Source organism: Neoarius graeffei, chromosome 2 (genome assembly GCF_027579695.1).
Source record: "Neoarius graeffei isolate fNeoGra1 chromosome 2, fNeoGra1.pri, whole genome shotgun sequence".
Classification (NCBI taxonomy): Eukaryota; Metazoa; Chordata; class Actinopteri; order Siluriformes; family Ariidae; genus Neoarius; species Neoarius graeffei.
In genome coordinates, this window is record NC_083570.1 from 80,529,057 (window position 1) to 80,769,947 (window position 240,891).

Below are 240,891 nucleotides of genomic sequence, written 5' to 3' on the forward strand. Positions count from 1 at the left end.
AGAGTCACCAGTTAACCTAACCTGCATGTCTTTGGACTGTGGGGGAAACCGGAGCACCCAGAGGAAACTCACGTGGACACGGGGAGAACATGCAAACTCCACACAGAAAGGCCCTCTCCGGCCACAGGGCTTGAACCCGGACCTTTTTGCTGTGAGGCGACAGCGCTAACCACTACACCACCGTGCCGCCCCATAATAATCTGATATAAGATATTTATAGCTACATTAATTTTTATACTAATTTCTTGCAAGAGAATGCACATTCACCTGTTCATACATCATGTTCAAGAACAAATGAACATTAATGGGACTAAAATGCCTGGAGAGAATGTCCCTAGGATTGTCCGCGTTGCGTCTACAGACTTCTCGTGCAGTGGGAAAAAAATGCAATGCTATGTGTTCCATATGTAGAAGAACTATGAAGGAAATGACAGGGACAACCTCGAATTTCAAGATTTTGGCAAGACTACACCCAGAGAAGAAAGTGACAGGCTATGTTATTTGCCCTGTTGATAGCGGGGCTTGCTGAGCTATGAACAAGCTTTTTATCTGTAGCCTATTTACTAAAATGGGGCAGAGTCAAGCAGTAATGTTAGTCCAACACAGCAGCAGAGATAGTTTCACATAAAGGCAGCAACAGCCACCATCAAATGGTGCAGTTGGAGTCTTGTTCTCGGACTCGACTTGGAATTTTCTTTAATGACTTGGACTTGACTCGGACTTGAACACTGGGGACTTGAGACTGGACTCGGACTTGAGGTTTGATGAACTCTGATACTGATTAACTGAGGACGACCCCAAAGAGAGTGACTCTTCTAGCAACAATAAAGCCATTTCAGACACTTCCAGGAAGTTTCTGCTCAGTTTCAAAGAAACTGAGCAGAAAAGCTTGTTCATTAGTCAGCAAGCCCTTCTTTAATGGCTTGGACTTGACTCGGACTTGAAACTGGGGACTTGAGACTGGACTCGGACTCGAGGTTTAGTGACTCGACTACAAGACTGGCTAATGCACGATCAAGATACCTTCAGAAAGTTGCTCTTTGTGATGAGATAGATCCTTACATGTTAACAAAGAAGGATTTTTCCTATGAGTTGGAAAATTATCCATTGAGTTCCCCGACATCTCAAACTCCCCGGTGCTGCAGACATCGTTCTACATATACAAACAGATGAAAACCTGGAAGAGCATGGAGGTGTACAACTTTTTATATGTGGCTGGGTTAAAGATCTGGGGATCAGGACGCTACCAGATAAATCTTGTATTGTTTATGCTTGGGTAAGTCGGCATTTTGGGCTTTTTGTACACGTCTTTGCGATTGCTTGAATGCTACAAGTTTTAGTATTGGGTGTAAACAAACCACAGCCACTCGATTCTCAATCCTCCCTGCTCTTCTCTTCCGGGTAAAATGTTCACAAAGATCCACAGAAACCCTTTCAAAGACCTGGCTATTGGTGAAACAGGACAGAGAAGTTATCACAGCTCACTGTAACTGCACGGCCGGGGAAGCAGTTTCATGCTGTGAACTCATGAGCTCTGTTTTTGTGTTTATGTGGATCATCTCAATTATCTTATCTATCTAGTTCAGTGTAGGAGCCCAATCTACATCATCACCCTTTTAAAGATTGCGAGGACATCCTGATAAATAAAGTGAAAACGTATGCGTTAGTTTACAATATGGCAACCACAATCAAACAGTAAACAAAAACTTAACTGAGTTAAAAAACTGAGGACTTAAGCATCTCCTGAACTTCAAAACATCATGAAATAACAGAAAATGGTGAGAAAGGTGACTTGCGAATCCCAACGAAATAAATAAGATACATTTACAAACCTTTCATGAAGTGATCACTGCAAACTCAAGTGTTCTTCGACTCTGATCCCTTTGATCGCAGCGAAAGATTCAAGAGCCACATTTTTCATCATCTACTGGTAAAATCCTTTGTCCTTTCACCCTTTATCGCTTCACGGGAAACCCATCAGGTTCACGGTTTGATCAGTTCGAACATGCAAGCATGGGGCATTTTAACAACTAACATGATGCCCCAGCAATAGTAACGCTTTGTTAACAGTGAGTTTAGCTGACCACCACTTCATGTCTTGCATATCTAATGAGGCAGATATGACATCGGATGCAACGCACCTATACCCAGGATTTATAAACTTTTCAGATATGTGACTAGAAGTCAACATCTGGGTGTCCATATGAATGGAGAAATTTGTTTGGCTTGGGTAGCCATCACCTGATAGCTGCACCTATCAGGAAAATAATACCCAACCTTTAACTGAGACATGGTGGCATCCATAAATGGCCCACGTTACTGACAGATGCTGTCCTCAGGTCAAATTAAGGCTACATTTTCTCCATTACTGTTTTTTTTCAGCAGATCAACAAGTGATGATTTATAACCACTGGGCTACTTAAAAAATGTGTTTTTTATTGTTTGGGCCTCTTAAACAGCTTTAGTCTGTTCAAAAATGTTCCACTTCACTTAATGTACTTCTAGATATGCCTTCCAAGGTTGTAAAAAGTAAGAGGGGAAAGTGGAAGGAAAGATGGCTAAACAGACCAGGCAAACTCAATCTGAAGGTGGTGAAAATCTATGAGGGAGGCAAGAAGGGAGTAAAGAGTGCTTGCTGTAATGTAGCAGCTGCTAAGGCAAGAGAACTTAGAGTGAGCATGAAGACAGCCCTGAGAGAGGTGATATACCACTCACCTCATCCACCTTCGTTTCTATCCGTCACTTAAACCCCAGTACTCCTAATATTTGGTCCTTCCAAACCCCCCCCCATGGCCTCTTAGAATATTGTCATGATGACATGCACAAACGGTCCTTGATGCTGGGCCCAAGTTGTAAAAGCTGAAGAAACTAGGCCGCTGCACATGGAAGTTTTTCCTGTCTTTTTTTTTTTATTAGACAAGCAGTGAGGACAGCCAGGTCCCATAAGAATCAGATGAGTCAGGCAAAGAATGGGGGGTGGGAGTGGGGGGGTCGAAGGGTTTCTGCAGCTCCAGCTTTGCCAAGACTGTCCCGAACAGACTGATAGTAGAACAAAGACAGAGGATAGGAAGAGAGGGAGACAGACAGATAAAACGGATGAGAGGGAGAGAGAGAGAGAGCGAGAGCAAAGGAGCAGAAATCTGAGAAAGAGGGGTTATGTAAAGTGCTGGAAAGATGGAGGGTGGAAGCTTAAAATAGTGGTTAATAGACACACAGAGACTAAGAGAAAACAAAAGGAAATAGAGAAGAAGTGGTTTTATCAATGTTTGTATGACTTGTTTCTTGCAAGCACTCCAAAATACACCATTACATCACAGAATGTGTGGGAACTGCGGTGAAGCTCCAAAAAGACTCTTTATATCTCTCTCCCCCAGTCTTCCTGATACCCATCACCAGAGACTCACTCCTCCATCTGGAGCGCGCGCGCACGCACACACACACACACACACAGACAGAGGAAGCATTATAACAGGAGGGGAAGCTTAGTTCGGTTACCGTATCTTGAGCTGTGATGAGAAAATGTGTGGTGACCTCGAGGAAGTACTTTATCCTTCAACACACCCAGTCCCCAGAATATAAAATTAACAGAAAACAGACGACTCTTTTAACAGCAAACAGCCGCAATACTACAACACTTACAATATCGCCCATTACACCATAGGCCTCTGAATTCCAAATCACGTGTTTTAATAATCGTGACAGCACTGGCACTAAACCCAGATCTTGTTTCATAGATAGTGCCCAAAGGTCTCGTAACTCAACTCCTAGCAGCATCAGGAGACACAGTAATGTTTAGAAAGTTTTTTTATTTTTTATTCTCTATTGAATTCTGTATCCCAGCTACTGCTGACACTCAGAACCAAAACATATGCAGTACGAATATGTGGCAATGGCATTCGTTTATTCCCTTTTGAACAAGTCATATACACAATGTACAACAGTGTATTCTCTACAGTGCAAAACAAAGCTTGATGGAGACTCAGCAAGCATGTGGTTCTTTGTTCTGTTGAGTTCAACTGAAGAATTAGACCTTGGCACAAAGTCCTACAAGTGGTGGAAATCCAAAATTGCTTATCACTCTGAGACTATTCACATATTGAAGCAAGGTGGTGATAACATCACATTTAGAGTTGTCTTTTAGACTTTTGTTTGCTTCTCTTGCTTCTAATGGTGTCCTTACTTGGTGACTGACATTTGGTGGATAGCTTCCTCAAGACAGAGTTTCAGATGTTCCATATCATGACCATGCTTTAAAAACGGATTTAATTTAATGCTGGACTAGATGTTCAAAGATGGAGCTATATATCCTGGACTGCTGTTTGGTTAGATATGTTCTCTACCAAACTCTGGGGCCTTCCAGATACATTACAGGTTTATTTTTTAAAGATTTTTTTGGGGGCTTTTTTTCACCTTTATTGGATAGGACAGTGCAGAGACAGGAAATGAGCTGGAGAGAGACGGGGAGGGATCGGGAAATGACCTCGGGTCAGAATCGAACCCGGGTCCCCGGATTTATGGTATGGCGCCTTAGTCGACTGAGCCACGACGCCCCCCATTACAGGTTTATTTATATTGAAATCATGTGATATGTTAATTGTACACAGTTGGATTCCATTCAACTAATTATGTGACTTATGGCGGAAACTCCTTGCACCAGAACTCAAATACATGACACATAATCCCAATGGAATCCATTTCAGTTCCAGAACAAAATGTGGAAAAGTATGGGGAGGGGGTTAATACTTAGGCAACACATTGTATGTACATAGGTTTGATCATTATCACTGTCAAATACAAATTCATGTTTCCTATCTACAGTATGGAGCAAATGTCTGCTAATAAAGCACCATAAATATTTCTGTTTAATACATCTGTTACCATCAGGTATCAGAAAACTACAATCCACTTTAAAGGGTTAATCACTGTGAAACCCAGCTGAAAGCCAAACAACGACAGCAAACAAATGAAATGGAAAAAAAAATAATTCACTTATTATTTTCAAACAAATCAGTATGATAAGAGATATGCAGTAGATGCATTAGCTGATTAGGAAACCAGACCTTGTAGCAAGCATGCAAAGCAAAGACTCCTTCATTTGCCAACTTCAAGTTTTTACAAGGTAGGCTCTTTTTTATAACTGGGAGATGATTAGCTGAATTTGAAAACCTAACAGCTAGACGGATTCCTCTAAACTGTAGTTAAATAAACTCATTTTGCACAGTGAAGCTGCTGCCGTGATGGAGCACAGATGCGCACCTGCATGTGTATGTGGTGGGGCTCCTTTATCCTGTACTCAGCTGGGCCACAGCCTGTATCACATGCAGCCTTAACAAGCCTGCACTAGAGCCAACATTGCTTTTGTATTAATAAGCTGACTGGCTTTCACAGTCTGTGATTGTCAGGAGATTGCCAATAGACTGGTCAACCCAAAAGGAATTATATGATTTGTTTAAACTAAGACTCTCTCCCATGGTTGTGCCTCAAATTTTGAGTTAGAACATCCACACACATCAGTCTTTATCACTCTCTCTGAATCTCGAGTGCTGCTGCTGCAGAATTGCAACGATGCATCTGTGTATGCGGAGGAGTCTTGTGTTTGAGAGAGAGAGAGAGAGAGAGTGCATGAGCTGGTGTCTCAGGTGCCCACTGTGTTGACAGGCATCTGGATCTGGACCACTTCTCCATTCGCCCCTTGCTGAATCTGTATTGCCTCCTTCACCTCCATCTCCGCCTGCAGCGTAGAGCCTAGTGCCTCGGCCTGAATAGACAAAAAGAGGTAGAAGGAGACAGAAACAGGTAAGATGAATATGGCTTGTGATGAAAGCAGATGAGTACACTACCGTTCAAAAGTTTGGGGTCACTTTGAAATGTCCTTATTTTTGAAAGAAAAGCACTGTTCTTTTCAATGAAGATCACTTTAAACTAATCAGAAATCCACTCTATACATTGCTAATGTGGTAAATGACTATTCTAGCTGCAAATGTCTGGTTTTTGGTGCAATATCTACATACTAGTGCATCACAAAAAATTAGAATACCATGAAAAAGTTCCTTTTTTTTCATAATTTAATTCAAAAAGGTAAACTTTCATATATTCTATATTCTTTACATGTAAAGTGAAATATTTAAAGCCTTTTTTGTTTTAATTTTGATGATTATGGCTTATAGCTCATGAAAATCAGAAATCCAGTATCTCAAATTATTAGAATATTCCCTAAGATCAATCAAAAAAAGGATTTACAATACAGAAATGTCCAACTTCTGAAAAGTATATTCATTTATACACTCAATACTTGGTTGGGGCTCCTTTACCATGAATTACTGTATCAATGCGGTGTGGCATGGAGGTGATCAGTCTGTGGCACTGCTGAGGTGTTATTGAAGCTCAGGTTGCTTTGATAGTGGCCTTCAGCGTGTCTGTATTTTTGGGTCGGGTGTTTCTCATCTTCCTCTTGACAATACCCCATAGATTCTCTACGGGGTTCAGGTCAGGCAAGTTGGCTGGCCAATCAAACACAGTAATATCATGGTCAGCAAACCATTTGGTAGTAGTTTTGGCACTGTGGGTAGGTGCTAAGTCCTGCTGGAAAAGGAAATCAGCATCTCCAAAAAGCTCGTCAGCAGATGGAAGCATGAAGTGCTCTAAAATCTCCTGGTAGATGGCTGTGTTGACTTTGGACTTGATAAAATACAGTGGACCAACACCAACAGATGACATGGCACCCCAAATCATCACAGACTGTGGAAACTTCACACTGGGCTTCAAACACCTTGGATTCTGTGCCTCTCCACTCTTCCTCCAGACTCTAGAACCGTGATTTCCAAATTAAATGCAAAATGTACTTTCATCTGAAAAGAGGACTTTGGACCACTGAGCAACAGTCCATTTCTTTCTCTCCTTAGCCCAGATAAGACACTTCTGACATTGTATCTGGCTCAGGAGTAGCTTGATATTAGGAATGCGAAAGTTGTATCCCCTTTCTTGAAGATGTCTGTTCATGATGGGTCTTGATACACTGACACCAGCCTCAGTCCACTCCTTGTGAAGCTCTCCCAAGTTCTTGAATCAACTTTTCTTGACAATCCTCTCAAGACTGTGGCCATCCCTGTTGCTTGCGCACCTTTTCCAGCCAGCCTTTTCAGCAATGACCTTTTGTGGTTTACTGTTAGAGTCTGAATGTTTTGAACTCTGGCCACCCACTGGACAGTTGTAGTACTGCAGGTGTGTTGACAGTGTGTTTGTTTTGATGTCCCATGTGCCCTTTATTTTGGTCTCCTGCCACGCCCCCCTCGTGCCTCACCTTTGTCACCTGACTCAATCATCATTGTAATCAGTGTCAGCTGTTTCCTGTTTAATTCTGTGTGCTGGACTGCTACTTAAACTCTGTCATTTCTCTGCTCTATCTCTGATCGCCTGACCTTGACTCTGATGTTTGTGAACCTGTTTTTGCCTGTGAAGATTATCCTGTTTGTCCGTGAGTAACCAGTGGAATCTGGAATTCTGCTTGGAACCTTTGAGTTTTGTTCTTATGGATTTTTGTGGACTGCCTCAATGACTTTTTGCATCTGAAAGTACTACTACTAACCTCTGTGCTTTGCTGGATTTTTTGTTGGATTTTTGTGAACTGACTGAGTAACTTTGAACACGAAGCCCACAGTGATGATCTGTGCCTTTTTGTTTTTGGACGTGTTGAGGACTGCATTGAAACATAATCTTTTCACCTGCCCTGACCTTTGTGACTGTGTTAAAAGAATAAACCTGCCAAACTGATCTGCATTAGGGTCTCTGTCTCTGAAACCTTACAGTGCAATCAGAGCAGGATGGACCTAGCAGATCCAGAGTGCCTGAGAGCTTGTCTTGAACAGCATGGAGCGCTTCTGGGCCACCAATGGAGCGCTTCTGGGCCACCAACAAGCCCAACTGGAGGCAGTAGCTGCCAGCATCAGAGACCTGACAGCCCATTTCCAGCCACTCCAACTCTCCCAGTCTGCGTCTGCACAGTCCACAGACCCTGCCCAGCCTGCAGAGCCTGCCCAGTCTGCCTCAACTGCACAACCAGCCCGTGAGCCATGACTGCCCCCACCGGAGAAGTACGCTGGTGAACCCGGTACCTGCCGCTCTTTCCTGTCTCAGTGTACCCTCATCTTTGAGCTGCAACCAGGTACCTTCCCCACCGATCGAGCAAAGGTTGCCTGTGTGATCACCCAGCTGTCGGGGCGTGCCAGAGAGTGGGGAACTGCAGTGTGGGATGCTCAGTCAGCAATCTGTGGGAATTTCCAGGAGTTTTCGACTGAGATGAAGAGTGTCTTTGATCAATCCAAGCAAGGGCATGAGGCTGCCTATGAGCTACTCCATATGCGCCAGGGTCGTAGGTCGGTGTCAGACTTTGCCATTGACTTTCAAACTCTTGCAACCACAACAGGATGGGGCACTGAGGCTCTCTGACACCTTCCTTAATGGCCTGTCGGAAGAGATCAAAGATGAGTTGGCTTCTCACGATCTGCCCAGCTCCTGTGAGGACCTCGTCAACCTTGCAATCCGCATTGACACCAGGCTACAGCAACGCCGCCGGGCGAGGACCTTTGGGTCCCCAGCAGGAAGGCCTCTTGTCAGTCCAGTCATGCCCCCTCCTTCTCCTCCCACCACTACATCGGTACCAGAGCCCATGCAAGTGGACCGCACCCGCCTGACCCAAGAGGAAAGGCAAAGAAGAATCAACACACGCTCCTGTCTGTACTGTGGCCAACCAGGTCACTTCGTTGCCTCCTGTCCAGCAAAAGCCAACGCTCACCTGTGAGGGGGGTACTGGTGAGAGTGACCCCCATACACCCCTCCTCTGCTCAGCGCACTCTTCTCTCAGCTGTCCTCTGGTGGGGAGATCAACAACTGGAGGTGGGAGTTCTTGTCGACTCTGGTGCCGAGGAGAACTTCATCGACGCCAGCCTGGTGAGTCAGTGGAGTCTGCCTACCGAGAGCCTGGAGGAACCCCTGGTGGCCAACGCATTGACTGGAGTGAAATTGGCCAACATCACTCACACCACTGCTCCGGTGAGTCTCACCCTCTCTGGCAACAATCATGAACAGTTACGCTTTCTTGTCATTAATGCCCCTCATGCTCCAGTAGTTCTTGGCTACCCTTGGCTTATTAAGCACAACCCACATATTGACTGGGTAGGGAAGTGTATTATGGGTTGGAGCCCATTTTGCCACTCAAACTGTCTCCTTCAGGCCCAGACTCTGTCGAAACCTGTCTCTGATGTCAACGAGGAGTTTCCAGATCTGTCAGGCGTTCCTCCGGATTATATGGACCTCAAGCCTATATTCAGTAAGTCCAAAGCCTCTTCCTTACCCCCTCACTGCCCCTATGATTGTGCTATTAACCTCCTTCCCGGCACAACTCCCCCTAGAGGTCGTTTGTACTCCTTGTCACGGCCTGAGACAGAAGCTATGAACAAGTACATTCAAGAGTCCCTCGCTGCAGGCATCATCCGCCCTTCCTCATCTCCTGCAGGAGCCGGTTTTTTCTTTGTTGGAAAAAAGGACTGTTCGTTACGCCCCTGCATTGATTACCGTGGTTTAAATGATGTCACTATTAAAAACCATTACCCTCTCCCTCTCATGTCCTCAGCGTTTGAACTCCTCCAAGAAGCCAAGGTATTCACCAAGCTGGACTTAAGGAATGCCTACCACCTGGTCCGTATCCATGAGGGGGATGAATGGAAGACGGCCTTTAACGCCACCTCAGGCCATTATGAGTACTTGGTCATGCCATTTGGCCTTACCAATGCCCCTGCGGTTTTTCAGGCCTTCAATGACAGGGGTGTCCAAACTGATCCATAAAGGGCTGTGTGGCTGCAGGTTTTCATTCCAGCCATGCAGCAGCACACCTCATTTGGCTTATTCAATCAACTGACACACCCACCCTTTAATCAAGGGTGGGTGTGGCTGCAAGTATTTGACTGTGTGAAGACAGTTCAGTTGACTGAATGAGCCAAGTCAGGTGTGCTGCTGCATGGCTGGAATGAAAACCTGCAGCCACACGGCCCTTTATGGATCAGTTTGGACACCCCTGGTCAATGATGTCCTGAGGGACATGCGCAATCAATTTGTCTTTGTGTTTTTAGATGACATCTTGATTTTTTCCAAGTCACTCACTGAGCATGTTGTTCATGTCCGTAAGGTCCTGAAGCGTCTTCTGGAGAACCAGCTGCTTGTGAAGGCGGAGAAATGCGAGTTCCACCAGGAGATGGTCGCTTTCCTCGGGTATGTGATCACCCCGGGGGGCATTCAAATGGGCCAACGTAAGGTCAAGGCAGTGTTGGAATGGTCCACACCTGCTAGTTGACGGGACCTGCAGAGCTTCCTTGGCTTTGCCAACTTTTACCAGCGCTTTATCCGAAATTTCAGCACTGTAGCCGCCCCCCCCTCACCGCCCTGACCTCTTCAGCAGTCAAGTTCGTTTGGATCACAGTTGCAGAGGAGGCCTTTCAAGACCTGAAGTGGCAATTCACCTCTGCTCCAATCCTGATCCAACCCGATCCCAACCGGCAGTTCATTGTGGAGGTAGACGCTTCTGAGGTGGGTGTTGGCGCTGTGCTCTCCCAACATTCTGCTAAGAATAATCGCATACACCCATGTGCCGCCTTCTCTCACTGTCTGTCACCAACAGAACAGAACTATGACATGGGGAACAGGGAGCTGCTTGCAGTGAAGTTAGCCCTGGAGGAGTGGCGGCACTGGTTGGAGGGCGCCCCGCTGCCATTTTTGGTCTGGACTGACCATAAGAACCTGCAATACATCAGTTCAGCCAAGAGACTCAACCCCCAACAAGCACGCTGGTCCCTATTCTTCTCCAGGTTTAACTTCACCCTGTCCTACCGCCCTGGTCATAAAAATGTTAAGCCTGATGCTCTGTCCCGACAGTTTCCCATGTCCAAGACGAATACAGACTCTAACACCATCCTCCCTTCCCACTGCATTTTGGGGGCAGCTCTGTTTGATGTGGAATCCACTGTGAAGGCTGCTCAAGCGGATGAAGCAGGCCCCAGTCAATGTCCCACTAACCGTCTGTATGTTCCTAACTCTATCCGCTCACAGGTGCTGCAGTGGGGTCACTCCACCAAGTTATCCTGCCATCCTGGACCCCGACGAACCCAAGCGCTCATTGGGAAGAGATTTTAGTGGCCGTCCATGAAGGAGGACATTACCAACTTTGTCCGGTCCTGCCAGGTCTGTGCCCAAAACAAGACCTCTACTCAACCCCCTGCTGGCCTGTTGCAACCCCTGTCCGTGCCCCAAAGACCATGGTCCCACATCTCCTTAGATTTCGTGACTGGTCTGCCCCCATCAGACGGTAACACTACCATTCTTACTGTTGTGGATCGTTTCTCAAAGTCTGTTCATTTCATTCCCCTGCCTGGTCTTCCATCTGCCAAAGACACTGCTAACCTGATGATCCAACATGTATTCCGCATACATGGGTTGCCTGTAGAAGTGGTATCAGACAGGGGTCCCCAATTCACATCTGCATTCTGGAAGGCTTTCTGTAAATTGCTTGGTGCCTCTGTGTGTTTATCTTCTGGTTTTCACCCGCAGAGCAATGGCCAGACCGAGAGGGCGAACCAGTTGCTGGAGACTGTGCTACACTGTATGGCGTCCCAGAACCCATCCTCCTGGAGCCAGCAGCTTCCATGGGCAGAGTATGCAATCAATTCGCACATCTCCTCTGCCACGGGTCAATCTCCCTTCGAGTGCTCCTTGGGGTACCAGCCGCCACTGTTCCCAGAACAGGAGAAGGAGGTAGGGGTTCCATCAGTGGAAGCCTTCATCCGCCGGTGCCACCGAACGTGGAGGCGCACCCGCTCCACCTTGCTTCGCTCTGCTGCCAGGATGAAGGTCCAGGCCGACAAGCGTCAGTCCCGGGCCCCTCGATATCGCCAGGGACAACACGTATGGCTTTCCACATAAGACCTGCCCCTGAAGACGGAGTCTCGCAAGCTCACAGCATGTTTTATCGGCCCCTTCCCCATTGCCAAAGTCATCAGCCCCACAGCTGTCCGGCTCAAGCTCCCCTTACCCCTGCGCCGTATCCACCCCACATTCCACATCTCTAGGGTCAAGCCCTTTCTGTGCGGTCCCATGCATCCTGCCCCCAAGCCCCCCCCCCCCGCCCCCTCACCTCATCGATGGCTCTGAGGCATACACTGTCCGATGGCTGGTGGACGTTCGGCGCCGGGGCTCCAGTATCTCGTCGATTGGGAGGACTACGGCCCTGAGGAGAGGTGCTGGGTCCCGACCTGGCACATATTGGACCCCACACTTGTCAGGGACTTTCGCCGTCAGCATCCCGTGTCTGCCCGGGGGATGCCAGGAGGCGTCCGTTGGGGGGGGGGGGGGGGGGTACTGTTAGTCTGAATGTCTTGAACTCTGGCCACCCACTGGACAGTTGTAGTACTGCAGGTGTGTTGACAGTGTGTTTGTTTTGATGTCCCATGTGCCCTTTGTTTTGGTCTCCTGCCACGCCCCCCTCGTGCCTCACCTTTGTCACCTGACTCAATCACCATTTGTAATCAGTGTCAGCTGTTTCCTGTTTAATTCTGTGTGCTGGACTGCTACTTAAGCTCTGTCATGTCTCTGATCGCCTGACCTTGATTCTGATGTTTGTGAACCTGTTTTTGCCTGTGAAGATTATCCTGTTTGTCCGTGAGTAATCAGTGGAATCTGGAATTCTGCTTGGAACCTTTGAGTTTTTGTTCTTATGGATTTTTTGTGGACTGCCTCAATGACTTTTTGCATCTGAAAGTACTACTACTAACCTCTGTGCTTTGCTGGATTTTTTGTTGGATTTTTGTGAACTGACTGAGTAACTTTGAACACGAAGCCCACAGTGATCTTCTGTGCCTTTTTGTTTTTGGACATGTTGAGGACTGCATTGAAACATAATCTTTTCACCTGCCCTGACCTTTGTGACTGTGTTAAAAGAATAAACCTGCCAAACTGATCTGCATTTGGGTCTCTGTCTCTGAAACCTTACACTTACCCTCCTTGTGGAGGGCATCAGTGATCATCTTCTGGACAACAGTCGAGTCAGCAGTCTTCCCCATGATTGTGGTTGTGTGTACTGAACTAGACCGAGAGATACACTGTGTTCATACTGTTTTACTCAAACTTGAAATGAAATATTCTAATATTTTGAGATGGTTTTTTTTTTATGTTTTTGTACTATATGCCATACTGATTAAAATAGAAAAATGCTTGAAACATTTTACATTGTGTAATGAGTCTATATATATATATATATATATATATATATATATATATATATATATATATATATATATATATATATATATATATAACATTTTCACTTTCTTAAATAACTGATGGAAAATATTGAGCTTTTTCACAATATTCTAATTTTTTGAGATGCACTAGTAGGTGTATAGAGGCCCATTTCCAGCAACTATCACTCCAGTGTTCTAATGGTACAATGCGTTTGCTCATTGCCTCAGAAGGCTAATGGATGATTAGAAAACCCTTGTACAATCATGTTAGCACAGCTGAAAACAGTTGAGCTCTTTAGAGAAGCTATAAAACTGACCTTCCTTTGAGCAGATTGAGTTTCTGGAGCATCACATTTGTGGGGGTCGATTAAATGCTCAAAATGGCCAGAAAAATGTCTTGACTATATTTTCTATTCATTTTACAACTTATGGTGGTAAATAAAAGTGTGACTTTTCATGGAAAACACAAAATTGTCTGGGTGACCCCAAACTTTTGAACAGTAGTTTAGATTGACAAGTTTAGTGAAGCATAATGGAAAATAACTGGGGGAAAAAAATCAGATTGAAAGTGGCCGCGACAGCCACACCATGACAGAAATGTATACCACGTTATAACTATACTGTCATCGCTTACATTTTTTTTAAAACTTACTGCCTGTTAGCACACTGCATTAATACAATATTTATTTTCTCTGATCACTGTTAACACTACTGTTATGAACACAACTCAATCAGTGCTGTGTTATTTGAGAGCCGGACCAATAATGGGCCACTGAACCAAAGTGAACTGCAGAGGGGTTGGATTAAGGCGATACTTTATCTCTGTCAACCACCAAGTGTGTGAGGTAGAGCACGAGGGATGACTATGAGTCACATCTGAGAGCGGAGCATGTTCAGTGAGTCATTCCTTCCTCTCACACTCGCCAAGAGACTATACACCTGCACAACATGAAGAGGCAGTGTCACTCAAGGACATGTTCGAGGCACACACTCCAGCCTTTTTCTCTCTCTTTCACACACACACCACACAGCTGTGAATGCAACAGCCTACACTACATCAGTCCCTTATGTGCCATAGACATAAAACATGGATGTTTTGACCCAACACATTCAACAGACATGATTTGTCTGCCAAAGGCACTGTCCCATGTCCTTCAAGCACGCAGCCGTTAAATGTAACTGTTCCACAAGAGGGCAGTGATGAGAATCCCTGCTAAAATTTCCCAACAAAATTAAAATTTTATTTTAGTGCAAACCTTTTCTAAGTCTTCTGGCATTGGAGACACAATTAAGATCAAGTTTCATTCTAGATGTACAGATTATTATTTAAACAAACTGGGTGGGACAGCACAGTAGCATCAAACATGGGTCATGGACAGTCATGTAATTGTGGTTGTGCGCCATCCTACATGTCATTTTCCTTCCAAAAAAAAAACAACCAAGAGTGCTCTGAGAGCACAATATCCCCCGCTGGCAACTCTGCCATAACTCTGGTAAAATGCGACTGAATTGAATGAAATTGCACTATGTGAATTACGGACATATAACAAAGAATCCTGTCAAGTTTTGTGAAATTCCTCCAAAAATTGTGAGAGGAGTTGATTTCAGAAGGTGAGTATCCTTCCTGGGATGGACGGACGGATGGACATCGCCACGGCATAATGCCCCTTTGGGCCTTTCGGCCAGCAGGGGATAACAAAAATTGTGAGGGAGGTTGATTTCAGAAAGCAAGCACACCTTGATGAAATTGCCAAAGTAAAAGTTTGTTAATAATCAAGGGCATAACTCTGGTAAAATTTGCCCAAATTAAACAAAATTTCAATATGCGTATAACTGTCATATAACAAAGACTTTTGCCGAGTTTGGTGAAATTCCTCCACAAATTGTGAGAGGAGTTGATTTCAGAAGACCATACACCCTCATGAAATTGTCAAAGAACAAGTTATTTAATCACGGGTCAAAAGTCTGGTAAAATGTTCACAAACGAAATTTAATTGCAATATGCGTATTACCGACATATAACAAGGCCTTTTGCCAAGCTTCGAGAAATTTGTCCAAAATTTGTGAGAGGAGTTGATGTCAGAAGGTGAGCACACCTTCATGAAATTGTGAAAGTACCAGGTTGTTAATCAAGGGCCGCAACTCTGGTAAAATGCGACCGAATTGAACAAAATAACAATATGCGTACTACCGACATATAACAATGCCTCTTGCCAAGTTTGGTGAAATTCCTCCACAAATTGTGAGAGGAGTTGATTTCAGAAGAAAAACACACTCATGAAATTGTCAAAGTGTAATTTTGTTAATCGAGGGCTGTAACTCTGGTAAAATGCGACTGAAGTGAACGAAATTACAATATGTGTATTACTGACATAACAAAGAATCCTGCCAAGTTACGTGAAATTCCTCCAAAAATTGTGAGAGGAGTTGATTTCAGAAGGTGAACACCCTTTCCGGGACGGACAGATGGACATCGCCACAACATGATCCCCTTTGGGCCTTTCAGCCAGCGGGGGATATAAATCTTGTGCTTTAAGAAGATGGTTGAAGTACGTGTGTGTGTATGACTACTCATTTCCCCTCTAAAATCTTGACCTTGTCTCAAACATGTATGACCATTGCAGGCTGCACCAAATGTGATACAGTAAATGAATGTTTATTAAACAAGCATTTGGACATATCAAGTCACATTAGACATTAATTCTTGTGTGTGTGTGTACTTGGTACATATTGAGGACAAGAGCACTTTTTTTAACCAATAGAATTAGGATATTTTTGGGAAGTGAGGACATTTTGGCTGGTCTTCAATTATTCAAAGGGCTGTTTGAGGGTTAAGTCTTAGTTTTAGGGGTTAAATTAGAATCAGGTTACATTAGGGTTAGGGTAGGGGCCCATGGCCGGAACCAAGCCAATGGGTTGGGGCTGGAGGTCTATGCTCTAGGAGACCGAACATGACTAAGTCAAATTGGCAATTTTCAGAAATGGGCAAATTGGCATTGAGAAGTAAACACAGTTGAAAGCAAGCTCTGTGTAACTTGTAGCCTCTTATTTAGCTGGTTTGTTAAGCCAATGTTAAGTCTGTTTAGATTGGAACGCTGATTAAGCATAAGGTTTTGACAAATTATGAATCACAAACACACGTCTCGTAGTTTACAGCTCAGCTGTTCTGTCCAGCTGTACACACATACACACAGACGCACACAACCATACAGTCACAGTGTGCGGCCACGATCTTGACATTTTTTCACTGACAGTCCACAGAGTTAAAGGTTTTTCAGTAATTCTTTGTGAGTGGTTAACCTGGAATAGAGGACTTTCAGTGATGTCATAGATTTTTGTTTTTCACGCAGTGTCTGCCATATTGCCAAGAAAACAAAGAAACAGCTGTGACAGTTAATAATGAAAATTGAGATGACTGCGGTCAGTACAATCTCTCTGAAATGATTAGAAACGTATATTATACCAGCAGATCGCATTACATCCAAAAGCTGAAACATGCAGGCATCACAAATCCATATAATTTACCCACAAATATATTTATTTATTATTTGTTCTGCATGCTGCTCTCTCTCTCTCTCTCTCTCTCTCTGTGTATGCGCACCTGTGTGCATGTTCACTGCTTCAGATGGGTTAAATGCAGAGGAGGAATTTCACTGTGCATGAATGGACATGAAACAAAAATAAAGGCTTCTTAATTTATAAATACATATAAAGAATCAAATAAAAATATATTATTATTATTATTATTATTATTATTATTATATTGAGCATTGATTCCACTTGAACAGTGTTCGGCAAACCAGCTACTGGATCTGGGACACTACGACATTCCTGAACTGTTTAGTATTTGGGACTTTTAAATACACCGGAGATGCTAAAGGCTTACAAAAGTACAGATGCCTACCGATATTTCGAGGCGGGTTTCGTGCCGGAATGTTATGGGAAATTCCTGATAAAGAAAATGACCTTATTATGACAAAGGTAAGCTTTAGACCTCTAATAGTAATAAACAGGCCAGAGCCTAGATCTAGTATATTTATGTTGTTTAGCCTCGTCTACATTATTGGTACATAAACATGCTGCTCATCTTGCCAAGCATTAGGTCTAATAAAATATATCGCATCCAAAGCCCACATCCAGATACAGTGGGGCAAAAAAGTATTTAGTCAGCCACCAATTGTGCAAGTTCTCCCACTTAAAAAGATGAGAGAGGTCTGTAATTTTCATCATAGGTACACTTCAACTATGAGATACAGAATGGGGGGAAAGAATCCAGGAAATCACATTGTAGGATTTTTAATGAATTAATTGGTAAATTCCTCGGTAAAATAAGTATTTGGTCACCTACAAACAAGCAAGATTTCTGGCTCTCACAGACCTGTAACTTCTTCTTTAAGAGGCTCCTCTGTCCTCCACTCGTTACCTGTATTAATGGCACCTGTTTGAACTCGTTATCAGTATAAAACACACCTGGGGGCGTCGTGGCTCAGGTGGATAAGGCTCCATACCATAAATCCGGGGACCCGGGTTCGATTCCGGCCCGAGGTCATTTCCCGATCCCTCCCCGTCTCTCTCTCCCGCTCATTTCCTGTCTCTACACTGTCCTATCCAATAAAGGTGCAAAAAGCCCCAAAAAAATCTTTAAAAAAAAAAAGACATCTGTCCACAACCTCAAACAGTCACACTCCAAACTCCACTATGGCCAAGACCAAAGAGCTGTCAAAGGACACCAGAAACAAAATTGTAGACCTGCACCAGGCTGGGAAGACTGAATCTGCAATAGGTAAGCAGCTTGGTGTGAAGAAATCAACTGTGGGAGCAATTATTAGAAAATGGAAGACATACAAGACCACTGATAATCTCCCTCGATCTGGGGCTCCACGCAAGATCTCACCCCGTGGGGTCAAAATGATCACAAGAACGGTGAGCAAAAATCCCAGAACCACACGGGGGGACCTAGTGAATGACCTGCAGAGAGCTGGGACCAAAGTAACAAAGGCTACCATCAGTAACACACTACGCCGCCAGGGACTCAAATCCTGCAGTGCCAGACGTGTCCCCCTGCTTAAGCCAGTACATGTCCAGGCCCGTCTGAAGTTTGCTAGAGAGCATTTGGATGATCCAGAAGAGGATTGGGAGAATGTCATATGGTCAGATGAAACCAAAATAGAACTTTTTGGTAAAAACTCAACTTGTCGTGTTTGGAGGAGAAAGAATGCTGAGTTGCATCCAAAGAACACCATACCTACTGTGAAGCATGGGGGTGGAAACATCATGCTTTGGGGCTGTTTTTCTGCAAAGGGACCAGGACGACTGATCCGTGTAAAGGAAAGAATGAATGGGGCCATGTATCGTGAGATTTTGAGTGAAAACCTCCTTCCATCAGCAAGGGCATTGAAGATGAAACGTGGCTGGGTCTTTCAGCATGACAATGATCCCAAACACACCGCCCGGGCAACGAAGGAGTGGCTTCGTAAGAAGCATTTCAAGGTCCTGGAGTGGCCTAGCCAGTCTCCAGATCTCAACCCCATAGAAAATCTTTGGAGGGAGTTGAAAGTCCGTGTTGCCCATTGACAGCCCCAAAACATCACTGCTCTAGAGGAGATCTGCATGGAGGAATGGGCCAAAATACCAGCAACAGTGTGTGAAAACCTTGTGAAGACTTACAGAAAACGTTTGACCTCTGTCATTGCCAACAAAGGGTATATAACAAAGTATTGAGATGAACTTTTGTTATTGACCAAATACTTATTTTCCACCATAATTTGCAAATAAATTATTTAAAAATCAGACAATGTGATTTTCTGGATTTTTTTTCCTCATTTTGTCTCTCATAGTTGAAGTGTACCTATGATGAAAATTACAGGCCTCTCTCATCTTTTTAAGTGGGAGAACTTGCACAATTGGTGACTGACTAAATACTTTTTTTGCCCCACTGTATACATTTTAATGTTGCACAAAGCTTTCACACTAACCTGATATAAAATATTCTCCACACACGGGAATGTTTTGTTGGCATCCAATGTTTCCATTTAACTGCAGCTTGCCATGCTTCTCGTCTTTCTGGGTTCACTGGGAAGCAGTGAAAAGTTAAACCAGGCTTATCTCCACGTCTGTTATTACATCCAAAAGCACTACATGTCTCTGACATTGTTCTTTGAGATATAACTTCTACAAGTTTATCTGTAGATGTTGACTGAATTTGACTTACAAATCACTCATAAAAACCACATGAACTTCACATGTATTTCACATGTTACCACATGTGGAATACATGGTATCAGATTTTGTAACATGTGTTACTATGTAGAGCACAGGTGGAAAACATGTTACCACATGTGTAAAACATTCCCACATGTGATTCACATAAAATTGGGCCAAAACCACATGTTTCCCATGTGCAAATAACATGTTTCCCATGTGCAAAACCACATGTGGAATACATGGCACCAGATTTTGTAACGTGTTACCATGTAGAGCACATGTGGAAAGCGTTACCACATGTGTAAAACATTCCCACATGTGATTCACATAAAATTGGGCCAAAACCACGTTTCCCATGTGCAAAACACATTTTCCACATATTTCACGTGAGAAACCACATGTGAAGTTCATGTGGTTTTTCTGTAAGGGTAGTCTTGTGCCAGTTGTTGTCAAACACAAAGGTCACCAGGCAACGTGGCCACGTAAACAAATCCGTAGTTGCGATGACATCACATGAAGGCAACCACGATGTTGTGAACTTTTTGTTTTGTTCAATTTTGCTTTGTTTGTTAAAGAACATGATCTAACAGATTTGCCAAGGCAATCGGGGAAAAAGTCTTCAAGTAAGAGCCCTCCATCCCGGGACACATTAAAATTCTGAACATGCATTTTTTGGCATTTTTATGCGTATAAATGCACAATTTCTGCGTTAACACGATCCCTGTTGGCTAAGAGATTATATCAATTCTCAGAATTCTCACTCTACTCTTCACACAACGTGGAGCTTTGTAGACGCACTGACCTTTTGACAGTAAGGGAACCATCAAGGTCTTCTTTAGGTATTAACGCGAGAAATCTCAAATGCTATGAACACATGATAAACAGGTTAAACTATACAACTTAAAGAAATGTGAGGAATTGTTTTATGCATCACCAGCAGTGTCTCCTGATTGCTTTTTATCAGTATGATGCTTCTGCCAGTCATGAAGAAGTCGTCAAGGTAAATATGCCCTTATCATTGCCCAGAGCAGACAGTGTAAACTGACCCCTATATATGAATTGAGATATGGGGACCTTTATAAAATTCATGTAATTATGGCAAATTTCACCATCCCTCAATAGTTGCTTTGATCGTTTCCCTCCTGTGAGGTTAGAACATGGTTAAAAAAAAAAAGCTGGAGAACAGACAAGTATTCACCAGCTTAACTTGCTCTGAACTTGTTAATTTGAATCAACTTCCTTGTTGATTTCTTTCCAATGCTTTGATAACCATCCATCATTAAACATACTTCCAGATAGCTACAACGTGTAAACAAAACATGATTACAGCAAGTTACAATAAAGTCCAGACGGTCCAAGAAAGCACAGCTCAACACACAAGGTAATTGATAACACACTCTCCAGTGAACCCATGCTGTCATTAAATTGCTCTTAACAAGGCAACGTTGTCTCAACTCATACTTGAGATCTGAGAAGGAAGAGGCATCACTTTCAGAAAAGCCTGGCTAAGTGAGAAATCAGGCCAAACAGAGCAGAGCCTGATCTGGTGAACAAGGCATGTCATGAAGTCTCACACACACACTAGCCCTCTGGGCTTGGCACAGCGTGCTGAAAAAAGATGACAGGCTGAGTGCTGAACATCAGCCAAGGAGTTTGTGTGTGAGAGAGATTGAGAGATGGGTTGAAGGAAAAAAAAGAGAGGAGAGATGGAATTTGAGAGAAGAACAAGATGCCAGAAAAGTTCAATACCCAGGCTTAACACTTGGACAACAGCCTGTTAAGAGCAATATGAGGACATTGTTTACATCAGTTTCGTACAATCACATCACAACAGGATGTGTGTATTTGTTTGGAGGAGAAAGTAAGAAATCTTTAAATACAATGAAACAGTGGAAAATGGAAGAGTGAACATATGCCATGGTACACTGAAGATGTGGACAGCCTTCCAGAGAGAGAGAGAGAGAGAGAGAGAGAGAGAGAGAGAGAGAGAGAGAGAGAGAGAGAGGACAAGAAAAAAGTGGTGCAACAGGGATGCAGATGTAGTCCAATATTTTTCAGTGTTGACACTAAATGAGCCAGTAGTGCAGATTAAACCGTCTGCTTTCACTGGACTAACCTTTTAGGACAGGAGAACAAAACTCCTGCTCTATGCAAATGACCTGATGCTGATGTTCACAGCATATGGGCTATAGCATTTACGTTTAGCAGATGCCCTTATCCAAAGTGATTTACAGAAGTGCTTTGTAGTCTCTATCAAAAACATCCTCATGCTAAATCTCAGATGTCAGGTCCTGAGAATACCATTGCGTTTAAATCCTGTTAGGCAGGAGGCCTATGACAGCAAGAAAAGACAGATTAAAGAAGTGCTAACTCAAGTGCTTGGTGAAGAGGGAGGTTTGTTTGAAAGCAGCCAGTAACTCAGCTGTTTGGACAGCCAAGGGAAGTTTATTCCACCACCTGGGTGCCAGAACAGAGAAGAATCTTAATGCAGGTGTTCAGCATATCTTGGTAGCTGGTGGATGCAGTCGAGACATGCTCAAGGCTGGAAGGGAGTGTGTGAAAAGTGCCCTCAGGTAGATGGTACAGCCACTGCCAGTGGATGGAATGCAGCAAGGGGATGTGGGGGTGGTGTGGAAGAGCTTGTGGAGGTTGAAAACAATTTTTACAACAGCATTCTTGATCAACAGTAGGGGTCAGAGAGCATGCAGGGGCAGACCTGCCAGGAGTGAAATGTACAACCCCATTTCCAAAAAAAGTTGGGACACTGTGTAAAACATAAATAAAAAAACAGAATGTGAAGATTTGCAAATCATGGAAACCCTACATTTCATTGAAAATAGTACAAAGACAACAAATCAAATGTTGAAACTGAGAGGTTTTATTGCATTGTAAGAGAGTCCGGGTGCTAAACTGGCCTGCCTGCAGTCCAGACCTGTCTCCCACTCAAAACGTTTGGTGCATTATGAAGTGCAAAATATGACAAAGGAGACCCCGAACTGTTGAGCAACTGAAATTTTGTATCAGGCAAGAATGGGACAACATTTCTATTTCAAAACTACAGCAATGGGTCTCCTCAGTTCCTAAACATTTACAGAGTGTTGTTAAAAGTAGAGGTGATGCAACACAGTGATAAACATGCCCCTGTCCCTACTTTTTTGAAGCGTGTTGCTGACATCAAATTGAAAATGAACATATATTTTTCAAAAAACAATAAAATTTCTCAGTTTCAACATTTGATATGTTTGTACTATTTTCAATGAAATATAGGGTTTCCGAGATTTGCAAATCATCATATTCTGTTTTTATTTACAGTTTACATAGCATCCCAACTTTTTTGGAATTGGGGTTGTCGTAGTACAGTCTTGGAATGACAAATGACTGAACAGGCCTCTGTAGATAGTAATGGCTGGATCTTCCTGGTGTTGTAAAGGAGAAACCTGTATGACCTATACAGGTTAGCAGTGTGAGACAAGAAGGATAGTTGGTTGTCCAGAAATACTCTCAGGCTTTGTGCAGCGTCAGATGATGTGATTTCAGAGTTGTCTAGGGAAGTCACAAGATCTTTACTTGGGAATTATACACAAAATAGCCCATAATGGCAAAGTGAAAGAAGGTTTTTAGACATTTGTGCTAATTTATTAAAAATTAGTGCTGTCAAGCGATTAAAATATTTAATCACGATTAATGTCGCGACTGTCATAGTTAACTTGCGATTAATCGCAATTTAATCGCACATTTTTGTCACATGAAAAACCATTGTAATTCTCTTATCAGCATAAAAAAGTGAATGGGCTTGCTTTGTACCAATGTTTTGTTTTTTTATTGCAGAGCATAACATGTCTTGTCACAGCCACTGCAAAGTCGGGCTGGAGCCGCCGATGGGAAAACGAAACCTAAGCCGAGCACCGTGGCTCTTCGTCCCGAGGCGCGGGGCTAGCGCGCCCTGCCCGCGCTGGTTCTTTGGGGGGAGGGCAGAGGACTCTGGCTGTGCGGGGCATGGCATTACAGTCTAGCTGCTATCGTTTTTCTAAGCAAAGTCTCTGTTCCAAGTTCCTGGCAGTTTCAAAAGCTTATGAAAAACCTACATCATGTCACAGAGCATTAATCTCGCGATAAAAAAATTATCGCCGTTAAAATTGAGTCAACGCGATAATAACGCGACATTTTTGACAGCACTATTAAAAATCAAAATGTAAAATATCATATGTACACAAGTGTGCACACCCTTTGATATGACACCCAAAAATGAGCTGAGGTGCATTTAGTTTCCACTGATACTGCTTGAGATGTTTCCACAACTTAATTGGAGTCCACCTGTGGTAAATTCAATTGACTGGACATGACTGGGGATTGCCAACACCTGCCTATATAAGGTCCCACAATTGACAGTGCATGTCAGAGCAAACTCCAAGCCATGGGGTCAAAGGAATTATCTGCAGACCTCAGAAACAGGATTGTGTCAAGGCATAGATCTGGAGAAGGGTACAGAAAAATTGCTGCAGCTTTACAGGTCCCAAAGAGCAGAGTGGCCACCATCATTCAGAATCATCACCATCAGAATTGTCTTGGCCAGGCCTAAGGGTCCCATCTGCATCTCATCATTGCTGAGGAGTGTGCTCCCATCACCCAATCAAGCATCCAGCCAGAGCAGGTCATGATATATTTTTTTTACCATATTAACATGCCATTGTGTGTCATGCCTGATGTAAAGACTCTCGTCTCTGCGAGCCTACCACACAGATTTAATACTTGTCATTTTTAGGGCATACCTAACAACATGTTTTCTTTCTCTCCCCCCCCCCAATCTGTCCCTCTGAGTTACATGTTGATCCTGGGATTGAGATGCTGGCCTCTTCTGCCCCTCGGACCTGCTTGATCCATCCTGGTGCCCTGTGTCTGGTCGGAGTTTTATCGCCCCACTCCTGTGAAGGACGGCCCCATGAGGACAGTTGAGGGTTATACCTGTTAAAACTGTTAATATTATAGTCAGGCTGTCTGTTGTTGCCCAAATGAGGATGGGTTCCCTTTTGAGTCTGGTTCCTCTCGAGGTTTCTTCCTCATGTCGTCTGAGGGAGTTTTTCCTTGCCACCGTCGCCACAGGCTTGCTCATTGGGGATAGATTAGGGATAAAATTAGCTCATGTTTTAAGTCGTTCAAATTCTGTAAAGCTGCTTTGCGACAATGTTTATTGTTAAAAGCGCTGTACAAATAAACTTGATTTGATCATTCATAAATGGAAGACATTTGGAACCACCAAGAATCTTCCTAGACCTGGCCGCCTGGCCAAACTGAGAGATCGGGGAAGACGGGCCTTGGCCAGGGAGGTGAGCAGGAACCCGAGGGTCACTCTGACAGAGCTCCAGCGTATCCTTGTGGAGATGGGACAACCTTTCAGAAGATCAACCATCCAGGCAGCACTCCACAAATCAGGCCTTTATGCTAGAGTGGCCAGACGGAAGCCACTCCTTAGTAAAAGGCACATGACAGCCCGCTTGGAGTTTGCCAAAAGGCACTTAGAGGACTCTCAAACCATGAGAAACAAGATTCTCTGGTCTGATGAAACCAAAATTGAATTTTTTGGCCTGAATACCAAGCGTCACATCTGGAGGAAACCAGGCACCACTCATCTCATCTCATTCTCATCTCATTATTTGTAGCCACTTTATCCTGTTCTACAGGGTCGCAGGCAAGCTGGAGCCTATCCCAGCTGACTATGGGCGAAAGGCGGGGTACACCCTGGACAAGTCGCCAGGTCATCACAGGGCTGACACATAGACACAGACAACCATTCACACTCACATTCACACTTACGATCAGTTTAGTGCCACCAGTTAACCTAACCTGCATGTCTTTGGACTGTGGGGGAAACCGGAGCACCCGGAGGAAACCCACGCGGCGCTTTCCATAAGTTAAATCAAGAAAATCAAATTTACAGACAAAAATGTCACATTCTTATTGGTCAGACTTTGAAACAAGGCTTGAATGTAAGCAAAATACTACAAGTTTTGAGAGCTTCGCTGGCGAAGCTCGGCAGGTTTAGAATGAATAGGTCATGTATTTAGATAAATATCTTCGCAAGTTTTTTTTTTAATCATACAAGCATGATAAACATATTGACAGAAACTTTACACTTTCTTATGTGCCCACTGCCAAATAATATTATAGTTTTTAAATAACCTAAATTAGATGAAACATAAAACTTCTCACCTTCCTCAGTCTCACCGGACTCGGCGTGCTGAGAGCCCACTTCCGCATTCATAAAAAAAAAAAAAAGACTGTTCCCATGGTAACGGCAGGATAATCACTTCCACTCTTTCGGTTTCGAATGGTTTCTCTTTCACCAAGATTTACATTATCTTAAAATAGTACTTTCATAAACTACCATTATTATTGAATTTTTTGTATTGTTTACAGTATTTACATTTCAAGTAACTATAGGAAAATTTCCTTTCATTTGTAACTTAATTTCACTTATTTTTAACTCCTGTTTATTGCATTTTTTAACAGAATCAAAATGATTCCTAACATTCTGTGATGTTTGCATTATGTACCTTTTTTAAAATCAAAACTTGTTAAAGGTATCTATTATTTTCAGTTGTATATATTTCATAATATTAATCTTCAGAGTCGGCTGAATCTCATTTGTTACCTTTGTTGTATTTAGTAAAGATGTGTTCTGTGTTATAGGACTTGATTGCAGCAATTTGTATTTTGTTTTAAGTGCACTAGAAATTATAATTTAAGGTTTCTGCTTTTATTGCAGGAATTTGTAAAAGATTTTATTGATAATTACAGTGATTTGCAAAGTTCTGGTTAATGAATAAACTAAATTTAAACTTTGTTAGAGGATTTTATTAAGTTAGTAAATAAAATGTGTTAAATGCCTAATAAAATATAATTCACACAAAACAACCGCTTCAGGGCGGCACGGTGGTGTAGTGGTTAGCGCTGTCGCCTCACAGCAAGAAGGTCCGGGTTCGAGCCCCGTGGCCGGCGAGGGCCTTTCTGTGTGGAGTTTGCATGTTCTCCCCGTGTCCGCGTGGGTTTCCTCCGGGTGCTCCGGTTTCCCCCACAGTCCAAAGACATGCAGGTTAGGTTAACTGGTGACTCTAAATTGACCGTAGGTGTGAATGTGAATGTGAATGGTTGTCTGTGTCTATGTGTCAGCCCTGTGATGACCTGGCGACTTGTCCAGGGTGTACCCCGCCTTTCGCCCGTAGTCAGCTGGGATAGGCTCCAGCTTGCCTGCGACCCTGCAGAAGGATAAAGCGGCTAGAGATAATGAGATGAGATGAGACAACCGCTTCACAGGCACATGGCTCAACACAGGAGAGCCAGTTCCTCAGGCCAGGACTCTGCTGTCTATCTTCAGCTTAACAACAAAGGACACTCATTTCAGGATTGCAACGTACGCATTTTAGCCAGAGAGGATCGTTGGTATGAGCGAGGAGTTAAAGAAGCCATTTTTGTCAACCTGGAACGACCATCACTGAACAGAGGTGGTGGTCCAAGACATCATTTATCAGCCACCTACAATGCAGTCCTTGGCACACTTCCCAGACAACTGAATGCACACCAAAACCCAGCTGTTTTCAGTGACTCACAGGAGGACAGATGCCCCTTTTCCACCAAAGCAGTTCCAGGGCTGGTTCGGGGCCAGTGCTTAGTTTGGAACCGGGTTTTCTGTTTCCACTGACAAAGAACTGGCTCTGGGGCCAGAAAAAACGGTTCCAGGCTAGCACCAACTCTCTGCTGGGCCAGAGGAAAGAACCGCTTACGTCAGCGGGGGGGCAGAGTTGTTAAGACCAACAACAATAACAAGACCGCGAAAGATCGCCATTTTTAAGCGACGAGAAGCAGCAGCTGTACAAACGCGAAGTCATCCACTATTATTATTGTTGTTGTTGTTGCTGCTGCTTCTTCCGTGTTGTTTTTGCTTCGATATTCGCGCCAAGGTTTATGCAAATGTAGCGACGTAACTGACGTATACAGCGACATAATGACGTGGCTTCCCTTAGCACCGCGAGCTATGGAAAAGCAAACTGGTTCTCAGCTGGCTCACAAGTTGAACGAGTTGTGAACCAGCACCGGCCCCGAACCAGCCCTGGAACTGATTTGGTGGAAAAGGGGTAAGAGAGAACCAACAACCCATTGATCACCCCAACGACTCTCTAGGCTGTTCACACGCAGCCCCCAGTGACCCACACCAACAGGATGACTCAACGAAACCTTAGGATTGCTTTTCATCCACGAGAGGATAAATACCTGATACTCCCTATTAGTCAGACAGAACTGAAGAAGCCTTTTGGATGAGAGGTGAAACATCTTCAAGAATCTTCAAACAAGTCCAGTTGCTCTCTTTTACCACCCACAATTCACACTTATAATGAATGCTTTCTTTCATTTCTTTTTAAGGCTCAAATGCAGCTCCAGAAATCACCAGATTGCACCAAAAAAGATGAAATTTTCAAAATTTTTGTATTTTCTTGTGTCTTCTGTCACGTTCTTATTTGTCAAAACACTTAATTGTGTTTAATCATGCTATAATGGATTCCGTGTGGCTGAACTGCTTTTGACTCATCTTCCTGGCACTTCTAAATTTTGTTGTGCCAGGTCACCAAGCCAGTGGGTACAGGAGTAATTATTTACTTCTGGGAGCAGCTGATGGGGCTCTCCAAATCCACTCTACTGCATGGAGTGAGACCCCAAATCCCTGACGAGTTGAAGAGGAGATGCCAGAGATGAATATGAAGAGAGAGAAGGAGGAAATACAAACCATTTCTTCGCTCGATTGTAATGGGGAACATGAGGTCCCTGGCAAATAAGATGGACAAGCTCGGGGCACTGACAAGGACACAGCAGGAAATATCGGGACTGCAGTATTGTGTGTTTCACCGAGACATGGCTGCATGAACATATTTCGGACTCCAACTCCACCGTCCCAGGCTTTCAGACTACACAGGCTGACCGACCCAAGCAGTAAGAAGAAAGGGGAAGGGACTGCAGTGCTTGTGAACAACAGATGGTGTAATCCTGGGTATGTTACTCTGAGGGAGTGTTTCCGTCATCCAGATGACGGACTGTTAGCCGTGAGTTTGTATCTGTACTATCTGCCGAGGGAGTTCGCATGCGGCATTATTCTTGCTGTTTACATTTCACCAACAGCTGATGGCGAAATGGTGTGTGACAGCATCATCAGTTCAGTCACTTCCAGACTATAAACACAACACAACACAACACCCTAATGCCTTCATAGCGATTCCTGGAAACTTGAATCGTACTACTCTGTCTTCCGTACTTCCAATGTTTCAGCAATTTGTTAACTGTTCCACCAGAGACAATAAAACATTGGATTTACTTTATGCAAAGGAAACAGATGCATACAACTCCATGGCCCAGAAAAAAAAATACTCATAGATAGAGTTTAGATAGAACTTTATTGATCCCTTTGGGAGGGTTTGCTCAGGGAAATTAAAATTCCAGCAGCATCATTGCAGGATAAACAGAGAATAGAGAATAGAAAATAGAGAAAACTTCTAGATCAATTAAATTAAGTATTTACATATGCAAATATAAAAAAGAATAAAATATGGGAAAAGAAGAAAGAAAAAAATGTCCAGCAGGAGAGATATTGCACATTATATTGCACATTGTCTGGTATTGCTTATTGTTAGGCTAGGCTACTGCTCCTTCCCGTCCTCTGTCCTCCTGTTGCCCCTCCTCCCCCCCAGAGAGGAGTTGTACAGTCTGATGGCGTGAGGGACAAAGGAGTTTTTGAGTCTGTTCGTCCTGCACTTGGGAAGGAGCATTCTGTCATTGAACAGGCTCCTCTGGTTGCTGATGACGGTGTGCAGAGGGTGACTGGCATCGTCCATGATGTTCAGTAGTTTGTCCGTAGTCCTCGTCTCTGCCACCGTCACCAGAGAGTCCAGCTTCATGCCGACCACAGAGCCGGCCCGCCTGATCAGTTTATCCAGCCTGGATGTGTCCTTCTTGGATGTGCTGCCCCCCCAGCACACCACGGTGTAAAACAGGACACTGGCGACCACAGACTGATAGAACATCCACAGGAATTTCCTGCAGATGTTAAAGGACCGCAGCCTCCTAAGGAAGTACAGCCTGCTCTGTCCCTTCCTGTACAAGTGGTTGGTGTTGCAAGTCCCGTCCAGACTTGCAACACCATAGAAGCCTGCTACAGAGGTTCACTTACCCTGTAACTGGCACAAACACAAAGCACACCCAGATCAGCAACGCTTTACAACCCAATAAAATCATCAACTAGCATCAACAGAGTTAAGACACCTGTCTGGAACACTGCCACTATGAAACTAAAAGCCAGAGTCAGCCAGAGTGCTATCAGGCTCTTGACAGAGACGACTGGTTGGCACAGTATCTACTCACTGTTGCAGATCCAAAGCACAAACAGATCCAGAGTAAGTACATGTTCAGTGCATACAGCCTCACGTTTGTAAAGGGTAGACAATAAAACACATGGATGCTCAGAGAGGACGAAGTACATTCACACTGCATGAAAACTTCACTGGTAAAAATGTCTTGAGATATTTCGATAGCTAAATACCTTTGAACTCTAATCAGAACCCTTAATCAGAGGTCTCGTTCTGATAAACTACAGAACTTCCTCGATGAAGGGTGTATAACAATACTCACTATGTATGTCACAACTTCCATTATTATTGTTTCCATTATCATACAACTGTTATTAATTTGGGGAATATTATTGGGATGACCATTATTCGTGTTATTGTTGATTCTGATCCACTTTCCTCCCATGTTCTGGCAACATCATTCAAAATACAGTCATACAAAGAAAAGTTAAACTGAACTGAAAGAAAATATACCATGCATAATGGGTTCACTTCGTTTACATTTCTTTTAAAAAGCACACAGGCAAAAAAAAAGGAATGGGAAATGCAGTTTAAAAAAAGGGGAAAAAATGGTTGGTGCAAAAGAGCAATACTTTTTTTTTTTTAATTGGGCCACAAGTAAATTATATATACTAGAGCATCTCAAAAAAATTAGAATATTGTGAAGTTTTTTTTTCATAGTTTAATTCAAAAAGGTACACTTTCATATATTCTATATTCATTACACACAAAGTGAAATATTTTAAGCCTTTTTTGTTTGAATTTTGATGATTATGGCTGAGAGTGGCGGCACGGTGGTGTAGTGGTTAGCGCTGTCGCCTCACAGCAAGAAGGTCCGGGTTCGAGCCCCGTGGCCGGCGAGGGCCTTTCTGTGCGGAGTTTGCATGTTCTCCCCGTGTCCGCGTGGGTTTCCTCCGGGTGCTCCGGTTTCCCCCACAGTCCAAAGACATGCAGGTTAGGTTAACTGGTGACTCTAAATTGATCGTAGGTGTGAGTGTGAGTGTGAATGGTTGTATGTGTCTATGTGTCAGCCCTGTGATGACCTGGCGACTTGTCCAGGGTGTACCCCGCCTTTCGCCCGTAGTCAGCTGGGATAGTCTCCAGCTTGCCTGCGACCCTGTAAAACAGGATAAAGCGGCTATACGGCTCGAAATTCACAGTGGTCCGGTCGCCCGAGGCGACTTAATTTGTCATTTGGCGGGTAATTCCTGTCACTAGCCAGCCCGGCTGGCTAGTTGAAAATAAAAAATATATATGAAGCGAAGATTCAGACACACCGTCAACTAAAGCCGCCACATATTAAGCGTGTGCCGTGTCTGTGTTAATCGATGTGTTTATCGGCAGGACGGAAAATACTGAAGAATTTCGAATCATATCGTGTACGAGTCAGGCTGTCGGTTTTTTCACTACTGCGCATGCATATACCGGTAACGCATCTCGTTGAATATCGCGGTAATCACGTTATTAAATTCAATAGATGTGGCCACATTATCGCCCGTTTAAACATGTGTTTTTGTTGTTGTTTACATCTACATCTGCCAAAGCTACGTTGCGATGTGGAATTTTCTGAAAGGTGTACAGAAACCGCCAGAGACAGCGACAAAGCGACCTCGGTCTGAAGAGGAGAAAAAGGCCACCGATAAAGCGTACGAGAAGGAGAAACGACAAAGGACTTATAAGCAAACATGGGAGCAGGGTAGGCCTTGGCTGTGATACGATTTTTATGGAATAATTAATTTTTTTCAAGTTGATTCCTAGTCAATATGAAGCTCCTAATGCTTTCTCTCTCATAAATGGCTAAATACAGAAAGCATGTTGGACATATTTTGGGTGCTATAGTCATGATAGTAAGTATATTTGTTTTCAATACTCATACACCAAGTTGCCAAGTTTGCCAATATATTATTATTTGTTGATGTTATATGATGGTGCTCTGTGTTGTTCTCATTTATGTATTTAACAACAGTATCAAAATACTCGGGTCTTGAAATAAATGCACATTAGTCATGAACAATGGTAACTGCTCTCTTTTGTGTTGTTTTTGACAGAAGTAAAATTCATACATGAACAAATTTTGGCTAGTTGATTTTCTGTTTGGCTAGTTACTTTGGAAGGTAACTAGTCCGGCTGGCTGGTGAAATATGAATTTCTAGGCCTGATATATATATATATATATATATATATATATATATATATATATATATATATACACACACACACATAAAACCTATTATGGCCATAAGTCATGTTTCAATGCCATTTGAACATTCTTAAAAGCTTTCTTATGCCATTTGTGTGTAGTCCAAATATTTTTTTTATGAAACCCGTGAGATTACAATATGTTTATAACATGTTATTGTACGTTTTGTACTGCTTAACTAAAAACGTAGGATATGGATGAAATCAAATACATTTTTAAGCTCTTATGTTCCAACTAATTTTTCTTGTGCTTCACTAGCCAGCTGTTAAATACACAGAAACAATCTCTCCTTTATACCGATGCTGTAGCCATGCATAGTGTAGTCTTTTCTCCTTAATCTGGCCATGTCATCTTCAGGATTTTCACATATCAGTGCTAAGAAACAGACTTGGACAAAATTTTTTGCCACATTCTTGGAGATTCAATTAATTTGTGAAGATTTTTATTCGAAACCCAGCTACAGATGAAAGAAGGATTTAGTAAATACCTGTGGTGGTTGTAAACTGAAGGAGAAACAGACCGGGGCAGGGGGAAGCAAATGAGAGTGGGTGAGATACACAGAGTATGGCTAAGGTATTCTTAGCTTGATTCAGTGCATTCCAGCTGAAACGCAACACCACAAATCATCAAGGAGGGAAAGATGCTAGTAGAGTTTTATAATGCCATTGGTTCCAAAGAATCCACTCATGGGAGAGAAGGATGGATATTCACGTAAACCACCTGGCGGAGATTCAGGCAAGTTTCACAATTTCACATGCTTCCTCGTTTCTATACTTTGCTCTCCTTAGGATAATCAAATACCATTTAAACATACAGACCACAATGACTCCCAAAAGTCAGCTGTTTTGGTTTTGCCAGACTGGCCACATTAAAGGTTCCAGTGGGAAGCAAGTGCCCTCTTCTTTCTTTCCATATGGCCTGCATTACTTCACCAGCATGCCAAAGGGATTTGAAGCTCATCTACTAATTATGACTTTTCCTTCTTCTAGCATTCCATTTTTCACATGCTTATATGCTGTGAAATGCTTCGAAAAAGAAGAATCCAGACAGTGGGGAGAACTGCTGGAACTCTGATTGCATCTCATTCTGGGTGTGGAGAAGATAATACAGGGTGTTTAAAAAAATTTGATATTTCACAATCTAATAACTTTGCCAATTCTCGCTCAATTGACCTCAAATTTCAACAGCATGTGTGGAAACAGGTCAAAATTTTATGTTTAATGTTTATCTTTTTAGGTATAGAAATGCCATTCACTGGAAAAGAAAAGGTGTCTTGTGTGTTAGAGTACGCTCGAACACAGTCGAACAAGACTGTGCAGCGTGCATTTATGAGAGAATTCTCTAAAAACGCACCAACTGCAATGCAGATTTGGACACGGCACAAAAAGTTCAAAGAGGAAGGCTGTGTGTGCAGGGCAAAAGGATCTGGACGACCACCAGCATCAGAAGAGACGGTCGAGCGGGTTCGCGAAAATTGAAAATTTGTGAAATCGTTCATGGAATCCACATACCTTTGAGTTTCTCATTCAGATTTTGAGGAATAAATCTGATATTGCTCAACATTAAGTCTGCTCAGTTTCATTTGCCTAGACTATGTAATTTCTTGGATATTTGCATCTCAAATAATATCACATTTCAGGGGCGAAGCTGGGGGGGGGGTGTCCTGGGGTGCCCGTGACCCCCCCCCCCTTTGTCAGACCATACATTTTTTCAATAGCCGCATAAGAATATTAGAAAAGTAGTCTGGCTAACGCGACTGCAAAGCTCTGTGAGCATTTGGTCTGGCCAAGATATTAAGCCCAACCGTTTCCCAGAGCCCGTGGTTGACCCGCCTCCCTGAAATGCCTCAGTTTGCTACTGGTCGAAGCCAGAAAAGGCTGTGACGAAGCTTAAACCAATCACATCACTCTTTCCTCTGACGTATCCGACGCGACGGGGCTAACTGGTAGATTAAACTGTTACCGAAGCCGGTCGGGAGCAAGGCGAAAACGTCCTTCCTTTCAATAAATACCAGGGCTGCTCTTTGCTCCGTTTTCAATGAGAACTTCCCGTTGAATGCTTTCAATACAGCATCTATGCGTAATAGATGCGGAAGTGTGAATGAAGCGCTTCCGGCATAGATTCTGTAAACAATCTATGGCTTCCGGTCGCAGTTCTACTACGTCACTGCCTTGAACACGCCTCTACCCAGGGCCGTTGGAGATGCTCAAAGTTGATTGGTTCCCGATTTTTCGGGAGCTTGGAAGAGCTGTAGATAGCTTGCCTGGCCAGACTAAGCTCGCAACAGGCCCTCGTGTTGCGTCACGCTTAGGATGGGCGGGCCCAGGCTATTAGAAAAGTGCCCACTGTAATTTTTCTAATTTTTTTTTTTTTAAACTAGATTGTCACCTCAGCCTCATTAGGGTTTCTATAACCTTGTATGGACTTCCTGTGTGCGGGAGAGGCGTATGTAAGTGCAGATATGTTAAATGCGATATGAGCATAAAGTATGTGAAATGCACACAACAGGCAAACAGTCCGAAACAGCAGGCAAAGTTGTAATCGAGGAAACAGACAGGAGGTCAATCAAGGCGTGGACAGAATATCAGAGGCAAAACTATACAAGATCAAGGGACGAGAAACAGGAGTCGAAAAACCAGGAGGTCAACAAGAACAGGAAACAAGGCTCTCTAAGGCACACTAGATGTGGTGTAATACTTCGCATCGTCCTTGCATGGGCGCGGTCCTTAAATAGCCCAAACATGGTTCATTGATTAAAAGATAGGTGTTCTTTGTGTGTGCACGCAGCCCGAGGCGCGCCTTCAGGTGCAGAGCCAAGGCGTGCAGGACTGATACAGTTCTGCGCAAGCGCAACACGATCGCACTAGAAAGCATGGTCAAGCTGCCAGTGTAGCTGCAGTCTTTTTAGTTGCGAATTACAAGTATTTCCTCTTGTGTTAATAATTCACCATGTCAAAACAAGCAAAACTTTCCTCCTTCTTTTGACGTGAAGAGAGGTAAGCAATTTATTATATATTTTTTTCCATCAAAGCTGCATTTTGTGGCTTTGAAGCTAAGTTTTAGTGCCGTTTCTAGAACACAACATCAAGAAAACATGGAAGAAACAGCAATAATGGAAGAGCCGGTTTCTAAGCTACCTAAAACTAGCAATGGTAATTTATTTTTTGTTAAATAATGTACTCAGGCTGCCAGTCAGTGTGTGACCCCCACCTTTGAAAAATCCTAGCTACGCCCCTGCATTTTTTGAAACACCCTGTATTACTCATGGTGCAGAAATACGAAGGTAACATACAGTGGCATGCAAAAGTTTGGGCACCCTTACTGAAAATGTCTGTTACTGTGAATAGTTAAGTGAGCAGAAGTTGAACTGATCACCAAAAAGCATAAAGGTAAAGACGACACATTTCTTTTCAGCGTTTTCTGCAAGATTTGTGTATTATTTTTGTTTTGTACAATTGGAGAGTGAAAAAAGAAAAGGAACACCATGCGAAAGTTTGGGCACCCCAATACATTTGAGTTCTCAGGTAACTTTTGCCAAGGTTCCAGACCTTAATTAGCTTATTGAGCTGTGGCTTGTTCAAATTCTTCGTTAGGAAAGGTCAGATGATGCAGATTTCAAAGCTGTATAAATTCTCTGACTCCTCAAACTTGTCCCTAAGATCAACAGCCATGGGCTCCTCTAAGCAACTCCCTCGCATTCTGAATAATAAAATAATTGATGCTCACAAGGCAGGAGAAGGCTACAAGAACGTAGCAAAGTGTTTTCAGGTAGCTGTTTCCTCAGATTGTAATGTTATTAAGAAATGGCGGTTAACAGAAACAGTGGAGATCAAGGTGAGGTCTGGAAGATGAAGAAAACTTTCTGAAAGAACTGCTCATTGGATTGCTAGAAAGGCAAATAAAAACCCCTGTTTGACTGTAAAAGGCCTTCAGAAAGATTTAGCAGACCCTGGAGTGGTGGTGCACTGTTCTACTATGCAGCGACACCTGAACAAATATGACTTTCATGGAAGAGTCATCAGAAGAAAACCTTTCCTGCGTCCTAGCCATGAAATTCAGCATCTCAAGTTTGCAAATGAACATCTAAATAAGCCTGATGCATTTTGGAAACAAGTCATGTGGACTGATGAAATCAAAATAGAACTTTTTGGCCACAATGCGCAAAGGTATGTTTGGAGAAAAAAGGGTGCCAAATTCCAGGAAAAGAACACCTCTCCAACTCTGAAGCATGGGTGTGGATCGATCATGCTTTGGGGTTGTGTTGCAGCCAGTGGCACATTTCATTGGTTGAGGGAAGCATGGATTCGAATAAATACCAGCAAATTCTGGAAGCAAACATCACACCATCTGTAAAAAAGTTGAAGTTAAAAAGAGGATGGGTCCTACAATAAGACGATGATCCAAAAACACACCTCAAAATCTACAATGGAATACCTCAAGAGGCACAAGCTGAAGGTTTTGCCCTGGCCCTCACAGTCCCCTGACCTAAACATCATTGAAAATCTGTGGATAGATCTCAAAAGAGCAGTGCATGCAAGATAGCCCAAGAAACTTGTAGAACTGGAAGCCTTTTGCAAGGACAAATGTGTGAAAATCCCCCAGGTAAGAACTTGCCAGAGGGGGTGTTACTAGGTACTAACCATGCAGGGTGCCCAAACTTTTGCTTCGGGCCTTTTTCCTTTTTTGTCATTTTGAAAATGTAAAAGATGAAAATAAATTGCTTTTGCTTAAAATATAAAGGGAATGAGTCATCTTTAACTTTATGCCTTTTGGAGATCATTTCATCTTCAACTTGCTTAACTGTTCACAGTAACAGCAATTTTGACCAGGGGTGCCCAAACTTTTGCATACCACTGTATATGCCTCGGTGGACGTTCCAACCATACATAGCATATGACACACTCCATACGTCCTTAAACGGTGACTTCTGACTGGGAATTAAAAGGCTTGCTAAATTTTTTCTGGTGTTTGTGGAAATGTACACAGCCTTAGCATCTTTTAAACATGGTAACGCCACCATAAGGAAAAGATTACAGTCCTTCCTCACATACAGGGAGTTAGAGAGATAGACAGAGTAAGACAAAATCGACCAAAACAAACTAACATTAAGTGCTAATTTGCAGAGCTCAAGTGCTGGAGCCAGGGCAGTGGGAAGGCAGCCAGGATTTACAGGAAATATATATATATATATATATATATATAAAACATGTGGCAGATGTAGCTCTGAGTATAGGTGTGTATGTGTTTCCTTACTTGTACAGTTCCGGCGTGGTCAGTCACAGGGCCCAGCTGGACATACTGAACTTGGATATCATTGGCCTGCAGAGGAGATGCCTCGACCGTCCCCGTCCCATCAGCAGAGGCCACTGCGATGAGCTGAGTCCCTCTCAAAACCTACACACATGCACAGAGTAAAAGCTCAGGATGAAAAGATGCCAGCTGAGACAACTTGACTCGTACAGCTTAGTTAGTGAAGGCCATGATGTAGTACATCTATACGGTAGCAGAGACAAGAACAGAGCTGGTCTACAGCACCAGGGAGAAGTTTGGACACAACCTTCTAATTCAATGTTTTTTCTTTCGTTTTGTGAATTAAAAGACACTTCCTGTCTTAAAGTAATGATGGATGTTGTTTCTCTTTACTTAGTTGAGCGGTTCTTGACATAATTAACAGTTATTCCACGAAATCGAGTCGTACATGAGCTGATGGTCGACAAGGCGTGTACCACCGAGTTGGCTATAAGCCATGTACGACAAGATTGAGTGGAATAACTATTTTATTCTATCCACATTCACTGGATTTTGAGAAACAGAGCATTTTTATTTTTTGCAAATTCTATAAGTAAAAACTTGAGACAAAACGTCCGACAAAATCATTTCCACTTGGAATGTAAACAAACCGATGAAATGACAGGAGCAATTTGTGAAAAATGCTAGAATAATAATTCTTGAGGGCGGCATGGTGGTGTAGTGGTTAGCGCTGTCGCCTCACAACAAGAAGGTCCTGGGTTCGAGCCCCGGGGCCGGCGAGGGCCTTTCTGTGTGGAATTTGCATGTTGTCCGCGTGGGTTTCCTCCGGGTGCTCCGGTTTCCCCCACAGTCCAAAGACATGCAGGTTAGGTTAACTGGTGACTCTAAATTGAGCGTAGGTGTGAATGGTTGTCTGTGTCTGTGTCAGCCCTGTGATGACCTGGTGACTTGTCCAGGGTGTACCCCGCCTTTCGCCCGTAGTCAGCTGGGATAGGCTCCAGCTTGCCTGCGACCCTGTAGAAGGATAAAGCGGCTAGAGATAATGAGATGAGATGAGAATAATCCTTGAAAAAAAAGCTATTCTTACCATCAAATACTTTTAGTCCATATTTTGTTACCTTTTTTTTAAACTATTATTTTTTGGGTTTTGTTTTTGAGCAGAGTTTTTATTCCGTCCTCGGTTGGTTCACACACTCCTCCATTTTGTTTTTCTCTACTCACAGTATTACTGGGTTTCAGTCATATGACTTCTTTTCTTAGCGGTTTTACCGGAAGTGAAATAGCTGGTGGTCTAAACGGCTGCCGTAGTGCAACAACTAGTGATAACTTATCAGCGTTTGCTCGTAATCTAGAAGCCACTGCTGGCTTTAGATATATTCAGAAGATTGCTATGTGCAGTGGAATCGACCCCTACAGTCTGGGAAAGAAGGATTTGTCGTACGATCTCGAAAACTACCCTTCAGTCGAGTTCCTGAACTATCTGGTGTTGCAGACGTCCTTCTGCACCGCAAAACAGATGAAAGCATGGAAGAGTATGGAGGCTTACAACTTTTTTGTACGTGGCTGGGTAAAGGACCTCGCTATCAAGTCGCTGCCGAATGAATCCTGTATTGTTTTTGCCCGTGTAAATATGTTTTTTTAAGCTTTTTGTTCACGTCTTTACAACGAAGCGCTGCAAGTTGAAGTGTAAACAAACAACAGTTGGCTTGATTCTCACTTGTGTTGGCTCTTATCTCTCAGGTCAATCATTCACAAAGATCATCAGAAACCCCTTTAAAGACCTGGATCTTGGTTAAGCAAGACGGAGAAGTGATCACGGCGCATTGTAACTGTACAGCTGGGTAAGAATTTTGTCGCGACCTTCATGCATATGGACTTTGTGAGGAGTAAACAAAGAAACAGCTGGGGACTTTAGCACTTCGTGACTAAAAAAGGTACCATAAAATAATGACACATAGCAAGAAAAGTACTTGGAAAACACTAAGGACATCACTGAGAGGGAGATACAAACCTTTCACCAAGTGATCACTGCAAACTCGAGCATGCTTCGACTCGGCTCCCTTCGATTTCACTGAGAGGTTCAAAAGCCACCTTTCTCGACGTCTTTTTGTGAAATCCTGTGTTTGTTCACCCTTTTTTATTAGTTCACGGGGAACCCTGAAGAAACTTTTATCAGTTTCACGGTTTGATCAATTCAAACAACCTAAAACAACGCAAGCGTAAGGCATTTTTCATGCGAGTGATGCACCTTCTCCTTACAAACGCTTTGTCAACTGAGCTTTGGTAGACCACCAGCTAAAGTTCTGAATAACTAATGAAGCAGATGTGACGTCACGTGAAACCCAGCAATATGATCTGATATCCTAGCAGTAGAGTAGCCAATCAGAGCGCACGACTGCTCATATCCAGTTAATGTTTTTGTTTGTTTTGGCCGGGCATCACTCGAACTGATAATCACATCATTAACGTGAATGTGGATAGAATAACATGGATGACTACAGGTGTGGAATAGGGCTATTTACTGTATTTTTATTATTTACTGTTTGATCTCAAACTTATGAAGGCAAGAAATTGCACTCATTAACTTTTGACGAGGGCGGCACGGTGGTGTAGTGGTTAGCGCTGTCGCCTCACAGCAAGAAGGTCCTGGGTTCGAGCCCCAGGGCCGGCGAGGGCCTTTCTGTGCGGAGTTTGCATGTTCTCCCCGTGTCCGCGTGGGTTTCCTCCGGGTGCTCCGGTTTCCCCCACAGTCCAAAGACATGCAGGTTAGGTTAACTGGTGACTCTAAATTGACCGTAGGTGTGAATGTGAGTGTGAATGGTTGTCTGTGTCTATGTGTCAGCCCTGTGATGACCTGGCGACTTGTCCAGGGTGTACCCCGCCTTTCGCCTGTAGTCAGCTGGGATAGACTCCAGCTTGCCTGCAACCCTGTAGAAGGATAAAGCGGCTAGAGATGATGAGATGAGATGAACTTTTGATGAGGCACCTGTTAATTGAAAAGCATTCCAGGTGACGACCTCACGAAGCTGGTTAAGATAATGCCAACAGTGTGCAAAGCGTCATCAAGGGAAACGGTGGCTATTTTGAAAAATCTAAAATATGAAACATTTTTGTTTAACAATTTTTTGTTTACTACATAATTCCATACATGTTCCTTATTTAATAGTTTTGATGATAGGTATTGTTCTACAATGTAGAAAACAGTCACAATACAGAAAAACCTATGAAAAGGTAGGTATGTCCAAACTTTTGACCGGCACTGTAATTGTCTATACCAAAAGTTAATCAATGCTTATCTAAGTGGAAAACTGTTCAAAAGGCCTCATGGCACAATCTGAATTTACATGCAATCTTTATTATCTGACTAAAGTCAGCAGTAAACCAACTGAGACTATTCTGAATGGAGTTTATCTGCTTGAAAAAGGTGTCGATCTGTTTAATAATCAGTTTAATAGAATAACTGCCAAATAAACTGCATGTGATTATTTTTTATTGCAAGCAAAATACAAATAACTGCATTTATTTTTTTCGTGGTGCGGTTTCCATCAAATCCTGCGCTCTGATTGGCTGGCGAGCGTCTCCGTATCCTACAATACGGACCCCGGTTATGGACCTCTGGCGACTCGCTCGTTCACAACAACAAACATAGTAGCAATTTTTGTCAACGTTTATCTTTTTTTAAAATAAGATTTATTTATAAGATTTTTATCAAAAATCTTATAAATTTTTGCCAGCATTTCTCAGGAGAATAGCATTAATTTTATAGCATGGATAGCGATAACGACAGTGTTCACAGCGAAAGCGAGTTTTACTACCCTGAGGAAGAAGAAATAAAAGAAAACATTTCAGGAGAAAGCTAAAAACCTGTAACTGTTGTTAACGCTGAGCAAAAACATGGCTGAATCCTGAATGACTCCTATTTGTATAAATAGGGGACTACATAGGTGGCAAAATGTAGTTTTTTTCCTGCCATGGAAGTGCACTTGTATACCGAGGAGGAAGCCATTTGCATTACAGCCGTGAATGAGGATTCAAAATGGCGCCTCGGCTCGGTTTTCCCTTTCGGGTGCGCTCGTTTTCTGTTAGAATTTGGTAAAGAAAAAAATAAATATATTATTTACCAGCTTAAGGTCGGTCCGTATGGTGAAATACTGTGACCTCGGCCCAGAGGGCCTCGCTCAGTACTTTCAAGACCTCGGTCACGGTATTTCACGATACGGACCTCCCAGCTGGTAAATAACATATATGTATTATTTTTCATGTGTACACACTGGCCAACATGGAGGCTGAAAAATTTGGTTATTACACACTTAGAAATATGTGAAGAGTGTAGGTAAGGTACAGGAACTTATAACTCTACTCGCTTTCTGTTCAATAAGGGCTTTTGAATCATGGTTTGCTCAGACAGACATCATTTAAGATTTCTGTGAAACACTAGTAAGGCAACTCAGCACTCAACTAAGCGTGAACTAACGTGAGCTACTTGTTACACTCAGAGGACTCATTAACTTCTTGTCCTGGTGATACTGATACACCTCCCATACACAAGCATCCCAGTGTTTCCCGTACATTGATTTATTTGTGGCGGCCTGCCACAATATCAACACTGACCAGCAGACTGCCACATATTGATTTTCACATACACTACCGTTCAAAAGTTTGGGGTCACCCAGACAATTTTGTGTTTGCCATGAAAAGTCACACTTTTATTTACCACCATAAGTTGTAAAATGAATAGAAAATATAGTCAAGACATTTTTCTGGCCATTTTGAGCATTTAATCGACCCCACAAATGTGATGCTCCAGAAACTCAATCTGCTCAAAGGAAGGTCAGTTTTATAGCTTCTCTAAAGAGCTCAACTGTTTTCAGCTGTGCTAACATGATTGTACTAGCCTGGGAAATCCCATGCTGCTTTGCACAATCGTTCCGATCTGAAAAGACAGCATGGAAACTATGGTCTAAAGGCTCGCCTGAGTTAGGGAGCCAATCAGAGAGTGGGGAGGGGTGGAAAGACGGTGACGCGTACTACTCGACAAACGGAAGCTTGTAGTTTATTTGGGACTGTTTACGGATCACATTTAACATGGCGGCGAGCGATACGAACCAAACTTTCGATCAAGCTTTAGACACTGTTCTGAATAGTTTAGAGCGAAAGTTTGTTTTAAAAAAAGAACAGCATTTGGCGTTACAGTCTTTCTTCGCCTCTTCATCGCTCTAACTACATCACCAGGTACAACTGCCATGATTGGCCATGGGCTACGTATATGCCAAATGATAGACATTCGCAACGTCCAATAAACGGCCGTTGACAATCGTAAACCACACCTCCCCTACGAGAAATTCAACAGGCGGATTCCAGACCATATTTCACTTGTGATATGGTCTGGTGTTAACCAGACTATGATTGTACAAGGGTTTTCTAATCCTCCATTAGCCTTCTGAGGCAATGAGCAAACACATTGTACCATTAGAACACTGGAGTGAGAGTTGCTGGAAATGGGCCTCTATACACCTATGGAGATATTGCACCAAAAACCAGACATTTGCAGCTAGAATAGTCATTTACCACATTGGCAATGTATAGAGTGGATTTCTGATTAGTTTAAAGTGAGCTTCATTGGAAAGAACAGTGCGTTTCTTTCAAAAATAAGGACATTTCAAAGTCACCCCAAACTTCTGAACGGTAGTGTATCAATTTTTTTTTTCTATCTAAAATGGGTAAAGCTCTCTGCTGTGCATTGATTCGCTCAGCCCCTTATGCTCTCTTTCTCTCACAAAATTACTGACTGTGAATCCACATGTTAAGTCTGACACCAATAGCCATTTCAAGGCCAAATGCTCTTTCAGCGCTGTTAACTTAGACTTTGCCACAAAATTTGCCGACTTTTTAGACCCCTTTAGCGACTTTAATTTAAAAAAAAAAAGCCTAGTGACAAAGCTCAAGACTTTTTCTGCACATTAGTGTCTGGAACTCCGCTCTCCAACTCGCATCACAGCTGCTGGTGTACAAGTTTAGAAAGCAGGCTCGCTCGACTCACCATCAGCGTGTAACACCTGACTTGTGCTTACAAACAAACAATCGCTGATAACCATCGTCTCCTACTAACCAATCACCTCCCCCCCCAATGACCAATCACTGATCAACACTGTTTGTCCTACCCTCTCTCCTCTTTGTTCTTCGTTTTAAACTCTCTTTTCCGAGATATTATATTTTAGAAGCACAAAACACGAGTAAACATTTTCCTTCATGACTATTCACCGTTACTGCTTCTTTTATTTGCATTTAGTAGCCTGTAAAGGAGTAAAAGTTTGGTTCGTAGTGCCATGACCAAAGATGACTTCTTTCTATCAGAAATATTTTTTTTAAGAAACAAATGATAATCTATTATGTTATGTGCTGACAAAATTCTATTAGATTACATTGAGTAATATCTTCCTTAGGGCGGCACGGTGGTGTAGTGGTTAGCGCTGTCGCCTCACAGCAAGAAGGTCCTGGGTTCGAGCCCCGGGGCCGACGAGGGCCTTTCTGTACGGAGTTTGCATGTTCTCCCCGTGTCCGCGTGGGTTTCCTCCGGGTGCTCCGGTTTCCCCCACAGTCCAAAGACATGCAGGTTAGGTTAACTGGTGACTCTAAATTGAGCGTAGGTGTGAATGTGAGTGTGAATGGTTGTCTGTGTCTATGTCTCAGCCCTGTGATGACCTGGCGACTTGTCCAGGGTGTACCCCGCCTTTCGCCCGTAGTCAGCTGGGATAGGCTCCAGCTTGCCTACGACCCTGTAGAAGGATAAAGCGGCTAGAGATAATGAGATGAGAGATGAGATATGCCATTGATCTTGAATAACTAGAGCTTGAGTTAGACACTTTTCTCTCAGGTGGTATCATCAAATCTCATCAACCTTTAATCTCATCGCAAGGAAAGCAGTAGAATGACAATTGCATAGTTTTTTTTTGGCATTAGTTTTATTCAAACATAGAGGGACACAGCACTGTGGCATGTTGAAAAGACGAGGCTTGGACCTGGAAATACAGTCGTTACTTTACGCCTTAACAAGAGGATAGCCCCTCTTCTCTGTGCACATTCTGAATTAAAACATGATTATGCATGGGAGGAAGAAAAATCTTTGCATGTAAACTTTGCAGCTACTGGGTCTGTGTGCGTATGTGTACGCATCCAAGATTTCCCAGTCCAAATAAATAAATAAATAAATAAATAAATCTCTTTGAGTCTTGCCTCTTACATCATGCCAGCTGTGCATGTGAAATCTGTAAAACGGGCTACCAGTAACTTTAACGTCAGAGTTTACGGTCTACCCCGATCTCTAATTCCAAGCACGTCACACATTACACAAACAGGGAGTGCTATAAGTATTCAAAAGAAAGAGCTGATGTGTATTCACTAGGGGTGTAAGGATACATTGTGACACATTACGATGCAAAAAAAAAAAAAATCAGACAATGTGCATAGACGGAATCACATCGTGGGAAAAAAAAACATTCTAGTTACAGAGCTAGTGAAAATGCACTATTTGAACACTAGAGGTCGCAAACTGCACAACTCATAAAATACACAGAGAGCACGCTAGGCTCGATAGCTTCATATTACAATGACTGGTATGCTAGTGTTGTAGTCGAGTCACTAAACCTCGAGTTCAAGTACAAGTCATTAAAAAAAAAAACCTTTGAGTTGAGTCTACTACTGAGCCGAGTCTGAGAACAAGACTCCAACCGCACCATTTGACGGTGGCTGTTTTAGCGCCAATAACATTAGTTTGCTCCTGAACATGATGTATGAACAAGTGAATGCGCGTCCTCTTTATCAGGGAGTGCGAAGTATTCTGTCAGAGATGGTTGGGAGAGGGATGTGAGTGCAGAAGGTGTGTTTATTAATACAAGTGAAGACAGGTAAACAATCCAGAATGGCAGGCAAAATCGTAAAACAGTGAAACAGGCAATAGGTCGAGCGAGGCACAAACAGGCTATCGTAGACTCGGCAGCATCAAAGACGAGAAACAGGAAATCTGGGATCAGGAAACCAAACAAGGAAATAAGGCTCAGTAATGTATCAGCAACGCAACTCAATACTTCGCAAAGTAAGTGCGTTTTCACAGTTTTTATATAGGTGTGCTGATTGCGCCTTAAGCCTGTGCAGGTGCGAGTCGTTTACGGCGCGCGAGAGTCCGGTTGGCATGCGCGCTGTCCGGAGCGCACCCGAGAGTCTCTCCAATGGGCAGCACGGTGGTGTAGTGGTTAGCACGGTTGCCTCACAGCAAGAAGGTTCTAGGTTCGAACCCAGCAGCCGGCGAGGGCCTTTCTGTGTGGAGTTTGCATGTTCTCCCCGTGTCTGCGTGGGTTTCCCCCACAGTCCAAAGACACGCGGTTAGGTTAATATGGGACGGCCTTGGGCTGAGGTGCCCTTGAGCGAGGCGCCTAACTCCCAACTGCTCCCCGGGCGCTGTTAGTATGGCTGCCCACTGCTTTAGGTATGTGTGTGTGCTCATTGCTCACGTGTGTGTTCACTGCTTCAGATGGGTTAAATGCAGAGAGGAAATTTCACAAGTGTGTGATGAAGAAAGTTGTGCTTTCTTTCTTTAATGCACGTGCCAAGGCGCACAGGTGTGACGCTCTTGCACGAAATTAGTATAAAATTAATGTAGATATAAATATCTTATGCCAAAATATTATGGCATGTTACAAAAATTAAAAAATCCGAGTCATCATCTCCAATTTACAAGTCCTAATGCAGTTAATGCACGAGTCTGAGTCCAAGTCATCAGTGCTCAAGTCTAAGTCGAGTCACGAGTCCTTAGAATTAGGGCACGAGTCGGACTCGAGTACTACAAGCCTGTGGTATGCATTATAAGTCAGATGATTACAAAGCTATGCTATAACTGTTTAAAAAAAAAAAAAAAAAGCTCTTCAGTAGCTTTCAAATGACACCAGCCCTGAGCCGCTGTGAGCTACAGTCCATGAGTATGAGATCGTAGAAGTCGGACATTTTAGCCAACTTTGGAGCTCCATTTCCAGTTAAAAATGACGCCTCAGGTGTGGCTATGGACCTCATTATGTTTCATTCAATCATTTCTTTATTTATTCAGTCAAAATTTAAGAGAATTTATATATTCATTTCTTGAAGATATGATGAGCCTGTAGTACGTTTTGTTTGCAATATTAAACCCTCTGTTTGTTGCATTTTTTTAGTTTTATGCACAAAACGCACCCCGGTTTCCATTGGCTATTACTCAGAACTAGAAAAGGTACAAAAAGGAGTCTTCCTATTTGAAGGTTTTTCTTCATTCAAATTTGGTTCAAAACACTGAGAATCAAACTGAATTATGAATTGTGAAGCCAGTATCGAGAATTGACGTGAACTGTCATTAGAGTGTATCATTATAACCCTAGTGTTCACCCCTTTACAACAAATGCATCAGAGTTTATCTCTCCATTCACAGGTACAGAACCAGTCAGAAGCTTGGAAACACCTACACACTCATAAGTTTTTCTGTTTTTTGATGAATAGAACAATACTGAAGACGTCAAAACTTTGAAAGAACAGGTGGAACATATACGGAATTATGTGGTAAACAAAAAAAGTGTGGAAAAAAACCCAAAATATGTTTCATATTTTAGATTCTTCAAAGCAGCCACTGGTTACCTTGATGACGCTTTGCACACTATTGGCATTATACCTGTGACGAATCTCAATCATCCAGGTACATAGTAATCTGTGGTTGGTTGAAGAGAGCAACTGGACTTGCTTGAAGATTCTTGAAAACGTTTCGCCTCTCATCCTAAAGGCTTCCTCAGTTCTGTCTGACTAATAGGGAGTATCCAGCATTTATCCCCTCATGGATCGTCATAGAATCCGAATCAGAATGCTGATGGCTGCATTGTAGGTGGCTGATAAAAGATGTCATAGACACCCACCTCTGTTCAATGATGGTCGTTCCAGGTTGACAAAAATGAACGATCCTCTCTGGCTAAGATGTCTGCCAATTTTCTGGAAGTCCTCTCATACTCCCGCACCAGTCGAAGGGATCTCATCCCAAAGTGCGTAGAAACATATCTGTGAAGATTCTCAGTCATCCAGGTACACAGTAATCTGTGGTTGGTTGAAGAGAGCAACTGGACTTGCTTGAAAATTCTTGAAAACGTTTCGCCTCTCATCCTAAAGGCTTCCTCAGTTCTGTCTGACTAATAGGGAGTATCCAGCATTTATCCTCTCATGGATCGTCATAGAATCCGAATCAGAATGCTGATGGCTGCATTGTAGGTGGCTGATAAAAGATGTCATAGACACCCACCTCTGTTCAGTGATGGTCGTTCCAGGTTGACAAAGATGAACGATCCACTCTGGCTAAGATGTCTGCCAATTTTCTGGAAGTCCTCTCAGTTAGTCAGACAGAACTGAGGAAGCCTTTAGGATGAGAGGCAAAACGTTTTCAAGAATCTTCAAGCAAGTCCAGTTGCTCTCTTCAACCAACCACAGATTACTATGTACCTGGATGACTGAGAATCTTCACAGACATGTTTCTACGCACTTTGGGATGAGATCCCTTCGACTGGTGCGGGAGTATGAGAGGACTTCCAGAAAACTGGCAGACATCTTAGCCAGAGAGGATCGTTCATTTTTGTCAACCTGGAACGACCATCATTGAACAGAGGTGGGTGTCTATGACATCTTTTATCAGCCACCTACAATGCAGCCATCAGCATTCTGATTCGGATTCTATGACGATCCATGAGAGGATAAATACCTGATACTCCCTATTAGTCAGACAGAACTGAGGAAGCCTTTAGGATGAGAGGCGAAACGTTTTCAAGAATCTTCAAGCAAGTCCAGTTGCTCTCTTCAACCAACCACAGATTATTGGCATTATCTTAACCAGCTTCATGAGGTCGTCACCTGGAATGCTTTTCAATTAACAGGTGCCTCGTCAAATGTTAATTAGTGCAATTTCTTGCCTTCTTAACGTGTTTGAGATCGAACAGTAAATAGTAAATAATAAAAATACAGTAAATAGCCCTATTTGACAACTGTAGTAATCCATATTATGTCAAGAGCCGCTTAACTCGGGGGCGTCAGAAGCATTTTTAATGTTTCCTCCCCCAGAAAATTTTTAATTAATTAGATGCCATTTCCTGCATTCTGGTGTATTTTTAACAGGTTGTTAAACACGTAATTTTACCTACAAAAGTCACTTAATTCAATGACTATTTTCGAGACTCAACAATAAGTCCTCATTCAACTAGTCCATATATTCATCAGCCTGTTTTTAAACCCGCTGCTCTGCCTAAGATAATGAGATGAATGTGACACAATTAATCACCAACAATGACTTTATGGGTGCATTTTACTTTTTATTTTGTGTTTCCTTTTTTATTTAGTTTTAGATGGAACACAACATGCCACTGTGCCAAGCAATAGTGACACTCAACTGTATGTTTAAAAATAAGAATATTCATAATTTCACACAATGAACAGGCATGACATGGGATCATGCAAACTTCATAACACAAAATTACACTGTGTCAAGCAACGGTGATGCATAAAAAATAACTTCACACAACGAACAGGTGCAATTTTGTTAACCATCAACAGTGACTTTAGTGGGTGCGTTTTACTTTTTTCTGATTTAGCGATACTCAGAACAAAAATGGCATGGCATCATGCAGTCTTCATAACACAAAATTACACTGTGTCAAGCAATGACACATAAAAGAGAACTTCACACAATGAACAAGTGCAGTTTTGTCAACCTACATGCAATGGTGGTACTACAGTAACATTTCCAGATGAGTATAACAAACAGATTTATAGATATAACTCCTTATATTGGTGCCACCACAATTTCTACCACTTCATAACTTTTATCCCCCTTTCCTTCACAATCCACCTGGAATAACATCCATCTCTCTCCATCGCTTTCCTCTCTACTATTCCTTCCCCATACACTGATTTCCCATCTTACTTTCCAGACCAGACAAAACAAGTTCTTCAGATCACAACAGGGAATCAATAAATATCATCAGAGCAGACTTTACCTCATTCTTGGCATTACAGTAAGGCAGGCCTACTGGGTTTGAATTAAATGATAGCTAAGGTTAAGCTAGCTGATACATCTAACATTGACTAGCCAGCTAACTGCACTAACATTTCCATTGGGACAAAAAACCCTGTCCTGTGGGGAAATTCTGACTTACTTTCCGCTTCTTTGTAAAGAATTTCCTTATGTCCATTCTGTCTGGGGAGGAGCAAATACTGCAAACAATTAATCATCAACCAAGAATACCCCATTAAGCTGAGCTTATTTCATTGTTTAGTTGAACATTAATTTAACGTGTCCTAGGGTTAATTTTGAGGGCATATAACAAAAGAATAAGGTTTTAGCAAAAGCTAGACATTGTGAGGTTGCAATGGGGTTGACGTCACCTCCTCCACTTTCGAGCAGCTGCACCTGAGATTCACTTCACTTGTGTGCGGTGAGCTGTTGTAGGTAACGCCCGGAAAACCCGGAGTGGATTTTCAGTGGTACCGTATGTGTATTCTCTTATTGATCAAGTGGAAAGGATTCTTTCATGAAGCAATAGAAACGGCGCTGGGTGAACTAATATTTTATGTTACATGTGGGGGGGGGGTCCAAGCAAAGAATTATGAAATGTGAAGGGGACACGCCCCCTTCACATTCAATGGTGGTGACGCCCATGGCTCGACTAAGTAAAGAGAAACGACATCCGTCATTAGTATTGTACTTCTTCCCACTCCTTTTTCGAACAATGTGCGGTGTATTGTAATGTCTTAGCTCTTTATGTTATTTTATTTAGTCTTTTTTTGTCACTTTCTCATTTTCTTTCTTTTGTATGTACAGTTACATACATTTTTATACATGTTCGAAATATACATGTTCGAAATAAATAAATTCATTCATTCATTCATTCATTCAAAACTTAAAGTGTCTTTTAATTCATAAAAATAAAGAAAAACCATTGAATTAGAAGATGTGTCCAAGCTTTTCACTGGTGCTTTATGAGTGTAGACACTCATTCACAGGAGACCAGAAAAATAATTCCAGTGATATGGAAACTAAGTGCGTGCCTGCATGTGTGTGTGGATTTATGTGTATGGATTACATTAGCATTAGTTGTGGAGTTTGCATGCAGCCTAAACTTGATACAGTAAATGACGACCTGATTTTGTTCCTGGCAAGAAACGATCTCGAAATAAATTTTAATACGTTTTCCATTTTCAACATAAGTTGTATGGAATATCTGATTAGAAACCTCCCAAGTCACTGTTACCTCAAATGCAATCTATCTTGTCCAAACCACACGATTTAGATTACTAGATTGCAAATTCCTGTAGAAAATGAATAAGATTAAGACCATAGTTTTGTAAATGGGAAAGAAAAAAAAAGTGCAACACACAGACATTGTAAAGAATAAACACAGACCTTGAAGAACTGACAGTGTGCTGTGTCAGTGTGTGTTCTCAATCTACTACATTATCACAATCTATTTGATGGACATGACTACAAGAAGAGGAATTTCATTTTCCCCCAATCGTTCATAAATGCAGCGATTCCTCTAAACTCTCATGGATTGACTAGTCAACAATAGAGGCCCTGCTGATGTGGATGAGAACATCCATGTTTATAAAATTACTTAATAACAAATGAATGTGTCTTAAGGGCGTAACGCAATACCATTATCTGTGTCTGTATCTGTTTAATGTTCCAAATATTTGTCTGGGACTGTTTTTAATTCCACTCATTCATTTATTATTTTTGTTTATACCTTCCAGTGATATTTTCTAATTGATTTAGTTTAGTTCCATTGTCCAAAGGCTAAACAAAATAGCCTAATTTAAACAACCGCAACCAAGACCAGGCAGTTACTAAGGACTGCTGCATGTTCATGAAGGAGATCTTTATTTTCGCCTCACATCTGACTGCTCACTCACATCCGCACGCAGGTGAAATCCACCAGCTTGCTCAACTTTGTGTTTTTGTTTTTTTTGGCGTCTTCTGCAAGACTGTAGTCCCAATACACACCCCTCGTTTCAATCAGATGCTTTTCTGAACCTTTCTGGCAAGCTGTCTTAAGCCTCGGTCACAACCGGCCGTACGTGCTCCTGCGGCCGGTCTACGTGCAAAAAACGCAAGAAACGCACGGAGGGCGCGCGTGTGACGTGCTGATTTTCGAGCCGTTGACCGGCCGCAGAGGTTCTTTGTCATGTCAAACAAACTCTACGGGCGCTTACGTTTTTTTTCAGGTTGCAAGACAAACTTACGGCCAACACGCGTCTTTCTCCATGAACAAAAAAACCGCAGCGATTTAGGAAACGCCAAAAATCGCACAGCCAAAAAATCGTACGTCCGGTTGTGACCTAGGCTTTAGGGGGTGGTGTGGGGCGGGGGGTGCAGGCCACCTATTCGTATCTGTATTTTTATCCGCTTGGAAGAAAACAAATTACCTGTTCAATCTGAATAATGTACTTGCATTCAGTTCAGGCTTGTAGCACTCGAGTCCGACTCGTGCCCTAATTTTAAGGACTCGTGACTTGACTTGGACTCGGACTCGTGCATTAGCTGCATTCGTACTCGTAAATTCGAGACAAGGACTCGGATTTTTTCCTTTATTTTTTGTAACATGCCATAATAATTCTGACATAAGATATTTATATCTATATTCATTTTTGTACTAATTTTGTGCAAGAGAATGCACATTCAAATGTTCATACGTCATGTTCAGGAATAAACTAACATTAATGGCGCTAAAATGCCTGGAGAGAACGCCTCTAGGATTGTCCACTTTGTTTATACAGACTTCTTGTGGAGTGGGGGGAGGAAAAAAAAAATGTGTTCCATATGTAGAAGAACTATCGAGGAAACGATGGGTACAACCTCGAACTTCAATGGTCATTTGGCAAGACTCCACCCAGAGAAGTAAGTGACATGCTATGTTCATTGCCCTGTTGATAGTGGGCGGGGCTTGCTTGCTGAGCGATGAACTAGCTAGTGTTAACCCTCTCTCATGTTATTTGCCCTGTTGATAGTGGGCGGGGCTTGCTAAGCGATGAACAAGCTTTTTATCTGTAGCCTATTAACTAAAATGGGGCAGTCGAGCAGTAATATTAGTCCAACACAGCAGCAGAGACGCTTTCACATAAAGACAGCAACAGCCACCGTCACATGGTGTCGTTGGAGTCTTGTTCTCGGACTCGGCTCGGAATTTTCATTAATGACTTGAACACCGGGGACTCGAGACTGGACTCGGACTAGAGGTTTAGTGACTCTACTATAACACTCAGTGCGTTTACATGCACATCCAAATCGAGCTGCTGTCGGTAATCGAGCTAAGGGTCCCAGCAGGGGTGTCAGAGAAATCCAATCCTACATGCACACAAGGAAATCGAGCTATAGATAGTTTTCACATGACGTCACAGAGTCGGAGATTCCCTGGTGGCGGCCATCTTGGAGGACTAGCTTACCGTACGGGTCACTAAGCACACATTGTAGCCCGCGAGTTACATTCATTTATATATTATTTACATTTATAGTTACATTACTACTATTTAAAGCTAGCAATGGTGCACACCTGTTGTATTCACGGCTGTCGTAATAGGTCAGATGATGAAGTCAAGCGGAGCTTTTATGGAATTCCCACTGTACGGGAGCACGAAGGCGAGCAAACAAAGAAACTCAGCATACAAAGGAGAAATCTATGGCTTGCGAGAATCAACCGCAAGGATTATCAGCCTTCCAAACACAGCAAAGTCTGCTCCGATCATTTTATAAGTGGTAAGTTGTTTAAATAAACAATCAATTGTGTTTAAGTTTGTTTTTGGAAACCAAAACATCATGTGAACAATCTCTGGAGAATGCCTAACTGGAACCGCTGAGTGTACGTTTACATTGTAATGTACACTTAATATCGCTCGTTTGTCACGTTTCTATTTGAAACTTGTCACTTCACTCACGCAAGGGTCATTTTTGAAAAACATTTTAGGTCTATTCTGTATGATTTAATTTGTGTTTGGGATGCAAACAGCGCGCCTTTTGGCGGATGCCGCCTGAATCGCGCAGATCTGGGTTTTTTTTTAGGGAGTGTCTGATTATAATTTCAAAGTAAATTCTGTATTAAAATTACTAAATAAGCAAATCCGTTACAGTCCATGAAACAGGAAGTATAAGGATGAGAAAAAAAAAAACAGTTTAAATCGGGAAACTGCGCACATTTGTGCAGCCCGAGCGGTGTGCAGGACTGCGCAAATGTGCGCAGCTTCCCGATTTAAACTGTTTTTTTTCTCATTCTTATACTTCCTGTTTCATGGACTGTAACGGATTTGCTTATTTAGTAATTTTAATACAGAATTTACTTTGAAATTACAATCAGACAATCCCAACGCCCCCCCTTAACAAAAAAACCCCCGGATCTGCGCGATTCAGGCGGCATCCGCCAAAAGGCGCGCTGTGAATATATAAAGTTGTATATATCAGACAGCCTTTAAAGTTTGATGAAGTCAGTTTCAGGCTTTGGAGCAGGCTTTGGCAGTTTCAGGCTTTGGCAGCCCTGCATAGTCACTTGAAAATGCATCTTTGTCCACTTCGTAGGGGTCAATTCCCCTAATCAAGGCCAGTTTGGCTGCATACCGTTGTCGTGAGATGTCGTCTAATGTATCTATATACTTCTGTTTGCTTGATTTTGCCGACATTGATCTTTATTTTAGAAAACTGACTATATGACTTCATAAATTCGTCCGAGATAACGTAGCCGGTAGTGGCGATGGTCCGTTTTGTTTGCCCTCCAACATGGCAGCTGGGGGGCGTTCCCCGGAATGCCGTGACGTCAGTGAAAACTATCTATTGTCTCGTCTCGTCTCGTCTTCTTCCGCTTATCCGGGACCGGGTCGCGGAGGCAGCAGTCTAAGCATGGAAGCCCAAACTTCCCTTTCCCCAGACACCTCGGCCAGCTCCTCGGGAAGAACACCGAGGTGTTCCCAGGCCAGCCGAGAGACATAGTCCCTCCAGACTATCTATTGTGTGAGGTACATTGTGCACCCGAGCCACAGGTGGCGCTACACGCCCCATCGTGTTGGTACACTTCCGGTTGTCGTCATGAAGAAGAGCTATTCAAGAGTGTAAACAAAGTTATCAGTTCCGTGTTCGTTCGTTCTCCTTGTTCCTCCTGCTTGCTACTACTACTACTGTTGTCATGCCGACCGAGGCTGTTGTGTTTCCCGCTTGTGGTCTCGTCACTCGTCACTTCCGGAAGGGGCAGTGCTGAAGTAAGTAGCTCGACTACGTAGCTCGATAGGGTTTACATGCACTAAGTAGCTCGGCTACAATCGCATAATCTAGGTCGCGTAGCTCGATTACGAGAAATCCAGTTCGGTTCGATTTCAGCCGAGCTAAGGTGTTTCCATGGCATTTAGAACTTCGATTTCAGTCGAGCTACGGCAGAAATTCGATTTTCTCTATGTGCATGTAAACGCACTGACTGATTCACTTACATCTCTAGTCTGTGTGTGTGTGGTGTGCTGGTGTAAAGCTCAATAATTTTCGAGCTGACGCTGACAGAGACTATGTCCCAGTATGTGATCAGCAAAGGCAGGCAAAACATTCACACACAAGCAGACACACACAGACCACAAAGCTGAGGAAAAACCACCAATGAGCACCGTGAATAATTTGTTCAGCAATGTCACTCCGTTCGTTCTCGTTAGCCTCCTGTTATTCATGTATTGTCACACTTCTCTGTCTCCCCATGATGACCTCACCGCCTAAAGACTCGCAACAGCACATTCTGTGTGACACAAGCAGAGGACAGAACTGCCATCCATTCTTAATTAGCAGGAGAAAGAATCTGTCCCTCAGCACAAAATGCCACACAAACCTCAATTAAAGATGCAGTGCAGGCTCAGGCTCCTCCTCATACCACAATCCAAACCTTGGCTTTGAAGCTGTGAGTCACTGGCGTGTCTCGAGGTTGCGCAGAGTCATCGTGGTGCCCAATGCGTCTCCACTGGTACTGAGAAAATTTGCCAGCTTTACCACAGTGTCTCCTGTTTCTTAACCAAACTTGGGGAGGATCACTCACATCCCTACAGTATGATTAAGGGGAAGTCATACGGCTTTAATTATAACACGAGCACTGAGTCATCAGGCTTCACAAATATGTAAAGAGAACTATAAATGCAAAGCGTTCTACATAACGGCGCTATCTACTTTAATTCGTAATGCAGAAATAAACAGTTGGAAGAAAAAAATGTTCTGCAAAGAACAGTAAAGCGAATGGCGATGTAGAATTGAGTTATGAGTGCGCAGTGAACTGTAAAATGATGACTGCTTATTAACTATCCGTCAGACATGTGTGCAAAAATTGCAGGTGACTTTTATAAACTGCAGTGGGATTCCAGCAGGGCTCGGTATAACAAGATGGAACAGTTTGAAGCAACCTAAGACAGATCACAGAACTCATTTCACTAACCAAAATCGATGGGACTGTGATTAAGCCTGGTACCAACACTAAAGCTGTTATATGTAACTAATTTAAAACTGCCAAGTTAGATTTCGTGCAAATTTTTGGGATTTGTAAGTCAATCAGGCCACGATGACTCTCCAGCTGCAAACAGTGACGTTCTGAAAACAGCACTGAACCATAAATATTATGAGAGAAGGAGACACAAACCAAACCATGGTTACCCTGCAGCATCACTGGTGGTCAAGCCAAAAGCACAATAAGTATAACTGCACATGCATATTATAAGATTTTAGGGCGGATCAGGCTTGTAGTACTCGAGTCCAGGACTCGGACTAGAATCTGAATCGTGCCCTAATTTTAAGGACTCGTGACTCGACTCGGACTCGTGCATTAACTGCATTAGGATTCGTAAATTGGAGATGAGGACTCGGATTTTTTCTTTATTTTTTCTATCATGCCATAATAATTTGGCATAAGATATTTACATCTACATTCATTTTGTACTAATTTCGTGCACGCGCCTTGGCGCGTGCATCAGACAGACTCTCGGACAGCCAAGCGGACTCTCACGCCATAAGCGACTCGCACCTGCACGGGATGAAGGCGCAATCAGCGCATCTGTATTAAAAACTGTGAAAACACACTTACTTTGCGAAGTATTGAGTTGTGCACTGTTGACACATTACTGAGCCTTATTTCCTTGTTTGGTTTCCTGATCCCGGATTTCCTGTTTCTCGTCTTTGATGCTGCCGAGTCTACGATCGCCTGTTTGTGCCTCGCTCGACCTACTGCCTGTTTCACGATCCACTCTGGATTGTTTACCCGTCTTCACTTGTATTAATAAACGCACCTTCTGCACTTACATCCGTCTCCCAGCCATCTCTGACAGAATACTTCGCACTCCCTGATAAAGAGAACGCACATTCACCTGTTCATACGTCATGTTCAGAAACAGACTAATGTTACTAGCGCTAAAACAGCCACCGTCAAATGGTGTGGTCGGAGTCTTGTTCTCGGACTCGACAAATTTTTTTTTTAATGACTTGGACTTGAACACCGGGGACTCGAGACTGAACTTGTACTCGAGGTTTAGTGACTCGACTACAACACTGGGCCGGATATGATTATCACAGATTCACAGACTAATTTGGGGACCTGCAACACCTCCAGTTCTCTTTATTTCTCCTCAGATAAAACCCCTTTCCTTTTTTATATATAAAATAGTGTAGAAACAACCACCTTGAGGGAAAAAAAGTCACAGGATAGATAGCTTGTGTTGATTTTCCTCCAAAAGTAGGACTTTGTAAGGGATTTCTCCAGGTGAAAGCTGATCCTCATCTGCAATTGCTTGTACAGTGAGCACACTGTTACAGCTGCAGTCAGAAGTTTACTTACACTCATCATGAACATGAATGTCATGGCAATACTGAAGTGGCCTTTCCAAAGTCCTGACCATAGCGCTATCAAAAATACACTGCAAACCCGCTATAACGAACTCTTTTAATATGAACTTTCACATATAGCAAACTAAGTTCGTGTCCCCTGCCTTTAATGACAAGGAGTCACAGTCTTAAAAAAAAAATTCACTGCGTTACGTCCACGTGCTTTAGTGCTGGGAGCATGCCGTGCTATTAGGACTATTACAGTACTATGCACCTGTTCTGGATTAGAGTGCAATCACAGCGTGCCCTTTTAAAGACTCTCGAAACACACAGACTTGGTGAAGTATACACGCTGTACCTAGTGTCTCACATTGCCAAGTCTTGTATGTGTGTATTGCCTTTCTGGCTTTGGCTTTGTTTTGTGTATTTGGACTTTGCCTTTCGTCTTTTCCCCTGCCATGCTGTTTGTGTCTCACATGACCGTTGCCCGTTTCACGACCCTGCCCTTGCCTGACATTTTTGAACTGTTTGCCTGCCTGTTTGTAAATAAACACTCTTCCTGAAATTACATCTGTCATTTGCCTGCTTGCATGACACACTGAGCCATGCATTCCTTTTCCCACCAGAGACAAACAATAAGTAATCAAGTCTGCAGGCAAGTTAACAATACGTGTTAACGCCATAAAACAGAGGGTTAACTGAGATGGCTTAGGTGTTGATCACTAACAACTATCAAGAACGGTGATCAAAGGATTGATAAAAGGACTAAATGACTGCTGATACTGCTAAACTTAACACCTTGTTAAAGTGTCCTGGCGGCGGCGTTCATTGACATAATTATTATTGCAGTTAATTAATGCTGTGCCTGCACCTAAACCTGACCCTCACCTCAACCTCAGAAATGAAAAGGAAATTTTTTGGGCTCCCCCCCCCAATTTTTTAGAAGAAACCTTTATTCGTCACATGCACACCAAGCACAGTGAAATTCATCCTCTGCATTTAACCCATCTGAAGCAGTGAACACACGCACACACACCCAAAGCAGTGGGCAGCCCAGAGCGCCCGGGGGGCAGTCAGGGGTTAGGTACCTTGCTCAAGGGCACTTCAGCCCAAGGCCACCCCACGTCAACCTAACTGCATGTCTTTGGACTGTGGGGGAAACCGGAGCACCCGGAGGAAACCCACTCATGCCCCTTTTCCACCAAAGCAGTTCCAGGGCTGGTTCGGGGCCAGTGCTTAGTTTGGAACCGGGTTTTCTTTTTAAAAAGAAAACTAAAAAGAAAATTAAAAAGCGATGAGAAGCAGCAGCTGTACAAACGCGAAGTCATCCATTATTGTTGTTGTTGCTGCTTCTTCTTCTCCATGTTGTTGTTGCTTCGATGTTCGCGCTAAGGTTTATGCAAATGCTGCGACGTAACTGACGTATACAGCGACGTAATGACGTGGCTCCCCTTAGCACCGCGAGCTATGGAAAAGCAAACTGGTTCTCAGCTGGCTCGCAAGTTGAACGAGTTGTGAACCAGCACCAGCACTGGCCCCGAACCAGCCCTGGAACTGATTTGGTGGAAAAGGGGCAACAGACACGGGGAGAACATGCAAACTCCACACAGAAAGGCCCTCGCTGGCCGCTGGGTTCGAACCCGGAACCTTCTTGCTGTGAGGCGACCATGCTAACCACTACACCACCGTGCCGCCACAAACAAACAAACAAACAAACAAATAAAGACCATCTGAATTTTCCCACAAGGTCGAAATTGTCAGATTTTACTAATCTTGTGGGGACGTTTGGTCCTCAGTAGTATATAAAAACACACACACACACACACACGATTGGGGCACCTGATGGGTGACTCACTCCCAAATTCACAGATAATACAGCAAATTAGATTATAGCTATGAAAATGAATAAAATCTTTTAAGTACAAACAGCTGAGTGATGCTAAATAGCAATGGCAATGTTAACATCTGAAAGAGACTTCTGCCAAGTCTGTTCACAAATGAGTTCTCCGTGTTTGACAGATATGAAAGGCTGCATACACAAAGTATCACATTGCAACAATAAAATACAGTATCTCGAAGTAGGAAATATAAATTCAAAGTATAACTCAGTATGACTACTTCACTTTAATGTTATAAGCACAGCCATCTCTTATAAAAGCTTGAAATTAGTTTCATATAAGATGTTTTGACACCAGGAAACCTGTCCAAATCTGTCAAGGACTTGAATTGTGGAGGACATTTTAATGAGAAGCACGCATGGTGAGTAGTTAGGAGGAAAGGAAGTTCGTTAATACACAAGTGCTCACACACACACAGCCTTAAGGGTTACACTGACATTTCCCAATTCAAATTCCAGCCTTAATGTGATCTTTTTAAATGAAGATTTAAATGAGGGAATGCCTGAACTGTAATAAAACTGAGAAAAACGAATAAAGTCACGCTTCAAGTCGAGGCCCAGTCTTGCTCTCTCACTTAGACACACATTGTTTCATCCAAACTTTTTCATGTGTTACCATCTATTCATCATTCTTGCCACATAAAAGACCGCGGCAGACTGGAGAACAGGTATCTGTGGTGCGTGTGCGTTTGATTTCAACAAATACTTCTCCAAACCAACCCGCTGAAGGAACCGGAACTGTAAACCTCTAGTTGAGACTCGGTTGCATGTTCAGCTGCAAAGGTTCAATAAACTGAGGGCTTCCAACAATCCTTGGAAGTGGAAGCGATGAAAGAAACACTCATCAGCTGACTCGAGCGACGTTCTCAAATCAGCTGCTCCTCGCTGCTCTTTATCTGTTACCGTTCAGTTCACAAGCATGAAGTTCCACACTGTTAAAACAAACCCAGCTAATTCAGAGTACTTCTAGCTTCACCATAAACTTAAGCATGATTGACCCAAGATTCACTAAAAGACCAACAAAAACTGGCACGAAGGAGAAACATTTCCAGACAAAATGTTCCGACACAGGATTTCCATATAACCTGTTTTGGCACTGGATAACAAGAACATGTCAGGTGGTGTTTATCCTTGGAAACATGATTAAGACAAAAACAATATGTGTCACATGATAATTTTTGCAGAAACATGCACGGTGATGGTTGGTAAAATTGGCCGGTACCCAGGAAGTGTCTGTGACCAACTGCTGAAACAATGCCCTACAGTGGTGCTTGAAAGTTTGTGAACCCTTTAGAATTTTCTATATTTCTGCATAAATATGACCTAAAACCTTATCAGATTTTCACACAAGTCCTAAAAGTAGATAAAGAGAACCCAGTTAAACAAACGAGACAAAAATATTATACTTGGTCATTTATTTATTGAGGAAAATGATCCAATATTACATATCTGTGAGTGGCAAAAGTATGTGAACCTCTAGGATTAGCAGTTAATTTGAAGGTGAAATTAGAGTCAGGTGTTTTCAATCAATGGGATGACAATCAGGTGCGAGTGGGCACCCTGGTTTATTTAAAGAACAGGGATCGATCAAAGTCTGATCTTCACAACACGTTTGTGGAAGTGTATCATGGCACGAACAAAGGAGATTTCTGAGGACCTCAGAAAAAGCGTTGTTGATGCTCATCAGGCTGGAAAAGGTTACAAAACCATCTCTAAAGAGTTTGGACTCCACCAATCCACAGTCAGACAGACTGTGTACAAATGGAGGAAATTCAAGACCATTGGTACCCTCCCCAGGAGTGGTCGGCCAACAAAGATCACTCCAAGAGCAAGGCGTGTAATAGTCGGCGAGGTCACAAAGGACTCCAGGGTAACTTCTAAGCAACTGAAGGCCTCTCTCACATTGGCTAATGTTAATGTTCATGAGTCCACCATCAGGAGAACACTGAACAACAATGGTGTGCATGGCAGGATTGCAAGGAGAAAGCCACTGCTCTCCAAAAAGAACATTGCTGCTCGTCTGCAGTTTGCTAAAGATCACATGGACAAGCCAGAAGATTATTGGAAAAATGTTTTGTGGACGGATGAGACCAAAAAGAACATTGCTGCTCGTCTGTAGTTTGCTAAAGATCACGTGGACAAGCCAGAAGGCTATTGGAAAAATGTTTTGTGGACGGATGAGACCAAAATAGAACTTTTTGGTTTAAATGAGAAGCGTTATGTTTGGAGAAAGGAACACTGCATTCCAGCATAAGAACCTTATCCCATCTGTGAAGCATGCTGGTGATAGTATCATGGTTTGGGTCTGTTTTGCTGCATCTGGGCCAGGACGGCTTGCCATCATTGATGGAACAATGAATTCTGAATTATACCAGTGAATTCTAAAGGAAAATGTCAGGACATCTGTCCATGAACTGAATCTCAAGAGAAGGTGGGTCATGCAGCAAGATAACGACCCGAAGCACACAAGTCGTCCTACCAAGGAATGGTTAAAGAAGAATAACATTAATGTTTTGGAATGGCCAAGTCAAAGTCCTGACCTTAATCCAATCGAACTGTTGTGGAAGGACCTGAAGCGAGCAGTTCATGTGAGGAAACCCACCAACATCCCAGAGTTGAAGCTGTTCTGTACGGAGGAACGGGCTAAAATTCCTCCAAGCCGGTGTGCAGGACTGATCAACAGTTACCGCAAACGTTTAGTTGCAGTCATTGCTGCACAAGGGGGTCACACCAGATACTGAAAGCAAAGGTTCGCATACTTTTGCCACTCACAGATATGTAATACTGGATCATTTTCCTCAATAAATAAATGACCAAGTATCATATTTTTCTCTCATTTGTTTAACTGGGATCTCTTTATCTACTTTTAGGACTTGTGTGAAAATCTGATGTTGTTTTAGGTCATATTTATGCAGAAATATAGAAAATTCTAAAGGGTTCACAAACTTTCAAGCACCACTGTATGAAAGACCTGGGATAGACCTGTAACGATCTCTGGGCTCATTTGGTTTTCCTGTTTTGTCTTGGCTCCTCCCGTCTGGTTCAGCCTCTATATAAGATCACTTTGGCAGATACCAGAGAGAGAGAGAGAGGAAGGAACTGGTGGCAGCGGTCCTTTTTGGGTTCTTGGTTTGTGGAGTTTGTTTTTTTTTTTGCATTATTTTATTTGCCTTTAACTCTTTCTTCAGTTTAAGTTTTGTTTATGTTTCTTCTAATAAATTCTTGAGTTTTCTTATTTAAAGATGTGTGTCCTCCTCTTTTGTTACGGTCTTGAGCTGGGTCATAACAGACCACTAAAGCTTTTTGCTTGGAGACAAAGTTAGATCATCGAACCTGCTATATCTATTCAGTCTATCCACGAGGTACAAGATGAGTGCAGTATAGAGAACACAGTGAACTGAAATCCTCACTCCGTGTGCATCGGTTGCTAGGCCCAAAAACAAACGAGAGGAAAAGGGATAATAAATAAATCTTTCAGTTATGCAGTAATGCCTTCAGCAGTAACACAGGACACCAAACCCATCCAACAAATGGAGCAAAGATGACAGAACAAAACAACAACAGCTTAATGTGAAAAACATTCGGCAAGGCCCTTGCTCTGAAAAACAATAACCAACTGTACAACAAGTCATCTTATAAAATCCCTTTATCTGTGTTCCAGTATCTTCACGACATATGAATCTCACTAAATTCAATTAGAAAAGACAAATAAAAGCCTGACACACCCCAAAACAGAAGGAGTTGTGAACTCGAATGCTGCACGAACTAACAAACTTTGCGAGTTGAACTCAAGGCTCTATCATAGCTGCAATATCAGAGCACTTTTATTAAGATAGTGACATCATGGTGGTTGCATTGGCTCATCGCTTCTCTCAGAATAAAATCAAACATGCATATTGGGGAATTTTTTCCCTTTACTATGAGGTCTAATACTTGCTATATTCGGAAAAGGTTGAGAAAGCTGAACATGCCGTTAAAGCATGGAGATACCAGAATTCATCAGAACCAGGAGTACCATCTGCACCAGGGCTCAAAATGATCAAACTCAGCGCTTCAGCCCAAAAGTTACAGAGGCAAGGCCCATTTTACCCACATCGTTTTCAGCCCATTCTATCACAATCTGCTCACCTTAAAAAAAAAAAAAAATCTACAGTCATTTGTATCTACAGTCATCAAATGTCAACAACATCTGCAGCAGGCGAACCAGAGCCAGAACAGATGTGGAGGGAAGAAGAAAAAGTCAGAAGACGACATACAAAGATAAAAGAGACAGAATAAATACAGAACAGCAAAAATCATGAAAAAAGTAAACAAGAAATAAAGAAAATAAGATATAAATAAATGAAAGCAACAAAGACCAAAAGGTCACCGCACAACCCTCGTAACCTCTGAAAGCCTTTAATTAGCGCGACAGAATCTGTTCTCCAGCTGATAAGATCCAGCTGAAAGCAGGCTTTGGTGCACAGGGCGAACAGAGGTTGAGTGAGAACATCCTCGGTTAGCTGCTTGTCTGAAATATGACTGGGCCACCTGGAAGTCTGACAGAACCTCTGACATTGGCAGGTTTGAGCTTTAGTTGTTCCTCCAACGTGGAAAGGACATGTCGTTTGAAAAGATTCCTTACGACTCATTGATGATTCAGAAAGCGGTGAAGTTTTCGAACAAATACTCAGCTGAACCTGTGGCGCCCCCTTCAACCCAAACACTCTGGATCGGAATATAATTTTACGGAAACTGATATTTGCATCCAGGGCCGCTGACAGCTTTGGCTGGGCCCAGGACAAAATGCTCTGAATGGGCCCCCCCAACAACCCCCCCGGGCCAACCCACACACACACCCACCTCTCTTATCCCAGTCTCTACTCACTCCAACCCTTAAATGACAGGTATTCAAAAACCATTCAACCGGTCAACAACCATTTCATTTTAGCATTTCAACATTTTTACAGTTTTAACATTTCCTTAGTCTGCAACTATTCAGGTGCGAAATGCAATGCGCCGGACTTTTGTTGTGGCAAAGTCGTCAATAAGGTCATTGAAGTCCAGCTTTTTCGCAAGTTCGTGCTCTATAGAGAGCATTGCCAGCCCATTGAGCCTCTCCTGTGACATGTTTGAGCGCAGGTAGTTTTTTATAAGCTTCATTTTACTAAAGGCCCGCTCACCTCCAGCCACAGTCAGATATATGAAACACAATGTTATTATATGAAACACAATGTTATTAAGCCGTTGTGGTTATGAAATGATTCAATGCCCTGTGCGTTTGATATGGTGTTCAGTGTGACTTGCTCTCCCCTCGTTTGTAACATGAATTGCGTGCCGCGCGTGCCTTGGTTGGGGTTACTTTACGGGGCTGGAAAAAGTTGGCTGTGTCTTACCTGGCTCAGCTGCCCCACTGCCTTTGCTAGTACCTGCTGCATCATCCCAATCTTTTTTAAAATATTTATGCAGTGAGCCCCTGAGTCTCTTGGTTTCTTCCTCTCTTTTTCTCTTTTCTTTTCTGTGCTCCTGACTTGTGCATGTTGGCAAATGGCACGCACGCTGATTGTCGAAGCGCCTATGATCGAACGATGTCGTTTTTTTCCCCTTAATCAAAGAGTCAGACCAAACCATTTTTGCATTAGGGGTGGTAGTGGGTTCTTGACGCCTTTTTCAAAGACAATAAAGGCAAAAGATCTAGAAATCATTTATTGAATGCAAATATAGCACATTTCTCCCCCAATCAACACATTTTGAAATGAAATAAAATAATTTAATCGCAACTTCATGAGAGCCCAGTTCTGGGGCCCCCCCCCCATTCCTGGGCCCGGGACAACATACCCGTTTGTCCCCCCCTGTTGGCGGGCCTGTTTGCATCATTCCGGTAACAGAAGGGGGGAGAAAAACCAACAACAAACACTGGCGTCTTTCTGAATGAGTTCTGCAGCTGTAGGTTCGCTGTTCCCTCTTTCTTCTCTATTTAAATAGCCACACAAAAATGTTACAGTGCAATCAGATGTGAAGAAAGCTGGCCACGTAGCTAAACAGGCAATACCATGTCTATTCTATTCTATTCAGTGCTCTCGCCACTGTTCTGTGTCAAAACCCCCAAAAAAAGGGGAAAAACCTGTTTAAATGACGCAAAACATCAAACAGGTTAAGACAAGTTCACAGAAAACAGACTATATAGAAATGAACCAGAACATTTTGTAATGAAATATGATTGTTTATGGTTGGCCATCCTACACTGACTTGTGATCATTCACCCAGCGGTGACATCATTACATCTCTTTCACCTCTGAAACCATCAAATTCCCACAAAACGTTTCTGGAAAATCCATAATGCTTTTTAATTAAAAACACCAGCCGCCATTGCAACGAACCGGGGGGGAAAAAAACCCCCAACAACAACTGATAACAGAACCACATGACTTTCCTTTCCAATCTTCCCCCAGACCTCAACAAAACCTTTCCTGTAGCTTACTGACTGACCTTCCACACACTGCTTTACTGCTAATTTACCTCTTGGAAATAATTTTGGCATAGGACAGGATTCAAGTATGTACTTAAAAATTAGAAGTCAAGTTCAAGCTTAAATCTGTTTGAAAAGGCACTGCTTCTATCTTTTCAGCCCATAAACGTCTGTTGTGAGTCTATCCACACGGTCCTTAAGGACACATTCGAGATGGAAATCCAACACCCTGATACAGGCGAGGCTGAGATATCAAACACACCCAGCACTGTTTTCAAATAAACTTAACTTCAGTTTAAAATCAGGCAATCACGTACAGGCAGTGATCCAGCTGACAAAAATAATGATGATAATTTACTACAAATTTACCAACATGAAGTTACGACATGAAGCCAAGTCTGTTCTTGGTACCGTAACAGTCCAATTGAGTTTGAATCTTAAAAAAAAAAAAAAAACTGTTATTTTCCATTTGACTTCAGCAATGTTAAATGTATGACAGCATTTGAACCTTTCACTGGATAGTGACTGCTTAAGAGGTCGTATTTATAATGATCTTCTGGGATTAGATGCGCACATTCAAGCAGGAAAGATTCTCATATATTTTGTTATATTAAGACACAAATTCTGCAAATCCACTTTTGCACAGGAGGAAGTATTTTTAAGTAGGACCAGATTCAAGTCATTTGACTTGACTATAACAGCCTTTTTCTCTTGTTTCTTATGAAGGACCACTCATGGCGACATAGCGTAAATAGCAAGTGCCTTGGTTGGGTTTTTTTTTTTGATGATGACTTCACAACCTTTCACTCCTCGAGCCTTATCGATTTCTAAAAATTGGACAGGAAACAAAAAAAATGCTTGACAAGCACTGCCTCCATCATCATTTTCTCGACTCATGTCAACAGGCAGAGACAGCCAGACCGTGTTGTCATTAATGAAGCAGTGAGAGAAAGATAGAGTGTGTTTGCGTCTCTTTCTTTGGCTCCCATAAGTGTGTAGCTTCGGGGCCAGCTGGCCGCTTCGCTCTCTGGAACAGGCACACACAGAAACTCGACCAGAGACATCTGGAGTCCTTTACCCATAAGCCTAAGGAGCCAGGCTCCAATCGCCTGCCCAGAGCACTGCACTGTACTCCAGCAGGGGAATCAGGTTTCTTCAGCTCCCTGACCCTGCCAAGCAAACACAAGCTCGACTGCATCCTCAAACGAGCAAAATTAGAACTGTTCACGAACCAATATGCATGCATGCACACAAGCTATTCTCAATCGCTCTTTTTAACAAGTCAGAGCACACTACCCCTAAAGCCCTATCATATTAATGCGTTCTCCTGAGTGTATCTGGGTAAAGCCTTCTGATCCCATCAGCGTCCTCGGTTTTATAATGCCACAGCAGTCCTTGATCCACTGCCGCTTTGAAATATGAACCGCTCCGTTAGGAACTCATCACACACACACACACACACACACTTGACGGCGTAACATGAGCTCCGCTGTTGCCAGTTTAATTTTTCCGAAGTCAAGAAAAGCCTTGCACCACCATCTTTCTCTTATGACACCACTGGGAAGACAGGTCAATTAATTGAGGGTCTAGAAAGTAGCACTCCAGAGGTTCAGCTATGGCAGCAACTGAATCCCGGGTTAAATCCAAGAGAATTTAAGTTCTTAGGCAGGTACTTAGCCTGGTAAGATGCAGAACATCTGGTTTCAATGTTAACATGGAGGAAACCTGAATCACTGGCTCACACACACACAATATATTCATACCAGTCAATAACAGCAGTGACATCACTGAGCCTGGACATGGACTGAATAAATACACACAACTTTTTTAAGATGCCGTATAACCAATTCAGCATGGATCGGGGTTAAATGCTGGCTCATCAAAGTACTATTTAAAAAACACCACAACAGACCCAAACAAAACGAAACACATGTGAATGAGAAGCACAGCCTATTGTGGCTCATAATCATAAACACATCTAGCCCCTCTGAGACACTGCACGGACCCTGGAACCAGGTCAGTAGAAACTCTATACGAATTCATTCAGCTTGCAGCAGTTTCCGACACCCAAGACCCGATATACAGGTCTTTTGAAGACATTGGTTTAAACACAGTGTCTCCTGCATCCGGTGTGGGAGCACAAACCCTCAAAGGATTCTTGGCCTGGGAAAACAGTGAACCTTTCCAACAGTGCACCTGGCTCGTCTGGGAGGTGCTGTTGCTCAACTCTTCCTCCCTTGTTCTTTCACCCAGTCCTCCTTCTTTACCACCTCCTGTCACGAGAGGCATATGCGTCGACACATTCCTCAGAATGCGACCCCTGCAGGAGCACAACTAAATGCGGACTTGTGTTTAACCTGAACGTTCCAGTTTTCTGTACAAAAGCACTCACTATGAAGGAATCTGGCCTGATATACTGAAAGAAGTGATTTGTGGGGAAGGAGTGTTGAGCCCAGAGTGATTCCTGGGAGACATTTGGACGAGGAAAGATGTACGAGAAGCTTTTGGAGAATTAGACTGTCTACACTTTTGGCTGCTCTTGTTCTGTCCTCTCGCAGTCTCAGCATCAGTAGCATTCTGCTGCCTGATCGAGGTCAGAAGGTACAAATGCATGATAACCCACAACCTTTAATGATGTATCTTTAAGGTCTGTGTTGGGGAAGGGATTTCTGTGAGCTCAGCAACACCAGAGACATGTTTTTTCCTTTGCCACCTTCTCCACTCTGCCGCATCATCAGTCTTTTGCTCTTATCTCTCCATCTGGCTGTGGACTATGGCTTGGCGTTGGCAGGATCAAAGGACAGAGACTGGAACTATCAGATAAAAGAGACAAAAAAAAAAAAAGCCCTCGCTATTTCTCTTCGAAAAATTTTAAGAAAAAGCAGCTGCTTTGTTCTGATCTGAGACGTTGGACAGACGAGTGATGCTCAGCACCGCTGCTGGCAGACTGTAAATCTCTTCATTCAAGTCAAACTCTTCAGCGATAGTTAAAAGTGCGGCCAGGAAGGAAGAATGAAAAGGAATATACAAACAAGAAGATAGAGTCATCTATACCCCCCGCCTGATATACCAACTATATTCCAAGTTTCAAGATATTATTTGTCACATTTTTCAAGTTATGCTGCAGGAAACCAACCCTACCTCTTTACACTGACCTCAGCAGCCCATGGCATAAACCCACCAGACTTTTGGTCCAGGTGAGCTAAAAATTAAAATTTCTCACATTTATTAGTATTAAAAGGCACATATACATTACTTAATCAACACATATACCAACTTTCAAGACCATACCACTCGTAGTTTTCAAGTTCTGCTCCGGAAACAAAACCTACCTCTAAGACTAACCTGAGAGACTAAGTCTGAAACTTTTTCCATGGAAACATCTCATCTCATCTCATCATCTCTAGTTGCTTTATCCTGTTCTACAGGGTCGCAGGCAAGCTGGAGCCTATCCCAGCTGACTACGGGCGAAAGGCGGGGTACACCCTGGACAAGTCGCCAGGTCATCACAGGGCTGACACACAGACAACCATTCACACTCACATTCACACCTACGGTCAATTTAGAGTCACCAGTTAACCTAACCTGCATGTCTTTGGACTGTGGGGGAAACCGGAGCACCCGGAGGAAACCCACGCGGACACGGGGAGAACATGCAAACTCCACACAGAAAGGCCCTCGTTGGCCGCTGGGCTCGGACCTTCTTGCTGTGAGGCGACAGCGCTAACCACTACACCACCGTGCTGAACTCTACAGCAGATAGTATTCAGAGACAATAGATGGAAGTCTTAAAGGAGAACTGAAGGCAATTTTTTCATTATCAAAATTCTATTTATCTCATTTTATTAAATATAGGAATGCATTTTTGATCGCTATTTTGTCACTGCTATAGCAAGTTATGAGTGTTTGAAATACACTATGTACTATATCAGTCCATATGTCAAAGCAATGGCCGTAAACGAGATTCGTTGAGACCTGTGCGAGACATCATAGGACGGAAGTAAAACATACAGCGGAGGGGGTGCCGTGGCTCAGTCGACTAAGGCGCCATACCATAAATCCGGGGACCCGGGTTCGATTCCGACCCCAGGTCATTTCCCGATCCCTCCCCGTCTCTCTCTCCCGCTCATTTCCTGTCTCTACACTGTCCTATCCAATAAAAAGGTGAAAAAAAGCCCCCAAAAATCTTTAAAAAAAAAGTACAGTGGAAATCAAAGTGGCCAACGTCGACAAAAGACACGCGCGCCCTCTTTCGAATGCTGATGTAATCAAGCCCGAAGTTTTGTTTGTTTTGATAGCAATCAGGAAAGTTTGAAAAAATAGGCAGTAATCATCACTTAAACTCTTTTTGTGCAATACTTCATTTGGAAAACAGTTTTCAAACTGGCGGCACTGACACCTGGCTGACACTTCACGTTCTGAAGTCTCGCACAAGTCTTGTGAAGATTGCGCGGATAAGCGACGCCTGCCGTGGACCAAACAAACTAAATTCAACATGGCTAAAAACTGAATAGGCCGATAAGTATCATATTTTATTGCAATTAATTGCCAATATGGGTCACGACATAAGGTTACAAAAACCGAAAATGTAATTGAATAACACCTTAATTAAGAAATAAAGCAAGCTTATAAATGACTTCAGTTCTCGTTTAAGATACCTGTAGGAACCTTTCTTAATTAAAAAAAAAAACCCTGCCTAATTCCAATGATTAGTTTCATTTCCCCAATACTCCATGAATAACCAAACCCCTCTGCCATACAATCTGCAAGTTTTCCATTATCAGCTCGACTCTACCTTTGACTTAGACATTACTGCTGGCTGAACCGAAATTTGCCCCAGACATTGCCAAGCCATGACCTTGACCAGACCTCAGAACTAAACTGCACTTCAACCATAATTCCAGAAATTGCTCATTATCAACACTCTGCGCAAGACTGACCAAAATCACCAACATTTCCACTTCACTAGTTCGGACCAATAAGCTGCCAAGACCACCATAAACTTTAAACACTAGGAAAACCATATGAGAGCGAAATATCATCAGTGCATGCAATATTCACACTGTTAGGCAAGGTCCTGTGCAGCTGAACGTAGCTGAGAGTGGAGCAGAGGCCGGTGGTTGGGAGCAGGACCAAGACAGAAGAAGAGAGAGGATCTAACTATAGCACACAGAGATGAAAAGGAAAGATGAGGATGGAGAAGAGACACAGAAAATTCCTTGGACAGGACGAAGAGACCTGATGTGGAGAGAGATGTGGAAGAGGTCCAGAGAAGTAAACCGCAATGGGTCTCGGGCCTAATAACCAAACTGTCTCTCCCTCCAAGATATACACACAGAAGGCAGAAGACACAAGCTGCTCTGTGCTCTTCTGTCTCCTGCCAGGCCCTGCTTTAGAGCTCTAACATCAATAAGGTAGCGAGGATGCTGCCACCAGAACAATGCTGACATTTTTCACAGCTATTTTTGCTTCGCGCCATGGGAATCACACTCAGAAAAGGAAAAAATGGCTCTACCGTTTGTGTGTCTGAGTTTCTAAAGAGCCAGATCTGGAACACAGGGTTACGGGAATAAGTCACTGTGTGTTTGCACTGGCCTGAACATCATATCGCATCATTCAACAGAGCAGTCTGTAAGTAATTGAGTAGTGGCATGGTTTTTGTTGTTTTAGCTCTGTGCTTCTACACATTTGACATGAAATAAGCACGATGAGGTAAATGTGCAGAACATCAGATCTAATTAAAGAGATTTACATGAATAAACTACTTAGGAAACGCAGTCATTTTTATACATTATCCATTCTTCTCCAGGAGACCAAAAGTAGCATAATCTTACATAAAACTGTCATGAATAGTACTTGTTTGAAAATCCCTTGCAACCGATGACTGTAATAGACATCATCAGAAACTGGACATGTTCCCTGGTGATGCTCTGCTCGGTCTGTAATACAGTCATACTGAGAGATTCCCCCTTTTGTCTGCACTGTCTGCACTGCAGGGACTGAGAACGATCATAGTTATTAGAATACCAGTTTGAGGGACTTTTTTAGTTCCTGTTTCGGGCTTGGTACTTTCTCAGCACAACAGGAATCACGAGTGACATAAATGCAAGGTGACTGGTCCAGAAGTAAGTATACATTGATCGGTCGAACACGAGCCAATGCAGCACTGGCAACCACCGTTTTTAAAAGTCTGTGCAATACATTAGCCATGTAAACAACAGCTTTTAACATCAGTGTTAAAAACGAAGAAAAACAAGATCAACTGTAAGATACTGCTCACTTATGTATACCCCCCGCTCTCGCTTATATCAGAATGCAAGCAATCGAAGGAATAGGACACTTATTATGAATGTTGACTTCAACAAATAATTAACCCTGAAACAAGTAAGTAAAGAGCAGTGTTCTCCCCAGGGATTTCAAATGCATCCTGGTAAACTGCCAGTTTGAAATAGCATTTCGCTTCTTGAAATAGCGTAAAAATCCACCCAATATGTTTCATAAATACGTTCAGTTGGTAAACAGGAAGTCGATGTGCGACAGACCTGAAAACGGTATAGAGAGCGTGCACGTGACGTCATGAGGTCACGTGATATTTGTTTATCTGCCATGTTGGATGGCATGGCCGCGCATAGAACTTAGACGAACCCGTTCTAATGATCAAGTGTGTGGGAGTAGATCTTTCGAGAAGGGTTATATCTTGTTCAGCATTTGGTTGTACCAATAGACAGGGCCAAAAGGAGGGCCTGTCATTTTATAGATTCCCCGCAGACGAGGAGAGACGCGCAAAATGGGTGTCCGCTGTGCGAAGAGAAAACTGGAACCCCAGTTCTACCAGCCGAATTTGTAGTGAACACTTCATATCAGGTAGGTGTAATCTACTAATTCAATACTCCTAGTACATCTGTTAAGTTGATTTTCGGATTGAATGATAACTGCATACTTAGAAACTAGACAGTACAGCGTCTGTGGCCGTCAGTCCGCTTGATCTCTAACGTTTAAAATGGCTATGCCTAGCCCTACTACCCTGGCCTAGTCTATGACAATGTTTTATCTTTTTGGCTCATATATGCCTTTGAAAGGCCAATCCATAGTAGGGATGGCGAAAACTAAAAAAAAATCTTAACCGACCACCGAGCCTCATTAGCCGGTTAAAGTTGGTTAACCTATGAGTTTAAACAGGGATGCAAACGGTGGATGCCGCCTTTATCACGGCTGAATCGTGCAGATCCGATTTTTTTTTTTTTAGGGGGGGGCGTTGGAGTGTCTGAATAATTTCATCAGAGTAAATTCTGTATTAAAATTACTAAATAAGCAAATGCTGTTACAGTCCACCTGGCGACTTGTCCAGGGTGTACCCCGTCTTTTGCCCGTAGTCAGCTGGGATAGGCTCCAGCTTGCCTGCGACCCTGTAGAACAGGATAAAGCAGCTACAGATAATGAGATGAGATGAATGTTACAGTCTATGAAAGATAGGAAGTATGAGAAGAAAACAGTAAATCAGAAAGCTGTGCACGTTTTCGCGGAAGCTGCGCAAATGTGCGCAGCTTTCTGATTTACTGTTCTCTTCTCATACTTTAGAGTTTAGATTTCGAACATTCTTACGATAAAACGTCCTGCATAGTCTCTTTATGATAAACGTCTTAACGCCACTTACCCGTGAGGTTATCAAGTAGACATTCTTCTTCGGAACCTTCCAGAGGTATAGTGATACCCATCCCGCAACAAAATATTTATAAGCTTCCAGGCTCTTGTAAGCTTTGAGGGCTTTGCCAGTGTAACACGATTCACGATTAACAAGATAATTGTAAATGTCGTGGTAGGCCAGATCGGGCAAATCGCCGGCACCGCAGCTCAGAATTTCCCTGAACAAGGATTGCAGCAAGTTGTACGGATCTGCAATCCCCAACCTGGAACACTTTTCCACGTAATGCTGCCTCACGTCACCTTCAAGATGCTGAACAAACTTAGACAAGTTATCGCGCGATGTACCAGTAGATGGGGTATTTTCCGAATTTTCTTGGGGATTACTCCCTGGATCCATTACGCTCGTGCAAGGTAAACAATCCTGAAGCCGTCCAATATGGCGGAGTACACACGTGCGGGTCACGTGACTGCACATCCTCTATACACGGTATAGAACCCCAAGCTGAAGCTCACTACCAAATATCAAGCAGTTGTGATTTGTAGTTGCTGAGAAAAATGTCACGAAAATTTAGTAAATGCACGCTACATGTTGCGGAAATACATCAAGTCAGTAAACAGGAAGTGGATGTGTGACAGACCTGAAAACGGTATACACGGTATAGAACCCCAAGCTGAAGCTCAGTACCAAATATCAAGCAGTTGTGATTTGTAGTTGCTGAGAAAAATGTTATGAAAATTTTGTAAATGCACGCTATATGTTTCGTAAATACATTCTTTTTTTTTAACTTTTTATTTTTTAGATAGGACAGTGTAGAGAGACAGGAAATGAGTGGGAGAGAGAGATGGGGAGGGATCGGGAAATGACCTCGGGTCGGAATCGAACCCGGGTCCCCGGATTTATGGCATGGTGCCTTAGCCATCTGAGCCATGACACCCCCTCGTAAATACATTCAATTGGTAAACAGGAAGTTGATGTGTGACAGACCTGAAAACAGTAGAGATGGTATAGAACCCCAAACTGAAGTTTGGTACCAAATATCAAGCAGTTGTGATATGTAGTTGCTGAGGAAAACTGTTACAAAAATGTTGTAAATCCACGCTATATGTTGCGTAAATACATTAAGTCGGTAAACAGGAAGTTGATGTGCGACAGACCTGAAAATGGTATACACGGTATAGAACCCCAAGCTGAAGTTTGGTACCAAGTACCAATTATTTGTGGTTGCTGAGGAAAAGGGTGTTTCGGACAGACGGAAATATGGATGGGTGGACAGAAGTAAACCGGTTACCCCCCCCCCCCCCCCCCCCCCCTTGGAGTGGGGGTATAATATTAAAAAAAAAAAGCCAGACAAATAGACTGACAATGAAATCCAGGCTTTATTGAGTGTATATGCGATGGAGGAAATATAGCAAGCTGGCTTACATCACTTCAGCTTTCCTTCTGGCAGTGCGAATGCAAACAGAAAGAAAGCCCTTGAAGATATGGAGTTCTTGAGGGAGCGCCCCAGTGCTTAGTTCCTCTCATAAGTCCCTAGAACTGTTTGGTCCCAAAGCGCCTACTGTTCTAGGTTTCCGAACAGGGATGAGCACATAACCCAAAGGATTGAAATTTTCTGAGTATACATCCTCTGACACCATGCTTCTGTAACATCTCTTTTGACAATTCTCTGCTCAAAACGTTATTTCAATATTTCAACATTTTTTCTTAAGGATCAAAAGTATTTTTGATGCATTCACTCCTGTGTTGTTCCGCGGCTCACTAGCACATTTTCACTTTAAAAAAAATCGCGACTGTCGCGGCAATTTGTTTTGGCATGTCTAATCCTCTGTCAATGTTTCGAATGGATTTGTTTGGATTCGTCTTCCTCAAGATGACCTACTTAAGCAGAATCAAAACGTCATTCATCCTCATGCTGAAGTGTAACGGTAATAAACTCAAGATGCCAATGGCACGCTCGTACATCAAGCAGTGATAAAACACACAGTCAACCAAAAACAACTCAGCAGACAATGCTGCAATATTTGATCCAGGGAAATGTGAAGATTGCTTATGAAAAGTGTTGTAATTCCTACAGGGTTCAACTCCTGTGAGTGTTCATACGATCCAATTAAAGCTGACATTTTACATTCTAACCTCATGGTGACTGTTTAATTTCAAAGGCAAAACAATAAAAGCTAGGTCATTTCTGCAAAACTGCGTAACTGTATTATAAGACTTTGGACTAATAGAGGCTTTAACCAAAAGTGCTTTCTTGACGTAATACATTTAATCACTTATCCACAGAAGCGCACACGCGCGCACACACACACACACACTGTGTTGCACGACATTAAAAATTAAATTGCTTTTCTAAAGGAATAAAATGAATTAGGTATATGAAAATATAAAACTCATGATACAGTGAAATCCTTAATAGCACGTTCATTGGAAATTAATAACCTATTAATTAAGCCCTGATAGTCTGAGGTAGATTGGCTCTACAGTTGTGATCAGAAGTTTACATACAGTGACATAAATCTCATCTTGAATATGAATGTCATGACAACATTGGGCTTTCAATGATTTCTCTGAACTGTTCATTTTCTGTGGTGAAATGGTTGTACAACATATTTCTTTAATAGAAAAACCCCATGAACTTGGTGGACAAGTTTTAATTTATTTTGGGTTTTCTCAAATCAACACAGGGTCAAAATTATACATACAGGGACAAAAATTTACATATACTTCACTTGGATTATTAATTCAGAGGTGCTGAAACTTCCAAAATGTCTCTTATCTTGCCAAGGCCGAGGCCTCTTAACTTCCTGTTAGTGATCATGATTGACTACAGCTGGTAGCTTCTCTGTGCCTTCATAAAAAGGGTTTGTTTACAGCACTCATTGGATTGACCAACACACAGTAAAATGGGAAAGTCCAAGGAGCTCAGTGCAGATCTGAGAAAGAGGATTGCAGATATACACAATTCCGGAATGTCTCTTGGAGCCGTTTCTAAACACCTGCAAATTCCAAGATCAGTTCAAATAATTCTATCCAAGTTATTGTGACGTGTAGTCACTTTGCCAAGCCACTTTGCTTCAAGAAAATGCAAACCGTCACCCTCAGATGAAAGGAAATTAGTTTGGATGGTCAGGAACAACCCAGGAACCACCATGGCACAGCCCTGCCATGAACTGGAAGCTGATGGATCACTGTCTACAGTTCAGATCAATATGGACTAAGAAGCTGCTATCCAAGAAATAACCCCCTGCTCCAAAATTGACACCTTCAAGCTTAACTAAAGTTTGAAGCTGACCACATGGACAAAGAAAAAGCTTTCTGGAGGATACAGTGGTGCTTGAAAGTTTGTGAACCCTTTAGAATGTTCTATATTTCTGCATAAATATGACCTAAAATGTCATCAGATTTTCACACAAGTCCTAAAAGTAGATAAAGAGAACCCAGTTAAACAAATGAGACAAAAATATTATACTTGGTCATTTATTTATTGAGGAAAATGATCCAATATTACATATCTGTGAGTGGCAAAAGTATGTGAACCTCTAGGATTAGCAGTTAATTTGAAGGTGAAATTAGAGTCAGGTGTTCTCAATCAGTGGGATGATAATCAGGTGTGAGTAGGCACCCTGTTTTATTTAAAGAACAGGGATCTATCAAAGTCTGATCTTCACAACACATGTTTGTGGAAGTGTATCATGGCACGAACAAAGGAGATTTCTGAGGACCTCAGAAAAAAAGTGTTGTTGATTCTCATCAGGCTGGAAAAGGTTACAAAACCATCTCTAAAGAGTTTGGACTCCACCAATCCACAGTCAGACAGATTGTGTACAAATGGAGGAAATTCAAGGCCATTGTTACCCTCCCCAGGAGTGGTCCACCAACAAAGATCACTCCAAAAGCAAGGCGTGTAATAGTCGGCGAGGTCACAAAGGACCCCAGAGTAACTTCTAAGCAACTGAAGGCCTCTCTCACATTGGCTAATGTTAATGTTCATGAGTCCACCATCAGGAGAACACTGAACAACAATGGTGTGCGTGGCAGGGTTGCAAGGAGAAAGCCACTGCTCTCCATAAAGAACATTGCTGTTTGTCTGCAGTTTGCTAAAGATTATGTGGACAAGCCAGAAGGCTATGGGAAAAATGTTTTGTGGATGGATGAGACCAAAATAGAACTTTTTGGTTTAAATGAGAAGTGTTATGTTTGGAAAAAGGAAAACACTGCATTCCAGCATAAGAACCTTACCCCATCTGTGAAACATGGTGGTGGTAGTTTGGTGGTTTGGGCCTGTTTTGCTGCATCTGGGCCAGGACGGCTTGCCATCATTGATGGAACAATGAATTCTGAATTATACCAGCAAATTCTAAAGGAAAATGTCAAGACATCTGTCCATGAACTGAATCTCAAGAGAAGGTGGGTCATGCAGCAAGACAACGACCCTCAGCACACAAGTTGTTCTACCAAAGAATGGTTAAAGAAGAATAAAGTTAATGTTTTGGAATGGCCAAGTCAAAGTCCTGACCTTAATCCAATCGAAATGTTGTGGAAGGACCTGAAGCGAGCAGTTCATGTGAGGAAACCCACCAACATCCCAGAGTTGAAGCTGTTCTGTACGGAGGAATGGGCTAAAATTCCTCCAAGCCGGTGTGCAGGACTGATCAACAGTTACCGGAAACATTTAGATGAAGTTATTGCTGCACAAGGGGGTCACACCGGATATGGTAAGCAAAGGTTTACATACTTTTGCCACTCACAGATTTTTATAATTTTATTTATTTATTTATTAGCTTTTTTGCCATAGCAAGATCTATATATGTACATACATTATGGCTTGGAAACCACTACAGCTTGCGCCAATTACAGTGGCCCCATTGTACAATCTGCATGTCTTTGGACTGTGGGGGAAACCGGAGCACCCGGAGGAAACCCACGCAGACACGGGGAGAGCATGCAAAGTCCACACAGAAAGGCCCCTGTTAGCTGCAAGGTTCGAACCCGGAACCTTCTTGCTGCGAGGCGACAGTGATGACCACTCCACCACCGTGCCGCCGGTGTAATTTGTAATACTGGATAATTTTCCTCAATAAATAAATGACCAAGTATCATATTTTTGTCTCGTTTGTTTAACTGGGTTCTCTTTATCTACTTTTAGGACTTGTGTGAAAATCTGATGATGTTTTAGGTCATATTTATGCAGAAATATAGAAAATTCTAAAGGGTTCACAAACTTTCAGGCACCACTGTATCTATATGGCCCGATGAGACAAAGATTGCGCTGTTTGGCCACAATGACCACCATGTACAGAGGGACACTGTACCAGCTGGTGGCGGTGGTAGGATCATCATGCTCTGGGGCTGTTTTGCTGCCAGTGGAACTGGTTCATTGCACAAAGTGGATGGAATAATGAAGGAAGACTACCTCAGAATTCTTCAGCATAAACCATCAGAAACTTGAACACGACTTGGGAGTTACAACAGGACAATGAACCCAAACACGCATTAGAGCTGGTTGTGGAGGATAAAGCAGGCTAACATTAAGCTTAAAACAAGTCCTGACTTCAACCCTATTGAAAAGATATAGACCGTGCTTATAAGTTGAGTCCATGCCAAGGAAAAAAAAAAGAACAAATCTAATTGAACTCTACCAATTCTACCATGAAGAGTCGTGAAATATCCAACCAGAATTCTGCCAGAAGCTTGTTCATGGTAAACAGAAATGTTTGGTCAAGGTGAATCTTGTGAAGAGACATTTTACCCAAATATTAGGTGTGCTGTATGTACATTTTTGACCCTGTATGTATAATTTTGACCCTGTGTTGATTTCAGAAAACCCAAAGAAATTTAAAACTTGCGCACCAAATTTGAGTGTTTTTTTTTTTATTATACCACAGAAAAAGAACAGTTCAAAGAAATTACTGAAAGCCCAAATATTGCCATTCATATCCAAGATGAGATTAATAATAATAATAATAATAATAATAATAATAATAAGTTCAATTTATATAGCACCTTTCTCAAAACCCAAGGTCGCTTGACAATTATAGGGGGAGAAAGAAAAAAAAGCCACCATGTAAAGGTCAGGATGTCATTCCAATGGTGTAGCAGCCAAAAGGTGCACGAAAACAAGTCCCACACCACCAGCACAGCCGATGCGACGGCACCAGGCAACACCGTCTGGAACACCACGCCATGGATCTACAAAGCAAGTACAGACGCACCGCCACACCAAGCGCTGGTATGTCCCAAACCACCCGCACAGCCGCGGCGACGCCACCGAGCAACATCGCTCGGAACATCATGCCAAGCACGAAAGCGCCGCTGCACAGAGTGCTGGACAACCACGATGTTAAAATGAGCAACTAGCTCACAGCAGTCCATAACTAGGAGCACAGGCATCACCCACAGCGAACCAAGGCCTGGAGGGAACTGACACCCAAAACTGGGTCTGGAGCTACACCACAACCGGCGGACAAAAACACTCAAACAAAAATCAAACTACACAAACACAAAAAAACAAAAGAGAAAATAAAATGAAATAAAAATACAAAGATTTATGTCACTGTATGTAAACTTCTGACCACAACTGTAATTAGATACTACAAGTGAACTGCAGCATATGCAGGTTTGACATATTTCATAGAGGACTAATTTAGTATGAAAAAGCAGGCCTTACGCTATGAGGTACATAATGTAGGCAGGAAGCCGAACTGGAGACAGCAGAGCTGAGGATGCTGAGATTTTCATTGGGAGTGACAAAGTTGGACAGGCTTAGAAATAAGAATATTAGATGGACAGCACATGTAGGACGGCTTGGAGACAAATAGGCGAGGTTGAGATGGTTTGATCACGTATAGAGGAGAGATCCAGGGCATACTGAGAAAAGAACGCTGGAGATGGAGTTGCCAGGTAGAAGGAAAAGAGGAAGACCAAAGATGAGATTTATGGACATGGGAAAGGAGGACATGAGGATGGTTGGTGCTACAGAAAAAGATACGGACGACAGGAGGAGCTGGAGGGACATCGTGGTTCAAATTGCATGGGAGTCAGTAGGAGCCGAGCTCCCATGAGAGCAGTAAAATCATACTGTATATCTGTGGGGGTGTCTAAAAATGCAGCATCATTACATTTTTAATCACAAATAAAGCTAATTTTCCTTCAATATACTGAGTAATATTTACATTAATGATAGACAAATAGCCTTAAATAATTGCTGGGTTTCAGTCACGTGACTTTTCTTAGTGATTTTACCGGAAGTGAAATAGCTGGTGGTCTAAACGGCTGCCGTCGTGCAAACAACTAGTGATAACTTATCAGCATACGCTCGTAATCTAGAAGCCACTGCTGGCTTTAGATATATTCAGAAGATTGCTATGTGCAATGGAATCGACCCCTACAGTCTGGGAAAGAAGGATTTGTCGTACGATCTCGAAAACTACCCTTCAGTCGAGTTCCTGAACTATCTGGAGTTGCAGACGTCCTTCTACACCGCAAAACAGATGAAAGCATGGAAGAGTATGGAGGCTTACAACTTTTTTGTACGTGGCTGGGTAAAGGACCTCGCTATCAAGTCGCTGCCAAATGAATCCTGTATTGTTTTTGCCCGTGTATGTATGTATGGGGTTCTTTAAGCGTTTTGTTCGCGTCTTTACAACGAAGCGCTGCAAGTTGAAGTGTAAACAAACAACAGTTGGCTTGATTCTCACTTGTGTTGGCTCTTATGGGCAATTCCATGTAAATGTCAACCTCACCATGCAAAAATAAAGCAACATGTAATACATCAAAACCACTCCCAGAGATATCACCTAGGCCTGTATTTTACACGTGAATAAGTTGAACCAATTTGTAACCAACCTAATATGTCACTGTCAGTCTTTCTTTCTTATAATGTAAAACCCAAGCTAAAATCAACTTTGATCATGTACAATTCTATATTATTGCCACAAGCCACAGAAATGTATGCTAAAATCCACAAAACAGCAAAACAATAGCCATCCTAAATATTATTTAAGAACTTTGATAGTTTTAGCTGATATTTAGAGAGTTTTTTAAAGGGTTATGGTGGTTAAATTGCTGATTTTCTAAACATATGCCATGTCTATTTCAGACGTGTCACATCCATAACGGAATTTCGTCACATCCATAACGCTGACTTTTCCTCCCGAAACTCTGCATGAAATACAAAATATTTTAAACAAAGATTTTTTAATATTCACCTTGGACCCCTCTATCAAATGGATATCTCCATTTCGACATTAGGTTTACAATTTCACAGAGTTTGATAAAAATGTACAGTCACCCAAGAAAAGTGATACTTTTTCTGTCACATCCATAACGCATCTTTTATTGGCATTTTCTGGCATGCCCTAGATGTACTATGGGAATTGTTCTTGTTCTATCACTTCTCCAGTATGGTACAGCCTTAAAATATGCAACACCTGTTTAAATACTGGGAGACAATAAAACATGCACTGGGTCATTTGTTGCCATTTTGAGTTCAAGTGTCACGTCCATAACGCTGGAATTGCTCTTATCTCTCAGGTAAATCATTCACAAAGATCATCAGAAACCCCTTTAAAGACCTGGATCTTGGTTAAACAAGACGGAGAAGTGATCACGGCGCATTGTAACTGTACAGCTGGGTAAGAATTTTGTCGCGACCTTCATGCATATGGACTTTGTGAGGAGTAAACAAAGAAACAGCTGGGGACTTTAGCGCTTTGCGACTAAAAAAGGTACCATAAAATAATGACACATAGCAAGAAAAGTACTTGGAAAACACTAAGGACATCGCTGAGAGGGAGATACAAACCTTTCACCAAGTGATCACTGCAAACTCGAGCATGCTTCGACTCGGCTCCCTTCGATTTCAGTGAGAGGTTCAAAAGCCACCTTTCTCGACGTCTTTTTGTGAAATCCTGTGTTCGTTCACCCTTTTTTATTAGTTCACAGGGAACCCTGAAGAAACTTTTATCAGTTTCACGGTTTGATCGATTCAAACAACCTAAAACAACGCAAGCGTAAGGCATTTTTCATGTGAGCAATGCACCTTCTCCGTACAAACGCTTTGTCAACTAAGCTTTGGTAGACCACCAGCTAAAGTTCTGAATAACTAATGAAGTGGATGTGACGTCACGTGAAACCCAGCAATAATAAGAATAAACATTTTCCAAAAGAACGCGTTACAGCTAGGTGCATGCTTTCGTGAATGCAGCACCATCACACTACTGTTCATGCAAACTATCCTTTTGAGAGCTCGCGGATGTTAACACACGTTAATCCTTTCAGAAGAAGAACCACTTAACCTTGGCTTCATTCGTTGGTTAAGTTTTCAAGAAAAAGATCACGACCACAGCCTGCTGAAAACAGACCACTTTGGTCTATTTTGTCTGCGTGGTCAGAGAATAGCTTTTACTTTCTACTCATAGAATGCATTCCCCCTCTGTTTAAAGTGTAGGCTATCGGAAAATAGCAAAAATCTCATCTGATCTCATTATCTGTAGCCGCTTTATCCTGTTCTACAGGGTCGCAGGCAAGCTGGAGCCTATCCCAGCTGACTATGGGCAAGAGGCGGGGTACACCCCGCCAGGTTATCGCAGGGCTGACACATAGAGACAAATAACCATTCACACTCACATTCACACCTACGGTCAATTTAGAGTCACCAGTTAACCTAACCTGCATGTCTTTGGACTGTGGGGGAAACCGGAGCACCCGGAGGAAACCCACGCGGACACGGGGAGAACATGCAAACTCCACACAGAAAGGCCCTCGCCGGCCACGGGGCTCGAACCCGGACCTTCTTGCTGTGAGGCGACAGCACTAACCACTACACCACCGTGCCGCCCAATAGCAAAAATAATAAGTTAAAAAAAAAAAAAAAAGACTACTCTGTGTGTATGCAAGTATAGCCTAATGAACCATGTAGCCTCTAACTCACGGAAAGCTTACCTGTTAGGCTATTTATTTATATATTTCCTCACCGCATCCATGCACCGTTCCTTTTTTTTTTTATAAACACCCCCACAAAGATGAATTCATAATTCGAACCCTGAGGGACATCATCCATTGTGGCAACCCCTAATGGGAACAGCCGAAAGAAGACTATGAAGACACTATGTGGCAGAGGTGGGGACTTGAGACTTGGGGACTTGGACTCGAGTCGACTTGAGTCACTGTTTTCATGACTTGTGACTTGACTTGACAAAACATGAAAATACTTGAGACTTGACTCGGACTTGGAAGTTTAAGACTCGGGACTTGACTTGACTTGACACACGATGACTTGAGTGACTTGAGTGTTATTTCCATCGTGTTTTTATTGTGAAAATAAAATGTAATATGCACATACTTCAGTAATTTTGATTGCACTGCCGTTGCGTTGTCACCGCCCTGTCCATCAGGCACGCTCTCTGCGTGGGCTATATACCGGCACGCCCCATGCCACGATGTGTTCACAGATTTCACATCATATCATCATGTCAGCCATCCCAAGAGTCATCACTTTCGGCTTCAAGGGCTACTGCCTAGAAGGTAAACGACGAACGGCGCAGTGCAAGATTTGCAACGTGACGATTTCTGACAGCCAGACCACGACCTCCAATTTCGTCCGGCATTTGAAGATCCATTCTGCCCAGTAAGTTTATTAATGTGTTGTTATTTGGTGATAGCAGCTAAACTCCTCGTTAGCCAATGTTAGCCACGAGCGTGAGCAGTAGGAGGATTTTAGCCGTTGCAGATGTAGCTAGGGATTCAGTTTATTATTGTGAAATTCTTATGTGAATGCTGGTAAGCAATGTAGTTACGTCAAGTTTAATGATATTGTATATCAGTAGTAGTAAGTTGATTGTGCACTTTGCAGTCGTGATGCTGAATAACATAAGCAGCTTCCTACCCTGTTGTTCTGTTTCAGGGTTAAGCTAATGGTCAGCTTGTGAACATGTACACGCTCATGAGCAGTACAAATTCGTGTAAGTGTGTTCGTGTACATTAGCCAGACTGTCCATAGGGCATAGAGGCAGGGGAGTTATCATAGCCGTTTGAAATAGCAGTGCAGCAACCTGCACATTTTTTTCGTCACACTACCCAATCAAAAAAGAAAAGAAAACTCCGTCCCACTGCCTATCATGCACTATTGAAAAAAGCGCCACGATTTGGATTCCCCGGCATGCCACTCGCTGTTTGAATACAGGCTAGCAGCGATACTAAACTCTGCAAAATAGGCTGACTGTGCGCGGGAGTCTCGGTTCCCGCTGTAACACAGTGTTACGAAAATAAATTATGCAGTCATCCAAACCATGAATTTACATTTAGTATATCAGGCTACCAGGCTGCCAAAACAATGGTTTGAATGACTACAATTTAGAGAGCACAGCTCTGTAACTGAAGAGGTGCATTGGATATTTCCCAGTGAGGTAATTTAAAAAGTCTCTGGGTAATTGTTCAAGGAAAGATGAATCCTGCGCGCTGTCCTTTCCATATTGTTCCCGAAACGTTGCACTTGTGGTAAGGAGGACAGTGCGTTAGCCACGACCGAAACGTTGTGAGCAAAGTTCCTGTGGAAAGGAATGCGCGGGATGCATATTTCATTTAACATTTATTTTCGTAACAATCTATTATAGCGGGAACCAAGACTCCCGCGCCAAAGTCGTTCTATATGTCCCCGCTCCGCACAGGCTGAGGCAGCCTCGGAGAGGGAGAGAGCGAGAGAGCGCTTTTGCACACACCTCTGTAGCTTGTCATATGGGGTAAGATGATGTCACTTTTGCACGGGCAAACAGGTCTTCTTTTTGAGACCTAAATTATGTCTGACACATTTCTCTATCCTTTGGGTTTTTTTTTTTACTGGCGCAAACATACATCGAAGTCACTTCAGGTTTCTCCACGTGTATCTTATTAATAATAATCATCTCATCTGACGTGATTAGAGATTGGAGGAGCTCATGCCCCTGTTAACCCAAGGTGTCGTCCTACCCTCTTTTAACTACGCACATAACAGAATGCCAATTCTCTGTTTATTTTTCTTGTTGGCTGATGACAATGTGAGAAACTTAGTTGGCTTTCAATCTTGCAATCAATTTTGCCATCAATAAATAACTATGTGACATTATTACTGTTTTGTTTTATTCCATGATGTATTTTACAGAACATGAGTATTTAAAATGCAAATATTTAACAGGTTGGGCACATGTGCCAGGGATGTTTACTGACATTTACTTATGTATTGCCTTTTCAATGTATTAAATTCATATTCTGCTACTAAAATTACGCCAATACGCCTAAGGTGACTTGACTTGGACTTGACTTGACATAGCCTGTGACTTGACTTGACTTGCCCAAGACAAAAAAGACTTGGGACTTACTTGGGACTTGAAGGTTAATACTTGAGACTTACTTGAGACTTGCACATGTGTGACTTGGTCCCATCTCTGCTATGTGGTAATCATGTGATGTACAGGTGAGGTCAGAAGTTCACATACGCTCATCATGGACATGAATATCATGGCAATATTGGGCTTTCAATTATTTCTTTGAACTGTTCTTTTTCTATGGCAGGATGATTACATCATGTGGCAGTGGGGGCGTGGTCAAGTGCCGGTCTGTGACAGGAGGGCGGAGTCAGGGAACGTAAGTGGCAGAATCACTACACCTGAGAGCAATTAACCTGTGTTTGTGTGTCTTCCCAGTGACCGCCCAGTCTTATACATCAGCAGGAAGCTGTCGGTGCATGAGGGGCGCTACAGCACCATAGAGAAAGAGTGTTTGGCGATCAAGTGGGCGGTCCTCGCCCTCCGTTACTACCTGCTGGGGCGCCCTTTCACCCTCTGTTCGGACCACGTGCCCCTCCAGTGGCTCCACCGCATGAAGGATGCCAACGCGCGGATCACCCGCTGGTATCTGGCACTCCAACCCTTTAATTTCAAGGTGGTCCACAGGCCGGGGGCGCAGATGGTCGTGGCGGACTTCCTCTCCCGACAAGGGGGGGGGGAGTCGGCTGCAGGCCTGAGTCGGGCGGTGGGGGTATGTGGCAGCGGGGGCGTGGTCAAGTGCCGGTCTGTGACAGGAGGGCGGAGTCAGGGAAGGTAAGTGGCAGAATCACTACACCTGAGAGCAATTAACCTGTGTTTGTGTGTCTTCCCAGTGACCGCACCCTACTTAAGGAGGGAGAGCGAGAGCAGAGGGTCTTTTCCCCGAACCAGATGCCGGTCGTGTGTGTGTTTCTGTTTGGTTTAAGGATTGTTAGACTGAAAAGTGTGGCAATAAAATCCCTAGTTCCGAACCTGATCTCTGTCCTGCCGTCTTCTGTGCTCCACCCTTCCACACGAACCGCTACATATCACATCCATCTTTAAGAGAGAAAAACAATTTGGTGTACAAGTTCTAATTTATATTTGGTTTCCTGAAATCAAAAAGGGTCAAAAATATACATACAGCACATCTAATATTTGGTTATCTGTCCCTAAGCAAGTTTCACCTTGACCAGACACCTTTGGTAGCCACCAACAAGCTTCTGGCAGAATTCTGGTTGGCTATTTGACCAATCTTGTTGGCAGAATTCAAATAAATTTGTTTGTTTCCTGGCACAGACCTGACTTTTAAGCGCACACCACATATTTCCAGAAAGGCCATTCCAAAATCTGAATGTTAACCTTCTTTATCCATTCCACAACCAGCGCTGATGTGTGTTTGGGGTCAGTTTACTGTTGGAACATCCAACTGTGTCCAAGTTTCTGATGTTTTGAGGTTATACTGAAGAATTCTGAGCTAGTCCTCCTTCATTATTCCATCCACTTTGCACAATGCACCAGTTCCACTGGCAGCAAAACAGCCCCACTGTATGATGCTACCACCACCATGCTTAACAGTTGGTAAAGTGTTACTCTGTACCTCTGGTGATTGTGGCCAAACAACTCAATCTTTCTTTCATCAGATCATAAAAATTTCCTCCAGAAGGCTTTTTCTTTGCCCATGTTGTCAGCTGCAAACTGTAGTTGAGCTTCAAGGCATCAATTTTAAAACAGGGGCTTCTTTCTTGAATGGCAGCCTCACAGGTCCATGATTATGTAAAACTTGCTTGACTGTAGACAGTGACACTGGTGTTCCAGCAGCTTCCAGTCCATGGCAGGCTCGTGCCTTGGTGGTTACTGGGTTGTTGCTGATCATCCAAACCAATTTCCTCTCAGCTGAGAGCAGAGGTGGACAGTAATGAAGTACATTTACTTGAGTACTGTACTTAAGTACATGTTTTGAGTATCTGTACTTTACTTGAGTATTTTTTTTTTTGGAAACTTATGACTTTAACTTCACTACATTTGAAAGGCAAATATCGTACTTTTTACTCCACTACATTTCGATCAAGGTCCTCGTTACTCATTACTATGAAGCAGCTTTGAAAGTGGATGTCTTTTTCTTTTCTAAAACGTGATTGGTTTTTCCCAGGTGGCACTGAGACAGCCTATCAGTAATCACTAAGGTCACGTCACATCTATAGACTGTATAAAATCAAGTTCAATTATTTCTTAACAGCATTATTTGAACACAAGGGCAGCACGGTGGTGTAAGTGGTTAGCATGGTCGCCTCACAGCAAGAAGGTTCTGGGTTCGAACCCAGCAGCCGGCGAGGGCCTTTCTGTGTGGAGTTTGCATGTTCTCCCCGTGTCCGCGTGGGTTTCCTCCGGGTGCTCCGGTTTCCCCCACAGTCCAAAGACATGCAGGATAGGTTAATATGGGACGGCCTTGGGCTGAGGTGCCCTTGAGCGAGGCACCTAACTCCCAACTGCTCTCCGGGCGCTGTTAGTATGGCTGCCCACTGCTCTGGGTATGTGTGCGTGCTCACTGCTCACACGTGTGTGCATGTGTGTGTTCACTGCTTCGGATGGGTTAAATGCAGAGAGGAAATTTCACAAGTGTGTGATGAATAAAGTTGTGATTTCTTTCTTCAATCAGTTGATGGCAGAATGGAAGGAGGCAGTTCTTCTGGGGAATGCACACACTCATGGCTATACCTAGAACCCATGTTTCAGTTTTATGAAAGGATTAAAGCTTTGTTTCATTTTAAATGCTTGCTTTGTTTGCCGAAAACGAACCACATCACGGCCTACAAAAACTCGCCGTCTGACCTGCGGAAGCATATTGAGGTATATAAATGTTTTATTCCAAGAGAAAGCTTGCAATGAGGTTGTCTGTGCTTTTAGAGCTAGCGATAATGTTGCAAACGTAGCTATGCAGTCTGGTTAGTCAAATGACTTTCTATGGATTTGCCCGCCAAGTTGCCGTAGCCTTGTCCACGGCTAACGTTAACACATAGCTAGTTAACTCGGACACTGTTAGTTAGCATGTAAAAACGGAGTTATGCTAACATGAATAACGTTAACTTATCTGAAGTCCTTTCAGAAATATGGTTTAGCATATTCTTGCCAAATAAACAGAATGTAGAAATCTTTCTTTTCTCGTAGCGTTAGCTATCCGATATGATTTCGAGTTTGAAAAGAGTTTGCTAGCATGTCAGGTGGAGCTTCACTGACTAGCTAATTTAATGTTAAACCACCATGATGCACAGCATGCGTTTATTTTGTGAATTCACATTTCTGTCTTTGGTAACGGCATTAGATTTTGCAAGCGTTGTGGCAATAATACAACCATGTGTTGACAGAAAATGTATTTTTAATACTTAAGTATTTTTAAAACCAGGTACTTCAGTACTTTAACTTAAGTAAAAATTTGACTGTACAACTTTCACTCGTATCGGAGTAACATTTGACCAGCGGGATCTGTACTTTGACTTAAGTAATGAAGTTGGGTACTTTGTCCACCTCTGGCTGAGAGTGACAGTTTGGGTTTACTTCCAGACCTTGGCAAAGTGGCTGTACCTCTTGGTAACATTAGTTCAAGCAAGTACAAGTTTTGTTTGAACATTGAAACTCATGAATTGTTTGAACTAATAATCTTGGAATTTGCAGTTGTTTAGAAATGACTCCAAGAGACATTCCTGACTTGTGTAAACCTATGCAACTTTTTCTGAGCGCTGCACCGAGCTCCTTGCACTTTTCCCACTGTACTGTGTATTGGTCAATTCAATGAGCGCTCTCAAAACAAACAAATAAAAACAAACAAACAAACAAACAAACAAATAAACAAACAAACCCTTTTTATACTGGCGTAGAGAAGCTCCCAGCTGTAGTCAATCATGATCACCAACAGGAAATTAAGAGACTTGTTGGAACTTTCAGCACCAGTGAATTAATATACAGTAAATTGGGCATATGTAAATTTTTGAACCTGCATGTATAATTCTGACCCTGTGTTGATTTCAGAAAACCCAATATAAATGAATACTTGTGCACCAAATTCTTGCTTTTCTATTAAAGACGTATGTTTTACAGTCAGTCATTCTGCCACAGAAAAAGAAGAGTTGAAAGAAAATCACTGAAAGCCCAATACTGCCATGACATACATGTCCATGATGAGTGCATGCAAACTTCTGCTGTCAAATGTATAATCTTCCTGCTAAACACACTTTTATAACTGCCGTCATGCATACACAACATGTGACGTAAATGGTGTACGTGTGTGTGTGTGTGACTTTTGCACTGGCCTCCTTTGATTTGAGCAGACAAAGAGCAAAGACCGCCAAGGTAAGGGCGGCACGGTGGTGTAGTGGTTAGCGCTGTTGCCTCACAGCAAGAAGGTTCCGGGTTCGAGCCCCGTGGCCGGTGAGGGCCTTTCTGTGTGGAGTTTGCATGTTCTCCCCGTGTCTGCGTGGGTTTCCTCCGGGTGCTCCGGTTTCCCCCACAGTCCAAAGACATGCAGTTAGGTTAACGTGGGGCGGCCTTGGGCTGAAGTGCCCTTGAGCAAGGTACCTAACCCCTGACTGCTCCCCGGGCGCTCTGGTGTGGCTGCCCACTGCTCTGGGGGTGTGTGTGCGCATGTGTTCACTGCTTCAGATGGGTTAAATGCAGAGGATGAATTTCACTGTGCTTGAAGTGTGCATGTGACAAATAAAGGTTTCTTCTTCTTTTCTTCTATAAAGGAAGAGCAGTGTTTCACACACACAGAGAGAGAGAGAGAGAGAGGGACAGACAGAAACAAAAAGAGTGAGACAGACCTCATCAGACATCACCCACTGGAACACAAATCAGCAGTACACTGTAGTACTGCCTGCCCTACCTGAGCACAGTGACTGAGCACCAACGCAGGACCACGCTGATAAAGTATAGACTCCGTGCACATACCGAGCATCGAAACAGACTGCTATAAGAAATCATGGTTCCCTACAGAGCAGACTGTGTACACAGTGCAACAGCCATACAGTGGAGACAGTGTAACAAATTCAAACACTTTCATGAAATATATTTCCAAACATTTCAAATCACACACTACAAATCTCCCTTCTGCCCCGTACCGACAAACTGCCCATTCTGTTAGGAGAAATGAAGGAGAGCTGTGTTTTAGCAGTACAGTAGCTATCTGCCTGCCACAATCTGAGGGACAGTGAGTAACACACACACACACACACACACACAGCCCTGTTTGTCTTCCGTTTGGTTTTTATTTTACTTCTTTAAGATTTATTAATGCTTAATTTCTATTCTCTCTTCTCCATGTCTCTATACAGACACTCGGTGTTAGATCTGATATGTTTGTTCTTCTCTTTCTTGTAATGCTTTGGCAATACTGTACATATATGGGTATGCCAGTAAAGCTTGTTGAATGGAACTAAGCTGAATTGAGAGAGAGAGACAGAGAGAGAGAAACAGGCAGACAGACAGAAACAGAGAAAGAGAGAAACAGACAGACAGATAGAAGGATAGAGACAGACAGACAGACAGACAAAGAGTCATAGAGACAGAGTGAGAGCAAGAGAGATGATGAATGAGAAACAGACAGAGAGACAGACAGAAACAAAGAGAGTGAAACAGACAGACAGAAAGACGGGGAGAGAGAGAGAGAGAGAGCGCCAGAGGGAGTGAGAGAAAGGAGAAGGAGAACGTGAACGAGAGAGAGTAAGAGAACAGACACAGACGGACAGAGAGATGCGTGTGGAAGAGAGAAGGGTATTACCTGTCCATCCTGCCCAACATGCACCTGGTGGATCTGAAGGTTACCCTGAAAAAAGACACAAGCACTATTACAGCTGAAGCATGAGCTAACGTTTTACACACACACACACACACACACACACACACACACACACACTGTACAGGTATTTTACCAGGTTCCTCCCTTTAAACCCCACATGGAATAGACGAATAAACAGAATACAACACTCATGTGAGCTCTTATTTCAACTAATCCATCTTTTATTTCAGTGAATCAGTCTTGTATTTTCATGACTCAGGCTTTTATTTCAATGACTCAGGCGATTTGGTCATCAGCTGTGTGTGATCAGACCTCCAGCTGTCAGCACATTCATCTTTTTGTACTTTCATGGTTTTTGGTTTGGGATTTTTTTTTTTTTTTTGGTATTTTATGGCTATAATACACGCACAAGAGAAAAACAAGAGTCACTCCAATAAGCACAAATGAGCACAAGGTGGCAGCGGAGAAAGCACAAACACCACACACACACACACACACACACACACACACACACACACACACACACACACACACACACACAATGTTGTGGAAGAAAAAGAGAGCAAACTATTCATCTTTTCTGTATAGGATCTCCTGTTATTTTCTCATCGAAATACTGACAGGAAGAGAGCACAGACACACACGCATGCACAACACACACACGCACGCTTCCTCTCTCTAGCACACTGGAGATGTGAGCAGTGGGGAATAAGAGCTCATTTCCTTTGCAATCTTTTAAACAAATGGCTTTGATGAGGCAGGCCCAGCTTTGAACTCCAACAGCAAACAAGATCACAAAAGTTAAAAGAGGAGAAAATATTTTTCTGGCGTTCCCTGAGTGAACTGAAAGAAACCTATATAGATTCCCCCCACACACACACTCTCACGGTTTGATTAGATATATCCACATTCACTTTGCATTAACAGCATTCAGGTTTACATTTGCATGCGTTGGGTGAGGTGTTCTCGAAAATCTCTCTCATTTACAGTGCAGTAACTACAGCGCTAGTGCATTAACTGCACTTGTAAACTTCAGCCTCAGCTGCTCCCACTAAGCAGCGTGAGTCCTCACTGCTCATTCTATTTCTTTCTCACACTCAGTCTGACTTTTACATCTCTTCTACCTGCCCATACTACCTACAGAAAACAAGTTCAGCGGTGTTCAATCATTCACAGCATTATAAAGACAAATTAGTCATTATTCTCCTCCTGTATAAGGGCTATTCAAATTGTAAGGTGAGATGGAAATTTAAAACAAACAAACAAAAAGAATATTTAAATTACTATCAGACATGTCAACTATTATGTACAGTTAGGCAAGAAAGTATTTAGTCAGTCACCAATTGTGCAAGTTCTCCCACTTAAAAAGATGAGAGAGGCCTGTAATTTTCATCATAGGTACACTTCAACTATGAGAGACAGAATGGGGGGAAAGAATCCAGGAAATCACATTGTAGGATTTTTAATGAATTAATTGGTAAATTCCTCGGTAAAATAAGTATTTGGTCACCTACAAACAAGCAAGATTTCTGGCTCTTACAGACCTGTAACTTCTTCTTTAAGAGGCTCCTCTGTCCTCCACTCGTTACCTGTATTAATGGCACCTGTTTGAACTCGTTATCAGTATAAAAGACACCTGTCCACAACCTCAAACAGTCACACTCCAAACTCCACTATGGCCAAGACCAAAGAGCTGTCGAAGGACACCAGAAACAAAATTGTAGACCTGCACCAGGCTGGGAAGACTGAATCTGCAATAGGTAAGCAGCTTGGTGTGAAGAAATCAACTGTGGGAGCAATTATTAGAAAATGGAAGACATACAAGACCACTGATAATCTCCCTCGATCTGGGGCTCCACGCAAGATCTCACCCCGTGGGGTCAAAATGATCACAAGAACGGTGAGCAAAAATCCCAGAACCACACGGGGGGACCTAGTGAATGACCTGCAGAGAGCTGGGACCAAAGTAACAAAGGCTACCATCAGTAACACACTACGCTGCCAGGGACTCAAATCCTGCAGTGCCAGACGTGTCCCCCTGCTTAAGCCAGTACATGTCCAGGCCCGTCTGAAGTTTGCTAGAGACCATTTGGATGATCCAGAAGAGGATTGGGAGAATGTCATATGGTCAGATGAAACCAAAATAGAACTTTTTGGTAAAAACTCAACTTGTCATGTTTGGAGGAGAAAGAATGCTGAGTTGCATCCAAAGAACACCATACCTACTGTGAAGCATGGGGGTGGAAACATCATGCTTTGGGGCTGTTTTTCTGCAAAGGGACCAGGACGACTGATCCGTGTAAAGGAAAGAATGAATGGGGCCATGTATCGTGAGATTTTGAGTGAAAACCTCCTTCCATCAGCAAGGGCATTGAAGATGAAACGTGGCTGGGTCTTTCAGCATGACAATGATCCCAAACACACCGCCCGGGCAACGAAGGAGTGGCTTCGTAAGAAGCATTTCAAGGTCCTGGAGTGGCCTAGCCAGTCTCCAGATCTCAACCCCATAGAAAATCTTTGGAGGGAGTTGAAAGTCCGTGTTGCCCAGCGACAGCCCCAAAACATCACTGCTCTAGAGGAGATGTGCATGGAGGAATGGGCCAAAATACCAGCAACAGTGTGTGAAAACCTTGTGAAGACTTACAGAAAACGTTTGACCTCTGTCATTGCCAACAAAGGGTATATAACAAAGTATTGAGATGAACTTGTGTTATTGACCAAATACTTATTTTCCACCATAATTTGCAAATAAATTATTTAAAAATCAGACAACGTGATTTTCTGGATTTTTTTTCTCATTTTGTCTCTCATAGTTGAAGTGTACCTATGATGAAAATTACAGGCCTCTCTCATCTTTTTAAGTGGGAGAACTTGCACAATTGGTGACTGACTAAATACTTTTTTGCCCCACTGTATTTGCCATAAACATGTTGAATTTTAACATTGGAGCACACTAGAATGAGCTATCACTCAGTAATATGCCAAAATAGTTATATGCGTGGGTTTCCTCCGGGTGCTCCGGTTTCCCCCACAGTCCAAAGACATGCAGTTAGGTTGACGTGGGGCGGCCTTGGGCTGAGGTGCCCTTGAGCAAGGTACCTAACCCCTGACTGCTCCCCGGGTGCTCTGGTGTGGCTGCCCACTGCTCTGGGTGTGTGCATGTGTTCACTGCTTCAGATGGGTTAAATGCAGAGGATGAATTTCACTGTGCTTGAAGTGTGCATGTGACAAATAAAGGTTTCTTCTTCAAAAGAGCAGTCTGATATACACACACACACACACACACACACACACACACACACACACACATCCATCCATCCATCTATTATCTGTAGCCGCTTATCCTGTTCTACAGGGTCGCAGGCAAGCTGGAGCCTATCCCAGCTGACTACAGGCGAAAGGCGGGGTACACCCTGGACAAGTCGCCAGGTCATCACAGGGCTGACACATAGACACAGACAACCATTCACACTCACATTCACACCTACGCTCAATTTAGAGTCACCAGTTAACCTAACCTGCATGTCTTTGGACTGTGGGGGAAACCGGAGCACCCGGAGGAAACCCACGCGGACACGGGGAGAACACGCAAACTCCACACAGAAAGGCCCTCGCCGGCCACGGGGCTCGAACCTGGACCTTCTTGCTGTGAGGCAACAGCACTAACCACTACACCACCGTGCCGCCCTATATATATTTTTTTTTTTTGTTTTGTTTTGTTTTTCCCCATAATAAAAACAGCAGAATTGATATATGAATCTGGAATGACAGAGTCCTGTCCCCTGGTGATGTTTCACCTGGTGCTCTCGTCTGCACTGAGTTTCTCACTTGAAAGATGTGCTGAAGAAAGCTTTGAGTCATAACACGTGCTACAGGTGATTTTTGAAATCAGGTGAAGTGGGATTCACGTAGGTGATTCTGCATTTACCAAGGTGAATTAGGAGTTAGGGTTAGTTCATCTAGTGGAATGTTTAATTTTTTTGTTGCCAGAGGCGGCAGCAGCGAGTACATGTCGCACATCAAAGTTGTGCCAAATCTAGGGGGGTCCGGGTGCATGCCCCCCCAGGAAATTTTGGAATTTTTATCCCTCTAAAACGCTATTTCCTGCATTTTGAGAGGCATATTTTGGTGGAGTAAAGCTAAGTTTAATGTCTCAGAGTACATTTTGTCCATGTATTTGTTTTCTATATGAAACAGAACCAATGATACTATAATGTAATTACATCTACTTAGTATCGTTGAGAGGATAACAACCCTCTTACCATGAGTTTGGTCAGGGCAGCAAGTGAATTCATGTAGATCTAGAGCAGCATCAAGTTTTTGGGCACCCAAAACTGCTTGTACACCTCGTGAACGCTATCTAGCCATCTGGACAGGACACGAGTTATCAGTCAGATACAAATGTAGCGACACTGTCATAGCCTTGCTGTCACAGGGTCCCCACTTTGGCGCGAGTACCCAGAGACCAGACATGTCTAGACAGTTGCCACAGCAATGGGTTAATTAGTCCACAGAATATTCATAAATCAGCTTGTCTACTATGGGTTTTGCAGTTCTGTGTAAGCTAAATAAGGAAAATCACGGAAAGGGGAGGCAATCGGTGACGTCAAGGCCAGGCTAATTTGCATCGGTTTTGGTGCGAATGGGTGCTACCAACCTACAGTACAAAGGGATGCCACTGGGGCGCTGGATTAAAGGGACGCAGTGGGATTTAATAAGGGAAAACAAAGGTGCGCAGCGGGCTGTTTATTCACACTACTCTCTTCCTTGTAAATAGTCAAAGGACTCCCATTGTAACTTGCGGGGGGCAGCCCCCTAACATAATTTTAGGGGGGGCGACTGCCCCCCGCCACCGCTTGCAACTGAATCCTCTGTGGTGAAGTGGTAACTTTCAAAGCAGAAGGTCCCACGTTTGATTCCCAGCAAGGACAGTAAAAAGTAGGGGGGAAAAAACAAATTAAATTAGACAGAAAGACAAGTATGTAAGTGTAATTCTGGGCAGAGAGATATAAGAGGATAGAAGATATAAAGGGGGTGGGGTGAGTGAGAAACGAGGGGGAAAGGTGAATAGAGAGTGGTTGTTGAAGTGTTCTCATTCTTTTATGAATCCACTAAAAAAATCCAAGCCCCCCCCCCTTTTTTTTCAAATGAGAACACCCCCCACCATAAAAAAAAACTTTTTAGAATGTCGACCTAATTCACCTTGGTAAATTTGTGGCTTTGTGGTGAAACATGATAAAAGATTTTGGCATAAAAACCCGAGAGTGGCTCCTTGCATTATTTAACAGCTGTGCAACGACATTCAGGATCCCAAAAATATGGAAGAAAGCTAAAGTAGTGGCTCTACTGAAGCCAGGGAAAGACCCAAAGTTGGCAAAGGGCTACAGACCAACATCCTTGCTTTGTATCTTGTAGAAACTGTATGAACGATTAATAATGACCCGTAGTCAAGCAACCGTGGATGAACAACTATCACCAGATCAGGCAGGTTTCAGACCAGGGCGATCTTGCTGTGGCCAGGTTCCGAACCTCACGCAGTTCACAGAAGATGGATTCAAATGTAAGGTAATAACAGGTGCAGCGTTGGTTGATCTAACTGCCGCCTACAATACTGTGAACCACCAAGCGCTACTCCTCAAAGTAGACAAAACGGTGAAGAACACCACTCTTGTTAAGATAATTGAATTGCTCCTTACAAACAGGCGATTCTTTCTTTATGGAGATGGAGGGCAGGAGTAGCTGATAGATTTTACCAAAATAATTATAATGGATAATTAGATAATGCTTGAAAAACTAGGACGTGGGACTCATGTTGAAACTCGTGCAATTACATTCCTCTATCAGTTTTATAGTGGGTCACTTTGAGATAAATAACTGAAAAGTAAATCAGTGAGACTCCGAGGTTAAATAATGAAGCACTTTCATACCGGTAAAATAGAGAATTTTCTGAGTAGCCAGTAACTAAAACTTGAAAACAGATTTTTTTTTTTTTGTGTAGCCAAGAACATTTTCCAGCGTGAAAACATTTTCATGAACTTACTTATCATAACAGGACAGATTTATTACACGAATATAATCACACTCTTCAAATGTTAGGCAAACGTTGCCTAATGCTCGGTTATGATCCTTTTGACTGATAAAATAGAACCAAAAAAAGTCTGATAGTGGTGCTATCTGAGATTTTACATGTTGCATTCTTTTCCCAACATCAGCAATCTGAAACATCAGCATGTGTCACTCTTCACGGCTATGACTGGATTTGCTTCACAAGTCACCGAAGACCATCTGTTTGGTTCTAAATCTTACAAATGTAATGCATTTACTTATCCAAAAGCCACAAACAGCAAAACAAAACAAAGTCCTGTCTCAGGGAACTGACCATAAATTCACTTTATATTCCACTCTAGGCCAAACTGTTACATAATCTGGTCTTTTTTTCCCCCCAAATAGGCAGAAATGAACCATCTGGTTATAAACAAGAAAGAAACAGACCTCTGAATCACTATTAAAATCTATTCATTTTAATTCTCTCTTTCTTATTAAAAAAAATATCTAACATTTCAAAAGAAGCAACTGCAGGTCAAGATTAGTTGTTAAAAGAATATAAACATTCAAAAATCTTTTTTGCAATTAAATCCTTTCAGGGCAAGTCACGTGAGGATTGTGAGAAAACTGCAATGGTTTTTGTCACGTTCGGCGGAAAAACAGGTAGATCGAATCATCTTGTTGAAAATCCTATCATCAAGCAAATGCTACTGAATCAGAACGTGTAAGAAGCCATCACGTTTCACTAAATGCAGTTAATGGAACACGAGTTCTTGTGCGTTCTGTTTGCTCATAACATTTTTGTACAGCTATAGCATTAAGACATTGTTTGTTTGTTAATGTTCTTTTGGGGAACTTTAAAAGTTTTTGATACAAAGATTATTAGTGAAGTGCAGCTTGGAGATGTTGCAGCCGACAACCATAAATAAGATGCTTGGAGTTGCAAATGCATGAGAAAGTATGTTTTTGGAGCAGCTGTCCCTTTTCCATTTCTGCATCTTTGTTTAAAAGGCATTTTTATCAAATGCAATATATTCAAAATATTAATCCTAATGCACAACTGAGTAGGTGTGTGTGATAAGTCCCGACTGTGACTGACAGTCCTGGGATTTTAACCTATAATCTTCCTGGTCACTAGTACAGAACCCTGAGATATCACTGCCTCATCTGCCCCAGCTTCCACCTCTGCCTCATTATCTTTGAACAGAACACTGATAATACAACCCCAATTCCAAAAAAAGTTGGGACAAAGTACAAATTGTAAATAAAAACGGAATGCAATAATTTACAAATCTCAAAAACTGATATTGTATTCACAATAGAACAGAGACAACATATCAAATGTCGAAAGTGAGACATTTTGAAATTTCATGCCAAATATTGGCTCATTTGAAATTTCATGACAGCAACACATCTCAAAAAAGTTGGGACAGGGGCAATAAGAGGCTGGAAAAGTTAAAGGTACAAAAAAGGAACAGCTGGAGGACCAAATTGCAACTCATTAGGTCAATTGGCAATAGGTCATTAACATGACTGGGTATAAAAAGAGCATCTCGGAGTGGCAGCAGCTCTCAGAAGTAAAGATGGGAAGAGGATCACCAATCCCCCTAATTCTGCACCGACAAATAGTGGAGCAATATCAGAAAGGAGTTCGACAGTGTAAAATTGCAAAGAGTTTGAACATATCATCATCTACAGTGCATAATATCATCAAAAGATTCAGAGAATCTGGAAGAATCTCTGTGTGTAAGGGTCAAAGCCGGAAAACCATACTGGGTGCCCGTTCTCTTCGGGCCCTTAGACGGTACTGCATCACATACAGGCATGCTACTGTATTGGAAATCACAAAATGGGCTCAGGGATATTTCCAGAGAATATTATCTGTGAACACAATTCACCGTGCCATCCGCCGTCGCCAGCTAAAACTCTATAGTTCAAAGAAGCAGCCGTGTCTAAACATGATCCAGAAGCGCAGACGTCTTCTCTGGGCCAAGGCTCATTTAAAATGGACTGTGGCAAAGTGGAAAACTGTTCTGTGGTCAGACGAATCAAAATTTGAAGTTCTTTATGGAAATCAGGGACGCCGTGTCATTCGGACTAAAGAGGAGAAGGACGACCCAAGTTGTTATCAGTGCTCAGTTCAGAAGCCTGCATCTCTGATGGTATGAGGTTGCATTAGTGCGTGTGGCATGGGCAGCTTACACATCTGGAAAGACACCATCAATGCTGAAAGGTATATCCAGGTTCTAGAGCAACATATGCTCCCATCCAGACGACGTCTCTTTCAGGGAAGACCTTGCATTTTCCAACGTGACAGTGCCAAACCACATACTGCATCAATTACAGCATCATGGCTGCGTAGAAGAAGGGTCCGGGTACTGAACTGGCCAGCCTGCAGTCCAGATCTTTCACCCATAGAAAACATTTGGCGCATCATAAAACGGAAGATACGACAAAAAAGACCTAAGACAGTTGAGCAACTAGAATCCTACATTAGACAAGAATGGGTTAACATTCCTATCCCTAAACTTGAGCAACTTGTCTCCTCAGTCCCCAGACGTTTACAGACTGTCGTAAAGAGAAAAGGGGATGTCTCACAGTGGTAAACATGACCTTGTCCCAACTTTTTTGAGATGTGGTGGTGTCATGAAATTTAAAATCACCTAATTTTTCTTTTTAAATGATACATTTCCTCAGTTTAAACATTTGATATATCATTTACAGTATGTTCTATTCTGAATAAAATATGGAATTTTGAAACTTCCACATCATTGCATTCCGTTTTTATTTACAATTTGTACTTTGTCCCAACTTTTTTGGAATCGGGGTTGTACCATGGTGGGGGAAAACCCCCAAAAACGTATAGATGAAAGCCACAGGGGGAGTAATGGTTAGAGAAGCAGCTTTGGGACCGAAAGGTCGCCAGTTCGATTCCATGGACCAGCAGGAATGGCTGAAGTGCCCTTGAGCAAGGCAACTAACCCCCAAACTGCTCCCCAGGCTGCTCTAGGTATATTGTATGTCGCTCTGGATAAGCGCGGCTGCTAAATGCCTGTAACGTAATGCAGGGCTGTGAAATGGAAAACGTAAAATCCGAGGACAACTTACACTATATATCTGTGTGTATGTGTGATCATGCTAAGGCTATTGTGCTAAATGCATTTACACGACGATCATCGTGGCAAATTAAAAATAAGTTATAACGCTAATAAACATTTAGTAAAAAGTATCATGCATGATCAACAGACAAATATGAAAACAAGATATAATGACCTGGTAATCTGTAATTTCACCAGTTCTGAGTGTTTCTTTCCCCTGCACATGATCGACCGGGCGTGCTCTTCCTCCTGATCCGTATTTTACATCCTGATGGCATAATGTGCAGCACGCCTTGCCTGGTTCCTTGATCTTCCGGATGCGTTCATAAAGATATTCGTTTCCGACTTAAAATTCCAGCCACTGCCAATTCCACGGATTCTTGATACCGTTTTCCTTGTCTACTTTTTTCACATTGTCATTATCGCCATCCTCACTCTGTACAATGTCTCTCCGCGACACAGACATACCGAAAAAACCCTTTTATTAATCACTTAATCGCAAGCTATATTGTCAACACGTGTTTGAAAAGAGTAACCTGAAAATGGTAAGAAGGAAATGGCGCCATGTCGTAAAACGGTCTACGATGTCGTATATTTAACTTGTACGATGTCGTAAAATACAGAGACATCTGGCGTTAGATTCCCCCCCATTCAGTAAACAATGGACTCGTCGGCGATTACGGTCCTTAACCATTTGCAGAGTACCCCCACGCCCTACTTTTTTTTTTGCAAAAATACACGATTTACAAAAATCTGGCATTTTTGAGATAAAGTCCACGGAATTCTGCAAATCTGTGGATTTTTCACAGCCCTGGTAATGTAATGTAATGAATGCGATCTGATGAGTTCAGATTTACCCTGTTCCTGAGTGATGGGCGTGTCAGGGTAAGAAGGCAAGTGCATGAAGCGATGCATCCATCATGCACAGTGGCCTCTGTACAAGCCTCTGGAGGCAGCGCTACAATCTGGGGTTCCTTCAGTTGCTTAGGTCGAGGCTCAGCAGCGTTATGGGGCAATAAAATGAAGTCAGCTGACGACCTGAATGTACTGAATGACCAGGTTAAAAAAAACAAAACAACATCAATGGATTTTTTCCTTCCCTGATGGCACAGGCATATTCCAGCTAGGGGTCGACCAATAATCGGCCTGGCCGATATATCGGGCCGATATTCTGCATTTTTAGGGTTATCGGTATCGGCCATAATTTCCACCGATATGCCGATAACATGCCTTTTTGCAGCCATTTCGTTCCTAACGCGACTGTCACTGCACGTCCTTTCCTGCACTCGCCTCTCTGAGTTCAAGAACACGGTCCCGCCCACCACAACATCTGATTTATTTGGCACAAGAGATATAGCCAATCAACACGCGTAGCTAAACGCTGTGAACTGTTTCAAGGCGGCCGTACGGGCACTCGGGCAGAAGCGGCACAAGGGATACAGCCAATCAACACGCGTAGCTAAACGCTGTGAACTGTTTCAAGGCGGCCATACGGGCACTCGGGCAGGAGCAGATCCCACTTCAAGGTAAGGACACGCTGCTTTTGCCGCAATAAGTCACAAACACACAAGTTGCAAAAGCACAACATCATTATATGTTTACATTCTTCATCTACTACTCGTTAAAATTGTCCATTTGCATCTGTGTAGCCAGGCAAACTTAGCTTATGGAAGGAAGCACTTGAATTAGCCTACAACCAACTAGTCTCGCTGAAACTACATGTAATGCTTCCTTCACTATAATATAATCCTCCTAAATTGGGAATATTAGGCTTGGGCATTAAAAGCATTAGAATGTAGATGGTTACTTGTTAAGTTGTTACATAATAGGGAGTGACAGCCTACTTTATGTTTGATTTTACTTTTTAAAAAATGCTGCAGGCAGCTCCCTACACTTGATTTGTTACTTAAAAACTACTTGAAGTTGGTAAGTCTTACTTAGTTCTTAGTGTAAAAGAATCCAGAGTGTATTTTCATTTATTCTCCACTGAAAATGGTGAGCTGTAATATAGTAGGGAGTGATTTATTTTTTTATTGGTGAATATTTATTTTATTATTATTTTATTTCTCATTTTATTCTAACTAACGTTTGACTTTATTGTACAAATGCTGCTGGCATCTCCCTGCACAAAATTTCATGTTCAATTTTACAATTAAACATACATTTCATGGATATGAAGGTCTGTGTCAGTGTGTGCTATGTTTAATTTCATGTGAATTATAATGTTTACATTTATCGGTTGCACATATCGGTTATCGGCATCCCAATTCCATAATAATCGGTATCGGTCCTGAAAAAAACATATCGGTCGATCCCTAATTCCAGCACAACAATGTCAGGATTCATTGAGCTCAGATTGTGAAAGAGTGGTTCGGAGAGCATGACGAATCACTTTCACACATGAACTGAACACCACAGAATCCTGACCTTAACCCCACTGAAAGTCTTCGGGATGTGCTGGAGAAGACTTTACAGAGTGTTTCGACTCTCCAGTCATCAAGACAAGATCTCGGCAAACATTTATACGAATCTGGATGTAAACAAATCTTGTGACGGTGCATAAGGTTGTTGGAACAACGCCACAATGAATACACGACGTAATCAAAGCTAAAGGCGGCCCAACAAAATATTAGCGTGCGCAAATTTTTTTTTTTTTGGGGGGGGAGAATAGCTAATGAAAGTAGAAATGCCTTCAATCTTAGTCTTGCATCAGGCAAATCAGGGCCCTCAAACCCACAGGAAACCACTCGATTACCTTTATTCCTTTTTCTCAGATAACATCTTAATTCATTGATATACAACCGGCTCCTTGAGGCTTAACATATGATTATTGTTGCGCCATTTGTGTCCAGATGGATATTATGTAACTCACAGGCAATTACTGCTTAGACGATTTATTCCCGAGTGACTCCAGAGCCTTAAGAAATGAAAGGCAGTGCATTGCATTGAAGGAGACAATAATTCTCTCTGAGCGATCGTTATTCTCAAGGAATGATGCTTTCGTTGTGAAACCGCTTCAATTCGTGATTGCGTGTTAATAAGCTTCAGGTGTCTGAGAGGTTTAGTTCCTGGTTCCTGAATGGGTCATGATGTGTGTTGAAGACAGAAAAATATCACGTTACCCAACACCCTTAAAAAGATTTGTTTGACTTAAGATTTGAAAAAATAAATACTGTAATAAAGTTGGAATTAAAAAAAAAAAAGCTGGCTCAGCGTCAACTTGAATGGGTGTGCTATGTTCTGACATCAGTGATACACTAAACACATGCAGAGAGAGAGAGAGAGAGAGAGAGAGAGAGAGAGAGAGAGAGAGAGAGAGAGAGAGAGAGGGCTTGAGAAGAGAATAACAGAATAATAAAGTGTAGAAATAGAGATGCTTACCTCGCTGTCCTGTGTGATCTGCACCTGCTCTCCCTGTGGTACCTGAGCTATATGGAGGTGCCCCTGTGGGATCTGAAGGGGAGAATAAAGAGAGTAATTTGTGTGTGTGTGTGTGTGTCCTGGCAGCTGTTCTGAGGCATAAAATTGCTTCTCTTTTGCACAATAAAGCCTGCACTTGCGTAGCAGCCATCAGAGGCCTTGTCCTGCCAGTGTGTGTATGCTTCACATTTCCTCTAGTGTATTAAAGGAGAACTGAAGGCAAATTTTTCATTATCAAAATTCTATTTCTCATTTTATTCATATCAGAATGCATTTCAGATCGCTATTTTGTCACTGCTAGAGCAAGTTATGAGTGTCTGAAATACGCTACGTAATATATCAGCCCATATGTCAAAGCAATGACCGTAAACGAGATTCGTTGAGACCTGTGCGAGACATCGTAGGACAGAAGTAAAACATACAGCAGAAATCAAAGTGACCAACATCTGCCAATGGGCGGCACGGTGGTGTAGTGGTTAGCGATGTCGCCTCACAGCAAGAAGGTTCGAGCCCAGTGGCCGGCGAGGGCCTTTCTGTGTGGAGTTTGCATGTTCTCCCCGTGTCCGCGTGGGTTTCCTCCGGGTGCTCCGGTTTCCCCCACAGTCCAAAGACATGCAGGTTAGGTTAACTGGTGACTCTAAATTGACCGTAGGTGTGAATGTGAGTGTGAATGGTTGTCTGTGTCTATGTGTCAGCCCTGTGATGACCTGGCGACTTGTCCAGGGTGTACCCCGCCTTTCACCCGTAGTCAGCTGGGATAGGCTCCAGCTTGCCTGCGACCCTGTAGAACAGGATAAAGCGGCTAGAGATAATGAGATGAGAACATCTGCCAACGCTGTCAAAAGACACATGCGCGCCCTCTTTTGAATGCTGATGTAATCAAGCCGGAAGTTTTGTTTGTTTTGATAGCAATCAGGAAAGTTTGAAAAAAGTAGGCAGTAATCATCATTTAAACTCGTTTTTGTGCAATACTTCGTTTGGAAAACAGTTTTCAAACTGGTGGCACTGACACCTGGCTGACACTTCACATTTCGAAGTCTCGCACAAGTCTCGTGAAGATCGCGCGGATAAGCGACGCCTGCCGTGAACCAAACGAACTAAATTCAACATGGCTGAAAACCGAATAGGCTGATAAGTATCATATTTAATTCCAATTAGTTGCCAATATGAGTCATGATATAAGGTTACCAGAGGTGGACAGTAAGGGTAGTATCTCACTGGGCTGCGACAGCCCACGACTAGTTGGAGACACAACGATTGTGATAAAATATGCAAATTAGCAACAATTTTCACTTGGAATCACACTGAAATGATATTTGCATATTTTACCGCAATTGTTGTGTCTCTAATTAGTCGCAGGCTGTCGCAGCCCGGCTTTCCCTCGGCAGGCAGGGAAGTAGAGGAAGCCTCACGGAACCTGACTTGAGAAGGATTCGTGACGGCTTTGCGACACCAGCGACGCATTTGCGGCCATTTTGAGAGAAATTTTGTCGCACTAATTTTCTGAACGTGTTCAAAATTTCAGCAACGAAGGAGCGACACTTTGCGACTCACGCAAGGAAATTGAGAAGCCCCGCGAATGTTTCAAGACACTTTTGAAACTCTCTCGCGAATGACGTTCGCAATTTGTCGCAAGCTGTCGCAGCCCAGTGAGATACTGGCTTAACGAAGTACATTTACTTGAGTACTGTACTTAAGTACACTTTTTGAGTATCTGTACTTTACTTGAGTATTTTTTTTTGGAAACTTATGACTTTAACTTCACTACATTTGAAAGGCAAATATCGTACTTTTTACTCCACTGCATTTCTATCAAGGTCCTCGTTACTATGAAGCGGCTTTGAAAGTGGATGTTTTTTCCTTTTCTTTTCTAAAACATGATGGGTTTTCCCCAGGTGACACTGAGACAATCTCTCAGTAATCACTGGGGTCACGTCAAGTCCATAGACTGTATAAAATCAAGTTCAATAATTTCTCAGCAGCATTATTTGAACAAGATCAGTTGATGGCAGAATGGAAGGAGGCGGTTCTTCTGGGGAATGCACGCACTCATGGCTTTACCTAGAACCCATGTTTCAGTTTTCAGAAAGGATTAAAGCTTCGTTTCGTTTTAAACGTTTGCTTTGTTTGCCGAAAACGTACCACATCACGGCCTACAAAAACTCGCCGTCCAACCTGCAGAAGCATATTGAGGTATATAAACGTTTTATTCCAAGAGAAAGCTTGCAGTGAAGTTCCCTGTGCTTTCAGAGCTAGCGATAACGTTAGAATAGCTATGCAGTCTGGTTAGTCAAATGATTTTCTATGGATTTTCCTGCCAAGTAGCCATAGCCTTGTCCACGGCTAACGTTAACACATAGCTAGTTAACTGCTAGTTAGCATGCAAAAACGGAGTTACGCTAACATGAATAACGTTAACTTATCTGAAGTCCTTTCAGAAATATGGTTTAGCATAATCTTGCCAAATAAACAGAATGTAGAAATCTTTCTTTTCTCGTAGCGTTAGCTATCCAATATGATTTCGAGTTTGAAAAGAGTTTGCTAGCATGTCAGGTGGAGCTTCACTGACTAGCTAGCTTAACGTTAAACCACCATGATGCACAGCATGCGTTCATTTTGTGAATTTACATTTCTGTCTTTGGTAACGGCATTAGGTTTTGTAAGCGTTGTGGCAATAACACAACAATGCATTGACAGAAAATGTACTTTTAATACTTAAGTATTTTTAAAAGCAAGTACTTCAGTACTTTAACTTACGTAAAAATTTGACTGGACAACTTTCACTCGTATTGGAGTAACATTTGACCAGCGGGATCTGTACTTTGACTTAAGTAATGAAGTTGGGTACTTTGTCCACCTCTGAAAGTTACTAAAACCGAAAACGTAATTGAATAAGACGTTAATTAAGAAATAAAGCAAGTTTAAAAATGACTTCAGTTCTCTTTTACCTGCCCTCCTAAACTAGCCTCAGCTGCTCTCACTAAGCTTCTATGTAATATTAAGAGTCTAATAACTGCTAAATAGTTGGTCCTGGCTCCTCTCTCTCTCTCTCTCTCTCTCTCACACATCGACCTGCCTGTATTACTGCAAAAAAACAAGTGTTATAACATCTAATGCATCATTATTCTCTTTCAGGATCAACACTCCAGTATTATTACATGCTTATGGTATGAATATATGATTTACAGCCTGATGTTTTAATCTCTCATGACCAGTCGATGGGCCAGTTTATCTTACTTCATGCATCCTTCTTGACCTGCTCTAAATAAATGAATGCAACATTTCTCATGAAAGTGTATACTGGTTTAAATCAGTCAGCACCTGGCTAGGTCCTTGACTAGGCTCAAATGTTTTAGACAGTCTTTTCAGACAGTAAAGTCAATAGGAAGGATGAGTAAAACCACCATTACTACAACACCAACAAATAATACTGCCATGTCACCGAGTTGGAGAGGGGTATATTTAACAGTTATTCCACGAAATCGAGTCGTACGCGAGCTGATGGCCGACGAGGTGTGTAGTGTCGAGTTGGCTATAAGCCTTGTATGATGACATTGAGTGGAATAACTGTTTTATTCAATGCACATTCACTGGATTTGGAGAAACGGAGCATTTTTATTTTTTGCAAATTCGATAAATAAAAAAATTTATACAAAACGTCTGACAAAATCATTTACGCTTAGAATGTAAACAAACTGATGAAATGACAGGAGCAATTTGTGAAAAATATAATAATAATAATAATAATAATAATAGGGCGGCACGGTGGTGTAGTGGTTAGCGCTGTCGCCTCACAGCAAGAAGGTCCGGGTTCGAGCCCCGGGGCCGGCGAGGGCCTTTCTGTGTGGAGTTTGCATGTTCTCCCCGTGTCCGCGTGGGTTTCCTCCGGGTGCTCCGGTTTCCCCCACAGTCCAAAGACATGCAGGTTAGGTTAACTGGTGACTCTAAATTGACCGTAGGTGTGAATGTGAGTGTGAATGGTTGTCTGTGTCTATGTGTCAGCCCTGTGATGACCTGGCGACTTGTCCAGGGTGTACCCCGCCTTTCGCCCGTAGTCAGCTGGGATAGGCTCCAGCTTGCCTGCGACCCTGTAGAACAGGATAAAGCGGCTACAGATAATGAGATGAGATGAGATGAGATAACAATAATAATAATAATAACAATGGGGCGGCACGGTGGTGTAGTGGTTAGCGCTGTTGCCTCACAGCAAGAAGGTCCGGGTTCGAGCCCCGTGGCCGGCGAGGGTCTTTCTGTGTGGAGTTTGCATGTTGTCTGCGTGGGTTTCCTCCGGGTGCTCCGGTTTCCCCCACAGTCCAAAGACATGCAGGTTAGGTTAACTGGTGACTCTAAATTGACCGTAGGTGTGAGTGTGAGTGTGAATGGTTGTCTGTGTCTATGTGTCAGCCCTGTGATGACCTGGCGACTTGTCCAGGGTGTACCCCGCCTTTTGCCCGTAGTCAGCTGGGATAGGCTCCAGCTTGCCTGCGACCCTGTAGAACAGGATAAAGCGGCTACAGATAATGAGATGAGATGAGATAATAATAATTATTGAAAAATAAAAACGATACGTTCTTACTATCAAATACTTTTATTCCATGTTTTGCCGCTTGTTTTCGAGTAAAGTTTTTATTTGGTCCTTGGTGGTTTCAGCAACACGCGCCACTATTTTGTTATTTTGTTACTATGAGCTGATATCATAGTAGTCGAGTGGCCAATCAGAGCATGCGATTACTCATATCCAGTGAATGTGGATAGAATAATAAAAAAAAAATTTATGTTTAGGAAAACCATTACCAAAAGTGGAAACATCAATTCAGGAAGAAACAACCACAAAGGGAAAAAAAAAAACTGGCAGACAACAGCAGTACAAAAATTCTCTCAAGTCGAGGGCAATAAGTGGACCCTGTTTATATCACATTTCAAAATATTATTTTAACTGTATCATTATTTATGAATATCTTCAATTTTTTTAACCATTTTATCATGTCATAATGAAGGAACATGTGTAACTTCCACATATTAAATGGTTTGTTGTTCCATTATTTCAAGTAAGTATATGCAAACTTCTGCACTCTAAACTGTATAAAAAGTAAATCTTAACGATTATAAGTCGTTAATGAATCACCTCATTAGAAAAATAATAAAATTGCCATGCTTATGCTTATACGTCACAAACCCCACCTTATTTATTTGGAACATATACATATCAAAGGAAGCGTACGTGTGTGCACATGTGTGTGTGGGAGGAGATGACCAAATGCAGCTGTATGGTTCATAGGTCATTGAAAGGCTCTTGAGAGGCGCACAGGAAGCCTTCAACTTTCAAAACCCAGCTTTATTAAACACTAACATACACACAGCACAGGGCCTCGTACATACTCTTCTGTGGAGAGAAGCGTGTGTGTTCAACTGGAAGAAAGGGTATAAATGTTTAGATTGTTTCAAATACCCACCAGAGGAACTTGCAAGCATCTGTGCTGTGTGTGTGTGTGTGCGCTCTGTGTGTGCGCTCTGTGTGTGTGTGTGTGTGTGTGTGTGTGTGTGTGCTCTGTGTGCATGGTGTGTGTGCACTGTGTACTCACTACTTGCACTTGTCCATCTTCTCCGATGCGGTGGATCTGGACCTGTTGGGCTGTACCAGCCAGGGCGTACTGGAGGGCCTGCTGCGTGGAGCTCTCCAAAGATGCTGCTTCTGTTACTGAGACCCCCTCTGTGCGTACACACACACACACCATTACATCACATATTTGTATTTCTCAAAATAGGAACGCACACTCTATGTCAAGTGACTGTTTTGGGAAAGAAAGAGGGATAAAGACAGAGAGACACAGACTACTTAACATTTGCAATAAACAGGCAAGATGATGCAATTAAGACATGCTGCACATTTAATCACTCATAAACACACTCTCTCACACTTACACATGAGCTACATGCTAAGCAATGCATAAAGACTTGAGCAAAAATATATATCATCTCATCTCATTATCTGTAGCCGCTTTATCCTGTTCTACAGGGTCGCAGGCAAGCTGGAGCCTATCCCAGCTGACTACGGGCGAAAGGCGGGGTACACCCTGGACAAGTCGCCAGGTCATCACAGGGCTGACACATAGACACAGACAACCATTCACACTCACATTCACACCTACGGTCAATTTAGAGTCACCAGTTAACCTAACCTGCATGTCTTTGGACTGTGGGGGAAACCGGAGCACCCGGAGGAAACCCATGCGGACACAGGGAGAACATGCAAACTCCACACAGAAAGGCCCTCGCCGGCCACGGGGCTCGAACCCGGACCTTCTTGCTGTGAGGCGACAGCGCTAACCACTACACCACCGTGCCGCCCCATATATATATATATATATATATATATATATATATATATATATATATATATCTCACACACACACAGAGTTAGGTCCATATATATTTGGACACTGACACAAATTTTGTTTTTTTACCTGTTTACTGAAACATATTCAGGTTATAGTTATATAATGGACATGGACATAAAGTCCAGACTTTCAGCTTTCATTTGAGGGTATCCACATTAAAATTGGATGAAGGGTTTAGGAGTTTCAGCTCCTTAACATGTGCCACCCTGTTTTTAAAGGGACCAAAAGTAATAATTGACTCAAAGGCTATTTCATGGGCAGGTGTGGGCAATTCCTTCGTTATGTCATTCTCAATTAAGCAGATAAAAGGCCTGGAGTTGATTTGAGGTGTGGTGCTTGCATTTGGAAGATTTTGCTGTGAAGAAAACATGCGGTCAAAGGAGCTCTCCATGCAGGTGAAACAAGCCATCCTTAAGCTGCGAAAACAGAAAAAACCCATCCGAGAAATTGCTACAATATTAGGAGTGGCAAAATCTACAGTTTGGTACATCCTGAGAAAGAAAGAAAGCACTGGTAAACTCATCAATGCAAAAAGACCTGGATGCCAACAGAAGTCAACAGTGGTGGATGATTGCAGAATAATTTCCATGGTGAAGAGAAACCCCTTCACAACAGCCAACCAAGTGAACAACACTCTCCAGGAGGTAGGCGTATCAATAACCAAATCTACCATAAAGAGAAGACTGCATGAAAGTAAATACAGAGGGTTCACTGCACGGTGCAAGCCACTCATAAGCCTCAAGAATAAAAAGGCTAGATTGGACTTTGCTAAAAAACATCTAAAAAAGCCAGCACAGTTCTGGAAGAACATTCTTTGGACAGATGAAACCAAGATCAACCTCTACCAGAATGATGGAAAGAAAAAAGTATGGCGAAGGCGTGGTACAGCTCATGATCCAAAGCATACCACATCATCTGTAAAACACGGCGGAGGCAGTGTGATGGCTTGGGCATGCATGGCTGCCAGTGGCACTGGGTCACTAGTGTTTACTGATAATGTGACACAGGACAGAAGCAGCCGGATGAATTCTGAGGTATTCAGAGACATACTGTGTGCTCAAATCCAGCCAAATGCAGCCAAACTGATTGGTCGGCGTTTCATAATACAGATGGACAATGACCCAAAACATAAAGCCAAAGCAACCCAGGAGTTTATTAAAGCAAAGAAGTGGAATATTCTTGAATGGCCAAGTCAGTCACCTGATCTCAACCCAATTGAGCATGCATTTCACTTGTTAAAGACTAAACTTCAGACAGAAAGGCCCACAAACAAACAGCAACTGAAAACCGCTGCAGTAAAGGCCTGGCAGAGCATTAAAAAGGAGGAAACGCAGCGTCTGGTGATGTCCATGAGTTCAAGACTTCAGGCAGTCATTGCCAACAAAGGGTTTTCAACCAAGTATTAGAAATGAACATTTTATTTACAATTATTTAATTTGTCCAATTACTTTTGAGCCCCTGAAATGAAGGGATTGCATTTAAAAAACGCTTTAGTTCCTCACATGTTTATGCAATCATTTTGTTCAACCCACTGAATTAAAGCTGAAAGTCTGAACTTCAACTGCATCTGAACTGTTTTGTTCAAAATTCATTGTGGTTATGTACAGAACCAAAATTAGAAAAATGTTGCCTCTGTCCAAATATTTATGGACCTAACTGTACATACACACATACATATACACAGGCCACACATGCTGCCCATATACCTTAAAGCAAGTATACAAGCATGCATGTGCTTCACACTTGTGGAAACCCCATCGCGCACTCCTGACACACTTGTGTAATGTCCCAACTACACATGTTTATACAGCATAAACCACCACTGAAAAAACACAACACGGACGCGCCTGTGAGCAATCCAAACACACTTGTACCCCTGCAGTCAAAAGTAAACGCAGCTCCCTAGCCTAAACACTCACTATCATCACTGTGGTTAACAGCAGCCACACCTAGGCTGGGCAGTACACGGCTACTGACCAGCTGCAACCACACGTAGTCCTTTCATACAACCTTCACATTAACCAGTGCGGTCCACATTCTTCAAAAACTGCATTTGAATTGCATTCGTTCATCTTTAGAAACTGCTTTTATCCTGGTCAGGGTCACAGGGGATTTCAGCGTGAGGTAGGAATACACCCTGGATGGAACGCTAGTCCATCACAACAATTCAGACAGATAGATAGATAGATAGATAGATAGATAGATAGATAGATAGACAGATAGACAGACAGACAGACAGACAGACAGACAGATAGATAGATAGATAGAGAGGCAAGAGTATAATTATATCTCAAACTTTAATGTTTGGGATTTAGGCTTTATTTTTTACTGATTTAAAAATGTCAGGCTTGCTTATTAACTATTATTATTATTATTCATATGGGACACTTTTTTGATGGAATAAAAACATGTATTCTGTTCCCTTCTTGCGGGTTTCATTCATTTGATTTGATAGCATGCAATATTGTTAGCATATCACTTATCCTACGTGTATTACGTCACTCTACCCGATGGAGAATGAGCGTTGAATATGGTTTACGATATTGCATGGTTGTCAAGACAACATGATGTCACACGTCGGAGACGTAAAACTTCTGTGCTAGCGAGCAACTGTGAAAATTTGTAAACATATATATAAACGCCGGGTTTGCGTCGTTAAATACGGAAGATTTTGAGAGGATTTTAAAGGAGAAAGATGCGTTGAACATCCAAATGTATAATAATATTAATAATAATTAGTGCTGTCAAAAATGTCGCGTTATTAACGCATTAATTTGACTCAATTTTAACGGCGATAATTTTTTTTTTTTATCGCGAGATTAACGCTCTGTGACATGATGTAGGTTTTTCATAAGCTTTTGAAACTGCCAGGAACTTGGAACAGAGACTTTGCTTAGAAAAACGATAGCAGGGGGCGTCGTGGCTCAGGTGGTTAAGGCGCCATACCATGAATGCGGGCGACCCGGGTTCGATTCCGGCCCGAGGTCATTTCCCGATCCCTTCCCGTCTCTCTCTCTCCCGCTCATTTCCTGTCTCTACACTGTCCTATCCAATACAGGTGCAAAAAAAAAAACAAACAAACAAAAAAACGATAGCAGCTAGACTGTAATGCCACGCCCCGCACAGCCAGAGTCCTCTGCCCTCCCCTGAAGAGCCACAGTGCTCGGCTTAGGTTTTGTTTTCCCATCGGCGGCTCCAATCCCACTTTGCAGTGGCTGTGACAAGATGTGTTATGCTCTGCAATAAAAAAAAAAAAAACATTGGTACAACCAGTGTTCGAACTATGCAGATATTTTCAGGGGGGGTCCCTTTTTTTCCCTTGGGGGGTGCTTGCGCTTGTCTCAGAGCGCGGCTCTCCATCGCGCGCTCACTTCGGATATGCAAATGCTTCCCGTTACACACGATTGCTATGTCAATAAACATCATTTTGCCAATATTTTAGAGACCCCCCAACATTTCCCAAATCATGTTTTCAAGGGATCTCATGTCTGTTTCAGGGGATCTCGGATCCCCCGAGTACCCCCGTAGTTCGAACGGTGAGCAAGCCCATTCACTTTTTTATGCTGATAAGAGAACTACAATGGTTTTTCATGTGACAAAAATGTGCGATTAAATTGCGATTAATCGCGAGTTAACTATGACAGTCGCGACATTAATCGCGATTAAATATTTTAATCGCTTGACAGCACTAATAATAATATTGGCTGGCTTTTTTTCGTGGTATATCAGATATATTCCATTCAGCTAGCATGACACTGAACTCGTTTTTGACTTGTTCAATATCATGCTAGCTGAATGGAATATACCTGATATACCACGAAAAAAAAGCCAGCCAATATTATTTAAATGTTTGCATTTCTTACAATATCCGAAATCCATATAAAAACCTATGGAACTTCACTGCATATGGTTTAGTGCATTTTATGCCCAATAAACGCCATCTGAGATTGGCAAAAAAGCATGAGTAATGCCTGTTGGAAACTGTTCACTATTTATAAATATTTGACTGATTTTTTTTTTTTTAGTCAAAAAGAAAAATATAGATAGAACAATAACCTTTGCTATAAAACACATTTATTCTGATACATTTTCCTGCAGAAAAAAAACCCCCAAAAACCCAAGGGTCATTTTAGAAAATGTGTGCGTTTCAACAGTCTTATATAAGGTGGCGAAAAGTAGAAAAAGGGTCCTCAGACACACTAACGCAGATTGTATGTATCTCTCTGAATATAGACATATAACTTCAGATAGTAAAATCCACAAGGGTCTCAAATCACAGCTGTGTTGAATAAAGCTTGTCCACTTGATTTATCTTGACCTATAATGATCTGTACATGTGCAGATGCTTTTCCGAGGCAAGCACTTACCCCTCGATGTCCCCTGCATCCTCACCAAATAACAGCTTAAACTAAAGGGCAGGGAGCACCATTTCCAAGGGAGTGCAGAAAGCTAGCTCTACAGCGTGTATATATGTGTGTGTGTATTTACAGGCCACTTTGGTGGGCTTATACAGGATATTTGGGTGTGCGCCAGCAGGTCAGAAGTGGTAGCCCACAGATCTCAGAGAGGAAGAAATGGGACAGGAAGTATGATGCCGCGATGGAAGTATGATGCCGCGATTACAACCATCTGTTGTTGAAAACCCTGCCGAGTTACACATTCTGAGGTCAAAGCTTCTCTCCAGAGCGCAGAACAGCAAAGCCTCACACACAGAAACTATCAGACAAGAGACTAAAACCTGTATCAATGCCCACAATGCTTGGATCATGGCACGGTTACCTGAGCCAGTGCGAGCAGCTGGTACCCTGCGGGAGAAGCTCTTGACCGCCAGGCTCTGGCCACGCTGTTTCCGTCTCCATGCTGTGCGACACTTGGAGTCAATACTCTGTTTGATACGGTACCAGTCTGATTCATTGATGCCAAACTTGTGGAACAGATGACCTACACAGGACAAAGAAAATGTAGAACTCAAGAACTCAATGAAGTCTTTACAATCAGTCCAGCTTTGGCCTGTCAATATCAGTTTGAAATTGAATATTATTCAGTTATTTCAAGGAAATTGAATATTAATTAACCTTCAAATCTTATGCCACAAAACAAAACGCAAATCATGGGAAGTGAAAATTGAATCAAACAAAGCCTGTTTTCTCTCATTGGATCAAATCCCAGTTGGCTTCCTAATTCATATACACTAGATCAGCCTTTCTCAACCGGGGTGCCGTCAAAAAACTATATATTCTAACATTGAAATAAATAAAATGAATTAAAATTCCAAAAAACGATAGTTACAGATCATCGCCGCCTCATGCATCATCAAAATTTGTCTCACGGCCCCCTTTCTCATGTCACAACGTCACTGCCGGGGTCAGCGTATGGTCAGCGTGACTGCGTATATTTTATACGGGGGTGCCTTGAGAATTTGCATACTTCTGAAGGGTGCCGTGACTGAAAAAAGGTTGAGAAACGCTGCACTAGATGACCAAACATTTGTGGACACCTTACCATCACACCTTTATGTGGTTCTTCCACAAACTGTTGCCACAAAGTTAGAAGCACACAGCTGTATAGGATTGTCTCTGGATGCTGTACTGTTACAAATTACCTTCATTTGAACCGAGAGGCCAAACCTGTTCCAGCATGACAACGCCCCTGTGCACAAAGTGACGTCCATGAAGCATGGTTGGCCAAGTTTGGAGTGGAAGAACACACTGGTCTGCACAGAGCCCTGACCGCAACCCCACTGAACAACTCCGAGATTACCTGGAATGCGAACTACATACCGCATTACCTACATTACCTGACATCAGTGTCTGACTTCACTAATGCTGCTAGGCAAATCCAAACAGCTACGCTCCAACATTGAGTGGAAAACCTTCCCAGAAGAGTGAAGGTTATAATTAGAGGAAAGGGGGACTAAATCTGGAATTGGAAGTTCAAAAAGCACATACAGTATGGGTGTGATGGTCAGGTGTCCACATACATGTGTCTGTATAGTGTTTATAGTCACTACATGGTATGGAATAATGCTGTTGCAGAAGCTTCTACTTGACTATTAGAACATCAAGAGTGGCTCTAGAAATTCTTTTTAGAAATCATGGACACCACGTCCTCCAGGCTAAAGAGGAGAGGGACCATGCAGCTTGTTATCGTCAGTGCACAGTTCAAAAGCCAGCATCTGTGATGGTATGAGGGTATATTAGTGCACATTACATGTGTAGCTTGTACATCTGGGAAGGCATCATTAATGCTGAATGATATATGCATGTTTCAGAGCAATATGCTGTGATCCAGACAAAATCTTTTTCAGGGAAGGCCTTCCTTCTTTCAGCAAGACAATGCCACACCGCTTTTTGCACATATTAAAACTGCATGGCTCTGTAGTAAAAGAGTCCGGGTGCTAAACTGGCCTGCCTGCAATCCAGACCTGTCTCCCATTTAAAACATTTGGCACATTATGAAGTGCAAAATACGACAAAGGAGACCCCGAAGATGTTGAGCAACTGAAATTATATATCAGGCAAGAATGGGAGAACATTTCTCTTTCAAAACTACAGCAATGGGTCTCCTCAGTTCCCAAACATTTACAAAGTGTCGTTAAATGTAGAGGTGATGCAACACAGTGATAAACATGCCCCTGTCCCAACATTTTTGAAACGTGTTGCTGACATCAAATTCAAAATGAGCATGTACAGTGGGGCAAAAAAGTATTTAGTCAGTCACCAATTGTGCAAGTTCTCCCACTTAAAAAGATGAGAGAGGCCTGTAATTTTCATCATAGGTATACCTCAACTACGAGAGACAAAATGAGGAAAAATAATCCAGAAAATCACATTGTCTGATTTTTAAAGAATTTATTTGCAAATTATGGTGGAAAATAAGTATTTGGTCAATAACAAAAGTTCATCTCAATACTTTGTTATATACCCTTTGTTGGCAATGACAGAGGTCAAACATTTTCTGTAAGTCTTCATAAGGTTTTCACACACTGTTGCTGGTATTTTGGCCCATTCCTCCATGCAGATCTCCTCTAGAGCAGTGATGTTTTGGGGCTGTCGCTGGGCAACACAGACTTTCAACTCCCTCCAAAGATTTTCTATGGGGTTGAGATCTGGAGACTGGCTAGGCCACTCCAGGACCTTGAAATGCTTCTTACGAAGCCACTCCTTCGTTGCCCGGGCGGTGTGTTTGGGATCATTGTCATGCTGAAAGACCCAGCCACGTTTCATCTTCAATGCCCTTGCTGATGGAAGGAGGTTTTCACTCAAAATCTCATGATACATGGCCCCATTCATTCTTTCCTTTACACGGATCAGTCGTCCTGGTCCCTTTGCAGAAAAACAGCCCCAAAGCATGATGTTTCCACCCCCATGCTTCACAGTAGGTATGGTGTTCTTTGGATGCAACTCAGCATTCTTTCTCCTCCAAACAGGACAAGTTGAGTTTTTACCAAAAAGTTCTATTTTGGTTTCATCTGACCATATGACATTCTTCCAGTCCTCTTCTGGATCATCCAAATGCTCTCTAGCAAACTTCAGACGGGCCTGGACATGTACTGGCTTAAGCAGGGGGACACGTCTGGCACTGCAGGATTTGAGTCCCTGGCGGCGTAGTGTGTTACTGATGGTAGCCTTTGTTACTTTGGTCCCAGCTCTCTGCAGGTCATTCACTAGGTCCCCCCGTGTGGTTCTGGGATTTTTGCTCACCGTTCTTGTGATCATTTTGACCCCACGGGGTGAGATCTTGCGTGGAGCCCCAGATCGAGGGAGATTATCAGTGGTCTTGTATGTCTTCCATTTTCTAATAATTGCTCCCACAGTTGATTTCTTCACACAAAGCTGCTTACCTATTGCAGATTCAGTCTTCCCAGCCTGGTGCAGGTCTACAGTTTTGTTTCTGGTGTCCTTCGACAGCTCTTTGGTCTTGGCCATAGTGGAGTTTGGAGTGTGACTGTTTGAGGTTGTGGACAGGTGTCTTTTATACTGATAAGGAGTTCAAACAGGTGCCATTAATACAGGTAACGAGTGGAGGACAGAGAAGCCTCTTAAAGAAGAAGTTACAGGTCTGTGAGAGCCAGAAATCTTGCTTGTTTGTAGGTGACCAAATACTTATTTTACAGAGGAATTTACCAATTAATTCATTAAAAATCCTACAATGTGATTTCCTGGATTCTTTCCCCCATTCTGTCTCTCATAGTTGAAGTGTACCTATGATGAAAATTACAGGCCTCTCTCATCTTTTTAAGTGGGAGAACTTGCACAATTGGTGGCCGACTAAATACTTTTTTGCCCCACTGTATTTTTCAAAAAACAATAAAATTTCTCAGCTTCAACATCTGATATGTTGTATTTGTACTAGTTTCAATTAAATATAGGGTTTGCAAGATTTGCAAATTGTCACAGTCTATTTTTATTTACAGTTTGCACAGCATCCCAACTTTTTTTTGGAATTGGGGCTATATGTTAATATGTAAACATAAAGATCATTAACGATTCTTTATTCTGACCCAGTACTTTTCTATATCACTGATCAGTAACAAACAAACAAACAAACAAAAAACGAACAAACACATGCTTCTATATATTTGTTACGTGACAAAGTCAAACATACGTAGTACTTGAAACATTTATGTGTGAATATTTTTCTTTCAAATACATTAATCCTGTACAAACTTAAGTAGTATTCTCATAGAGATTTGTTCTAACAGCCCTGATCCAGCTTCATACCCAGAGCGTGACAAGAAAACGGAAAGCCCAACCATTGTACTAACAATAAGGGAGTGTGTGCAGCTACACACCGGGTCTAGTTTGTTTAGCGACACTGGGGAGCGGAAATAAAGCTTCAGCGTGTTACGCTGGCATGGAGTGTGTGGGTGGTCGAATTAACCAAACGGGTGTAGATGAATGTGACTGGGTGTGGCTGAGCTTTTAAAGCAGCTATCACTTCTTTACACTGAGACATGCCTCAGCAGTGTGTGTGTGTGGGTGAGAGCGCAAAAGGTGCTCCAGTTGCACCAGACCACACATTCCATACTATTCATCTCCTTTATATACACAGGGAATATAAATACTGGCACACTGACGGTACAATGTATGTAGAAAAGCTGTGCTTTATGTTATGATAGTGCCACACTACAGTACTTTCTGGCTGGTTGGGAAAATAATCGTTCAGATCCAAAACCTCACTATCTTTAGCAGTTAGTTTAGAGTGAGTTAGATTTATTTCATGTTTAAATGACTTTGCTCAAGTCAACAGTACCCCAGTAAAGCTTAGTTCTGGAAAGGTCATGGGTGAAAGCAGAACTCTCGTCATTTATCACAGTCCTCCATTCAAAAGCATTAGTGCATTATTCCTACTGAGACACATGATCTCTGTGAATGCCACTTAGGATTTCATTTTGGTCTGTACTACATCACAGTAGAAAATATGTAACGAAGATTGACTTCGAGTTGTTTCAACCTGCCATTAGGGGCGAAAAGTAAGAATTTAGATCCTGAGAGCACTAGAGGTTCTAGGTTCATGATGGATCACCTCACATGTTAAACTTGGAATTACTGGGCTTTGACTTTTTTGTTAGAATACTGTGTGTGTGTGTGTGTGTGTGTGTGTGTGTGTGTGTGTGTGTGTGTGTGTGTGTGTGTGTGGTGAGCCATGCCAGAGCATACTGGCTTAGGAAAAGGCTCCTCTAACAGCAAATCCCAGTGGAATTAAATGTTTACTTAACACAGATCTGCGTTATGTAATCCTAAAGATTTTCTTTCGAACTCACAGTCTCTTTCTCCAAAAGCACAAATTCAGCATGTTATATTATATTCCCAATGACAGGAAATATACAAGTCCATGTACTTCATTACTAGGCTAAAAATGATCAGTTTAGGATCAAACACATATCACGTAACGTTAAAACCAGAGCGGCAGCCACGCGGCAGCTCACACAGCCGTACCATGAGAAACCAGACTCGTTTATAATTAGCTAAGTTGCTCTTCATGAGAACAATTAGAACAATTTGATCTTCCGAACAAAACAAACAATCAGAATCAAAATCCACTGAAAACTCAGGGAGGAGTAGTGATTTTCCTGAAAGTCTGTTAATCGGCCTAATTAGCAACTTGTGAATGAGAAATCACAATACCAGTGAGTAATTTTTGTGCAGACTGATGAGATCTTCCAAACAAAACAATCAGAATTAAAATCCATTGAAAACTCTGGGAGGAGTCGGGATTTTTGTGAATTGTGGACAGACACGGATGGACGGACGACGGACACCGCATGATGGCAACAGTTTATCACCCTACAGCCAGTGAGCGAATGAGGACATTAAAGGCCGAGAGAAATGCGGCGGTGGGGAGCGACTATTCTCTAAACCGCACGGTAGCAGATACAGTGATGTTTGAAAGTTTGTGAACCCTTTAGAATTTTCTATATTTCTGCATAAATATGACCTAAAGCAGCATCAGATTTTCACACAAGTCCTAAAAGTAGATAAAGAGAACCCAGTTAAACAAATGAGACAAAAATATTAAACTTGGTCATTTATTTATTGAGAAAATGATCCAATATTACATATCTGTGAGTGGCAAAAGTATGTGACCCTTTGCTTTCAGTATCTGGTGTGAGCCCCTTGTACAGCAATAACTGCAAATAAACGTTTCCAGTAACTGTTGATCAGTCCTGCACACCGGCTTGGAGGAATTTTAGCCCATTCCCCTGTACAGAACAGCTTCAACTCTGGGATGTTGGTGGGTTTCCTCACATGAACTGCTCGCTTCAGGTCCTTCCACAACATTTTGATTGGATTATGGTCGGGACTTTGACTTGGCCATTCCAAAACATTAACTTTATTCTTCTTTAACCATTCTTTGGTAGAACGACTTGTGTGCTTAGGGTCGTTGTCTTGCTGCATGACCCACCTTCTCCTGAGATTCAGTTCATGGACAGATGTCCTGACATTTTCCTTTAGAATTTGCTGGTACAATTCAGAATTCATTGTTCCATCAATGATGGCAAGCCGTCATGGCCCAGATGTAGCAAAACAGGCCCAAACCATGATACTACCACCACCATGTTTCACAGATGGGATAAGGTTGTTATGCTGGAATGCAGTGTTTTCCTTTCTCCAAACATAACGCTTCTCATTTAAACCAAAAAGTTCCAATTTGGTCTCATCCATCCACAAAACATTTTCCCAATAGCCTTCTGGCTTGTCCACGTGATCTTTAGCAAACTGCAGATGAGCAGCAACGTTCTTTTTGGAGAGCAGTGGCTTTCTCCTTGCAACCCTGCCATGCACACCATTGTCGTTCAGTGTTCTCCTGATGGTGGACTCATGAACATTAACATTAGCCAATGTGAGAGAGGCCTTCAGTTGCTTAGAAGTTAATACCCTGGGGTCCTTTGTGACCTCACCAACAATTACATGCCTTGCTCTTGGAGTGATCTTTGTTGGCCGACCACTCCTGGGGGAGGGTACCAATGGTCTTGAATTTCCTCCATTTGTACACAATCTGTCTGACTGTGGATTGGTGGAGTCCAAACTCTTTAGAGATGGTTTTGTAACCTTTTCCAGCCTGATGAGCATCAACAACGCTTTTTCTGAGGTCCTCAGAAATCTCCTTTGTTCGTGCCATGATACACTTCCACAAACATGTGTTGTGAAGATCAGACTTTGATAGATCCCTGTTCTTTAAATAAAACAGGGTGCCCACTCACACCTGATTGTCATCCCATTGATTGAAAACACCTGACTCTAATTTCACCTTCAAATTAACTGCTAATCCTAGAGGTTCACATACTTTTGCCACTCACAGATATGTAATATTGGATCATTTTCCTCAATAAATAAATGACCGAGTCTCATTTGTTTAACTGGGTTCTCTTTATCTACTTTTAGAACTTGTGTGAAAATCTGATGCTGCTTTAGGTCATATTTATGCAGAAATATAGAAAATTCTAAAGGGTTCACAAACTTTCAAGCAACACTGTATAGTCGCAGACAAAAGCCAAGTAAATTTAGCTCTTTTAGAACCGCCCACCAAGCAACAGGAAGTAGCGGACGGGAGCCGCATGACGTCAAGAGTGTATGTCGGCTACGAACATCATGAGCGACCGAGCAGGAATTTAATGAGGGAGAAAATTCAAGTTTTAGTAGTTTTTTGTCAGTTCAAAGTTGATGACGACATACGACCAGAAGAAGAAGTGGCCAGCGATAGGGAAGAGAGAAGTATCAAACCGTACCGATTCGAGCCAGAATTGTCTGATGAGAGCAGGGTCAGTGACAATGATGAACCTTGAGTTTCAATTTGAGCCACGGCTTCAGCCAGCCTTTAAACACTCATAGCTCGGCCACCGGAGGTCCCAGCAAAGCTCAATTTTGCAGGCACCTCCCTCTACATGATCCCCTACTAACCAGCATGGGCCTTAAGGGGTTTGGATGGCTGCGAGTTGAAGATGCATTCGTCAAGTTCGTAGTATTACAGTATGTTGGAAACAAAATGCTTTGCAATTCATTGTTGCAAAGTCTTGACTAATTAGTGATTACCTTTACCTTTTGGGAAAAGGAACAGGGCCACTCCGTCCATGACATTTGTGTTGCTGCACCCGGCAGCGATACATTGCTTTCCGGGCACTTTCTTTTTTTTTCTCTCCCCCTTCTTCTCCATAACAGTTGTAGATTTTAGTTTAACGCCTTGTCTCTCTTTCTACGTCGTGTCCTGTTGCAAATTTCCGTCAAAACGAATGTAATCTAGCAGAAAGTCGGACAGAAGCTACACTGTGTGGACGTCAGTGGAAAAACCGCCGGTAAAACCACATCACGCAAAAGCCAGCTAACAATGGCGACGCTGGTACCGGGATTCCCTTGGTGGGAAATTTAAACTCGACAAATTCGGAATGTTCCCAACATTCACAATGTGGGTTTCAATGATAAGTTGTCACTGTCAGGACTTGTACTATTATTATCCAAGGGGGAAAGGGGTACATTTCTCTCTGCCTTTAAAAGCCGCCATTACCGTCAGTGCCGGGCTGCTTTAGAAACTCAATCAACATTCTAACCAGTCAGGATCGAGAATTTAACAGCACTGCAACACCAATAAAACCAGCGAAAAAAAGATTTGAATAAACAAGAATGAAGTCAGATGAAAAAGTATGAAGGCGAAACCCCTGGAACAGTTTTGATGATTTTGAACTCGACGAACTGGTTCCTTATCACAGGGTGGATAAAAGCACAGTGTTTAGTTTTCGATGCACGTGTGTGTGTGTGTGAACTCGTGGGTGGGATGCTCACAGCGGATGCCGTAGATCATGAGTGGGTCCAGCTGCTTCTTGCCGTGCTTGCCCTGGCCAGACAGGTTAGAGACGGCCTGCACCTCACGGTGAAACAGGTAGTCCAGCAGTGTGAGCGCCATCTTCTCCGGCGTGCGACAGTTACTGCTGATGTGCAGCATGTCGGCTTGAGACACGGGGCAGCGCACACGCATCTCGGGGTTATTTTCATCCCCGAGCCATGTTCCTGCAGGGTAGTCTTCTGCACAGATACACACAAGACCAGTAGACCGTCGTGATTTTCACATGTTAATTCATTTTTCTTTACATGCCAGCCAAAATATCGATTTAGGATGATTAAAACAAAACAGCCAAGTGTTTTCCCCCTTCGAAACAATGTGCTCGAGTCCACAAAACTTCCACAATAGCAGGTTAATGGTTTTACACTCTCTTGGTGTATTTAGATTTTGTCAATAAACTGCTGACTTGATTAGTAGGCAACAAAAATAAATCTCTCCAACAAAATATTCAAATATTATAAAATATCCGAATACATTACACAATTCAAAACAAGTTTAAAAAGCTTGAAACTAAGCAGTAATCGTGTGTAAATCCTCTCCCTTAAATCTTTCCCCAGAGCTACTGAAATGCGTGCACACACACACATATTAGAAAATACCCTAAAACATAAATACTGGTTCCTCAGAATTGTCTGTTGCTGTTTTTCTTTGGAAAGCACACAATATTCTCATTTCTCTTGACACAAATGAACAGCGGTAAGCAGGAAACATTTTCGACAGCCCTACTTTATAATATATCTGTTTTTCATATTCTATTTCTACAAGAATACAGCTGGAGAAAGAAATCTGCACTTACAACAGATATGTAAAGTCTTAGTACCCCAATGTGTACTGTTATATGAAAATGATCAACAGCATCGTGGTTGTCACCCCAACGTTGATTATTTTTCTACAACAGCATGTCCTAGAGTCTTTTATTTCTCTTATACCATAGCAAACTGCCAACGCTAACAATCTGTATTTGTTCAACAACGCTATATCACGCATTTGATCCATTCGGAGTTATATTTAATGTTGTGAAACATCCAAGAAACAAGTTAGGTCATGTGATCACTTACATTATAGCAGCTATAAACAGTCATTTATCTCTGCCTGACACTGGAAACTCCAAAATAAATAATAATTCTCCTAACAGAAACATTCACAAGATCAACAATTACGTGAGGTTTTTAATCCAGTTATGTGGCGCATCCACCGTGCAAATCCCTGTGGAAGTGGTTATGAATGAAATGATAATATATTCGAACAAGCAACACCTTCTGACCAATTGGAACTGAGATTCAATAAGATAACGCTTTATTGATCCCAAGGGGAAATGGTGGTCTCAATAAAATTATAGCAAGTCGCAGTTAGAGCCTCTTTTTAAAAAAAATAAAATAAAAATATTCGTTCATTCATATAATAACTGTGACAGATCTAGCGAGAAGCAGGAATGTGTTCAGTTGTGCAATAAACCCCATAAACCAAACAATTAAGACCACAGACAAGCTAGTACTTCAGAATCTGTACTCCGCAAAAATGCGAATAAGGGACAAGACGAGCTTGTCACTAAACATGACATTAAACCATCTTGTTTATTTTTTGACCATGTTTTATATTAGGTGGGATAGTTTATTCACGTCACTGTTTCCAATACGCAAATGTAGTAATTGCTTATTTAGTCTCCATGTCTATGACCTGCTACGCACAGAAATACATAAGTGCCTGATAACTAGCAAACAAGTGCATGTCTTTGTAGAAATAAGGCCAGTTAGGGAAAGAGATATATTGTGAATGTATCCCCAAACTCCCAACCCAATTACAGAAAAATCTGTAGACGAGGTATTCATGCAGCCAAGTTTCACTACGTTTATGGCCCTGATACAAAATTGCCCCCTGGTGGTCAAGACTTATACCTAAAATAGGGAAATGGGGAAAAAAAAAAAAAAGGACCCTCTTGACTATTTTTATTATTATTATTATTGACTTCATAAGATGTGGATGTTGAGTATGGAGTAAGAGCTTTACTACTGTAAGTTTTCAAATACTGTGTAAACTACAACATACTGAACCAGATTTAACAATACTGTCTCCATCCTGCTTTACCCATTGGACCCCAGTCCAAGATTTTTTATTTAAATCAAGACTATTATTCTCAAAGAAGCTCATCTCATCTCTCATCTCATTATCTGTAGCCGCTTTATCCTGTTCTACAGGGTCGCAGGCAAGCTGGAGCCTATCCCAGCTGACTACAGGCGAAAGGCGGGGTACACCCTGGACAAGTCGCCAGGTCATCACAGGGCTGACACATAGGCCCTGTCCACACAGCAATGGATTCAGGTGAATCCGATAAAATTGTTTATCGTTTCGGCCTGGCGTCCACACGGCACCGGCGTTTTGGGTGCCCCAAAACGAAATCTTTTGAGAACGGGTTCCAGAGTGGAAAGATCTGGCAACGGTGCCATTGCGAAGTCGTCTGGATGAGTAGAACGGATTTGTTTACGATGACGTCACAACCACATGTGCTTCACGCCGGGTAGCAGTGTAACGAACTCGATACAAGTTGTCAACAAATCCTATAACTTGGTTCATGAAACGCGTTTACAAAATATTTTCACTGTGAATATTTTTTGTGTAATGGTGCAAAGTGAGAGAGAGAGAGAGAGAAAATAGTCCTTAGGGCAGAGTCAATCCCGCCAGCAAAAATAGGGAAAAAAAGGAGCGATCTCACCTCTTCAGATGTTGGTTTAAGTCCTACAATACATTCCTCAAAAAGGGCGTAGAAGAACAAATTAATCCATCAACGTGTAGCATTCAATTTATTCCGGACCATTAAAGATGCCACCTTCCACGTAGAATCATACGTCATCCTCGCCGCCATATTGGATGGGTCAAAGCGGAGAATAAAGATGCCTCATTCATGTGTTGCGTTTAACTGTACCAACAGGTTTACCGTCCAAACGAGATCACATGGGATTACCTTTCACAGGTGAGACTGGAAAAATACTTTTCATTGTATTTGGTCATTATAATGTAATTTTACGAACAGATTTTTCTGACTTTGTGGCTAATATGAAGTCTCGCGCATAATAGTTTATGCGCATGAGTCCTTACTTCTTCTATTGTTCTGGTGTCTCCGAAGGGACCGTCTTACAGCGCCCCTAGAGGTGTGGCATGTGTATTGCATTGTTTTCAGCAAGCGTTGCGTTGCCATATGGACCTGATATTTTACTGATCCGTTGCCCATGTGGACGCGATATTTTTTTTTAATAACATCTCGTTGCCGTTGTCGTGTGAATGTAACCTTAGACACAGACAACCATTCACACTCACATTCACACCTACGGTCAATTTAGAGTCACCAGTTAACCTAACCTGCATGTCTTTGGACTGTGGGGGAAACCGGAGCACCCGGAGGAAACCCACGCAGACACGGGGAGAACATGCAAACTCCGCACAGAAAGGCCCTCACCGGCCACGGGGCTCGAACCCGGACCTTCTTGCTGTGAGGCGACAGCGCTAACCACTACACCACCGTGCCGCCCTCTCAAAGAAGCTGTAGAGAAAGAATAAATAAATAAACAAAAATATCTAAAAATGATTCTGTCGATAAATATGATAATATCAAGGTGGGGTGGCAGGGTGGTACAGGGGTCATCACTGTTGCCTCACAGCAAGCAGGTTCCCGGTTTGAACCTCACAGCAATCCGGGGCCTTGGTGTGTGGAGTTTGCATGTTCTCTTCATGCCTGCGTGGGTTTCCTTCCACAGTCCAAAGACATGCGGATTAGGTCGAGTGGCTACTTTAAGTTGCTCATTGGTGTGAATATGAGTGTGAATGGCTGTCTGTCTCTCTGTGACAGACTGGCAAAGTGCCCATGGTGGACCCCGCGTCTCACCTAAAGTCAGCTGGGATTGGCTCCAGCTTCCCCTGTAACCCTGACAAATAAGCAGTATACTGTGGTGCTTTAAAGTTTGTGAACCCTTTAGAATTTTCTATATTTCTGCATAAATATGACCTAAAACATCATCAGATTTTCACACAAGTCCTAAAAGTAGATAAAGAGAACCCAGTTAAACAAATGAGACACAAATATTATACTTGGTCATTTATTTATTGACGAAAATGATCCAATATTACATATCTGTGAGCAGCAAAAGTATGTGAACCTTTGCTTTCAGTATCTGGTGTGACCCCCTTGTGCAGCAATAACTGCAACTAAACGTTTGCGGTAACTGTTGATCAGTCCTGCACACCGGCTTGGAGGAATTTTAGCCCATTCCTCCGTACAGAACAGCTTCAACTCTGGGATGTTGGTGGGTTTCCTCACATGAACTGCTCGCTTCAGGTCCTTCCACAACATTTAGATTGGATTAAGGTCAGGACTTTGACTTTGCCATTCCAAAACATTAACTTTACTCTTCTTTAACCATTCTTTGGTAGAACGACTTGTGTGCTTAGGGTCGTTGTCTTGCTGCATGGCCCACCTTTTCTTGAGATTCAGTTCATGGACAGATGTCCTGACATTTTCCTTTAGAATTTGCTGGCATAATTCAGAATTCATTGTCCCATCAATGATGGCAAGCCGTCCTGGCCCAGATGCAGCAAAACAGGCCCAAACCATGATACTATCCCATCTGTGAAACATGGTGGTGGTAAGGTTCTTATGCTGGGATGCAGTGTTTTCCTTTCTCCAAACATAACGCCTCCCATTTAAACCAAAAAGTTCTATTTTGGTCTCATCCATCCACAAAACATTTTTCCAATAACCTTCTGGCTTGTCCATGTGATCTTTAGCAAACTGCAGACGAGCAGCAATGTTCTTTTTAGAGAGCAGTGGCTTTCTCCTTGCAACCCTGCCATGCACACCATTGTTGTTCAGTGTTCTCCTGATGGTGGACTCATGAACATTAACATTAGCCAATGTGAGAGAGGCCTTCAGTTGCTGAGAAGTTACCCTGGAGTGCTTTGTGGCCTCGCCGGCTATTACACGCCTTGCTCTTGGAGTGATCTCTGTTGGTTGACCACTCCTGGGGAGGGTAACAATGGACTTGAATTTCCTCCATTTGTACACAATCTGTCTGACTGTGGATTGGTGGAGTCCAAACTCTTTAGAGATGGTTTTGTAACCTTTTCCAGCCTGATGAGCATCAACAATGCTTTTTCTGAGGTCCTCAGAAATCTCCTTTGTTCGTACCATGATACACTTCCACAAACATGTGTTGTGAAGATCAGACTTTGATAGATCCCTGTTCTTTAAATAAACCAGGGTGCCCACTCACACCTGATTGTCATCCCATTGATTGAAAACACCTGACTCTAATTTCACCTTCAAATTAACTGCTAATCCTAGAGGTTCACATACTTTTGCCACTCACAGATATGTAATATTGGATCATTTTCGTCAATAAATAAATGACCAAGTGTAATATTTTTGTCTCATTTGTTTAACTGGGTTCTCTTTATCTACCTTTAGGACTTGTGTGAAAATCTGATGATGTTTTGGGTCATATTTATGCAGAAATATAGAAAATTCTAAAGGGTTCACAAACTTTCAAGCACCACTGTAGATAATGGATGGATAGATGGATGGATTTCCAGTTTGTCTGATCCAAAAAAAATAATAAAATCAGTGAAAGGCACAGAGACACCTGACTGATAGGAGAAACGGGTAGGAACACAACGGGTACCGTTGACAGAGACAAAGATAGCTGGTGTGATAGACTTGATCTTGAGAAGTCTGTTCCAGTTCAAGTTGACAGACGGAGCCCAGACGTGACTGATAATGACAAAAGTTGAAAGCAGGGAAGACATATGGACCAAAGAACAAAAGTTTTCTTGAAAAACCACATGGTACCCTGCAGCTACAGTACTAAAGCACACTGTCATGAAAATTCACAGCTTTCGAGACTGGGATGTATGCACAAGAATGGCTGTGAGTTGCACGAAGCTGCTTTCAGAAACCACAATCCTGACAACAAATAATAAAAGCGAAAGCAGACGTTTTTCAATCAGAACCAGCCTTTCTAGCTGAAACCCATTCTCGTGCTATAGGCATCCAACAGACCCTAACCAGTCCTAACCAGACCCTAACCAGTCAGATCTAGTCTGAAGCTGCTTTAAATACACACACACAACAAAAAACCCTCCAGTACACATGCCTATTTTTTTTTTTTTTACGAGTTCCCAGTTCAACAATGGGCTAATCAATTTCACACAATCACTTCACAGCTCACTATTTCATCTATTTTGGGGCAACATCTGTCTTACGTCTAATTAACAGGAAAGGCCAAATGAAATAGGGTTTTGTTTTGTTTCTGTTTTTTTTTTTTAATCTATGGACAAATCTCCTGATGACAATATTACAGACGATTATTTAGTGAGACAAATAAAAATCCTACAGCTTGTCCTGAACACCCAAGATGGTGATCTGTACATATACACACGCGCACACACACACCACTAATACATTACACAGTTTGAGTCCTCTCAGGAAACACTTCCACGTCCAATGTACACTACCGTTCAAAAGTTTGGGGTGACTTTGAAATGTCCTTATTTTTGAAAGAAAAGCACTGTTCTTTCCAATGAAGATCACTTTAAACTAATCAGAAATCCACTCTATACATTGCTAATGTGGTAAATGACTATTCTAGCTGCTGGTTTTTGGTGCAATATCTCCATAGGTGTATAGAGGCCCATTTCCAGCAACTCTCACTCCAGTGTTCTAATGGTACAATGTGTTTGCTCATTGCCTCAGAAGGCTAATGGATGATTAGAAAACCCTTGTACAATCATGTTAGCACAGCTGAAAACAGTTTAGCTCTTTAGAGAAGCTATAAAACTCACCTTCCTTTGAGCAGATTGAGTTTCTGGAGCATCACATTTGTGGGGTCGATTAAATGCTCAAAATGGCCAGAAAAATGTCTGGACTAGATTTTCTATTCATTTTACAACTTATGGTGGGAAATAAAAGTGTGACTTTTCATGGAAAACACAAAATTGTCTGGGTGACCCCAAACTTTTGAACGGTAGTGTATTACCTTGAAAGACACGATGCTGATCAGGTAAAGAAGCCAAGCAAGCACCGTCGTCTAAACACAGCCTCTCACCTTCTGAGTTAAGGGTGATGAGTGTGACGTTGTTGGCGTTCTGTGCTGATTGGCCACTATTGGACACAGAGTCGCTGGCTTCTGATCCGCTCTCCTGGTCTTCTTGACTTTCTTCTGGCCCCGGCACCTTTAAGACGATTGTTTTTTGTTTCCCTCTGCCCACCGTACTGTCAGCCAAATATTCAGTTGTTACTGATTCACTAAACATATTACAAAAAAATCATGTGTAAGAATCTGGCTTCAGGACACAAGTGTACTAAATAACGTACTGCGTTAATTAAAATCTAAAAACCACAAAATGTTAATTAACCTTGTTTTGAGAGCAGCTGCCTAATTAAAGCAAGGGCTTTGAACTCAATCTAGTTTCTTGTTCATATCCTGTACGTTTATAGCTGTAGTAAAAGGGTAATAACAATGATGACTAGCCTACTGATCTTTTAATGAACGGTTCACGGGTAGAGATATTAGTTATCTCGAAAATATGCACAGAACAGCAATCACAAAGGCCTCACTTGCTGAGAAGATTTTCCAGCGAGTCTGTGGCGCGAGGAAGAGGCTCTTCCTGGCCTGGTTTAGGACGTTCACTGCTCATGACCACGTTGGTCTGAGGCACCACGCTGACGACACAACCATCAGGAAGCTGTTAGTGAAACTTTAGTGGCATAAGACATGATTTCCGTTTGGACAGATCATTTTCATGCTTCCCTCACCAGCGAACTTTGTCACATGTCTGGGTAGCACCGAAAGGTGATCCAGCCACCATTGGCACCTGAATAGCCCCTGGGTTTTTCCCCATCATAGTGTCAAACTTCTCCTCCAAGGCCCGACATGTTGCCTCCAGCACCTGCAGCTTTGCCTCCATGTTGTCCAGCCTCTGGCAAATCGCCTGGCTGATGGACATTAGCATTGCCTGGAAAGAGCCAGACAGATGGCCACATGAGGAAATGATCAAACACTTATGAAACTATCATGCTACTCACTCTTCAAGCATTCATCTATGTAGAATTTATGTTAAGAAAAAAAAAATGTTATGAACACTTTAGCACTATCTGGATTTCTAAGAAAATGGCTTATAAAATGTAATCCGGTCTTCATCTACGGCAAGTCGGATTTAATAAAGAACAAGCAACACTTTATTTAGACCATTTGTCAGTATAATCAAATTTATGAATGGAAAAAGCGAGTATTAGTTTAAAAAATGTTTTATTGGAAAACCTTAAGCTAGACACTTTTCTGTGAATGAAAGAAACCTTTTAGTTTTGTCACACGCACACTCAAAAAAATTCCTCCTCTGCATTTAAGCCATCTGAAGCAGTGAGAACACACACACACACACACCCGGAGCAGTGGGCAGCTATACTACAACGCTGGGGTCAGGTATACGATACAGAGGGAAAAGTGCTGTTCATTCACTCAACTCCCCTCACATTTTTTTTTCTTCCACTGCCGGTTCCGGTAATCAAACCGGCAACCCTTTGAGCCAAAGGCTGCTTCTCTAACCTTCAGGCCATGGCTGCCCCCAAAGCTCGTGTAGTTGCTGATCAGTACCGAACAACATTTTGGGGACATCGTGGTCCATTCCTCTTAACAAAATTGTTTCAGTCCTCACATACTTTTTCTGATATGAACAGCCTGCTTTAGATCATAGCACAGAATTTCAAAGGGATTGATGTCAGTGAAATATGGCCGTCATTCTGAAATGTGGAATTTATTCTGTTTGAGACGCTCTGTTGTTGATTTCCTGATTTACTCTTCTTTTGATCACTGATATGCTGCATGACCCAACTTATATTCAACTTTAGATTGCAGACAGACTTATATAGAAAGTCAGCTGTGGACATTCCCAATATATCAGAGAGATCTATCGGTTTCCTCAAAGACTGTAAGCTGTCCAGACCAGAGGCAGCAAAGCAGTCAGGGATCATTCTACTTCCACTACAGTGCTTCATGACTCATGGTCTAACCCAACCAAGACAAACTGTGTGTGCTTTAATAGGTCATGGCAGGTTGAACCTGTACCTTAACTGACTCAAAAACCTCATACCAAGATAACGTCATGAAAGTTCACATGCACTCTTTTTAATTGCCTTGATTTATTCAGTAATGAAACAGCCAAGTAATGTGTCACATGTAACACTACAGCACCGCTGAATTCTTGAATCTGTTAGGTCAGAAATTGTTGATTCGTTTTCTCTAACTACATGGTGTCAGCCGCAAGGGTCAAAAATATACATCCAGCACACCTAGCAAGTTTCACCTCGTCCAGACGCCTTTGGTAGCCACCAGCAAGCTTCTGGCACAATTCTGGTTGGATATTTGACCACTCTTCTTGGCAAAATTACTAGAGTTCAATTAAATTTGTTGGTTTCCTGGCATGGACCTGACTTTTAAGCACAGATAGGGTTGAGATCAGGACTTTTTGGCCGAATCCCATTTCACCCCTTGGACCAACCCCTTGGCCCTTCCCCTCCATTTTGCGCGTTCACGTGAAGGGGTAGGGGTATCCCAATCCCAGTTAACGCGGAGGGGTAGGGGAAGGGGGAGGGCTTCTGTACCCCTCCAAACGGAGATTTTCCTGGAGCTGACTCCGAACGAAGGGGTTTGAGTGATTTCCCACAATGCCATGCGGATTTCAGCGAGATTTCATGCGGATTTCATAAAGATGGCGGTTCCCGTGGCGAAAGATTGTCATAAATGTATTTTCTCCATTATTTACGTGTTTTAAGTTGTTATCCAGAGGAAACACGCCGCTTGATTCGCTTTCAAGCTGAGAATGAGCAGCGATTTCTGAAATCCAAGCTGCTGCTAAAAAGCTTTGGGAGTGAGTATTGTTTTCGGTTGCTTTACTGCGTACGTTTTGTTCTGTTATTCTCGCTTTTATTGTTTACATGAGTGTTCTGACACCTCATTCTGTTGGATGTGGTGCACGAAGCGCCAAAGATATCCCATTCAGTGGTGTTAGTTAACAAATCACACCCTGCCAGCAGAGATTTCTGGCTCTGACTGTAGCGCCTGGTCGCAGCCAATGACGCATTTGGTCGCGTTTTGCTAACGTAAACGCTGACGGAGGTACGCGATGACGTATGCGATCGTTGAAGGGCTATCCCAATACGTAGGGGTTGAATTTCAAGCCCTATCCCTTGTAGCTCAGTTTCAAGGGGAAGGGCTAAGGGGAAGGCGGAGGGGTAGGGGTAGAAATTAGAATTGGGATTGGGCCTTTGAAGCTCATTCCCAAAAGGGGTGTTCACACGGCAACTTTTACTCCGGTGTAGCACCGGGGCTGCCCCGGTAGAGCGTTCACACGGTACAAAGTTATACCGGTGTAGCCCCTGAAAGCTGCTTAAACCGGTGCAAATCTAACCCTGCTCGGGAGGTGGTTTAAGAAATTTACTCCGGAGTAAATGCTAGTTTGCGGGGCAGCACCGATATAAAATGGGACGTCTGAACGCTACAGGGGTAGACTCGCTACGCGTGAGGAGAGTTGATTACATACGGGCATTGCATAATTTGCATCCTGGTATTTTGCGCTTCCAAAATGGCGAATATCAACAACAACAGAACTGCGTGTCTTCCAGTGTTGCCAGATTGGGCGGTTTTAAGTGCATTTTGGCGGATGTGAACATATTTTGGGCTGGAAAACGTCAGCAGTATCTGGCAACACTGGTGTCTTCATCCACGTTGTTTTCCCGGTGCTTGGTGATGCCATGACAACCGGGAAAAGGAAGTACATTTTCACGCATGCACATATTTCATTTCCGCATTATTACTATCGTATAGCACGGTCGCAAAAACTGCCGTGTGAGCGCAAGTGGGGCTGCACCGGTGCTAACACGCTTCTCTCTAGTAGGCAGGTTTGCGACGTGTGAACGCTCCACAAAATTTACACCGGTGTAAGATATATCGCAACAAAATACATCGGTGCAGCATCGATGCAAATATGTGCCGTGTGAACACCCCTATAGCTTGAGGTTAGCCTGCTTTATCTATTCCACAACCAGCTTGACGTGTTTGGGGTCACTGTCCTGTTGGAATCCCAAAATTTTCAACTGTCTAACTGACAGTTTGAGGTTATGCTGAAGAATTCTGAGGTAGTCATACTCCATCATTCCATCCACTTTGTTCAACTATGCTTAACAGTTGGTACAGTGTTCTTCGGCTCGAATGCCTCACCTTTACTCCTACAAACATACCTGTGGCCTTTGTGGCCAATCTTTGTCTTATGCCGCTTTTCCACTACAAACGCGGCTGAGTCGGGCTGAGCCGTGCCGTGCTGAGTCGAGCTGAGTCGAGCTGAGTGGGGCTGTTGGAGTTGCATTTCGACTACAACCGCGCTGAACCGTGCTGGCTGGAAGTGGGTGGACACTTTGGGTGGAGTTAGCGAAAGTGGGTGGACGTCACGTGATGTCGTTAAGCAGCGCAAACAGTGACATCAGTGAGCTTTTAAGCGGTAGTCTCACAACCCGAATAGTAAACAATAAACATGGAGGACATGGAGTCGTTAGTGTTGCTGGTCTTGGTTCTGTGGCTTGTTGTCACCGACAACGCCAACAGATACTGGCAAGAGCGTATAGATGAGGCGAGGCGCATAAGGCTTCAGAAATTCTCGTAATTCGTAATTCTTCTTCTTCCGGGTTTACGGTGTTTACAGATCCCAGCGTGCTCACGGGGCGTGTGTGGGCATGTGAGGACACTCCTCCTCACCAATCAGTGCACAGGGGAGTGTCTGCTCACGCCCCCAGCCTCACTCGGCTCGCTTTGGCTCGCTTCAGCCCTACTCCAAAACCGTGCGAGTTTTAGGGGCTAAGCAGGGCTGAAGCGAGCCGAGTCGTGCTGTTCTTTGGTAGTCGAAACGCGAGCCGTGTCGGGCTGAAGTGAGCTGAAGCGAGCTGAAAAAGGGTAGTGGAAAAGGGCCATTATTTGACCATAAACCATTCCTACAGAAGACTTTTTCTTTGTCCATGTGGTCAGCTGCAAAGTTTAGTCAAGCTTGAAGGCGTCGATTTTGGAGCAGAAGCTTTTTTTTCTTGGACGGCAGCCTTTTAGTCCATGAGAATGTAAACCTCACTTGACTGTAGACAGTGGCACTGGTGTTCCAGTGGCTTCCAGTTCATGGCAGGCCTGTGTCTTGGTGGTTCCTGATCATCCAAACCAATTTCCTCTCAGCTGAGAGTGGCAGTTTGGGTTTTCTTCCAGACCTTGGCAAAGTGACTTCCATTAGCATGTACTTGTCAAACAAACCCTTTTAACGTTGGAACAGAGACGCTACCAGCTGTAGTCAATCATTATCACGAACAGGAAGTTAAGGGGCCCTTGTCTTGGCAAGTTAAAAGACATTTTGGAACTTTCAGCACCACTAAATTAATACTCTAAGTGGGTGTATGTATATTTTGACCCTGTACGTATAATTTTCATCCTTTGTTTATTTCAGAAAACCCAAAATATATAAAAACCTAATTTTTTTTTTTAATGAAAGGTATGTTGTACAATCATTCTGCTCCAGACAAAGAACAGTTCAAATGTCCACAATGAGTGGATGTGAACTTCTGACATCAACATGTTTTTATTAATCCTCTTTATAGCTATTGCGTGTTATGTTCTGATAAAAGTACTCCACACTGTGTTTACTCCTTACATATAAATATATATATGAAGGAGCATTTCAGTAGCCATTCATGCTGAAGCCTGAACACACAATAACTGTAATAATACAGTGGTGCTTGAAAGTTTGTGAACCCTTTAGAATTTTCTATATTTCTGCATAAATATGACCTAAAACATCATCAGATTTTCACACAAATCCTAAAAGTAGATAAAGAGAACCCAGTTAAACAAATAAGACAAAAAATATTATACTTGGCCATTTATTTATTGAGGAAAATGATCCAATATTACATATCTGTGAGTGGCAAAAGTATGTGAACCTCTAGGATTAACAGTTAATTTGAAGGTGAAATTAGAGTCAGGTGTTTTCAATCAATGGGATGACAATCAGGTGTGAGTGGGCACCCTGTTTTATTTAAAGAACAGGGATCTATCAAAGTCTGATCTTCACAACACATGTTTGTGGAAATGTATCATGGCACGAACAAAGGAGATTTCTGAGGACCTCAGAAAAAGCGTTGTTGATGCTCATCAGGCTGGAAAAGGTTACAAAACCATCTCTAAAGAGTTTGGACTCCACCAATCCACAGTCAGACAGATTGTGTACAAATGGAGGAAATTCAAGACCATTGTTACCCTCCCCAGGAGTGGTCGACCAACAAAGATCACTCCAAGAGCAAGGCGTGTAATAGTTGGCGAGGTCACAAAGGACCCCAGGGTAACTTCTAAGCAACTGAAGGCCTCTCTCACATTGGCTAATGTTAATGTTCATGAGTCCACCATCAGGAGAACACTGAACAACAATGGTGTGCATGGCAGGGTTGCAAGGAGAAAGCCACTGCTCTCCTAAAAGAACATTGCTGCTCGTCTGCAGTTTGCTAAAGATCACGTGGACAAGCCAGAAGGCTATTGGAAAAATGTTTTGTGGACGGATGAGACCAAAATGGAACTTTTTGGTTTAAATGAGAAGCGTTATGTTTGGAGAAAGGAAAACACTGCATTCCAGCATAAGAACCTTATCCCGTCTGTGAAACATGGTGGTGGTAGTATCATGGTTTGGGCCTGTTTTGCTACATCTGAAAGCAAAGGTTCACAACCTTTTGCCACTCACAGATATTTAATATTGGATCTTTTTCCACAATAAATAAATGACCAAGTATAATATTTTTGTCTCATTTGTTTAACCGGGTTCTCTTTATCTACTTTTAGGACTTGGGTGAAAATCTGATGATGTTTTAGGTCATATTTATGCAGAAATATAGAAAATTCTAAAGGGTTCACAAACTTTCAAGCACCACTGTAAGTAATGAAGTTCAAATGCCAGTCTTACTTTGAGAGTCACGTCCTGGTTACTGCTTTCCATCCTCGCTCGCTTCCGTTCAGGCTTATCAGCATCGTCATGGTTCTCCAGAACATCTAAACCAATCCCAAAACCCCACATATAACAGAAGTGGTTCATAGCAAAAACACACATTTCATTGATCTACTAAATGATATAAATTCAAATAAACAACAAAACTAAAAATAAGACCCTTTAACAAACTATAAATAAGGTAGGCAATCGATGAATAGGTGAATAAAATATCAATGGATAAAAACAGAAAATGGTTCAAAAAAGAATAACTGGAAAATAAATTGCAAGGCATAATCATTTTAGTGTGATTTTGCATAAACTGCACCTTCATCTTGAACATTTTGAACTTTGAAATGCAGAAAAACTACTGTTCAGCTTCAAAAAGAGAATCGTTTTAAAATTAAAGCAGGAACTAAGGTGATAAGTAGATGCATGCAGTGCTTAAAAGATCCAACATGAGGCAAGCCAATTTATTAACGGGTCATAATCGATGCTTTATCTATTAGAAACCGAGCCATAACATTAGAAATTTGCATACACAGTGGCAAATTATGGAAAATGTCTTAATATTAATGTGAAAGGAAAGTGCGCATCTGAGTGGTCAAAGACATTGGACGTCACAATTATTGACATTCAAAAGACACGCTGCTGTGAGCATACAGTCGGAGGAAAATGTTTGTACACCCTTTGGAATTTTTTACATTTCTGCCTAAATTGGTCATAAAACATCATCTGAACTCTCCAGCAATCTTAAGAATGAACAAACAGTGTCTGCTTGAACTAAAACCACCCAAACATTTGCGTTTTATCATAATTTTATTGACCATAAGCTGGAATTATTCACAGGATAGGGAGGCATAAGTAAGTACACCCTTTGATTTAGTAGCTGGTTGACCCTCCTCTGGCTGCAATAACTTCAACCAGACGTTTCCTGTAGTTGCAGACTAGATGGGCACAATGATCAGGAGAAATCTTGCACCATTCCTCTTTGCAAAACTGTTGCAATTCAGCAAGATTCCTGGGATGCCTGGCTTTCTTGAGGTCATGCCACAACATCTCGATTGGATTGAGGTCGGGGCTTTGACTGGGCCATTCCAGATCGTGAATTTTGTTCTTCTGAAACCATTCTAATGTCGACCTGCTTCTGTGTTTAGGGTCATTGTCCTGTTGCAGGACCCATCCTCTCTTGAGTTTCAACTTTTTGACAGATTGCCTCAGGTTTTTCTGCAAAATATCTTGATATACTTGAGAATTCATTTTCCCATTGATTATAGCCAGTTGTCCAGGCCCAGAGGCAGCAAAGCACCCCCACACCATGATGCTACCGCCGCCATACTTGACGGTGGGGATGAGGTTTTGCTGATGGTGTGCTGTACCGACTTTCCTCCACACATGATGTGATGTGTTCCCCCCAAACAGTTCAACTTTGGTTTCATCAGACCACAATATGTTTTTCCAGTGGCGCTGAGGAGCATCCAAATGCTTTTTCACGAACTCCAAACGAGCAGAAATGTTCTTTCTGGACAGCAATGGCTTCCTCCGTGGCCTTCTCCCATGAATCCCATTCTTGTTCAGTGTCTTTCTTATAGTAGATGTGTCCACAGAGATGTCTGCATGTTTCAGTGATTTCCTCAAGTCTTCAGCGGACACTCTTGGATTCTTTTTTACCTCATTGATGATGACTCGCAGTGCCTTTGGAGTGATCTTCGCAGGGCGGCCACTCCTTGGCAGAGTAACAACCGTTCCAAATTGTCTCCATTTATACACAATTTTTCTAATTGTAGACACATGAACACCAAGGGTCTTAGAGATGGTTTTGTAACCCTTTTTAGCTTTATACAAATCAATTATTTTGTGTCTTAAGTCTTCGGACAGCTCCTTTGAGCGAGGCATGATGCACAGAACATGCCTATCATCAAAACACACCTTTTAACTGGTTTTCCAGTGGGGTGGGTAGCTTACAACACACCTCAGTGATTGGACATCAGGTTGGCTCACACCTGAGTCAAATTGTTTAATCATCTAATTAGTCTAATTAGCTCTTGGATGAGCCTTAGCTAAGGGTGTACTTACTTATGCCTCCCTATCCTGTCAATATTTCCATCTTATGGCCAATAAAAATATGATAACATGTAATTGTTTGAGTGGTTTTAGTTCAAGCAGACACTGTTTGTTCATTCTTAAGATTGCTGGAGAGTTCAGGCGATGTTTTATGACCAATTTAGGCAGAAATGTAAAAAATTCCAAAGGGTGTACAAACATTTTCCTCCGACTGTATAAAACTGGCCAAGTGTTACAAGAAATGTCCGATGTAATGCCTGTCAAACCAGAGGAAGTGTAAATGATTTCTTACCTGCATCATTTTCCTCATGATTTAAGTCTGCCACAGCAATCTGGACTATCTCCACCAGATCCTGCTCAGACATCATTCAAGCCTGAGAAATAAAGAAACAAGGGTTACAACTATTAACAACAAACCATTTTTTCCCCCCATTTTTTTGTTATTTGTACAACATGGGGTGTAGTGGTTAGCGCTGTCGCCTCACAGCAAGAAGGTCCGGGTTCGAGCCCAGTGGCCGGCGAGGGCCTTTCTGTGTGGAGTTTGCATGTTCTCCCCGTGTCCGCGTGGGTTTCCTCCGGGTCCTCCGGTTTCCCCCACAGTCCAAAGACATGCAGGTTAGGTTAACTGGTGACTCTAAATTGACCGTAGGTGTGAATGTGAATGGTTGCCTGTGTCTATGTGTCAGCCCTGTGATGACCTGGCGACTTGTCCAGGGTGTACCCCGCCTTTCGCCCGTAGTCAGCTGGGATAGGCTCCAGCTTGCCTGCGACCCTGTAGAACAGGATAAAGCGGCTAGAGATAATGAGATGAGATGAGATTTGTACAACATGCTTTATTTTGCGTGTAAGAAATGACCAGTTGCAGGCCCTAGGGACTCTGCTTCCAAACGCTTTATCTCAAAAATGTATACTCCGCTCCTTCAGGCATGTTATTTCAGCTTTGAAGTCAAAGTTGCCAAGCCATGAACCCAATGCTTCAACTCTCAAACACTGTCGAACAATAAATACCACAATAATAATCCTTTCAAATACCTCCAGATAATGTCACCATCATTCAAAACCCAATACAATCAACCAGCCTCCAACTTTATGACTGCCATCTCACTCCTCATGCCCCTCTTCTTTTTGGGCAGGGGTTCTGCAAGCCAACTAATGGTCATGACTCCATGTGGGGTCGCTTCATTTGCAAACTGCATTGCGAGAGAAACTCACAAGATCCACTTTTGTTTAATTTCCAGGTTTTACAAATTACTATTATGAATATCACTGTAACTATGATAGTAGAGTGTGTGTGCTGCCATTTTGAAATGTTAAATAAATTTAAAGAACAAGGAGAAACCAAACTATCAATGGTTGCGGTCATAGAAAATTTATAATGTCCATCTACGGTCATTTATCCAAAAACTTTTGGGAACTCACCATCCACATTTTAGGAACAAATCAGCCAATCATAGGGCAGCAGGAAAATACAAAAAAGCAGATACAGGTCAGGAGTTTCAATTCCTGTTTACATCCAACAGCTTAATGATGAAAACTTTGACCTTTGTGACTCGTTCATGGCATGGATGTTGGTATTCGATGGGCTGGTTTGAGTATTTCAGAAACTACTGATCTCTTGTAAATTAAATCTGCCAATTGGAAATGCTGCCCTATACTCCTGCCATCTAAACACTATTTGCTCCTGTACTACCCTGGTTAAGTTATTAACCATCTACAAGTTTACTGACTTTGATTACTCTTTGTGTACAACTGTATTTCACTGTAGATAAGTTAGAACATAGCTACACTATATGACCTGGCCATCACACCCATATGTGCCCATTCCAAAACCATAGGTAGAGTTGGTTCCCCTTTTGCTGTTGGAATCACCTCCACTCTTCTGGGAAGGCTTTCCATAACATTTTGGAGTGCAACTGTGGGAATTTTTCCATTCAGCCATAAGAGTACTAGTGAGGTCAGGAACTGATATCAGGTAAGGAGGTCTGGGGCGCAGTTAGCATTTCAGTTCATCTTAAAGGTGTTCAGTGGGGTTGAATTTAGGGGTAGAGCCCTGCACTCCCGTGGGAGTCCCGCGGGACTCGCGGGACCCGCCGCAAAGCAGTGCGGTGCGGGACAAATTTTGAAAGCTCATTGCGGGCGCGGGCGGGAGTGCACATATGCGGGCGCGGGCGGGAGTGCACATATGCGGGCGCTGGCGGGAGCGGTGATAAGCTGCAGTCCCGCTAACTAAAAACGTGTTTAAAATAAAATTTATAAATTATTAATTTATGCCTATTATATATAATTTGTGCTGGATATTTTATTTGGCATTAATAAAAACATTTTAAGATGCCTAAATTTGCAGAGAGAGGTGGGGTTTACATTAGACCGTATCAGCGGATCATCAGATTAACGTTTTTAAAACGATTAGTGTGCACACAGCAACGCCAATACACGATTCGCGTGCACACAGCAACGCCAATACACGGATACGTTCGGCTCCGCAGGCATCCTGCGCTCCAAATCACTCCGCCCTGAACAGCGAGTGCCCTCTGGAGGGTGCGCACTCCGGCCCTGCGCAGCTCACAGAGCGCGCGAGTGAAGTGCACGAGCAGTGATTTGGGACTGAGCCGCTGTGTGTGTGATCTCAGTGCATGTCGGGCATGCGCATCACTTACCACTTGCAAGTGGAAGGATGGCAAGCCTAAAGACAATCATAACTACACAATTGGCAGTATTTGCATCAGTATTTGCAGTATTTTCATACTTTTATACTCTTTAATGAAAGGTGATACAAGGCGGAAGTCCGCGCCATTTTTCAGCAGTCGCGTCACATGACCAACGCCAGCGAATCAGGAAGGTGGATGTCACAGTGACGTTGTCCAATGACGACGCCAGCTAGAGCTCAGCACAGCGTATCCGCGTATTCTCAATGTTTAAACAGCACCGGACCAGACACGATCTGGATTGAATACGTGGACCCTGGCCGATTCCCGTTTCCCGGCGTTTCCAGCCGTTTTAATGTAAATGGACAGTGCATCCGCGAAGAAAACGAGACAGATACGGTCTAATGTAAACTTGGCCAGAGTCAGATTGCCAGATTGAGTGAGGAATGGCATCTTAAATTTGCCATTGATCACCCTAACGGGCAATCCTTTGATCACTCTCTAATGACTCGCCGTTCACACCCAGCCTCCAGTGACCCACACTAACATGATGCCTCAATGACACCTTAGATGAGCTGGTCATCAGAATTCTGATTCTGATTCTGATCCAGGAGAGGATAAATAACTCTCGTACGTTTCCGATTCCTTTCCTCTTCCTTTCACACTAATTATTCATAGGAGACGCACCACGGGAGAGCGCAAACTTAAATGATTAGCCTACTTAAATAATAATAATAATTATTATTATTGTTATTATTATTAGAGACACTGACGAAGGCAACAGCCGAAACGTTTGTCTCCTGCTGCTAAAAACAACTGGAAAGAAATGTAACTAAAAGAATAAGTTCAAGAGTGCGATCCATCTCTCCTTTCACACTAATTATTCATAGGAGACGCACCACGGGAGAGCGCATACTTAAATGATTAGCCTACTTAAATAATAATTATTATTAGGTCTACATGCTGCCATTTCAACATTCCGAATTCAGAAACAAGGTAAATAATAACAAACGTGAACGTGAGCTGTAGATATTTATGCTCAAATCCACTCAAAGTAGGGGGCGGGGCACCATCACGCTGTGTCAAGACAAGAACTTTCCTGAGAAATAACGCGAACGTCTGCATCATGCGGGATTTGCGGGCGGAAGCGGGACAAAATATGGCAGGCGTGGGCGGGAGCGGGACTGAAAATCATAATTCTTTGCGGGCGCGGGCGGGAGCGGGACTGAAAATCATAATTCTTTGCGGGCGTGGGCGGGACTGCACAATGCGGGCGCGGGTGGGAGCGGGACTGAAAAATCCGACCCGCGCAGACCTCTATTTAGGGGTCTTTGCGCTTGAGTTCTTCTACATCTACTTTGGCAAACCATGTCTTTATGGACTGCACTTTATGCACAGGGGCACGGTCATGCTAGAATGGGTTTAGACCCTTTAGTGTCTGTGAGGGGAAATCTAAATGCTACAGGATAAAGAGACATTCTTGACAACTGTGTGCCTCCAACTTTGTAGCAACCATTCGGGAAAGATCCGCATATGGGTTAGCTGGCTAGTAAACTAGCTCACATTTGTCACAGGTAGATACGAGTGAGCTTGTTGAAGTCAGAGTTTCAATTTGAATTATTATATTCTCAGCAACTGATTTCACAGTAGTCAAAAATGCATATTTTTATTGCTGTATCAGCTCATCGTATGAAGCCCTCTAAACAGGGTTTTAGTTTTTCGGACCCTGACCCGCAGTCAGGTCCATAAGTATTTGGACAGTGACAGTTTTCGTATTTTTGCCTCTCTACACTACCACAATGGATTTGAAAAGAAGCTATCAAGATGTGATTGAAATGCAGACTTTCAGCTTGAATTCAAGGCATTTAAAGGAGAACTGAAGGCAAATTTTTTATTATCAAAATTCTATTTCTCATTTTATTCAATATAGGAATGCATTTCTGATCGCTATTTTGTCACTGCTACAGCAAGTTATGAATGTTTGAAATACGCTATGTAATATATCAGCCCATATGTCAAAGCAATGGCCATAAACGAGATTCATTGAGACCTGTGCAAGACGTCATAGGACGGCAGTAAAACGTACAATGGAAATCAAAGTGACCAACATCTGCTAACGTTGTCAAAAGACAAACACGCGTGCCCTCTTTCGAATGCTGATATAATCAAGCCGGAAGTTTTGTTTGTTTTGAAAGAAGTAGGCAGTAATCGTCATTTAAACTCATTTTTGTGCAATATTTCTTTGGAAAACAGTTTTCAAAATGGTAGCGCTGACACTTCACGTTTCGAAGTCTCGCACAAGTCTCGTGAAGATCGTGTGGATTAGTGATGGCTGCTGTGGACCAAACAAACTACATTCAACATGGCTAAAAACGGAATAGGCTGATATAATATTTAATTGCAATTAGTTGCCAATACGAGTCACGATATAAGGTTACTAAAACGTAATTGAATAACACCTTAATTAAGAAATAAAGTAAGTTTCAGTTCTCCTTTAACAAAAAATATTGCACTATTTAGGAATTCCAGCCTTTTTTTTTTTACATAGTCCCTTCATTTTTGCAGGTTCAAAAGTAATTGGACAACCAACTGATGAGAAGGTTCATGGCCAGTTTCCTCAGTACTTCATGACAAATTAAGGAGATAAAAGGTCTGGAGTTGATTACAAGCGTTGAATTTGCATTTGTCAGCTGTTCATGGGAACTCTCAGCCCATGTTTACATTAGACCGTATCAGCGGATCATCAGATTAACGTTTTTAAAACGATTAGTGTGCACACAGCAACACCAATACACGATTCGCGTGCACACAGCAACGCCAATACACGGATACGCTCGGCTCCGCAGGCATCCTGCGCTCCAAATCACTCCGCCCTGAACAGCGAGTGCCCTCTGGAGGGTGCGCACTCCGGCCCTGCACAGCTCACAGAGCGCGCAAGTGAAGCAGTGATTTGGGACTGAGACGCTGTGTGTGTGATCTCAGCGCATATCACTTACCACTTGCAAGTGGAAGGATGGCAAGCCTAAAGACAATCATAACTACACAATGGGCAGTATTTGCATCAGTATTTGCAGTATTTTCATACTTTTATACTCTTTAATGAAAGGTGATACAAGGCGGAAGTCCGCGCCATTTTTCAGCAGTCGCGTCACATGACCAACGCCAGCGAATCAGGAAGGTGGATGTCACAGTGACGTTGTCCAATGACGACGTCAGCTAGAGCTCAGCACAGCGTATCCGCGTATCTCAATGTTTACACAGCACCGGACCAGACACGATCTGGATTGAATACGTGGACCCTGGCGGATTCACGTTTCCCGGCGTTTCCAGGCGGTTTAATGTAAACAGACAGTGCATCCACGAAGAAAACGAGACAGAGACGGTCTAATGTAAACTTGGCCTCAGTATGCAGTCCAAAGAGGTGCTGATGCAAGTGAAGGAGGCCATCGTTAGGCTTTAAAAACAAAACAGACCTCTTGGCGAGATAGCAGAAACTTTAGGAGTGGCCAAATCAACATTTTGGTACATTCTTACAGTAAAAAGAAGGAATGTACTGGTGAGCTCAGCAACATCAAAAGACCTAGAGAACAATGGAAACAACTAAAGCAGATGACTGTCGAATTTTTTCCATCGTGAAGAAAAACTTTCACAACATCTAGCCAAGTCAAGAACACTCTCGAGGAGGTAGGCCTGTCATCAAAGTCTATAATCAAGAAATGCCTTCATGAATGTAAGTACACAGAAAGGCCAGATTAGACTTTGCTAGAAAGCCTGCCAAGCCTCAAAGTTTATTTGGCCAAAAACAAAATAATTACAAAACAGAAATTATTTGAAGAAACTACTTATGTGTGACAAAATATTATAATGCGTGATTGAAATGTGGTCAGGCGATCCCTACAAAGATCCATATCAGGTCGCTGCAGTAGGGACCACCTTTACAGTATATATTAGTTTTCGATAGTAATCAAACCATAAATGACAGCTATGTTAAATAAGGAGTGGCCTGCCCTGGAACTAGAGTCTATGGACAGATAAAACTAAGATTAATTTGTACCAAAATGATGGGAAGTGAAGAGTACGGAGAAGAAAAGGAAGGGCTCATGAGCCAAAGCATACCACATCACCTGTCAAACATTTTGGACATGGGCATGCGTGGAACTGGGTCACTGGTGTTCACTGATGTGACTACTGACAGAAATAACAGGATGAATTCTATAGTGTAGAGCTATACTTTCTGCTCAGATTCAGTCAAATGCTGCAAAACTGACAAGATGGCACCTAACAGTACAGACAATGACCCAAAACATACTGCAAAAGCAACGCAAGAGCTTCTTAAAGCAGATACGCCGAGCCATGGCCTCACTTTCGTTTATAAATGCCTTGAGACCTCAAGAATGGCACAGGAATAGTTTTCAGTGTTAACAATAAATCTAATATAGTAATTTTTACGATTAAAGTTATTTATATAGGTAGCGGTCTGAGTGAATGACCCTGACGTCCGTAACGTCACAGCAGGAAGTCTATCGGTCTCATCGCCATTTCCACTATACTAAGGTGGGGTTTACATTAGACCGTATCAGCGGATCATCAGATTAACGTTTTTAAAACAATTAGTGTGCACACAGCAACACCAATACACGATTCGCGTGCACACAGCAACGCCAATACACGGATACGCTCGGCTCCGCAGGCATCCTGCGCTCCAAATCACTCCGCCCTGAACAGCGAGTGCCCTCTGGAGGGTGCGCACTCCGGCCCTGCGCAGCTCACAGAGCGCGCGAGTGAAGTGCACGAGCAGTGATTTGGGACTGAGCCGCTGTGTACGTGATCCTAGTGCATGTCGGGCATGCGCGTCACTTACCACTTGCAAGTGGAAGGATGGCAAGCCTAAAGACAATCATAACTACACAATGGGCAGTATTTGCATCAGTATTTGCAGTATTTTCATACTTTTATACTCTTTAATGAAAGGTGATACAAGGCGGAAGTCCGCGCCGTTTTTCAGCATTCGCGTCACATGACCAACGCCAGCGAATCAGGAAGGTGGATGTCACAGTGACGTTGTCCAATGACGACGCCAGCTAGAGCTCAGCACAGCGTATCCGCGTATTCTCAATGTTTACACAGCACCGGACCAGACACGATCTGGATTGAATACGTGGACCCTGGTGGATTCCCGTTTCCAGGCGTTTTAATGTAAACGGACAGTGCATCCGCGAAGAAAACGAGACAGATACGGTCTAATGTAAACTTGGCCTAAGCACACAGAGCTGACTGCAATTCCGAGCCTCCATTTTGAGCTAATTTATCACCATGCCACGTAGATGTGCTGCTGCACCCGCCAGCAACATGACAGAAGGTGGATTTACGTTGCATTCATGGCCCAAGAATGTTCAAACTGCAAAGATTTGGACGCGTTTTGTGAGAAGTTCACGGGTACATTGGACGCCTACGAAGTGGTCTCTCCTCTGCTCTGCACATTTTCCTGAAGACTCGTATGAGACCTCTGATCTGTTGAGGAGTGTTGGCTATAAGCCTGTATTGAAAGAGGGTGCAGTATCAACAATTAAAGAAAACTACAAGAAAAGGAAAGTATTTATTTTATTTATTTATTTTTTTAAAGTGAGTTCAGTTGCACCAGTCCTCCTGGAGCGTGAGCCAAGAGTTGTTGCTAAACCCCGGGATGGAACGGGACGTGACATATTATCGCTCGGGCAGTGACCTCCCCGCGGTTGTTGCTAAAACCGGTGACGTGCCGTTCTGTCCTGGGTTTTAGTAATTGCCTGAGCTGAGCAGTAATGGCGGAGTACTCAGTATGAAGAAAACAGAGAATGAGTGGTGCAGCTGTCTGATTTCTAAACTGGATATTGCTGCCATCTCGCCCTTACATGGAAGAAGTGAATGAACGGAGAACTGAACGAACAACTGAAAGTCAGATTGTTTCAAAACAATCGGCCACAAGACAGAACACAGACAGGTAAGCTCCGACTCTCATTTGGATACAAAACAACAACAAAAACAACCCATTGTTTACCTGCATTTAGATTAATACATGTAACTTGTATTGTGTGTTTAAGTTAGCGGTATAAGATTATTTAATTTGCTTCAGAATGTGATTGTCTCAGTTCATCTGATTATTTAATTCGCCTTTTATGTTTTATCAGTGAAAATGCATGCGTGTACATGTATGTTGCATAAGTTATAACACCCATCCTGTTTTAATGAGAGTCAACCCACAATCAGTGAAGTCAAATCAGTCTTAGTTGAGCGAGTCGGTAGCGGTATTTCTTACTTTCACCATAATTTTTTATTTATATGACTTTGGTCTATAGCTGTCAAAGGCGTCGGCCTTAAAACCGGTTACCGCTGTGACGTCACGCACTCAGGGCTGGCTGGCTCAGCGGGGCAGCTCCAATGCCAACTTTGCGGTCGATTTTAACTCTCAAAGATATATATTTTTTATTCCCATTTACGCAGCATACAAAAGTCAAGGATGGAGATACTATCCACTCAGAAATGTATTTCAAAATAAAGGTTCTGCGTATCTGCTTTAAGGCAAGGAAATAGAAATGTTCTTAAATGGCTGAGTCAGTCATGCTTTTCACTTTCTGAAGACAAAACTGAAGACGATCTCAAACTCAGCATTTGGTGACGTCCAGGTTCCAGACTTCAGGCAGTCACTGAGTGCAAAGGATTTGCACCCATGCATGAAAAATGATGCTTGTATTTATAATCATCTTAGTTTGTCCAATTACTTTTGATCCTGTGAAGATGGAAGAACTATTAAAAGAATTGCTGTAATTCCTAAAAAGATAATGCAATATTTTTGTTAAACCCCATGAATTAAAGCTGAAGGTCTGCATTTCAATCACATCTTGATCGCTTCATTTCAAATCCATTGTGGTGGTGTAAAGAGGGGGAAAAAAAATCACAATTGTATAATTGTATCTCTGTCAAAATATTTATGGGCCTGACTGTATTTATGAACATGAGGATGTGATTTGAGAATATAAAACACTTCTGTAAGTGGCTCTGGATAAAAGCCTCTGCCAAAAGCTGTAAATATAAAAGCTTAAAACCATAATAAACAAGATCTGGTTTATTATAAATATTAACTAAATCAGCCAAATTAGCACATTTGTTCTTACTAACAGTTTCCAGCTCCCGCAGCCTATCCTAATAATTTACATATCACTATTTCTATGATGAAAATAAAGGCATAATTTTGTCATCACGACCTGTGCTCTTACACAGTGCCCTTTCAGTGGAGTGAGCGGTGATAACATGGGGTTATTAGTTAATTCAATTAACTAGCAGCAGTAGCAACAAATTTAATCTAAATACTAGTCAATATCTGCAAAATATGTTTATATTACTCTTAATTTCCCTGAGGGAACCCTCCCAAAGGGATCAATAAAGTTTTATCTAATCTAATCTTTACTCACTTAGTAATGACTTTTATCCAGTATTAATGACAGTTAAGCTGAGCAGGTGGAGGGTTTTGCTCAAGGGGCCAGCAGTGCAAGTTTGGTGATGTCAGGATTTGAAATCACAACCTTCTGACCAGCACATTGTTTTGACACACAGATGTGGTTTAGAGATGCAAATCTGTGGCTTACAGCCTGACAAACAGAGAACAGTCTATGGCCATGGTTCTCACATACCCCTTTTCCACCAAATCAGTTTCAGTGCTGGTGCTGGTTCACAACTCGTTCAACTTGCGAGCCAGCTGAGAACCAGTTTGCTTTTCCATAGCTCGCGGTGCTAAGGGAAGACACGTCATTACGTCGTTGTATACGTCAGTTACGTCGCTACGTTTGCATAAACCTTGGCGCGAATATTGAAGCAAAAACAACGTGGAAGAAGCAGCAGCAGCAACAACAACAATAATAATAATAATAATGGCTGACTTCGTGTTTGTACAGCTGCTGCTTCTCGTCGCTTAAAAATGGCGATCTTTTGCGGTCTTGTTATTGTTGTTGGTCTTAACAACTCCGCCCCCGCTGATGTAAGCGGTTCTTCCCTCTGGCCCAGCAGAGAGTTGGTGCTAGCCTGGAACCGGTTTTTCTGGCCCCAGAGCCAGTTCTTTGTCAGTGGAAACAGAAAACCCGGTTCCAAACCAAGCACTGGTCCCGAACCAGCCTTGGAACTGCTTTGGTGGAAAAGGGGCAACAGTGAGGACTGTTTTTGTTGCTGTTACAGGGAATCACAATACGTTATTTTCAAAGATACTTGATCTGAATCAGTTTAACAATCAAACCCTCAACAGCAGCAGCAAAATAGCCAGAATATTACTTTTGACCAATGAAGCTAAAATGTACAGTTTAGAGTTTGCTCATAAATAAAAGTCTGTACTGACAGGGTCTGTGGAAGTTATTCTCCAGTTAAATGGGTCCTCGGCTTCAAAAGTTTGAGAATCTTTGGGCTATTGAATAAACAATATTATTCTATCCACATGCACCGGATATGAGCAATCACATGCTCTGATTGGCTACTAGGATATCAGCTCATCTGCTGTGAGTAGAGAAAAACAAAATGGCAGAGCATGTTCCTCAACCAACTGAGGACGAAATAAAAACTCTACTCGAAAACAAAACCCCCCAAAATACAAAAAAGCAACAAAATGTGGAATAAAAGTATTTGATGGTAAGAACGTATCTTTATTTATTTTTCAAGAATTATTATTATTATAGCATTTTTCACAAATTGCTCCTGTCATTTCACTGGTTCGTTCACATTCTTCATCTTTAAGCATTAAAAGTTGTTGAATTTTTTTTTTTTTAGACTGGTTCAAAAGCTCAAAAATGTTTGAAAACTACATCACTGAAATGTCCAAGGAAGAATTAAATAAACGTCTAAAGCTATTCTATACCTCGGCACGGCAGCAAGACGGCACGTTCTACAAAAAAGTCAATTCGTGCAGCCATCGATAGGTTAAGAAGTCCGCCTAAGTGGAAACGATTTTGTCGGACGTTTTGTATAAAAGTTTCTGTTGATCAAATTGGCAAAAAATAATAACGTTCTATTTCTCAAAATCCAGTGAATGTGACTCGATTTCAGGGAATAATGGTTAACTATTGGCTTGGTCACAATCAGGGTGCTTGTACACATCAAGACACGTTATATGCTAGTATCTAAGACATCTCATTCTCATCTCATTATCTCTAGCCGCTTTATCCTGTTCTACAGGGTCGCAGGCAAGCTGGAGCCTATCCCAGCTGACTACAGGCGAAAGGCGGGGTACACCCTGGACAAGTCGCCAGGTCATCACAGGGCTGACACATAGACACAGACAACCATTCACACTCACATTCACACCTACGCTCAATTTAGAGTCACCAGTTAACCTAACCTGCATGTCTTTGGACTGTGGGGGAAACCTACGCGGACACGGGGAGAACATGCAAACTCCACACAGAAAGGCCCTCGCCGGCCACGGGGCTCGAACCCGGACCTTCTTTCCATGAGGTGACACCACTAACCACTACACCACCGTGCCGCCCCTATCTAAGACATTATACTGAATAATATTACCTGTACATTTTATTATTGAACACAATTAAAAGGTGTGAAGGCAGATAGTATGAGTGTTCTGTCCTGACTGATTTGTCATGAAGCCCTAGCATCAAAAACTGGCAACAAAACTGGTGTAATTGAAGTTACGCTATTTCAACTGTAAAAGTATGTTTTCACTGAAAAATAATTGCATATTATATGTACACAATATGTAGCGGCTACCGCTATCCAATATACTAATTCATGATATTTCTTTTACAGATTATCTCACCAAGATCGGAGTTTTACCAGCAGATAGATGAAGAATTAAAAATGTACATATCGCTGTTGACATTTCCAAGCTTTTCTAACATATACATTAGCAGAGTGTTTTATACAGTACAGTTTGTTTAAAATGTTAGCATTTTATGAATTAACAGCGGCTCACTCGCTGTTGGAACAGTTTACGAGGTGCACCAGCACTTCATTTGTAAATATACAGAATGGTTGAACTATTGCGTAGTGTCCGTGGCACACTAGTATCACCTTAGCAGGCACAGACTTGTGTGATGGAATACTGATAAAGTGAAAGACCACGTAGTATCTTGAAGAGATCACCCGTTATCTTCCTGCTAATTATTACCAGACATGAGTGAATAGGCGGTACAGACCAAACGCCGTGTCTGTGACATGAGTGTGTCTTGTGATCAGTAGTCCACAATGGATGCAACCTATAACATGAATTAATTCAGACTCTTAGTCAAAATAGTTGCTGTAACCTGAATATTAAAGAACTTCTGTTTCATGGCTTTAGTGTCCTTGTGACTTGTCATGACTTGGAGTGTCCGTGACATAACACACCAAATTACCTAAAGTATTGTAAGTTACCTGTTAACACCATTACGGTAGAGAACAACAGTTTGTTACATACTGCTGTACAAGAGAAACGAGGAATGAATATTTATATTTATTCTATCCACATTCACTGGATATGAGCACTCGTGTGCTCTGATTGGCTACTCTACAACTAGGCTATCAGCTCATATGCCATGAGTAGAGAAAAACAAAATAATTTTTCAAGAATTATTATAACATTTTTCACAAACTGCTAGTCATTTTGCTAATTTGTTTACATTCTTCCTCTTTAAGCATGAAAATTTGTTGAATTTCTTTTAGACTGGTTCAAAAACTCACAGAAAAATAAAATTTGAATATTTTACTATGCACGTATGCAATTTGTCACATGTCCGATAAGCAGAAATGATTTTGACAGACGTCTTGTAGAAAGTTTTTATTTATCGAATTTGCAAAAAAAATAAAAATGCTCCGTTTCTCAAAACCCAGTGATTGTGGATATAATAAAAGTTATTCCACTCAATCTCGTCGTACGTGGTTTATAGCCGACTCAGTGCTACGCGCCTCATCAGCTATCAGCTCATCAACGACTCAGTTTCATGGAATAACTTAAATACATCAAACTAATTTTCTTGTTTGCGCTAGAACTTGAAATGTTTGAATAAAATTTGCACCTCAAAAATATAATTGCTCATATATTTTTGCTTTCCATGGATATTATGTACGGCCAGATACTATTAACCTTCCACTAAAATAAAGATTACGTTTTAAAATGCATTTCTGCTTTAAAATCAAGATAAATAGAAATTATATGTTCTTGAGTTCACCTTTGGTTATAAAGATGGCATAGTCGGTAGTGTCTGTGATGCATACAAACATCTGATACAGTGGCGCTTGAAAGTTTGTGAACCCTTTAGAATTTTCAATATTTCTGCATAAATATGACCTAAAACGTCATCAGATTTTCACACAAGTCCTAAAAGTAGATAAAGAGAACCCAGTTAAACAAATGAGACAAAAATATTAAACTTGGTCATTTATTTATTGAGGAAAATGATCCAATATTACATATCTGTGAGTGGCAAAAGTATGTGAACCTCTAGGATGAGCAGTTAATTTGAAGGTGAAATTAGAGTCAGGTGTTTTCACTCAATGGGATGACAATCAGGTGTGAGTGGGCACCCTGTTTTATTTAAAGAACAGGGATCTATCAAAGTCTGATCTGCACAACACATGTTTGTGGAAGTGTATCATGGCACAAACAAAGGAGATTTCTGAGGACCTCAGAAAAAGCGTTGTTGATGCTCATCAGGCTGGAAAAGGTTACAAAACCATCTCTAAAGAGTTTGGACTCCACCAATCCACAATCAGACAGATTGTGTACAAATGGAGGAAATTCAAGACCATTGTTGCCCTCCCCAGGAGTGGTCGACCAACAAAGATCACTCCAAGAGCAAGGCGTGTAATAGTCGGCGAGGCCACAAAGGACCCCAGGGTAACTTCTCAGCAACTGAAGGCCTCTCTCACATTGGCTAATGTTAATGTTCATGAGTCCACCATCAGGAGAACACTGAACAACAGTGGTGTGCATGGCAGGGTTGCAAGGAGAAAGCCACTGCTCTCCAAAAAGAACATTACTGCTCTCCAAAAAGAACATTGCTGCTCATCTGCAGTTTGCTAAAGATCACATGGACAAGCCAGAAGGCTATTGGAAAAATGTTTTGTGGACGGATGAGACCAAAATAGAACTTTTTGGTTTAAATGAGAAGCGTTATGTTTGGAGAAAGGAAAACACTGTCTTCCAGCATAAGAACCTTATCCCATCTGTGAAACATGGTGGTGATAGTATCATGGTTCGGACCTGTTTTGCTGCATCTGGGCCAGGACGGCTTGCCATCATTGATGGAACAATGAATTCTGAATTATACCAGCAAATTCTAAAGGAAAATGTCAGGACATCTGTCCATGAACTGAATCTCAAGAGAAGATGAGTCATGCAGCAAGACAATGACCCTAAGCACACAAGTCGTTCTACCAAAGAATGGTTAAAGAAGAATAAAGTTAATGTTTTGGAATGGCCAAGTCAAAGTCCTGACCTTAATCCAATCGAAATGTTGTGGAAGGACCTGAAGCGAGCAGTTCATGTGATGAAACCCACCAACATCCCAGAGTTGAAGCTGTTCTGTACGGAGGAATGGGCTAAAATTCCTCCAAGCCGGTGTGCAGGACTGATCAACAGTTACCGCAAACGTTTAGTTGCAGTTATTGCTGCACAAAGGTTCACATATTTTTGCCACTCACAGATATATAATATTGGATCATTTTCCTCAATAAATAAATGACCAAGTATAATATTTTTGTCTCATTTGTTTAACTGGGTGAAAATCTGATGATGTTTTAGGTCACATTTGTGCAGAAATATAGGAAATTCTAAAGGGTTCACAAACTTTCAAGCACCACTGTAGATAACTGATCAGTTACCTTAACAAAATTTCAAGCTTGTATGCAGAAAAACGATGCCTTGTCCAAATTACAAGTTGGAAAGTAATATGAAAATAAAGCTTAATTTTTAACCAAAGTGAAAGTCCAGAATCACCCCGATCGTGACTGAGCCTTCTCCATTTCCAACCTACACATATTCCTCATGATGTACCATCACTGACCTCTGGAATATCCAGGAAATTATTTGTTCAAATATTCACAAAATTAATCTAATACAGCTTAAATAACCGGAAGGATATTAAAGCTGTCTAAGATCCTGAGCGATTAAAATTATTTCATTAAAGGGCTTCATTTCTGTATACGTAATAAATACATTAGCCCCCACTCAGTCAAATAGCACACAAGGTCAGTGGGAACCGCGGCTCATGTTCATCATCGGAAACAAGATTAAATTTTATTAGCTGGCCATTTTCACTAACACTCTCCCTCACACACACACACTTTGGTGTAAATAAATTAAACACGGTGAAGATGCTTTACACATTCCTTAACAACCGTTAGCTACCAAGTAGCAAAATAGCCTAGCAAGCTACCTAGCTCTTTTACGTTTCCTTAACTATTTTTAATCCAAGGGTCACTAAATAAACCCTCCCGTAAGACATTCCTCTTGATAGCTTTAAGATATGCTCAATAAAATTAAATTAATTTTAAAAAAGCCAGAATAAATAGCCCGTTCTGGCTGTTGCTAATGCTAATCACAGCTAGCCGATTAGCCGGAGCGTGCTAAGTGTCAGCAGTGTGAGGAACAATAATGAAAAGACAGCGAGTAGATGAAGTGTTAAAAAGGCCTGGAGCTGTCCGGCGACATTACACACGCACAAAAAGCACGAAAAATAATAGGAATCATTGCTGTTTCATTTAAAACCCGGTGAAATTGCGGCTCAACACGAGCGCACAGGTCCCGGCAGCCGGCCGCTGTGCCGCGTCGGGTTATATTACCGTGTGAATGATGAATTCTCGTGTTGTTTTGTAGGGATTTCGGTAATGGCGTCCTTCCTCGCGAGAGAAGAGACTGTGCACGAGCTCAACTCGTTCCTCTGAGCTCTACTGCGCCCCAACCCTGAGCAGGAGGAGATGAGTACTGCAGCTCTTCCTGCACCTCGAACTCATTGCTCACTGACCATCTCATTCTTCTTCTTCTTCTTCTTCTTCTGGCTGCTCCAAATTAGGGGTCAGCACAGCGGATCTTTCGTCTCCATTTCTCCTTGTCTTTCACATCCTACCACTTTCATGTCCTCTCTCACCACATCCACGGACTGTATCTCCTCTTTGGCCATCCTCAACATTCTCCTTCCAGCATGCTCTGCATCTCTTCTCAGGATGTGCCATCATACTATTATTATCCTGTTCTACAGGGTCGCAGGCAAGCTGGAGCCTATCCCGGCTGACTACGGGCGAAAGGCGGGGTACACCCTGGACAAATCGCCAGGTCATCACAGGGTTGACACACAGACAACCATTCACACTCACATTCACACCTACGGTCAATTTAGAGCCACCAGTTAACCTAATCTGCATCATACTTGCCAACTTTTCAAAATTCTCATCTCATCTCATCTCATCTCATTATCTCTAGCCGCTTTATTCTGTTCTACAGGGTCGCAGGCAAGCTGGAGCCTATCCCAGCTGACTACGGGCGAAAGGCGGGGTACACCCTGGACAAGTCGCCAGGTCATCACAGGGCTGACACATAGACACAGACAACCATTCACACTCACATTCACACCTACGGTCAATTTAGAGTCACCAGTTAAGCTAACCTGCATCATACTTGCCAACTTTTCAAAATTCTCATGGGGGAGAAACGACATTTTCAATTGGCCAAGGGTATGATGTGCAGTTGAAATGCTAAAAACAGTGGATCCCAATTAATTGCAAACCATTTGAAATTTATACAATTAAAGAGTTTTTGAATTGTTGATATTGTTCTATCAGTTACTATAGGTTATGGGATTCATGTATCAGGCATGAGAGAGCTCAGAGTGAAACATCTGAACTAATACTCTTGTCTTGAATTTTAATATAATAACAATGAAAGGGAAGTCTTAAATCAGATTTTGAGCTGAAAAATCTCTTGCCTGAATATTGTATACAAACAGAGACCCACAGAAAATAACACAAGTGATGCTTTAGAAGAACGTTTATAATTTCTTAAAATAGTCACAGTGAATGAAAGTATTATTGGATTGCATCAAATGTTTTCCTTCTGTAAGCTCATGTAAGAGAACTATAATATCATATATAGATTAAACAAAATGCTATAAAGATTTAACCAAAATAGTAAATAAATACTAAATACTGCACTGTCTTAATTAGTGCTACTAAAAAGCATCTCTATCACTAAACACTTTCCAACAAAATGTTTAAAAAGCACTAGAAATCCTATCAAAATCCTATCAGAATGCATCAAAGGAATTTGCTCATTTGTAAACTTTGACTGAAAGTTTTCAAACAAAATTTAAAAATGGCACTATAAATACTACCATACTATCAAAATATACTCATCTCATCTCATCTCATTATCTCTAGCCGCTTTATCCTTCTACAGGGTCGCAGGCAAGCTGGAGCCTATCCCAGCTGACTACGGGCGAAAGGCGGGGTACACCCTGGACAAGTCGCCAGGTCATCACAGGGCTGACACATAGACACAGACAACCATTCACACTCACATTCACACCTACGGTCAATTTAGAGTCACCAGTTAACCTAACCTGCATGTCTTTGGACTGTGGGGGAAACCGGAGCACCCGGAGGAAACCCACGCGGACACGGGGAGAACATGCAAACTCCGCACAGAAAGGCCCTCGCCGACCACGGGGCTCGAACCCGGACCTTCTTGCTGTGAGGCGACAGCGCTAACCACTACACCACCGTGCCGCCCCTCACTAGTAATCTTTCACTTAAAACCTCAAAACTCTATCAAAATCAATCACTTTCCAGATAATTCACTTCTAACTCATCTCATCATCTGTAGCCGCTTTATCCTGTTCTACAGGGTCGCAGGCAAGCTGGAGCCTATCCCAGCTGACTACGGGCGAAAGGCGGGGTACACCCTGGACAAGTTGCCAGGTCATCACAGGGCTGACACATAGACACAGACAACCATTCACACCTACGGTCAATTTAGAGTCACCAGTTAACCTAACCTGCATGTCTTTGGGGGAAACCAGAGCACCCGGAGGAAACCCACGCGGACACGGACAGAACATGCAAACTCCACACAGAAAGGCCCTCGCCGGCCACGGGGCTCGAACCCGGACCTTCTTGCTGTGAGGCGACAGCGCTAACCACTACACCACCGTGCTGCCCTCACTTAAAACTTTCAAACATAAATTCAAAATAGCACTAAAACACTACCACACTATTCAAATACACTCATCAAACAAATTCTCTGCATGCAAAATTTCACTAAACACTTTAGAAGTTGTACAGTTTGTTTCTGAAATGGTATGGAAGACTAGTTTAATTTCACACTCAAATGTCCATTATATTCTGATTTAAGGTATCATTATCTTAAAATGTGTAACTGGCTGGTCGAACATTTGCTTATCCATGGAAATTCATTCTCCCATGCAACCTGGTATTTGCATTCATGTTTTTGCCATTTGGTATTTGGTTTAGTGGCCATGATGAATGACTGCTTGTAAAAAATGTTGGACAGCCTGGGTGAATCCTACATTACGGAAGTGACTGTTGTTCTGTTCGTTGATCGGTTAAAAATCAGTTGACTTCAGCAGTGTTTCTCATACGATTCTGATTGGACATAATCAGGAGTATTTTTAACTTGGCGGCAGGGATTTCCCAAAACCGGGAGATTATCCAGTTTTTCATAAATACGATCGGGAGGCAGAGGCTAAAATCAGGAGCCTCCAGCCAAAATCGGGAGGGTTGGCAAGTATGCTGCATGTCTTTGGGGGAAACCAGACCACCCGGAGGGAACCCATGCAGACACGGGGAGAACATGCAAACTCCACACAGAAAGGCCCTCGGTGGCCACTGGGCTCGAACCCAGGATCTTCTTGCTGTGTGACGACAGTGCTAACCACTACACCACCGTGCCGCCTCCTCAGTCTCATCTCTATTAGCTTAATTCTTCTCGACCACACCTGCCACTTTCATGTCCTCTCTCACCACGTCCATATATCTCCTCTTTGGCCTTCCTCGTTTTCATGTGCCTGGCAGCTCCATCCTTCCAACATGCTCTGCATCTCTTCTCAGGATGTGCCCATACCATCTCAGTCTCATCTCTCTTAGCTTAATTCCCAAGCTCTCCACATGTGCTGTCCCTCTGATGTGCTCATTTCTTATCCTGTCCAACCTCCCATCGCAAACCTTAACATCCTCAACTCCGCCATCTCCAACTTTGCGTCCTGTCTCTTCGTTAAGGGTACGGTCTCCAATCCATACATCACAGCTGGTCTCACTACTGTCTTATACATCTTACCTTTCACTTTTGCTGGGACTTTCCTATCACAAATGATTCCCGAAATCCTTCTCCAACTGCTCCACCCTGCCTGCACTCGCTTTCTCACCTCACTATCGCAGCTCCCATTTTCCTACACAGTTGACCCCAGGTACTTGAATTCACCAACTTTCTTTACGTCTACTCCTTGCATCTTCACTACACTCTCATCCCCGTTCTCATTGATGCACATGTATTCTGTTTTGCTGCTGCTCACCTTCATTCCTCTTCGTTTCAATGCATACCTCCATCTCTCCAAACCCAGCTCAACCTCCTTTCTATTTTCACCACGTCACAATATCATCCGCAAACATCATGTTCCATGGTGTCTCTTGCCCCACTTCGTCCGTCAAGCTATCCATCACTATGGCAAACAAGAAAGGTCTCAAAGCAGATCCTTGATGGAGTCCCACCTTCACCTTGAACCATTCAGTTGTTCCAACTGCACACTTCACTGCTGTCTCACTGTTCTCATACATGTCTTGCACCACTCTAATATACTTCTCATTCACTCCACACTTTCTCATACAAATACCATAAACTCGTCTCTCGGCACTCTATCGTATGCCTTCTCCAGGTCTAACTGACCATCTAATAACACACCAATATAAACACATGGATGGATTCGATCATCCAAGCTATTTGGACGACAGAGAGTAGACCAGCTTGTTCTGCTTGATTAAATTCTGTCTCATTATGTTCAATTCAAAATTTATAGGGCATCAGAGCAAGTAGCACTGCCCCCTCACAGCTCTCTGGCTTGATCTCAATCTCAGGTTATTTTCTGTGCAGAGTTTCTCATTGCCTTGGAGCCAATCCCAGCTGACATTGGGCAACAGCCAGGGTACACTCTGGACAGGGCACTAGTCTATCACAGGGCTAACAGAGAGACACAGTCATTCACACTCATAGGCAATTCAGAGTAGCCAGCTGACCTAATCTGCATGTCTTTGGAAAGTAGGAAGAAATCCACACAGCCACTGGGAGAACATGCAAAACTCCACACAGAAAAGACTTTCAACCAGCAGGTTTGAACCCAGAATCTTCTTGCTGTGAGGCAACAGTGCTAACCACTGTACCACCATGTTCATCCGTTCAGCCATCCATTATCTGTAGCTGCTTATCCTGTCCTACAGGGTCGCAGGCAAGCTGGAGCCTATCCCAGCTGACTATGGGCGAAAGGCGGGGTACACCCTGGACAAGTCGCCAGGTCATCACAGGGCTGACACATAGACACAAACAACCATTCACACTCACATTCACACCTACGGTCAATTTAGAGTCACCAATTAGCCTAACCTGCATGTCTTTGGACTGTGGGGGAAACCGGCGCACCCAGAGGAAACCCACACAGACATGGGGGGAACACGCAAACTCCACACAGAAAGGCCCTCGTCAGCCGCTGGGCTTGAACCCCCACCATGTTCAGTTCAATTAAGTTATATATGTATAGCACTTTTAACAATGGACATGATCACATATATATTATATAGACATGAGTGTTTTACTGGGAAATATGCCACTCGTATTTTTCATACAAGCTACATCCTGGACATGGAGAACCAAAACCTTGACATAAATCTCTAGATGTCACTTGTGAGGAAATCGATGAATTCTTTTGAGGAATTTGGGTACTTTTTGTTTGTGAATGTGTCTAAATAATAAGAAAATCACACATTGACTCAAAGACATGAAGTTTAGCTTCTCGTGTTGAAAATCCGTATTTATCATACAAAATACACCGTGGATCTGAGTGGCACGGTGGTGTAGTGGTTAGCGCTGTCGCCTCATAGTAAGTAGGTCCTGGATTCGAGCCCAGCAGCTGGCATGGGCCTTTCTGTGTGGACTTTACATGGTGTCTGCGTGGGTTTCCTCCGGGTGCTCCGGTTTCCCCCACAGTCCAAAGACATGCAGGTTAGGTTAACTGGTGACTCTAAAGTGAGTGTGAATGGTTGTTTGTGTGTCAGCCTTGCAATGAACTGGCGACTTCTCCAGGGTGTATCCTGCCTCTTGCCAATAGTCAGCTGGGATAGGCTCCAGCTTGCCTGCACAGGATAAGCAGCTACAGATAATGGATGGATGGAGCTGAGCATACATTGTTGCTTCGTAGCTCATTATTCCCTGTTACACTGTGATGTCCTGTACTGTTATATTAACTATTCATTCCTTTCATAACCACTTTTTTGTTCACAGATGATGTTCTCTAAATCATCTTCTTTGTGTATTCGCTCATATTTCTTCTTTCTACAACATGTCACCCGAAGGAAGGTGTGTAAGGAAGAACCCTTGTGTAAATTGTTGTACATACAGTTAGGTCCATAAATATTTGGACAAAGGCAACATTTTTCTAATTTTGGTCCTGTACATTACCACAATGAATTTTGAACAAAACAATTCAGATGCAGTTGAAGTTCAGACTTTTAGCTTTAATTCAGTGGGTTGAACAAAATGATTGCATAAACATGTGAGGAACTAAAGCATTTTTTAAACACAATCCCTTCATTTCAGGGGCTCAAAAGTATTTGGACAAATTAAATAATTGTAAATAAAATGTTCATTTCTAATACTTGGTTGAAAACCCTTTGTTGGCAATGACTGCCTGAGGTCTTGAACTCATGGGCATCACCAGACACTGTGTTTCCTCCTTTTTAATGCTCTGCCAGGCCTTTACTGCAGCGGTTTTCAGTTGCTGTTTGTTTGTGGGCCTTTCTGTCTGAAGTTTAGTCTTTAACAAGTGAAATGCATGCTCAATTGGGTTGAGATCAGGTGACTGACTTGGCCATTCAAGAATATTCCACTTCTTTGCTTTAATAAACTGGGTTGCTTTGGCTTTATGTTTTGGGTCATTGTCCACCTGTATTGTGAAACGCCGACCAATCAGTTTGGCTGCATTTGAGCACACAGTATGTCTCTGAATACCTCAGAATTCATCCGGCTGCTTCTGTCCTGTGTCACATTATCAGTAAACACTAGTGACCCAGTGCCACTGGCAGCCATGCATGCCCAAGCCATCACACTGCCTCCACCGTGTTTTACAGATGATGTGGTATGCTTTGGATCATGAGCTGTACCACGCCTTCGCCATACTTTTTTCTTTCCATCATTCTGGTAGAGGTTGAGCTTGGTTTCATCTGTCCAAAGAATGTTCTTCCAGAACTGTGCTGGCTTTTTTAGATGCTTTTTTAGCAAAGTCCAATCTAGCCTTTTTATTCTTGAGGCTTATGAGTGGCTTGCACCGTGCAGTGAACCCTCTGTATTTACTTTCATACAGTCTTCTCTTTATGGTAGATTTGGATATTGATACGCCTACCTCTTGGAGAGTGTTGTTCACTTGGTTGGCTGTTGTGAAGGGGTTTCTCTTCACCATGGAAATTATTCTGCGATCATCCACCACTGTTGTCTTCTGTGGGTGTCCAGGTCTTTTTGCATTGATGAGTTCACTAGTGCTTTCTTTCTTTCTTTCTTTCTTTCTTTCTTTCTCAGGATGTACCAAACTGTAGATTTTGCCACTCCTAATATTGTAGCAATTTCTCGGATGGTTTTTTTCTGTTTTCGCAGCTTAAGGATGGCTTGTTTCACCTGCATGGAGAGCTCCTTTGACCGCATGTTTTCTTCACAGCAAAATCTTCCAAATGCAAGCACCACACCTCAAATCAACTCCAAGCCTTTTATCTGCTTAATTGAGAATGACATAACGAAGGAATTGCCCACACCTGCCCATGAAATAGCCTTTGAGTCAATTGTCCAATTACTTTTGGTCTCTTTAAAAACAGGGTGGCACATGTTAAGGAGCTGAAACTCCTAAACCCTTCATCCAGTTTTAATGTGGATACCCTCAAATGAAAGCTGAAAGTCTGGACTTTATGTCCATGTCCATTATATAACTATAACTTGAATATGTTTCAGTAAACAGGTAAAAAAACAAAATTTGTGTCAGTGTCCAAATATATATGGACCTAACTGTATATTATTGTGTTGTAAAAGCGACCTGATAAGACTAACGGGGTGCTCAAAAACATTTGATATACACATGACAATAAATATTTACATCAATAAATTATAAATGATAAAGAAACGGTGCAAATTACAACAGTAACTAATGCTTTATTGTCTTATAAACTATTACAATCATTTAAAGAGCTTTTGGTCAGGATCAGTTTGTACAAAGTGGAATTCCTCAAGAGGACTGCTTGATCCAGATGTCCAACAACTGTTTCTGCAGGTATAAATCAAAACCGTTCCAAACTCAACAGCAAGCTCTGTGGAGGCAAAACAAAGAGTTAATCACCAGTCTCTCCAACACACATGATAACATTTTATATATTAATGAAATTTCAATCTAGTGTGCTTTGCATTTTAGTCATTTCCTTGAAAGGGGGACGACAAAGTTCAAGAAAAACTTTATAATCTGAAAGCAGCTGTTTTCAAAATGATAAGTGGAAACAGCATAAATCCCTAATCTTAATGTTGTTGTTCATTACACATTACTGGCAGGGCTTCAAGAGTCAAATTAAAAAAAAAAAAAAAGTGCAAAATCTCAAACTCTGATAAGACATTAATACAAGAACCAGTGTGATCAGAGAGCTCAAATCTAAAATTTCGTAAAACTACATACAGAATTCATCAGACAAACCTGAACTTAGATGTACACTGCGAAGCAAACTGACCAGTGCTGGCATTAACTGAAATTCAAAAACTCGAGGACTGCCACAGTGTGCACAAGGAGGCACCATCTGATTTACATTTGAAGGAGGTGCCATGATAAATAACGGTGTCCCACTCCAGCTGTATCTGTAAGATCCAAAAAGAATGCATATAACTCAGGGTGTATTATACAGATACTCATATTGGTATCGGTCTGATACCGTGTGAAGACACAACACGGAATGACAGCAAGCTGGATTTATTTCATGATTAATGACGACAATCAAAGTAAAGCAGACTGCAAACTGCTGCAGCGAACATCCGCTAGACGAGAAAAAATGTCTACAGACAATACTTGGTGAGTGACAATAACAGCTACTTCCCTGTATGTCATTCTTAACAATCAGCCACTATCGGTCAACGATAATGAAGGATTCCTTCAGGATTGAAACAGAACTGTACAGAAACACTTTTCTGTTGTGAAAGAAAGCCCACTCTTCTCCACTGCAATCCTACTCGAGCCAAGATAACTCATTATATTATTATTATTATTATTATTATTATTAATAATCGCAATTATATAATGAGCTTGCTCATGAGGGATACATTTTATAAATTCACACATATAAAATGTATATCCGAAATTTACATGTAAAGCTGCTTTGTGACAATGCCCATCCATCCATTATCTGTAGCCGCTTTATCCTGTTCTACAGGGTCGCAGGCAAGCTGAAGCCTATCCCAGCTGACTACGGGCGAGAGGCGGGGTACACCCTGGACAAGTCGCCAGGTCATCACAGCACTGACACATAGAGACAAACAACCATTCACACCCACATTCACACCTACGGTCAATTTAGAGCCACCAGTTAACCTAACCTGCATGTCTTTGGACTGTGGGGGAAACCGGAGCACCCGGAGGAAACCCACCCAGACACGGGGGGAACACGCAAACTCCACACAGAAAGGCCCTCGCCGGCTGCTGGGCTCGAACCCAGGACCTTGTTACTGTGAGACGACAGTGCTCACCACTACACCACCGTGCTGCCCCGCTTTGTGACAATGCCCATTGTTAAAAGCATTCTACAAATACAATTTAATTGATTTGAACTGAACTAATATAGCTAGCTAATGAGCATTATTTAAAAATCAACTCACTAATGTGATAAAGATTGCCTAGTAACCTTAGGACATGAACCCACAAGTGTGTGCTTTTCATGGCAACTATCTAAACTGGGAAAACATCCATCCATCCATCCGTAGCCGCTTATAACATAAACAGCTAAAATAAAAATGTTCCATGAAGTCCCTGATTGATTGATACTAAGCATGAATGAGTACCAAAACACATGCGCTCATCCTCGTTCTGAGGGAAAAAAACAAAAGTATCAATGCATCACTACATACAACTCCATTTCTAAATTTATTGGGATGCTAAGTGAAATATAAATAAAAATAGAGTGCTATGATTTGCAAATCCTGGAAACTCTATATTTCATTGAAAGTAGTACAAAAACGACATATCAAATTCTCTGTTGAAACAGATAAATCTTATTACTTTTTGAAAATTTATACTCATTTTGAATTTGATGCCTGCAACATGTTTCAAAAAAGTTGAGATGGGGCAGGTTTACCACTGTGTTGCATCATCTCTTCTTTTAATAACACTCTGTAAACGTTCGGGGAATGAGGAGACCAACTGTTGTAGTTTGGAAAGTGAAATGTTGTCCAATTCTTGCCTGATATAAGATTTCAGATGCTCAACAGTTCGGGATCTCATTTGTCATATTTTCCGCTTCATAATACACCAAATGTTTTAAATGGGACATAGGTCTGGACTGCAGGCAGGCCAGTTTAGCACCCTGGCTCTTTTACTACGGAGCCATGCAGCTGTAATATGTGCAGAATGTGGTCTGGCGTTGTCTTACTGAAATAAGCAAGAGGACTTCCCTGAAAAAGATGTCATCTGGATGGCAGCATGGTGCTCCAAAACCTGTATATATCATTCAGCATTAATGATGCCTTCCCAGCTGTACAAGCTACCCATGCCATGTGCACTAATGCACCCTCATACCATCACAGATGCTGGCTTTTGAACTGTGCACTGATAGCAAGCCGGATGGGCCCTCTCTCTCTCCCTCTCTCTGTAGCCTGGAGGACGTGGTGTCCATGACTTCTAAAAAGAATTTAAAAATTTGATTCATCAGACCACAAGCCAGTTTTCCACTTCACCTCAGTCCATCATAAATGAGCTCAGATCAAGAGAAGGTGGTGGTGTTTCTGGATTTTGTTTATACACAGTACCAGTCAAAAGTTTGGACACATCTTCGAATAATTTTTTTTAAATTTTATTTTTATTAATTAAAAGACACTTCATGTCTTACAGTAATGATGGATGTCATTTCTCTTTACTTAGTTGAGCGGTTCTTGACATAATATGGATTACTACAGTTGTGGAATAGGGCTATTTACTGTATTTTTATTATACTGTTTGATCTCAAACACATTAAAAAGTAAAGAAATTGCACTAATTAACTTTTGATGAGGCACCTGTTAATTGAAAAGCATTCCAGGTGATGACCTCATGAAACTGGTTAAGATAATGCCAATAGTGTGTAAAGCGTCATCAAGGTAAACTTTGAAGAATCTGAAATATGAAACATATTTTGTTTACCACATAATCCCATATATGTTATTTCATAGTTTTGGTGTCTTCAGTATTGTTCTATAATGTAGAAATAGTCAAAATACTCAAAAACCTATGACTGAGTAGGGATGTACAAACTTTTGACTGGTCCTGTTTGGTTTTTTTCTTTGCATGGTAGAATTTTAAATTGCATTTGTGGATGCAGTAATGAACCGTTTTCACAGATGATGGTTTTCTTAAGTGTTCCTGAGCCCATACAGTGATTTCCACTACAGGCACGTGTCTGCTTTTAATGCAGTGTTGCCTGAGGGCCTGAAGATCACAGGCATCCAGTGTCAGTTTTCAGCACTGGCCTTTTGGTTTTTTTTTTTTTGGATTCTCTGAATCATGGCGGCACGGTGGTGTAGTGGTTAGCGCTGTCGCCTCACAGCAAGAAGGTCCGGGTTCGAACCCCGTGGCTGGCGAGGGCCTTTCTGTGTGGAGTTTGCATGTTCTGTCCGTGTGGGTTTCCTCCGGGTGCTCTGATTTCCCCCACAGTCCAAAGACATGCAGGTTAGGTTAACTGGTGACTCTAAATTGACCGTAGGTGTGAATGGTTGTCTATGTGTCAGCCCTGTGATGACCTGGCGACTTGTCCAGGGTGTACCCCGCCTTTCGCCCGTAGTCAGCTGGGATAGGCTCCAGCTTGCCTGCGACCCTGTAAAACAGGATAAAGCGGCTAGAGATGATGAGATTCTCTGAATCATTTAATGATATTATGTACCATCGATGACGTGATCCCCAAATTCTTTGCAATTTTACACTGAGGAACATTATTCTTATATTGTTGCTATTGTTGCACTGTTTGCCCACGCAGTCTTTCACAGGGCAGTGAACCCATCCCCATCTTTACTTCTGAGAGACTCAGGCTCTCTGGAATGGTCTTTTTATACCCAATCATGTTACTGACCTGTTGCCAATTAAACAAATTAGTTTTTTTTTTCTCGCATTACACAACTTTTCCAGTCTTTTGTTGGCCCTCTCCCAACATTTTTGAAACATGTTTCTAGCATTAAATTCTAAATCAGCAAATATTCTCAAACAACAATAAAATTTCTCAGTTTCAACATCTGATATGCTGTCTTTGCCGTATTTTCAACAAAATATAGGGTTTCCGTGACTTGCAAATCATCGCGTTGCTTTTATTTACATTTTACACAGCGTCCCAACACTCTGGGAAATGGGGCTGTATAACTAAAACCACACACCCACAGAAACATGAATTACTGCGATCAAAGAAAGAATGTCAAAGCATTCTTTCAGCCCTGAAAATCAATATTTTCTTGTCCTATAATTACTGTAATGCCACAGAAATGAAAATGTCCGCAATATTTGTTTCTGATGTAGTTGAAGTTGCACTCATTCTTTATTATGCCTTGTTTTCTTTCATTTCACAATAAGCTCAGATGGAGTCAGGGGCTGGGGGGGAGTGTGTGAAAACTTTAAGAATATTAATCATCGAAAAAAAAACAAAAAAAACAAAACAAAACCTCACAGAGACATTCTGTTTGCAAATGAAAAACGATTAACCCTTTGGTGACTGACCCCTTGAAAATGGTTCCTCCAGGAACCACGACGTTTCAGTTGTCAAGACAACAGAAAAGCTAAAATACAAATACAAATATAAGAGCATTTTGTTTTGTGCACAAGAGCATTGTGACGTATCTTTCTGTTTTTGTATTTTAGTTTTTCCGTTGTCTTGACAACTGAAACGTCATCGTTCCTGGAGGAACCATTTTCAAGGGGTCAGTCACCAAAGGGTTAATCAGTGTTATCTAATCTTTCTGACCATAAAGTATTGTAGAGGGCCATTTATTTTCCATGCCTCATTAATAATAATGCCTGTAATTCACAATGTCTGTTTTCTGCGACCCTACATTAACTTGAAAAAGGCCAGAAAGCATCACTTCAATGTACAAGTTCTCTATCGGAACTAAAATCCAGACCTCATTAGTATACTAAGGGGAATAACTGCACTAATACTCATGTTATTTAACAGAGGGCATGGCTAGTTTTTGGTTCATTCCCTAAGTTTAGTCTATTATCCACCTCATTAAACTCACCGCAGCACTTGTTCTGGACAGAGGGAGACTCTCTTCATGAAACTGGAAAACGCTGCATCTCCATGTTTGGCTTTGGCTTTTTCATATGCCTCCTCCCCTCCTTGACCTTCACAGCTGAAACGTACAGACGAAATATTGGAGAAATAAAGTCATATCCAAGATAAATCAAATTTCTTTTCGAAAAAAAAAGCAACATACACTCTAAAAATGATTCTTCAGCCCAGTAAAAATTGCTCATAAAAAAGAGAAGAAGATTTTACCAAAAAATGCTGTTATCTGAACTTGGCTCAATTAAAAGAACAAGTACAGCTCATTATTTTGTGTGTAAAGTGTCTTTAAGATTTTGCATAAACATTGTCTATAATTTTTAGCAATGGAGCACTTGCATGTGACGTCACAGCCGATCCAGATTGTGACAGACGCCATCTTGTCGGTCAAACGCCATATTTCTGCCTTCTACTTCTACTTCTGGTTCTACTTCTACCTTTTCTTCTGGAAAACCCTACTATATACAATTCTACTACAACGGCTGCGGCTACAAGCTCTCCCTACCTGTGGACGTTTTTTATGTTTTTTGTGTGTATTTTTGCGTGTTGTTCGTCTGTACCAGACTTCAATATCCACTACAACCGTATGGACTTACTGGACATTGGTTTCCAGCAGAAAATGACGGTTTGTAGCGATTTCCATCGCATGCACAACATTCCGGACGAGATAGCGAGACCAGCGGGGTCTCTGTGGATTGTTATCGGAAGCAAAGCGAAGGAGGCGGCGCCGGGAGCAGAAGTAAAAGCGAGGCTGCAGAGCCGGCCTGTTGACTAAACTCAGAAAACAGCCACTCAAATCTCCACTGCCAAGCCTCTATCTCTCCAACGCCAGATCCATGGTAAACAAGACGGACGATTTGGAATTACAGCTGGAATTACCTCATTCTATTCTATAATCGGCTGGTCAGTGCTATACTAGATACTGATATAAATAGTGTTAGTACTCAATACTTAAGTGACTTACCCGTCCAATGAGGATAGTTATTTTCTTGTTTACAAGATGCCACATCTGAGTCGCTGACAAATCCTGAATTTCTGTAAAGATAACTGTCCAGAGATTTATAAGCACGCAGTGCTTCACCACTGAACAGCGAGGGAAAGTTAATGAGGTAATTACACACGCCTGGGTATTCCGCTGGCAGTTCAACATCCACTGACACGGTTGTGAAAACTACATCCGGTAAGCCATAAGGGTCACTAATCTGTAGATCGTTTATTTTAGACATATATCTAGTTATCTGTTCATTAGAAAAATGAGCCGTGTAGTCCTTCGGTTGAAATTGATCCATTCTGTACACGAGTGCAGCAGTATTCAGTGGTGTTTTTGACCGACAAGATGGCGGCTGTGTACTTTCCGGTCATGTGACTGCAAGATCTCTATACCTACTGGCACGGTGGTGTAGTGGTTAGCGCTGTCGCCTCACAGCAAGAAGGTCCAGGTTCAAGCCCCGTGGCCGGCGAGGGCCTTTCTGTGTGGAGTTTGCATGTTCTCCCCGTGTCCGCGTGGGTTTCCTCCGGGTGCTCCGGTTTCCCCCACAGTCCAAAGACATGCAGGTTAGGTTAACTGGTGATTCTAAATTGACCGTAGGTGTGAATGTGAGTGTGAATGGTTGTCTGTGTCTATGTGTCAGCCCTGTGATGACCTGGCGACTTGTCCAGGGTGTACCCCGCCTTTCGCCCATAGTCCGCTGGGATAGGCTCCAGCTTGCCTGCGACCCTGTAGAACAGGATAAAGCGGCTACAGATGATGAGACCTACTGTCAAGTGTGTGAGAGAGGTGGATGTAAATGCAGAAGTGTTTATTTTAATACAGTGCGATCTATATACATAAAGTGCAGGAAACACACACGACAACAAACAGTCCAAATCGGCAGGCAAGGTCATAAACGTGAAAGCAGGCAAAGGGTCAATCGAGGTGCAAACAGGATATCGGAGGCAAAACGAGAATGAGAACTAGAATCGGGAACAAGAGTCGAGGAGCCAGGAAGATCACAAAAATGGGAAACAAGGCTTGGTAATGCACATTGAACGTGGCGTAATACTTTGTGTTGCATTACCATCAGCGCAGTCCTTAAGTAGCCCAACATTTAGTTCACTGATTGAGGACAGGTGCACCTTTTTGTGGGGCGGCACGGTGGTGTAGTGATTAGCATGGTCGCCTCACAGCAAGAAGGTTCAGGGTTTGAGCCCAGTGGCCGGCGAGGGCCTTTCTGTGTGGAGTTTGCATGTTCTCCCCGTGTCTGCGTGGGTTTCCTCCGGATGCTCCGGTTTCCCCCACAGTCCAAAGACATGTGGTTAGGTTAATATGGGACGGCCTTGGGCTGAGGTGCCCTTGAGCGAGGCACCTAACTCCCAACTGCTCCCCGGGCGCTGTTAGCATGGCTGCCCACTGCTCTGGGTATGTGTGTGTGCTCATTGCTCACGTGTGCGCGCGCGTGTGTGTTCACTGCTTCAGATGGGTTAAATGCAGAGAGGAATTTCACAAGTGTATGATGAATAAAGTTGTGCTTTTTTGTTCACGGCGCGCCTGCTGGAGCTCATTTGTCGCGCACGCAGCCCGAGGCGCTCCTTCAGGTGCACACGCCAAGACTGACACCTACATTCAGGAAATTTGGGAACACTAAAGTAAATATTTGGAGATCTTCTGACACCACACCATTAGACCATACTCCATCAACTTGGAAGCATTTGGACCGTTTGCCATGACACCGCAAGGACGAATTGCATAGGTAAGAGCACATCAGACTGTTCATTTTTATGTGTTTACAGTTATGAGGGTTTTTTTTGTTGGCTTGTTTCAAACAATTGACATGTAATGTTTTACGGGGTGGTGTTTATCGACATCAAAAGGTGTTTTGACTGCAAGGCTGGCTTGGCAGGGAACATGAGGCAGCCTAGGCTAGCAAAGCAGAGCTAGCGCTGATAAATTAGCAAATCTAAGTGGGGTCAGTTTTTCAAATAATTAGTTCAGTCTTTTACCAGAGATGCTCTTAAATATGACTGTGCTAGAACGTCTCGGTTTTTATTTGTTTATATCATGAAGTTGGTCACTGATGCACCTGTGTGCTTTTGCTAGTTAACAGTACCGTTGATCTAGACCTTTGCTGATCTAGAAAAGGCTTTTGATTGGATACTGAGAGAGTTGATATATTGGAGCCTGAGGAAGAAAGGAGTGACTGAAGAAGACATCCAGATGGTGAAGACGATGTATGAAGAGGCAAGCACTGCCGTCAGAAGTAGAGACCAATTGTCAGAGTCTTTTGAGGTGAGGGTTGGAGTACATCAAGGCTCAAGACTTAGTCCCCTTCTGTTCATTACTGTCCTCGATGTAATAAGCCAAGAGACTAGGCGAGGGTTGCCATGGGATCTACTGTATGCAGATGACCTTGTCATTTCTGCTGAAACAGAGGAAGAACTCCAGAGAGAAATTCTGAGGTGGCAAGAGTGTATAGAGAGCAGAGGGCTGAGAGTGAATGCAGGAAAGATCGAAGTGATGGTGTGCAGCAAGATCAATGAGACGATCACTCTTGTTGATCGGCATAACATCAGCTTGAACCAGACAGCTTCATTCAAGTATCTGGGGTCCACAGTCAAGTCAGGCGGAGGATGTGAGAGAGAGATTGAGATGAGGGTAAAATCAACTTGGAGAAAATGAAGAGAGTTAACACCTATCCTATGTGACAAAAAGATATCAGCAAAACTGAAGACCAAGATACAGTGGTGCTTGAAAGTTTGTGAACCCTTTAGAATTTTCTCTATTTCTGCATAAATATGACCTAAAACAACATCAGATTTTCACACAAGTCCTAAAAGTAGATAAAGAGAACCCAGTTAAACAAATGAGACAAAAATATTACACTTGGTCATTTATTTATTGAGGAAAATGATCCAATATTACATATCTGTGAGTGGCAAAAGTATGTGAACCTTTACTTTCAGTATCTGGTGTGACCCCCTTGTGCAGCAATAACTGCAACTAAACGTTTCTGGTAACTGTTGATCAGTCCTGCACACCGGCTTGGAGGAATTTTAGCCCATTCCTCCGTACAGAACAGCTTCAACTCTGGGATGTTGGTGGGTTTCCTCACATGAACTGCTCGCTTCAGGTCCTTCCACAACATTTCCATTGGATTAAGGTCAGGACTTTGACTTGGCCATTCCAAAACATTAACTTTATTCTTCTTTAACCATTCTTTGGTAGAACGACTTGTGTGCTTAGGGTCGTTGTCTTGATGCATGAGCTGCCTTCTCTTGAGATTCAGTTCATGGACAGATGTCCTGACATTTTTCCTTTAGAATTCACTGGTATCATTCAGAATTCATTGTTCCATCAATGATGGCAAGCCGTCCTGGCCCAGATGCAGCAAAACAGGCCCAAACCATGATACTACCACCACCATGTTTCACAGATGGGATAAGGTTCTTATGTTGGAATGCAGGGTTTTCCTTTCTCCAAACATAACGCTTCTCATTTAAACCAAAAATTTCTATTTTGGTCTCATCCATCCACAAAACATTTTTCCAATAACCTTCTGGCTTGTCCATGTGATCTTTAGCAAACTGCAGATGAGCAGCAATGTTCTTTTTGGAGAGCAGTGGCTTTCTCCTTGCAACCCTGCCATGCACACCATTGTTGTTCAGTGTTCTCCTGATGGTGGACTCATGAACATTAACATTAGTCAATGTGAGAGAGGCCTTCAGTTGCTAAGAAGTTACCCTGGGGTCCTTTGTGACCTCGCGGACTATTACACGCCTTGATCTTGGAGTGATCTTTGTTGGTTGACTACTCCTGGGGAGGGTAACAATGGTCTTGAATTTCCTCCATTTGTACACAATCTGTCTGACTGTGGATTGGTGGAGTCCAAACTCTTTAGAGATGGGTTTGTAACCTTTTCCAACCTGATGAGCATGAACAGCGCTTTTTCTGAGGTCCTCAGATATCTCCTTTGTTCGTGCCATGACACACTTCCACAAACATGTGTTGCGAAGATCAGACTTTGATAGATCCCTGTTCTTTAAATAAAACAGGGTGCCCACTCACACCTGATTGTCATCCCATTGATTGAAAACACCTGACTCTAATTTCACCTTCAAATTAACTGCTAATCCTAGAGGTTCACATACTTTTGCCACTCACAGATATGTAATATTGGATCATTTTCCTCAATAAATAAATGACCAAGTATAATATTTTTGTCTCATTTGTTTAACTGGGTTCTCTTTATCTACTTTTAGGACTTTGTGTGAAAATCTGATGATGTTTTAGGTGATATTTATGCAGAAATATAGAAAATTCTAAAGGGTTCACAAACTTTCAAGCACCACTGTATACAAGACTGTAATCAGACCAGTAATGTTGTATGGAGCAGAAACATGGTCCACCAGAGAAAAAGAACTCAAGCTGCTTGAGAAAACAGAAATGAGAATACTAAGATGGATAATGGGTGTCAGTCTGAGAGATCGGAAGAAAAGTGAAGATATAAGGAAACATCTGGGAGTCCCTAACATCAGAGAGAAAGTGAAGGAAATGAGACTGCGCTGGTTTGGACACATATAGAGGAGCGAGGGCTTCAGTAAGACCGTCTATGAGAATCAACTGAAGGAACAAGGAGCAGAGGAAGACAGCGGAGAAGATGGAGAGACTGTGTGAGTGATGATATGAAGGAGAAGAGACTGCAAGAGAGAGATGCACTGGACAGAAAGAAATGGAGGAAGATAATTCATGTCGCTGATCCCTCCACATGAAGGAAAACAGCGTGAAGAAGAAGTACCGTTGATCTAGTTTTCTGGACACGATGATTTGAAAGTTCTGTTATTATATCGTGATTGTTAATTTATTTGTCATAAAAGAAAATCTGTGTGCTATAGATTTTCACTGTGGCAGAAGTAGCGATAGTAGTTTTCGTAGTGGTAATGTTTAACCAAGATATTGCACATATACAACTTAAAATATTAAGAAAGTCTAAATGAAACAGCTTAATTTTACTCACTGGAGAAACCTATATTTTTAAGTAAAGACATGAAGTGAAATTCAGATTTTTTAGTAAAGTCAGCTTAATTATATGAGTAAAAATATATAAAATTATGGATGTAAAAATGTTGCAATAATTTTTTTTAAGTAAAATCAGTCCATCATTTTTAGCGTATGTAGTATCAACATGACACTATGTCTGAAACCCATGCTGATGATGTTTATGGGTCTGTCTCAGAAACTGGGTACTGTGGGGGTCCCCCACTAAATATACTCACAGTCGATAAACTATACGGTTTTGAATGGTGATGTTGGTTTTAATTTGAAATAAAATGATGAAAAAAATAATACAGATAAAACTAAATCTTTGATGTGAATATTCAGAATTTGGCAAAAATTCTGCAAATTTGTGGAAAAATGGCGGTTTGATCTGGGACATGATAAAAAGGTTGTAGTCCACTGAAAAGTCTACAGTTATCACTAATTGTATTTTAAGTTGTAACTTTATACACCTAAGGATTGGTGCGCTCACAGAATAATCATAACCGTAATAAAACATCATGCAAAATATTTGATCACCGTTGTAACTGCATTTTCCGCATACCCAAAACCAATACGATCGTGTGTTTTGATCTAAACAGAAAGCCTCAGGGTCAAGGTCATTACCTCACCAAAAGTAGTAACTTAAAATCACTATGCCATATAAAAATTTAGTTATAAATCTGCGATTTTGTTTTTTAAAACGAAAGCTGAAAGTTAGGTATAGAATATGTTTCTTACAGAATATGTTACGATGGTAGCTGGTCTTGTATGAATTTCTGAGCTATAAAATGAGTTGTGGTCTATTTTTTACCATAGCGTGTTATTTGTGTGCAGGGAAGGACACACATTAACAATTTGCATGTCTCATCTCATTTCATTATCTCTAGCTGCTTTATCCTGTTCTACAGGGTCGCAGGCAAGCTGCAGCCTATCCCAGCTGACTACGGGCGAAAGGCGGGGTACACCCTGGACAAGTCGCCAGGTCATCACAGGGCTGACACATAGACACAGACAACCATTCACACTCACATTCACACCTACGGTCAATTTAGAGTCACCAGTTAACCTAACCTGCATGTCTTTGGACTGTGGGGGAAACCGGAGCACCCGGAGGAAACCCACGCGGACACGGGGAGAACATGCAAACTCCGCACAGAAAGGCCCTCGCCGGCCACGGGGCTCGAACCCGGACCTTCTTGCTGTGAGGCAACAGCGCTAACCACTACACCACCGTGCCGCCCCCAATTTGCATGTGTAGAATGGAATTTTCCACTCCAACAGTTAGAAGTTGATCATGCTTCCATTTGCGGTCTTTCTGTTACGTGGGTGATCTGTTCGGGCGTTATCACTGAAAAGGTGAGTTTTGACAGTTTTATTTTGTTTTAGTCTTGCAGTATAAGGCAATAGAATGTTTCTTTTTCATCTTACTTTCATATTTCGTAGTGTTTGCATATTTTTGGCCAATATTTTGCAACCATGGCCAATTTAGATCGAACTTTTGATAGAATCTACGGCCAGTCATTTTGCCCCGCGTGCGCCGCAGCAGTGACCCGCGCGACCTTCAGCCGGTACAGTCGCTGTTCTTTTACCACCACCGTTATTCTCATCTTTCCGATGTGTTCTTGATTTTTCCATTGTGTCCTATTGTCCTATTTCACCATATCAAATACCCAAAATGCATCATATTATTCATATTTAAGTGAATAATCAATTCAGTCATCATAACTTGGCATTTTTAACCCAAGCAATAAAAAAGAGGAAATTTATTCAATATTTTCACTCCTCTGTGAAGGAGGGGCTTTAATTCTTCATGATGTAGTTATTTTATACGTAAATCAATTTTGCAAAAGCGTTTGAATTGTAATCAGATAAAGCAAGATGCTATCTTTATTCTTATTAAACATGACAAAAGAAACATTGAGTGTTAGGTAAATGCAAAAAAAATAGTAAAATTAGAAAATTTATTTTTTGACCATAATGTCCCAAATGAGAGACCAGTTTCTGAGACGGACCCATATACAAGTTCAGGTGATAACGTCATGCGCTTTTCAACTGACTTCAAATGCAAAGCTTCTGTTTGCAGTTAGAGGAAAGCCCGATATTTTGATTAATACAAAATTCACTGAGACATGAGTGGGGTCCTGCATCTCTCGGACATCAAAATTAGAATCAACTTCAACATGATGAATTCTTTTTCTTTCAAGAAGAGCACTAATTTTGGCTTGTGATTCTCCTTGCATTGTTTTTTGTTTAAAATGCATCAGCCTGGAGGAGAATTGTGAACAAGTACAAAGTCGTCAGTGTTTTTTTTTTTTTAACCAAAACATCAAGCCTAAATGGTTTTGAGAATCAGCGATTACTAACAATGTTTAAACTAACATCAGCCTTTTAATATGCAGTGAAAAAACACTGAAAATCAAGGCTCATAAGTTTCACTTTCTTATAAAAAATAGAAAAAAATACATGCAATCATACAAAGAAAAAGAGAAGTACAGCAAAAAAGATGTACAGCTCCATGGATAAATACTCGACCACTGAATACTGCAAATACAGTGGATATAAAAAGTTTACACACCCCGTTAAAATGATAGGTTTTTCTCATCTCTCATCTCATTATCTCTAGCCGCTTTATCCTGTTCTACAGGGTCGCAGGCAAGCTGGAGCCTATCCCAGCTGACTACGGGCGAAAGGCGAGGTTCACCCTGCTGATGTAAAAAAAAATGAGGCCACGATAAATAATTTCAAAACTTTTCCCACCTTTAATGTGACCTATAACCTGTACAGTGGTGCTTGAAAGTTTGTGAACCCTTTAGAATTTTCTATATTTCTGCATAAATATGACCTAAAACATCATCAGATTTTCACACAAGTCCTAAAAGTAGATAAAGAGAACCCAGTTAAACAAATGAGACAAAAATATTATACTTGGTCATTTATTTATTGAATGAAAATGGTCCAGTATTACGTATCTGTGAGTGGCAAAAGTATGTGAACCTTTGCTTTCAGTATCTGGTGTGACCCCCTTGTGCAGCAATAACTGCAACTAAATGTTTGCGGTAACTGTTGATCAGTCCTGCACACCGGCTTGGAGGAATTTTAGCCCATTCCTCCGTACAGAACAGCTTCAACTCTGGGATGTTGGTGGGTTTCCTCACATGAACTGCTCGCTTCAGGTTCTTCCACAACATTTCGATTGGATTAAGGTCAGGACTTTAGCTTGGCCATTCCAAAACATTAACTTTATTCTTCTTTAACCATTCTTTGGTAGAATGACTTGTGTGCTTAGGGTCATTGTCTTGCTGCATGACCCACCTTCTCTTGAGATTCAGTTCATGGACAGATGTCCTGACATTTTCCTTTAGAATTTGCTGGTATAATTCAGAATTCATTGTTCTATCAATGATGGCAAGCTGTCCTGGCCCAGATGCAGCAAAACAGGCCCAAACCATGATACCACCACCTTGTTTCACAGATGGGATAAGGTTCTTATTCTGGAATGCAGTGTTTTCCTTTCTCCAAACATAACGCTTCTCATTTAAACCAAAAAGTTCTATTTTGGTCTCATCCGTCCACAAAACATTTTTCCAATAGCCTTCTGACTTGTCCACATGATCTTTAGCAAACTGCAGACGAGCAGCAATGTTCCTTTTGGAGAGCAGTGGCTTTCTCCTTGCAGCCCTGCCATGCACACCATTGTTGTTCAGTGTTCTCCTGATGGTGGACTCATGAACATTAACATTAGCCAATGTGAGAGAGGCCTTCAGTTGCTTAGAAGTTACCCTGAGGTCCTTTGTGACCTCACCGACTATTACACACCTTGCTCTTGGAGTGATCTTTGTTGGTTGACCACTCCTGGGGAGGGTAACAATGGTCTTGAATTTCCTCCATTTGTACACAGTCTGTCTGACTGTGGATTGGTGGAGTCCAAACTCTTTAGAGATGGTTTTGTAACCTTTTCCAGCCTGATGAGCATCAACAACGCTTTTTCTGAGGTCCTCAGAAATCTCCTTTGTTCGTGCCATGATGCACTTCTACAAACATGTGTTGTGAAGATCAGACTTTGATAGATCCCTGTTCTTTAAGTAAAACAGAGTGCCCACTCACACCTGATTGTCATCCCATTGATAGAGTCAGGTGTTTTCAAATTTCACCTTCAAATTAACTGCTAATCCTAGAAGTTCACATACTTTTGCAACTCACAGATATGTAATACTGGATCATTTTCCTCAATAAATAAATGACCAAGTATAATATTTTTGTCTCATTTGTTTAACTGGGTTCTCTTTATCTACTTTTAGGACTTGTGTGAAAATCTGATGATGTTTTAGGTCATATTTATGCAGAAATATAGAAAATTCTAAAGGGTTCACAAACTTTCAAGCACCACTGTATGATTCAATTGAAAAACAAACAAATCTGTTCTGGGGAAAAACATAAAAAATAAAAAACGTTCAATAGACTGGTTGCACACCCTTAAACTAAGTGTGCACACCCTTAAACTAATACTTTGTTGAAGCACCTTTTGATTTAATTACAGCATTCAGTCTTTTTGGGTTCACACCTACCATCAATTAAAATGACTCTGATTAACCCCAAATAAAGTTCAGACATTTACTCAGTTGCCTCCTCCAGCAAAAGCCAGGGTTCACAGACAGCTTACAAAGCATCAGAGGGATCTCACTGTTGAAAGCTATCAGTCAGGAGAAGGGTACAAAACCATTTCCACGGCATTAGATAGACCATGGAGCACAGTGAAGACGGTCATCAAGAAGTGGAGAAAATATGGGACAACAGTGACATTACCGAGAACTGGACGTCCCTCCAAAATTTATGAAAAGACAAGATGAAGACTGGTCTGTGAGGCTGCCAAGAGGCCTACAGCAACACTGAAGGAGCTGTAGGAATTTCTGGCAAGTACTGGTTGTGTACTACATGTGACAACAATCTCCCGTATTCTCCATATGTCTGGACTATGGGGTAGGGTCACAAGACGGAAGCCTTTCTTACAAAGAAAAACATCCAGGCCTGGCTAAATTTTGCAAAAAAAATACATCAACTCTCTCAAAAGCATGTGGGAAAATGTTTTATGGTCTGATGAAACCAAGGTTGAACTTTTTGGCCACAATTCCAAAAGGTATGTTTGGCGCAAAAACAACACTGCGCATCACCAAAAGAACACCATCCCCACGGTGAAGCATGGTGATGGCATCATCATGTCTTGGGGTTGTTTTCCTTCAGCTGGAACAGGGGCTTTAGTCAAGGTGAACAATTCTAAATACCAGTCAATTTTGGCCCAAAACCTTCAGGTGTCTGCTTAGAAAGCTGAAGAGGAATTTCATCTTTCAGCACGACAATGACCCCAAGCATACATCAAAATCAACAAAAGAATGGCTTCACCAGAAGAAAATTAAAGTTTTGGAACGGCCCAGCCAGAGCCCAGACCTAAATCCAATTGAAAATCTGTGGGGTGACCTGAAGAGGGCTGTGCATAAGAGATGCCCTCGCAATCTGACAGATCTGGAGTGCTTTTGCGAGGAAGAGTGGGCAAATATTGCCAAGTCTAGATGTGGCAGGCTGATAGACTCCGACCCAAAAAGACTGAATGCTGTAATTAAATCAAAAGGTACTTCAACAAAGTAATAGTTTAAGGGTGTGCACACTTATGCAACCAGCTTACTGTATGTTTTTTTTATCTTTTATGTTTTTCCCCCTAACAGATTTATTTGTTTTTCACTTGAATTGTACAGGTTATAGGTCCCATTAAAGGTGGGAAAAATTTGAAATTATTTATCGTGGTCTCATTTTTTTTACATCAGAAAAACCGATCATTTTAACGGGGTGTGTAAACTTTTTATATCCACTGTATGTCTATCATGAGTATCTGACCACCCAGCTTTACAGACAAATCAAACATCTCTATCTTTGATATTGAACTGACCTTCATTTAACACAATTTAATCCACAATAGACTGGAATATTCATCTCATGTTCATCAACCTCTATCTTGGTCAGGATATTTCCAGTGCCCAGCTCCAGAAACACTGAGTGTGAGGAAGAATTACACCGTGGATGGGATTAATGTATATATTAAGGCAGTGCCTAAAAGCGGAGCTCCTGATGAGTGTATGAGCAAAATATTTGTAAGGGCACAAAATCAACCTGAATAGAATAATAATATTATTACATATGAATGATTGAATTGTGTAATGTACTGTACTTCATGTTAATAAACTGCTGCATTGTCTTGTGACAGTGATACCAATAATGAGATACGCATTGCAGTTACAAATACATATTTATTCCTTTCTTTGACACCGCATGCCATGTGCCAGAAACGACACCACGACATTTAATATAGCGTGACTCTACTGGGTGCCTGGTGGACAGCAGTGAACCAACACTTTCACTTTACATTATTATATACAGTAGTTACAGCTGAATATTATCAGACATAAGAACTAATCAATATCGATCCGTGGTAGTTTTAGGTTATCTACAACTAAGGAAAGATGCTCATAATTGTTATTGACCTATACAATAATTATGCTTACACAAGTATGCAGGGCGGCACAGTGGTGTAGTGGTTAGCGCTGTCGCCTCACAGCAAAAAGGTCCGGGTTCGAGCCCCGTGGCCGGCGAGGGCCTTTCTGTGCGGAGTTTGCATGTTCTCCCCGTGTCCGCGTGGGTTTCCTCCGGGTGCTCCGGTTTCCCCCACAGTCCAAAGACATGCAGGTTAGGTTAAATGGTGACTCTAAATTGACCGTGAGTGTGAATGGTTGTCTGTGTCTATGTGTCAGCCCTGTGATGACCTGGCGACTTGTCCAGGGTGTACCCCGCCTTTCGCCCGTAGTCAGCTGGGATAGGCTCCAGCTTGCCTGCAACCCTGTAGAACAGGATAAAGCGGCTAGAGATAATGAGATGAGACAAGTGTGCAGAGTAAGAAATTGTTCAGGTTAAAAAAAAAAGCAAATTAAAAATAAGCACTGGATAAAAACTGATTCATCTTATGGAAATCTCATCTCATTATCTCTAGCCACTTTATCCTTCTACAGGGTCGCAAGCAAGCTGGAGCCTATCCCAGCTGACTACGGGTGAAAGGCGGGGTACACCCTGGACAAGTCGCCAGGTCATCACAGGGCTGACACATAGACACAGACAACCATTCACACTCACATTCACACCTACGCTCAATTTAGAGTCACCAGTTAACCTAACCTGCATGTCTTTGGACTGTGGGGGAAACCGGAGCACCCGGAGGAAACCTACGCGGACACGGGGAGAACATGCAAACTCCGCACAGAAAGGCCCTCGCCGGCCACAGGGCTCGAACCCGGACCTTCTTGCTGTGAGGCGACAGCGCTAACCACTACACCACCGTGCCGCCCTCTTATGGAAATAAAGATACAAATTTTATTGTCCGATGATCAAGTGTTTATATGTTGCCTTGCACTTACGATCGGGTTCCCTGTGGTGGTACACGCACGTCATTCGTACGGATAGACGTCATATCATCACAAAAGCGAACAAAAATCAGGTTGATGCATTACCATCTTCTATTAAGTATGGAGCTCCGCTCTGCTATTAGTCCATTGATGAGCAGCGTGCAGAAACATTCACACACTCATTCATACCTAGGGGCAATTTAGATTAGCCATTCCATCTTTTTAGGTATTTTAGGAGGCAGGAGGTGGCTGGAGAACCCACAAGTAACCCATATGGACACAGGAAATAGATACTAAACTCTATCCAGGCAGTAATCCAAGCTCAGGATTGAACCTGGAGCTGTGAGGCTGCAATGCTACACATGGCACCAACACCACAGTGACACCCTTATACAACCCCGATTCCAAAAAAGTTGGGACAAAGTACAAATTGTAAATAAAAACGGAATGCAATGATGTGGAAGTTTCAAAATTCCATATTTTATTCAGAATAGAACATAGATGACATATCAAATGTTTAAACTGAGAAAATGTATCATTTAAAGAGAAAAATTAGGTGATTTTAAATTTCATGACAACAACACATCTCAAAAAAGTTGGGACAAGGCCATGTTTACCACTGTGAGACATCCCCTTTTCTCTTTACAACAGTCTGTAAACGTCTGGGGACTGAGGAGACAAGTTGCTCAAGTTTAGGGATAGGAATGTTAACCCATTCTTGTCTAATGTAGGATTCTAGTTGCTCAACTGTCTTAGGTCTTTTTTGTCGTATCTTCCGTTTTATGATGCGCCAAATGTTTTCTATGAGTGAAAGATCTGGACTGCAGGCTGGCCAGTTCAGTACCCGGACCCTTCTTCTACGCAGCCATGATGCTGTAATTGATGCAGTATGTGGTTTGGCATTGTCATGTTGGAAAATGCAAGGTCTTCCCTGAAAGAGGCGTCGTCTGGATGGGAGCATATGTTGCCCTAGAACCTGGATATACCTTTCAGCATTGATGGTGTCTTTCCAGATGTGTAAGCTGCCCATGCCACACGCACTAATGCAACCCCATACCATCAGAGATGCAGGCTTCTGAACTGAGCGCTGATGACGACTTGGGTCGTCCTTCTCCTCTTTAGTCCGAATGACACGGCGTCCCTGATTTCCATAAAGAACTTCAAATTTTGATTCGTCTGACCACAGAACAGTTTTCCACTTTGCCACAGTCCATTTTAAATGAGCCTTGGCCCAGAGAAGACGTCTGCGCTTCTGGATCATGTTTAGATACGGCTTCTTCTTTGAACTATAGAGTTTTAGCTGGCAACGGCGGATGGCACAGTGAATTGTGTTCACAGATAATGTTCTCTGGAAATATTCCTGAGCCCATTTTGTGATTTCCAATACAGAAGCATGCCTGTATGTGATGCAGTGCCGTCTAAGGGCCCGAAGATCACGGGCACCCGGTATGGTTTTCCGGCCTTGACCCTTATGCACAGAGATTCTTCCAGATTCTCTAAATCTTTTGATGATATTATGCACTGTAGATGATGATATGTTCAAACTCTTTGCAATTTTACACTGTCGAACTCCTTTCTGATATTGCTCCACTATTTGTCGGCATAGAATTAGGGGGATTGGTGATCCTCTTCCCATCTTTACTTCTGAGAGCCGCTGCCACTCCAAGATGCTCTTTTTATACCCAGTCATGTTAATGACCTATTGCCAATTGACCTAATGAGTTGCAATTTGGTCCTCCAGCTGTTCCTTTTTGGTACCTTTAACTTTTCCAGCCTCTTATTGCCCCTGTCCCAACTTTTTTGAGATGTGTTGCTGTCATGAAATTTCAAATGAGCCAATATTTGGCATGAAATTTCAAAATGTCTCACTTTCGACATTTGATATGTTGTCTATGTTCTATTGTGAATACAATATCAGTTTTTGAGATTTGTAAATTATTGCATTCCGTTTTTATTTACAATTTGTACTTTGTCCCAACTTTTTTGGAATCGGGGTTGTACTACAATACGAAAATGATATGGAGGGAAAAAAAAGCAAAATTATTCTCACCATGCAATCTCCCGGACTGCCACACCCTCCCTCTCCTCATACTCCTTCAGCAGTCTATTGGCATGCTCCAGGTCATTTTGGCCCACAAGGTCTGCCTCATCCATCACACTGATGTAGGACTGAAAGGTGGGGGAATCTGTAGGTGGTCCAGCAGCTTCAACACCTGCTGACCCATTTATACAGAGGTCTTGGAGTCTGCTGCTGACATCCAGGCTTGCTTTTTGGTGACCTGTCTCAGGCTGAGCTTTACAAGTCTGTTCACTGTCCGTATTCTCCTCAGAGTCCATTCCCCAGTCATCGGCATCATCACACCAGTCTGTAGTGGAAACTGGTGTTCTATCAGAACTCTGACACGCTGAAGTCTCTTTTATCTCAAACTCCAAACATTGTGAACGGACGGCTTTCCAGCTACACATAGAAACAATCCAACACAAGAAAATATTAACCTGAAAACTGCATCAAGCTAACTTGTTTTCCAATGAACCTGGAAGAGTTGCTTACCTTTCCTGTTTGCCATGACACTGTGGAGCAGTGCAGGCAAACACATTAATGGTACGGTGATATGGAGACACTGCAAGGGGGCAGTATATTTGAACAACATGACTGAGGACCCCACTACAAAGAGTGCACAGGTTAAGCGGATTAGATACACCAGGTATCAGGTCCTGAAGGAACAGAAACATAACACATTAGTGAAGCCATGAGATACAGTTAAAAACTGGCCTGCATGTATTTGATCAAAAGTAATATGTTTTGGGCGGCACGGTGGTGTAGTGGTTAGCACTGTCGCCTCACAGCAAGAAGGTCCGGGTTCGAGCCCCGTGGCCGGCGAGGGCCTTTCTGTGTGGAGTTTGCGTGTTCTCCCCGTGTCCGCGTGGGTTTCCTCCGGGTGCTCCGGTTTCTCCCACAGTCCAAAGACATGCAGGTTAGGTTAACTGGTGACTCTAAATTGACCGTAGGTGTGAATGTGAGTGTGAATGGTTGTCTGTGTCTATGTGTCAGCCCTGTGATGACCTGGCGACTTGTCCAGGGTGTACCCCGCCTTTCGCCCGTAGTCAGCTGGGATAGGCTCCAGCTTGCCTGCAACCCTGTAGAACAGGATAAGGCAGCTACAGATAATGAGATGAGTAACATATCTTATATATGTTCTATATACATTCACTGGATATGAGCAATTGCGTGCTCTGATTAGCTACTCTACGACTGTTAAGTGCACGAGAGAGGCGGCTGTATGTGCAGAAGTGTTTATTTTAATATAGTGCGATATATACATAAAGTGCATCAAACACACACCAATGCAAACAATCCAAATCGGCAGGCAAGGTCATCAATGAGAAAAGAGGCAAAGGGTCGACCGAAGCACAAACAGTATGTCGGAGGCAAAACGAGGACGAGAACTAGAAACGGGAACAGGAGTCAAGAAACCAGGAAAACCACAAACATGGGAAACAAGGCTCAGGAATGCGCACTGAATGTGGCGTAATACTTTGCATTGCCTTAGCATCAGCGCGGTCCTTAAATAGCCCAACACTTAGTTCACTAATTGAGAACAGGTGCGCCTTGTTCACGGCGTGCGTGCTGGAGCTCACTCGGCGCGCCTTTTGGTGCACGTGCCACAGCGCGCAGGACTGACAATTATGAAGCTATCAGCTCATATACCATGAGTAGAGAAAAAACAAAATGGCAGAACCGATAAAAATGCTGAACCAACCGAGGACAAAATATAAACTCTACTCGAAAACAAAACCCCCCCAAAAATACAAAAAAGAGCAACAAAAGTATTTGATGGTAAGAACGTATTTTTTTTTAACTTTTCAAGAATTATTATTATCACATTTTTCACAAATTGTTACTGTCATTTCACCGGTTTGTTTGCATTTTAAGTGGAAATTATTTTGTCAGACATTTTGTATAAAGTTTTTATTTATCGAATTTGCAAAAAATAAAAATAAAAATGCTCCGTTTCTCAAAATCTAGTGAATGTGGATGGAATAAAACAGTTATTCCACTCAATTTTGCTGTACATCGCTTATAGCCAATTCGGTGCTACGCGCCTCGTCGGCTATCAGCTCATGTACAACTGTATTTCATGGAATAACTGTTAAATATACGTAATAATGCAATAATATATAGAATATACAGCGCCCTCCACAATTATTGGCACCCCTGGTTAAGATGTGTTAAAAGCCTTAAAATAAATTCAATTTTTATTGCAGAAGCATAATCTCACACTGAAAATTGTAGAAAAATGTAACCTTTAACTCAAGTGAATTAAAAAAAAAAATTTAAAATCCTTGACTAAGAAATAATTATTTTTCATAAAACCACCTGTTCCAAAATTACTGGCACCCATAACATCTCATCTCATTATCTCTAGCCGCTTTATCCTTCTACAGGGTCGCAGACAAGCTGGAGCCTATCCCAGCCGACTACGGGCGAAAGGCGGGGTACACCCTGGACAAGTCGCCAGGTCATCACAGGGCTGACACATAGACACCCATTCACACTCACGGTCAATTTAGAGTCACCAGTTAACCTAACCTGCATGTCTTTGGACTGTGGGGGAAACCGGAGCACCCGGAGGAAACCCACGCGGACACGGGGAGAACATGCAAACTCCACACAGAAAGGCCCTCGCCGGCCACGGGGCTCGAACCCAGGACCTTCTTGCTGTGAGGCGACAGCGCTAACCACTACACCACCGTGCCGCCGCACCCATAACAATTCCTAGAAAATAAATGTAATTGAAGCATTTCTGTCAATTCTACTGTAGTTTATAAAGTTGATCAGAGTATCTAGGAACCTTTAATTAGTAATTCATCACATCCTGTTTCCCTGGGGTATAAATATGATGTGACACAGAGGCCTATTTCTCTTATCCACTCTTCAACATAGGAAAGACAAGAGAACACACCATTCAAGTAAGGCAGATGTGTGTCGACCTTCATAAGTCAGGCAATGGCTACAAGAAAATAGCCACTCGCCTACATCTGCCCATATCTACACTCAGAGGAATCATCAAGAAGTTTAAAACAACTGGAACAGTGGTAAACAAGCCTGGACGAGGGTGCAAGTTTATCTTGCCACCACGCACAGTGAGGAGGATGGTAAGAGAAGTAAAAAGTTCTCCAAAGCTCACTGTTAGAGAATTGCATCAAAGAGTAGCATCTTGGGGTCACAAAGTCTCCATAACAACCATCAGGCGCTATCTATATGCCATCAAGCTGTTTGGGAGGCACGCACGGAAAAAACCTTTTCTCACTGTGGCAGCGGGGGCGTGGTCAAGCGCCGGTCTGTGACAGGAGGGCGGAGTCAGGGAAGGTAAGTGGCAGAATCACTACACCTGACGGAAATTAAGCTGGCGGAGGACCATTTGGCGGCTGTCCCGGCGGCAGGACAGAGATCAGGTTGATAAACCGTTATTTTTATTGTCACACTTTTCAGTCGTAACTTAGAAAACACAGACAGCCACACACACAACCGGCGTCTGGTTCGGGGAAGAGCTGCTCTGCTCTCGCTCTCCCTCCTTAAATAGGGCGCGGTCACTGGGAAGACACAGACAAACGCAGGTTAATTGCCATCAGGTGTAGTGATTTACTTACCTTCCCTGACTCCGCCCTCCTGTCACAGACCGGCGCTTGACCACGCCCCCGCTGCCACACTCATCTCATCTCATCTCTTCTCATTATCTCTAGCCGCTTTATCCTTCTACAGGGTCGCAGGCAAGCTGGAGCCTATCCCAGCTGACTACGGGCGAAAGGCGGGGTACACCCTGGACAAGTCGCCAGGTCATCACAGGGCTGACACATAGACACAGACAACCATTCACACTCACATTCACACCTACGGTCAATTTAGAGCCCGCTGCCACACTCACAAGCAAAAACGTAAATGTCTGGAGTTCGCTAAGCGGTACTGGGACTTCAACTGGGACTGTGTGCTTTGGTCCGATGAGACCAAGGTAGAGCTTTTTGGCAACAAACACTCCAATACATCACAAAAGATGAGTATGCGGAAAAGCACCTCATGCCCACTGTGAAGTATGGGGGAGGATCGGTGATGCTGTGGGCCTGTTTCTCTTCCAAAGGCCCCAGGAACCTTGTTAGGGTGCATGGCATCATGAACTCTTTGAAATACCAGGACATTTTAAATCAAAATCTGGTGGCCTCTGCCCGAAAGCTGAAGATGGGTCGTCACTGGGTCTTTCAGCAAGATAAAGACCCTAAACATGTGGCCAAATCTACACAAAAATGGTTCACCAGACACAAAATCAAGCTCCTCCCATGGCCATCTCAGTCCGCAGACCTCAACCCAATTGAAAACCTGTGGGGTGAGCTGAAGAGGAGAGTGCATAGGAGAGGACCCAGGACTCTGGATGATTTAGAGAGATTGTGCAAAGAGGAATGGTTGAAGATCCCTCTCTCTGTATTCTGCTCGTTAGGCGCGCAGGACAGACACTGTTCTGCGCAAGCGCAACACAATCGCACTAGAAAGCATGTTCAAGCTGCCAGTGTAGCTGCAGTCTTTTTAGTTGCGAATTACGAGTATTTCCACTTTCATCTCTATGTGATACACAAGTTCTGATCGGCAGAAAATCGGCATGTTTTAATTTTGACCAGCCGGTCGCCGGTCATGGCCGATCACATGAAAATCGGCCGATTCCGATCGGCAGCCGGTCAATCGGTGCATCTCTGGTTTTGACCTTAGTTTTTTGCCTTTTTGGTGGCAATCTTTCAATCATTCTTTAGTTGACATTCAAGGAATAAATTGCAAAAAACAAGCTGGAGGTTTTTATTTTAAATATTGAACTCAACACTTACCTCAACCAATACTAAAATGAAATAAATATTATAATGTAACAAAATAATAATAAAATATCATAATTAGATGTAAGAAACCACTTAAGGTAACACCAAGGCAACTAACAATAATGAAAAAGCATTACCCTAATTGGTGCAAAGCCAGCATGCCCTATCAGAACATTTAATTCTGTGTGGCTTCCTGAAAAAAAACTCAAGTGCCCTATCGTAAGGGAAGTCATTGCTGAAGCGGGATAAACGGGATAATGCAATAAGGCCGGTTCCTCGCGTCCAGCTGCTGCTGTATGCATCAAAATTGGTTTATAGCCTGACTCAGGGATGTCCGTTTCCTGTAAGCCAAGAAGGCTATGATAAAGCTCATCACGAGCACGACGTAGGCTACCTTTTAAATTAAGGGGTTGGAGGCGAATTGGGAAGGCTGCGTTATTTTTAATTAGCCGAACAGGCCTACTTGCAGTCCGGGTATATGCGCACTGGCAGGCCTGTGGACACGCCTCTCTCTCTCTCTGTGTGTGTGTGTGTGTGTGTGTGCGCATGCGTGAACGAGAAGAAAGAGCACTATGAATTAACAGAACGATACGCAACAGAATTTTTTTTTTCAAAATCGCGAGTCTGATTGTGTGGCGATAGGAATCCATTGTGTGGCGCTGCGCCATACAATGGTCTATGTATGGGAAACCCTGAGATGCAATTTTTGCTTTAAGAATGTTAATGGAGAAGTACAGGGAAGGCCAGAGAAAGCTACATTGCGTGTTTATAGACCTAGAGAAGGCATATGATAGAGTGCCTAGAGATGAGTTATGGTATTGTATGAGAAAGTGTGGAGTGAATGAGAAGTATATTAGAGTGGTGCAAGACATGTATGAGAACAGTGAAACAGCAGTGGAACGACTGAATGGTTCAAGGTGAAGGTGGGACTCCATCAAGGATCTGCTTTGAGTCCTTTCTTGTTTGCCATAGTGATGGATAGCTTGACGGACGAAGTGAGGCGAGAGTCACCATGGAACATGATGTTTGCCGATGATATTGTGATATGTGGTGAAAGTAAAAAGGAGGTTGAGTTGGGTTTGGAGAGATGCAGGGATGCATTGGAATGAAGAGGAATGAAGGTGAGCCGTAGCAAAACAGAATACGTGTGCATCAATGAGAATGAGGATGAGAGTGTAGTGAAGATGCAAGGAGTAGACGTAAAGAAAGTTGGTGAATTCAAGTACCTGGGGTCAACTGTGCAGGAAAATGGGGGCTGCGATAGTGAGGTGAGAAAGAGAGTGCAGGCAGGGTGGAGCAGTTGGAGAAGGATTTCGGGAGTCATTTGTGATAGGAAAGTCCCAGCAAAAGTGAAAGGTAAGATGTATAAGACAGTAGTGAGACCAGCTGTGATGTATGGATTGGAGACCGTACCCTTAACGAAGAGACAGGACGCAAAGTTGGAGGTGGCGGAGTTGAGGATGTTAAGGTTTGCAATGGGAGGTTGGACAGGATAAGGAACGAGCACATCAGAGGAACAGCACAGGAATTAAGCTAAGAGAGATGAGACTGGGGCAGCACGCTGGTGTAGTGGTTAGCGCTGTTGCCTCACAGCAAGAAGGTCCGGGTTCGAGCCCCGTGGCCGGCGAGGGCCTTTCTGTGCGGAGTTTGCATGTTCTCCCCGTGTCCGTGTGGGTTTCCTCCGGGTGCTCCGGTTTCCCCCAAAGACATGAAGGTTAGGTTAACTGGTGACTCTAAATTGACCGTACGTAGATGTGAGTGTGAATGGTTGTCTGTGTCTATGTGTCAGCCCTGCAATGACCTGGCGACTTGTCCAGGGTGTACCCCGCCTTTCGCTCCAGCTTGCCTGCGACCCTGTAGAACAGGATAAAGCAGCTACAGATAACGAGATGAGACTGAGATGGAATGGGCACATCCTGAGAAGAGCATGTTGGAAGGATGGAGCTGTCAGGCAAACGAAAATGAGGAAGGCCAAAGAGGAGATACATGGATGTGGTGAGAGAGGACATGAAAGTGGCAGGTGTGGTAGAGAAGGATGTGGAAGACAGGGAGCAATGGAGACGAAAGATCTGCTGTGGAGACCCCTAATCAGGAGCAGCCAAAAGAGGAAGAAGACTAAACCAGAGAGCAGAGTTTTCAACCTTTATATGCTCCCACTTGGGCAAATTATCAATAACAATTCAATTTTGTATCACTGCTATGCAGATGACACCCAAATTTATTTTGCTCTATCACCTAATGATTATGCCCCCCTTGAATGTCTCTACCAGTGTATCGATCAAATCAATAGCTGGATGTCACAAAATTTTCTTCAGCTGAACACAGATAAAACAGAAGTAATTCTATTTGGAAAAAAAAGATGAAAGACTCAGGATTACCAGTATTCTTGACACAAAAGGGTTTAAAACTAAAGAAATGGTTAAAAATCTTGGTGTTTTCATTGACAGCGAGCTAAACTTTGACAGTCACATGAAAGCAATCACTAAAACGGCATTTTATCACCTAAAAAACATTTCCAAACTAAGAGGACTTATGTCAAAAAATGATCTGGAAAAACTAATACATGCCTTCATCTCTAGTAGGGTTGATTACTGCAATGGCCTTTTCACAGGCCTGCCAAAAAAGACCATCAAACGACTTCAGCTGGTTCAAAATGCAGCGGCCAGGGTTCTCACACGAACAAAAAGAACGGAGCACATTACTCCAATTCTAAGGTCCCTTCACTGGCTTCCAGTAAGCTACAGAATTGACTTTAAAGCATTGCTGCTGGTGTACAAATCTCTAAATGGTACAGGGCCCAATTACCTCTCTGATATGTTGCAGCGGCCTAACCCAATCAGATCTACCAGATCGAAACAGAAAAATTTACTATTAAAACCTGTTGTTAGTTTTTTTCTTTTTTATCAGACATCTAATTTTTTAGGTTTGTTTACCTGACATGTTTTGACGTACGACTGTCGTCTTCCTCAGAGTGTCACCGGATGTTATTGGTGATGCATCTTTTATCAGCTGATGTTTCCGAAGGCGTGGCCTTCCTGTCTGGATTGACAGGTCGGTCACGCCTTCTACTGTCAGTTCGTCCCCTGCAAGATGGCACTCCAGGTATGGGAGAGCATGTATGCTCCCTCATCTCGGTTGATGGTCCTCGGGCTTCGCTTACGGATCTCTATGGCCTCCCTGATCCAGCGCTGATGTTTATTATCTTCGGAAACATCAGCTGATAAAAGATGCGTCACCAATAACATCCGGTGACACTCTGAGCAAGACGACAGTCGTACGTAGAAACATGTCAGGTAAACAAACCTAAAAAATTAGATGTCTGATAAAAAAGAAAAAAACTAACAATATTCAATATAAGACATAATGAACGTAATCGAAAGATTAAAACCTGTTGTTAAAACAAAGTGTGGTGAAGCAGCTTTTAGCTACTATGCAGTGCAGCTATGGAACCAACTGCCAGAGGACATTAAAAATGCTCCTGCTGTTGGCAGCTTCAAATCTAGGTTAAAGACCAAGCTGTTTTCAGATGCTTTCTGTTAAATAATTAATATTGTCTTTACATTTTTTTATAATCTTTACTTTCTCTGCATGTTCTAAATTTACTTTAATTTTAACTTTATTCTATTTTATTCTTTATTCTATTCTGCTGGTTTCTTTTTTTCTCCTCCTATTTGAACTTCTACTTTATTTTATTATTTTATTTGTACTCTTATTATTTTCTTTTAATTCTTTTAATTAATTGTTTTAGAATAAAAATACAATTATTTTATGTAATTTTATTTCTCTATTGTTTACTGTTTTTGTTTTTACTTCTGTAAAGCACATTGAACTGCCATTGTGTATGAAATGTGCTATATAAATAAACTTGCCTTGCCTTGAATGTTTATGCTATTATTTATGACTAATTGTGTCAGGTGCTTTGTACCATCACACTGTTCTGCACCAAATGTAAAAATTTATTGGTTCAACAGAAAAGGAAAAAAATAACAAACCCAGTCAGAAATGAAGCTGGGATTCGAACCGAGTATTTCCAAACCTACACAGAACTTCAGCAACATATCCGCTGCGCCACTGAGCAAACCGGAAGTAACGTCATCTGTTCTTTTATTAGATACTAGAACCATGTTTAATGCAAACAGCGTAATGCTGTAAATTTTTTTTAACACATTAACACGGTAGGATAATATTATTGAACAAATAGAAAATGAGAGCTAACGCTTTTATTCCAACGGACTTTTATTCCACTTCCTGATCATAATTCACTGTTTTAATTTTAGCTTTATTCCTCACCGCCATGAACCCGACACACACTGGCTGTGAGCCGACACTTTCAGATTCAGTCTCAGCTTCCTCTGTCTGATGAAAGCGCCTGCGAACTGACTTTAGATTACAGCAGCGATGCGAAGCCCTGGCTAGCAGCAAACCCTCCATGCTTGTTCGTAGTTAGCGAGCACTTTCAACAGGACAGCTACACAAAATTAAAATCTTGGTCTTACCGGACATCCTCCAATCTTATTTATGTTATAATAAGTGTTTTTCTTCTGATCAATAGCACCGTCACATATTCCTATCAGTGGCGATTCCTCCATACTGCTGTCTGCCAGGCGCGAACATTAAACCCACGTGTGAGTCACTGTGAGCGCAGGAAGCTAACCGGGGCTATAAACAACTCGCAGGAGCTTCATTCTTAACTGAACAGCACACATGTGCAGGAGGTCCAGGGTTCGAATCCCCCTCCCATGTACATATCAGTCCCCCAGGATGTTGCGGGCTAAAATGTCTGATGTTGCGGGGGGGGGTTCCAGAAAGTTTTTAGGTTTTAGTTGCGATTACATTGCGGGAGGAAGTGCAAGTTACGAGGAATTGTTGCGATTTTCTCTTTTCGTGATTAAAATTGAGTGATATGTTAAAGTTATTATTGATTAAAAAAACAAAGACACTGAGAAATGGTCCTATAAACAACTTTACCAATATAAAAGATTACCAGGACTGCAGAAAATAGGCTTTACTTATCCAAATGCACCTGTTGGTTCAAAAGTTAAAGTGCAGAGAACCTCACAGTACAACATGAAGTTACCTTAAAATATAATATAATATAATATAATATAATATAATATAATATAAATGCCTCAGCTTTCATGTAAGAAAAAAAAACTATTAATACTAGTACTGTGTGCAGGCAGTCTCTCCTGAAGACTAAATTAAACAATAATTATAAACTAATAAAATAAATGGCTCAGGCTTCATAGAAGAAAAAAATTTGAACAGAATCTCACAGTATGATGCTGAAGCTGCCTAAACAATGGAAAATAAAAGTGAATCAAATAACTCAAGATTTTTTAGAATTATTTCTCATGACCTGTACATTCACATCGAGTACACATATCAATGCAAATTAACACGAAGGGATTTACTAGACCAATTTATATCTATCAAAAGGTTTTTATTAGAATCATTAAAAATGGACTCGATCATGTACTTTTAATGTTTGTAAATTGTTATTCAATTTCTGTGATAACAATTGTGATATTTTGTGATATATAAAATGTGATAGTTATATTTCTTAAATTTATTTATTAATAATATTATTAATGTTATTTTTATACACTTTGTTTACTTATACATTTTTGTAATTTTTGTCCTCTATCATATTGTCACCATTTTGTAATTTTTTATGAGGACCACAATGGAAATAAGTCATTTTATTAGACTTTTTTGTGTCATCCTCGGTTTTTTTTAACATGTCTTTACAATAATTAAATGTGTACTTTATTGTAAATGTACATGTGGAAAACCTAAATAAAATCAAATCAAATCTGGAACTATTTTCGGCCACAGCACAGGCAAAGCACCGCTGCAGGCGCAAAGACACCGCGCAGCACCTGAAAACCCTGGTTTCCCTGGTAACACTGGTGTATTGACGGAAGTTGTGGTGCTGCGTGGTGTCTTTGCGCCTGCAGCGGTGCTTTGCCTGTGCTGTGGCTGAAAATAGTTCCAGATATAAATTGGTCTAGTAAATCCCTTCGTGTTAATTTGCATTGATATGTGTACTCGATGTGAATGTACAGGTCATGAGAAATAATTCTAAAAAATCTTGAGTTATTTGATTCACTTTTGCAACGACAATGCTAGCTGGACACGCCGGATTACAGCGACTACGCTAAGCTAAAGCTAACCGGGACGTTTCCAGATCAGGACAATGGCTGGGTCGGCTACAAAACGCTTTGGCTCACTCATCCAACTCTAGGGACTGCAGGGACTGACTCAATTTCACTTGGGGGTGGCGTATTCCTTTAAGTAAAAAAAAAAAATAATAATAATGTAAATGTAACCCCCAGGGGGGGGTACCAACCAGTACAGACTCATCTCTCTCTCATTATCTGTAGCCACTTTATCCTTCTACAGGGTCGCAGGCAAGCTGGAGCCTATCCCAGCTGACTATGGGCGAAAGGCGGGGTACACCCTGGACAAGTCGCCAGGTCATCACAGGGCTGACACATAGACACAGACAACCATTCACACTCACACCTACGCTCAATTTAGAGTCACCAGTTAACCTAACCTGCATGTGTTTGGACTGTGGGGGAAACCGGAGCACCCGGAGGAAACCCACGCGGACACGGGGAGAACATGCAAACTCCACACAGAAGGGCCCTCGCCGGCCCCGGGGCTCGAACCCAGGACCTTCTTGCTGTGAGGCAACAGCGCTAACCACTACACCACCGTGCCGCCCCCAACCAGTACAGTTTACTATTAAATCTGAACGTTAACCAAACCCACAAGCAGGGGATCCCAATAAAGGGAACAATGAAGGAGAGAGAGAGAGAGAGACTGGAGTATTAAAATAAACAATTTATTTTTCCAATAAAAATATAAATAAAACACACACACATTCAGTCCTTGGGCCACACACCTTGAGGGCAACAACAATCAGAATGGACAGATCTTAATGTTTCAAACAGTTCAGCAGACAAGAAAACAATACAAAAATGCACAAATCACTGACTGTGGTTACACTACATGCCAATGGCCACACAAAGAAAAAGGAAAATAAATTTAAACAAACCAGTGAAGCAACGAAAACACAAAGTGGCCAAAACCAAAAATTGTTACCCTTCAACACTAACCCAAATGACCCACAACTTACACACCGCACACACATACACACAAGCATGCAAACACCCAGCCCACCGGTAGCGACTGCCAAATACGCACCGTGAGCCGACCTCTCACACCGACACACGGACACACTTTAAACTAAAAATGGGGCACAGGAAAAACAGTGGCTGGGGTAGCGTAGAGTGCTCCACCTGCAAGGAAACATGGTTATAATATACCAAAATCAGGTTCACACGGCTGTCATTTTACATACTTTGGTCACAGAGGCAGTCTGAACGGGGTAAGATGTTAAAACCTACACTACCTGTATGAATGTCAGCCACAACGTAGAATCAGGGGTTAATCGGTCGCCTTCACAGCAAAGTTGATGCACTAGGTTTTGCAGTCCTCAGCCAATCACCAATGTTCACGCTACAACAAATTCATGCCGCATAAATATAATGTATATAAATGCTCGACGCGTTAAAAAAAAAGAAAACCGGCACTTACGTTCTCTGGACACAGGCAGAGCACAACACGCCACAGGATTACGGCAGCACGAAGAATTACAGCAAATCACTAACGTAGATTTCTCTCCAAAGAGATGCAAAACATGAGGCCAGTGAGCAAGAGGCCAGCTCATAAGGAGGCAAACCCCAAACGGAGATGGGGCACCACGACAGGCAGGCAAGGCAAACAAACCAAACAGAGGTGAAGCACGACGACAGGCAGACAAAGCCCCAAAAAATGACACGAGTGGGAAACGCTGCTACTCTTAAGGTGTCATGCCAATTGCCAGGACACCTGATCTTAATTACAACCACGCCCACTACGCTACGCCGCACCCATTAAAGGCACCTACTGCCAATCGAGCAACCCCTTGCCCATGTTACATAAAGTGCACACAGTCCTTCACTGTAAACATAACACACTTTCAGTAACAGAATTTATCAGCAGTGCTGCCAGATACTGCTGACGTTTTCCAGGCCAAAATATGTTCAAAACCCGCCAAAATGCACTTAAAACCGCCCAATCTGGCAACACTGCACACATGCTGCTTCTCTTGAACGTATACACGGAAGTCAGGCGGAAGGTAGTTTGTCGACGTCACCTCAAGACGACGCCAACGATTGGTCAAATTTGCAGGAAGGTTGCGGTGATTGGATATAATTGCAACACCGCCCTCAATTCGCGGGGATTGGTTGAATTTGCAAATCGCAACATCGCGAAATCCTGGAGAGTCTGCTATATGGGAGGGGGATTTCTCTCACATCACAGTAATCATATATAAATATATATAAATATAATTACTGTGATGTGAGAGAACTGTCCAGTTTATGGGGATTAGATTAGATTAAACTTTATTGATCCCTTTGGGAGGGTTCCCTCAGGGAAATTAAGATTCCAGCAGCATCATTACAGATAAACAGAGAAAAGAAATAGAGAAAAACTTCTAGATAAATTAAAATAAATTAAGTATTTACATATACAAATATAAAAAGAATAAGATATGGGGAAGGCGGCACGGTGGTGTAGTGGTTAGCGCTGTCGCCTCACAGCAAGAAGGTCCTGGGTTCGAGCCCCGGGGCTGGCGAGGGCCTTTCTGTGTGGAGTTTGCATGTTCTCCCCGTGTCCGCGTGGGTTTTCTCCGGGTGCTCCGGTTTCCCCCACAGTCCAAAGACATGCAGGTTAGGTTGACTGGTGACTCTAAAGTGAGTGTGAATGGTTGTCTGTGTCTATGTGTCAGCCCTGTGATGACCTGGCGACTTGTCCAGGGTGTACCCCGCCTTTCGCCCGTAGTCAGCTGGGATAGGCTCCAGCTTGCCTGCGACCCTGTAGAAGGATAAAGCGGCTAGAGATAATGAGATGAGAAGATATGGGGAAGAAGGGGGGACAGGAGAGATATTGCACTTTATATTGCACATTGTCCAGTATTGCTTATTGTTAGGCTAGGCTACTGCTCCTTCCCGTCCTCTGTCCTCCTGTTACCCCTCCTGCCCCCCTCCCCTCCTGCCAGAGAGGAGTTGTACAGTCTGATGGCGTGAGGGACAAAGGAGTTTTTAAGTCTGTTCGTCCTGCACTTGGGAAGGAGCATTCTGTCACTGAACAGGCTCCTCTGGTTGCTGATGACGGTGTGCAGAGGGTGACTAGCACCGTCCATGATGTTCAGTAGTTTGTCCGTAGTCCTCTTCTCTGCCACCGTCACCAGAGAGTCCAGCTTCATGCCGACCACAGAGCCAGCCTGCCTGATCAGTTTGTCCAGCCTGGATGTGTCCTTCTCGGATGTGCTGCCCCCCCCAGCACACCACGGTGTAAAACAGGACACTGGCGACCACAGACTGATAGAACATCCACAGGAGTTTCCTGCAGATGTTAAAGGACCGCAGCCTCCTAAGGAAGCATAGCCTGCTCTGTCCCTTCCTGTATAAGTGATTGGTGTTGCAAGTCCAGTCCAGCTTGCTGTCCAGCCACAGCCCGAGGTACTTGTAGGAATCCACAGCCTCCACCTCGACTCCCTCGATCAGAACTGGTCGTGACCTTGGTCTGGACCTCCCAAAGTCAATGACCAACTCCTTGGTCTTCGAGGTGTTGAGCTGCAGATGGTTCCTGTTGCAAATGAAATTAAAAATGAACATTAAGCTGCACATTAAAGGGGCCAACTCACCCTTCCCAGAATCCAATTCGTTGTTTTTGTTTTGAAATCATGTGACCACTCCTCTGCTAGCTTTCTGTGCAGCAAAACCTCTGTAAAATCACTGTTAGTGACGGTTTGAACAGAATATATATATATATATATATATATATATATATATATATATATATATATATATGGTTCTGTCTCAGAAACTGGGTACTGTGGGGGTATCCCACTGAATATACTCACAGTCAATAAACTATACGGCTTTGAATGGTGATGGTTTTAATTTGAAATAAAATGATGAAAGAAATAATACAGATAAAACTAAATATTTGATGTGAATACTCTATTCAGAATTTGGCAAAAATTCTGCAAATTTGTGGAAAAATGGCGGCTTGATCTGGGACATGATAAAAAGGTTGTAGTCCACTGAAAAGTCTACAGTTATCACTAATTGTATTTTAAGTTGTAACTTTATACACCTAAGGATTGGTGCGCTCACAGAATAATCATAACCGTAATAAAACATCATGCAAAATATTTGATCACCGTTGTAACTCCATTTTCCGCATACCCAAAACCAATACGATCGTGTGTTTTGATCTAAACAGAAAGCCTCAGGGTCAAGGTCATTACCTCACCAAAAGTAGTAACTTAAAATCACTACGCCATATAAAAATGTAGTTATAAATCTGCAATTTTGTTTTTTAAAACGAAAGCTGAAAGTTAGGTATAGAATATGTTTCTTACAGAATATGTTACGATGGTAGCTGGTCTTGTATGAATTTCTGAGCTATAAAATGAGTTGTGGTCTATTTTTTACCGTAGCGTGTTATTTGTGTGCGGGGAAGGACACACATTAACAATCTGCATGTGTGGAATTTTCCACTCCAACAGTCAGAAGTTGATCGTGCTTCAATTTGCGGTCTTTCTGTTACGTGGGTGATCTGTTCGGACGTTATCACTGAAAAGGTGAGTTTTGACAGTTTTATTTTGTTTTAGTCTTGCAGTATAAGGCAATCGAATGTTTCTTTTTCATCTTACTTTCATATTTCTTAGTGTTTGCGTATTTTTGGCCAATATTTTGCAACCATGGTCAATTTAGATCGAACTTTTGATAGAATCTACGGCCAGTCATTTTGCCCTGCCCCTGCCTCATGCTCTGTCCGGTGCGGTAGTGATGTCCCTATGCTTGCATACTGCAGAGGAGACCCGTGCGGCCTTCAGCCGGTACAGTCGCTGTTCTTTTAACATCGCCGTTATTCTCATCTTTCCGATGTGTTCTTGATTTTTCCATTGTGTCCTATTGTCCTATTTCGCCATATCAAATACCCAAAATGTATCATATTATTCATATTTAAGTGAATAATCAATTCAGTCATCGTAACTTGGCATTTTTAACCCAAGCAATCAAAAAGAGGAAATTTATTCAATATTTTCACTCATCTGTGAAGGAGGGGCTTTAATTCTTCATGATGTAGTTATTTTATATGTAAATCTCATCTCATCATCTCTAGCCGCTTTATCCTGTTCTACAGGGTCGCAGGCGAGCTGGAGCCTATCCCAGCTGACTACGGGCAAAAGGCGGGGTACACCCTGGACAAGTTGCTAGGTCATTACAGGGCTGACACATAGACACAGACAACCATTCACACTCACGGTCAATTTAGAGTCACCAGTTAACCTAACCTGCATGTCTTTGGACTGTGCGGGAAACCGGAGCACCCGGAGGAAACCCACGCAGACAACATGCAAACCCCACACAGAAAGGCCCTCATCGGCCATGGGGCTCAGACCCAGGACCTTCTTGCTGTGAGGCGACAGCACTAACCACTACACCACCGTGCCGCCGGCAGACCTGTGTGTGTGTGTGTATATATATTCCTTTGTCCTCTGGTCCATTCCAATGGAATAACCTTATGAAAATGGAATGGATCAAAATGATTTACATATAAGGGACCGCATGGTGGCGTAGTGGTTAGCACTGTCGCCTCACAGCAAGAAGGTCCTGGGTTTGAGCCCAGCAGCCAACGAGGGCCTTTCTGTGTGGAGTTTGCATGTTCTCCCTGTGTCTGTGTGGGTTTCCTCCAAAGACATGTAGGTTAGGCTAACTGGTGGCTCTAAATTGACCGTGAGTGTGAATAGTTGTCTGTGTCTGTGTCAGCACTGTGATGACCTGGCGATTTGTCCAGGGTGTACCCCGCCTTTCATCCATAGTCAGCAGGGATAGGCTCCAGCTTGCCTGTGACCCTGTAGAACAGGATAAGCAGCTACAGGTAATGGATGGAATTTACATACAACTAACCCAATATAATTTAAAATACAGGATGTTTAAAAAAATGTGATATTATTTGAGATGTAAATATCCCAGAAACTACATCCATTATCTGTAGCCACTTATCCTGTTCTACAGGGTCGCAGGCAAGCTGGAGCCTATCCCAGCTGACTATGGGTGAGAGGCGGGGTACACCCTGGACAAGTCGCCAGGTCATCACAGGGCTGACACATAGAGAGAAACAACCATTCACACTCACATTCACACCTACGGTCAATTTAGAGTCACCAGTTAACCTAACCTGCATGTCTTTGGACTGTGGGGGAAACCGGAGCACCCGGAGGAAACCCACGCTGACACGGGGAGAACATGCAAACTCCACACAGAAAGGCCCCTGTCAGGCACTGGGCTCGAACCCAGGACCTTGCTGTGAGGTGACAGTGCGAACCACTACACCACCATGCCACCCCAGAAACCACATAGTCTAGGCAAATGAAACTGAACAGGCTTAATGTTGAGCAATATTAGATTTATTCCTCAAAATTTGAATGAGAAATTCAAAGGTATGTCGAGTTCATGAACAATTTTGCAAACTTTCAATATGCCTGAGACACGGCACATGTCATGTCAGTAGTCCAGCTCCTGCCAAACACACTGTAGCATGTCTTTGGTAACAGTCTTTTCTGGTAACAGTGCATTTTTAGAGAATTCTCTCATAGTCTTATTCGACTGTGTTCAAGTGTACTCTACTCTGTACAGGATCACAGGCAAGCTGGAGCCTATCCCAGCTGACTATGGACGAGAGGTGGGGTACACACTGGACAAGTCATCAGGTTATTGCAGGGCTGACACATAGGCTACGTTTACACTAGACCGTATCTGTCTCGTTTTCTTCGCGGATGCACTGTCCATTTACATTAACCCCCCTGAAAAAGTGGGGAAACGGGAATCCGCCAGCGTCCACGTATTCAATCTAGATCGTATCAGCTCCGGTGCAGTGTAAACATTGAGAATACGCGAATACGCTGTGCTGAGCTCTAGCTGGCGTCTCATTGGACAACGTCACTGTGACATCCACCTTCCTGATTCGCTGGCGTTGGTCATGTGACGCGACTGCTGAAAAACGGCGCAGACTTCCGCCTTGTATCACCTTTCATTAAAGAGTATAAAAGTATGAAAATACTGCAAATACTGATGCAAATACTGCCCATTGTGTAGTTATGATTGTCTTTAGGCTTGCCATCCTTCCACTTGCAAGTAATAAGTGATATGCGCTGGGATCTCACACACAGCGGCTCAGTCCCGAATCGTGGCTTGTTCACTTCACTCGCGCGCTCTGTGAGCTGCGCAGGGCCGGAGTGCGCACCCTCCAGAGGGCACTCGCTGTTCAGGGCGGAGTGATTTGGAGCGCAGGATGCCTGCGGAGCCGAGCGTATCCGCGTATTGGTGTTGCTGTGTGCACGGCTAACGGTTTTAGTGTAAACGCGAATCGTTTTAAGAACGTTAATCTGATGATCCGCTGATTCGACGTAATGTAAACGTAGCCTCAGAGACAAACAACCATTCACTCTCACATTCACACCTATGGTCCATCCATTCATCCATTATCTCTAGCTGCTTTATCCTGTTCTACAGGGTCGCAGGCAAGCTGGAGTCTATCCCAGCTGACTATGGGTGAGAGGCAGAGTACACCCTGGACAAGTTGCCAGGTCATCGCAGGGCTGACACAAAGACAAACAACCATTCACACTCACATTCACGGTCAATTCAGAGCCACCAATTAGCCTAAGCTGCGTGTCTTTGGACTGTGGGGGAAACCGGAGCACCCGGAGGAAACCAACGCAGGTACCAGGAGAACATGCAAACTCCACACCCAGAACCTTCTTGCTGTGAGGTGACAGTGCTAACCACTACACCACCGTGCTGCCCATTTCTATACCTAAAAAGATAAAAACAAAATCATTAAACATAAAATTTTGACCTGTTTCCACACATGCTGTTAAAATTTGAGGTCAGTTGAATGAGAATTGGCAAAGTTATTAGATTGTGAAATGATATCAAATTTTTCAAAACACCCTGTATAATCAACCCAAAGGAGCTGAGTCACTCCAAAAGCCTCTGCTCCAAGTCGCAAATCACCATATTCGTATCCATTTGCCCCTTTCCCATTGGGAACTTCCGGTGCCCAGGCTGCTGATCATGGTACAAAAACCAGTATTGGGCTATATAATCAGTTCCGATGTTCAAATATTGGTTTTCAAATATTATTACAGGTTTACATGGTCTCACAGATTTTTTCAAGATTAATACTACCCGAAATGATTGCACATTTACAATTTATCATCAGTGTAAATGTAAACTGTTAACGCTGTTGGCCACAGTTATCGTGCTGAGTAGTTGGAATATGTGTTTTGTGTAAACAGTGCAGACAGTGAAAATAGGTTTGCGGGAAATAATACAAGGATGACCAATTAATGGCTTCTGTGCTGACGGAAAATACCATGGAACCAGTAACTAGACATATAAAAGCAATCTAATAACATCACATTTCAGCTTACAGCCGATATTTGAACGCTGAAAACGCCCAATATTTGTTTTTGTATCCTTCTCAGCAATGTGAGCCTAGCCACCGGAAATTCCCAGCACACAATGCATGCTGGGATTTGGGAAAGGGGCGAATAGATTTTCCACTGTTTTAAAAACAATCTGCAACAATCCCGCAACATCCTAAACCACAGATCATAAATTATAATGTGAAATTGAAGATATTTTGTCAAAGTACTTATATTTTAAATTCTTTTGACCGATCCATTCTGTTTTTCCATTGTATTGGCTATTCCATTGTAATGGACCAGAACTGGCCTCAGTCGTCTAACTGGCAGCCATGAAGGAAAGAAAATATCAGTCACATGCTTTCAAAACAAAAACAACAAACGGATTATGGGAAGGGTGAATCAGCCCCTTTAACGCCTAAAAGGTCAATTTTTCATTCGAGACCCGGTGGTCAGTCTGAACATGACAGGAATTTTCAAATATTTAGCAGCCAGGGACCCATTTAGCTGTAAAATAAATTCCATAAACCCTCCCAGTATGGATTAATTTTATGAATATAATCATCAGCTATTCAAATAGTATAATTTAAACAATATTCTGTCTATTTTTTAGTCATAGAGCTTTTTATTCCTGAGCTTCCCACCCACAGAACACAGCCCCTAAAGTCCTGAAAGGTGATATTTTTTATCTTGTGGGAACAAGTTATTATCTTGTACACACAAGATAATAACTTGTGCATACAATATATTAAATTATTATACATACAGGCCACTTTTTCCATGGAATAATAACATGTATTCTATTCCCTTCTATTGGGTTTATTGATGGCATGCAACATTATCATATCGCTTATCCTCCATGTATTACGTCACTCTACCCAATGGAGAATGAGCGTGTAATATTGTTACAATACTGCACATTGTGAAGACAACATGACGTCACACATCAGAGCTCATGTGAAGAGCCAATGACAAAACTTTTCTGCTGCGCATGTGCAGAATCATTTCTTTGTTGGCTGGGAAAGAGAGAAGACGAGGCTAATCCAGTGCTAGGTTTAAGCACTAAATAAATAAACTGAAAACTGAGACTAAAGACGTGCTGAACACCTGAAAGGCTACCAAAACTTCCTTATATATTCTTCATGCATATTTACAAGAGAAAAGCATACCAATGGACATGGAAAAACTGGAAAAGAGATACGTCGAGTGACTGACAGTTTGTAAACAAACATGGCCACGAGGTTTGCTTCGTTAAAAACAGAAGATTTTGAGAGAATTTTAGCTGCCAGGTCACTCTGTTGTGTGTAGTTGTTGATGTTGGATTTTAAAAGAAACTAAGTAAATTACATCAGGAAAATAATAATATAATAATAATATTTGGCTTGACTTTGCTAGCATTGGCCTGTGCTAGAATTGGCCTTCGCTAATGCCGCTTTTCCACTACAAACGCGGCTGAGCCGTGCCGTGCTGAGTCGAGCTGAGTCGGGCTGAGCGGGGCTGTTGGAGTTGCATTTCGACTACAACCGCGCTGAACCGTGCTGGCTGGAAGTGGGTGGACACATTGGGTGGAGTTAGCGAAAGTGGGTGGACGTCACGTGATGTCGTTAAGCAGCGCAAACAGTGACATCAGTGACCGTGGCGGAACAAGTCAGAGCCGGGCCGGGGGCGGGGCAAATGACCGGGCCCTTTATTAAAGCTTATCATAACATCATTTTAGGCTACAAAATGTCCGCAACTGCGGTGTTTACCAATTTCAACACTACCGAGTGCAACTATGTTATTTAGTACATCAAGTCCTTCAAACGAACATGTAACTCAGAAACAAAAAACATTAGGATACTGTACATGGCTCATAATAAAACATCAATAGCCTATACTGCGCACATTATTTGAAGGGCATACGAATGAGCGCTCAGAGGTTGCAACGGTGACAGGAAGAGTCAGAAATAAAAGGAGGGCGGTGCAAACCTCACTGAATGCGCTGTGTTTACCAATTTCAACACTCCGGGGTGCAACTATGTTATTTTGTACATTAAGTCCTTCAAACGAACATGTAACTCAGAAACAAAAAAACATTAGGCGACATACTGTACATGGCTCATAATAAAACATCAATAGCCTACTGCGCGCATTATTTGAAGGGCATACGACGAGCCTTGCGCTCCGCGAACTCGTCCACGATGCTCTGTATGTCACTGATTCAGTGATCTTTTCAGCGGTAGTCTCACGACCCGAATAGTAAACAATAAACATGGAGGACATGGAGTCGTTAGTGTTGCTGGTCTTGGTGCTGTGGCTTGTTGTCACCGACAACGCGGACAGATACTGGCAAGAGCGTATAGATGAGGCGAGGCGCATAAGGCTTCAGAAATTCTCGTAATTCGTAATTATTCTTCTTCCGGGTTTGCGGTGTTTACAGATCCCAGCGCGCTCGCGGGGCGTGTGTGGGCATGTGAGGACACGCCTCCTCACCAATCAGTGCACAGGGGAGTGCCTCCTCACGCCCCCAGCCTCACTCGGCACGGTTTGGCTCGCTTCAGCCCCACTCCAAAACGGTGCGAGTTTTAGGGGCTAAGCAGGGCTGAAACGAGCTGAGTCGTGCTGGTTTTTGGTAGTCGAAACGCGAGCCGTGTCGGGCTGAAGTGAGCTGAAGCGAGCTGAAAAAGGGTAGTGGAAAAGGGCCATAACACTACACCAGCTAGAAAGTAACTGGATGGCCGCACTAACAGCACCGAGTCGCGGTAAGCTAGTGTCGGCCTTTGCTAACGCTACTGCTGAATGCTATACCGCCTAGAAAGCAACTGAATGTTGCGCTAACAGCACCAAGACACAGACAAGCTTGCTTTGGCCTTCGAGAATGCTGATATGAAGAGAGTGCGTATGTATTATAATGGCAATAATATTGGCTGGCTTTTGGCAGCACGGTGGTGTAGTGGTTATTGGATTTTTTACCATGATCAGCAGCCTGGGCCTGGCCACCGGAAGTTCCCAATGGGAAAGGGGCAAATGGATACGAAAATGGTGACGTGCTACTTGGGGCAGAGGCTTTTGGAGTGACTCAGTCCATTTGGGTTGATTATACAGGGTGTTTCAAAAAATTTGATATCATTTCACAATCTAATAACTTTGACAATTCTCGTTCAGTTGACCTCAAATTTTAACAGCATGAAATGTGATGTTATTAGATTGCTTTTATATGTCTAGTTACTGGTTCCATGGCATTTTCCGTCAGCACAGAAGCCATTAATTGGTCATCCTTGTATTATTTCCCGCAAACCTACTTTCACTGTCTGCACTGTTTACACAAAACACATATTCCAACTACTCAGCACGATAACTGTGGCCAACAGCGTTAACAGTTTACATTTACACTGATGATAAATTGTAAATGTGCAATCATTTCGAGTAGTATTAATCTTGAAAAAATCTGTGAGACCATGTAAACCTGTAATAATATTTGAAAACCAATATTTGAACATCGGAACTGATTATATAGCCCAATACTGGTTTTTGTACCATGATCAGCAGCCTGGGCACCGGAAGTTCCCAATGGGAAAGGGGCAAATGGATATGAATATGGTGATTTGCGACTTGGAGCAGAGGCTTTTGGAGTGACTCAGCTCCTTTGGGTTGATTATACAGGGTGTTTTGAAAAATTTGATATAATTTCACAATCTAATAACTTTGCCAATTCTCATTCAACTGACCTCAAATTTTAACAGCATGTGTGGAAACAGGTCAAAATTTTATGTTTAATGATTTTGTTTTTATCTTTTTAGGTATAGAAATGGGCAGAACGGTGGTGTAGTGGTTAGCACTGTCACCTCACAGCAAGAAGGTTCTGGGTGTGGAGTTTGCATGTTCTCCCCGTGTTTGCGTGGGTTTCCTCCGGGTGCTCCGGTTTCCCCCACAGTCCAAAGACATGCAGGTTAGATTAATTGGTGGCTCTGAATTGACCTTAGGTGTGAATGTGAGTGTGAATGGTTGTTTGTCTATGTGTCAGGCCTGCGATGATCTGGCGACTTGTCCAGGGTGTACCCCGCCTTTCGCCCATAGTCAGCAGGGATAGGCTCCAGCTTGCCTGCGACCCTGTAGAACAGGATAAGCGGCTACAGATAATGAATGGATGGCTGGCTGGATGGCTTTTTTTGTGGTCTATCAGATATATTCCATTCAGCTAGCATGATATTGAACTCATCTTTGACTTGTTCAATATCATACTAGCTGAATGGAATACAGTGCTTGAAAGTTTGTGAACCCTTTAGAATTTTCTATATTTCTGCATAAATATGACTTAAAACATCAGATTTTCACACAAGTCCTAAAAGTAGATAAAGAGAACCCAGTTAAACAAATGAGACAAAAATATTATACTTGGCCATTTACTTATTGAGGAAAATGATCCAATATTACATATCTGTGAGTGGCAAAAGTATGTGAACCTCTAGGATTAGCAGTTAATTTGAAGGTGAAATTAGAGTCAGGTGTTTTCACTCAATGGGATGACAATCAGATGTGAGTGGGCACCCTGTTTTATTTAAAGAACAGGGATCTATCAAAGTCTGATCTTCACAACACATGTTTGTGGAAGTGTATCATGGCACAAACAAAGGAGATTTCTGAAGACCTCAGAAAAAGCGTTGTTGATGCTCATCAGGCTGGAAAAGGTTACAAAACCATCTCTAAAGAGTTTGGACTCCACCAATCCACAGTCAGACAGATTGTGTACAAATGGAGGAAATTCAAGACCATTGTTACCCTCCCCAGCAGTGGTCAACCAACAAAGATCACTCCAAGAGCAAGATGTGTAATAGTTGGCGAGGTCACAAAGGACCCCAGGGTAACTTCTAAGCAACTGAAGGCCTCTCTCACATTGGCTAATGTTAATGTTCATGAGTCCACCATCAGGAGAACACTGAACAACAGTGGTGTGCATGCCAGGGTTACAAGGAGAAAGCTACTGCTCTCCAAAAAGAACATTGCTGCTCATCTGCAGTTTGCTAAAGATCACATGGACAAACCAGAAGGCTATTGGAAAAATGCTTTGTGGACGGATGAGACCAAAATGAATCTTTTTGGTTTAAATGAGAAGCGTTATGTTTGGAGAAAGGAAATACTGCATTCCAGCATAAGAACCTTATCCCATCTGTGAAACATGCTGGTGGTAGTATCATGGTTTGGGCCTGTTTTGCTGCATCTGGGCCAGGACAGCTTGCCATCATTGATGGAACAATTAATTCTGAATTATACCAGCAAAATCTAAGGAAAATATCAGGACATCTGTCCATGAACTGAATCTCAGAAGAAGGTGGGTCATGCAGCAAGACAACGATCCTAAGCACACAAGTCGTTCTACCAAAGAATGGTTAAAGAAGAATAAAGTTAATGTTTTGGAATGGCCAAGTCAAAGTCCTGACCTTAATCCAATCGAAATGTTGTGGAAGGACCTGAAGCGAGCAGTTCATGTGAGGAAACCCACCAACATCCCAGAGTTGAAGCTGTTCTGTACGGAGGAATGGGCTAAAATTCCTCCAAGCCGGTGTGCAGGACTGATCAACCGTTAACGGAAACGTTTAGCTGCAGTTATTGCTGCACAAGGGGGTCACACCAGATACTGAAAGCAAAGGTTCACATACTTTTGCCACTCACAGATATGTAATATTGGATCATTTTCCTCAATAAATAAATGCCCAAGTATAATATTTGTGTCTCACTTGTTTAACTGGGTTCTCTTTATCTGCTTTTAGGACTTGTGCGAAAATCTGATGTTTTAGGTCATATTCATGCAGAAATATAGAAAATTCTAAAGGGTTCACAAACTTTCAAGCAACACTGTATATCTGATAGACCACTCAAAACCAGCTAATATTATTTAAATATCACCCTTTGGGTCTTTAGGGACTCTGTAGTAGTCAAACACGCTAATAATGGAATAATAAAACATAACAGACTTGATCATGATGGGTTGTGAGTTCCATAATTTTAACAATATTAAAAATGTCTCCACATATACCTGCAATTCCTCGGGTCCCAGTCTGAGAGCCCCTGGAATATGAAACATACAAGCTTGGTTTAACTAACACTCCTTCATAAACATCATGGCAGGACTGAAAACTGAAAAATCTAGCTGTTTTTTTTTTTAAAGTTTTATCTCCAAAACAGATTTACACGTACATTTAATTTCTTTTCCGACATATTACAGTGACTGAGTCAGTATCTGCAGTTATTGTTATTAGCATTCCCATAGACATGCTCTAGTTCATTTATTTGGATGTTTCTCATTACAAAGTCATTAAAACAGTTAATAGATTATTTAATTCAAGAGAAGTTAAAACCAGCTCAAACTCGCAAGCAGTTTGCTTCAAGCAATTAAACAGCTAAGCTGCAAAAGAAAGTACTGACTTTCACAGAGCTGGAGAAAGGTGTTAAAAATATAAGAGACATGGTTTCCAACAGTGAAAACCATCATAGAGAAATGCCCCAAACCACTTCCATATCAAACAAAAGGTACCGAAGAAAGTTCTTGAGTTCCATTTATCAACCATAATGTCCACATTTCACATGTTTTGTTGTTTTGTTGTCTGCCAATGAAATCAGTATGTTCTTGAAACTTTTATTATCCAAAGCTATGGGGAATAAGCAACACATTCAGCCTGTAAAAATGCATCACACTGGAGCTCAAACAATTACATCCAGTTACTAGTTACAGTGTCAAGACAATATTTACAGAGAACTGGTTTCTGTCTATATTTCCACCTCAAATGCAAATATATTGGATGTAAACAGAATGGCATTGTGTCCGCCTACAGTGGCAATACTGACGAGGTATAGGCTACATTATTCTCTCGTATATTCATTAGCACTTCCTCTTAGACCTGGTGTGTTTTTGTATTTGTCACCTTATCTGAATTTTCTTGAAAGGTTCCAGCTCACGTAACTCAGCCTTTGAGCACACAGTATGTGAAGATGAGGTGTGGCAAGTAACTCAGAAGTAAGAGCCTCCATGGCTTGGTTACGTTTCACCACTTTCTTTAGAATGCTGTTAATGCCAGAGTACATGAATGGAAATCTACAGTGTTGTCCGGATGGAATAAAATGGAGGAAACAGGAAATATTTGCCTAACTGAAACAGTATGAAGTAAGCTTTATAATTCTATTCTCTGGATGCGACTTGACCTGGATGTCATTACTGAGGTACTTGGGTGAAAACTTGTCATTAGAAAATAATGGTTTAAGTTAAGTAAAAGTAAAAGTAAAATGCTTTTTGTTGGTTTGTTTGTTTAAAATACTCTTAAAAGAGTCACTTGTAAAATGAAATCATTTCTATATGATTATTTTTAACAGCAAATCCTACTAAGGTGTGAAGACCACTGAAATCTCTTCCAAAGAGTTCAAAAATTAGACAACTACACTCTCAGAAAATAAAGTAAATTATTGTACTTTTAGGAGTACAACAGCTTGTCACAGTAGTAGTACCTTCTAAGGTACTTATTTGTACCCTTTATATACTGCTTGGGAACATATATGTACCTTTTGGGCCCTTGAGGTCCAATAATGAACCCTCAGGGGTACGTTAGTGTAGCTTGTACCTTGGGGGACAGAAATGGACTCCTACTGTACTCCTATTTCTGACAGTGTATTTAAAAAAATGCCAGAAGCTATTACAAGCTAAAGAGCCATGTTTTGTCTGTGGGGGGATTGGGCTTTGCCATGGGAAGTTACTTCCTTCCGCACTCCATTAGCTGCTGTGAAGTGTAAATTCAGTGAGTCTGGGATCCAACCTTTTGCTAGGATTCTGTAACAGTGAGTTTTACTGGAATATTTTGAAGTTATGTTCGTATATATGTGTAAATATGTTTTTAAATTTTCCAGTACTGATCTGAAGCTTCATAATGTTTGGCTTGGTAGCTTAGTTATGGTGTTTTGAAGGTCTGTTACAACTGTAGGGTTGTATTAGTCAAAAAAAGAGTGTTTTTTTTTAAATCATTTGTTCCCAAGGTATCTTGGCTTACTCATAACACCTACTTATAATAATTCCAATGTTCACAAGTAAAAAAACAAAAACAGATTTGTATTGTTTCATGCTGTGTGCCAGATTAGGAGTTCACAGCATGCAAATATAAATGTAACACTTATTAATGGAGTATTTGTTACAGCAGTGCTTTTGCTCAATCCCTGTAGTGACACTTCTCTATTTTATAGGGATATATTTCATTGGGAAAGAATGTTATCTCTGTGCTCTGTAGCACACCCTGTTTAAATGGAGCTTTGCATCAGTTGTCAACATTCCATGCAGTTGTTTAACTATGGTGGTGGCTTAATGTCTGATCTGTTACGACAACCAAAGTTACTATTTACAGTTGCTTCACTTCAGCTAAAGGAAGTAAATGGCTTTTTTTCACCTTTTGGTAAATTGCTTATTATTCTTTGCTTCTTTTTGATTGATTGTTGTCCAAAAAATAAACCTGTGGAATGAATCTCTGTTTGAAGACATGTAGTTAGCATTTTAACCATCAGAGAGCAGTATTACACAACAGGCAGCTTAATTCTGCGCTTTAGGATAATGATTCGTTGTTTTTTTTTTATTTACAGTGAGCTTTTGATCTTCATTTTGACATGTCAGCCATGACCTTCAATTCTTCATTAACAAGCACCATTGCTTCAATCGCTGTGACTCCATCTTCAGTCAACATAACGTCATCTTCCACCAACATAACGTCATCTTCAATCAACTCAACTTCAAAATCAGACTCTGTAGCTTCCACACCAGTCCCTGCACCTCCAACCTCAGTCAGTGTATTTCCAACCTCAGTCACTTCAGTCACTGTCAATGTCACTACACTGATTACCAACTCCACCACTGCCTACCCTGGGTTACTGCCCTCTCTGTTGGACAAGATTCCATGTGAGTATTGCTAAACCTTCACCCCTTCCTGCTCAGCTAACAGCCCCTACCAACTACCTTCGTCACTCCCTCCCTGAGGATGGAGGCACCTGTTCCATGTAGCATATCTAATTCCACTTCCAGGGCACATTTCTAACCTCTCACTTTTCACTTGTTGAAAGTTTATCTCACTCTAATCCTGCTGGCTGTGCTCTTGCCGAATGCTTCAGATGCATGTCATAGTGCTGCGTACAGCCACACCAGCCTTGTTGCTCTACCTGTTCGATATTAAGGATAAATAAACCTTTATAATCCTCTTTTCTAGTGCCAAGATGGGCCATTTATGCGATAATTGCCCTGATCCTCCTGGTGTTTTTAATCTGTGTGCTGTGCTGCTGCATAAAATGCTGCTGCAAAGGGAAGAAGAAGAAAAAGAAGCAGAATCAGAAGATCAGCCTGAAAGGACTGAATGGTAACAGTACAACAGCACTGGTGAGTGAATGGACATTTTACCCTCGTGGATAGACTCACACAGGGGAGGTTAGAGGTGTGGTCTTTTTCTGATTGGATGATTTATTTGATTGACAGGTGCAGCATGAAGCAGGGGATGTAGAGTATGGATCACTTGACCAACCACGTGGGAAGTTGCTGTATTCCCTGGAGTACAATGCAGCACGCTCAGAGGTCCATCTGATCCATTTAATTATGTGTGAATATATGGGCTTAATTTAGAGACTGGATCTGCAGATTGTATGAGTTGCAAGGCTGAATAAGTATTATCAGTCTTCATGTTATCACTCAGAGATTTGTCCATATTCAAGAACATGTCCGCGGTGCTCTTGTGAGGATAACCAGTGTCAATTAAACACCACATCTATAAATCTCATACCCCTTTATAATATCTAAATGCTGTGGTTATTATTTTAGATGACTGTCAGAGTGAAAGAAGCTGCAGAATTAATGGCCATGGACTCCTCAGGAACGTCTGACCCTTATGTAAAAGTTTACATCCATCCCAACAAGTCCAAAACCTTTGAGACTAAAGTGTTCAGGAAAACTCTGAACCCAGTGTTCAATGAGCACTTTAAGTATCAGGTAAATCGTGAAAATCATTACACATGCTTAGCAAACAAAATGGCTACATTTGACTGCGTTCTGATTTTATTTCAGCTTTATAGGATTTAAAAACACTTATGAGTCTGTTTAATGTTCCTAAAAGTAACGACATTTTGCATGTGAATTATGTGCTTAGATTTCTCAGAAGGATCTCAGCGAGTCTACGCTCGTGATGCAGGTATATGACTTCAACAGATTTTCCAAGCATGATGTGATTGGTGAGCTGAGGATGGAGCTTTGTGCTGTGGACTGGAACCATGTGATTGAGGAGTGGCGCGACCTGAGTGCGCCCTCAAAACACGAGGTACAGTGGGTTTAGAGAAGCTTAAGAATTTGACTTTTGGACAGATGATAGTGTTGCAAAGATCTTATAACCTATGTCAACCTTTGGTCAATCAAACCTGTATAACCAACCTCCAAAATCTGTATTTCCCTTATAAAATCCTTATAAGATGCAAATTAAAATAATTTACCTAAAATTTGAATGATAATTAACAATGATATATCCAAGTTACTTTTTATTCAATATTAATAACAATAAACCTTCAGAATGACGAATACAAAGCTCCAATGTTTGACAAAAACACAAAGTGTCACTCTAATGTTCTGAATTGTACTCCATGACAACTTTTTTTTAGCAGTCTGCACCAATACCTCACGAGGCTGCATGTCACAGCAAGTGTCTGTGTTGATCTTGCCGGAGTGCCCATTCAGAATCTTTTCAGTCGCTAGTGAAAGTCGCTCAGGTGGAAATACGCATTTCAAACAAAATGTTACTTCCCGGTTGGCGGGATTCTCGCAATGTGGTGTGCGCATGATCAGAAGTGGAACGAAGTCTCGCTACCACAAGATAACGCGCGATTTCATAAGACTCTTTACTGGCTGTTTGTGCTTTCTGTGGTGTACAGTATGTTTGTAAATGTTATGCGCTCTTTTATCATCGTGGGAATTGATTATAGCTCTAAATAAATACTGAAGTTTTTTTAAAGAATCCGTATAACTTTATTTGTACGCCCGTATACTACGTTTATTGAATCAAATCCGTATAAAATACGGACATTCCGTATAGGTTGACATGTATGTATAACAAACCTACCAGTGTTAATGATTACTGGTCCAAAGAGTAGGGGTGGGTGACGTAACAAAAAAGAAATTATATCACAATACTGCAAGACATTTCTACAGTAAACGTATAGCAACCAGACTCGGATGCTTGACCCAGAGGATTCAGACACTTTGTACACTTTTGTGGTCACAACCTTCAGAATGTTGAAGGCTTTAATCTGATTGGCCCTCTGCAGTTGCATGCACTGACTTCCACACAATGAGCTGGATTCAAAACGTTCACAGAATCCCATCTGAAAAAGTGCGTTTAGAGTTTAGTGTGAAGCACTTAGTCGGGAGTAGATTAATAGCTGAAGGACTGTGGGAAAAGGTCTGTGGTTATTCGTTAGTCAAACCACCTCTTTCTGTGAATATAGGCACTTCTTTGGCTGTGTATATGAATAAAACATACCAGCCTCAATACCAAAGCTACAGTTCTGGCTTGTGAGAAAATAGTAATAATTTTTTTAACTTATTATTTGAGATCCGCAGAACTCATGACCAAGTCAAATGGGTAAAACTAATATTGTACCCCTTTACAGCAAGAACATCTGGGTGAGATTTGTTTCTCCCTGCGTTATGTCCCTACTGCAAGTAAGCTCACTGTGGTGATTCTGGAGGCCAAGAACTTAAAGCAAATGGACAGTGGAGGTGCTTCAGGTTAGTTGTGATCCTAAGTGCAAATTCATCAAGAGGCTAAGCTGCCAATATATTTAACAGTTATTCCACGAAATCGAGTCGTACGTGAGCTGATAGCTGACGAGGCACATAACACCGAGTTGGCTATAAGTCATGTACGACAAGATTGAGTGGAATAACTAGTTTGTTATATCCACATTCACTGGATTTTGAGAAACAGAGCATTTTTATTTTTTGCAAATTTGATAAATAAAAACTTTATACAAAACGTCCAACAAAATCATTTCCACTTAGGCGGGCTTCTTAAAAACCTATCAATGGCTGCACGAATTGACTTTAGTGTTGTTTTTTGTAGAACGTGCCGTCTTGCTGTCATGCCGAGGTACAGAATAGCTTTAGACATTTATTTAATTCTTCCTTGGACAGTTCAGTGATGTAATTTTCAAACGTCTTTGAGCTTTTGAACCAGTCTAAAAAAAATTCGACAAATTTTAATGCTTAAATGTGAAGAATGTAAACAAACTGGCGAAATGACAGGAGCAATTTGTGAAAAATGCTATAATAATAATAATAATAATAATAATAATAATAATAATAATAATTCTTGAAAAATAAAAAAAAAATATTCTCACTATCAAATACTTTCATTCCATATTTTGTAGATTTTTTTTTTGTGCGTATTTTTTGGGATTTTGTTTTCAAGGAGAGTTTTTACTTCGTCCTCGGTTGGTTCAGCAACATACTCCGACATTTTGTTTTTCTCTACTCACAGTATATGAGCTGATAGCCTCGTAGTAGAGTAGCCAATCAGAGCACGCGATTGCTCATATCCAGTGAATGTGGATAGGATAATGATGATTATTCTGAATGACAGTGATGTATCAGTGGAATTAAATGTATTGTAGATCCATATGTTAAAATCCAGCTGATTCTGGACAAGAAGAAGTGGAAGAAAAAGAGAACATCAGTGAAGAAGCAAACCCTGAATCCTTACTTCAATGAATCCTTTACATTTGATGTGTCATTTGATCAGATTCAGGTGAGTTACAGTGTTTAACACATCGGCCTTTTCTTTTTGTCTCCATTATGTTGTTCCTCTTCAAATCTTGAAATGCAGAAAAGCATCCTTACATTCATCTAATATAATGCCTTGACTGTTATCAATATTCATATATTTGTATAGTTAACACAGGTATTTTTAACATTTAATGAAAATGAGCAAGCTATAAGTGAAGAACAGATGCAGTATGTGATGTTTTGAGCTTGGAAGCTTTTTTTTTTTTAAACATAGGGTCACTGTATTTTGGGGGACAGTCTCAGAAAAGACTCCAGTTGATTTTAAAACTATAGAAACAAACTGAACTGTAATTCTGAAACTCAATCATTTTTTAGTTGTTTTTGTACCCTTTTTAAACTTATGAAAGTCAACAATCATCTTAATGTTTTGTGTTAAAAGCACTTTGGTTTTCCCCATGGTGATGGATAACTCAGAAATTTTACATGTATGCAGCTTCACATTTTAGAGATTTTTGGAGACTGACAGCAAATAAACATTTTTAAGGATGCCACGGATATTACCCATATACCGGGTGGCGCAGTGGTGTAGTGGTTAGCACTGGGTCACCTCACAGCAAGAAGCTCCTGGGTTTGAGCCCAATGGCTGACGGGGACCAGCCATTGGGCTCAAACCAATGACTGTGTGGAGTTTGCATGTTCTCCCCGTGTCCGCGTGGGTTTCCTCCGGGTGCTCCGGTTTTCCCCACAGTCCAAAGACATGCAGGTTAGGCTAATTGGTGGCTCTAAATTGACCGTAGGTGTGAATGTGAGTGTGAATGGTTGTTTGTCTCTGTGTCAGCCCTGTGATGATCTGGTGACTTGTCCAGGGTGTACCCCGCCTCTCGCCCATAGTTAGCTGGGATAGGCTCCAGCTTGCCTGCAACCCTGTACAGGACAAGCGGCTACAGATAACGGATGGATGGATGGATTATCCTTATACGTAACATTACTGCCAGTCTTAATCAACACGCATCATAACCTGCATAATCCAACCACACACTCCATTTCCTACGATCTTCAGCCAGCAATCAAACTCCAGACCACACCACCTGACCAATCACATGACACATATCCCCCTCACAAACACCAGTCTTTTGATCATGCCTGCCTGTTCATAATCTCTCTCAATGAATAAATGAATGAATGAATAAATAAATAACCCAGACATTGTTCTGTTTGGTATGAGGTCTCAATTGCCTCCAAGCCCTGTGAGATATCCCGGCATTATGAGCAAAATTTGCTTGGCAAAAGTAGTTACTTCAACTGACGTAATAATTTTTTGCCATTTTTAAAAATAATTCTGATGTTGACTATAAACGTTTCCTCTCTCTACCTTGTCTGCACAGAGAGTCCAGTTGGTGGTCTCTGTGTGGGATCATGATAAAGTGAGCAGGAATGATGCCATTGGGAAGATCTTCCTGGGATGTGATGCTACAGGAAATCAGCTGCGGCACTGGGCAGACATGCTGTCAAACCCGCGCAGGCCTGTGGCACAGTGGCATACACTGCTCTCAGCTGAGCAGGTGGACTCAACTCTGGCCCTAAAATACACACTGAGGATCCCATTCACCAATAAAACGTTTTGAAAAATGTCACCACTTCATTTTATTCTTTTGTGAATGACTTGGTGCCCCTTGTTTGACCAACATGTCATTTCTTTCCTAGAAATATCACAAAGTGGAGGTTGCTTTTAAAAAAAAGTGTTACAAGGTATATAGCACATTGAAATGTAAACACAATTTTTCAATCTGTACATGTCCTGAAACATATTGATTTATAAATAATATCAGTGACACATTGTCCAAGACAAGATGTGGTACGACACATGTTGAAGACTTTATATGTAATCCAGTATGTTTATATGCAGAGATGATTCTCCTTTAATAAATCAGTAATTTCTTTTTAATATAAACCACAAATGTTTCTTTGACCATCTAGTCCTTTTCAGATGCATCAGCTTGGGACACGCTCTCTATCATGCACACATGTTGATTTCTCTGGTGGCAACACACACACACACACACACACCACACACGCTGATTTCTCTGGTGGCAATAAAGGATAAGGGATAAGGGTTTGTATACACAGTGTCAGCACACATATGGTTTAATTAGGCCATCTTAATTAAATTTCAGGTCCTCTGTACTGATACCCAGTACTACAAGGTTGCTGGGATTTCTCACTGATGAATATAGTCAAGAGTATAATCAAGCTTCTTCACTCTATATGCATGTATATACACCTACTCAGTCATGCTCAATCCAATTAGACATCAGCCAACCTGAGACTTCACTGGGCACAGACTCACTGAAACTGGGCTGTTAAAGACTGGAATTTTGGTGAGCTCATGCCCATTTGTAGCCTCTGATCCCTGTTCTTGGCTGACAGGAGTAGAACCCAATGTACAATTTTCTGCTGTTGTAGCACATCGCTTCAACATTTGATGTGCATTCTGAGATGCTTTTCCATACATGTCAACCTTTGGTCAATCAAACCTGTATAACCAACCTCCAAAATCCGTATTTCCCTTATAAAATCCTTATAAGATGCAAATTAAAATAATTAACCTAAAATTTGAATGATAATTAACAATGATATATCCAAGTTACTTTTTATTCAATATTAATAACAATAAACCTTCAGAATGAATACAAAGCTCCAATGTTTGACAAAAACACAAAGTGTCACTCTAATGTTCTGAATTGTACTCCATGACAGCTTTTTTTAGCAGTCTGCACCAATACCTCACTAGGCTGCATGTCACAGCAAGTGTCTGTGTTGATCTTGCCGGAGTGCCCATTCAGAATCTTTTCAGTCGCTAGTGAAAGTCGCTCAGGTGGAAATACGCATTTCAAACAAAATGTTACTTCACGGTTGGCGGGATTCTTGCAATGCGGTGTGCGCATGATCAAAAGTGGAACAAAGTCTCGCTACCACAAGATAACGCGCGATTTCATCAGACTCTTTACTGGCTGTTTGTGCTTTCTGTGGTGTACAGTACGTTTGTAAATGTTATGTGCTCTTTTATCATCGTGGGAATTGATTATAGCTCTAAATAAATTTTGAAGTTTTTTTTAAAGAATCCGTATAACTTTATTTGTACGCCCGTATACTACGTTTATTGAATCAAATCCTTATAAAATACGGACATTCCGTATAGGTTGACATGTATGCTTTTCTGTTCATCACGGTTGGAAAGAGTGGTTGTTTGTTCAACACAGTCTAGCCATTCTCCTCTGACCTCTCCCACCAGCAAGGTGTTTCTGCCCACAGAACAGCCGCTCCATGGATGTTTTTTGTTTTTGTAAACTCTATAGACTGTTGTCTGTGAAAATCCCAGGAGATGAGCAGTTCCTGAAATAGGCAAAGCAGCCCATCGGGCACCAATATCCATGCCATGATTAAAGTCACAGAGGTCAATTTTTCCCCAATCTGATGTTTGATGTGAACTAACTGAAGCTAAATGAAGCTTTTGACCTGTATCTGCATGATTTTATGCATTGTGCTGGCTGCTTCAGATGGAGCAGTTCCTGAAATAAGGTGTTCCTAATAAAGTGGATGGTGAATGTATACAGTATATTTTATTCTATATAATGCTATATAGGGCGGTACGGTGGTGTAGTGGTTAGCATTGTCGCCTCACAGCAAGAAGGTCCTGGGTTCGAGCCCAGCGGCCGACGAGGGCATTTCTGTGTGGAGTTTGCATGTTCTCCCCGTGTCCGCGTGGGTTTCCTCCGGGTGCTCCGGTTTCCCCCACAGTCCAAAGACATGCAGCTTAGGTTAACTGGTGACTCTAAATTGACCGTAGGTGTGAATGTGAGTGTGAATGGTTGTCTGTGTCTATGTGTCAGCCCTGTGATGACCTGGCGACTTGTCCAGGGTGTACCCTGCCTCTCGCCCATAGTCAGCTGGGATAGGCTCCAGCTTGCCTGCGACCCTGCAGGACAGGATAAAGCGACTAGAGATAATGGATGGATGGATAATGCTATATATCAAGTCAAAGTTCCTCTCATGCCAGGATATGCACTGCAAAAAATGGCCTTTCAAAAATAAGAAATAAAAGATTAAAATAAAGCATATTTGCTTGAATCAGGTGAAAAAAATCTGCCAATGGAACTAGTCAAATTTGACTTGGTAAGATTTCTTAAAGTAAGATGAAAAATCTAACCTGTTTTTAAATGAAATAATTCCAAAATAAGATTGGGGAACTTATTATGCGAGATCTGATTACATAACTCAAAATAATCAAAATAGTTCTTATAACAAGATCGTACTTCTTACATTTAGCCATTCAAGTCATTTTTATTTATTTCATTTTAAGGGTATTTCACTTAAATTCATGACAAAGTCTTAGCAGTAAAAACTGAATTTAAGATAAATATACTAATATTAGGATTGTTAAATTCTACAACTAAGCATTGCTAGCTTAAAAGATTCTCCTTTTGTGACCTGTAATTAGTAAAATACTCTAGATATGAGACCAGAGACTATCTTGAATCAAGTTGACGACACGTGTAGCATTGGAACAAGTTTTTTTTTTTTTTCCCCATTTCAACATTCAAACATTAAAGCATCTCTTAATATTCCACTTCCCCAGGACCTCAGGCACCAAAAAAAATTTTTTTAAATAAATAAATAAATAATAAAAAAAGTCTACGCATTTTGACTTACAGTGCTTACACAACGCCAAAGCAAGAGTGCATTTTGGGGGCACTGACTATTCATGTGTACAAGGGGTTTACAAGATCAGGCACAAAAAAACCCAACCAACCAACCAACCAACCAACCAACCAACCAAACAAACAAACAAAAAAAACCCCACTGAACTTAACTCACAGCATTCCAAAAAGACCTCACTAAAACGCCCTCCACTCACTCATAGCCTTTTTGAAAGCACTTGTCTGGTCTAGAGTATATGTTTTGAAATGTATGAATTGTAATGAAAGATTCAAAGATTTCAGTAAAGTTCATTTATTCTCAAAACAAGCATACTTTGTTTTTTATCTTGAAACAAGATGAACCGCATTTGACAAATGTCCAAAATGTACTTACTTGTTTAAAAAAAACAACAACTTGTTTTATTTTCAAAGGTGCTCCAAATAAGACTTTTTCAAGACATTGTCTATACAAGATTTTCAAGATGGACTGTCTAAAAACTAGCCTTTCTAGCTAAATGAGGTTTTGCTTGTTGGGCAATTATGTCTTATAATAAGGGTGGCTAGATGTTTTGACTTGAAAATAGACAAATAAACTTCCTAAGATTTTTATTTTTTGCAGTGTGGTCTTCCCAGGCAGTCTCCTGTCCCAGTACTAACCAACTCTTTAGGCATATGGGTGCGGCGCCGATCTCCATTTCGATAACCCTCAGCGTTTCACCTATTGAGGTATTTCACCCATGTGACCAAGTCATGTGATGCTGCCATTTTGGACGGCACGGCTCGAATCAGTTTGAATGTGAGGAAGGCGACAAACGAAAAACATAAAAGAAAAAGGAGCGAGATGCAGAAAACACCTTCACTATCCAGCGACGTAGGGCATTTACAGGGTGAGCAGAGGGAGAGGTATTTGCAAAAATTGAGGTTAGCAGGCTTAGAGAACGACGTTTACCTGCTTCCACCAGGATTGTTCACTGACGTACGGAAGTACACGAAGCCCTCGTCTTTACCTGACTTCGGCCCACATGATCTGTATACCTATGTCGTTAAAAACCCATCGCCATACACAGGTATTGATCTGAAAGCGTATAAGAGTTTGGATACCTACAAATATTTTGTGTCAGGCTGGGTAACATGCCTACATCAGCGGGTCGTCCCTGGAGCCGGTGGTCGCCATCTTATTACAGCTAAGGTTTGTTCACATTTTCATTTACTTTCGGTCCTCAGGATAAGCAAAATGTTATTAAATGTCATTGAAATAACTTCTTAGTCTGTTGAGACATGGCCCGTTATAAATTTGCTGTTACCAGGCAATGACCAAGAACTGTATTATTAGGGTTGGTGTAGTTGTAGCAGTGTATTAGCAACTAGCTGTTAGCACTAGCTAATGTCAACAACATCATAGCTGGTATGTTACTGTAGCAATGTTTACGTTCAGTCATTTGGATGACTGTTAAAACCTTTCAGTCTCAAGTTTTTCCTTTACTGGATTTACTAGTTTACTGAGCTAGCGCGCTCAGGCAAGCTGGGAGCTAGCACACGCTAGCCTGCCGGCGGCCGGCGCGCTAGCTCAGTAAACTAGTAAATCCAGTAAAGGAAAAACTTGAGACTGAAAGGTTTTAACAGTCATCCAAATGACTGAACGTAAACATTGCTACAGTAACATACCAGCTACTGTTGTTGACATTAGCTAGCTTGACGTTCAAAATGGCGGACACCGGGGCATCACGTGACCCTGTGACATCAGGTGAAATACCTCAATACAGCTAGGGTTACAGTGGGGGGCTAGTCCTCTGGTAACCGCGAGAGTTTGACTTCCCTACTTACATCTGCATTGCAGCATGCCTTGCGAGATGGTAATAGGTACCATTTTTATGATGGTCTTTGGTATGACCCAACTGCGAGTAGAACTTGTGATCTCCCGATCGAGAGGCGGACATGCGAACCACTAGGCCAACTCACGTTCTAATGCTATATATAATTGTAATTAATACTGACATTGTATATTTTCATTCTGCTTGTGAAAAGGAGCATGACATGACCAAGTGTGTTTATCTCTGTTTCCTATTTTCCCCCTGAATTTTCTTGCTCCTTGATTCATTTTTGATGAAAACCCAATATTATCATTCAGAAGTAAGACCCCTAATTGAAATAATGCAACTTGGATCAATAGTAAAAGACATCCTGCAGCATCAAAGCCTGCACGCAGCAGGTATGACCTTCAGGCTTCCTCCTGTTCATGTTGTGAACACCACAGAGCTGTGATCCTCACACAGCAACATGACTGTTAGGGGGACAGCACTATGAAGTTGTGGCAGCCACCAAAAAGGAGGTGAGACGGTTCTTGGGGCTGGCTGGATATTATCGTAGGTTTCTACCTAATTATTCGGATGTCACCAGCCCGCTAACCAATCTCACTAAAATGGGGGCTCCAGATCCGGTCCAGTGGACGGAGCAGTGCCAACAGGCCTTCTCTGAGGTAAAAGCTGCACTGTGTGGGGGGCCACTTTTACACTCCCCTGACTTCTCTCTCCCCTTTATTTTGCAGACTGATGCATCGGACAGAGGGCTGGGTGCCGTTTTGTCCCAGGAGGTGGAGGGCGAGAAGCGCCCCGTGCTGTACGGGTACATCAGCTGGAAACTGTCAATGCGTGAAAGCAAGTACAGCACAATTGAGAAGGAGTGTCTTGCCATCAAGTGGGCGGTCCTTGCCCTCTGATACTACCTGCTGGGGCGCTCTTTCACTCTCTGTTCAGACCACATGCCCCTCCAGTGGCTCCACCACATGAAGGATGCCAATGCGCGGATCACCTGTTGGTATCTCGCCCTCCAGCCATTTAAGTTCGAGGTGATCCACAGGCCGGGGGCACAGATGGTGGTGGCGGACTTCCTGTCCCATCGGGAGGGGAGTCAGCTCAGGCCGGACGGCTCCCTGGCCTGAGTTGGGCAGTGGGGGTATGTGGCAGCGGGGGTGTGGCCAAGCAGCAGTCTGTGAATGGAGGGCAGCTAAACGTTTCCGGTAACTGTTGATCAGTCCTGCACACTGGCTTGGAGGAATTTTAGCCCATTCCTCCATACAGAACAGCTTCAACTCTGGGATGTTGGTGGGTTTCCTCACATCAACTGCTCGCTTCAGGTCCTTCTGCAACATTTCGACTGGATTAAGGACAGGAATTTGACTTGGTCATTCCAAAACATTAATGTTATTCTTCTTTCACCATTCTTTGGTAGAACAGCTTGTGTGCTTAGGGTCGTTGTCTTGCTGCATGACCCACCTTCTCTTGAGATTCAGTTCATGGGCGGATGTCCTGATATTTTCCTTTAGAATTCGCTGGTATAATTCAGAATTCATTGCTCCATCAATGATGGCAAGCCGTCCTGGCCCAGATGCAGCAAAACAGGCCCAAACCACGATACTACCACCACCATGTTTCACAGATGGGATAAGATTCTTATGCTGGAATGCAGTGTTTTCCTTTCTCCAAACATAATCCTTCTCATTTAAACCAAAAAGTTCTATTTTGGTCTAATCCGTCCACAAAACATTTTTCCAATAACCTTCTGGCTTGTCCATGTGATCTTTAGCAAACTGCAGATGAGCAGCAATGTTCTTTTTGGAGAGCAGTAGCTTTCTCCTTGTAACCCTGGCATGCACACCACTGTTGTTCAGTGTTCTCCTGATGGTGGACTCATGAACATTAACATTAGCTAATGTGAGAGAGGCCTTCAGTTGCTTAGAAGTTACCCTGGGGTCCTTTGTGACCTCGCTGACTATTACACGCCTTGCTCTTGGAGTGATCTTTGTTGGTCCACCACTCCTGGGGAGGGTAACAATGGTCTTGAATTTCCTCCATTTGTACACAATCTGTCTGACTGTGGATTGGTGGAGTCCAAACTCTTTAGAGATGGTTTTGTAACCTTTTCCAGCCTGATGAGCATCAACAATGCTTTTTCTGAGGTCCTCAGAAATCTCCTTTATTTGTGCCATGATACACTTCCACAAACATTTTGTGAAGATCAGACTTTGATAGATCCCTGTTCTTTAAATAAAACAGGGTGCCCACTCGCACCTGATTGTCATCCCATTGATTGAAAACACCTGACTCTAATTTCACCTTCAAATTAACTGCTAATCCTAGAGGTTCACATACTTTTGCCACTCACAGATATGTAATATTGGATCATTTTCCTCAATAAATAAATGACCAAGTATAATATTTTTGTCTCATTTGTTTAACTGGGTTCTCTTTATCTACTTTTACAACTTGTGTGAAAATCTGATGTTGTTTTAGGTCATATTTATGCAGAAATATAGAAAATTCTAAAGGGTTCACAAACTTTCAAGCACCACTGTATATTACCGTGGATGTAATGAATCATGTCTATTGAATTGTAGGTATTTTGATTAAATCCATTATCACAAATTTTGAGGCTATTCATTAGGATGCAGTGCTGCAGCACAGCAACCTATGGGCTCCCCTAGGGGAGCCCATAGGTTGCAGTGCAAAGCACTGCAACTATTGTTCTTCTACGTATTTCTTCTTCTTCTTCTTCTTCTTCTTCTTCTTCCTCCTACGCAAATTTTGATTTCGAATAACTCAATAACCGCACGTCGCACACAGACAAACAATATATCAAAACGTGTGGCTCGATCGGACTCGCTATGCTATTACTTTTCTCTACAGAATACGATTTTTTCGCGACGTAGTCGCGAAAAAATCGTCGAAAAAACCCCCATTCATTTCTATGGAATTAATTGAAAAAAAAAACACTTTTTCAACGTTTTTCAATCGTCCGCTGCTCTGGCATGCTTTAACCTAGAGACATGATTCAAACTCTAAAACGTAGGAAAACTTCTCCTCTGTGGATCTGGCATTCAACTTTTCTGCTAGGTTCTACACTTTCGGATCAGTCCCGGCTCAACCGCCATGTGGGTTCTGGGAGAAAATCTGGCTTTTGAATGGGTGTCTATTGCGTTACACACCAGTGAAGCTCGTTAACTTAGAGTGGAGAGAGGTTGAAAATAAAGCTCAAACTTTCTCGCTTAAACTGTGTTTTCAGCCACAAATTTCACTCTACAGACATGATTTTCTGAAAAGTAGTAGGAAAACTTGTCCTGATTCACACAATGTGTCTACCTAAATGATAGGATTTACAGTTTTTGAATGACAAGCGTCAAACTGAGGACAGGGCAGCTGACAGGCTTCATTGACACCCATTATAAACGTGAGAGAAAAGTCACTCATTTTTAAATCGCTCTAGTGTCATTATTTTTAAGACTACAGACAAAAAAATACATCATTTTATTCAGGAGACCCTTCTAGCGCTCACTGTGAAAGAATTTTGTGAATAGCTGCTTCCGTTGTCGAGTTATTTGTCATTGTTCGAGGCCTGGTCCTTCATATAAAACAGTAGAAAACTCCAGCCCTTGTGTGTCTTAGCTCATTGACACCCATTATAAACGTGACAGAAAAGTCAGTCATTTTTAAGTCGGTCTACTGTCCTCATTTTTAAGACTACAGACAAAAAATTACATCAGTTTATTCAGGAGACCCTTCTAGCACTCACTGTGAAAGAATTCTGTGAATAGCTGCTTCCGTTGTCGAGTTATTTGTCATTGTTCGAGGCCTGGTCCTTCGTAAAACACAGCACAAAATTCAAGACCTTGTGTGTCTTAGCTCATTGACACCCATTATAAACATGACAGAAAAGTCAATCATTTTAAAATCGCTCTAGTGTCATTATTTTTAACACTACAGACAAAAAAATACATCATTTTATTCAGGAGACCCTTCTAGCGCTCACTGTGAAAGAATTTTGTGAATAGCTGCTTCCGTTGTCGAGTTATTTGTCATTGTTCGAGGCCTGGTCCTTCGTAAAACACAGCACAAAATTCAAGACCTTGTGTGCCTTAGCTCATTGACACCCATTATAAACGTGACAGAAAAGTCAATCATTTTTAAATCGCTCTAGTGTCATTATTTTTAACACTACAGACAAAAAAATACATCATTTTATTCAGGAGACCCTTCTAGCGCTCACTGTGAAAGAATTTTGTGAATAGCTGCTTCCGTTGTCGAGTTATTTGTCATTGTTCGAGGCCTGTTCCGTAGTAAAACACAGCACAAAATTCAAGACCTTGCGTGTCTTAGCTCATTGACACCCATTATAAAAGTGACAGAAAAGTCTCTAATTTTTAACACTATAGACAAAAAATTACATCAGTCTATTCAGGAGACCCTTCTAGCGCTCACTGTGAAAGAATTTTGTGAATTTCTTTTTATTGTGAAAAAAAAAAACAGCCTCGGTCGGCATGACACTTCACCTTAGCTGCCCACTTTATTAGGAACACTTCTGTTCGTACATACAAACACTCTTCTTAGAGTTTAGAGTTTATTTTATTTTTAAAAGGGATAGTGCACAAATTAAACATTATCCTTGTGGTAAGGACAGATGTCTGTCCCAGGTTATAGCAGTACATGCTAATTTCCGCCTGTAGTCACTTTGTTTATACTCTTGAATAGCTCTTCTTCATGATGGCTGCTGTCTCAAGCACACACACAATCATTACATTGAAACATCATTGCAGGTCACACATTCACGGCCAGCAAACATGCGTGACCGAATTGCTTCGCGCACTGCATCCTCTCACAATTTCCCCCGGGGAATTGTCCGGTCTAGTTTTTTTTGCACTAATTAGATATTCTGCAATTGTAAACCTGTCCTGTGCATAATTCGGGGTCACCACCCATTAGTGTGTTCTTTTCCTGCTTTCCCACCCCATAACTGAAAGCCTGAACACACCACTGTTATCTATAGGCTTATTTTATCTTCTTAATGAAGTTCAATGCCTAAATTGCTATAATCAGCATGCGATACATCAATTAAGGGATATTTTTATCAATATCCCCTAACCCTTTGTCCTTTATTTAAAGGGGACAAATATTGGAAAAGCTGACTTTCCATAATAATAACACTGTCCTTTTCTTTTGGGCTGCCTAGATCAGCAAATATGTAATTCAACAAGCCATTCATATTTGGCTTCCATTTTTACGTGAAGAGGGGAGCTCATTAGACTTATACCCCCCAATCTGAGTATCTCCATCCATGGCTTCAGAACTACTTTTATGAAGAGAAGAAGAAGATAAAGAAGAAGAAAAAGCAGCAGCCTTTATTTATCACACATACACTTAAACAAAGTGAAATTCCTCCTCTGCATTTAACCCATCTGAAGCAGTGAACACACGCATGCACACGCAAGTGAGCAATGAGCACACACACATACCCAGAGCAGTGGACAGCTATAGTACAGTGCCTGGGGAGCAGTTGAGGGTTAGATGCCTTGCTTAAGGGCACTTGTTACACAGGGAGGGGAAAGTGCTGCTCATTCACTCCCCTCCCCTCACATTTTTCCTGCCGATCCTGGGAATTGACCCGATGGCCCTTTGGGGCCAAGGTTGCTTTGCTAACCTTCAGGCCATGGCTGTCCCCATTGGTGAAGGTGCACCATTTTTCTTCTCTTGCAAACATTAGCATCATGTCGAAGCGAGCTAAATATGGGAACTGCTCTGTTGTTGGCTGCACAGAGCAGCACACATCATTACATCAACCCCCAGCCTCAGAAGACCTGAGTGAATTGTGTCTATTTTTGATGGAAGCATCCCATCTATAGTTGGCAAAAACCTGCTCTTGTGTGCTATCCACATTTCATCTGACTGCTTTACCATCCTGGGCCAGAACAACACAGGACTGGCAATGAATTTGCTACTAAAAAAGGGATCAATACCAACTGTCTTTTGCAAAACTGCAAATGAGGGAAATGTAAGCATTTTTTAAAAATTATGCGATGCGTTTCTTTGGCCATTTAGAACTAGCTGACACGAACAGCTGAGGTAATAGAGATATACTAATTTTTGAGAAAGTTATTGGCATTACTTGCTGCAGGATACGTTAACGTTCAACAGTTGCCATGGTAGCAGGAAGCCGTACAAGCGTTGGCACACCCCATGGAACAGAGGGGTGGGGTGACCAGTGGCTCATTTCATTGAAAGGAACAGGCACTCAAACTGGCCGTTCTGAACAGGGCTGTTTAGATGGGGTGAGAAGAGTGCTGTGATGCTTTATCCTTTTTAGTACAACTCCGATTCCAAAAAAGTTGGGACAAAGTACAAATTGTAAATAAAAACGGAATGCAATGATGTGGAAGTTTCAAAATTCCATATTTTATTCAGAATAGAACATAGATGACATATCAAATGTTTAAACTGAGAAAATGTATCATTTGAAGAGAAAAATTAGGTGATTTTAAATTTCATGACAACAACACATCTCAAAAAAGTTGGGACACGGCCATGTTTACCACTGTGAGACATCCCCTTTTCTCTTTACAACAGTCTGTAAACGTCTGGGGACTGAGGAGACAAATTGCTCAAGTTTAGGGATAGGAATGTTAACCCATTCTTGTCTAATGTAGGATTCTAGTTGCTCAACTGTCTTAGGTCTTTTTTGTCGTATCTTCCGTTTTATGATGCGCCAAATGTTTTCTATGGGTGAAAGATCTGGACTGCAGGTTGGCCAGTTCAGTACCCGGACCCTTCTTCTACGCAGCCATGATGCTGTAATTGATGGAGTACGTGGTTTGGCATTGTCATGTTGGAAAATGCAAGGTCTTCCCTGAAAGAGACGTCGTTTGGATGGGAGCATATGTTGCTCTAGAACCTGGATATACTTTTCAGCATTCATGGCGTCTTTCCAGATGTGTAAGCTGCCCATGCCACACGGACTAATGCAACCCCATACCATCAGAGATGCAGGCTTCTGAACTGAGCACTGATAACAACTTGCATCGTCCTTCTCCTCTTTAGTCCGAATGACACGGCGTCCCTGATTTCCATAAAGAACTTCAAATTTTGATTCGTCTGACCACAGAACAGTTTTCCACTTTGCCACAGTCCATTTTAAACAAGCCTTGGCCCAGAGAAGACGTCTGCGCTTCTGGATCATGTTTAGATATGGCTTCTTCTTTGAACTATAGAGTTTTAGCTGGCAACGTCGGATGGCACGGTGAATTGTGTTCACAGATAATGTTCTCTGGAAATATTCCTGAGCCCATTTTGTGATTTCCAATACAGAAGCATGCCTGTATGTGATGCAGTGCCGTCTAAGGGCCCGAAGATCACGGGCACCCAGTATGGTTTTCCAGCCTTGACCCTTGTGCACAGAGATTCTTCCAGATTCTCTGAATCTTTTGATGATATTATGCACTGTAGATGATGATATGTTCAAACTCTTTGCAATTTTACACTGTCGAACTCCTTTCTGATATTGCTCCACTATTTGTCGGCACAGAATTAGGGGGATTGGTGATCCTCTTCCCATCTTTACTTCTAAGAGCCGCTGCCACTCCAAGATGCTCTTTTTATACCCAGTCATGTTAATGACCTATTGCCAACTGACCTAATGAGTTGCAATTTGGTCCTCCAGCTGTTCCTTTTTTGTACCTTTAACTTTTCCAGCCTCTTATTGCCCCTGTCCCAACTTTTTTGAGATGTGTTGCTGTCATGAAATTTCAAATGAGCCAATATTTGGCATGAAATTTCAAAATGTCTCACTTTTGACATTTGATATGTTGTCTATGTTCTATTGTGAATACAATATCAGTTTTTGAGGTTTGTAAATTATTGCATTCCGTTTTTATTTACAATTTGTACTTTGTCCCAACTTTTTTGGAATCGGAGTTGTATTCTTATGGTATTTTGACCAAAGTATGTCACAAACATTTCATTAATACCTCAGGGATCTGGGCCAAGTTGTAAAAAAGGGGTATAATATGTCTTCTTTAATGTCTTTCTCTTCCCAACCCCATGTGTTTTAGTCACCTGATGGACACCTGAGCCTGTGTGTGTGTTTGTCAGTAGTGTTAAGAGATTCACATCTTGTCTTGACCAGAATGCAGGGGCCATCTCTTTGAAATGCAAATGTGATCACTGTACTACCCACTGGTGTACATCCTTTTATAAGAGGCCATTTACACATTCCTTATTCAATCATCACATGTCAGTTCACAATGTGCAAGCAAAACAATTTTAAAAAGTAGTAAATAAGTAAAATGTACTCTGTAAAAACAGTATAACCCATGTGCTGACAGGTCAAACCAGCCATTTACTAATAATAGAAGCACTACAGTATATTGAGCACCACGCTGTAGACCCATCCATCCAAAGGTTATTCCAAGATTAATTAAGTTGGACAATTGACTCATAGGTGCTCTGGTTATTGTAGGTTATTGTTGCCTCAGGCCATGACATCACTGGTGAGCCGAGGTCTCCAGGAAACCCAGAGAGTCAAGCAGCAGGTCAATTAACCAGAGCAGCTCAGAAGAAACTGATCCCTAACACTGATAACAAACTGCGCTGGGCTTCATCTCTCAACCATCACATTTCATCAACAAGACCAAAGGTAAGTAAAAAGTTGTTAGGTATAGAAGAAATTAGTTTGAAAATCCTTTATGCTTTGTGATCATTTGTAGGCTAATAGGTAAACAGAGCCAGGATTGAGTATTTGCTTTGTTTCTTGCTGGACTTGTGCTGCGCTGTTTGATTTCTTTTTAAAAGTTAAATAAATGATACAGAAGGATCAAAAAACAGACTAAACTGAATTACGGTTTATAAATCCAGGTGTACAGAAGTAACATACCGTAAAATACCAAATAATAGCCCGGGCGATTATTTGTCTCAATCGCTTAAGAGACCCGGCGCGTATTAGAGACTAGGCGGCTATTTGGAACAGGCGATTAATTCCTTCTTCACAAATACCTTCCCCAAAATCTACCTCAAAACGGGGAAAAAATCATTCTCAGATAGGCCTACTTTTAACCAGTATAATTTACAGTTTGTTTAGAGTTAGATTACAGATAGCATGGTGCCGACTTCGGGGAATTTTGAAGACGCAGAATGCATCTTCGCATGGCACAGTCGGGGTGGATAAAGGATAAATCACACACCTTTTCCTGTTAATGACTAGTTAAGCGCATGCTTTACAAAATAATCAAGAAACCACACCATTGTCTGTGCGCAGCACTGTGATTTAATTACTCTGCAAAGTTATGGTCACTTGCTATCACCCTCACCCATGCAGCCTCCACCCTTTGCGCTTCGCGATGTCTGTCAATCTGAAATTGCATGGAGGGCGCGACGTTGAAGCAACATAATTAGGGTGCGAAGTGTCAAACCAAAGGGTTTTTTCTTATGCTGAAAAATAAGTGACCTGCAGTGGCTACATACTGTCATCTTGCATTCTCACGTTTCTCTCCAAGACGTCTCCCTATTTGGCGGATATGAGCCTATTCCCCGAGTGAGTTGGTACGGTGGCTCGACCCCGTAGAAAACTTAAAGTTCGGATGAAAGTTAGTTGAATAGGTTACTGACTTGTAGGCCTACATGTTGCCTGCCTGACGCGTGCTTCTGCCCAACTTGCACGACAGATTACTTGTTGAAAAGGCCCCTTGGATTAGATTGGCCGCGAGCAGACTGAAATGCATGTTAGAACGCTCTCACCTTTTTTGTAAAGCGTCTTCCAGATCCGAATGGGTAAGGGCAAGTGAAATGGTATAAGGTCTTTAATAAAACTCAGTGTGTGCTTTGACGCATGCATTCGGCAATTTAGGTCGTTTAACAGAAGCAGCAGTCCAACCTTGGAAACCCGCAGTCCTCAATGTCACCACACACGCTGGCTTTCGTTGGGTATACCCAAAGGGGTGGCTAAGACATCTGTCAAAAGTTACGGACTTGCATTCCTCAAGAAATATTACGGTAGACCAAGATTATAACATTGAAATGGCATGTTTATTATCACGTAACAAAATGTTGTAAACAGTATTATAGAAATAATTTCATTCATTCATTCATTCATTCATTCATATTGTTTCGGTAGAAAACTATGCAATGCAAAATCGTTTAAACACCAGAAAACCAGAAAAGTGCTGGGCCTCAAGATTCTAGATAGAACGTACGGACGCTTTTTTTTTTTTTTTTAGACCCCGGCGAGTATTCGGAACCGGCCTTTATTTGTCACAACACACGCGTACACCCGGCCGTTAAAGGGAACTCGGCGGTTAATTGGAACTCGGCTATTATTTGGTATTTTACGGTAATATAAAAAGAAGCTTGAACTGTCTTATTTTCTGTGCATCTTAATATCATGCACAGAGTGTGACGAATTTCAACTAAATCCACGTCTTCACTCGGGAAAGGTTTATTTTGTGTGTTCTTTATTTTGCAACCTTTCTGAATAGGTCTAATTGTGAAATTAAACCTTTGTTGTTGTGATCATTGATTTGTCTTTAAAAACAACAATTTCAAAATATTACAATTAATGTATATATTTTTTGTGAAACCCAGACAAAAGCGCCAGTTAATCAGCAGTGGACATTTGTAACACACTGAATTCTTATTCGGGAAATAGATGTCAAGATCTGTAGACCTACATTTAATTTACTGATTCAAATCAAATATGAACAGGGACATAGCCAGACCTTTCACATGGTAAACCCATTGACTTTACTGGGGTGGCGAGAGTGGGGTAAAATACTAAACCTCATCCACAGAAAATGACATGTGGCTAACCCTATCTGTATATGGCCTGAGAAGGATTCCCATCAGACTTAAAAGCAGAGGTGGACAGTAATGAAGTACATTTACTTGAGTAATGTACTTAAGTACACTTTTGAGTGTCTGTACTTTGAGTATTATTTTTTTTCTCGAAACTTATGACTTTAACTTCATTACATTTGAAAGACAAATATCGTACTTTTTACTCCACTACATTTCTGTCAAGGTCCTCGTTACTTGTTACTGTGAAGCAGCTTTGAAAGTGGATGTTTTTTCCTTTCTTTTCTAAAATGTGATTGCTTTTCCCCCAGGTGACACTGAGACAGCCAATCAGTAATCACTAGGGTCAAGTCACGTCCATAGATTGTATAAAATCAAGCGCAATAATTTCTCAACAGCGTTATTTGAACACAATCAGTTGATGGCAGAATGGAAGGAGATGGTTCCTCTGGGGAACACACGCACCCATGGCTTTACCTGGAACCCATATTTCAGTTTTCTGTATGGATTAAAGATACGTTTTGTTTTAAATGTTTGCTTTGTTTCTCAAGAACAAACCACATCACAGCCTACAAAAACTCACCGCCCGACCTGCAGAAGCATATTGAGGTATATAAACGTTTTATTCCAAGAGCAAGCTTGCAACGAAGTTGCCTGTGCTTTTAGAGCTAGCGATAATGTTGCAATAGCTATGCAGTCTGGTTAGTCAAATGAATTTCTATGGATTTTCCCGCCAAGTTGCCGTAGCCTTGTCCACGGCTAACGTTAACACATAGCTAGTTAACTTGGACACTGTTAGCTAGCATGTAAAAACGGAGTTACGCTAACATGAATAACATTAACTTCTCTGAAGTCCTTTCAGAAATACGTTTTAGCATAATCTTGCCAAATAAACAGAATTTAGAAATCTTTCTTTTCTAGTAGCATTAGCTACCCAATATGATTTTGAGTTTGAAAAGAGTTTGCTAGCATGTCAGGTGGATCTTCACTGACTAGCTAGCTTAACGTTAAACCACCATGATGCACAGCATGCGTTCATTTTGTGAATTCACATTTCTGTCTTTGGTAACGGCATTAGGTTTTGTAAGCGTTGTGGCAATAATACAACCATGCGTTGACAGAAAATGTACTTTTAATACTTAAGTATTTTTAAAAGCAAGTACTTCAGTACTTTAACTTAAGTAAAAATTCGACTGGACAACTTTCACTTGTATCGGAGTAACATTTGACCAGCGGGATCTGTACTTTGACTTAAGTAATGAAGTTGGGTACTTTGTCCACCTCTGCTTAAAAGGTACACACCTAAGTAACATTTGTTTGGTGTATAGCAAAATAAAAATAAAAAATCATAGCTAATATAACATTAGGCTACATCTTATGAAGTATGCTAGTATTATGAATCATTTGTTCTGTGTGGTCAGTGGGGTCAGTGTATGTTGATGAAAAGGTATGTTGATGTGTGTAAAACCCTATATAATATGAACATATAATACTATAATACAGTAAATATTATATACTATATAAAATTATATTTAAATAATATTGGCTGGTGTTGGGGCGGCACGGTGGTGTAGTGGTTAGCGCTGTCGCCTCACAGCAAGAAGGTCCGGGTTCGAGCCCCATGGCCAGCGAGGGCCTTTCTGTGTGGAGTTTGCATGTTCTCCCCGTGTCCGCGTGGGTTTCCTCCAAGTGCTCCGGTTTCCCCCACAGTCCAAAGACATGCAGGTTAGGTTAACTGGTGACTCTAAATTGACCGTAGGTGTGAATGTGAATGGTTGTCTGTGTCTATGTGTCAGCCCTGTGATGACCTGGCGACTTGTCCAGGGTGTACCCCGCCTTTCGCCCGTAGTGGATAGGCTCCAGCTTGCCTGCGACCCTGTAGAACAGGATAAAGCGGCTAGAGATAATGAGATGAGATGGTTGGTGTTGAGTGGTCTATCAGATATATTCCATTTAGCTAACATGATATTGAATGAGTCGAAGATGAGCTCCATGCTAGTTGAATGGAATATATCTGATATACCACGAAAAAAGCCAGCCAATATTATGATTAAATACACATTCCTTTCGGATGTTCAACACGTCTTTCTCTTTCAAAATTCTCTCAGAATCTTCTGTATTTAACAAACCAACTTGGTGGCCATGTTTGTTGACAAATTATCATAGTCGCTTGCTAGCATGGAAGTTTTACATCTCCAACATGTGACGCCATGTTGTCTCGACAACCATGCAATATTATAAACCATACTGAACGCTCATTCTCCATTGGGTAGAATGGCGTAATACACATAGGATAAGAGATATGCTAACAATACTGCATGCTCCCAAACCAAATGAATGAAACCCGCTACAAGGGAATAGAATACATGTTTTATTCCATCGAAAAAGTGTCCTCTATGTATAATAATATATTGTATTGTAATATTATAATATAGTAGAGCGGCAGCTACAATTATCGACAGTCCATAATTATCGACACCTTTTCAGATTTACCAATAAAAACAATTTTACAAAGGTGAGTTTCAGTTACAACAGTTATTATTGGTTAATTAATCAACCGGAAGACCCCCCTCGCCCTTTGAGCTTGTCGTCTGATGACACAGCTCGTTACCTGAGATGGAATTTTTTTTCAACGCAATCAGCAAGCTGAGAAAAACCTGGATGTTATCATCGCAGGTAAGCATGGTGGAAAGATCATGGACATGTTTTTACTGATCAAACTCACCGATATTTCATGATCTCCTTGTCGAAACCTACTTTGTTTCTGACTCTTTCATTCGACAATCGCCATTTTGTATCCAAACGCGCTTTTGAGAAGTCACGTGAGGTGTCGATAATAGTGATCACTTTCACCGGTGTCCACCATTATCAACACCCTGTGGAATTAAGTGACATTTACAACTGTTGTGTATCGATATTTGTGTAACATTGTGGAAGTAGATGAAGTACTTTAAAGAAATACAACCCCGATTCCAAAAAAGTTGGGACAAAGTACAAATTGTAAATAAAAACGGAATGCAATGATGTGGAAGTTTCAAAATTCCATATTTTATTCAGAATAGAACATAGATGACATATCAAATGTTTAAACTGAGAAAATGTATCATTTAAAGAGAAAAATTAGGTGATTTTAAATTTCATGACAACAACACATCTCAAAAAAGTTGGGACACGGCCATGTTTACCACTGTGAGACATCCCCTTTTCTCTTTACAACAGTCTGTAAACGTCTGGGGACTGAGGAGACAAGTTGCTCAAGTTTAGGGATAGGAATGTTAACCCACTCTTGTCTAATGTAGGATTCTAGTTGCTCAACTGTCTTAGGTCTTTTTTGTCGTATCTTCCGTTTTATGATGCGCCAAATGTTTTCTATGGGTGAAAGATCTGGGCTGCAGGCTGGCCAGTTCAGTACCCGGACCCTTCTTCTACGCAGCCATGATGCTGTAATTGATGGAGTATGTGGTTTGGCATTGTCATGTTGGAAAATGCAAGGTCTTCCCTGAAAGAGACGTCGTCTGGATGGGAGCATATGTTGCTCTAGAACCTGGATATACCTTTCAGCATTGATGGTGTCTTTCCAGATGTGTAAGCTGCCCATGCCACACGCACTAATGCAACCCCATACCATCAGAGATGCAGGCTTCTGAACTGAGCGCTGACAACAACTTGGGTTGTCCTTCTCCTCTTTAGTCCGAATGACACGGCGTCCCTGATTTCCATAAAGAACTTCAAATTTTGATTCGTCTGACCACAGAACAGTTTTCCACTTTGCCACAGTCCATTTTAAATGAGCCTTGGCCCAGAGAAGACGTCTGCGCTTCTGGATCATGTTTAGATACGGCTTCTTCTTTGAACTATAGAGTTTTAGCTGGCAACGGCGGATGGCACGGTGAATTGTGTTCACAGATAATGTTCTCTGGAAATATTCCTGAGCCCATTTTGTGATTTCCAATACAGAAGCATGCCTGTAAGTGATGCAGTGCCGTCTAAGGCCCCAAAGATCACGGGCACCCAGTATGGTTTTCCGGCCTTGACCCTTACGCACAGAGATTCTTCCAGATTCTCTGAATCTTTTGATGATATTATGCACTGTAGATGATGATATGTTCAAACTCTTTGCAATTTTACACTGTCGAACTCCTTTCTGATATTGCTCCGCTATTTGTCGGTGCCGAATTAGGGGGATTGGTGATCCTCTTCCCATCTTTACTTCTGAGAGCCGCTGCCACTCCAAGATGCTCTTTTTATACCCAGTCATGTTAATGACCTATTGCCAATTGACCTAATGAGTTGCAATTTGGTCCTCCAGCTGTTCCTTTTTTGTACCTTCAACTTTTCCAGCCTCTTATTGCCCCGTCCCAACTTTTTTGAGATGTGTTGCTGTCATCAAATTTCAAATGAGCCAATATTTGGCATGAAATTTCAGAATGTCTCACTTTGGACATTTGATATGTTGTCTATGTTCTATTGTGAATACAATATCAGTTTTTGAGATTTGTAAATTATTGCATTCCGTTTTTATTTACAATTTGTACTTTGTCCCAACTTTTTTGGAATCGGGGTTGTAAAAGTGCTGTGATTTATAATAATTTTTTTTGTTCTGATTCATAACAGAATGGAATGTTTATAGAGTATTTGGAATCCTATTGCAATAAATAGAATTAGACCAGAATTAGAATTAGAATAGAATTAGAATTAGACCTAGTATATAAAAATCACATGCCTGAAATATTCAGATTTTTCTCTTCCATTCAGAAAATATATTTTGCAGTTTGTTGTAAATATCTACCACATACTACAATGTCAGGAGAAATTTTATATTTTGGTTTGAGGAATGACATGCGACCTTAGACCTGGATTTTCATGTGGTTACAATGTCAATCACCTGTTGACGTTTATTGGTAAACTACAAAACTAGAAATTAATAGAAACAACAGCGAATGATTAACAAAATGTGCAAAAATACTTAGAAAGTGGGTAGAAAATGGAACAAAAAGATTTTCTGACACAGGTTCAACATTTGTTTACAAACATGAGAATTACTTCCTCATTTATGTAAGCACCGACATCGATATATTTATATAAAATATATTTTGTACTAAATATAATTCTATGTAAAACAAATTTTAAATAAAAACTATGTTTTGTTAACTTAATACCACATACTGATTATTTTTTAAAAACATATAATCATCTGGGTGTCGATAATTGTGGAACGATGTCAATAACTGTGGACAAACGTGTCGATACCTGTGGAATGGTGTCGATAACTGTGCACAAACGTGTCAGTAATTGTGGAATGGTGTCGATAACTGTGGACAAACGGGTCAATAATTGTGGAACGGTGTCGATACCTGTGGAATGGTGTCGATAACTGTGGACAAACGTGTCAGTAATTGTGGAATGGTGTCAATAACTGTGGACAAACGTGTCAATAATCGTGGAACGGTGTCGATAACTGTGGACAAACGTGTCGATAATTGTGGAACAGTGTCGATAACTGTGGACAAACGTGTCAGTGATTGCGGAATGGTGTTGATAACTGTGGAGGAATGTGTCAATAATTGTGGAACGGTGTCGATAACTGTGGACAAACATGTCAGTAATTGTGGAACGGTGTCAATAACTGTGGACAAACGTGTCAATAATTGTGGAATGGTGTCGATAACTGTGGACAAATGTGTCAGTGATTGCGGAATGGTGTTGATAACTGTGGACAAATGTGTCAATAATTGTGGAACGGTGTCGATAACTGTGGACAAATGTGTCGATAATTGTGGCACGGTGTTGACAACTGTGGACAAACGTGTCAATAATTGTGGAATGGTGTCTAACTGTGGACAAATGTGTCAATAATTGTGGAACGGTGTCGATAACTGTGGACAAACGGGTCAATAATTGTGGAACGGTGTCGATAACTGTGGACAAACGGGTCAATAATGGTGGAACAGTGTCGATAACTGTGGACAAATGTGTCAGTGATTGTGGAACGGTGTCGATAATTGTGGGCAAATGTGTCAATAATTGTGGAACAGTGTCGATAACTGTGGACAAACGTGTCTAATTGTGGAACGGTGTTGATAACTGTGAACAAACGTGTCAATAATTGTGGAACGGTGTTGACAACTGTGGATAAACGTGTCAATAATTGTGGAACGGTGTCGATAACTGTGGACAAACATGTCAATAATTGTGGAACAGTGTCGATAACTGTGGACAAACGTGTCAGTGATTGCGGAACGGTGTTGATAACTGTGGAAAAATGTGTCAATAACTGTGGAACAGTGTCGATAACTGTGGACAAACGTGTCTAATTGTGGAACGGTGTCGATAACTGTGAACAAACATGTCAATAATTGTGGAACAGTGTTGACAACTGTGGACAAACGTGTCAATAATTGTGGAACGGTGTCGATAACTGTGGACAAACGTGTCAATAATTGTGGAACGGTGTCGATAACTGTGGACAAACATGTCAATAATTGTGGAACAGTGTCGATAACTGTGGACAAACGTGTCAGTGATTGCGGAACGGTGTTGATAACTGTGGAACAGTGTCGATAACTGTGGACAAACGTGTCAATAATTGTGGACAAACGTCAGTAATTGTGGAACGGTGTCAATAACTGTGGACAAACGTGTTAATAATTGTGGAATGATGTCGATAACTGTGGACAAACGTGTCAGTGATTGCGGAATGGTGTTGATAACTGTGGACAAATGTGTCAATAATTGTGGAACGGTGTCGATAACTGTGGACAAACGTGTCAATAATTGTGGAACGGTGTTGATAACTGTGGACAAATGGGTCAATAATTGTGGAACGGTGTTGATAACTGTGGACAAATGTGTCAATAACTGTGGAACAGTGTCGATAACTGTGGACAAACGTGTCTAATTGTG

The 240,891-nt window shown here is 42.1% G+C and overlaps 3 protein-coding genes across 10 annotated transcripts; 1 reads left to right on the forward strand and 2 right to left on the reverse strand.

The window, feature by feature from the left end:
* Positions 1–3,786: 3,786 nt before the first annotated feature.
* banp (BTG3 associated nuclear protein) lies at positions 3,787–156,161 on the reverse strand. Of its 6 annotated transcripts, none has more exons than XM_060915035.1 (14): positions 156,088–156,161; positions 139,944–140,025; positions 137,567–137,652; positions 131,346–131,545; positions 131,148–131,252; positions 130,636–130,802; positions 123,487–123,726; positions 114,986–115,147; positions 109,391–109,518; positions 103,770–103,841; positions 91,228–91,272; positions 86,448–86,513; positions 37,326–37,466; positions 3,787–5,758 (listed from the first exon to the last, which is right to left on the reverse strand). In XM_060915035.1, the coding sequence occupies exons 2-14, from the start codon at positions 140,017–140,019 to the stop codon at positions 5,636–5,638; spliced, it is 1,611 nt and encodes a 536-aa protein (XP_060771018.1). In that variant the 5' UTR covers positions 140,020–140,025; positions 156,088–156,161; the 3' UTR covers positions 3,787–5,635. The 6 variants fall into 6 exon arrangements, with proteins under 6 accessions (XP_060771018.1, XP_060771017.1, XP_060771020.1 ...); XM_060915034.1 differs by having other exon boundaries at positions 130,636–130,835; XM_060915038.1 differs by lacking the exon at positions 3,787–5,758 and adding an exon at positions 29,084–29,704 and having other exon boundaries at positions 130,636–130,835.
* Positions 156,162–163,694: 7,533 nt separating this feature from the next.
* Positions 163,695–194,038, reverse strand: pdcd2l (programmed cell death 2-like). The gene is made up of 6 exons (XM_060915040.1): positions 193,860–194,038; positions 185,057–185,220; positions 184,556–184,963; positions 169,004–169,117; positions 164,244–164,401; positions 163,695–163,869 (listed from the first exon to the last, which is right to left on the reverse strand). Exons 1-6 carry the CDS (start codon positions 193,950–193,952, stop codon positions 163,739–163,741), a joined length of 1,068 nt encoding a protein of 355 aa, XP_060771023.1. The 5' UTR covers positions 193,953–194,038; the 3' UTR covers positions 163,695–163,738.
* Positions 194,039–210,814: 16,776 nt separating this feature from the next.
* syt8 (synaptotagmin VIII) lies at positions 210,815–218,320 on the forward strand. 3 transcript variants are annotated; one of them, XM_060909883.1, is made up of 9 exons: positions 210,815–211,120; positions 212,519–212,831; positions 213,136–213,302; positions 213,399–213,494; positions 213,738–213,905; positions 214,063–214,230; positions 215,573–215,690; positions 216,575–216,708; positions 218,072–218,320. In XM_060909883.1, the coding sequence occupies exons 2-9, from the start codon at positions 212,543–212,545 to the stop codon at positions 218,309–218,311; spliced, it is 1,380 nt and encodes a 459-aa protein (XP_060765866.1). In that variant the 5' UTR covers positions 210,815–211,120; positions 212,519–212,542; the 3' UTR covers positions 218,312–218,320. The 3 variants fall into 3 exon arrangements, with proteins under 3 accessions (XP_060765866.1, XP_060765858.1, XP_060765876.1); XM_060909875.1 differs by having other exon boundaries at positions 210,816–211,064; XM_060909893.1 differs by lacking the exon at positions 210,815–211,120 and adding an exon at positions 211,672–211,729.
* Positions 218,321–240,891: the final 22,571 nt, after the last annotated feature.

Bases quoted from the DNA above. Each gene is read 5' to 3' on its own strand.
- banp (XM_060915034.1), bottom strand. From the start codon at position 140,019: ATGATGTCTGAGCAGGATCTGGTGGAGATAGTCCAGATTGCTGTGGCA. The intron at 109,519-114,985 runs GTAACCGTGCCA...GTGTACGCACAG, and splicing joins AGCTGCTCGCACTGGCTCAG to AGGGGGTCTCAGTAACAGAA. The intron at 86,514-91,227 runs GTAATACCCTTC...TCTCTCTTAAAG, and splicing joins ATGTTGGGCAGGATGGACAG to ATGGATGTGATATGTAGCGG.
- pdcd2l (XM_060915040.1), bottom strand. From the start codon at position 193,952: ATGGAGGAATCGCCACTGATAGGAATATGTGACGGTGCTATTGATCAG. The intron at 184,964-185,056 runs GTAAGCAACTCT...TTCTATGTGTAG, and splicing joins TGTCATGGCAAACAGGAAAG to CTGGAAAGCCGTCCGTTCAC. The intron at 164,402-169,003 runs GTGAGTTTAATG...TGGATCTTACAG, and splicing joins TGTCCAGAACAAGTGCTGCG to ATACAGCTGGAGTGGGACAC.
- syt8 (XM_060909883.1), top strand. From the start codon at position 212,543: ATGTCAGCCATGACCTTCAATTCTTCATTAACAAGCACCATTGCTTCA. The intron at 212,832-213,135 runs GTGAGTATTGCT...CCTCTTTTCTAG, and splicing joins TCTGTTGGACAAGATTCCAT to TGCCAAGATGGGCCATTTAT. The intron at 213,303-213,398 runs GTGAGTGAATGG...TTTGATTGACAG, and splicing joins GTAACAGTACAACAGCACTG to GTGCAGCATGAAGCAGGGGA.